The following is a 288,358-nucleotide window of genomic DNA, read 5'->3' on the forward strand; positions in this document are numbered from 1 at the left end:
GATGACTGTCCTCTGACGTCCTAATGGATCTATCACATCTTCCAGAAGGACAATGGAGAAGATTATTCATGACTTCTATTCATATCTCTTTAATAGACACATCCACTTGCCCACATACCAAATTCCGCAGGATGGATATGTCGTTCCCAACATTCTCCTTTCCGAAATCCTACATGCCATCTCGTCGGTAAAGAAACAAAGAGCACCTGGCCCAGACAAGGTCAGAACTGAACACCTGAAGAACCTGCCATCAGTACTCATCAATACACTGGCTTGGCTCTTCACACGCTACCTATCTGAATGCAAGGTTCCATCCCAATGGAAAACCAGCAGGACTGTACTACTATACAAGAAGGGAGACATCCACGACATTGGCAACTATTGCCCAATCTGCCTATTATCTGTCATCTACAAGCTGTTCACTCGAGTCATCCTGAATAGGATTGGCAGAACACTAGATGAAGGACAACCATGCGAGCAAGCCAGGTTCTGCAAAGGATTCCGAACCATCAACCATATTCACACGATAACCAAGCTCATTGAGGTTTCTCGGGAGTTCAAGATGCCGCTCTGTCTAACGTTCATTGATTTTTTATTTATTTATTTATTTATTGAATCACCGTGGGAAAGGCTACAAAGCTTTCAGGCTTAGGTCTCAGTCATGCAAACATCAAACACATTTCCCTTTACCAAAACTTATTTTTTACCATGAAGAACCCCAATAAAACCCCACCCCCCACCCCTCCCAGTCCCTGTGGGGCAGATGAATTCTAGTTAACACTCTATCTGCTTTGATTAGATTCATTGTTTCAATAAAAGATTCACCACTATTATTTAGAGTTTACCCCCCCCCCAAATCAGACATGCTGAAAAAGCATTGTGAAGTGATTTGCTTTCTACAGCTGGGTTCAAGAATTATATGTTGGTTTTGGATTTCTGCTATTTTACTTATTGACCCTGGAAGTATTTCTACTGAAAGTCAGATAGTTAAGAAATTGGTTTCTGTGTTCTGGAGACGTGGCCATGCTGGAGAGCCGCTAGTGGGGGGCAACTGGTGGCCTCGGTAAGGCGTGAAAGGCGGACCGAAACGCCCCCCTTCCCATGAGGTTTTAGTCACCCCCAGTCCCCCGGCTCATACCTGCTGTCCACAAGGCTCCCATGCGGCCGCCATCTTTCTTTCCAGAGAGAAGAAGGCGACTGGGGCAACACCCTTTCCCCTCCGGACAGACCTGATGGCCTGGATTAACGCATAGTCCGTTCACTTTTCTGCTCCAAGCTGCCGGGTTCTGCATTAAGTCCTTGTGCTTCTGGGGCCGTGGCCGTGCTGGAGAGCTGCTCATGTGGGGCAACTGGTGACCTCGGTAGGGCGTGAAGAACGGACCGGAACACCCCCCTTCCCATGAGGTTTTAGTCACCCCCACACCCCCGGCTCATACCTGCTGTCCACAAGGCTCCCATGTGGCCGCCATCTTTCTTTCCAGAGGGAGGAGGGCGGAAGGGACCAACACCCTTTTCCCTCCGGGCAGACATGATGGCCTGGATTAACGCATAGTCCTTTCACTTTTCTGCTCCAAGCTGCTGGGTTCTGCATTAAGTCCTTGTGTTTCTGGGGCTGTGGCCGTGCTGGAGAGCCGCTCATGGGGGGGGGGGGGGGGGGGCAACTGGTGACCTCGGTAGGGCGTGAAGGGCGGACTGAAACGCCCCCCTTCCCATGAGGTTTTAGTTGCCCCCACTCCCCCGGCTCATACCTGCTGTCCACAAGGCTCCCATGTGGCTGCCATCTTTCTTTCCAGAGAGGAGAAGGCGACTGAGGCAACACCCTTTCCCCTCCGGACAGACCTGATGGCCTGGATTAACGCATAGTCTAACGTTCATTGATTTAAAGAAAGCCTTTGATTCTGTTGAGATGGAGGCAGTCACTGAAGCCCTAGCCAAACAGGGCATTCAAACTCAATACATCAGGATCCTCCATGAGCTGTATTACAGATTCACTACCAGGATCTCATCATTCTACACAGAAGTGATCATCAATGTCAAGAGAGGGGTTTGGCAGGGTGATACCATTTCACCAAAACTCCTCAGTGCCACCCTCAAGAACATCATGTGATGACTGGAATGGGAAGGAATGGGAGTGAAGATAGATGGTCAGCAACTACACCACTTCTGCATTGCTGATGACATCATTCTAATAACACCAAACATTAGCCAAGCGGAACAAATGCTGGCCAACTTCAACCATGAGTGTGGAAAAGGTCAAACTCCAGCTGAATCTCATGAAGACAATGTTCATGAGAAACAGTCTTTTTCCTGATGTTCCATTCACTCTCAATGGAACGACCATCTCCGAATGTAACAGTTATGTGTACCTAGGTTGAGAAGTCAACATGACGAATGACCTGGCACCTGAGTTGCACAGGAGGAAGAGAGCAGCTTGGAACGCCTTCAAGAGCGTCGAAGAAATAACTAAGAGGACGAAGAACCTCCAGCTCCGAGCACATCTCTTCAATTCCACTGTTCTTCCTGCATTAACATACACCTCAGAGACCTGAGCCCTACGAAAACAGGATGAGAACGCTATTTAGATCTCTCAAAGAGGAATTGAAAGAGCTATGCTTGGAGTATCATGCTTCACTCAAATGAAAGAAAGAATCTGGTGTTCTGACCTCCGTCAATGGTCAAGAATTAGGGACGCTAAAGTTGAATAAAGAAGATCTAGGTACCTGAATAGACCTATTAACATCAAGGAAATTGAAACTGTAATCAAAAGTCTTCCCAAAAACAAAAGCCCAGGTCCAGATGGATTCACTAGCAAATTTTTCCAAACATTTAAGGAGGACCTACTGCCCATCCTTCTCAAGCTTTTCCAGGAAATTGAAAAAATGGAAACTCTCCCAGACAGTTTCTATGAAGCCCATATATCTCTCTAATACCAAAAGGAAACAAAGACACCACAAGAAAAGTAAACTACAGGCCCATATCCCTGATGAACACGGATGCAAAGATTCTCAACAAAATTTTAGCAAATAGAATTCAACTACTCATCAAAAAGATCATACACCATGACCAAGTGGGATTCATCCCAGGGATGCAAGGATGGTTTAACACTCGGAAATCAATCAATATAATCCATCATATCAAAAGAAAAGATAAAAATCATATGTTCATATCAATAGATGCAGAGAAAGCATTTGACAAGATGCAGCACCCCTTTATGATGAAAACTCTCGCCAAATTGGGGATAAAGGGGACTCTTCTCAATATAGTTAAAGCCATCTACCACAAGCCTACAGCAACCATCATCCTCAATGGGGAAAAACTGAGAGCCTTCCCCCTAAGATCAGGGATGAGATAAGGATGTCCACTCCCTCCACTGCTCTTCAATACAGTACTGGAAGTACTTGCAATAGCGATTAAGCAAGAAAAAGATATTAAGGGCATCCAGGTAGGAAAGAAGAAATCAAACTCTCCTATTCGCAGATGATATGATACTATACTTAGAGAACCCTAAAACCTCTACCAAGAAACTCCTAGAAACAATAGACTTGTATAGTAAAGTTGCAGGCTATAAAATCAATACCGAAAAGTCCATGGCTTTCCTATACACAAATAGTGAAAGAGAAGAAAGTGACAGGAAGAAAACAATCCCATTCACAATTGTGCCCCAGAAAAACAAGTACCTAGGAATCAGCTTAACCAAGTAAGTAAAGGACCTGTACAAAGAAAACTACAAAACGCTACTTCAGTAAATAAAAGAGGACACGAGGAAATGGAAAAATATTCCCTGTTCATGGATCAGGAGAATTAACATTGTCAAAATGGCAATACTCCCCAAAGCACTGTACAAATTCAATGCAATCCCTATTACGATACCCATGACATTCTTCAAAGAAATGGAGCAAACGCTCCCAGTATTTATATGGAACAATAAGCCTCCACGAATAGCTAAAGCAATTCTGGGGAAAAAGAAAATGTGAGGAATCAACCTCCCTAACTTCAACTGTACTACAAAGCAGTAATAATTAAAACAGCATGGTACTGGAACAAAGGCAGAGCTGCAGAGCAATGGAACAGGATCGAATATACTGACATCTCCCCCCAAGCATATGATCATCTAATCTTTGATAAGGGGGCAAGAAATGTGAAGTGGAGCAAGGAAAGCCTCTTTAACAAATTGTGCTGGCAAAACTGGACAGCTACATGCAAAAAAAGTGGGCTCAGATCGGTTCCTGACACCAAGTACAAAATTAAGATCAAAATGGATTAAAGACCTCAACATCAGACTGGAATCCATAAAGTACATTGAAGACAAAATTGGCAAAACCCTCCATGACATTGAAGCTAATGGTATCTTCCAAAATGACATGCCACTGACCAAGCAAGTGAAAACAGAGATAGACAAATGGGACTATCTTAAACTAAGAAGCTTCTGCGCCTCCAAAGAAACAATGACCAAAATACAAAGACAGTCTACAGAATGGGAAAGGATATTTGCCAAGTACACATCCAAGAAGGGTTGATATCAAGGATATACAAGGTACTGTTTAAACTCCACAAGAAGAAAACTTCCAACCCCATCAAAAAATGGAGCGACGAAATGAACAGAAACTTTCTCAAAGAAGAAATCTGAATGGCTAAAAGGCACATGAGAAAACGCTCTACATCATTAATTATCAGGGAGATGCAGATCAAAACAACAATGAGATATCATTGCACACCACAGAGACTGGCCCACGTCCAAAAGACCAAAAGCAACCGGTGTTGGCGCAGATGTGGTGAGAAAGGGACGCTTCTTCACTGCTGGTGGGAATGCTGACTGGTTCAGCCCTTTTGGAAAACAGTATGGACGATCCTCAAAAAATTAGAAATTGAGCTCTCATTTGACCCAGCAATACCACTCCTGGGAATATATCCCAGAGAGGCAAAAAAGTATAGTCGAAGTGACATCTGCACTTGTTTGTTCATTGTAGCACTCTTTACAATAGCTAGAATCTGGAAAAAACCTGAATGCCCGAGAACAGATGACTGGTTAAAGAAACTTTGGTACATCTACACAATGGAGTACTATGCAGCTGTTAGAAAAGATGAAGTCATAAAATTCATATACAAGTGGTACTACATGGAAAGTATCATGCTAAGCAAAATGAGTCAGAAACAGAGGGTTAGACATAGAAAGATTGCATTCATCTGGGGAACAGAAAGCAACAAAATAGGAGACTAACACCCAAAAATAGCCTAGATAAGTACCAGGAGGATTACTCCATGGCTTTGAGGCCAACCTCACACGCTAGGGGAAAAGGCAGCTCAGATAGAGAAGGGAGCACCTAATAAAGGGTGTTGGGATGTTCCTCTCAGGATGGAAGATGCGTGATGAAAGTAGACTATAGACCGAATATGATTGCCACTCAATGTCTCTTTTGCAAACCACAGCACTCAAAAAGAGAGAGATAACAAAAGGGAATGCCCTGCCACAGGGCTGAGTGGGATGGGGGGGATGGGGGGTGGGATACTGGGATCAGTGGTGGTGGATAATGGGCACTGGTGGAGGGATGGGTATTCAATCATTGTATAACTGAAACCCATGCACAAAAATTTGTAAGTCTACAACTGTACCTCATGGTGTTTCACTATTAAAAATTTAAGGGAAAAAAAAAGAATCAGGGATGCTGTCTCATTTACCAACGCATCGATAATCAGATGGACTGGACACGTAATGAAATTTAGAGTCAACTATTGGACTAGAGCCATTACCAACTGGATTCCACAGGACATCAAAAGATCACGTGGTCGCCCACCTACGAGATGATCAGACTTCTTTGTCAAGACCTTGAATGATCAGTTTGAGGCTCTTCATGTTCCTAGAATGAGTAGATGTCATTGGGCTATGCTAGCACGCAACAGGGATGGATGGAGACGTTACTGGTGCCCACTCAAGCAAATCAATGAGTAACAGGATATCAAGTGATCAAGTGACTTTAATAACGTCATTGTGACACATAGCAATTTTCACAAATGTTCTTTTACTGAACTATTTCTTGATAATTCCATAATTACCATTTCATTGGAACAATATAAAATGAATTATTTTGTGCCTACAAAGGGGGTTTGCTTGGGGAATGGGTGATTGACTGGGGAGGAAAGGTCACAATTGTAGTGGGATCGGTGTTAAAATACTTAATGCCCAATATAATTGTATTATGAGCAACTTTGTAAATCACACAGTGTTTAATTTTTTTTAAAGGCAGAGGATATGGCTAGACAGCACTAGGAGTAACAGAATCTGATATATTGACCAGCATAATGGATTACCACTGAGATCTTCTTAAAAGTAAAACTCCATTGTTAGCATCCATGAAACACTAATTTTTTAAAAAGAAGAATAAGATCAAAGAAAATCAGTTTCTAAACCTCGTGGGAATAGATGTCAAGGGGAGTCCCCATGTTCAACAAATGTCTTGACACTTTTCAAGGAGAAACTCAGAACAACACTCTTCATTATGGTAGAGGAAATAAAGAAAGCATGGGACGAGATATTTAATGGTTCAAATAAAAACTGATGTAAATTATTTTTAAAATTATCAAAATCAAATTGAAATAGATAAAGAATACAGTAGTAAGTCGCAGCACCCAAATTCAGCAAACCAAAAAAAATGGATTCAATGATCTAAAGACATAACACAAGCCATCACCGAAAGAGAAGACTCAATAGAAAAAATATATTAAATTTTCTTCAATGTTTGTATCTAATGGATAATCTTCAATGTATAAGACTAACAGAAGGAGGGGAAAATAAGATAGGGTAAAATTAACTAATGGAAGACAAAAATAGCTTAAAAGTTTCCCTGATCATTGGAGGGAGGCCTGCATATAGATATGAAACCCAAAAAGTGGCAAACAAAATAATAAACTCAAAAGAAGAACACCAAGAAACACTGTAATCAAAATGGCAAGAACCAAAGAGAGAGAGAGAGAGAGAGAGAGAGAGAGAGAGTACTTAAATTGGCAAGAGAAGCAAAACCTCAAATACAAGGGAAACAACATAAAACATCAGATCTCTCATATAAAACTATAGAAGAGGTTTTGGAGTGATATATTCAAGCACTGAATGAGAAAAACCTCCAACCTTCGGTTCTCTACCTTGCAAGACTCTCGTTTAGATTTGAGGGAATGCCAAAACATTCTCAGACAAATAAGAGCTCAAGACAAAATAAGAGCTCAAGACATTTGCTGCATCTAAGCCACCGCTGTGATGAATACCTGTTGGAGTTCTCCCTGGCACAACCTCTTGACCACTAGAGGTCGCTGGGTCTGTAGGGAGTGTCCCAGAACCAGGCTGTTGCCAGGGGAACCTGACCTTTCTAAAAATAACAGATTAATTGGCTTTGATTTGGCAGCGGCTGATGGTTTGAGACATAGAAAACAGCCATCTTTGGGTGCCATAAATACTTCAACCTTGCCTCTGTCTTAGAGCTTCAAAGACAGTACTCCAGCAGTTCATAACAATACCCTACCACCCTCCGCCACCTGCTCATTAGTGCATGAAGGCACATTCCCTCAGCCTCTATTTAACCATTGCTTTTCCTAATAAACTTTGTCATATGACTCCGAGTTTATAGCGCGGATGGGTGGCTTTGTCTCTGCCATGCTGTGCAAGTGATTCTTTGAGCATTCATTGCCCTAGATTGACAATTATGTCCACATTCCCCAGCACCCCATTGTTACTGGATAACAACAAAATGGCACCCAAACCAGGAACCCTGAATGGCAAAGGATTAATGTGGAGATTCCACAAAAAAAAAAAAATGGTGAGTGGGGTAAAATATGGGACAAAATCAGTGCAGCAGTAGGCCCTTCATTAATAATCAGTCGTTCCTGGATGAAGTAACTTTAGAAACTGAGATATGGAATAAGTAAATTTATAATGTGGGCAAGATAATTGATAGTTTAGCAGGGCAAGAAAATAGACACTGGAAGAGGCCTATAGTTGCTGGTCGGGTACAAAAATAGGCCCTGGAAGGAACAGCTAAAGAAAAGGATCTATAGAATAAAGCTGAGGTCTCTCTACATAAGTATGATCTGGTCAAGAGACTTTGGACAGAGGTCTCTGATGCCATGAGAATGGCTACAAAGGAATGGCAGTGGAGAGGAAGATAGAGAATGAAACTGAAGCCTCCCTGCCCATACGTTGACCTAGACCAGAAAATCATGGAGAAGTTTAAAATAGAAAGATTTGTGCAGTTAAAAACTTGAAAGATACTGTGCTTCCGCATAGGGGGTGGGAGGGATGCTGGGAGCATTGAAGATGGGAAATGGACACTGGTGGAGGGATGGGTACTCAATCATTGTATAACTGAAATTCAAGCACAAAAAATTGTAAGTCTACAACTGTACCTTATGGTGTTTTACTAATAAAAATAGGAAAAAGTAAAAAATATATAATATACTGTGCTTCCTCCCATTTCTAGCAGGGGAAGAAGAAAAGTTATTCTTCCCTACAGGATTAAAGCCAGAAAAACCTACTTCTGCTCTTCATGAGCCCTCCCTGTCAACCGACCTGGCAGATTTATATGAGCCGGCTGAAACTGATGATTTTACTTCAGACCCAAATTCAGACTCAGATTCAGGCACTACCTCTCAGGACCCTCTAAGTCCCCAAAAAACTCCACTAGAGAAATGAACCCCACTATAGCTATGCCCTTGGCCTGCCCATGAGCTGCCTCTCCCCATTTTCACTGCCGCCAATTAATTACATTTTGCTTTCAGGCTTGAAGCACTGCCCATTATGAACCCAGGATTTGATAAGAAAATGTTAGCTCTCTAATCTCGAGCTAGGAAAGCTGAAAATAGTAATGTCTTGCTCTGCTTGTTTTACAATGATTTGGCTATAATTTGACTTGCTGACTTAATACCAAATGAATTCTTTGTCTGCTCCCCTGAGAGATGGAACTGGAAGAGGATAAGGTAGAGAAGGGTAGCGAAACACTGGAGATAATCTTGATCAGCTGATGAAGCCCAATTTGCTCTGGAGATATTCTTTCTTGACCCACCTCAGCTATCCTCCTATTGTTCTTAAAAGATTAAAGAAATAGCAAATTAATCGCTCAAGCATGTCTGCATGTCTGCATGGGTGTTGGCCATGTGTTGTGTTTAGTTTGTCTAGGATGTGACAACTGTAAAAATCTAGATGCTTTTAAACTGTGTTGGGCCAGTTAAACTTTTCTAACTTCCAAACTGGGTGCTGAATACAAAGAGAAACTGTGGAATTAGAGCAAAAAACAGTAGTGATAAAAGCTCTGTGAGACAGTGCAGTGGCAGGCCTTGACTAAATATAGTGAGAAATTAGACTATTTGCAAATAGCAGAGGCACAGTAGAAATCAAAACTAAATCAAAGAATGTCTTCTCGTGTTTTCATGAACATTGGCAATTCAAACATTTCCCTACACTGGTATCTAAAAGCTTAGTAAAAACCAAGGACTTCTTCTTGTGTCTACAAGCATATTTTTGTTTTTGTTTCTGTGTGAATTTGTTAGCCTAGTTGGCCTGGAAAACTTATGATTTAAAATAAATGCGTTAAAATTTTTTAAAAAATGGTTCAAAGAGCAACAATTTGGTTCAGGACATAGATTTTTACGGTTATAAAATTGACTACAAAACTTTTTTTCTATCAATATTAAGGGACTGGAATTAATTTTAGATATTAATTTTAGATATTTGAATGGTAAATTGATCTGGTCTTTCAATATTTTTGACTAATGCAGGTTACTTGTGCTAATTATTCCCAAGCTCAGTTCATTCGTTTAAAAGACTAACAATAAAAGTTTTACACATCTAGGGATATTCAATCATTGAAATTTTTATAACTAAAAATTTTTAGAGTTATTTAGAAAAGGTACGTTTGTACTAGCACTAATTAACAGTTTCAAAAAGTAAAATTCCATTTACCACTCCCCTGGAAGGAGTACTCAGCCTCCAAAACTTTCTGGCCTGCTTGTTAAGCAGTTAGTTTCTGATAATAGACTAAAGAGAAAAAACTGGCTGTTTTCAAACTCAGCAGCAGCTGCAAAGAGCCGCTTCAACTTCAGTGGTTTCTAAGAATAGAGAATTGGCAAAATAGGTGGTAAATAGTAAAGTAAAAGTAAAGTAAAGGCCCTCCCGTTGATCATGGATTTGCTCGAGCGGGCCCAGTAACGTCTCCATTGGAGACTTTGTTGTTACTGTGTTTGGCATATCGAATACGTCCCGGGTAGCTTGCCAGGCTCTTCCGTGCAGGCGAGATACTCTCGGTAGCTTGCCGGGCTTTCTGAGAGGGGCGGAGGAAACGAACTCGGGTAGGCCATGTTGGCTGCGTGCAACGCAAATGCCCTACCGCTGTGCTATCGCTCCTGTAACCAATTCTTTCAGAATATATTATTAATTAGTTTACAAAAATATGCATGCTATTATTAAGATCTTTCGTGTGTGGGGTTTTTTTTTTTTTGCCTTTGGGGTCACACCCAGTGATGCTCAGGGGTTACTCCTGGTTCTGCACTCAGGAATTACTCCTGGCTTTGCTTGGGAGACCATATGGGATGCTGGGAATCGAACCAAGGTCTGCCGCATGCAAGGCAAAACACCCTACCCACTGTGCTACCGCTCCAGCCCCCTTCTATGTGTTTTAACCCTACAATGTCTTTGCCGCTCCCTAGAGACCAATGTTTTACGATAAGTACTTAATTCTGTTTAATTCATAATGTGAAGCAAGCTTTCTGCTAAGTGTAGTGTGAGCTATAAGATCTTTAATTCTAAAGCATTCTAGACATATATAGGACTGATGTAATGCTTTGTATTAACTTTTCAGAACTCAGCGCTCCGGACTTCCAACCTGTAAGTCTCTCGCAGCCTGCTACAACTGGCAGCTTTAGTGCGGCTTTAGATATTCCTAACCTGAAACTATTATTATTAATCACCCCCACTCATATAGACTCTGACTTTCCAGAAGAATTGGCAATTATAATTACAGTGATGGTAGTTTGGACTTTTAAAAAAGAAAGCACAGTTCCTCAATTACTGCTTCTCCCCATGCCTGGAAAATCTACTCACACCAGAACAGGTAGATTCAGCAGCACTAATCCATGAGTTACTTGCCTTTCTTTGCTGCCCTCTTTTAAGCTGGCAATTGCCCCGTTATGAATTTGGAAATTGGTGGAAAAAAATTTAAAGGACTTTTTACTTATTTATTTATTTATTGAATCATCATGAGATATAGTTACAAGCTTTCATGTTTGAGTTACAATCACAATATGATCAAACACCCATCCCTCCACCAGTGAACATTACCCACTACCAATATCCCCAGTAAACACCCCCCTTTCCCACCCTCCCACTGCCTCCGCGGCAGACAATATTCCCCATACTCACTCTCTACTTTGGGGCATTATTGTTTGCAATGTAGATCATGAGAGGTTATCATGTTTGGTCCTTTATCTACTTTCAGCACACATCTCTCATTCTGACTGATTCCTCCAAGCCTCATTTTCTTAGTGATCCCTTCTCTATTCCAGCTGCCTTCTCTGCCCCTCTCTGTCCTCCCCACACCCACTCATGAGGCAGGCCTCCAACTATGGAGCTATCTTCCTGGCCTAAAGGACTTTTTGACTCCAGGGGAGATTTACCTGTTGTAGCTCACAAATACTGGACACATTAGCCTGTTCAAACAGTGCTGTTTAATTTATAAGGGACTGGTGAGATGGATTTCTCCTCTGTAATGCAGTTTAAGGAGAGTTCAGTGCAAGGGACCAGAGGAACTCCTTGGCATATTTTAGCTTTTAATAGCTCCTATCCCCATGAACTTGTGGGGGAGAGATCTCTTACAATAGTGGCAAGCTAAACTCCAGGTACCCCACAAAACGCGTCTTCATCCAGGGATGAGGTTTTATCATTAGAGTTAATGTAATTAAATGCCCATTGCCTATACCCATCCAGTAGCCCCTAACAAAAGAAAAATTACAGGCACTCGAGTCTTTGGTTGGAGAAAAATTACAACTTGGCAACTTTCAGATCTAGTTTTCTGAATGGAATTCTCCTGTCTTTGTTATCTAGAAAAAAATCAGGAAAATGTCGTTTGCTAATTGAATGACCTAACAATCTATGCCACTGTGGTACATATAGGAGCTCTTTTCCCTCTCCAGCTGCCATTCCTAAGGATTGGTCTCTTACAGTTATTAATTTGAAAGATTGTTTTGATTCTATCCCTATTCACCTTGATGATCATAAACATTTTGCTTTTTCTGTGCCTTCTCTTAATTCCACAATGCACCACTATCATTGGATAGTAATACCTCAAAGAACTCTCATCCTCAGTGTCAGTGTTTTGTTGATTTGATTTTGCATCCAATACAGCATGACTTTCTGAGTTTTACATTTATTCATTACATGTATGATATATTGATTGCTTGTGTTTTGAATAATGACCTTCAGAAGATTTATGAAAGAATTGTGACTTGTTTGTCTGCTGCCAGCTTGCAGCTGGCATTAGAAAAAGTTCAGGCTCAGGGGCTGGAGCAATATCACAGCGGGTAAGGCGTTTGCCTTGCATGCAGCCAAACCGGGTTCGATTCCCAGCATCCCATATGGTCCCCTGAGCACTGCCAGGGGTAATTCCTGAGTGCAGAGCCAGAAGTAACCCCTGTGCATCACCGGGTGTGACCCAAAAAGAAAAAAAAAGTTTAGACTCAGTCTCCTTATGAATATTTGGGATAAGAGTTAGAACACACTACAGAGCACCCCAGAAATTAACTCTATTTGAATGAATTAACTATTTTAAATGACTTCCAGAAACTGTTGGACTGTATGAATTGGATGCATCCTACTTTAGGATAGCCCTAGGTCTCTTTCCCCTGAAGGACTTAAGTAACTTAAATTTTTACAGAGCAGCTTTGAAAGGCTTATTTACAAAAATTTAATCCCCAAGAAAAATTTTTACTTCTGCCTCCTCCATGGCTGCTCTGGCTCTACTCTCGGGCCCTGGAGCAGATTGATCCCCACAATAAACAACCTGGCTCTTCGGTTCCTTAGATAGAACTTGTGGCTTCTTTAATAGTTAAAGGACACCTACATGCCAGAAAGTTGATTGGATTTGATCCTCATTTTATTCTTTGCCCTTTTCCAGAAAAGAAATTGAAGCCATTCTCCCTTTAAGTACAGCCTTTCAATACGTTCTTGCTTATTTTACTGGAGAAATTTTTTTTCCCACTACCTACCTGGTAACCTTTGGGGATTTTTTTTAAAAAGAATGCCTTTTTTGTTGTCTTCCATATTCATGTTTCCCTTATTCTAAAAACCTCTGTCTATTATAGTGCTGACCTCTTAAAATGCTCATAACCCTATTAAACGGGAATGCTATTAAAATTAAAGTCATTTTTGCAATCTCATACTTCTAATTTTATCACTCATATTAAGGTGTATTCAACACTTATGGGACTTATGGCTAGGTAAAATGAAATAGCTGATCATTTAACAACTGTTTCTGCCTTCCTTAGAAAGAAGCATCAAGCTCTTCATACTAATAATTGCCATCTGCATGTATGTTATCATATCCCAATAAGGCAAGCTAGACTGATTATCCGTGAATGCTTTGTTTATGTTCCTCTCCATTGTCTTCCCTATACAGTAAATGTCAACCCTAATATAGACAAATGAATTTTGACAGGTGGCTATTACTTCTATTTTTATCCTTATCTTCATATGCTTATTGATACCTCTTCTCATTTTATATAAACTATTCCTATAAAGCTAAAGCAGTTTGCTCTTTCTACAGTGTTTTGCTATTATGGTTATTTAAACAGACATTGACTGGCCTACTAGCTAAACTTCTTGAACCTTTTGTCAAGAATAACAAATTTACATATTACTTGAATTCCTAATAACCCTCAAGGCCCAGGCATTATTGAAAAAGCTCATAAAACTTTGAAAACATAGCTCATAAAACTTTGAAAAAAATTTAAAGGGGGGATTCAAACTCCAGATACTCTAATTTTGACTTTATTTTCACTACATTTTTTAAATTTGCCCTCAGAAGAACCTTATATGGAGCTGAACCATTCCAAAAAGTCTTATTAATATACGTATTTGGGTGAAAACTGATAATGACAGGAACACTTTTAATTCATGGGAAAGGATATGCTTGTGTTTCCACTGATGGTGACTCCTCAAGAAAACTATGGGTCCCACTTCAGCTTGTTAGGCCCAGACACTCAGAAAACAGTCATCCAGTTGAGAAATACATAACTCCGTCCTCCAGCACAGAACAGACCCCAAAGTGACTAGACTCCCTGCTGGCGAATACACACAGACCCTGACCTTGGGGAACAAACATGGAACCTCCTGACCTCCCTCCCACCTGAGGACAAGTGAAAGCATTCACTGCCAGAGGAGCTCTTTTTTTTTCACTTTATTTAAACATCTGATTTACAGAGTTATTCATAATACAGCTGTTCAAGGCATTTAATGTTCCAGCACCAATCCCACCATCAGTGTGACCTTCCCTCGACCACTGTCCCCAGTTCCCCACCTATCCTCAAGCCTGCCCCCTAGACAGACGCAATATTATCTAGTTTTTATTGTTTGTTACAACACGCAGAGAGCCCACACCTGTGTAACCGCAGAGAGCCAGCATGCATGTGCCATCCCATACATCCAAGCAACAATCCCCCATGACAAAGGGAATTATTAATGTAAGAGTGATTTTTTCAGTGTGTGTTGTAACAGAGGAGCTGTTCTTAAAATGACCCACAGCCCTCTTACTCCTCAGAATCTTTTCTTAGCTGTGATTGCTGTTTTATATTTCAGCTCCATGGTATGAAGTGCTCAGTATTATTCCTTATTCCTCAACCCCCATCTCTAGCAGTGTGTCAACTGGACCATGTCAGGACTCCTGATCTGAACTACTGACTCAACTCATTTGCCCCTTCCTTGGAATTTTAGGTCACCTCAATTTCCTGACCAAGAAGACACACCATTTAATTTTACTCTAAGATATTCTCTTAGTCCTGTCTGCATAAGTCAACCTCCCAGCTTGAGACCATGTGAACACAGCAAGGACTTATATGCTTGCACCTATCTGGACCCCCTCTTTTTTTCAACATTCTGTTCATGTTCTAATTCACTTACTCTCTGTTGACACTTCTCATACTAGTCTTACAAATATAGGGCATTGTGATATTTCTATTTGTGATGTCATCTATACTAAGCACTGGAAACTTAGCCCCCCTCTTTGGGAGGAATTTGATCCAACCAAGGGAAACCTTTTCTATCCAGATTTCAGTATAATTAACTGGAGCCCTTGTGGTAGATTTATTGCTAGTTGTTCTGATGAGGACAGTTTTATTCTATGCCACTCTATTTGGTCCCTTTTGGATCTACACTTCTGAGGATCATGTCAGGATTAGAGGACAAAAGATTTTAGAATGGAATGATGGGGAATTAGCCACCCCACCCCCATGACTCAGTGCTGTTAAAGGTAAAAAAAAATCTTTACAATGAGCATAAAGATTTGTGAAAGATAGCTGTGGTCTTAAGCCTAGCTGGCATTTGGATGGGAAACATCTCTAGTGACAAATATAATAAAGTCGTTCATAACATTCACCATAATATTTTTTAGATTTAATTTTACGTAAAATCTCCCTAGGTTTGTGCTCATGAAACTATTACCTTTGATGAAAAACTTAAAATCATTAGTTTTAATGATTGTGCCTTGATCACTTGTTAAATGCTTCCCTGTTTCTTTACCATGTGAAACACTGTTATTGTACTTCTGAAAGCATTATCTCATAAACCTGAATAGGGAATGTCAACATTCCCCCAAGGAAGCTCTATGCATATTGTCACAAAGCTCCTAAAATGTTCTTGCCAGTTTGTTGGACTTTTGATTACCACCATCACTGGACTTATTGCTACAACAGCTATGACAGCAGTTGTCAGAGTTGCCTTGCAAACCTCTGTCCAGAACCATGACTTTGTCAAGGGATGGCACAATGACTCTCACCACCTATGTACACTCCAAGCTACTGCCAACAGGATGTAGAGAAATGACTTGACACCTACATCAAGTGCGACTTTGGATTTAGGGGAAGCTTGGTGTTTTGGAACAAGAACTTGGACTTCTATCAGCACTGTCAGCACTGTCCTCCTGTTATTCATCGATTTGCTCGAGCGGGCCCAGTAACGTCTCCATTGTGAGACTTGTTACTGTGTTAGGCATATCAAATACCTCACGGGTAGCTTGTCAGGCTGTGTCATGCGGGCGAAATACTCTCGGTAGCTTTCCGGGCTCTCTGAGAGGGGCGGAGGAATCGAACCCGACTTGACCTGGCCGGCTGCATGCAAGGCAAACGCCCTACTGCTGTGCTATTCCAGCCCTTGGACTTCTATGTGATTGGAATAGTTCTTCTATTTGTATTACCCCCAAACCTTATAATGAGTCCTCCCATGAATGGGAAAAAATCAGATATCATTTGTTATCTCAATGTCTAATCCATCTGGAAAGAAATTGTTAATGTCTTCAGAAAGAAACTGCCTAATGTGCACTATAAAGGCCTAATACAGGCATTAGTTGATGCCCTGAAAAGCATGAATCCCATTCTTAGTGGCAAATCATGACTCATGCTAAAAGAAGAGCTAGGTTTGTACTTATAACTGTAGTTGTATTATTGTTCTTAGGATTCTGCTTCTTGCGATGATGAACTGACTACACAGAAGAAGCCCAATCTCTAACCCATTATGGCCAGATTCAGTTAAAAAATTAAAGAGAGAGAGAAAGAAGGAGAGAGGGAGAGAGGAGGAGAGAGAAAGAGAGGGAGACAGGGAGAGGAAGAGAGGGAGAGAAAGAGAGAGAGAGAGAGAGAGGAGGGAGGGAGGGAGAGATGTTAGCGTTCTCCCAGGCACAACCCCTTGACCACTAGAGGTTGTTAGGTCTGTAGGGAGTGCCTGAATCCTGACTTCTCTGGAAACTGAATGTTGCCAGGGGAACCTGACATTTCTAAGAATAACATAGTAATCGGCCTTGGTTTGCCAGTAGCCAATGGCTTGAGAGATGAGAAACAGACATCTTTCAGTGTCAGCAATACTTGTCTCTACCTTAGAGCATCAAGGACAGTGCTCCAGCCACTTCTTTCAAGTTATAACAATACCTTCCTTCCTCTATCACCTCATTAGTGCATGTAGGCATATTCCCTCAGCCTCTATTTAACCATTGCTTTTCCTTAACTTTGTTATATGACTCCAAGTATATGCCCCTTGTGGGAGGTTTTATCTCAGCCATGCTGTACTCATGAGTCTTTCAGCATCCATTGCCCTAGACCAATGGGTAACCTCCACAACCTAGACAATGGGTAACTTATTAGGTACAAATACTTCCTACAAAAGACAATTGTCTAGTGGCAAAACCAACCCAAAAATCCAAAACAAATGGTAATGAATTTATATAAATAAATAATTTATTTTACAGTCAATTGACAAAATTCTTCTGTCAAAAGGACAGCATAGATGAAACAAAACCCAGATGTTTTCTGCTTACAGGAAACACACTAGAATTCATGAGATAAAGTTGCTTGTATAAGTCTAACTAGTATTCAAGCTAAAAAAAAAAACTAATTATATAGAAATGGATATTGCAAACTGGTTAAGGGATCCATCAATCAAGAAGATCTAACTCTGCAAAAGGGATGCAAAGAATTTACACTCATCAGACCTAAAAAGCTACATTGATGGAAACAGAATAGTAGTGGGAGACTTGACATCCCCTCTATAGTCACTGGACAGATAAATAAGACAAAATTGATGAGAAGAAAACAAAAGTTCTTACTTCTAATTCACCTAATTACTTCCTTCACCTTCAAAATGCTGAATACACATTTCTTCTCCAGCACACATGGGGAATCTCCAGGATATACCATATACTAAGGTATAACACACATAAAAAGGACATTGCAACAAATATTTTCTTAGACCACAGTGTTATGAAAATAGAAATTAATCATAAGATGGGAAAAACTCCAACAATTGGAAAATGAACATACTGCTAAATAACAACTGATCAAAGAGGAAATGAATTAAGAAATAAAAATATTTCTCAAAATACCTAATCCCATGCATAAAGAGATCAGATTTTAAAAAATTAAGATTCCTTTGAATGAAGGAAAATTAAGAACCAAACTATCAGAACTTATGGAATACAACAAAAGGAGGCAATTCATAGCAATACAGGATCACATCAGGAAAGAAGAAAAAAAATCTCAAACCTAACCACACACAGCTTGAGTATGTATAAAATTAGCAAGAAATGGATCCCAAAGTTATAAAAGAAAAGGCAATAATACAAGTTAGAGCAGAGATCACTGATTTAGAAGTCAAGAAAACAATACAAAGAGTCAATAAAACTAGAAGCTTTTTTAAAAACAATAAAAATCAACAACATCTTAGCTTCGCAAGGGGGGGGAAGCAGAGAAAATCCTAGTAAGTTGAATCAGAGGTGAAAGGGGAGAAATTACAGCAGACACCTCAGAAATAAAAAAGATAAGTGGCTATTATGAGCTAGCTACACCACTAATCTGAATAACCTGGAGAAAAATGGATAAACTTTTAGAATCGTATCTCCTTCTAAAACTAGATGAAGGAAAGAGGAAGGAGAGAACCTGAACAGAATGATCACAAGTAAATTAAAATAGTAATATAAAATCACCCCAAATAAAATCCCTGGGTGCTGGAGCAATAGTACAGGGTTCAGGGCACTTACCTTGCATGCAGCAAACCCAGGTTTAATACCAGCACCACAGATTCCCCCAGTCCACCAGAAGTGAACCCTAAGAGCAGAGCCAGGTGTAAGCCCTGAGCACCTCCGGGTGTGGTTGCTCATTGCCACCCCCTCAATCAACCTTTCATTACTTTTTATAAAGTTTTTTTCATCCTAGAGATTCCATAAAATTCAATCATGCCATCTGACATTTTCTGTCTAGCTTGGGTCATGGCATTACATTTTGGGTGCTCACCCATATTGCAGCAATCCTTCTCATGGCGAAATAGCATTCTATTTTACACAGATACCTCGTGTTTATCCAGTCATCAGCTCATAAATCTTTGTGTAGTTTCTACCTTTTGATCATTATAAAGGCAATTGCTATATACTCCTTGTGAGGAATTTCTTCGGTCAGCCATCTTCAAGTCTTCTTGATATAAGTCTAGGAAGTGGTGTTTTGAGGAAGATATTTTGCTGATTTATTGACAGCTTGAAACAATTTTCGTGTGGTATGTCCATTTCATCATCACTCTAGTAATATGTGAGGATTTTTTTATTTCACCACAGTCTTACCTTGTTATTTGTTTGGTTTGAATAATTATTGAGATCATACTAATGAGGGTGACAAGTGATCCTTCATTGTTGCCTTTACTTGCATACCCTAATGACGTATGTTGGGTATATATTTGTGTGTTGCTTGAGCAGTCTGTATGTCCTTTGGTGATTTTAAGTCCTTTGCCCTTTGCTCAGTTTCTCAGTTGAATTTTTGCCTTTATGTTGTTGAGTCGTAGGAGCCCTTTATATATTCTGGATAATAGACTCTTATCAGATATTTTTATTGGGGTTGTCGTTATTTATACTGATTTACCACTGGGCTACAATGCTATAAATTTTAATTGACAGACACTAAAATTTTTAATTGCTTGTGCATTTCATGTCATATTAGAAATTGTTGGTAAATTTTAGGTGATAAAAATTTGCCCCTATGCTTTTTGTTAAAAGTTTTGTTCCACACCTGGTGGAGCTCAGGATTGAATTCTGGCTCTGCAGTCAGGTATCACTCCTTCTGGACTCTGGGGACCACATGCAGTGCCAGGGATGGAAACTAGTCCATCTGTGTGCAAAAAAAAGCTCAACTCATAGTATCTATATTTCTGGCTCTCTATTAACATTTTTGGATTGCTCCTCTCTATTTAGATTAGTGATCCATTTTAGATAAGTTTTCACGTATGAATTGAGGGTCTGGCTTTATTTTTACTTGAGGATAACACCTAGTGATGTCAGGATTATACTCCTGCCTCTGCTTAAGGCTTACTTGCACTAGTTCTGATAGGACCATTCAGTGTCAAGTTAAAGTAGTACCATCTTTTAGGTACATTTCTGGCCCCATATAATATGACTTTTCACTTAGTGCCTATCCAGTTGTACCTAGCACACTTGTTGAAAAACACTTTTCCCCTTTGTTTGACAAAAATAAATGGACCGTAGATTTATTACTATTTAGGAAGAATCTCAATTTTAGTCCATTGATCTATGTTTCAAACTCATTTCTACACCTTATTGTTCTGAATACTCTAGTTTTATAATAAGTTTCAAAGTCAAAAATTGTCTTTGGGGGTCCCTTAAAATTGTATATAAATTTTAGAACGATTTTCCATTCCTGGAAAAAAATGTCATTGGCTTTTTGTAAAGAATTGTATTGAATATTTTCATTGATTGGGAGACCACACTGTCTTAACAATATTGTTTCACATGATGAATATAGTCTATCTTTCCATTTATTGATATACTACTTTGATGACTCCAATTAGGTTGACTTAGAAAACTAGCGATTTTTTCAGTTTTTTTCATGTACAAGTCTTGTATCACATTGGTTATATTTATTCCTAAATATCGTACTTTAATAGTATTGTAAATGACATCTCAAACTCAGGAGTGTGCCCCACAGTGGGCTCTTCACCTTCACCCAGCCTGAAGTCTGACCCCCAAACAGAGGAAAAGCTGGACCCTCAGTTTTTTGTCCCTGCAACTACCCCTCATGGCATCCCTTTAAAATCTCTAACCCCAAAATCACACAGATGCAGTTTACTTCAGAAGTTATTTCATCTATATCCTATATTTGAGCTACCAGTGCACCCAGGCCTCACATTTCCTCACCTCTCCCTAACTCACCGTTGCATACAGAGACAGCCTAAATGCAAGGTCCTCACCACACAACAACACACAGGAAACAACTCCAAACCGCAAAGGTCACAATGGTAAAACTATGCAGAAACTTACTAGACTCAATGAGTGAAATTGCTAGCCCAGATGAACCAAACGGTGATAATGAACTATATAACCTCTCGAATAAGGAATTTAGAATGGAGCGGTTAATGATGTATAACAAGCTCAAAGAAGCAATGGAAGAAGATGAGAGCAAAAATGAGGAACATACAAACAAAAATAAAAGCAGAAATGACAGACCTGAAAAACTTAGTAAGTAAAATGAAAAATTCATTGGAAGGCCTCGAGAGCTGAGAGTTGCTAAGAACAGAATCAGTGAGCTCCAAGATGAGGTGCAGAGAATCTCCATGCAACAGCAGAAGATGGAAAAGAACCTCAAAATAAACCAACAGATATCAGAGAAAACTGGGATGAAGCCAAGAAGAATAACATAAGAATCATTGGAGTCCCAGAGGGACAGAAAGAAAATACTGATGAAGAAGCAACTGTCAAAGCCATCATTGCTGATACATTTCCAGAGCTGACAAGTACATGCACCCTGATTTAGGAGGCCCAAAATGTGCCAACTAAAAGAAATTCAAATAAAAATAGTATTGTAAATGAAATGTTGCTCTTAACTTTTTTTTAATTTGTTCACAGCTACTATGCCTAAAGCTTTGCTAAATTCTTTAAACCTAATCATTTTTGTATTAAAATATTGGGGTTCTGTGTACAGGATAAGCATCTGTAAATAGATAATTCCATTTCATTTTTGTGTGTCTTATTATTTTGCATATGACTTTGCTTGAATATGTATAACATCATTCCTAGTGGTAAAGGTGAGCACTTTATTCATGATCTTAACAGAAATAGTTTATTCTCTTAACATTGAATACAGTATCAACTGTGGGGTTTGTTGGTTTGTGTTTTAGAAATTTTTTTTATTGCACTGAAGAAATATCATGAGTTGTACTAGATTTGTCATTGTTTTTTGTTGTTGTTACTTGGTTTGGGGGCTACACCTGACTGTGGTTCAGCTTATGCCGGGTTCTGCCCCAAGGGATCAGTACTGGCAGGGCTGGGGATATCATACTGAAGTATCAGGGGTATTTCATATTTGGGCCAGTTGGGCCACATTCAATACAAGTTCCCTTCCCACTGCACTATTACTCCCAGCCTGATTTGTCACTGCTTTCTAAATCATTAAAGATTATCAGATTGCATCAAGTGCATTTCTGTATCAAATAAGATGATTATGTATATTTTCTACATTATCCTATTTAAATGATGTACTAAATCAACTGTATTTTATACATTGAATGCCTTTATATTCTGAAATGAATCACTACTATATTTAATGACTATTTGCTGATCGACAATCTTATCTATTTCTCGACCTTTGTTAATGGAATTTCTGATATGTTACATTTTGTTTTTGCATGTCTCTTTCACTTTTCACTACTTTAGTAAATATTTATTACTTATAGAAAGTGTTATCATTCTTTTAAAGCTTGCTTTGTATACATATTACTGATAAACAAAACTAAATTGACTCTATTGATCAGAAAAATGAGAGCACAAGAACAAAATAGCTATAACCATTAAGGTCTTAGATATGGATAATACAAGAGTTGCTTTACATGGATCATTAAAAACACGTCTAAAAGAGCACTTTGAGGAACACTTAGGGAAATCTCTCTCCTTCAAAGAAATGAATTGAGTTCATAACATAATATAAAAGTACTAGAGTTTTACATCTTCACATGAGGGAATGGAACTTTCCAGAAACTGAACATACTGGCAAATTAAGCAGATCATTTACAAAATGATATGTGAGTTCTTCTACATCCAACCCTGGAAGCTAACAAGTTTCTCTGGTTGACGATAAAGCACACGTGTCCCTTCTTGCTGGTTGACACATAATGTCCTAAACAAATCCTTTGCAAGAATACTGGGCTGGACCTACACAACTTCTCCTATGCTGATCATTTGTGTTGCTGAATTGCAAAACATCCCATCTGGGAGTCTGCAGGATGCAAAGTGGGTGATAAGATCTGCCTGCTCCACCTTGTATCCCTGGGGGACCTAGACACAGGCCAGCCTGACTTATGGGGGGGGGGGGTAGAAAAGAATATTATCATATCACTCCAATGAATGCCCCACAGGTCTCTGTCCAATTCTCTTCTATTCTGACACATACCTTAACCTACATATCTCCTCCTTATTTCTTATCAGGTACTTGAAAATTCAAGAAGGACCAAGCAAGTGGCCACAGTGACAGCAGAGCTTGTTTGTCCTAGAATGATGAAGCCTGGAACAGTTCTTTGAGCATAGATTGTCCATCCCAGGCCATGACTTATTGTTATGTCCTCCTGCTCCAACTCAGAGATGCCCTGGTCCTCTCTCCCTCTGTGACACTGACCTGTGATTTTAGAGCTGATCCCAAGGCTCTCCCAGAATCTATATGACAGAACCACAATGTGAATGTGTGCCTGTATGTTCACTCACTAACTGCATTTTTCGGAATTTTTTCATGGAAATCCTAGAGAAGGAAGCCATTCAGAGCAGGAGTCTAGTGAGGGCAGAAGTCACCAGCATGTTCTCTCTGCTGGGCCCAGGAGCAGGAGGAACACTGTCGAGATGCACCTGGCTTCCACACTTCTGCCTCTGCCTGGCTGCCAAGGCCACAGGAGAAACTCTCCATCCTTCAGGGACCACAATGAAGAGGACATATTTCCTTCTTCTTCAGGCCTTCTACATGACCAGTGACAAAGGCCACCTGGTCCCAGTCCAACCATCTCGATCAAGATTTGGAAACCAAGCCCAGTGCCCACCAGCTGATCCCTCAGTACAGAGCAACAGAGTCATGGCCACAGTCATGGAAACAAATCACAGTGGTCATCCTGTTCACCTACAGGCCGAGACAGACACGCACAGAGCCCAAGGTGAGCCAGTCTCACATACAGCTGGACAGGCGGAGCTCAGCTCACTGGGGATTCCCAGGAGCCAGGCGGGCTTCCAGGCCACCTGGAGGCCCGGGGCTCACAGACCAAGCACCCAGACCTCCTTGTGAGATATTTCAGTGGTCCCCCATTGTGATCGCTGAACAACATCCCCATAAACAACACACTCTGCAAGAATTCTGTTCAGGCAAGGTTGCTAAAGCTTCCATTTCGAGAGCTGGGTCTTCCAGTCTCTCTGGCAGAGGCCAAGCTGGACTTTGTGGGCAACTAGCTATGAGTTGTGGGCAGTTGCCCATAGTAGTCTCTTCAAGGACTGAGGAGAAGCTGACTGGCACTCATGAGGGAGGCTTCCATAGCGTCTTATCACCCAAGCTGTGTGGGTCACCGCCTCTAATTCATTCATTCCACAAACAGAACACTCAGCCTCCCTGGAAGCTGAGGGGTGCAGAATAGGGTGCAGACACTTTTCACCCACTCCCAGTGCTCCCAGACAAAGCTACTCTGTGCTCTCCTGCCACCTGCTCCCATACAGACATACCTCTGGCCTGGCTTCTCTTTCCCACTGCCCTGCTCTGACCCTGGAGGGGAATGGTCCTGAGCAGATCCTCAGGCTCTCTGAAGGAAAGGGTGCTGTGTCAGTCGTGCACTGTGGCACTGGTAGAACCAGGCCTCCATTCTTGGGCTGTGCGTCCCAGCCCACACCAAGCCATGTTTAGTCTCTCAAACCTGTGAATTTGGCTCCACCATCTAAACTTAAGATTGCCCAAGGCCCCTCAGCATAGCTCTGAGAGCCACTCTCTCACATTTCCAAAGCTGCAGCAGGAAGAAGACCTGTGACCCCCAACCCAAAAGGAATTGATTACTCCAGAAGCTCACGGCCTAGATGCAAGCCCTTCGTCTCCCAGAGCCTGCCTTTGTCAGGAATTCCTTCAGAGGCTGAGAGGAGGACCCTCAACACTCTGTCCAAATAGGACAAAAGCTTTGGTGACCCTCAGCCACCCTAAGACTTTTGACACTGGATGAGAGGGGTGTGTGGCATTTGACACCCTTCCCAAACAAACTGGAGGATCTACTGGGAGCTACTCACAAACCAAGATTAAGGAGGAACCAGAGAACAAGGAAGTAGGAAGAATCAGAATGCAAATCACTACAACCCTGAAGAATCCTGGAAAAAAGAGGCATCAGCCATGCAAAAAGAGCTTCTTCAGACACTCTGAGAAGGCAACAATGGCCCAGCGCCTCCAAAGGTCCCAGAGGACAGGACCTCCCTTCCTCCAGAGGAGTCTTGCTGTGTCCTCCCTGCCCCTCCACCCACCCAGCACCGCTTCTCACTTCGCTGCTTCCCTCCACACACCCAACAGTCTCGATGTGGACACTTGAGACCACCCAGTGCCACAGAGGCACCGGCACCAGTGCTGGCAGGGACTGTCAGGACTAGCAATGAAAGGAGCAGCTAAGGTGAGAGGCTTCCTAGTCAGACTCAACTGTTGACTTTTGACACATGGGATCTAGTTTTTCTGCCTAGCCTGTCTCTGAGCAAGCTGTCACACGTTCATGTCTCATTTCCCTGTTGAAAACGGAGAGGCAGAAACCAAGTCTCTGACCCAGTGTGGCACCACAGGTTTCTGCCTGTCCTTCAGGTGAGCTGTGTTCCTTCCTGGGTTCTGGGGGCATCGCTGTCTAGATGAGCCCCAGAAGGCTTCACTTCCTTCCACCGTTTCTTCTACTGTCTTGGTTGAGCCATGGAAGGTCTCACTGATGCCACCCTCCGTCTTCCCAGGAACCATTTTTCTGTCCTTTTTTATGCTTTCCATTCAGCCATTCTCTTGACCTGTCAATCAGCTCCCCTTGCCAACAACTTTGGGACCATGGCACCTTCCCTGGTACCAGTCTTCCATGCCCTCTGCCTGGGATTAACCCCACGAATCAATCAAGCTTGGAAGTTTCTGGGACACACAAACACACTTGTGAGGGGACTAGACCCCCCCCCCTTCCTTGGGAACATGAGAGACTGAGAGCTGAGGAGAGGGCTGAGAGGGGATCCAGGCCAGAGAAGTGGGCATCCTTGGGACTCAGCTGAGCTGTCTCAGCTGGCCCAACTCCTGGGCTTCTCAACTTCCAGGGACTTCTCTCTGCCCTCTTATTCTTGGTCCTCTCCTGTCTTTGTCCTTTCTCTAATTTCACTCTCCAAGTCTGTTGTCCACTTGCCCCACTTGCTTTCCACCTCAATTGTGTCCTCAAGGAAGAAATTTAGGATAAAAGGCAGACAATGGCATGATGGCTGCATTTCTCTCTATCTGCAGTGACAACTGTCATGTCCTCTGCCTGGAATTGGCCTAGTGACTCCCATGGTGCCCAGAGGTTTTGGAAAAGCAAAACCTGACTTCTCTCCCCTGACAAACTCAGCTTCTGGAAAGCCAAGTTTACCTCTAGACTCCATTTGTCTGAAGACAATGCTGTCAGGAGTCTCATTATTTCAACCTTCCCCATGTTCACTAATGTACATCACTCATCTGCTTCTTAACTGTGGCCTTCTTCCTAAGCCTTTTGGCAATTAATCTACATGCCTGTTCCTCTTGGCTTCCTCATTCAAGTGTTCAGAACTACTGAAAGTTAACCCCAGGAACCCCACTCTTAGAGCTGGTCATGCCTTTATTACAGTGAAGTCACTGGGGTCAGAACCTGACAGCAGACTTGCAGCTGATAGCTATAGAGGTTGCCCTGGAGACTGGGAAGAGTAGAATTGAGAAGTTGGAAAGTAAGCTGAAGGGAAGTTGAGGTGTTGCACTCTAGCTGGAAGGGACTTTAGTCCCAAAGTTGTTCAGTGCTGAGAGAAGATCTTTGGGACTATGACACATTTCCTAGTATCAGCCTTCCGAGGCTTCTACCAAAAAATAATCCCATGAATTTAGCAAGCTTAGGGTTCCTTAGGGCAGGATTGTCCTCCATCTGTGCTCACATACACACAAACACACACACACACACACACACACACACACACACACAGAACACCCCATGAGGGGCCTTGGCCCAACCTCCTTTGGGAACACAAGAGGCATTCCTCGAGTTTGTCTGTCCCCATGCCACATTGACACTCTGCTATCCGTGAGTGTCAAACTGGCTCTCCACCCAGCCCCACAGACTCCTTGTGGTGCTATGCTGCTGAAAATTCTTCCACGCATTTCTCTGTAACAATCGCAGATGTAAGAAAAGCAGAAAACCTGAGCTCTCTGCCCCTGTAGCTTGGGAAGAGAGAGTTGTAGGGAGCGATCTGAACCCCTGCATGCAGCCAGGGCAGTGCTCAGTGTGAAGACCCAGTTCTCATAGCCCCAACCACAGGGTCTGACCCTGTAGCTCCTGGGAGTACAGGGGGATCCCAGGCTGTCCTGGGCCCAGTAAAGGGCTGCTCAAGGATCCCTGTCCCGACAGGAACTCCTCAGCTGTCCAGACTCACAACCCAAGTCTGCGTCCCGAAGAGCTGAGCAGGGCTGAGCAGGGTTCTCCCAAAGGCACCCCCATATGAGGCTGATGTGGAAGGGAAAGTGCTGAGGAGACAGTCCAAGCAGCAGCAAAGGGAGTGAACGAGTCCTGGCCTGGCCAGGAAGATGAAATCTTGGCTGCTTTAGACAGGCCAAGGCAAGTGGTCCAAAGCTAAACAATAAATTTCTTAGTATACTCAAAAGCATGCTAATGATCTGAGGGCACACACAAAAGAATCTCTGAACCGAGCAACTCACTGAAGAGATGTCTCTGGACCTTAAGCCAGGCTGACTTCACTGGGGTGTCTCAGACCGGGTCAAGCATCATCCCTTCATCTGCTCCCTAAAAACCCAGGCAGCCACCAACTATTAGAACCTAATGAAAAGTGCAGGTACGCGGGTTCAGTGACAGCAACTCCAGGCCTCACAGAATAGGGAATGGGCCGGTCCTTCTCATCTTCTCCCCCATTCCATGGGGCCCTGGAGGTCATGCCCACAAATTGCCTCCAGCTGCTCTTAAGCTCCTTAACATCCATGATCCAGAAGCACAAAAGAATCTCTGAACCGAGCAACTCACTGCAGAGATTTCTCCAGAACCTAATTACCTAAAATGTTAAAATTCCAGGAGCACGCAGGCACTCTTGCAGCCACGCAACATCTTATGCTATTTATAACTGTCACTGTCACTGTCCTCCCATTGTTCCTCGATTTGCTCATGCAGGCCCAGTAACATTGTGAGACTTGTTACTGTGTTTGGCATATCAAATACGTCACAGGTAGCTTGCCAGGCTTTGCTGTGCAGGCGAGATACTCTCAGTAGCTTGCCAGGTTCTCCGAGAGGGGCGGAGGAATCGAACTCGGGTCAGCCATGTTAGCTGCGTGCAAGGCAAATGCCCTACCCGCTGTGCTATCGCTCCAGCCCTCTATTCATAACAAGCAATACGAAAGAAAGTATGGAGGAGATTGTCTTCCATAGGCAGGGGGAGGGGTGAGATGGGGGGTTTTTAAGAAATAAAGGAACATTGGTGCCAGAACTATAGTAGAGTGTGGAAGGCATTTGTCTTGCACACGGCCCACCCTACTTCATTCTCCAGCATTCCATATGTTCCCCTGAGTACCACCAGAAGTAATTTGTTAGTGAAGAGCCCAGAGTAACCCTCCAATATCAAAATAATTAATAAAAAAATAGAAATAAGTTTAACAGAAATAAATGAACTAATTTGTTTTAACATATTTATTATCAGATATCAGATATCACCTATGGCCTGCAGGTTCTGGTGGATCTCCAGCATCACATCTCTATAGAGATTTCTCTGAGAGGTGTCTAGGAACATTCACTCCTTCCGGGTAAGGCTCACTGCATTGTTGGGGAAAGTCACAGTGTCCTGAGCTGGCACACACAGTTGGGCAGAGGTCAGGATCCATCCCCACCTGCTTCCCGTGCCTGTAAGGATGGGACCCCCAGGGCCCTAGAGGGGCTCATGGCCTCTCTTCTGGGAAGAAACCAGACTCAACCCACACTCCTGGCTGATGGGCCCCAGAAACCACTCAAGGCAGGTAGATCTGGTAAAATGTGATGATGCTATACTAGAAGGTTCCTGGAGGCATCGGCCTTGCACAAAGCCACCCCAGGGTCAGTGTCAGGACCACAGGAACAGTGAGCACTGCATATGCAGAGGTAGCACCTGAACCAGACCCACCGCAACAAAAAAAAAAGTGATACTGGGTACAACCTAAAACACTGGAGAACACCCATATCCATGCCACATTCCCTCATCTCTCTGTTCTAGAATGAGAAGGTGACAGCGCTCAATGAGAGACTCGAAGCTATGTGTGGACATAGGTGCCTGTAGGACTCTGAACTCACAGTTCAGGAGCAACCCAAAGCCCGGTTAAAGTGTCTTGACCTCCAACTCCTCTGCCAGTTCCAGAGATCTTTTGTTCCAGAGTGAACAGAGGGCTAGAGTGGCAGTCACAATTAGTAAAGGCATGTGATCTGAGGACCAGAATTTCTACTTTGGGGCAAATTTAAGCCTTGCAAAATGCTGACATCAGATAAAATTGTGGATTCTTCAGAGAAAGCTGGTTTTGTCCATGGCAAGATTCAGTGCATCTGTGCATTCATTCCCTCAGGTAATCAATCATTCAACAAGTATTGGACATGAGGACCCCACATCAGTGAAAGACAGTTGGCCAAAAATCCATGTGCCCTGAACATATATTCTCCTTAGTGATTATTTCACTCAACTGTCAAATGGCCGTTAATTGGCTTCATCATATTCATCCATTAACAACTTGAACAAAAATGATTTTACCAGCTTAGTAAACCCAGACAAAAAAAATTAATGTCTTCTTGGGCAGGAGTGATAGTACAGCAGGTAGGGCATTTGCCTTGCATATGGCCGATGTGGGTTCAATCCCCAGCATTTCATATGGTCCCCCAAGCACCGTAAGGAGTAATTCCTGAGTGAAGAGCCAGTGAAGAACCTGAGCATTGCTGGGTGTGACCCAAAAAGAAAAAAAATTAATGTCTCCAGGTGAGATACAACAACTTTCACAAATTTTCTTCTATGGAAATATTTTTATCATTCCATTATCCTGTTAGTGGTAAAAAAATTATAAAATAAATTATTATGAACTGCTATGGCAGTACGCTTGAGGGATGGTTGGGGAAATGGAGACAATGGTGAAGGGAAGGTAATAGTGGTGGTGGGATTGGTGTTGGGATATGAATGCCTGTAACAAATCATCATGAACAACTTTATAAACCACAGTGTTTAAATAAGGTGGGGGAGGGAGAAAAAATAATGTTTTTACAATTAAAATATTGACAAGGGCTGGAGCGATAGCACAGCAGGTAGAGTGTTTGCCTTGCATGCGGCCGATCCGGGTTCGATTCCCAGCATCCCATATGGTCCCTTGAGCACCACCAGGAGTAATTCCTGAGTAAAGAGCCAGGAGTAACCCCTGTGCATCGCCTGGTGTGACCCAAAAAGCACTGTAGCACTGTCATACCCGGTGATGCACAGGTGTTACTCCTGGCTCTGCACTCAGGAATTACCCCTGGCAGTGCTCAGGGGACCATATGGGATGCTAGGAATCGAACCTGGGTTGGCCGCGTGCAAGGCAAATGCCCTACCCGCTATGCTATCGCTCCAGCCCAAAATGCATAATAAATAAATAAATTTTAATTTTAAAAACAAAATATTGACAAAAAATCATTTTTATTTTGTTTTGGAGCCAAACATGGTGATGCTCAGGGATGACTCTTGGCTCTACAGTCAGGATTACTCCCAGCTGTGCTCAGGAGATATAGGGTGCTGGATATTGAACCTGAGTGGGCCTCATGCAAGGTAAGCCTAATATATTGTCTCCTGCCCAGATGCAAAGGTTTTGTTTTGGGGGAGTTTTTTTAGATGAAATACTACATTTTATAATTTACAAAAATTACAAAATCGGATGTTTTTGTTTGCTTTCAGCTTTGGACCATATCCTGCAATGTTTAGGGGTTACTCCTGGCTTTAAGTTTGAAGAACACTTCCACCTGAATGGAATCTGGGCCTCCTGCAGACAGAATGTGTTCCAGCCCTTTGAACTAGTTGCCTGACACCTCCAAAATTACAAAATTCTAGCTTTTGACCATATGATAGGAGTATCTTGGCTTCTTCCAGCTTCTTATCATGCACTTGAATGTATTTATTTTCAAACTTCAAACACTCTCAATATTCTCCATCAGTTTTGTAAAAAAAAAAAAAGCGGGGGGGGGAGGCTTTACTTTATAAGGCAGGAAAGAGAAGAAATTACACAGAGGAGCAAGGAGCTGAGGTAGCCTGATTGGGTGAGCCCAGCCTGGCCACTTACTTAGCCCAGCACCATGCTACCTGCTTGTGTGTGACTGTGACAGGAACTCAGCCATGTCACACACAAATACCAGAAAAATATACATCATGATAATAGTAGAGTTAGTTCTGGGTGCTGGGATATGTTCTTATCTTTTTTATAACTTGGCTTTAGCTTATGAAATCTTTTCCTACAGCTCATTTTTTATTGGGATACCATTGATTTATAAGACTATGTATGTTTATAAGGTTTAGGGTCCAGGAGGCCAGAGAGATAATACAGAGGTAGGGCACTTGCCTTGCATGAGGCCCACCTGGGTTTAATTTCCAGCATCCCAAATGGTCTCCCGAACACTAGTGAGAGTAATTCCTGAGTGCAGAGTCAGGAGTAAGCCCTGGACATTGGTGAGTGTGGCCTCAAAACAAAATGGTTTTATATATATTTATGTATGTATTTATATTATATATTATATCATCGATTTGCTCGAGCGGGCCCAGTAACATCTCCACTGGAGACTTTGTTGTTACTGTGTCTGGCATATCGAATACTCTCGGTAGCTTGCCAAATTATATTATGTGTATATGTGTGTATATGTGTATATGTCTATCTGTCTGTGTGTGTGTTTAGTTCTATAAAATTTATATATTAAATTATATGTGCCAGGATAAGACACTCACAAAGACTTTCAGTCTCTAAGTCACCCCATCATCCCAGTTTCCTCCTTTCTCTGCCACTCAGACTCAAAGTCTACTAAGACCAGAGCTATGTGACAGCTTGAACCCAGACATGGAAATAGGAGTCTATGAAAGTCTGTGGCTGGGCTGCCACCTTTGAGGCCAATGGCAGCTGCAGTTGCAGTCTGGATTCCCCCCAATGGAACGTGCCCTCGTGGCTTGGAGACATAAATTACTCCAGTCTTATTGATTGCAATCTTCTGGCATCAAGGGGCAAGAGTGCACCACTTGGGAAAATACCTCACTAACATATGTGTGTATATGTGTGTATGTCTATCTGTCTGTGTGTGTGTTTAGTTCTATAAAATTTAATCACCTATAGAGATTCATGATTTCACCATCACAATCAAGATAAAGAGCCCTATCATCATATTGTTCCTTTATGGCCTTTTTGGATACACACATTTTCCCCAACACACTTCTCAACCCAGTCCCCGAATCCCTATAGCCATTAATGTGTGCTCTTCATTTCTCTAGCTCGATCATGACAAGAACATTAGGTGAATGTACAAAGTGTTAAGTACATTTCTCCAGGATGATCAACTAAGACATTTTTAGCTTTCTAGGGAAGTGAAAAGCAAAACTGTGACATCTTTCGTTTTCTGGGGAAGTGAAAAACAAAACTGTAACTTAAGTGGCTCTTATGAAACTGGTCAAACTTATAAAACTGGCTTTTATCAAAACGACAGTGTCGAGAAGGCTGCAGAGAAATTAGAACTCTCCTCCAATGCTGGAGGGAAAGTAAAATGATGCTGCTACTTTGGAAAAAGATATGACAGTCTCCAAATATTTAACAGTTATCATATGATCCTGTGATTCCACCCCAAGGTACACACCTGAGAGAAACAAAAGCATATGTTTACACAAAAGCTGCATATGGATGTTCATAGCAGATTTATTGGTAATAGCCAAAACGTTGGCATAATCTAAACCGCAAAGAAAGAGTAAGGTTTTAAATAAATTTTGTTATAGTAATACAAGGCAATATTACCACCCCAGTAATAAGGAATAGCCCCTAATTAAGAATGTACTAGTTTCAAAATAATTATACCGAGTGAAGAAAAGCAGGTTAAATATAAATGACAGACACATACTATATGTATGATCTAATACAAATATATAATTTAAAAACGCAAACAAAACTACAGTGACAGCACTACTGGTTGCTGGGGTGGGGGTGGGTAAGTAGGAAAGCAAAGAGAGAGGGAAGAATGGTTATAAGGGGGAGCAGCAGGCAAGCTCCTCGCCCTCATCATGAAGAGGGCATCAGAACTTAGCACCTGTAAGCTTCAAATACACAGTGTCTTATACTTCCCCTCCTCTTCCTCTGGTTCTCTGAATTTCTCGTTATTCCATGCTCAAACTGCTTTAAGGCTTTCTTTACTAATGGAAAAAGTTCAGGCTCCTGTGGTTAGGCATATGACAAGCTATTGAGATAATCTCTTTTTGTCAGGAGAAATAACCCCAAAAACACTTCACAAAGGAGCAAACCACATTTTCTCCATTGACAAGAGAGTGGCAAGGCTTCTGAGTCCAGAAAGTCTAGCCTTATCCCCGAGGGGCAGTTCACTTGATCATTTGATCACTTGACATCCCGTTACTCATCGATTTGCTCATGCAGGAGCCAGTAATGTCTCCATTCATCCCTGTCGTGTGCTAGTGTAGCCCTTTGGCGTCTGCTCACTGCAGGAACACGAAGAGCCTCAAACCATTCATTCAGGGTCTTGATGAAGAAGTCTGACCATCTCGTAGGTGGGCAGCCATGCATTCTTTTGATGTCCTGTGGAAACCAGTTGGTAACAGCTCAAGTAAAGCGGTCATCTCCAAATTGCATTACACGTCCAGCCCATCTGATTTTCGATGACTTGGCAAACGAGACAGCATCCCTGATTCTTGATCATTGACTGAGGTTGGAACTCCAGATTCCTTCTCTCACTTGAGTGATGTAATACTCCAAGCATAGCTCTTTCAATTCCTCTTTGGGAGAACCAAATAGTGTTCTTATCCTGTTTTTGTAGGGCCCAGGTCTCTGAGGCATATGTTAATACAGGAAGAATAGTGGAGTTGAAGAGATGTGCCTGGAGCCGAAGGTTCTTCGTCCTCTTAGCTATTTCTTCGACGCTTTTGAAGGCATTCCATGCCACTCTCTTCCTCCTGCACAACTCAGGTGCCAGATCATTCGTCATGTTGAGTTCTTGACCTAGGTACACATAACTGCTGCATTCAGAGATGTTCATTCCATTGAGAGTGAATGGAACATCAGCAAAGAGTCCGTTTCTCATGAACATTGTCTTCGTGAGATTCAGCTGCAGTCTGATCTTTCCACACTCGTGGTCAATGTTGGCCAGCATTTGTGCCTCTTGGCTAATGTTTGGTATTATTAGAACGATGTCATCAGCAAAGTGGAGGTGGTGTAGTCTATCTTCTCTCATTCCTTCTCAGTCATCGCATGACATTCTTGAGGTTGGCACAGAAGAGTTCCAGTGAAATGGTATCACGCTGCTGAACCCCTCAACTTATATCAATAATCACTTCTTTGTAGAATGGTGAGATCCTGGTAGTGAATCCATAATACAGCTCACGGAGGATTCTGATGTATTGAGTTTGAACGCCCTCTTTGGCTAGGGCTTAGATGACCACTTCAGTCTCAACAGAATCAAAGGCCTTCTTTAAATCAATGAACGTTAGACAGAGCGACATCTTGAACTCCCGAGAAACCTGAATGAGCTTGATTACCGTGTGGATATGGTCAATTGTGCTGAATCCTTTTCGGAACCTGGCTTGCTCACATGTTTGTCCTTCATCTAGTGTTCTGCCAATCCTATTCAGGATGATTCGAGTGAACAGCTTGTAGATAATGGGCAACAGGCAGAACGGGTGATAGTTGCCAATGTCATGGATGTCTCCCTTCTTGTACAGTAGAACGATTCTGCTGGTTTTCAGTTGGGATGGAACTTTGCATTCAGACAGGTAGCATGTGAAGAGCCAAGCCAGTGTATTGATGAGTACCGACGGCAGGTTCTTCAGGTGTTCGGGTTTGACCTTGTCTGGGACAGGTGCTGTTCACCTCTTTACCAACAAAATGGCGTGTCAGATTTCAGAAGGGAGAATTGGGAATGACATATCCATCCTGCGGAATTTGTATGTGGGCAGGTGTATGTGACTATCAAAGAGATCCAAGTAGAAATCATGGATAATCTTCTCCATTGCCCTTCTGGAAGATGTGATAGATCCATCAGGACGTCAGAGGGCAGTCATCTTGGTCTTGTGGTTGGCGAAGGAAAGGCGGGAGTTGATCGCTTCAGTCTCAACAGAATCAAAGGCCTTCTTCTTTTCCTGGGTTCTGCCGCATCTCCCAGCACTGCTGCTCTTCTCTCTTTGAGGTCTTCCTTTATCACTTCTCTGTACTGCGTGAGCTTGGACATTAGCTTGTGGTTGCCTGAGGCTCACGCCCAGCCACGTTGGTGAATGAGCTCAAAAGTTTTTGAATACAGCCGTCTTTTTGTGGCTTTCTCTCTCTCTACGTTCCTCACATAATCATAGAGGTGCTGAACCAGTCTATCATATTCTTCATCAAAGTCGTCAAAGATGGCATCTTCTCATGTTGCTGCAATAGTGCCAAAGAGCTCCCAATTGGTGGTTGTTCTGGGAGTTTTCTTCTTAAACTTTGCAATCCTTTCTTCCCGCTTCGTGAAATAGAATTTTGCATGAAGGAGATGGTAGTCCGATCCCATTTGGAATTTTGGGACAACAGCAACATCAGTCAGGCAAAACCATCGATTGAATATGATGTGGTCAATTTCATTGTGGAACTGTCCACCAAGAGACTCCCATGTCCAACGTTTAGACTCAGCCTTCTGGAACTGTGAGTTACCATGGACGGTCTTTGTCGACATGATGAACTCAGTCTCTCACCCTGTTCGTTCCATTGTAGGCCATGGGTCCCAATGTGGAGTTCTTCGGCTGATCTTCTCAGTCCTATCTTGGCATTAAAATCACCGACAATGATCTTGTAGAAGGGGGAGTTAACAACCTTAATTGGACATTTGAGAGGTCCATTCCATTGAAGGATAAACAGAGAAAGTTCTCCGCTTTGCTGCCAAGTCCCTTTCCAACCTGCTTGAGGGAACTTGAAATGTGGGCAAGTGATATTACCCTTTTCGGCCACATATAGCTTAAAAATATGTGATTTCCAGGGAATATTTCATTGCTTCTGGTACAATTTCCTCTGCCAAGTTCTGTCAATGTCCTGACTTTAGGTCTAGACACCACTTCCAGCTCTCTCTCTCTCTCTCTCTCTCTCTCTCTCTCTCTCTCTGTGTGTGTGTGTGTGTGTGTGTGTGCATATAAAGGTTCAAAGAAAGAGGAGAGAGGCATCTGTGTGTAGGCTTGGCCCCTTTTCCCTATGGCTTTATTTTACAAACCACAGGACACAGAATACAAAGTGACTACCAGCACACAGCCATTGACACAGTTAAGACCAAATGGCACCATTTCCAGCAGGATCCTTCATGATGAACTTTTAAAGCAATATCCATCCCTAGCCCTCCTTAGTTCCACGCAAACACTAATCTGTTCTCCATTTACGTCATGTTGTCATCTCTGGACTGTTACATAAATAGAATCACACAGAGTCTTTGAGGGGTTTTGTGCATGTGTTGCTGAGGACTGAACCCAGGGCTCATGCATCCTACCCCCAAACTACATCCCCAGTCCTTTTAGAGACAGCTGCTTCACTTACCACAGTTCTCTGGAGATGCAGTTAGGTTGTCACATGGATCAGTAATTGCTCTTTTTTCATGTTGAGCGGTAGCATATGGTAGGAGTGTTAGCCGTTTGTCCCTTGCAATACACCTGGATTGCTTCCACTTGAGCCGGTAATAAATAAGCATCTAGAAATAAACCTGTACAGTCTTGTGTGAATATAAGTTCTCATTTCTCTGGGCTATGTGCTTAGACTTGCATAGTTTTGATCACATGATAGTTGTTTCATTGCTTTTAATTTTGTTTGGTTTTGGTTTGGGGACCAAACCTGGAGATGTGCAGAGCTTACACTAGGGTCTGTGCTCGGGGATCACTCCTGGAGCAATTTAAGGGATTGAACTAGGGTGGGGAACATGTGAGACAAGCGCTTTCCCAGGCCTGTTCTTAGAGAAACTAACTGCTAAAACAGTTTTCTAGGGACTGTGACCCTGTGAGTCCCTACCAGCTGTGTGTGTGTGTGAGTGACCCAGTCTCTGCCTCCTTGCCAGCCCCTGGTAGTGTCACCTGTCTTCATGTGAATAGAGATTTAGCACTATTCCATGATGGATAGAAATAGAAATGGCTAAATAGAGATGGCTTTGGACATCTGTACACATGTTTATTTGCCATCTACAAATCTCTCCAATGAAATGTTTTTTTGCATCTCTGGCGATGTTCTAATATGATAGTTTGGGTTTTTCACTCTGAGTTTTGGGGATTCTTTAAATATCCCAGCTATGCAGGGCAGGGAGGGAGGGCGGGGCGAGGTGGGGTCAGCTGTGTCTAGAGCTTACTCCTGGGGGTCCATGCGTGCAAGCCTAGGCCCCGCATAGATGTCAGGTGGCCACTTGCGATCTGGAACTTGCAACTGGAAGAAACTGGTCTCGTCATCGAGGGGCATGCGTACCGGGGTCCAGAAGGGGCGGCAGAACTGCGATGGGGAGGGGACTGGGAAGGCTCCCTCGGAGGAAGTGATACTCGGGATGGAGCGAGAGGAAGAGGCCGAAATAGACGAGTTCGATGACACCCGCCCACATCCAAACACCTGCACTCTCCTCCCGACGCCGACGGGTCCCCACCTTCGGACGGCTGCGCTCTCCAGCCTGTGCCGACTCCGCCAGTCCAGGCGCCCCGTGCCCTTCTCCGGGTGCGGGATCAGCCCCTCTCGCCGCCCCCGCCCTCCTCCCGGCGCAGGCTCCGCCCCTCTCCCCGCTCCCGGTGCAGGCTCCGCCCCTTTTGGCCGCCCCTCTCTCCTCCCGGCACGGTCGTACCCGCCCTCCTCCCGGGGAAGGGTCCGCCCCTCGCGGTCGCCCCGCCCTCTGCGCGGAGCCGATTACGCCCTTCTAGGTCGCCCCCGCCCTCCTCCCGGTGCAGGCTCCGCCCCCTCAACTGCCCCCGCCCTCCTCCCGGCCGCTCCCGCCCGCTTCCCGCCCCCTCCAGGATCAAGCTCCGCCCCCTCCCGGCGCTGGCTCCGTCCCGGTCGGCCGCCCGCGTCCTCCTGCCGGCACCGCCCTCCGGCCTCCCGGCTCCGAAGCTGCCGGCTCTGCGGAGACGCCATGCACCGGTTCCTGCGGGTCGTGACCGTCCGGCCCCCGAACCCCGTGGGCCGCGCCTGGGCCGGCGGGCGGCGCGGAGCGCACCAGAGCGCCCGACGACTGCCGTTCGGTCCTGGCCTGGCGGGGGGCCTGGGACTGGGCCTGGGGCTGGCGCTGGGGGCCAAATTGGCCGGCGGGTTGAGGGGCGCCGTGCCCGCGCCTCCCGACCCCGAGGCGTCGCCGCAGGCCGAGCCGCCGCCGCTGCCTCCCGAGCAGCCCCTCGCCCCGTGGTCTCCGCAGGCCCCGGCGCCGCGCCCCTCCGGGCGCTTCGCCAGAGCCATCGACAGCAGCCGCGACCTGCTGCACAGGATCAAGGTGCGACGAGGCGCGGGGTGGGGGGGACGTAGGCGGCCGGGAACCGTGCGCGCCAGCCCCGGCGTCCCCCGGAGTGTGGGGCCCACCGGAGTGGCCGTTTTCCGAGCCCGAGCGGACCCCACCCCACGCCTGCTTCCGAGAAAGACTTCCCATTTCCTGACCGCCGGGCCCCAGTCAGATGTTCTTGGGGATTACCCAAATCGGGGAGGAGGTCACCGCCCGCCACGGGACCGCCCCTTCCCCCTTGCTCAGCCAGCTGGGCACACCCCCGAGGCGCGCGCGCCGGGAGGCCGAGGCTCGGGGCGGGGCTTGAGGGGGCGGGGCTTGAGGGCGGGACAAGGAATCTGGGAGGATGGGGCTTGGGGTGGGCGGGGCTTGTCGGCTTGAGGGCGGAGCCCGGGAAAGCCCCAGGGGATAGGCTGGCCCACGTCCAGCACTGGAAGTCTGAACTGTTCCTTTCCTCTTTTAGGATGAGGTGGGCGCACCAGGAATCGTGGTGGGCGTCTCAGTAGATGGCAAAGAAGTCTGGTCAGAAGGTGGGCTCAGAGAAGTGTTTGACAGCTTGTTTTGCGCCAGCTGGGAGGAAATCTTGGCGTTCACCACTGAGTGTGAACCCCATGAAACGCTGCTGGATTTGCTGAAAGCCTTTCATACGGTACCGAAAGCTTCCAGCAGAATGGAGAATCGGGTTTTCCGTGAACAGCGACATCTGGCTCGATTCTTCTCCACTTTTCCATTAGGACAAAGGTTTATTGTTTGGAAAGTTGTGGATAATAGTGTAGGCGCCAGGTGACTTGCTTATTTTTTGGTCCCTTTGACTGGGTGAAACGTAAGAAATTTCCTTTTCTAAAACTGATAGGAGCCACATCCTGTGTGTGGTTGCTGTTCTTGCCTCAGGTAGAGGAGAATGACGGTTCTCTGCCCTTGAGCCCTATTCCTGGCCTGTAGAGTTTCTCTTTTCTTTTTAAATTCAGCCACCAATTTTATTGAGTTTCCTGGTCTGTAAAATGCACTGTATTGAGTACTGGGTCTGTACACAATTACCTACTTTTCATAATGGATCTACCTTGTCTTTAAATAGGCAGTTATTAACTACCTTTTTAAAATTTTAATAAAAAGCTAGAAACTTTGGGAGGGAGCAGTGTAAGTGTTTTATGGTGCTTTCACCAAAGCATATTTGACAAACTGGTTACTTGTTATTGCATACAAATGGGTCCAATAAATCCCAGATTTGAGGCATTGAAATTTCTTTTGAAATGTTGTTTCAGACATCATTTCACAGAAGTGGTCCTTTTAGGAGAGTTTGATCAGAATGTAGGATTTTAGATTTAAAGACAAATGAACCTTCCCCCCAATGTAAGTATAACCTAAAGAATATATCTAATTCCTGGGAAGTATTGAAACCACAAGGAATATATCAGCTTTACAAGTGAGGGCTTTGTTTTCACACAAATAGTGGTCAACTGTAAAACAATTACTGGGGGTGTAAAACAATGGTCTGGGGGTGTCTCCTTGGTTCAGTAAGCACCTGTCTTGCCAGCAAGGGTCTGAGTTTGAGCTCTAGTGCGCCACCCACAGGCTAAGTCCTATCATGTATTCCTGATCTCAGGGACCCCTGCACCTCACAGTGTGTGGTCTCTTCCCCAGCACACAGCCACGTGTCTGCATGGACTAAAACTAAAATGCCCCAGAAGTAAAAGACTGTCACTATCCAGTCCATACTGTAGCCCCCAAGAACATGTTTGCAAGCTCTAAGGAATTCCCAGTGAGCACTGCCAAACAAATGAGTGTGTAAGCATTGTCAGTTGGAACTGTGTGCGGGCCCCAAGTTACACCTCAACCAAGTGTGCAACTGGGTAAAACCACAATAGCAGAGGGAAGGGAAACTTTTTTAAAAGATGGCGATGAAAGATAGCACAGGAAGATAGGCACTTGCCTTGCATATGTTGTGAAGGCCAAGGCCCTGGTTTGAACTCCCAGCACCATATATGGTCCCCTGAGCACCCTTCGAGCAGAGCCAGGATAGCTCCTGAGCACTTCTCTTGCTCCAAATTCCCCCCTCCCAATTATTGTCCATTTTCTCAGAACTTTTTTTTCATTTTGTTTTTGTTTGGGGGCTACACCTAGCGATGCTCAGGGATTACTCCTGGCACTGCACTCAGGAATTACCCCTGGCAGTGCTGGGGGGCCCATATGGGATGCCAGGGATGGAACTTGGGTCGGCTGTGTGCAAGGCTAAAGGCCTACCAACTGTACTACAGCTCTAGTCCCTTTTCAGATCTCAATTCTATATAGTGCAGATTCTCATACTTTTAGCTGGTGAGAAGGTAAAACTAAACTTGAAATGTTTTCTGTTAAGCGTATTAAATAAGATGTCTTTCTTCTGGATTTCAATTGAAGTAAATTCTTGATAAGTTGGATTTGCAGGACTTTTTTTACATTCACTTTTATTGGATGACTATTTTGAGAAATTGAGTAAAAGTTCTCAAAAATCACATTTGATATTCAAATAAGTAGTGATAATTTCTTTATAGAGTGTTCTTTATTAAAAAGGTGAATTAACCAGCATGTTCAGATGTGCCAAGAAAAACTATATCTGACGCAGATGTAAAATGAATGCATGCCCAGGGGTGCATAGTTCAGTGAGCTTTCAGGTTGCTAAATTTACTCTTGTTAGTGTTGCCAAGAATTTCATGTGTCAAGTTATTTTATAAAAGTGGACAGACCGAAGTGATCATATAGCAGATAGGGCACTCACCTCATATGCAGCCAACCTGGATTCGATTTCTAGCACCACATATGTTTCCTTGAACCCCTCTGATCACCTCTGTGATCCCTGAGCAAAGCCAGGAGTAAACCCTGAGGCCCACCGGTGTGACCCACCTCCCCGCCTCCCACCAAAAAAAAAAAGTGGAATATCTTCTTTAGATACATGCAGGGGGTGTTTTGCTAATTGATGAGGTGGGGGTAGGTTTTAAACTCAATTTACCAGTGCTCAGGGATTGCACCGGCCTCTGCTCAGGGGTCACACCCAGTGTTGCTAAAGTGGAACTGGGGATTGAACTGGGATTGACCGACCGCATACAAAGAAAACACATTAATCTCTCAACTGCTTCTCTGGTCCAAAAATGTCTAAGATGTTTTCAAGTACTATTTTAGTTTAGGGGGTGGGTTTCCTAAGAAAATAAAATAGATAGGCTGTAAGAAAATAGATGGGGTGCTTGCCTTTTACATGGCTGACCTGTGTTTGGTCCCTAGTACCCCATAGAATCCCTGGGGGCTCACAAGCATGATACCTGAGCAGAGAGCCAGGAGTTAACCTGGGTATTTCCATATTTGGCCCCACATCACAAACAAAGCCCCCCAAAAGAGGTATTTTCATTTTTGAAGACTCCTTTTGACTATCAAGCTTAAAAGTTACTTTTTGCTTCCCCCCATAGGTTTAGGTTATGCAGACGTTGAGAATCGTGTGCCTTGCAAGCCAGAGACCGTTATGAGAATTGCCAGTATCAGCAAAAGCCTCACTATGGTTGCGCTTGCCAAATTGTGGGAAGCAGGGAAACTGGATCTTGATTTGCCAGTGCAACATTATGTCCCTGAATTCCCAGAAAAGGAGTATGAAGGGGAAAAGGTAATGAAATGAATCACTTATTTTACTAATGGTTGGCTAAATTATTGAAAGGTTTTATAAGTCTCTTTGGCTTGTTTCAGATTAATCTATTCTTTTATAAAAATCCAAATGAAAATTGAATAGCTTTGATGGCCTTTTTTTAAAAATGCGAAGTTAGAGACTTGATATAATGTGCTTTTTAACAGCAGTTTTAAATGGAAATTGTTGCAGGACCTGTTTTAAGCTTGCTTTTTGTTAAATGGTTTTAATGGAATTTTATATTTTTACAATTAGGTTTCTGTCACAACAAGATTATTGATTTCTCATTTAAGTGGAATTCGTCACTATGAAAAGGACATGAAAAAAGTGAAAGAGGAGAAAGCTTATAAAACCTTGAAAATTATGAAAGAGACCATGGAATCGGACCAAGACAGAGAGCTAAAAGAAAAAGGAAGTAAAAGTAGTGAAAAGAGTGACCTTGCTAAAACCAAGACAGAGCAGGATAATGAGGCAAAGGGCCGGAACCCAAAACCTGTTAAGAAAAAGAATGACTTCGAACAAGGCGAATTATATTTAAAAGAGAAGTTTGAAAATTCAATTGAATCTCTAAGACTATTTAAAAATGACCCTCTGTTCTTTAAACCTGGTGAGTGTTAATTCCTTTTCTTAGAAAGTCATCATTACTCAAGTATTAACTTTTCAGAAAATCCAAAATAATAACGTCCTGCCTGCATTTGCTGTGGTTGTTTGTCCCACGTGGGATTGTGGATCTTGCTGTCAATTTAGCACTCATGGTTCTGTTTGTAGCAGCCACTGAGTGTTCAGATTTAGCCTCCTTGGGAGTGCACATGGGGTGGTACCAGTCATTTGGTGCATTTGCAGTAACAAGATATTCGTGGAAAACTAGAGAACCATTGGAGTAGTAGCTTGCTCAATGAAATCTTGACCAGAATGGCCCTGATAGAGTACTGATAATATTTCAGTATTTTGTTAGAATTTAGGGGCCACAGTGATACTACAGTGGATAGGGCTCTTGCATTGCACATGGCCCACCCAGGTTTGATTCCCAGCCCTCCAGGTCCTCTGAGCTGATCAGGAGTGATCCCTGATCAGGCACGGCCAGGTGTGACCCAAAAGCTATTTTAAAAAAAGAAGAAGCAGCATTATGGGCTGGAGCTAGTGCAACAGAGAGGGTGTATGCATGCTCAGCACCACATGGTGCCCAGCATATCAAGCCCTGGAGGACCCCAACACTACAAGGCTTGAGCAGCATCGCCCCCTCGACTTTTCGTAGAACCACAGCCTGAGGCCCCCAAGGAACCACTGTCCCAGAAAAAAAAAAAAAAGAAAACTTTAGATTCATCAACTTAATTTTATTTTTCCAAAAGTTCTATAAAAATTAATTCTTCTTTGTGAAACCTAATGAAAGTGTTTGATACCTCTAAGCTAACCGTGTTTATGCACTTTGAGTCAATTTTTGTTTTAGAGGTCTACTACAAAATTGATATTCTATAGGGGCAAAAAATATAACTGAATTTTGGGGCAAGAGAGATAGAACAAATGGATAGGGTGCTTGCTTTGCATGTAGCTGACCCAGGTTAAATCCCCAGCATCTGGGCTGGAGCAATAGCACAGCAGGTATGGCATTTGCCTTGCATGCAGCTGACCCGAGTTCGATTCCCAGCATCTCATATGGTCCTCTGAGCACTGCCAGGGGTAATTCCTGAGTGCAGAACCAGAAGTAACACCTGTGCATTTCCAGGTGTGACCGAAAAAGCAAAATAAATTAATCAATTAAAATTTTTTAATTAAATAAATAAATCCCCAGCATCCTATATGGTTCCACAAGCTCACAAGGAGTAATTCCTGAGCACAGAGCCAGGAGTAACCCTTGAGTATCACCAGTTGTTTTTCAAAAACCTTAAAAACAAAACAAACAACTAGATTCTTAATTAGAAATTAAGATTCTGGGATTGGAGAGATCATACAAATTGCAGGCACTTGCTTTGCATGTAGCCAGCCTGGGTTTGATCCTCAGTACCACATATAGTCCCCTCAGCCCCCCAGGAGTAATTCCTGTATGCAGAACCAGGAGTAACCCTAGAAAATTCCTGAGTGTGCCCACCTTCCCCCCCCCCCCACACACACACAAACATCCTTGGGAAAAAAGTAAGTTTCTGGGGCTGAAGTGATAGTACAATAGATAGGACACTTGCCTTGCATGTACCTGACTGGCACCCCAGATGATCCCTTAGCCCAGCCAGGAATGATCCCTGAGTGCAGAGCAAGGAATAAGCTCTGAGCAGTACCAGGTGTAGCCCAAAAGCATAAAAAGAAAAAATTCAGGTTCCTGGGGCCATGGAGGTAGATCAAATGGCAAGGAAGCTGCCTGTCATGCGAATGCTCTGAGCTGAGCAAACTCTCAGGTCTACTGGGAGTGACTTTGGCTAACACCCAGCACCACTGGGTAGGGCCCAATGTGAAAAGTAATGAACAGCCCACCTCATTTTAATATAGATCATACGATAGCATTTACAGAATCCAAAATATGATCGTATGTATTTGAAACAATATGTTTCATTTATGTTTTAATATATATAGGAAATAAGGCCTTAACCTATACATATATTTCACTAGAACATCTGTATTTTTTTTATTATAAAATTTTTTTAATAGTGAGACATCATGAGGTACAGTTGCAAACTTGCACATTTTTGTGCTTGGGTTTCAGTTATACAATGATCAAACACCCATCCCTCCACCAGTGCCCATTTCCCACCACCACGGATCCCAGTATCCCTCCCACCCCCCATCCCCCCCATCCCACCCTGTCTCTGACTAGCAATGGATGGTAGGTATATTGAGAACCAAATAGTTATCTCTAGAAACCAAATGTGTTTTTTTAATCTAGTTTGAATTGTTTTCCATTATGTTAAAGTTGGACTTATTTGCTTGTTGGATTATCATAGAATGGAGTATATTCAGGTGAAATTTTTGGTTTCGGGCTAGACCTAGCAGTTCTCAGAGCTTACTTCTGGCTCTGTGCTCAGGGATCACTCCTGGCGATACTTGGGGGTACCAGGGATTGAACCCAGGTCAGTCACATGTAAGGCAAGTGTCTTACCCACCATACTATTTCTCCAACCCTTGCATAAAGGAAGTTTTAAGTATGTGAATTCTTTTATTGTGTTTGAAACATGAAGTAAGCCGGATCATTACAAAATTGACAAAATGTGTTAGCATATCATTAACATAGTATCTTCTAAACTTTGAAATTATCCCAGTTTGAGGAAATTTTCAGTGGGACAATAAATCAACATGTTTTTAAATGATAATAAAGCTTTTTTTTCCCCTCTCTTGTAATGATGTCTCAAGGTAGTCAGTTTTTGTATTCAACTTTTGGCTATACCCTACTGGCAGCCATAGTAGAAAGAGCTTCAGGATATAAGTATCTGGACTATATGCAGAAAATATTCCATGACTTGGATATGCTGACAACTGTGCAGGAAGAAAATGAGCCAGTGATTTACAATAGAGCAAGGTAAATGAATACTGCCATGTGTTACATTTTAACACCGTGTTGTCAATTAAAAGTCAATTTTTCCTTTGTCTCAGTCCAAAATCAACTTACCACCTATGGGCACCTTTTCTAAATGTCTGTTTTTCTATCTGTAGGAAAGGAAAGAAATGTATTTATAAAGTAGCCCTTTATGATCCTTCAATGAAAATAATAATAATTTAAGACATTGATAACTATTCCAGGTTGCACCTGCCTTGAGCATCTATAATTTGTTCGTCAGTCATGCATCATGTATGTCTAGTTAACGTTTTACTTGTTTACATTTTGTTTACTGGCACCCATAAACTAAATTTGCTTATACTATATTGACCATGACTTTTGAGAGTTATTGTATGCCGAGTAAATATTGTCTCCATCTGTTTCTGTGTAAAATAGTGCTCCCGACATCTCTCACCTGTTTATTTTCCCAGTTTTGCGCTACAAATAGTACCTCATTCCTTTGGCTAGAATCCTTTTTACCCATAGACTGCACTTAGCTGCAAGGAATGCAGGGGAATTGGTTTTTGAGCCAGGTACACTGTCCTCCAAAATAAAATTGGGATTTTCTTTTTTATTTTCTTTATTGTTTTTGGCCCCACCTGGCTGTGCTTACTCCTGGCTCTGTACTCAGGGATCATTCCTAGAGGGCTTAGGTGCTAGGGATCAAACCAGGGTAAGCCACATGCAAGTCATACGCCCTCCCCATTATACTATCTCTCTAACCCCAAAATTGGGCTTTTCTTAAATGGAAGAACAGGAACATTGATTCTAGATAGGCCAGTAGTTTATATTTGATTCTGTGTAGCATATGCATTCTGTAGAAGCTAGTAAATGAACTGACTATTCTTTAAAGCCAACAAGGGAGGGAAGTGGATACTCTTGCCCCTGAAAGATGTGGTTTATTGTTGATAAGGGAAATCCTGAGCAAATATATCAGCTTATTGTTATGTTCATATTTGTTTATATGTTTGGAACTGCTTGAAACAAAAATCTCCGCTATCATTGACAGGACCCAAAACAAATGTTAACTAAAGTGCTTGCTCTATGTTGGCAGTTGGCAGTGTAGACATAGCCATTACCTTCATTATTAGCTTAATATTTCTGGCCTTATTTTCTAGCATTAAGCATTGTTCCTCATGAAGTTCTTTTTATAATTTTAGCTGACAGACTTACTGTTAAAGGCAAATGTTGAAATGGAATGGTTTTCATATACACATTTTAAATTCTGTTTGCTTTAAACCCATTACAAAAATAAAGCACCAAGTGGCATATAATTACTTCTGGAGGTATATATGAATTAGTTTTAAAATGAAAGTATTTTAAGTTTCAAAGTTTGGAGATGTAGATCTCTGTGATTATATAATGTTTTTATGCATAATGTAGAGATTAAATAGGAATAGACTTGTTATGGATATTATTCCAGTTTCAGCCCCAGAGTTTTTCTGATTACTTATTCATGACCTTGTTTCTATGTTCCTTTATTTTTAGAGCAGAAATTTCTGACATTTTTGCAGTAGTGGAATTTATCATCCAGTTGAACAAAATCATTTTCATAAAAAGCTATTGATTTGTCTTCTGTGAGAAGGAGCCAAGAGATTAAAATGTAGACTTTAATCTACATTTTAATTAAAGTTTAATGTTTTAAACTCTTTTAAAGTTTGGAGTCCTTGGGGTCAGGAGAGTGGTTCATTGGAAGAGACCTGCCTCTCATATGGAAGCCTTTGGGCTTAGTCCTAGCATCACAAAATAATGAAGTTTAGATTCTTGGTCCGAGTGATGGCACAGGGGGTAGGGTATTTGCCATACATGCTTTGGACATGGGTTCAATCCCTGGAATCTCATGTGGTCCCTTGAGCACTGCAATGTATGACCTCTAAAGCAAAACAAAATAAAACAAAAAACATTCAAGATTAAAGTCTAGAATTTTACTTGGGTGGGTGCCTGGATGTACTGTTGCCAGGAATTGAACCTGGTAGCCTCATTCTCTCCTAAGTTTACAAGCATGGAGATCATTATAATAAATAGCTGTCTTGGTGAGAAAATGCAATTCTGTTCAGAGCTTCTCTGTGTTAAATTGACTGGAATTACAAATGTAGTCAGAGTCTAGGAAGACTGGAATAGTTCTAGGTCTGGAAGGGAACCGCCAGGGTTGACCAAGTGTGTTACTGGATGTGAATGTCAAGGACACAAGAGTTCAACTAGGTTTATACGGAGAGCAGGGACAGGGGACGCTTTGGGGAGATTTATTTTAGACAGGTTATTTTGACGCATGAGACAGCCACATACGAAGTCATTGTTTTTCGGAACAACAGATGAAGTTCCAGCTTCTAAAAACTTATCAGAGCACTTAATGATGACTCACAAGCAGTGCTCAGGGGCGTGGGAGCCACTCCTGGCAATACTTGTCCTCTGGGGCCTGACAGTTCAGTGCTCAGGCAAGTAGTGCCGCCGGGACCCCTTGTGCTGGGAAGGGGTACCATGCAGGGATCAAACTCAGCTCACTCATAAACAGGCATTTACCCTGGGTGACACAGGGTATCTGTGTCTATCTCCCCACACAGACCAGCCTTATTTAACCAGAATCTTACATATTGGACACTTGAGACGTGGACAGTTTTGGGAAATAAAGGGGTCTTCTTTTTTTTCCCCCCAAACTTCATATACCCACCTCCCCTCCAAGACTGTAAGGTTTTTGTTGTTGTTATTTTGTTTGGGGATCACACATGGTGGTACTCAGGAACGACTTTTGGTCTGCGGTCAGGGGTCATCCTGGTAGTGCTTGGGTGGCCATATGGGGTACCTGGGATCGAACCTAAGTTGGCCACAGGCAAGGCAAGTGCCCTACCCACTGTACTAGCTCACCAGCCTAAGGTGGTGAGTTTTGAAGGGAGGGCGTAGCTTGGGGAGGAAGAGTCAGAGATGGCTGATCAGTGGCTTTCTTGTTTTTCTAACGCCACATTTGAAAATCATTCATGTCAGTGGAGAATCCAGTTATTTACCTGGAGCTGGAGGAGCTGTACAGCTACGAGGCTGTCTTTGGGGAGGGAAGACAAACTGGAGCTCCTGGTGGCAGCGGTGTATCAGGGACCCCAGGATCATACACTGGATCATACTTAGAGCAGAATGGTATGGGAAAGGAGCCCTGTGTGAGCTGGTCAGCAATTCATAAGGAGACGCACAGAAGATTGTGCATAGGAAATCCGAAGGCCCCTGCCAGCCCAGAGAGCTCCATGCTGATGGAGGAAGAGGAGCGAGTGAAACCCTGAAAGGCTGCAGGAAGCTGCATGTTATATGCAGGCACAGCTGGCCATCAGTGAGAGGAAACACTGCTGGTCGCTGAAATCAGGATCAAAATATTGAAAATACATCCCTGAGTACCTCGAGAACTGAGAGCTTTATGTCAAGCAAGGTGGAGTCAAAAATGACCGGAGTGACACAGAAGGTCCTTCATGACCTGTCCCCTCTCCTGTCACCAGCGGTCACTCTGCAGCCCTTGCTTCAGACACACTGACTGACGTTGCTCCCCAGCCTCGCCTTGGTGAGCACTGTTTTGGCAGTGAATGCAGCAAGGCCTCAGAGCTGTTTTATGACAGATGTTTAAAGACCGGTCCTCAGGGGCCTTACCATTTTTCATTTACTCCATGATTTCAGTTCACTGTCCTAAGACTTACGGTACAATCTCATACTCAGATAGAGGCCTCAAGAAGTCAGACACCATCTTAACACTTTGTATCCCACATCTAACCAAGGCCCAGTACATAGCAAGTGCTCCAGCAGTATTTGTCGAATGTCTGCATAAATAACAATTCTCATTTGTTAAGTGTCTGCCAGAAATATAGTGTTTTATACATAGATTTTTAAGTCTTCCAAGTACATCTTTTTGTCTGCAGTTTACAAATTCGGATGCTGATACAGAGGAGCTGCATAGAATAGGGAAGCCAGTGTGCCTCAGTTTCCCCTTCTTTGAAATACTACATACTCCTAACACTTTACAGGCATAAATTATTCAAATAAGATCTATGCCCAGTTCATAGTAAGAACTGAAAAAATGCTTATCAAATAAAGTAAGCATAGCCATCAAAGATAGAGTTGGGGTTCAGAGTGAGGTTTTGCTAATTCCAGCTTCTCCTTCCAAGAAAGTACCATGTGTATTACATCATTTATATGGCATTCCTAATTATTTTTTAGTCAAGGGATCTGATCTCCTTATAAATATTAATGTTATTTATATACATCTCGATGTACAAATTGAAATTCTATAGATTGTATGCCCTTTTACTTATAACTTTCACATGCTTCATCAAGCATAAGGACTAGAAATATCTACCAAATGATAGTATTTTTGCATGCATTGAAAGTCTGAATCACTGAACACGGTCAAGACATAAATAATCCTCTTTTTGTACTTTGATTCATATAAGGTCATTAGACAAGCTTTCTCCTTTATTTGTGTTTTTCATTAGGATCTAAATTATACTGGAAATCAGTGGTTTCTGAGAATGTCTGATCACTTCCATGAAATACAGTCTGTCTCATGCACACCTTTTCCTGTTCATTTCTGTGTGAAGTCAACTGTAGACTTGGTGTTCAATGATTCTCATTTCATTTTAGATTCTATGTTTACAATAAAAAGAGACGTCTCGTCAACACACCTTATGTGGACAACTCCTATAAATGGGCCGGTGGTGGATTTCTGTCTACAGTGGGTGACCTTCTGAAATTTGGAAATGCAATGCTCTATGGTTACCAAGTCGGGCTGTTTAAGGATACCAACGAAAATCTTTTACCAGGATATCTCAAGCCAGAAACAATGGTGATGATCTGGACACCTGTCCCCAACACAGAGATGTCTTGGGATAAAGAGGGGCAGTATGCCATGGCCTGGGGTGTTGTGGAAAAGAAGCAAACCTATGGGTCTTGCAGGAAGCAACGGCATTATGCCTCACATACTGGTGGTGCAGTGGGCGCTAGCAGTGTGTTGCTGGTCCTTCCTGAAGAACTGGATACTGAAGCTATAAATAACAAGGTTCCCCCAAGAGGAACAGTTGTTTCTATCATATGTAACATGCAGTCTGTTGGCCTCAATAGCACTGCTTTAAAGATTGCACTGGAATTTGATAAAGACAGATCAGACATACCTTAATATCTTGGTGCCAGAATAAGTAGGGGGAGGGAGGGGAGTTGAATGTTAACTAAAGTCCCAAAATACATGAAATTTTTAAGAATAGATTTTTAAGTGTAACTGAATGATGAGAATTCCGTACCTCTAATTGCTTAATTTTGTAACTGTATTGTTGTAGGTTTAGTTCTTTATACTCAGGGAAGTAACCATATTGTTTTTACTTTTTGAAGAAAGTGTTAACTATTGAAATAAAAAATTCTAATAAAATACATTTTGTGAAAGTGTATACTAAAATCTCATATCTAAATATCATTTTTTGTATGTGACAATAGAAATACAATTTGGGAATTCAAAAGAAGTTACTGTCTCCTGGCTTTGGAGGCTGAAGAATTCAGGAATAACTTGGTTGGTTGCACCTGGGAATCACTGAGGATTTGGGCAAAGATGCTGTAGTCATCCAAAGGCTTTGCCAGAGGTGGAGACTCCAAAATGGCTCACTCACAGGAGCAATGGTCAGAGTCCATGACAAGATGCTATAGGGATGGCCTGAGTATCTGTCATGGCACTCGGAGTCCTTCAGGGCAATGATCTGAGGAGGAGTTAGCACAACCACACTCTTGTGGGAGCAAAGTAGAAATCAATGTCTCATAATATTAGACTCAGAAAACACATGTCAACGCATTTGTTATATTCTCTTGTCTTGAAGGATTGTATCTTGTAGGAGACATAAATTAGAAGCTCCAAGGATATCAGGGATTATTTTGAAAGCTGATTCCAATGATTCATGTCTTTTCCACACGGCAATTCATCCTCCTAAATTCTCTGGAAATGTCATCCCATTATAGAATCAGCTTGAAGCCCCGTGTCTACTCTTATTCACATCTCGGTGAGCATTACACTGAGCATCTTTCCTTAAGCTAAGCAACAAGTATAGTTTCTCTGATCTGAAGACTACTAAGTTTGCCCGTTGTACATACAGCATATGATGGCATGAAATATAAAAGATCACTGGCAGTTCCTCCTACTCAAAAATGGAGGAAACTGGGGCCAGAACAATAGTACAGTGGGTAGGATTCTTGCCTTGCATGCGGCTGACCTGGGTTTGATCCCTGGCACCCAATATCATCTTTCTAGCCCCTCCAGGAAAGCTAGGAATAAGCCCTGAGCACTGCCAGAGGATGGTCCAAAAACGACAAAAAAAAAAAAAAAAGGAAATGAAATGCATGCAAGAGTCACTGAAATTCTGATCTTTTATTGGATGCATACTGGGAGCCCCTTCACAGCTGGTCCAGCTTTGGGAATAATTGGAAATTGTGACACTTGGTTTCGTCATTTGGGCCCTGGGTTCCTGGGCTACACCCAGAGATGCTCAGGGGTTACTCCTGGCTCTGCACTCAGGAATCACTCTTAACAAGCGCTTTGAGGACCATATGGGTTAGCTGGGTTGGTTGTGTGCAAGGCCTTGTGGCTCCGGCCCTTAGTTTTTATTTTTTGTAATTCCTGAGAACTAGTTTGTATTTGAAGCTGAGTCATCTTGTTAGCCTGCTTTCTGCTTGCAGGAGTTTGAGAACTCAGGGGCTTTCTTAGTTCCCCCTTCTTACAATCTTGTGTTTCTGACAATATAACTGTTTTAAACTTTGTGAGTCTCCTACAAATATCCCTGGTATTCATATTAATAGTCCTTTGAGGCTAGTATCTTGGTCCTTTCTGGTCTTTCTTGGTAATACCTCCACTTTATATTTAGACCAGGTTTTCTTAGAAGTGCTCTATATTTTATCTTTGACTTAAAACCATTTGTTCATTTTAGTTGCCATCTGGAGCATCTGATTTTCATAAATCATTGATTATTGATTTATTTTAGTAGTCCTTCCTTGGGCTGGAGCGATAGCACAGCAGTAGGGCGTTTGCCTTACAAGCGGCCAACATGGCCGACCCGAGTTCGATTCCTCCGCCCCTCTCGGAGAGCCCGGCAAGCTACCGAGAGTATCTCGCCCTCACGGCAGAGCCTGGCAAGCTACCCGTGATGTATTCAATATGCCAAACACAGTAACAACAAGTCTCACAATGGAGACGTTACTGGGCCCGCTCAAGCAAATCGATGAACAACTGGAGGACCGTGTCCATGTCCAGTCCTTCCTTACCATCTCTCTCTTTTTTTTTGGGGGGGGGGCTTTTTGGGTCACACCCAATGATGCACAGGGGTTACTCCTGGCTTTGCACTCAGGAATTACTCCTGGCAGTGCTCAGGGGACCAAATGGGATGCTGGGAACTGAATGAACCCAGGTCCACCATGTGCAAGGCAAACGCCCAACCCACTGTACTATCGCTCCAGCCCCCCTTAACATCCCTTCCTTGACTAGTAAATACAGTTTAGTTCAGTAGTGTGCTGCTACAATGTACTGGAACACTGGAAACCTCCTCATCTAGTTCATTGGCATATTTTCTACCTTCTGGGTTAATGCAGGCACTGCTACTGCTAAACTTTCTACCACTTCAAGGACAGCCTTTCCTCTAGCTTTCAATAAAATTCACCTTAGTTGGGTGAGAGAGATAATATAGTGGATTAGACACTTGCCTTGCATGCAGCTGACTGGGTTCGATCCCTGGTATTCCATATGGTCTCCCAAACACCGCCAGGAGTAATTCCTGAGCACAGAGCCTGAAGTAACTCCTGGGCATCACCAGGCGTGGCCCCAAAACAAAACAAAATAATAAAAACTTACTTTAGCCTCCTTTAAGACTTCTGATGGGCTGGAGCGATAGCACAGTGGGTAGGGCGTTTGCCTTGCACGCAGTCAACATGGCCGACCCGAGTTCGATTCCTCTGCCCCTCTCGAAGAGCCCGGCAAGCTACCGAGAGTATCTCACCCACATGGCAGAGCCTGGCAAGCTACCCGTGACGTACTGATACACCAAACACAGTAACAACAAAGTCTCCAATGGAGACATTACTGGGCCCGCTCAAGCAAATCGATGAACAATGGGAGGACCGGGACCGGGACCGTGAAGACTTCTGATAGGTCAGCAAACTTCCATACAGCTCCTTCAAGTTCTCTAAACTTTGACTAACATTCTCTTCAAAAACCTTCCAACTTCTATTCACTGTTCTATTCCAAATCCACATACATATTTAAGGTTTTGTTACAGCTCTACTTATTAATGCTAGAAATAAGCATTTCTAATAATAGTTATAATTCACATGCCATAAAATTCCCCCTACCCCAAGTGTACACTACAATGGTTTTGTATGTGTTCTGAAGGTTATGCATCAAATCAATGCCAGAACACCTTCAAAAGAGAAAAAGCCTTATCATTCTTGAAGGCCAGAGAGACAGAGCAGTGGGAAGGTGCTTGCTTCATACATAGCCAACCAGGATTTGATTATTGGCACCCCACAGGGTCCCCTGAGCCCCATCAGGAATGATCCCAGAGCCCAGAGTCTGAAGTAAGAACTGCCAGATGTGGCCCGAAAACAAAACAAAAAAAAAATTAAAAAGAACTATGTCTCTATACCCCTAAGAATGATTTTCTGTATCTTGAACCAGAAACCCAGTTCATTTTCCACTTTGATAAATTATAAGTTGAAGTACAGAAAAGCAATTTCCTAAAACTGATCCATGTCATGTCTTTCTTTCTGACTTCTATTTATCTCTAAAGTTTTCAGCCCATCCTTTATTTGATGGGCATTATTCTTCTTTTAATGCTATATTAAAAATTTTAAATGAACTCTTGTGACTAAAAGCAAACAAAATTAATGGTAGCTTTTAAATATTCCTGATATTAAAAGATAGTTTTTTTGTGTGTGAAGCAAAGTAATTCTTATTGAAATTTAGAGAGATGTGAGAAGAAACAGAAATACATGTTCAAGAAAGTACACAGGCCTCTCTGTGGTGGGGTGGGGAGCCTAAAAGATATGGTTTTAATTTGATTATCTGGTATCAAATAAACTTCTGGGTATTATAAACTTTAAAGCTTTGCACAATGACCACTGAATTAACTGCTAGAAGCTACCAAAGAAGTGACATTAAAATGAGAGAATAGCATAGTGAGGAACACCATCTGAATGCCAGGGACGAACACTGTGCTAATTCTGAAAGGGTCCAAGAATGGCAGGAGAGTACTGTGAATTTCTGACTGTGTATTCTGAACAAGGCACTTCCTTAGGTCATTTAAAATGCTTTTCTTTTTTTTTAGGATTCATGTTAAAATGCTGAGAAAAACTCATGAGCTATTTCAAAGAAACAAAATAATATACTAATGTGCAGGATTCACGGACTAAGAATCTGTAAACTTCACATATTTATCATGATAACTTCTATTTGTTTCTTAATTATATTGGAAACAACATTCATAGTTCCCATATCTCCCGAAGTGACATCTTTACTGTGGTCTGCCCTTCATTTTATAGCAACAAATAGAAAACTTGGTGGTTTTTTTTTTCTTCCCTTGGAATTTGCAACTATCAAGGTGATTAGTGGTTACAGAAAAGCTGCTTGAACTAAAACAGAAAGTTAGTAAATATGAAAGATACAACTGGCTACTGCCTATACAATCCAAATACACAGAACCCAAAATGTTGACTTTAGTAAAATTTTTTCCTTAAAAAATGGGGCTGGAGCGATAGTGATAGCGTAGGGCGTCTGCCTTGCACATGACCGGCCTGGGTTTAATTCCCAAATCCCATATGGTCCCCTGAGCATGGCCAGGAGTAATTCCTGAGTGAAGAGCCAGGGGTAACCCCTGTGCATCTCTGGGTGTGACCCAAAAAGCAAAAAATAATAACACAGCTAACTGGGGTTCCATCCTAGGCATCCCATATGGCTCCCAAGCACCACCAGGGGTAATTCCTGAGTGCAGAGCCAGGAGTGACTCCTGAGCTTCATTAGCACTGTAGCACTGTCCTCCCGTTGTTCATTGATTTGCTCGAGCGGGCACCAGTAATGTTTCCATTGTGAGACTTGTTGCTACTGTTTTTGGCATATCGAATACGACACGGGGAGCTTGCCAGGCTCTGCCGCATGGATGAGATACTCTTGGTAGTTTGCTGGGCTCTCCAAGAGAGATGAGGAATCAAACCTGGGCCAGCTGTGTGCAAGGCAAATGCCCCAAGTATGACCCAAAAAACAAAAACAAAACAAACAAAAAAAAGAACCCTGGAATTGAGGATTTGATCTCTCACATTATGTGGTTCTGCATTTATCACCGAGGGAATCCCTGAGCATCACAGGGTATAACCTCTTCAAAAAAAATAAACAAGTAAAACAGACCAGAGATGTTATATGCACACAGCCCTGAGTTCAATCCCTGGCACAACAAGCAAAGCAAAGCAAAAGTTTCTCTCCTCACCTTCCACTGTCAGTAGTTAAGTTCTCCCACTAGTTGAATATTTTCCTGAGCTGTACCATGTTGCTTCCTGAGCTAGAGTGTGTTTTAATTTGTATTATTTATATTTATACAAAGTACCATAGTATATGTGTTCTCAACACTTTTAAAAGTTAAGTTTTGTGATATGGTCACTAATAAGATACAGGTTTTTATTTTGGAGGGGTCCCCAAGCAGTACTCATGAGGCCCAAGGAACTCCTCCCTGCAATACCACGCAATTCTATATACACATGCCAACTAGTCAGTACTTCAGTATTGAGGATGCAGTACTATTTGGGCCCTTCAGTGCCTGAAACACAAGTCATCCACATTTCCTAGGTCTTCAGGGTTACACCCAGTGAAGCAATGTGTGACACCATGTGGTGCCAGGGATAAAACACAGGGGAGATAAGCTTAGCATGTGCCCTGACCAGTAGCATGGCCCCAATCTAGTCTATTTTAACAACTACCCAATTTCACACTGTAGGATGATGTCTCACCATACTTAACACCTGGCAGGGCTCGGGCTTACTCCTGCGCTCAGGGGTCACTCCTTGGTGGGGCTCCAGGGGACCATGTGATTCAACCAGGGATGGAACCTGGATCAGAGGCTATCACTCAGGCCCAGAAACACTGATTGGTACATCTGTTGAGTACCATACACTTAGAATTCCAGGTAGTTCTCTTACTATACAAGGTATCACATTCTCTATAAAGCTGAACCACTGTGTGACAAAAAGTGTTCAAGCAAAAATCAACATGGAAGAAATGAGGTCTGGCAGAATTCGATCTGACTCCAATTTTGAGCAATCATGCAATAACTCTCAAAGGTATACCCGTTACTTTACCAACAGTGGTTAGTGACAGAATCATTCTATTTACAGATATAGATTTATTTTTGGTTTTTGTGGGGGCAGAGGGGCAGACATCCAGTGGTGCTCAGAAATCACTTCTGACAGGCCCATATGGAATGTCAGAGAGCATATGGGATGCCAGGGATAAGAGCCCTTCCTCCTGTACTATGGCTACAGCCCAGGTGTGGGGATATTTGTTCTTTTTTTTTGCTTTATTGGGTCACACCCAGCGATACACAGGGGTTACTCCTGGTTCATGCACTCAGGAATTACTCCTGGTAGTGCTCAGAGGACCATATGGAATGCTGGGAATCAAACCTGGGTTGGCCGCGTGCAAAGCAAGCGCCCTACCCGCTATGCTATCACTCCAGCCCCTTTTTAAAAAAAATTTTTTTAATTGCTACTGACGTTATTAGAACATTTATAACTAGTTATAAATTTACACAGGACTGTAAAGATATTTATTGAGACTCTTAAAGATGACATAAACCAAGAAAGTCTGGGAACATCTGGATCATTTACTTCTCTGGGTATGAAATCTGTCCAACACTTTCCATAGTTTCTTCAGTTCTTGTGTACTATTTCTCTAACACACAAATCAGGTGGGTAGGACATTTGCCTTGCACACAGCCAACCGGAGTTCAATCCCCAGCACCCCAGATGCTCTCGTGAACCCCACAGGAGTGATCCCTGAGCAAAGATCCAAGAGTCTGTTTTTTGTTTTGTTTTTTTTTAAAGAATAACATGTAGAAAATCTCTCAACAGGAACTATCTTTAAATGTCTGCCTTAAAAATGATTCCAAGTAAAACAGAAGCACTTGTTTTCATAGTCCAGTGAAGCGGATTATAATGGCCAAAGCGGAAAAGACACTCCACTTCTGAACTCTCAAAGGTCACTCGATAAACTGTAAAAAGAACACTGATACCAGGATCACATTAACACAGGTCTGTGCCAGGAGTGTTCACCTTTCCAGATCAGGAACACCCACACACATAAGACTCCAGTGAGGACAGCCTGGAGTAAATAAGGCTGTTAACTCCACATGACCTAGGTCCTCTCAAAGCTTCTCCTTCATAACAACTCAGAGACGAGCTCCAGTTACTGTCCTAAACTATGCAGTGGATTAAAGTCATATAAACCACAAAGACACTGCACTGTGATCGTCACTCACTAAATATGTACTTCTCTAGTTATGTTTCTGTAGTTACAAGAGCAAAACCATACTTAGAATTAATAAATATATTTCTTTCCATTGTAAATATTTAGCTTCATTCATAAAAATTAGAAGGTCTGAAAATTAAATATTTAAGTTTCTACAATTGAAATGAGATACAAGTACTTTCCAAAAATGTTTAAACCAAAGATACTCATAGTACACATAATTGTAGAGAATATTCACAAGCACTTAAAACACAAAAAGGCAAAAGAGGGAAATTTGTCGATAATCAAAACTTTATTGAAAAACTGACACCAAAATAGGAGATCACTGTGGTATACCTTACAAAATTGAACGTAATTACATTATCTCAGTAGATTAACTAGAATTACTGAACTGATAAGGCTTTCTGGGGCATAACACAAATTTAAGTTGTGCAGGTCATTAGTGTTGCTTTCTTCTAAATGAACATCCTGCAAAAGAATCGTGAGAATATTTTTAATGTTAAGTCTATTCTCCTTGACACAAGTTTTAATGGCAAAACAATACTCTTTTGTTTAAATTTCTTAAAGGTTTAGGAACGCTGAATTAATCTTAAAACACACAAGTTATTCCTTTATAACAGAATATACTATACCACTACACTTGATCTTAGCCAAAAGGCCGAGGGGCTAGAGTGATAGCACAGCGGTAGGGCGTTTGCCTTGCGTGCAGCCAGCCTGGCCGAGCCAGGTTCGATTCCTCCGCCCCTCTCGGACAGCCTGGCAAGCTACCGAGAGTATTCAATATGCCAAACACAGTAACAAGAAGTCTCATAATGGAGACATTACTGGGCCTGCTTGAGCAAATCAATGAACAACAGAAGGACATACAATACTATACCACACCTTTTCTATTTGAATCTGCTCTGAAGTGACTGTTAACTCTAATTCCTGTTTCTCAATGCTAATCGTAAAACTGAATTCAACAGTCAAAACTTGAGTCATGGGGGTCAAGGATGTATCTCAACAGTAGAAAACATGCCTCTCATGTTTCAGGAACTCTGGATTTAATCCGTGTCAAAGGAGAAGCAAAAAAAAAACCCCAAAAACAAAAACAAAGGACCGGAGTGCATTTGCCTTGTATGCGGCTGACCAGGGTTCAAACTCCAGCACCCCATATGGTCCCCCGGCGCACCGTCAGGAGTGATCCCTGAGTGCAGAGCCAGGAGTAACCCCTGAATAATCCTCTAAGTGTGACCCAAAAAGCTAAAAATAAAACAAAAACAAAAAACCCAAAAACTGTATTTTAATAAGGACCATTACAAAGGTTTTGGAAATCTTGCAGGTATACTTTTAGGAGCAATCCTCCAATATTTATACCGTATGCTGATTTCATGCTTAGATCTAATCAAGTCATACCACACAGAAAAATGCAGTCATACCACTGCATTCAGTGCCAATCCACTTGCAACTCTTCTAGTGAGAATACATGGAATTCACAAGTCCCCAAAAGACAGAAACAAAATGCAAGTATCACAATTATAGAGCCAGGGATGTGCATCAGTGACAGAGCACGTACTTGATGTCCCAGATTTGATCCCTGACATCACAATCAAACCAGTAACAATAAAATCCCAAAACGCAACAAATAATTATGGTGCTCCAAATCTATAAGTACTATACTACATAAACATTCTTTTTTATTACTAGGAAAAAGTAAAAACAAAATTGGTTGTGTTTCTTTTTTTTTTCTGTCAGAGTAAAGGGGTCACTGGGCCAAACCTAGGTGTGCTTAGAACTTGGGGTTTGAGTTGGGTAAGTAACAGTACTTTGGGGGAACCACATGTGGGGACAAGGATTGAACCAGGGACACTTGTGAATAAGGCAAGTGCCTTACCCTCTGTACTATCTTTCCAGCTCTCCTAAAATTACACTTTTAATGTAAAATATATTTCAATATAAAAAAGTTATATTAACCATTAAATATGATTAATGATGGTTAAGGATGCTCACACTGATCCTCTGGAATTTGAAGTTTATAAACGACTTATCTCTTGTTTAGCTCCCAGCGATAAAGATAACGTACTAAATATTAGCTAAACAAAACACCTGTGGCATATTTTACCAAAAGAGCACATAATTTTGCTCAGCATGAACTTGAGATGACTTTTACAAACTGTCAAGGCTGGGGTAAGGAAGCGTCAGGCGATGTACCTTCTGTCAGTCTGGCCTTCCCTCCTGTGGGCTGACACAACACTGTGGAACAGCCAACACAGAGAACCACCGTCTGGGCATGGCTGAAGACCGTGGTGATCTTGTAGCAACCTAAGGAAAGGGCAGTGATTAGAAGCAGAAGAAAACTCCCTTCTCACCAAACGCCGAGGGAAGACCCTATGAAAGATCAAGAACCTCAGTTCTGCCCCGCACATGCCACACGTGCAACTCACTTCTGACAGCCACACACAAAACTGGTCTGAGAGAGGAGATATTCATACTGCTCCATCAAACTTGGTGTCCCCAGAACATCATTTCAACAAGAAACGCATCCAGCCTCTTTTTACCAGGGAGATTGCCAGCCCACCTGCACACTTTGGGGGGCAAGTGGTACAGGGATGCCTGGCTAAACTGCCGCCCCCCCCCCCCCCCGACAGCCCCCAAATGTCGGCATGCACTCTGAAGCTGTTCCTTGGTAATGGTGGTGGTGGTGGTGGTGCAGGGGATGGGGGGGAGTCCTAGTCCGCGGAATGGGAGGGTCCCGGCAATTTTAATCTTCTCAGCGGAAAACTCGCTGCCCACGACAGCTTCCCTCTCGAGAGGGAGGCAATCAAGATCGGCTCATTTACCTGGACATTTGACGTCCATAAAGTAGGAGTTGGGACTCTGAACCAGCCGCTTCTTCTTATGCTTCTTCTTCTCGTCCTCCAGGGAGGGATGCAGGAGATCTTTGGCCAGCTGGACGAAGAAGCAAAGCAGCGGCGCCACGATCAGAACCAGGAAGGAGAAAAACCAAACCCACCCCTGCAGCGGACCTGCAGCACGTGTCCGCGCCTCCCACCCGGCGCCCGGCCACGGTAAGGCCGACCCCGGCCACGGTAAGGCCGACCCCGGCGCCGCTGGCCCCGTCAGCAACGGGAGCAAAACAGCGTGCGTGGAGGCAGCGAGTAACTGGCACGGCTGGGGGGAGTGGGACCCGGCCCGGGGTCACTTCTGCCGCCACCCACTCCCTCCCCCCCCACACACACACCAGGTCCACCCTTGCTCCCGGCGGCGCTGCACAAGCGTCAGTTTCCCCTGCCCCACCCCCACCCCGGGCGCTCGGGGACGGGACCGAGCTCTGAGGGGGGGTTGGGGGGGGGGGCGGCTGACGCCGTCCCGGCCACCTCATGTCTGCAAGAGAAACGAGACTGCGCCCGCCACGGGGGCCGAGCAGAGACTGGCCCGGCGACTCCGGCCCCGCCCCGCCATCTGTTCCGGACGGGCCGGCCGTTTCTCAGCGGGAAGGAGGACACGCACGCGGCGTGGGGGGACGAGGGGAAACGGGAGAGACGCCCGCAACGGACGGGCTCCTCGGAGGCCACCCAGACCTCCGTCGGCCAAGTCAACGCCCCGCGGGGCGCGGGCTCCCGGCGCTGGCCGGCTCCCGGCCACACACGCCACGCGGCGGGCAAGTCCCGGCAAGTCGGCCGAGGGGAAAAGCCGCGCCCTCCGCGCGGGGCTCCCCGTGGGTCCGCGCAGACGCCGGGAAAAAACAGGCCCCAAAAATACCCTCCTCCCCGCCCCCTCGACAAACGGAGGCGCACGAAACGGGCCGAAAGCCCGAGAGCAAATGGCTCACAGGCATGTTTGTCCTTTCGCGAGCTCCGCAGCCCACAGAGATGAGAAACGCCGCCGCCGCCGACACCGCCGCCGCGCGCCCAGCTGGCGACACTAACTTCCGGGATAGAGCGGCAGGGCGGAGCGGCGCGGCGCGCCGGGCAGGGCGGGCGAGCCCGGGCGCTCTAGGCGCTCCTCTCGGTGGTCGGAGGCCGCTGGCGCGGTCCGGGCTCGGACCGAAGTCTGACGAGGATGTGGGCCGGCCCCAGCATCAGCGGCGCTGGTCCAAGGGCTCAGGGCCTGAGGGAGGAGCCGGGCAAGGACCGGGGGCGCTGGTACCGATGTTGCAGCCTCGAGCCACCCCGTTGTGCTCGCGATTCGCTCGGGCGCACGGGGGTGGTGACGCAGTGACCAGTTCTTGGCTCTTTAACGCTGCTCACGAAAAATTTGTTGCTGCCTGCGCGGTTGGGAAACGCCCGCACATTGTTGTGCACCCAGTTTCCGAGGTTCCCAGTCCTCGCGGGGGCATCACCCCGAAAAACGTTTCCGGCAGCATCTGCAGCAGAGTGGCAGGCCTGACCCTCCGGGACTAGAGGCTTGGGGTGCAGAGTGAAGGGGCCCCCAAAAGCAATGCCCACGGGACGCCCTGGGTGGACGCACTCACCACCTTTCTCTCTGCAGAGAGAAAAAACGCGCTCCCACTTTAGCAAAAGAAGGCGTGTAGAGTTGAGTGCCTTCTAGGGAAGGATCTAAACTTAAGGGAATCAAATCACCTCCAGAAAACCGTGGAAACATTTTTATCTACGGGTTTCCCAGCATTTTTTATTTACTTGCTTGCAGGTTTGTCCTGGGTTTGGATTTGATATCATTCGCATCCTTTTGTGCACATTCTTTTAAAACTTCCTATGAAATGGTCAGTCCTCCATGACACCCCCGCTGGCCTGTTTTGTTTGTTTTCTTTTTGTTTGTGGTGCTCAGATTAAGTCCTGGCTTTGTGCTTAGGGATCACTCTTGGTAGAGCTCAGGGAAGCATATGAGATCAGTGATAGAACCTGGGTCAGGTTCATGCAAGGCAAACTCCCTACCCCATACTATCTCTCCAACCCCTGGCATGACTTTTTATGGCATATAGCGTTCATTTACTCTATGCATAGATGCTTTTTCACCCCCACATCAAAAGAGACATTAAATTGATTTTCTTATTTTGATACTTAACACCTAATGACTTTCCAGAAGATTGTAAAATAATTGAATTGTGGAGGAAAGAGGATAGTCCCCAAAGACTCCCACGGTCTAATCCCCAGGACTTATTGTTCCATGGCAAGTGGAATTAAGATCACTAATTAGCTGGCTTGAAACTAGGAACATTATCCCAGATTCTCTGGTTCAGATCAATGTAATCACTGACAGGAGAGATGGAACAAGAGGACAAGGCACTTACCTCAGGTGCAGTCCTGGCATTATTTATGGCCTCCTCCCAAGCACCACCCCTTCCAATCTCAGCTATTCTCAAAAGTGCAGGAGTGAGAAGGAAGACAGAAAGACGTGTGGCTGGAGGAAGGATCTGAGACATGTGAGCTGCTGTCTTTAAAGTGAAAGGAGTGTTGAAATTTATATGGAACAATAAGCCCCCGCGAATAGCTAAAGCAATTCTTGGGGGGGGGGGGAAATGGGAGGAATCAACCTCCCTAAATTCAAACTGTACTACAAAGCAGTAATAATTAAAACAGCATGGTACTGGAACAAAGGCAGAACTGCAGACCAATGGAACAGGGTTGAATACACTGACATCTCCCCTCAATCATATGATCATCTAATCTTTGATAAAGGAGCAAGAAATGTGAAGTGGAGTAAGGAAATCCTCTTTAACAAACTGTGCTGGCATCACTGGACGACTACATGCAAAAAAATGGGCTCAGAACTCTGCCTAACACCATGTACAAAAGTAAGATCAAAATGGATTAAAGACCTCAACATCAGACCAGGCACGATAAGGTACATTGAAGACAAAGTTGGCAAAACCCTCCATGACATTGAGGCTAATGGTATTTTCAAAGATGCCACGCCACTGGCCGAGCAAGTGAAAACAGAGATAGATAAATGGGACTATCTTAAACTAAGAAGCTTCTGCACCTCCAAAGAAACAGTGACCAAAATACAAAGACAGTCTACAGAATGGGAAAGGATATTCGCCGAATACACATCTGACAAGGGGTTGATATCAAAGATATACAAAATACTGGTTGAACTCCACAAGAAGAAAACATCCAACCCCATCAAAAAATGGGGCAATGAAATGAACAGAAACTTTCTCAAAGAAGAAATCCGAATGGCAAAAAAGCACATGAGAAAATGCTCTACATCATTAATCATCAGGGAGATGCAGATCAAAACCACAATGAGATACCATCTCACACCTCAGAGGCTGGCCCACATTCAAAAGAACAAAAGCAACCGTTGCTGGCGCGGATGTGGCGAGAAAGGAACACTCCTTCACTGTTGGTGGGAATGCCGACTGGTTCAGCCCTTTTGGAAAACAGTATGGACGATTCTCAAAAAATTAGAAATTGAGCTCCCATTTGACCCAGCAATACCACTCCTGGGAATATATCCCAGAGAGGCAAAAATGTGTAGTCGAAGTGACATCTGCACTTGTTTGTTCATTGCAGCACTCTTTACAGTAGCCAGAAACTGGAAGAAACCTGAGTGCCCAAGAATAGATGACTGGTTAAAGAAACTCTGGTACATCTACACAATGGAGTACTATGTAGCTCTTAGAAAAGATGAAGTCATAAAATTTACATACAAGTGGTACAACATGGAAAGTATCATGCTAAGCGAAATGAGTCAGAAAGAGAGGGATAGACATAGAAAGATTGCATTCATCTGGGGGATATAAAGTAACAAAATATGAGATTAATACCCAAGAATAGCTGAGATCAGCACCAGGATGATTACTCCATAGCTTAGTGGCCAGCTGGGCATTCTAGAGGAAAGGGCAACTCAGATAGAGAAGGGAACACCAAATAAAGGGTGTTTGGAGGTCCCTCCCAGGAGGGAGGGGAGATGCATGTCGAAAGTGGACTATGGACTGAACATGTTTGCCACTCAATGCCTCTTTTGCAGACCACAACACCCAAAAGGAGAGAGAGAACACAGGGGATTGCCCTGCCACAGAGACAGGGGGGGATAGGGGGATGGGGGTGGGGGGGATATTATCCATGGTGGTGGAAAATGGGCACTGGTGGAGGGATGGGTATCTGATCATTGTATAATCAAACCCAAGCACAAAAAATTGTAAATCTACAACTGTACCTCATGGTGTTTCACAAAAAAAAAAAAATAAATAAAAAAAAATAAAATCCTTTCTAAGAAAAAAGAAAAAAAAAGAAAAGATGAAGTCATGAAATTTACATACAAGTGGTACAACATGGAAAGTATCATGCTAAGCGAAATGAGTCAGAAAGAGAGGGATAGACATAGAAAGATTGCATTCATCTGGGGGATATAAAGTAACAAAATATGAGATTAATACCCAAGAATAGCTGAGATCAACACCAGGAGGATTACTCTATAGCTTAGAGCCCAGCCGGGTATTCTAGGGGAAAGGGCAGTTCAAGATAGAGAAGGGAGCACCAAATAAAGGGTGTTTGGAGGATCCTCCCAGGAGGGGAGATGCATGTTGAAAGTAGACTATGGACTGAACATGTTTGCCACTCAATGCCTCTTTTGCAGACCACAACACCCAAAAGGAGAGAGAGAACAAAAGGGAATGCCCTGCCACAGAGGCAGGGTGGGAGGGGGGGATAGTATCCATGGTGGTGGAAAATGGGCACTGGTGGAGGGATGGGTATTTGATCATTGTATGACTGAAACCCAAGCACAAAGATTTGTAAATCTACAACTGTACCCCATGGTGCTTCACTAATAAAAAAAATAAATAAATAAAAATAAAGTGAAAGGAGTGTTCCCCAGATGTGACTTTGAGGATAGCCGCACACTCTAGGGGAAAAGGCAGCTCAGATAGAGAAGGGAGCAACAAATAAAGGGTGTTGGGATGTTCCTCTCAGGATGGGAAATGTGTGATGAGAGTAGACTATAGTCTGAACAAGATTGCCACTCAATGTCTCTTTTGCAAACCACAGCACTCAAAAGGAGAGAGATAACAAAAGGGAATGCCCTGCCACAGAGGCAGGGTGGGATGGGGGGGATGGGGGGTGGGAGGGATACTGGGATCCGTGGTGGTGGGAAATGGGCACTGGTGGAGGGATGGGTACTCGATCATTGTATGACTGAAACCCAAGCACAAAAATTTGTAAATTCTACAACTGTACCTCCTGGTGTTTCATTAATAAAAATTTAAGGAAAAAAAAGTGAAAGGAGTATGGGTGCATGAGGAGTCTCACCACACAGAGAAGCAGATTCAACCCTGGCACTCCGAAGGGGATGAGGCACAGAATACACCTCATTTTCAGCCCAGTGAAACTCAGGCCAGATTCTGAACCAACTACAGAACTGTATAATAGTAATTGTTTCTGGTATCTTTTTATTTATTTTTTAATTGAATCACCCTGAGAGAAAGTTACAAAGTTATTGATGATTGGGTTTCAGTCAATGTTCCAACACCCATCCCTTCACCAGTGAACCATCACTCTTCCCACCACCAGTGTCCCCCGTTTCTCTTTTTTCCCCCACGGCCATGTCTTTTCTTTAAAAACGACTTCTTTGCCCCTTTTCCCTTCCTTTTGTTGTTGCCACACGCGCACACGCGCGCACGCGCGCGCACACACACACACAATACTTTGTTGCAATGCACCCAAAGCTGTTATACACACACATACACACACTTTGTTGCAGTGCACCCAAAGGTGTTGCGGACGCGCGCACACACACACACACACACACACACACACACACTTTGTTGCAGTGTACCTGTGATCAAACTCTTCGTCTGGCACCAGGGAGGCCAGATCTGGCTACTGGAAGGCAAGTACTTTACCACTGAGTCATATACCCAGGTCCCTAAGATAATACATTTGTTCTGCTTTAAGCTATTAACTTTATGGTAATTTATTATTACAACAGTAGAAACAAGAACAATGAAGAATCCAAAAATCCAGTAAATACCATCCTATTCTGTCATATCTTAGAACTCTCCCCCCACCAAAAAAAAAGAACTCCCTCCCAAGTTTTCACCATTAAAGCAAACATTCTTGTAGGTAAATCTTTGTGCATATTTTGATTATTTTCTTAGATTAAGCTCCTATGAAGAAATTACTACATTAATTTATGCCAGTTTTAAAACTCATATTATAAAATACCAACTGCCTCTAGCAGAAAAGTCAAGACAATTTTATTCCTGATGTAAACGTTTAGTAAAGCTCCTTCTTAACATACTTGACAGTCTGAATATTACATTTTCCCCTCTCTCACTCAATTCAAAAGACGTATCTAGTACCTTGTATCTACTATTTTTTCTTAATAATGTCACTGCATTTTTTCACCACATTTCACTTTATTTTCACTGCATAATGGTCACATTTTTATGTCAAGATTTTTTTTGCAACAGGGCGTGATCATTATACGCAGCTTTCTTTTTAAAAATAATATTATTACAAGTAATAAAAAGTAGTGATCACTGACCTCTCCTTGGTGCAAGATCGGGATGCATGAATTACTCAGGAATATATGTTAAAACTGAATAGTTCAAATTGACACACATCATTTCTTCCTGACAGTTCAGTGAACATCTCTTCCATCTAAAAAATAGTAGCATGGGAGTATGGTGCCGCCAGCAGGTCAATCTGTACCTGTGAGGCGAGTGCATCAGCAGCTTGATGGCGCCTTCAGACTCCCAGACACCCCAAAATTGCTGCTGTGCCTTTGGCCAGACCCCAAAAACTTGGGGCAAAGTTTACCAAGAAAGTAAACAGCCAAAAGTTAGGTATGTGGGAAGCACACCCACAAACCACCTCCGACTCAGCTATATAATTGGAGGCATGGCCTCTCTGCTTCCTGATTGAACTACTTAATGGCCATGATCCCAGAGACTCAGAAACAAATCTCGAAACCCAGCGGCTTTTGGCAGAAATGCATCCGGTCCCTGCAGTAGGTTACCGGTGCTGGGCCAACCCAGGTGGGAATAGGTTTCGTGCTTGGCCTGTTCCACCTGGCGGCCAGGTGGCTGCCATCCTCCAGAGGCCACTGGACAGTCAGGTTTGGGTCCGCAGTGATGAGACATTTTGGGCCTCACAGGATGGAGGTGGAGCTGGTCCTGTCCTCCCCACCCCAATGAGACCCCAAGTCATCACCCACGAACAGCCTCTCTGGCTCCTGATCAAGCTGCTTAGGTAAAGGTAAAGGTAAAGGCCCTCCCGTTGATCGTCGATTTGCTCGAGCGGGCCCAGTAACGTCTCCATTGGAGACTTTGTTGTTACTGTGTCTGGCATATCAAATACTCTCGGTAGCTTGCCGGGCTCTCCGAGAGGGGCGGAGGAATCGAACTCGGGTCGGCCATGTTGGCCGCTTGTAAGGCGAACGCCCTACCCGCTGTGCTATCGCTCCCAGGGACACAGAAACAAATCTCGAAACCCAGCGGCTTTTGGCAGAAATGTGTCCACACCATGCAGTAGGTTACAGTTGCCGGGCCACCCCAGGGGGGAAACGGTGTTGTCACTGCCTGCTCCCCCTTGGCGGCCCAGTGGCCATCATCCTCCAGAGGCCATTGGACAGTCAGGTTTGGGTCCGCAGTGATGAGACATTTTGGGCCTCAAGGGATGGGGGTGGAGCCAGTCCTCTTCTCCCCACCCCAATGAGACCTCAAGTCATTGCCCACGAACGGCCTCTCTGGTTCCTGATCAAGCTGCTTAATGGCCATGATCCCAGAGACTCAGAAACAAATCTTGAAACCCAGCGGCTTTTGGCAGAAATGCATTCGGACCATGCAGTAGGTTACTGTTGCCGGGCCACCCCAGGGAGGAGAGGGTGTTGTCCCTCCGCCTGCTTCCACCTGGTGGCTCGGTGGCCGTCATCCTCCAGAGGTCATTGGACAGTGAGGTTTGGGCTCACAGTGACAAGACATTTTGGGCCTCATGGGATGAGGGTGGAGCTGGTCCTGTCCTCCCCACCCCAACGAGATACCCACGAACGGACTTTCTGGCTCCTGATCAAGCTGCTTAACAGCCATGATCCCAGAGACTCAGGAGCAAATCTCGGAACCCAGCAGATTTTGGCAGAAATCCATCCAGATTTAACTATTAAAATTTTGGAATTTCAAAATCGCGTGGCCACTACTGCAGCCACGTGACATCATATGTTATTCATAACCAGCAATAGAAAACAAATTGTCTACTGTTGCCTTTTCAGCAGATCTGAGTGTTTGGGTAAAATCTCAAATAATAATAATGGGTCTGGTGTCAAAATATTGAATGTGATCAAAGTAGAGAGAGAGTAAGTGGAAATTATTTGCCCCATAGGTAGGGGGACGTTGTGGGATGGGGGTATACTGGGGTTGTTGGGGGTGGAGAATGGGCACTGGTGAAGGTATGGGTGTTTCATTGTACGACCAAGACTTAGACCCGAAAGCTTTGTAACTGCTCTCACGGTGATTCAATAAATAAAATTATAAAAAATAAAAAAAATAAAAAATAAATAAATAAAAAATAGTAGCACAATAGTTGTCAACTATTTGTGCTTTATAAAATAAAAACATAACCCTTGAGAAAATGTACTATGTATTGGCAAGTACAGACTTGAAAATTCAATTTCGTGTTTGAAGACTGTGCTACTATCTTGGTATTCATTTTCTGATGTGCCTCCCTCAGAAGATGTCTTATTTCATCCCTCTTCCACAGTGCATTATCTTCAGATTCATCTGGTGCATTCAAAATTCCTGTCACTTTGAAGTGTTTGTTTTATCCAGCCCTTTGAACACCCTGCATGCTCCCTTTCTGCTTTTTGTTTCCATTTGTTTTGGCAGTGCTTGGCTCACTCCTGGTGGGACTTGAGGGACCATACATGGCAAGGCAAATGCCCTACCCACAGCTCTATCACATCAAGCCATGAGCCAAGATTTGTTGGGAATGTCCTTCAAATCTTCTGAGTACTGCTTGGGACATGTTCCCCCACCACCACCAAAAAGAAAAAGACCAACTAAGGGGGTTGCTGGAGTGATAGTACAGTAAGGTAAACTGCTTGCCTTGCACACAGCCTACCTGGGTTTGGTCCCTGGCATCCCATAAGATCCCCCAAGCACCACCAGAGCCAGGAGTAACACTTAAGCATTGCCAGATGTGACCCAAACACTTAGGGGGAAAAAAAAACACCAACTTCTTTCTGATTAATTTTGTTTCTTGATAATTTCTCAAATTTGAAGAAATTTGAAGTTGCACATCTATGCTTACAGTGTATTCCTAATATAGATTAATATCTATAAGTTTTTCTGGGGCTGGAGCGATAGCACAGCGGGTAGATTTGCCTTGCATGCAGTCGACCCGGGTTCAATTCCCAGCATCCCATATGGTCCCCCGAGCACCGCCCGAAGTAATTACTGAGTGCATGAGCCAGGAGTAATCCCTATGCGTAGCCAAATCTGACCATAAATAAATAAATATATAAATAAATAAAATCTATGAGTTTTTCTCTGTGCCATTCAGTTTGAATAGGTCTGCCTCACCTTAGGGCCATTTGAAATTTACTCATGCTGTCTTTTGACTTTTGTTGTGATATTTATTCTTTGTCATCAACCTGGAATTTGTCTTGATACTTGACAGATAACAGGTCTCAGAAACATTTCTAACAACCAAACCTAGCAAGGACTTCCATTCCTTAACCAATGCTCAGTATAGTGACAAAGTCCAACAGTTTCTGCCACACCATGGTTGTGGAAGAAATAAAACTCTCCAGGTAAGGAAGACTCATTTCAGATCACCGCCTCCTCTGATGTTCAGTTTCTCTGAAATTGTCCTTGACTCTGTTGCTGTTGAATTGTGTGAAGTGGGGATAAAAGAGAGAGTAACAACAAACGGGAGTTTACCACTTTCTTCTCTACCCACCTCTGCACCCCGAAGAGTCAGGACTGAGAAAGTCTGCCAGGAGCATCAGTGAGTTGTGGAAATGCGTGTTCAGCAAAATTCTCTGGTCAGCCTGAGCCTGAGTTCCATTAGCCTCTGCCACTATTTCATGGGCTGCAGGAGGAATCTCTCTTCTCAGGCAAAGGGAAACCAGCCATCACCTCTGCCCTTGAGTCTTAACAGGTTCCTCACCTTCCCTCACAGCAGAGGAGACAAATTCTGAAGTTCAGAAGAGACTTAGTTAGAGATTATGAAGAGGGAAAGACAAAGAGTAACATGTTCAGAAGAGAACATGGGTTTCTCCAGAAGCGGAGAGAGACAAGGGTATCCTATAAAGTAAAAGAAACTACACATCTCAAGTTGAAAAGTGGATCACGCCCTTCACAGAGTTGGTTTTATACGTTTTCTCCCGCACTGTCCCTGCTTGGGGTTTCTATAAGATAAGAGCCCACTGCTCAGGAGTTGTCAAGGGGAAAAGCTTGTAACCTTGTGTGTCCACCTTCATGTTCTGTCACCACTAAAGAGTGTCACCACTAAAGAGTTTCTTGAGAGCTGTCACCACTAAAGAGTTTCTTGAGAGCTCTCTGGAAAGGCTGTCCAGCCTCCTGTGGGCTGCTTTTGGCACTAGTTTGAGTTTTATCAGCCTCAGTTCATGTGTCTCCAAAGTAGATCTGGCACTGGGTATTGATCAGGTATCTTGATCGGGTATTTTTGTTTGTTTTCTTGAAGTTTTTTTGGGGGGGGCGGGGGTGTTGTTGTTGTTATTCGAGGTGGTGGTGGTGGTGGTGGTGTGTGTGTGGGTGTGTTTTGATTTGATTTGGCTAATTTAGGGCTAGGGACAGAGTAATTTCTTTGAATCCTATCTTGGTTTTATTACCTCCCAAGAACTTACTGCCATCCCTCCACCCCTCCTGTCAGCCTGATTCAGGTACTAGCACTGATGGCAGATAAAGCTCATGCAGGCAGATGCTGAAGCTCTGTGCTGCCCGGCTTCAGAGATTGTGCAGAGAACTAGAAGGAACCATCCCATTTCTCCCATTTCTGGCCTGAGGCTCTCCAGCTGTCTGAGAAGATGGCACTAAAATATCCCTCAGTGAAGAGATCAGAGAAATAGTATAGCCAATACGGAGCTTGTCTGGTATGACCAACTTGGGTTCAATCCCCAGCTTCCCATATGGTCCCCCTAGCCCTGCCAGGAGTTATCCCTGAATGCAGAGTCAGGAGTAACCCCTGTGCAACTCCAGGTGTGGCCACAAAACAAACGAACAACCTCCCTCAATGGACCCTACTCCCTCCACCACAGAGGCTTTCAGCCAGTTCCAATCTCTCCCTCATTTACCCACTAAAGACACTGGGAAAACTTATCCCAAAGGTGCTCCCTCAACTTAGCACAGAAAGCCACCCGCTTGGAGCAGAAAAGCAAATGGACTATGTGTTAAACCGCGCCACCATGCCTGCCCGGAGGGGAAAGGGTGTTGTCCCGCTCGCCCGCTCCTCTCTGCAAAGAAAGATGGCGGCCGCACGGGAGCCTTGTGGACAGCAGGTTTGAGCCGGGGATGGGGTCGGCAGGGGCCTCATGGGAAGGGGGGCGCTCTGGGCCGTCCTTCACGCCCGACTGAGGTCACCAGCTGCCCCCCACGAGCGGCTCTCCGGCACGGCCACGGCCCCGGAAGCACAAGGACTTAGCACAGAAAGCCACCTGCTTGGAGCAGAAAAGCAAATGGACTATGTGTTAAACCGTGCCAGCATGCCTGCCCGGAGGGGAAAGGGTGTTGACCCACTCGCCCGCTCCTCTCTGGAAAGAAAGATGGCGGACGCACCGGAGCCTTGTGGACAGCAGGTTTGAGCCGCGGGTAGGGGCGGCAGGGACCTCATGGGAAGGGAGGCGTTCTGGGCCGTCCTTCACGCCCGACCAAGGTCACCAGCTGCCCCCCACGAGCGGCTCTCCGGCACGGCCATGACTCCAGAGCACAGAAACCAATCTCTTAACTATCTAACTTTTAATAGAAATACCTCCAGGGTTAATAAGTAAAATAGCAGAAATCCAAAACCAACATTTAATTCTTGAACCCAACTGTAGAAAGCAAATCATTTCACAACGCTGTTTCAGCATATCTGATTGGGGGGGGGTCGTAAACGCTAAACAATAATTGTGCATCTTCTATCGAAACAATGTATCTAGTCAAAGTAGATAGAGTATTAACTAGAACTCATCTGTCTCACAGGAATTGGGAGGGGTGGGAGGTGGGGTTCTATTGGGGTTCTCGGTTAAAAATAAGTATTGGTAAAGGGAAATGTGTTTGATACTTACATGACTGAGACCTAAACCCGAAAGCTCTGTAACTTTTCCCACAGTGATTCAATAAAGAAATAAATTATAGAAAATAAAAATAAAAGAAAAAATAAAGCGATTCAGCCGAAGAGAAGGACTACATGGAGGGCGGGATCCACAGATCCCAAAGGGGAAAAAAAAAATAGGTTCCAAAAAGAGCCAAGATCATCGGGAAGTCCCAGATGGGGTAGGTACCGCATCCCGCCTCCCCCAGATGGAACCCCGGTGACCAGAAGCCTCTACAAGCACAGCTCGAGTATGCGGGAACTAGGACTTTTCCTCAAATCTGCCGGGACTACAACTCCCAGGTAACCTCAGATTCTGGAAGTCATGCCCAGAGCCCGCCCCCCAAGGACACCTTTACAGCATTCAGCCGAAGAGAAGGACCACATGGAGGGCGGGATCCACAGATCCCGAAGGGGAAAAAAAAAAAACAGGTTCCAAAAAGAGCCAAGATCATAGGGAAGTCCCAGATGGGGTCGGTACTGCATCCCGCCTCCCCCAGATGGAACCCCGGTGACATCTCTCTATATACAAAGTGATCCAAGGGAAGTAAACCACCCAACGTTTCTCTCTGAAAATCATAGTTAAGTTTGGAGCATGGCCACAGCCCCAGAAACACAAGGACTTAATGCATAACCCAGCAGCTTGGAGCAGAAAAGTGAACGGGCTATGCGTTAATCCAGGTCATGATGTCTGTCCGGAGGGGAAAGGGTGTTGCCCCATTCGCCCTCTCTTCTCTGGAAGGAAGGATGGCGGCCGCATGGGGGGGCCTTGTGGACAGCAGGTATGAGCCGGGGGTGTGGGGGCAACTAAAACCTCATGGGAAGGGGGGCGTTCTGGTCCGTCCTTCACGCCCTACCGAGGCCACCAGTTGCCCCCCACGAGCGGCTCTCCAGCACGGCCACAGGCCCAGAAACACAAGGATTTAATGCAGAACCCAGCAGCTTGGAGCAGAAAAGTGAACGGACTATGCGTTAATCCAGGCCATCAAGTCAGCTGGAGGGGAAAGGGTGTTGCCCCATTCGCCCTCTCCTCTCTGGAAAGAAAGATGGCGGCCGCATGGGAGCCTTGTGGACAGCAGGTATGAGCCGGGGGTGTGGGGGCGACTAAAACCTCATGGGAAGGGGGGCGTTCCAGTCCGTCCTCCACGCCCTACCGAGGTCACCAGTTGCCCCCCACGAGCGGCTCTCCAGCACGGCCACAGCCCCAGAAGCACAAGAACTTAATGAACCCAGCAGCTTGGAGCAGAAAAGTGAAAGGACTATGCGTTAATCCAGGCCATCAAGTCTGCCAGAGGGGAAGGGGTGTTGCCCCATTCGCACTCTCTTCTCTGGAAAGAAGGATGGCGGCCGCATGGGAGCCTTGTGGACAGCAGGTATGAGCTGGGGGTGTGGGGGCGACTAAAACCTCATGGGAAGGGGGGCGTTCCAGTCCGTCCTTCACGCCCTACCGAGGTCACCAGTTGCCCCCCACGAGCGGCTCTCCAGCACGGCCACAGGCCCAGAAACACAAGGACTTAATGCAGAACCCAGCAGCTTGGAGCAGAAAAGTGAAAGGACTATGCGTTAATCCAGGCCATCATGTCTGCCCGGAGGGGAAAGGGTGTTGGTCCCTTCTGCCCTCCTTCCTCTGGAAAGAAAGATGGCGGCCACATGGGAGCCTTGTGGACAGCAGGTATGAGCCGGGAGTGTGGGGGCGACTAAAACCTCATGGGAAGGGGGGCGTTCTGGTCCGTCCTTCACGCCCTACCGAGGTCACCAGTTGCCCCCCGCGAGCGACTCTCCAGCACGGCCACGGCCCCAGAAGCACAAGGACTTAATGCAGAACCCGGCAGCTTGGAGCAGAAAAGTGAACGGACTATGTTTTAATTCAGGTCATCATGTCTGTCCAGAGGGGAAAGGGTGTTGCCCCAGTCGCCCTCTCCTCTCTGGAAAGAAAGATGGCGGCCGCATGGGAGCCTTGTGGACAGCAGGTATGAGCCGGGGGAGTGGGGGCGACTAAAACCTCATGGGAAGGGGGGCGTTTCGGTCCGCCCTTCACGCCCTACCGAGGCCACCAGTTGCCCCCCACTAGCGGCTCTCCAGCACGGCCACGACTCCAGAACACAGAAACCAATTTCTTAACTATCTGACTTTCAGTAGAAATACTTCCAGGGTCAATAAGTAAAATAGCAGAAATCCAAAACCAACATTTAATTCTTGAACCCTGCTGTAGAAAGCAAATCACTTCACAATGCTTTTTCAGCATGTCTGATTGGGGGGGGGGGCGCTAAACTCTAAATAATAGTGGTGAATCTTTTATTGAAACAATGAATCTAATCAAAGCAGATAGAGTGTTAACTAGAATTCATCTGCCCCACAGGGACTGGGAGGGGTGGTGGTGGGGTTTTATTGGGGTTCTTCATGGTAAAAAATAAGTATTGGTAAAGGGAAATGTGTTTGATATTTGCATGACTGAGACCTAAACCTGAAAGCTTTGTAACCTTTCCCACGGTGATTCAATAAATAAATAAATAAAAAAGAAAAAAAAATAAAGCTTGAGGAATTCATTCATTCATCATTCATCATCCTGTTAATCGTCGATTGCCTCGAGCAGGCCCCAGTAACGTCTCTTTCATCCTAGCCCTGAGATTATATTCAAGGCTTTTTAGGAGAATGAGACCCATCATTGTTACTGGTATTTGGCATATTTGGTGCGCCACGGGGAGTTTGCCAGACTCTGCCCTGTGGGCAGGCTATATTCGATAGCCTGCAAGTTTGTCCAGAGTAGGAATGAGATAATGAGATATCATAAAAAGATGTTTTGATAAGATGTCGCGCGGCCGCCAGGTGGTGGGTGTGACCCCCGCCTACTGGAATTTGGAGGATCTGGGTGGAGGATGCTCGACTCCAATTCGAGTAGGCTTGGAGATCTCGGCCCCGGAACCCGCGTGGCTTTGTCCCTCTGCCAGTACCTTCATGTGTGCGGAGAGTGGTCTCAGCATGGTCTCAGCAAGACTCAGAGACTACAAAATGCAGCTCCCGGACGAGACCAGTGCAGTCAGTCTCCTGCCCCTGCGCCTGGCTGTTCCTCGCCGGGGTCCCTTGGAGGGGAGCGGGTTGAGCTTTCCTCCCCACCCCGACCAGGGCTCCGGCAGCCGAAGACCTCCAGGACCAGCCACCACCATGCTGAGACCACTCTCCGCACACATGAAGCTTGAGGAAAAAAAAAAAAAAACAAAGGTGCTCCCTCATTGAGACACTTACTCCAAAGATGTTCCAGGTTTAAAATTTCCAGCTATTCAAGACCTGGTCTAAAATAATTCAGATCTGAACTTTTTCTGCCTTGAAGTTCTTGAGGTTTATGCCCTTCTTTCCCCCAGAAACTCAGAGACTAATGGATTAGTCAGTGTTGTTTTATTATTTGTGTGTGTGTGTTGGGGGGTGTTGCTGCTGTTTTTTGTTTGTTTTTGTGTCACACCTGACTGTGCTAGGCTTACTCCTGGCTCTGTGCTCAGGGTTCACTTGTAGTAGAACTCCAGGGACTATGTGGAGTGCTGCAGATCAAACCTGGGTCAGCAGTGTGCAAGGCAAGGCAAGACAACTTCTCTGCCTATTATGTTTCCAGCCCCTAGTTCCGTATTTATTTTTTTAAAGAAATTCAGAGTGTGAGGTGGGAGGTGGGACTCTGCAGATAACTTTTCATACTCTTGCCTTTCTATGTTTTTGTTGTTTTTTTGTTTGTTTTCTGAGAAGTGTGGAGAAATTTGCATCATCTGCAAACTGTAATATGACTGCACTGCATGGTTTTTCTCTGCTTTCTCTCTCTCTCTCTCTCTCTCTCTCTCTCTTGCTCTCTTGCTCGCTCTTTGGATCATACTCGGCGAGGCACAGGGGTTACTCCTGGCTCTGCACTCAGGAATTACTCCTGGTGATGCTCAGGGGACCATATGGGATGCTGGGGATCGAACCCAGGTCGGCTGCATGCAAGGCAAATGCCCTAGCTGCTATATTATCAGTCCATCTCCTTCTCTGCTTTCTGTGCTCTACCTGTTGGGAGTTTCAAAGCTCATGGGGCTTATTCTCTACCCATTCCAGAAATCAGCAGCTAAGTGTGAAAGTGGTCCTCTTCTCTGCAGGCCAATTCTCCACCCAGATCACAGCTGATATGCCCAAGGTCCCCCACCCGGTGAGGTTGTTATTTGTCTATACATGAAGATACTCAACCATCTAAGAGTCCATTCATAAGGGGCATGAGTCTAGAGGCACACGGGTAATATTTACTTTCCATGGTTACTTCATTTCTGATTAAATTTCCATGGTTACTTCATTTCTGATTAAATTTAAGTACCATTGAACCAGTGCTATAGTTGAGGTGTCAGCTGCCCACCCCAAATCCATGAGTTGAACCCTAAGCTCCAATGTGATGGTGCTGAGAGGTCCTGGGCTGAAGCTCTACTGAAGAGGACTTGTGCCCTTACTAAAGAGACTTGTGCCCATGTGCCCTGGGAGATCACTCATTCCCCTGCTGATGGTTCCTTCCAGGAATCAGGCAGTGAACCTCCCCAGCTTGGTTTGGAATATCCAAACTTCAGAACTTGAGGCAATCCCCAGTCTACTGAACTTTGCTCTGGTGCCTGTGAAAAGCATTATCAAGGCAGCTGGCCTGGCAGCACAGTTCACCTTGTTCCTAGGGATTGTCCAACACTTCCTGCCCATGACTCGCTCCAGGTTTACTCTCTCCTCTGAACTCTGCTCCACACTTAGAGCTGACTTTAGATGGGCTGCGTCAGCTGGTTTTCCTGTGCTCTATGTTCTTTCGTTTTTCTTTTCTTTTATGCATTTGTTTGGGGGCCATACCTGATGGTGCTCAGGGAATACTCCTGGCTCTGTACAAGGGATCACTCCTGGAGAACTTAGGGGACCATATGTGTTGCTAAGGATTAAAACTGGGTAAGCAGCATGCAAGTGAATTACTCTTCCTGCTAGTCTATCTTTCTGGCTCCCGCCCTGTGCTCTGGTTTCTGCTTGGGGCTAGCCCCCTTTTGAGTGGGGCATCCATGACCTGTTAGAATCCTGTCGTGGGGATTCCCTGCTGGCATAGGTACCACTTTTAGCATGGATGGGTTGCATATGGGTCTATCTGCACAAAACAAAAATGTATGTCTCTCATCCATAGATTCAGGTCCACTGTATGGGTAACTATGTCCTGCCTGTGGAACCTTTAGGTTTATTGGCTAGAGATGAGCTAGGAAATGTTAAGATAAAATAGCTTAGAGTCCTTGCCAGCATATGTTTCCACTTGGTGGAGCAGCACCATTGGGAGCACCTAGGAACTCTCTAAGAAAACAGATTCCCAAGTTAGCCTGAATGAATTCGAATCTGCAATTTTTAACAAGATGCCTCAGTAATTTGCATGGAGTTCTCAGCAACACTGGTCTAAACACACCATGTGTCATTCTCTCTGGAGTCTTCCTAGTTCCCTCCTGGGTTGTCAGAAACCCAGACCTGAGATTCCTACATTGCCTGGGTATCAAAGCAAAGACTTTTCCCTGAGTTGGAGCAGGGGAACTTCGGCTCCCCTGCTCGTGGCTGTGTGCATACTCTGTACCATGACAGTGAGATCTCCACCACACCACATCATGGGAATCAGACTTGTGTCTCATGCTACCAGGTAGGTGTTTTTAGCTACTGAAACATTCCCTGAGGCCCCTACTAGGTACATCTTGATGCCTCTGGATTTTCCTCTGTCTCAACTTGATGTACTCAAAAGATCACAGCATGGGGAAAAGGGAGGAGAGCTGAAGAGGTAGTACAGTAGGTTCAGGCACTTGCATGTTGCTGACCTACGTCGAATCCCCAGCACCCTGTTTAGCCCCCTGAAACCCTCTAGGAGTGATCCCTGAGCAGAGCCAGGAGTAAGCAGGATTAAGAACATTGCCAGGTGTGGCCGAAAAATATAAATAAATAAATAAGTAGAAGACTACAACACAAATGAACTTCAAGCTAAGTCCCAGGTACCTTTTTTCTATAATTGGAGAGAAAATTCTAAGTAACCATAACATTAATGAGCTATAAGGAAAGTGCCTTAGAAAGTGTACACAGGCAAAAACAAAAGAAAATCATTTGTGGTTTAATTTCCAAAGCTGATTAAAGGGCTAATGGATCAAAGGGTCCAAACTAGAAAGAAACATAGTGTTATATTTATTCACATTTAGAAACTGAGTGAACAATTTGTAGACCATATACTATGTACAAAGCACTAAGCTATGTAAACCTTATTTCCTAGGCTCATGGAAACTTTTGAATTCTAACAGCAATTACGTTATTTAAGTTGTCTTCCAACTGGAGTTCTAACAGCCATTAGGTTCTTTAAGTTGTTTCCCTAAAGGCCCTCCCGTTGATCGTCGATTTGCTCGAGCGGGCCCAGTAACGTCTCCATGGGAGACTTTGTTGTTACTGTGTCTGGCATATCGAATACTCTCGGTAGCTTGCCGGGCTCTCCGAGAGGGGCGGAGGAATCGAACTCGGGTCGGCCATGTTGGCCGCTTGTAAGGCGAACGCCCTACCCGCTGTGCTATCGCTCCAGCCCTACTTGGAAATAAAATCATTTGTGCTTATTTCATAAGGTATAAGTGAAGGTAAAAATTATACAATGCCGGGACCGGAAAAATAATACAGTGGGTAGGAACTTTACCTTGCACATGGCTGACCTGGGTTTGATCCTGGCATCAAATATGTCCCTGAGTACTTCCAGGAATCACTCCTGATTGAAGAGTCAGGAGTAAACCCTGAGCATTGCCAAGTGTGAACCCAAATCAAAACAAAACACAAAGAAATTACATAATGCTTATAAAGCTCATAGTGTACTGCAAATGTTTATTGAATTCCAGCAGTTATTCCTAGAATTCATTGACATATGGAAATCTGTTGACTCTGAGAATCTTGGGCTGGTAGAGATTTTTCTCTTAATTTGTAAAATATTAGACTTGTAAATCACAGTCTTCATGATAGTTCTACCTCAAGGAAGATTATGAGTATGTTCCACTTGCAGGAACTGCTTATAGGAGTCACCTTTCAGTCAAAAGCTAAGGGGCTATTCTTACAAGAGCCAATAGGTGGCACAAGGAGCCTAGTACTGGCCAGGATTTAGCTTTTAATCCTCCCATTCCCAGAGGACCTTTCCTTGGATATGTCTTCCACAGGCTGTTCCTTGGTCACCCCATATACTATACATAATTGAGTCCATTATTACAGGGTATGGCTGTCAAGGGCTTTCCCTCTGGAACAGAGGTGGTCCAGAGTAATCTAATATTTCACAAGGATTTGCCCCTAAAATTTTTCACTCACCTGAAGTCAGTTACAGCAGAGTTAAATAGCATTGGCTTCAAGTATATTTTGTAGAGATATATAATCCAGAAATTTAGCAGAGGGTCTGTCATCATTGCTCATCATGCCAGTTCTGTAGTGTTAGACCCTCCACAGTGTGGGAACTGGGAAATGAAGTGGGAGGAGAGCTGTATGACAGCGATTTCCATGAATGTTTCTGCCATGGCCAATTTTGAGTACTAACAAATACTAAGTACTATAAGAAAAGCATTGGACACCGAATATGGAGGATATGGTCACAATCTTCTACCTAGGCAATGCCAACATCTTATTTTTGGAGTAGTGCTAATGAGGGACCCATCATGACACTTTGGGCTTCTGTTCTCTTCTGAACAACAACAGAGTGAAGATGATAAAGAGTGAACTAACCTAAAAACTGGATGATTGGCCTTGAGTAAGCAAGAGTCATCCTACCAGCCCCTTGAACCCTCCTGCATAACCCAGAGGAAGCATTCTGTAGTATCTTGCTGTCACTCTTGCTACTGAAGTGAACAGAGAATTTTGAGTTCTGAAGGGACAATCCACTCCAGCTTAGCAGCTCTGCTTGTTCCTTATGTCACGTCAAATCTGCTTGCTTTCTACTTCAAGTTGGCTCTTCAAATTCTGGCCTAGGAAGGAACATGGGAAATGCGTGCCCTTCATTTTCTGAATAGCAGCCCAGAGCAAAGTGATGACGGGTTTCACCTCCTCTTTGGCTCCACTTCTTCAGAGTGAATTCCACAGCTTTTTTGGGGCAATGCAATGTCATCACACTAAGTCACACAGTCACAGTCCTCCCGTTGTTCATCGATTTGCTCAAGCGGGCCCAGTAACGTCTCCATAATGAGACTTGTTGTTACTGTGTTTGGCATATCGAATACTTCATGGGTAGCTTGCCAGCCTCTGTGTGCAGGCGAGATACTCTCGGTAGCTTGCCGGGCTCTCCGAGAGGGGCGGAGGAATCAAACTCGGGTCGACCATGTTGGCTGCTTGTAAGGCGAATGCCCTACCGCTGTGCTATCGCTCCAGCCCCGTCATCACACTATTTCCATAAATATATATTTGATTTTTTTCAGGGTTTGCTCCTGGCTCTGTGCTCACTTCTAGTAAGGCTTGGAGGAATCATCTAGGGTGCTGGAAATTGAACCTGGGTGGGCCACATGCAAGGATCTGCCCACTGTACTATCACTCTTGTCCTAGTGAAAAGCTCTAAATCAGTGGATTGCATAATGTGTGATTTATGTCAATAAGCTGTTAAAAACAAAGGGGTAGTTTGAGTATAATATAGAATATATTCACATACACGTAGAAAATAACGTATTTTATTTTGTGTTTTATTCAATAACAATTTAACATTGCCAGACACATCTCATGTAATCTTTTTTATTTATTTATTTATTTATTTTTATTTTTTGCATACCCAGCATTCAGCATTGCTCAGAGGTTACTTGTGGCCTCCTATCTCTACATATAGGAATCACTCCCGGCAGGCTCAGGGGACCATAGGGGACACTGGGGATTGAACACAGCTCACCCGTGTGCAAGGCAAGCCCCTTACCCATTGTACTATCACTCTGGCCTCATTTCTTTGTTTTATTTGGAGCCTATCCCCAGTGTTGCTCAGGGTTTACTTGTGGCTCTGTGCACAGGGATCATTGCTGGTAGTGTTCAGGAAACCATATGCTGTGCCAGAGCTGGAACCTGGGTTAGCCATGTGCTAGGCAAGTACCTTACCCTGAACTATCTCTCCAGCCTGAAATTATTTAAGAGGAAAATGGTATCATTCTTTTGTGTTCTAAGGAAATTGAGAAAACTTGTGCAAGGAAGAGAAGTAAGGGTTAGACTACTTTTGGCTGGATTATTCAATGCTTGGACCCAGTGATGACTCTTCATGCCGAGGGACCGAGGGTCACTTCAGTGCTGATTTGGGAGCTCAGGGGTCCATCTGGTGCTGGCTATCAAACTCAAAGCTTCACATGTGTGAGGCATGTGCCTCTGAGCACTGAACTTTCTCCCTGGCTCAGGAGTACTCATTTTGGTGGATTTTGTTTGTTTGATCTGGATAATGCTCAGGGGCTATTCCCAGCGTGTTGCTTGGGGATCACTCCCAGTGGTGCTCGGGGAACTGAGCTGTACGGAGTTGAACTCAGGCCTCCCACATGCAAAACAGGCATATTCATCCTAAGAGCTATCTCCTTGGCCCCAGGAGTGCTGATTGCAAAGTGGGAAGGGACTCGATCAGATTTGAACGCAGAAAGTGAAGACTGGGGCTGGAGCAATAGCACAGTGGGTAGTGCGTTTGCCTTGCATGCAGCCAACCTGGGTTCAATTCCCAGCATCCCATATGGTCCCCTGAGCACCGCCAGGAGTAATTCCTGAGTGCAAAGCCAGGAGTAACCCCTATGCATTGCCAGGTGTGACCTAAAAAGCAAAAAAAGCTCTTCCAGAGCGCTCAGGAGGATGAGCAAGTCCCGGTGATTGAGTCCTGCCAGTGGCTGGAGCGCATGGAGAATCTCCTCTCAGCTGGGACTGAGAGAGCCTCTGAGTCACAGCCCTAGGCAGGCAGTAGGAGAAGCACTGGGCTGAGGACTCAGAGCAGAACCCTCTCAGGCGCCTGCTCCCTTCACATTGCTGTTTCTTCACACCTTTGCCATCTGCCCACTATTGCTCTCCCTTCTTCCAGAAACCCTGCACATCAGTTGGGTGTAGGTTATTAACTGAAACCTCTTCTCGGTGAACTTCAGCAAATATGTGGTAGATCTGTAACAGAAACTTCTTCTTTTTTACTTTAATTTTTATTAGTGAAACACCATGAGGTACAGTTGTAGACTTACAAATTTTTGTGCTTGGGTTTCAGTTACACAATGATCGAGTACCCATCCCTCCACCAGTGCCCATTCTCCACCACCACTGATCCCAGTATCCCTCCCACCCCCCATCCCACCCTGCCTCTGTGGCAGGGCATTCCCTTTTGTTCTCTCCTTTTGTGTGCTGTGGTTTGCAAAAGAGGCATTGAGTGGCAATCATACTCATGAAAACGAACCAAATCCAGAGACTGCTGGGTGAGGGGAGAATCCATTTTAAATTTAAGTCATGTCAATACCCCAGACTGGGGCAGTTTCCAAGGGTGCATTGTCCAACCACATATTTTATCATCAGCAGAACTACTCTGCTTCACACAGGTAGTTTGCAAAGCATCTTTATAAATACTCTCATATTGTGTGTGGATGAGAAATATCTCAATCAGATTTCTTTAAGTATCCAAAGATTTAGGGTGTGAGAAAGTCAGAAAGCAAGGCACTTTCCTTGCACACAGCAGACTCAGGCTTGATCCCTGCCATCCCAGTTTGTCCCTCAACCCCCACCAGGAGTGGTTCCTGAGTGCCGAGCTAGGAGTAACCCCTGAGCATCACTGGGTGTGGCTTGAAAACAAAACCAAACCAAACACTGTGGTAAATATCCAAAGACTACATCCTGGAATCAGGGACTAAAAACAGAAAGTCTGCAAGTTCTTGCCTCAAATTTAGACAATAGCATTGAGGGAATAGTGGTGCAGGTTTAAAATATAAAGACTATACACTATTTGGCTATGAGAGGAACTAAGTCTCCCATAAACTTTGATGATGATGGTGGTAATGTGCATCTGAGCATTTTACATGGATTAGCTTATTTAATCTTGACAACACCTCTAGGATGTAGAATTTGGAGGTGGGGGTGGGTTGGGCCACACCTGCTGATATTAGTCCTGGCTCTGAAATCAGGAATTATTCCTGGTGGACTTGGGACACCATATAGCATTTCAGGGATTAAACTCAGGTTGGCAGTATGCAAGGCAAGCACCCACCATCAACACTATTGCTCTGGCCCTGATATGGCATTTTTATCCCCATTTTACAGACAAGGAAACTAGAGGCGGAGGTAATTCAATACCATTCGCAAGATCCCATGAATAGTGACTACCGGTAGTACTAAGATGATAAGCTTACATCTGGCTAATGTTAAAGACCTTTGATCCTTGTGAAGGAGAGATGGCATAGTGGATAAGGTTCTTGCCTAAGTTTCGATATATGTTACCATATATGGTTCCCTGAGTCCCACTAGAAGTGTTCCCTGAGCATACTACTCCTGAGCATAGGAGTATGCTCTGAGCAACACCAAATGTGGCCCCCAAACAAACAAAAACAAGAAACAAGAAAAGACCTTTTGATCTTAACCAATGTTAAATATTTCAAATTCTATAAATAGCTTTTAGGAAATGGAAAATGAAACTATCTAATGGACCTCAGGCCTTGCTATCATTTTTATTGTTCATAGTTTCATTTTCAAAGCATTTAAGTTAGTATTTTATGTGGTGTGTGTGTGTGTGTGTGTGTGTGTGTTTTACAAGAAAGACACTGAGGTCAAGGGTAATATCAAATGATACTGAGAGTATCTCGCACACACGGCAAAGACTGGCAAGCTACCCGTGACGTATTTGATATGCCAAACACAGTAACAACAAAGTCTCACAATGGAGATGTTACTGGCCCCGCTTGAGAAAATTGATGAACAGTGGGAGGACAGTGACAGTGACAGTGAAGAACCTCTCAGGGTTTTCATGGAACTCAAGATCAATAACAAGGGGGCAGCAGTGCAAGCACAGTTCTGAAATGAGCTACACTGTGCCAGAAACACAAAGTTTCAGGAAGATTAAGGGAGGAAGGATCATGTTCATTAAAAAGCTACACATTGGGGCCTGGAGCGATAGTACAGAGGGTAGGGTTCTTGCCTTGCATGCAGTTTGTTCCTTGGCATCCCATATGATCCCGAGCCGAGCCAGGAGAACCTCCTAAGCATTGCTGGGTATGACATAAAGTAAAAGTAAAAGTAAAGGCCCTCCCGTTGATCATCGATTTGCTTGAGCAGGCCCAGTAACGTCTCCCTTGGAGACTTTGTTGTTACTGTGTCTGGCATGTCGAATACTCTCGGTAGCTTGCCGGGCTCTCTGAGAGGGGCGGAGGAATCGAACTCGGGTCGGCCATGTTGGCTGCGTGCAAGGCAGACGCCCTACCCGCTGTGCTATCGCTCCAGTGTGACATAAAAGGGAAAAAAATCTACACATTGTGATTTACTGCAGATGAATATTGATGAATTATATGAGAGAGGCAGAAGCCCCCTCAACAGTTTCCAGATCTCATTCTTAACAGAGTCAGTCTGACTTCTGGTAAGTCTTGTGATCCTGTCTTTGCATGTGTGTGGATAAGTAGCATAAGATGATGAATAAGATTGTGACTTGCAGGACTGGAGTGATAGTACAGTGGGGAGAGCAGTTGCTTTGCACACAGTTGAACAGGGTTCAATTACGACATCCTATATGGTCTATCCTGAGCACAATTAGTAGGAATTCTTGAATGTAGAGCCAGGAGTAGGCCCTGAGCATTGCTGGGTGTGACCCCCAACCCCAAAACCAAAACCACTAAAAAAAAAAACAACAACAACATTGTGACTTGAAAGAAAGGATGCTTCCTTGATGGGATTGATCCTTATTGCAGATTCTCGGCAAACACTGTCCCTGAAGAAAGCACCCCGAATGTGAATGAACTGCCAGTACACCCAGGCAAGGAAGTATCTTCCTTACAGCTCTCCAGAGTCAAAATCAACTGTATTTAACTGCCAGTCTGCGGACCGCTGGGGTGGGTGCTGATTGACAAGCACTGAGAGTTGGGAAAGCCTCATCTCAAGAGTTCTTTCTAGAACACGGCCAGGATTCAATGCATGCTCCTGCTTTTCGGGTTTCTGCAAAGAGTTCTGCCTCTGCCACCAACAGATACTCCTCCATGCTGCCTGTCAGTGAGAAACCAAGATATGCTACAATATTTGCTCCCCATCAAGCCTGACTCTCTAGGCAAACCAGGTGAGCCCAGTTTGGTTTTTCTGCACCCCTGGAATGCACAGCAGGCTGTGACCAGGACTAAGAGACTTCCCTGTGTTGGAGGACAGCAGGGTGCTTGGATAAAACAGATCTCCCACTCGGTCTCATTTACATGAGCTTTACCTGACAGAGCCCATCACAGTTGTCCCTAATGGAACTGCCTCTCCTTGCCCTCTGAGGTAGGGCTGAATTAGCCTACTCATTTCATAGCTGACAAAACAGAAAGGCAGAGTATTTGCTGAAGCGAAGCGTTCAGTCAAAGAAGCTGACCCTGTTCCCTTTCTAGTTTATTCTCCATTGCCTGGAAGAGGCCTTCAAATTGCCCAGTTCTGATTAGCTTTCAGAAGCCCAGTGGGAAGAGTTGCTTGTCAGGCAAAGGGCAGTGGGCAGGAGCAGAACAGCAGGCTGGGGCTTGGAATCAGTCACATTCTTTCATTTCTCAGTGGATATGTTAGCATACACATACACACACCACACGTGTACACCATATACATACACATATGCACACACCACACCCATATACACATACCACAGTGCTGAACACATATGTAACACATACGACTCACATATACACACACAAACACACATACATAAATATATGCATACCACAATATACATACAACACACATACCATTTACATATACAGCACACACATACACAGCATAAACACATATATACACAACACACATACACAGCCCTAATATACACATAGGTGCACACAACACAGACACACATATATATACACATACCAAAGACTTCCTCACATATCTATATCTCCCCATACCATTCACACATCACACTTATATATACACCACACACACACAAACATACACAACACATGCTGATATACATGCATATATACACCACTCATACAATGCTATCACACATAACACACAGATATAAATACACAGCATAGACACACATATGAATACACACACATACATATGCATTCCCCACCACACTCATATGCATCTACTACATAGATAGACACATACCACATACACATAAGTATACTACATACATATACCACACACATGCACATATATGCACATTAACATACACATACGTATATACATGCAGACCACATCCTTACTATACACAAACTACACACGTACACATAAACATTCATACCATGTACACACCATACTCACACAAAACACACATAGACATACATACACACTTTCTACTCTCAAGGGATCCAGACTAGACATTGGGCCATAATTGCAGCAGTGTTGCATTTGACCTGGTAGAAAGCAAGCTACCACCACCCACACTTCAACACTCTGTTACCACATCCTTCCTGGTAATGAGTGAAGAACTCAGAAATCAAGCTTATTCCCAGAGTTGACCAAGACCATATTTGAAGGCTCTGGGACAAGAGGAAGAATGGAAGCTCACACGTCTAGGGTTTAAATACTGAAATATTCTAGCTGAAACAAACAGGCTCATTTCTTGCCTTGACAGATGAATGCTTATCAGGACCTGGAAAATCAGCTTGAATTTAGAATATTCTGTTCCTTCGAGCTCTATACTGGAATGTGATATTTCAGGGAGAGTAGTCCAGGCCTGGACCTGTGCTTTCACTCCCAGCCGCTGACCTGGCCCCACCATGAAGGGACACAAACATACACACATACACACACACACAAGCATATGCACATGCACGTAAACCCACAACCAGGAGCCATTCTTTCTGGCCACCCTCCAGCCTGCAGTGCAACACCATGGCACTGTCCACTTAGCAGGACCAAGCGTGTGAGAAACTCACAGTAGGGTCTGGGGGAAGGAATTCTGAAGCCTGGGAACCTGCAGTGTGGTGAAAGAGGAAGGAAATACATTTGTTGGACCCAGAAGTGATCAGAACAGGACAATAACCTGGAGGGGTCTCTCAAGAGTAGCCCCCAGGGAAAGGGTCCCCTTTGCCAAGTCCGAAGAGCAATGATATCTGGTCAAATAATAAGTCAGAAATGTAAGTCACTGTTAGAGTCACACAAATCCAGATAGCATCCATCATTTTTAACTCTTTGATAATATGCAGAGGGGTGAACTACATCAAGAGTTTCACTTGCTGCTCTCACAAGGAACTTGCTTCTAAGCAACTGGCCTCTCTCTGCTTGGTATATGAACCGGAAATGAAATGAATAAACTCTGTAGTTATATAGGGGTTTCTGTTTGTTTGTTTGTTGGTTTGGGGGCCACACCCAGCAATGCTCAGAGGTTACTCTTGGCTCTGTGCTTAGGAATTATTCTTGGCAGTGCTTAGAGGACAATATGGGATCTCCGGACTTGAACCAGGGTTAGCCACATGCAACACAAATGTCCTACCTGTTGTACCATCTCTCCGGCCCTGTAGTTATAAGAGGAGAGGGCGAACTCCTCTCTAAAACAAGACACCAGAGTTGGAAGATGGTTCAGAAGGCCAGAGTGCATGCTTTGGGTGCGGGAAGTCCAGGTTTGATGCCCAGCACCCAGTGTTCTCCAAGCATCACAGGAAGTGACCCACTTCAGAGTGATCCCCAAAACGAACAAAACTGATCCAGATATCAAAGCTCTACACCAAGGGCGGGGAACTTTTTAATCAGCTAAGGGACCGTTTGGGTATTTAGAACATCATTTCTAGCCCATACAACTCAGGCAGACAGGTCTCAAGCAGCTGTTGAGAAGCATCCGTGTCTGTTCATCATGTGCCAGCCCCAGACCATCTGATAAGGCCCATGGTACTCCGAGACTGGATGACCCTGTGCTTATCTGCCTGCTGTCAACCAAGAAGAAAGAAGAGAAGACTGATTCTTGACTACAGGATGGCGCAGCCTTGTTCTTTGTGGGAGGGCTCTTGGATTGGCCACTGTGGCCTGGAGCTGTGGAACACAAAGACCCTTCTGTCCATATCACTTCCCTCAGAATCAGAGTCATAGGCTGGAGAGACAGCTGGGTGTGGCCCTCAAGCAAAAAACAAAAGTTGATTCACACCATCCCCCAGAGGCTGGTGACTTCCAGGCTCTGAACAGACAGAGCTGGGACTGGAACAATAGTACAGTACACTTACCTTATACCTGGTTTGATCTCTGGCACGCCATATGGTTCCCCAAGCACCGCCAGGAGTGATCCTTGAACACAGAGCCAGGAATTACCACTGAGCTTTGTTGGGTCTGACCCAAAACCAAATAAACATATAAACAACAGAAGGGCCTCCTTCTGCCAACGGAGACCACTTTCTCTCCCCGCATACTCACTGTGTGCTCTGAGAATCACCTGACAGAGCCAGGGGTGGTTTGTGTGTCGATGTGGACACTGTGTCTCATTACCAATTCACAATATTCACAGCCTATTGCAATCTTACTGCTCACACAATTATCCAACTTCCTGAAAGCACACCCACAGCCTCCACACCCCAGTCTAGGTTCCCATCTTCTGTAAATGGTATGTCTCAAGCAAGGGATTCTGTGCTAGTCCATCAGGGGCTGGTGGGGTGGCCCCATCCAGCCATGGACTGAGGCTCTCAGGTGACTCTGGAGACTGACAGGAAACCCTGCAGCTCTGACAAGGAGGAACAGAACCTTCCATGGGATCAAGAGCTGGGATTGGGAAGTCGTCACACCTTTAGGTTACCGGCTCTGAGGACTAGGAAGAAGTTTTGAAAGAACATAAATTGTCACAACAGCATACCACCAGCATGTCTCAGCCTATCGCATGATAATTAATTCCATGTCTATCACCTTTCGTAAGATTTGAAGTTTGGTTTGTCTCAGTCCTGCCTTTATTAACCTGCTAGCACCTAGGGAGTTCTCTAAGTCATAGGTGCTAAAGTTTTTTTTGGTCACACCCAGAACTAGGCCTGGCTCTGTGCTCAGGGATTACTGCTGGCAGGGCACGGGGGTTGAGCGGGGGGTGGGGGGGGTGGGGGGGGTGGGGTGGGGGTGTGGACAATATGGAGTGTCAGTGACAGAACCCGTTTTGGCTACATGCAAGGTGAGCACTCTGCCTTCTGTACCATCTCTCTGGCCCCACTGACATTTGTTGTTCTTGTTTGGTTTGGGTTTGGGTTTGGGGGCCACCCTAAGAAGTCTCAGGGCTTACTCCTGGCTCTACCCGAGGGGGACCATATCAAGTGCTGCGGACTGAACTGGGTTGGATGGCTTTGTGCAAAGCAGCACCCTACCACCTGTGCTCTAGTCCCAAAGGGTTGGATGAGGGAGAAAGGAAACTTAGTTTTGTTTTGGAGCTACACAGGGTGGTGCTCAGGACTTCCTCCTGGTTCTGTGCTTAGTGATCAGCCCTGGCAGTACTTGGGGACCCTGTATGGGATGCCAGGGATTAAACTCAGGTTGGTTGCTTACAAGCAAGTCCCTGCCTGCTATACTATCTCTCTGGCCCTACTAATAATTTATTTTAACATGAAATGAATGAAAATAGAGTAAACAGACTATAATTTCCCAACATGACTTAATGCTTTGTCAGTGCCCCAGAAGCCCCTTCAGGACTAGACATTTCTTTAGGCTAGTTCCTGTGTGTGTTATCTCTGGAGGTGATAAACACAGGCCAAGTGGCTGAAAGGGGAATTCTACTTTAACTGGAAGATAGGACAGAAAATCCACTGACTCATTCCAGTTCTAAGTCTATGTGCATGTGTTTAAAATCAAATAAAGAAGTGAACCCATTTATTATTACCTAAAGAAATGCCACACCACAGAGCAATTGTTTGTGAAAATAGAAGACTCCAAAAAAGGAGTGTTAAATAATTTCTGTTTATAAACCTTAACCAGGTCAAGCAATTTATCTCTGATAATTTTGAAAAGGTAGAATATCATTAATATGTTAGTGTGTTATTATCACCATTTAATTTTATCAAGGTCCAATCATCAGATTATACCTTACCCATTACTAGAACCAGATTTAGCATTATGTGCCTAAGATATGACAAGCCCTGTAAGTCTTACAAAAATAATGTGAATATAATTCAGATCCTCCAGAAGTTTAATAATTCATCTTTTAAAAACTTTATTGTGGGGCCAAGTGATAGTATAGTAGGTAGGGTGTTTACCTTGCACACAGCTGACCCGGGTTCAATCCCCGGCATCCCATATGGTCCCCCATGCACCACTGGGAGTAATCCCTGAGTGCAGAGCCAGGAGTAACCCCTGAGCATCTCTGGGTGTGACCCAAAGAGCTTAAAAAGACCCCACTGCTTTATTTTACAAGGGCCAGAGAGGTAGTACAGTAGGTAAGGGACTTACCTTACATGTAGCCAACCTTGGTTTGATCTTTGGCATCCCCAGCAGTCCTCCAAACACCTCAGGAGTGATCCCTGTGGACAGAGCCAATAAATAGCCTTGAGAATCACCAGGTGGGGCCCTCAAATAAAAAAAGAAATCTTATTATGTAGAATATTTTAGAAGACTTTAGACATCTGTATAGGAAGTTAGCATGGGAGGGGTATGATTCTCTTACATATCCCATAACTTAAAATATAGAACAATACAATATAAAAATACATTAAAATATAAAAACAATACAATATAAAATATAATATAAAAACACAAAATATAGATTAATATAAAAGAACACAAATGTTTGCTTCATTATATGACATCATTCTCATTCCGAAAAAACAAACAAACAAAACAAAAACACAGCATTCAGACTCTTCATTTAAGACTCTCGTTCTTTGCACGTTCCAAACTCTGGGTAAACGTGATTTTGTGCGGAAGGGGATTTTCACTTCAGTTTAGTAATGTCTGCTGAGCCACACCTATCCCCCTTCCCTGCCCCACCCCCAAGAGGGAAGGAAACCACCAGCGCTGCCCACCCTGTCCTGGGCTGATCCTTCCGTGGGCGTGACAGTGATAGCAGCTTGAAGTGCTACCCTGGGGTTTAGGAGAAACCTGGGGGCAGGTGTTCTCAGTCCTGTTCATCCAGAACTCTGCTGATCCCTGTCCAGACTGCTTCCTGTCAACACACCCATTCTCCTGGAGGGAAGCGTCTTTAGCTGTGATCTTCCTATCTGAAACCAAGGGATCAGATGAAATTAACACCTCCCATGTAAATTCTGCACAACACCCAGGGCCTGTAAGCTGTGCCATCCCCATGTGGCCTGGGGCAGAAGCTCAGGGTCAGCTTGACAGCCAGCCAGGGAGGGTCACAAAGCACCTCAGCTTATCAGGAGTCCTGCGATGCTGGACCATCAGAAAACCCTTACTCAAAGGCTAAGCATGATAACCTGCTTCCAGTCATTGGCATCTGCTGAATCGCTTAGACTTCTGAGGTCCGAATTTTGAAAACACTGAAATCAACTGTGCTGACTTTCCCTAGTTTTTGAGCAGCTAAAAGCAGAATATGGTCTTTGAAATCAGAGGTTTGGGCCTGAGAGACAGTGTTGGTGCTTGCTCTGTGTAATGCTCACCGGGCACCACATAAGTTCCTCAGGGTACCACCAGGAGTGAGCCCTAAGTACAGAGCCACGAGTAAGCCTTGAGCACCACTGGGTATGCCCCCCCTAAAAAAAAGAAAAGTCAGAAGTGCAGGGAGATGAAGATCTCATCTATTATCAGTGGCCAAATGAGGTCCCATTCACCTGCCAGTTTCTTGTGTTCTATGTGCTAAGAACCCCAGCAAATTTTTTTTTTAACTTAAAGGAGGGTTAGAAAAAGCATTAGTCAAAAACAAAACAAATGAAAGGAACTTGGGGCCAGAAAGATAGTGCAGTGTGTAGGGCACTTTATTTGCACGAGACAGACCCCAGCATCAATCCCTGCTATCCCATATGGTCCCCCCCAAGCACTGCTAGGAGTAATTCCTGAGTGCAGTCAGGAGTAATCCCTGAGCATCTCTGGATGTGTCTCCAGAACAAAAAAACAAACCAAAAAAAGCATTCACTTAATCACTTAATCACTTAATCCCCGTTATTCATCGATTTATTCGAGCGGGTGCCAGTAACGTCTCCATTCATCCTGGTTGCGTGCTAGCGTAGCCCAATGGTATCTGTTCGTTTTAGGAACATGTAGAGCCTCAAACCGATCATTTAGGGTCTTGACGAAGAAGTCTGACCATCTTATAGGTGGGCGTCCACGTGATCTTTTGATGTCTCGTGGAATCCAATCAGTAATGGCTCTAGTCCAGCGGTTGTCTGTAAACCTCATTACATGTCCAGCCCATCTGATTTTTGATGTCTTGGCAAATGAGACAGCGTCTCTGATTCTTGAGCGTTGACGAAGATCAGAACTCCGGATTCTATCTCTCATTTGAGTGAATCGTGATATTCCAAGCATAGTTCTTTCGATTCCTCTTTGAGAGACCCGAATAGTGTTCTCATCCTGTTTTCGTAGGGTCCAGGTCTCTGAGGCATATGTTAATGCAGGAAGAATAGTGGAATCAAAGAGATGTGCTCGTAGTTGGAGGTTCTTTGTCCTTTTAGTTATTTCTTCAATGCTCTTGAAGGCATTCCAAGCCGCTCTCTTCCTCCTGCGTAACTCAGGTGCCAGGTCATTCATTATGTTGATTTCTCGACCTAAGTATATATAACTGTTGCATTCGGAGATGGTGGTTCCGTTGAGAGCGAATGGAGCGTCAGGAACAAGGCTGTTTCTCATAAACATTGTCTTCGTAAGATTCAGCTGTAGTCCAACCTTTCCACACTCACGGTCAAAGTCCGCAAGCATTTGTGCCGCTTGGCTGATGTTTGGTGTTATTAGAACGATGTCATCAGCAAAGCGGAGGTGGTGTAGTTGCCGACCATCTATCTTCACTCCCATGTTTTCCCATTCTAGTCGTCGCATGATGTTCTCGAGGGTGGCACTGAAGAGTTTTGGTGAAATGGTATCACCCTGCCGAACCCCTCTCTTGATATGGATGATTACTTCTTTGTAGAATGGTGAGATCTTGGTAGTGAATCCGCAATAGAGCTCACGAAGGATCCTGATGTATTGAGTTTGTACGCCCTGATTGGCTAGGGCTTCTATGACCGCTTCCGTCTCAACAGAATCAAAGGCCTTCTTTAAATCAATGAACGTTAGACAGAGCGGCATCTTGAACTCCCGAGATACCTCAATGAGCTTGGTTATTGTGTGGATATGGTCGATGGTACTGAATCCTTTTCGGAATCCAGCTTGTTCACATGGTTGTCCTTCATCTAGTGTTCTGCTAATCCTATTCAGGATGACTCGAGTGAATAGTTTGTAGATGACAGACAATAGGCAGATTGGGCGATAGTTGCCAATGTCGTGGATGTCTCCTTTCTTGTATAGTAGTACAGTCTTGCTGGTTTTCCATTGGGATGGAACCTTGCATTCAGACAGGTAGCGTGTGAAGAGTCGAGCTAATGTATTGATGAGTACTGATGGTAAGTTCTTCAGGTGTTCAGGTCTGATCTTGTCTGGGCCAGGTGCTTTTTGTTTCTTTACCGACGAGATGGCATGTTGGATTTCGGAAGGGAGAACATTGGGAACGACATATCCATCATGTGGTATGTGGTATGTGGGCAAGTGGATGTGGCTATTAAAGAGATCTGAGTAGAATTCATGAATAATCTTCTCCATTGCCCTTCTGGAAGATGTGATAGATCCATCATGATGTCGGAGGGCAGTCATCTTGGTTTTGTAGTTGGTGAAGGACAGGCGGGCATTACGAATGTTTTTCCCAGCTTCTGCTGCATCTACCAGTACTGCTGCTCTCCTATTTTTGAGGTCATCCTTGATGGCTTTTCTGCACTGTTTTGCCAGTTCGGACATTTGCTTGTGGTTGCCTGAGGCACGTGCCACACCACGTTGGCGAATAAGTTCAAGAGTGTTCGAAGAAAGACGGTTTTTTGTGGTTATCTCTCTCTTGGCATTCCTTGCACAATCATGGAGGTGCTGAATCATTCGATCGTATTCCTCATCAATGTTGTCAATGACGGCATCTTCCCATGTTGCTGCAACAGAGCCAAAGAGTTCCCAGTTGGTGGTTGTTCTGGGAGTCTTCTTCTTAAACCTTGCATTCTTTTCTCCTCGTTCTGTGAGGTAGAATTTTGCACGAAGAAGACGGTGGTCTGATCCCGTTTGGAATTTTGGGACAACAGCAACATCGGTTAGGCAAAACCGCCGATTGAATATGATGTGGTCTATTTCATTGTGGAACCGTCCATCGGGAGACTCCCATGTCCAACGTTTAGATTCAGCCTTTTGGAATTGTGAGTTACCATGGAAGGTTTTGGTTGACATGATGAACTCAGACAGTCTGTCACCTTGTTCGTTCCATTCCAGGCCATGGGTTCCGATGTGGAGTTCATCGACTGATCTTCTTGGTCCTATCTTGGCATTAAAATCACCGACAATGATCTTGTAGAAGGTGTGATCTTCTTTATAGAATTTCTCCAGCTCCATGTAGAATTTCTCAGTTTCTTTTTCACCATAACTGGATGTTGGTGCGTAGACAACAAAGATAGAAACTGCCGGTAGTGAGCCACATTTATTCAAGTGTAATCGTCCGATTCGGGTTGTTAGGCATTCAAATGAATCAATGCTTGTGACTAAGTTTGTGTTGACAAGGATACCGACACCACCGACGCCTCTTTTATCACATGTTCCAAGGAACAGTTCTTCTCCAGTGTCGAAAACAGCATGATGGGATTGATGTCTTCTCGTTTCGGTCAGACCAATGATGTCGTACTTGATCTTTCGTGCTTGTACCATAAGGTCTTCAATGGATGCAGCAGATGCCAGCGTACGAGCATTAAAAGTACAGACAATCATTTTTGTTTTTCTGCGTTTTGGCAGCCCATGTCTGCCTTGGTGTTTTATCAGCTTCTCCTTCCATATCCTTCTCGACTCTGCATAATCAGGGCTAGGGGAATGAGATCCATTTATTACTGGATTTGGCATATCAATTTGGTCTATTTGGCATAGATCACGGATAGCTTGCCAGGCTCTGCCGTGTGGGTTGGATATTTAAGGATATTTAAGGTATCCTGAAAATTATTAAATAAATAGTCGCATTAGCAATGAAAATTTATAGACTAAGGCTAAAGTCAAAGTTATCTACTTTTAGTTAAGGTCTGTTGGTTGAAATGACTTCTGATTAACAAAATGGTGGAGCAAGAGAGAGAGAGAGAGAGAGAGAGAGAGAGAGAGAGAGAGAGTATGGTGGTCAAAATGCATGTCTTACACATAGCTGACCTTGGTTGATCCCTGGCACCAGATGTTCCCCCAAGGATGGCCAGTTGCGACTCCAAAGGCCTTGGAGTATTATGGACTGTGACCCTGGAATCCCCTGGATCTTTTTGGGTGGACAGGAAATCCCAGGCACAGCACAGGGCCTTCTCTGGCCCTCATCAAACTTCCGGTTCAGTTGCTTGAGAATTATCAGAAGATACCTGGGCCTCCTGAGTACTGCTTGGGAGCATCCTCCCAATAAAATAAAATAATAATACAATTAAATTAATGGTGCCTGTTCATGGGCTGATAGAGGAGGTATGGAACAGAATCAGCCACAGTGCAAGAAGCTGATGAGAAGCAGGGAGGATAAACAAGTGTCCCCACAGAGTCCAAGGACCAAGTAATTAGTTCCTGGGTGACTAAGTGCAAACTGCCTTTAAGGCAGTCCTTTGATTTCTTTTTTAAGTATTTCGTCACAGATCCTGTTGGTTTTAGGACTAAGGAGAGTTGGAGCATTGCTCCTCAGACTTTGAACTATAGCATCCTTGCTAGTGTCTCCTTGATGCATACTTGAACTTCTGTAATGCTTCACGGTGGTCTTTGCTTAAATTTGCTCGAGCGGGCCCAGTAACGTCTCCATTGGAGACTTTGTTGTTACTGTGTCTGGCATATCGAATACTCTCGGTAGCTTGCCGGGCTCTCCGAGAGGGGCGGAGGAATCGAACTCGGGTCGGCCATGTTGGCTGCGTGCAAGGCAGACGCCCTACCCGCTGTGAAGGACAAATATAAGCTCAGCCATCAGCTACTTTTTTAGGATTTTACTCTTAATGGATTCCTAACTTGGTTGCTAAAAAAGCAACAGTGTTCTACTGTCAATTACTGTCCCCAGCCCCAACTACAGCGTAGTTTAACCCGTAAGTAAAGAAGTAAGCAAATTGCATTCTTTTTCTCTAAAACAGCTCTTGAGTAGCAGATGGCAAACACAAATGTTTTACTCTAGAGACATATGGAAACCTCTCTGCTTCATAAGAGCCTCAATGAATATTAAATGCCAAATGATACCATTCACTGCAGAAATAAGATGTGATAATTCCCAAACAGGCCTAATTAGGTCATAGAGCTCTTTGAATCTCAGAAAATGAAAGGTGGGAAATTACTATGTGATTGAAATTTCATTAGCAGTTTTTCTTAATCTGAATATTCACCCAGCCCCAAAGAATCACCTATTCAGCTTTATTTCTTCAGTGGTCTATTAGGCTATTATCATCAGTTATAAGTGTAGATCTTAAAAATGAGTAATCAAAGAGCTCTGCTTGATTTCACATTAACCCTTTGGTTCTGTCTGAGCTACAAGCAGAAGAAATTTCAAGAGATGGGTGTTTAGCACAGGTTCAGGAGCATTCAGTATGTTCTGGTTAAATCTGTTTATAATTCCTGTATTAAAGCTGGTGGAGAGAGAAGAATGTTTAAGGTTTTCAAAACATGTTTATTCATATTAAGTGGAGTTGAAGGCAGGTATCTCACTGGACTTGACTCAAAGTGCAAAATAGATTTCTCTCTTTCTCTTAGTTCATTTAATTGCTGTTGCCCTCCCAGAGAAACTTTGCACTCCTTGGAAAGAGAGAAGTTCTGATAACTGAGTCATAGGGTGAATCAAATGCTCTTTAGAACAAGGAACTAGGTACCTTGGGCTCCTTCCCCAACACCACACCCTGCCTGGCTTCCTGTGGAACCCACTAAGACCCAAGGCTTGATAAGTCCCCTTCAGTTTCTATGGAGCATGTCAGACCATGTTGAGGGAGCTTAGATTTAAGAGTCAAAAGATTTTTGTATGCTGGAAGGGTTGTTCTAATCCTGAATACTCTCATCTTATGCATGAACTGAGGCACAGAAAGGTTTGTGGGTGTTTTTTTTGTTGTTGTTGTTCATAAAGGTCAATCAATTACTTAGTGACAGAGCTGGTCATTGACGAAACAGATCCCAGACCACCCAACGGTTGAACCAATCCTCCTTCTCTTACACAAATTCTAGGACAGACTTGATAGAATGTGACAGTGAACTTGGGATGTTCAAAACTTCAAAGAGTGTAACTTTATCTTTAGGTGAATGTCCAACCAGGGGGCAGGTGTTCTTGTGCCTACCATGTTCATTCCATCTCTGGACCACCCATGTCCTCCTCAAGGAAACAATATTTCCTTTTTACCTCTCCATCCCAGTTCAGAATGAATCTGTCCTGTAAGAGAAAGACAAGTTAGAATTCTGAATCTTACCCCATGGCTTCTTTAAAACTTCTAACATGACCAACTTGTTAGCATCCCTGATACACATGATGTACTGGGAACCGGGAACAGGTGTGAGGGTCTCTTTGCTGCTTTGGCCACCTTAGCTCCTTCGTCTTCTCTATTTTTACCAGAACCCTGTGGTATGAGGTGAAACTGATCCCATGCCAGCTCATTCTCTAGAACCTTTGATTGGCTCAGAGGGGCCCATGAAATTCAACTCCAGAGCATTAATTAAAGTTCTTGAAGAAGAGCATTCTCTGAACCTTCTGCTTGGGTAGAATTGGAAGTGAGGAGCCCTCAAGGGTTTCAGGAAGACGTTTTGTAACCACATGGGGCCAGCCTGTTGAAATATATGTTATTTTGAGGAAGCATTGCTAAGAAACTGAGAAAGACCAGGCCCCAGGCATGTCATTTGAACAGCTGGGTTAAGTTTCATCTTTCACCAGTTCTGAATCTGATTCTCTGAACATGTGACTGAAAGAATATTTGTATTACTTAAGCCATTTCATGTTCTTTCTTTTACTACTCTAGTTGCCCTTATCTCTGTTCCAATCCAGATGGTGAGTACCAGTGCTTCTTGACTTTACCATTGGATCAGAGCATATTTTAAAGTTAATTTTGGGTCTAGGATGTGGCTCGCAGTAGAGCATGTGCTTTGCTTGTCTGAAATCCTAGATTTGATCCCTGGCATCACAAAGCATAAAAACAAAAAAAACCCTACCCCAAACCTGCTTAAACCAGTAGCAAAAAAGCTTTCTTTAATTACTCAAGCCTTCAAGAAACTGCCCAGATGAACATGTCTTATTTGACACAAGCCTGTAGAGCACTGAAGGGTTAAAGAAATGAATGAATTTCATTAACATTTTGTTCTTAGAAACATCATTATCAGAGAAAGAAATTTTTTATTTGAGAAACAATTTTTTTATTAGCCATAATTTATTAGAACCAAAAAAATGTAGGCTTTTTTTTTTTTTTGCTATACCTGGTGGTGCTCAGGGCTTATTCCTGGCTCTGAGCTTAGAATTAACTCCTGGCAAACTCAGGAAACTATATGGGGTGCCAGGATCTAACCCCACTCAGCTATGTGATGCACCCTTCCTGCTGTACTATAGCACTGGCCCCACAAAATTATTTTTAAAATTTTATTTATCAATTTATTTATTTATTGAATCACCATGAGATAGAGCACTACAAAGCCATTCATGATGGGTTTCAGTTATACAATGTTCCAATACCCATCCCTCCACCAGTGTACATTTCCCAAGTTTCCCTCCTACCCTACCACCCCCCCAGCACCTACTGTTCCCCCCTTGTGCATTATGATTTGCAATACAGGTGCTAAGAGGTCATTGTATTTATTCAGGGCATTAAGTATTTTTACCAAGAATATGTAGCTGAGGGGCTGGAGTGATAATACAGCAGTTAGGGTGTTTGCCTTGCACGCGGCAGACCTGGGTTTAATTCTCAGCATCCTGTATGGTCCCCCGAGCCAGGAGTAACCCCTGTGCATTGCCAGGTGTGACCCAAAAAGCAAAAAAAAAAAAAAAAAAAAAAAGAAAAGAAAAGGAATTCAGCTGGAATGGTTATTTTTAACTGGCAGTTTCAGGGTATGGACATGACTGTAGGGGCTTTCGGAGGTACAGGGAGGTGGAGGGAAGTAGCCCATCCCAACCCTGAGAAAGTCTGAAGATTTCAGTCACAAAACCCACATACCTGCAATTTCAGCAGATTGGTATCTCAGTGATCTTAGCCAAAATGCCAAGAAGCGAGGCAGAGCCACGACAAGCTACACTACCATAACGTATTCGATATGCCAAACATAGTAACAACAAAGTCTCACAATGGAGACATTACTAGGCCTGCTCAAAAAAATTGATGAACAACGGGAGGACAGTATCTCAGTGAGATCCATCCAAAGATGGTGGAGTCCGGCCGAGGGCATGGTGATGATTTTGGATAGTGGGGTAAGTGACTGTCAGGGGCTCTGCTTGGGCAGGCACCAGGCTGACCCGCCACCCTCCAATCTCCCCTGGTCTGTTCAGCCTTGCGTGGGTCTGAGATGAACTGTGGCTTTTGATCTCTTTCAAGATTTATTTATGTATCTTTAGAGCAAGGCCATTAAATGAGCTTGTATGGCTAAGTCAAAGGTGGTTTGTGGGAGAGGCTCCCACATGCTAACTTCTGGCAGTTTAATTTCAAGGAAAACTTGGTCCTGAGTTGTTGGAGTCCAGCCAGAGGAATAGTGGGGATTTGATGATATCAGGAAGGCCTTCAGGCATCATTGGGCTACTGATACTCTTGCCCGTTTCTGCCCCACCTGTGTCCAAGCTGATTTGCTAGTGGTGCTGTGCCCTCTGAACTCCAGAGGCAGAGGCATCAGTGGTCCCAGCAGGGACCAGGATTGAGGGCAGGGCTGCTACCATTCACGACCTGGACACTATGTGTGGGCCATTTTCACTAGTCCCACTAACCTGCCCAGGGGATATAGGTCCCCATCTTCAGTCTCCAGACAGTGGGTACTCAGGGAGGTTTTCCTTCATAATATGCTATGTGTGGCACTGGCTGGTCAGGGGAAGAAAAGGTGGCGAGGATGCCTGCTGGCGGTGAATTGCCTGAGCTGGCTCAGGGGACCGTGTAGGATGCTGGGCATGGAACCCTGGTCAGTCGCATGCAAGGCAAGCACCCACTGTACTGTTGCTCCAAGCCTGAACCTTTGCATTCAGTGGTGCTGGACAAACTATTGAACAGTTTGGCATGAACAAATGACCAATCAGAATGCCCATCCAATTAATCAAAATGGACAACCAACCAATCAGAATGGGTTTCAGACTAAGTGTAGGGGCAGAAGAGATAGTTTAGTGGCTAGAGCACTTGCCCTGCACACAGGAGATCCAGGTTCAATCCCCAGCATACATTTTGGTCCCCCAAGCACAGCCAGAAGTAATTCCATATGGTTGCCTGAGCACCGCCAAGAGTGATTCCTGAGTGCAGAGACAGCAGTAACCCCTGAGCATCACCAGGTTGGTCCCCAAACAAGACAAAGCAAAAACACACCAAGCCTAAGGTTAACATAGCAGTTGATCCAGCCAATTAAAGGCCGTACTGCAGGTGTCTGCCTTCCATTTCTCAGAGAACCTTTCACTTGTGGTTTCTCCCTCTAAACTAGCTGGGAAGCGAATTGAGGGCAGGGACCAATGACAGAGTCTGCATTCTCCAGGTGACCTTGCTGAGCTGGCTTCATAGTGTGAGCTTAATGAATATTTGTGTGAGTGGCCATTATTCACCCATGATTGCCCAGGAAACATCAGTGGGTGGAAAGAGCACAGTTTGTCTGTCTCTGATGAAGATAATTATAGAATTAGCCCACTGGAATATCACTAAACAAATAACATGGTTTTTTTGGATGACACATACGGTGATTAGAGAAATTGGTATTTTGAGGGCTTATCATTCAATGTGATCTTGAAAAGCTAGAGAAGTAATATATAATCACACTATTTCTTAAACACAATAATGAATAGTGTGCTTATAGAACAAAATACATTAAAAAAAGGTGCACACAGAAAGGTAAAACAAAGCCAAAACACCCAATTCTTAGAGCAAATGATAAACAGAAGGTGGCTCTGGTATTTCTAAAGTACACAAGCCACTTTCAGGCTAGTGAGATTTTTTTTCTTTCATTCAATCACTTTAGCAAGCACCTACTATGTGGATGGCATGTTGCTAAACAAGCTGGGCACACAGCAAGAAATGAGCAATATTCCTTTCTTCAAAACGCTCAGGTTTTGTTTATGGTTTGAATTTTGGTTTTGGGTTCACACCTGGGTGTGCACAGGGCTTACTCCTGGCTCTGTGCTCAGGGATCACTTTTGATGATGCTCAGGAAATCCTATTGGGTGCTAGGTATTGAACCTGGCTTAGGTGTGTGCAAGTCAAGTGCCTCAGCTGCTGTACTATCTCTCTGGATCCTAAAGACCTCAAATTCTAAGAGAGAATACAAAGAAAGATGCAAACAATTAGAAAACAGAGGGAACTTATTCAGTCACTGAGTCATCAGTCAGTACAAAAATCACCATGAAGGTCATCTTTGTAGTTTACCCAGACATCTGTACTCAACAGATGATGGAGCACAAGAGTCCAAGAGTGGTTAGGCACAAATGCTAATACAGAAGGGTTCTGAACGCTGGCTAGAAGTTGCCTTGCCCTCAGTTTCCATGTAAGCACCCAGAGTCTTCTAGATACTTTTAATGGGGAAGAAAACTTTCAACAGTGACTGATACTATTTTTTTCCAGCCTGCCAAATATAATTTCATTTGGGAAATGAGAGCAGTGTCATTTCTTGTTCTCAAATATCAAGGGATAATCTGAATTAATTAAAAAACATTCTTGAATGAATTAGAAGATTTGCCTTGAGAGCACGTGTACCCTCAAGAAGATGTTCATAATTATCAGTCTGGACAGGAACTGAGTGTTGAAAGGAGGAAAAGGGATATATATGATAACCTTTCATTACCTATATTGCAAACCATAAGACCCAAAGGGGGGAAGAGAGAGAGAGAAAGAGAGAGAGAAGGAGGGAGACAGAGAGAGAGAGAGAAAGAAAGAGAGAGAAGAAAAGTGCCTGCCATAGTGGCGGGGGGGGGGGTGGTGCAGAGAATGGGAGGGAAAAGGGGACCATTGGTGAAGAGAACACTGGTGAAGGGTCAGGTGTTAGAACATTACATGACTGAAATCCAATCATGAACAACTATATAATTGTGTTTATCACTATAATTCTATTAAAAAATTTTTTTAAAATTATAGGTTCTTATAGGGGATCTTTGACCTCTAAGGTGGACAAAGTACTGTGAGGGGTGAATAATGGCCTTGGAATTGTGCATTGTGACAGGCCTGCTTGCAGCCTACACCAGGTGGGGAAGCCAGCAGGAGGGAAAAGGAAACTTAGAAAGTAAAGTAGCAACAAAAGAACACAGGACAGGGTGCTGGAGAGAGAGAGTACAGGAGGTAAGCCACTTGCCTTGTAAGAGGCTGATCTGGGTTTGATCCCCAGCACCCCATATGGTCCCCCAGCCCAACCAGTAGCAAGTCCTGAGTGCTGAGCTATGAGTAAGCCCTGAGCATCACTGGGTGTGGCCAACAAATGGGGGGGGTGGGTGGGGGGGAAGAATACAGGATAATTAGTTAAAAGTCTGACAAAAACCATCCTGAAGCTCCCAAAGCAGACAGAGCTCCTTTCTGCATTATTACCCACCTCATTAGTAAGGTCACAGGGAAGAACTCAGAGAGACCCAGGCTGGTCACATGTCCAGGATGGGTCAAGCACCGAGAATCACAGCTGGGCGGAATGGGAGCGACAGGGGCTACTTCTCCAAAAGAGAAAGAAAGTGCTGCCTTCGCAAAACCACAGACACACCCTCATTCCACACAACTGGGTAGCCGAGAGTCAAGCTTCCATATGCCTGATAGAAGGTCATGGTCAACGTTTACGAAATCAAACCAAATGCTCATCTGCCTTGGTTGTTGCGGTGACACTGCTTTTCCAGGGCAAGTTTGGGGGTTTGTGTATTGATGCAGTTGAACAGAGACATCGGTTTTCAGAAAACAGTTCACTAAGGCCACTTGGAGGATGTGGCAGGCAGCAATTTTTTTGCCTGGGATACCCCTGCCTCTACCTGTCTACCTATTGAGTGCCTTGATTCATTCACAGCTGCTACCAGCCAAATCAGATCTTCCCTGTGGGGCTCAAGTGCCTGCCTTGCATGTGCTGAGCACAGGCCAGGCACCTCTGCTGTTTGAGACAGCTTTGCTGTCCATGATCCCTGACACCACAAGTGATTTCCGGCTTCACTGCAGCAGGTGTGTTAGCGCAAGTAAAGTATGCCACCATCGCCAGAAGTGGGCCCCTCAGGCCTGTGGATAAGCACTATGACCAGCACGTGTCCGAGCAGCAGAGATGTCTGGATGTCTGTGGCCACCACCTCTCCCCTTCCTACCTGCTCTGCGGAGCCCTGCACTGGCCCATTGCACCAGGTCACCGTGCCACCCAGGGAAGACTAGGCAAGCCCAGTTTGATCAGGCAGCCCCTGCGAGCACGGCAGGCATGTATTCAAGCAGTACAGCCAAGTACGCAGATAATCCCTGGTCTTCCCACAACAGAGGGAAAGGAAGGGGGAATTATAAACAAAGCTGAACAAGCTGAGTGGGATCTCTAAGCAATACACTGTTGTACAACACATGATGGGAGGGAAAAAGTAATAGCTGGATGGTTGAGCACTTGCCTTGCACATCTGAGGCAGGGTTTGAGGCAAGATGGAAAGAGAAGGACAAAATAAAAGGGGACAAAATAAAAGAGAAATAGTGAGGAAAAGAAAAAGAAGAGGGGCCAGATGATACAGGTTTGAGTCTTGGTACCCTATGTGGTCTGCCGAGCCTGGCTAGGAGAGATCCCTGAGCACAAAGCCAGGAGTCAGCCCTCAGCACTGCTGGGGCCCAAACCTCCCTGCACCCAAATAAAAGATAAAAAAGAAAGAAAACTAGATTCTTCTTGAAGTAGTGTCAATATATCAAACTGAATCGTTTAGCACGGGTGTACAGACTTAGTAATTTTATTTATTTTTTGCTTTTCGGGTCATACCCAGCAATGCATAGGGGTTACTCCTGGTTCATGCACTCAGGTATTAGTCCTGGTGGTGCTCAGGGAACCATATGGGATGCTGGGAATTGAACCCGGGTCGGCCACGTGCAAGGCTAATGCTCTACCCACTGTGCTATCGCTCCAGCCCCAGACTTAGTAATTTTAAAGTCTCTATTTTCTATATAGACACAATTCTGGAGAGAAAACAGGGAAGTGAAAATAAGACTAAATTATTTTTTCCCTTTCCTACCAATTATCAAAATTCCCCAAAGGAAATTTAGGGACTTTAAAATTCCTAATCTTATACTCAGCCCCGGGCCTGTGTCAATGACCCTGAGCCGTGACTGACTCTCAATGTGCCACATCTAAGGAGGCCACCCCAGGCCACCAGCCCAGTGGCACTGTCTATTCTACCCCCCACAGCACTCAACCCTATTTTCAGGGCCTGCCCTGAACCTAGTGGGGCCCATCCAGCTGTTCTCCTGACTCTTGTCTTTGCTGCTTCCCCCTTTTGCCGTGGTAGTGACCCCAGGATATCACCTAGACTCTTCAGCATGGCATTCTGGCCTCATCCCGCCCACTCTGTCTTGCCCGCATGTCCCTCTCACAGCACTGCACTGGGGACTTCCTGGCTTTCTGTGGTCACTACCTCTCCCCTTCCCACCAGTTCTGCTGAGCCCTGTACTTAAACAGTGCACCATGGCCTGGTGGCCCTGTGGCACCAAGAGAAGATGTCACAGGGACCTCTACAGGGCACTGTGCTCCTGTCCTTGGAAACAGGGGCTCAAAATCCCCAAGGGAAGGAGGAAGGCAGAGACATCCCAGCAGCTGTGCTAAGCCAGGATGCCCAGACCAATAGTGCAGTGTCAGGAATTTTAGCCATCACTCCTTGCCCCCGGTCCCACTCGGTTCAAGTCAGCAATCCCAGGTTCCCGAGCACCGGGCCGCTGCCCCTCTGTACAGTTAGCTTGGTATTCCCCTATGATGGTCATCTGTCTCAAACCCCCCACTGAGCCAAGGAACACAGGCACAGGAGGAAGGACCAGGAACCCTATGTGGTTTGGGGCAGTCAAACACTCCATGTACAACTCAGCTGTCCCAATTATGAAACAGGGCCTGCCATCCCACTCTGCCACACCCAGGGGACTGTGAGAGGCTCTAACGGGGACAGTGTGGGGAGGAACAGTCACAGAACAGCCACCAACAGGATCACCTTCCCCACCTTCCTCTACCTTTTCTTTGGATCTTAACATTCTTTTATTGTGTTCATGTTGGGCAGGCTCCCCAGCACACTTGGGGCCCCTGGGGTGCAGGCATTGAACAGGGTGTCCTTATGCAATGCATGTGCTCCAGCTGGTTGCTGAACTTGGATTCTTGACCATACCCATATATATTCTTTAGGGTGGTGCCAAGGATTGAACTCAGGACCTCAGCTTGTCCTCTGGTGCTGAGTCATATCCTAGTGCACATCAGTGTGTTCTTTTTTGTTTTGTTTAGTTTTGGGGCACACTAACTGCGCTCAGGGATCACTCCAAGTGGGCTTCAGGGACCATATGGGGTGCAGGGGATGGACCCTGGGTCAGCTGCATGCAAGACAAGCTCCTTAACTGCTGTGCTATTGCTCCAGCCTAACCAGTACATTCTTATTCATTCACAGAGACCACCAACCACTGTGCGTTGGTAGTGGGACTAAAAGCTTTTTTAATAAGCATACATTTTTAGAAGAAAGGCATTCCACTGGTTTTTGAAGTGGTTGTTTTTCTTTTTCAGAATGAAGATTCGAGTATAGAACTGCTCTGTCTCTACCTGCCAGACCCAGGTTGAAGTAAACTTCACAGACTGGCTTAAGGGCTGGCTGGAGCCAGCAAGTCCAGCAGGGCTGGAGGGCAGTTGTCATTCTCACATAGGGCAGAAATGGACTTGTGCCTTCTTAGAGCTGTGTTCCCAACTATGTCTATTCATCAGCAGGCTAGCAGCAAACCTCCACACGCTTTATGATCAATAAACATAAATTCATAACCCTTTCTGGTATCTATCCACTTTGATGGTGAAGACCAATACCAGGGCCAACCAAATCTTTTGCCATGACAAGAGCAAGACTGGAAAATCACTAGCACTGCACAAGACACTATAGGTATGTTTTAGAAAAGTCTTAGTTGGGCCAGAGAATGTAGCTTCGAGGTAGAGCACTTGCCTTACATGTATCAGGCCATGTGTTTGATCCCCAGCACTGCTCGAGAAAAAAAACTGTCTTGCTCACCTGATGAGATTTGTTTCATTCCACTGAAGCTTGAGTCCCTGGTTCCCTTAATAACCTCCTATAACCTTCTAGGAGGTGTAAGAGGTAGGCTACTGAATCTCAGATTTGGGGATTTCATGACCCCTGGTGACTGGGAACACTAAAGAGCCTTTGTTCATGCCAGCTTTATCAGCTGGTATTAGGAGAAATGAAGACTGAGAAGGAAGAAGACATGAAAGCAGTGTCCTCCATCTGGACAGAGGTTCTCCAGAGAGCCTCACTGTGCCCTGTGGCTTTCCCTGGACCAATGAACTTTCTGAGAGCTTGATCCCATTGAGTTTCAGCCAGAAATGAGTAGACGAGGCCTGAACAAATTAAGTTGAGACCATTCCAGAGTCATCTAAGAGAGTCTATGAGAGGAGGGGAGATGGTTCAGCCGGCTGGAGCATACTTGGTGGCCTAGTTTCAATTCCTGGCACCACCTGCAGGGAGTAACCCTTGAGCCCCACAGGTGAGGCCCCCAAATAAACAAGCAAGATTGCCAAAGAACTACCGTAAACAAAGAATTAAATGGAGGGAAAACAGAAGTTTCCCTTCTTCATTTGCCTGCAATTGAGAGTCCACTAAGGGCTGAAGAAGGTAACCAGCAGCACGAACATCTCTACAATGCCTTATGAATCTCAGAGTTTTTTCACATTCAGCATCACATGCAATTTTTATTCCTTTGGAATATACCTCGTTTTATACCCACTTTACAGACGAGAAAACGGAGGCGGAGGCAGACTGTGTGCAGGTGAACGGCAGAGCCAAGACAAAAATTCAAATCCCAAAACCCCCGTGGTGGTGGGGTTCCTGCCTCTCAGTATTGCTTGCAGTGTTTTAGGGCACCAGACTTGCAGCGAAAGCCTTACCATTTTTCACGCCCAGACTTTTTCCATCTGTCCTCCTGGGGGACAGGGGAAGGTGGGAGCGGGGTAGGACAGCGTTCAGCAGAGCGGAGCCTCTGAAAAAGAGACGTTTTTGTCTCTGAAAAAGAGACGGCGGGCGGGGTTCAAGTCAGCACCGCACTCCTTCTTTCCGCGTCCTGCAGCCCAGGCGCTGCGGGAGAGGCGTTAGAGGCGCCGTCGGGGAGGCACCGGGGAGAACCCAGATAATGCGCCACCGCAGCGCTAGCAGGGGAAGACAGCCTCTGCGCTCTGGGTCCTGGAGGAAGAGATCCGCCAGTCTCGGATGCCTCCGTCCCGGATTGGAGAGACGCCCGGACACAAAGGTTCAAACCCCGGGCCTCCCCAGCCGGCTGTGGCGCTGGTGGTGGTGGTGGGGTGGGGATGCCCAGGTCCTCCGGCCGCCCCGCCCGAAGCCCGTCTCCGATCCGCGCCGGGGTAGCCCTGACAGCCCGCGCCGGACACGCCCGAGGCTGGGCGAAGTGCGACTACAAGTCCCGTGAAGCTCCGGGGCGCGGGCCGTGATGACGTAGCGGCCGCGGATTGGGCGCGCGGGGCGGGGCGCGCGGGCGGACGCCGGGAGGGGGCGGGGCGAGGGGCGGGGCGAGCGGCGGCGCCCCGGCGGGCACGCCCCCTCGCCCGCGGCCCCCTCCCCGCCTCTCCCGCCGCTCCTCTCGCGCCCCGGTCAGAGGGCCGGAGCGAGGGAAGATGGCGAAGACGTACGACTATCTCTTCAAGCTGCTGCTGATCGGCGACTCGGGGGTCGGCAAGACCTGCCTCCTGTTCCGCTTCTCCGAGGACGCCTTCAACACCACCTTCATCTCCACGATCGGTGAGGGAGGGAGGGGCCGCGCGGCCGCGCGCCGAGACGCGGGGGGCGGGGGGCGAGGGCCGGCGAGCGGGCTCGGGGGCTTCCGGGAGGGGACCCCCGGGACGGCGGGGCGGCGGGGAGCGTGCGAGCGGGGGACGGCCCGGGGGAGGGGGCCGGCGGCGACGCGCGAGGCGGGCTGAGCTGGGAAGTCGGGGGGCCGGGGGCGGAGGAAGCGGGACTTAGGGGGCCGGGAGGCGCGGCCGCGGCGGGAGGGGTGTCCTGGGGGAGGGGCGCAGGAAATCTGGGCGGCCGGGGGCCCCCGGGGGTGCGGCGGAGGGAGGACGGGAAAGAGGAAGGAAGCGAGGAGGGGGAACGTGAAGTCCGGAGCCGGGGGCGAGGGCGGGTCCCCCGGGCCGCCGGGCACGGTCGCGGCGGGCGGGCGCTGGGCCGGGGGCCGCCGCCGGGCGCCCCCCTCCCCGCCCCGGCCTCGAATGCAGCCGCCGAGCGGTCCGCGCGTCCCTGCGAGGGACGGGGTGGCCGCGGGGAAGGAAAGTTCAGCCCCGACTGGGACTGAGATTCTTGCGTCGGAGATTCTTGCGCTTGAACGCGCACCCGCTTTTGTCCCGCCGCCCCGTGGGGTTTGCTTTGGTTTTAATTGTTAGCAAGTGACATTTCAAGGCCGTGGACACCTGCCCTCCTCCCCGCTCGCGCCCCTTCACGGCCCCCCATTAGTTTCCATAGTCAGTTTTTTTTTAACCCCCTGCCTGATGGGGCTGGGAGCTGTCCTACTTTTTTTGTACTGAAAGATTTTCTATGTCCAGGTAACAGGATCTCTTCCCGCACACCCAAGAGCACGTCTCAGAGCTGGCGTTAAGCTGCCTCTGCGAGTTGAGTTGAGCATCGCTTACCCGCCCAAGTAGCTGCAGCTAATTAAGCCACCTTAAGAATCTTACCTTGGTTGCCTAGGTGATGCGTGTGACTCCTGATGGCTCCTCATCTTGGTATCTTTCAGAGTTGTGGCAGCCTATCTATCTCACCGTGGAGTTCTGGCCCGAGAAGTTTGAGGGGATAGTGGTTGTGTCATTAAGTATATTGAGCTGTTTGCTGGAAGGACAGTCTACTTGGGCAGCAGGTGCATCGCACCTTGAGCCCTTGGGGTTTTCTGTTGTTATTGTTCTGGCCTTCAAATGGATTCTGTGCTCAGAATAGCCCCAGGCACCCCATGCTCTGGACTTAGGGACATTTAGGTTCTTGCAGGTTCTTGACAGTGGATCTTGAATGGGGCTTTTTACTTCCTGAGGAAGCAGATTGTAAATGTCAGATCTTAAGTAGAGGCCTCAGAGATTTGGTGGGAGCCCTTAGAGCAATTTCGGGGCTTCACTTTCTGATGTTGGTCCTAACTTCAAAACCCCAGCCACGCCTTCCTGGGTGTGAGCACACGTGGCAAAGGATGGCTTCTTCATTCTTTTCTTTTGGGTTTTTGAGCCACACCCGGTGTGCTCGTGGCTTACTCCTGACTCCGTGCTCAGGGTCTGCTGCTGGCAGGACTTGGGTCAGGACCTTATGTGGTATGAGGTATTGAATTTGGCCTGGCTGTATGCAAGCACCTGCCTGCTGTGCTATTGCTCTGACCTGGCATGCCCGTGTTTTAACTAAACAAATCTTGAGTCTCTCTGATACTGTTCCTGTGAAAGGCTCTGGATAACTTCTGCTTGTTTGTAGCAATTGTACTGGTTTCTCTCTCTCTCTCTCTCTCTCTCTCTCTCTCTCTCTCTCTCTCTCCCTCCCTCCCTCCCTCTCTCTCTCCCCCTCCCTCTCTCCCTCCCTCTCCCTCTCTTCTCGTTCTGTCTCTCTTGGGTCACACATCTCATGTAATCTAGGGCATTGGATCTCGATTTCCAGGCAGCATCTTGACTTTTGGAAGTGGCTTTTCTTTCTGTAGGGTTAGACTTCTCTTGTCAGTTTTATTTTACTTTATATGAGTGAAGTTTGGTGTTGTGGAGGGTTTGAGCTATGAAGGTTTGAAAACTTGAAACCACTTAGCATGTAGAAGTAGACACTATATGAGGTGACTCTTCTGTGTGGTCTTGGTCTGTACATTTTCTTTGGGGTGGATGTGGTAAGAAGAGGCTGCAGGCTGTGAGCTGGGTTGACTTGGAGGAGGGGAAATCCCATGCTTCTCCCCGAGCCCCAGGGCTCCAACAGGAAGTGGTAGCACAGGCAGTTTTGACAGCAGATTCTATGTACCTGTAACCTAAATGCTTTGCAGCTGAAGTTGAGTGAGATACGTATAGTGGATGTTGATATCCTAGTGAGAAATGCACATACTCTTCCTGATTTTTCACTGAGCTCCCTATGTCCCCATCTCTAGCAGCTATGTCTGCTGTCCCCAGTCCCTCATGCCTTCCTCAGGTGGCCAGAATGATGATGTTGGGGTCAGAGTTGGGGGTCTGAGTCCATAATTGCTCTCTACCTAGGTGTGTCTGTGCCTGGACTTTGCTGACTGAGTTTTGACAAGGTCGCTCACAGCATTGCTGTTGAAACTCGATAAGGTTTTGTCACAGGAGAGCTCTATTTCTTAACTCCCGGTGTGTGTGTGTGGGGGGGGGGGGGGTAGATGCCCGCCTGGGTTGTATGTGGGGTAGATGTGCGCCAAATTTCTTCCCACGAAGATACATTTCGGGGCTTACTTTTGCTTTGTCAAAGTTTAAATAGTTTTCAAAAAGGGCATTCCTCATCTTGAGAGAGCATTTTGATAAGGGTTCTGCCATCCTGAAAGGAAGGAGTCAATCACTCAATTCAATTGTAGCTACAGTTGTCTCTCAGATACTTTCTACTCAGATACTTTCTACTCAGTTGTTTGAGGTTCTGTTATCTTCACTAATATTTCGTCTCCCTTCATTTCCTTTCTGTTTTGAATTTTAGTTTATTGAAGTTGAAAGCCCTATTGAGTAGGAATTTGAAATGGTAGGCCTGGTTGTCTAGGATCAATTAACCTTGGTTCACATGCTGGGGAGCTAAAAAACTTACTTGATTTGCTCTCCCAAGATATTTGCATGGTCATAATTAATGTTTAATGAAATGTATATAAGATATGTCATTAAGACAACTAGAAAATGGTGATACAGTTGACTGTTGTATTTCCTGTGGGCTGAATGACAGTACTGGAATGAGGACATTTTAGTGTCTTGGAATGATCTGTACTGAGCAAGGTGCTGGTAGAACAAAAGAAAATTCAGCCTTGTCCTACAGGACAATCTGAGCTTTTTCCCCTTGCTGTCTCTCCCCACCCTGCCCCCCTTCTTCCTGTTAGGGTATTTCCTGAGTGGTTTCATTATTATGGTCATAGTTTGACAGTGGAAAGAGTCTTAGAAATCTTCTGCTTAATGCCTCTGCCCTACATCTAAGTGAGAAAATGAAGGTTAAGATTAACTCTAACAAAGATCCCAGAGATGGTTGTAGCAGAGCTGCTGACATTGAAACGCCAAATCCACTCACATTTCCCAGTGATCAGTATGATCATCTCCATGAATTCAAGTCAGGACCTTTTTTCTAGTAGGAGTTAGATTTTGTACCGGTGCTACCATGTAAGTAAAGTGAGGATGTTCCCACTTTGATGGCCACGGTCCATTCAGGAAAATAATAAAGCTAACACAGTGATTCAGGGTCCTATAGGAGTTTGGACTCGGTAACTCAGCATATTATAGCAGTCCTTTGCCCTTTTTTGTTGGTAGTTTCAGGTTAGGAGGTCAAAGTGCATCCTGTCATTAGCATTCTTTGTGCAGAATAACTAATCGTATTAATGGTGGCATGGAGTAATTGTTGCAGCCTAATCTCAGCAGAACTGTGTGTGTGTGTGTGTGTGTGTGTGTGTGTGTGTGTGTGTGTGTGTGAAGCAAGATGGGTTTTATTCAACGAAAATTTACTTAGACAGAAGGGAAGAAAAATTGAGTAGGACTGTGTGTCCTAGAGAAAACCTGGGCTTCTCTAGACTGGGAAAAAAGTCAAATAGTGGTACATGTTCAAGGCAGAAATAGGCTGGAAAGCACAACCCAGCGGAGTTTTTTTTTTTTTTTTTTTTAGCTTATTCTGTAACTTTGGGCATTTTCCGTGGGTTCCGCTTTCTTTAAAATTTGGAGTTGGCAAAACTGGCTCACAGGTCAGCTGTGGGCTGCAGTCTGTTTTTGTGTATTACACAAGCCAGGAATGGTTTTTACATTTTTAAAGTAAGGAAAAAACAAAGTGAAAAAAATTGCAAAAGGAAGCTTATGTATCACACAGAATTTTAAAATATTCATTAACTTACCCTTATAGGAAAAGTTTGCTGACCCCAGTGTAAAATACAACAGTTTTTGGTTGGTAGCAAGACAAAGCTTCTACCAAGACTTTTGACTGAAAAACAAACTTTGTCATATTTACATTTTTATCCAAGATGTTATCAACATTTAGCTAAGCAAAATCCAGATACGTTGGACAAGCTGATTTCAATTTTCCTAGTTTTTTTTTTTTTTGTTTTTTTTTTTCAGTTTTGACCTCTTAGAAATATGCAAGGGACATGCAAGTTCACATTGAACATTTTGTACAGAGCCTTATTTTAATATCATTGTGCTTTTTCAGAGCTATTAGTATTATCTTTTACTAAAAGCACTTTGATAACACTATCAGAGAAAGTTGAATAGACTATTCATGATAGAGGATTAAAACTCAACTCCTCAATAAGCATCCTAGTGAATGAAAAAAAAAAACATTCAGTTCAGTAAGGATGACTGTGGGGAAACTGGGTCTTGGATTCAGACCTTGATCTGTCTTGAGAGTCAGTGTTTAATAATCTCTTTAATAAGGGGCTTGGGGCTGGAGCCATAGCACAGCAGTAGGGCTTGCACGTGGCCAACCCGGGTTCGATTTCTCCGTCCCTCTCGGAGAGCCTGGCAAGCTACCAAGAGTATCCCGCCTGCACGGCAAAGCCTGGGAAGCTACCGTGACATATTCAGTATGCCAAAAACAGTAACAACGAGTCTCACAGTGGAGACGTTACTGGTGCCCGCTCGAGCAAATCGATGAACAACAGGAGAACAGTGCTACAGAACAGTGCAATAAGGGGCTCTAACAGCTGTTCTGCCTCTCAGCACATCAGGGAGGAGATTTTCTTGTGCCAAATTGTTTGGCTCCACAATGAAAAGTTTGAGGAAGATGGATTTAATTACTGCTCTGAAATGAACTATGGAACCAGGAGTGGGAGTGCAAGGAGCTGCTGCAGGGCCAGAGGCTGACTGGAGCTGGGGTCTGCCCAGCCACACCCCAAGCAGTCTAGCTCTTGGTCTGAGAGAGTCCCTTTTTTGGGGGCGGGGATACACCCTGTGATACTCAGTGGTAACTCCTGCCTCTGCTCAGGAATCAAGAGACCATATGGGATGCCAGGGATTGAATCCAGGTCTGCTTTGTGCAAGGCAAGCACTCTACCTGCTGTAGTGGCACTCTGCCCTTGCTAGAGTCACTCTTAGTAACGGATTATAGGAAAGAGTTTTTGGTAATGGGCTTCGAGTGAGGATGAGGATTGGAGTGGGCATGGGGAAGTAGGTTTTAGCTGCTGAGTGGTATTGTGGAACATCATAGAGAGGGTCTCAAATGTTCGTAGCAGTGATTTGTTTACCTTTGATATTGAGATAGTTTGGCGAATTAGGAAAAAGGGCCCAGAGTTAGCTTTGGGTTCATGTCCTGGCTTCGATGCCCCTAGTTTCCTGGCCTGTGTTACATCAGTTACCCTTCTGGGGCCTTTGTTTAACTGCACTAATACCACCACAGCTTCTCAGGGTCTCGGAGTTCCCTAGACTGAAGTCATGTCGTATTAATCTTTTAAATCTTCAAGGTCGGTATTACATGATTACTCAACTGGATCAGTGACTTGCTGTATGGATGAAGTGTGAATACACTATATGAGCTCTCTAAAGCCCTGCCTGCATGAATTTTGGTTATTATCTTTCATAGCATTATAATTAGGTGGCATCTAAAATGAGATTGAAAGTGCTTAATTGAATTCTTAACACAAGAATGGATACCCCACTACATAACACTGTGTATCTTTCTGTAGTCAGTTTTAAAGGGATCTTTAAAATACGGATAGATATTTCATAGACCTCATAACACACCAGTTAACACCATGCTCCCAGCCCCCCACGAACATAAATGCCAAATAGAAATTGAGTGAAATCACTGGGTTTGCTTTAGAAGAGCCATTTCAGCTTTGTCTCTGCCCATTAGTCTCAAACAATGCAACAGATGCCTGTTAACAGTTTCCTGCCCAGTTTTAATTAGCAGATGGAGCTGTGTGTGTGTCTATGTTCTGCAGAGCATGGATTCAAGCGGCTTGGTTTAGTTTTCAATGATTTAGAGGAGAGGATTGGTACTGGCCAAGGCATTTGGAGTAAATAAAACCAAGTTCTGTTTTGGTTTGTTTATTTCCCTTACTAAATTCTGCGTTTCAAAAAGATGGCTGCGAATACCGAGAGCAGAGGGCCACCTGTCTGTTTGACTAGAACAGCGCATCTAGACTGAAAGTAGTGTTTGCTGACAGCAGTTGTTATCTGCCCTTATCAGAGGGGGAAAAGTCACCATTTTATGGCCTGCATGAAGACTTTACTGTAGTCTTGAAACACTCATGAAATGGTTTTATTTGAAAAAATCGTTTTGCTCTTTGGGCTGCTGTCGAGATGGGAGGAAGTATTAGTGTGAGTGTAGAACTGATGTGCTGTGCCGAGTTTGAGGTCTGTCTGAACTCAGCAAGACCAAGGGCTGGGATGGATTCCTGGGGCCATTCATGGAAGGATCCTGTGGGTAGTAGCACCATCCTACACTTGCTGTGTGATTTCTCAAGTGACTAGGTGGCTCTATTTTCTGGCTGGTGGAGACTTAGTCGCAGTATTTAAAAAATGCAGTTGGGGGCTGGTGAGAGAGTACCATGGGTGGGGAGTTTGCTTTGCATGTGGCTGATCTGGGTTTGATTCCCATATAGTTCCCCCAGTACCTCCAGGAGTAAAGCCCTGAGCACAGAGCTGGTAGTAGGCTCTGAGCAATACTGGGAGCGGGACTTACTACAACCCCCCAAATGCGGTTGGTGACTATTTACTGAATGGATACTCTGTCTGGAGAGGTGTCCTTTTCCTGTATTCAGTTTTGTGTTTGAGATTTTTCTTACTTTGATTGGAACTAAGCCTTAAGAAATCAGTGCATTTGGTATGAGTTGCTTAGGTACTCAGGTTTTGGGAAGCCACAGAAAGTTTGGAACATTTGGAAGCTTTTCTCTGCAGCAGCCCTATTGATTGTGATCCCTTTATTTCCTTGCTGTCCTACCTGTAGCATTCAGCATCAGTTTAATTAGGCTCTTTGGTATTTACCTGTTGCTGAACTTTGGACATTTTCCAAGGAGCTTTCATCTTCCATGGCCCAGAATTTTCATTCTTGGCTCCCAAGAGAAAATTTGCTAAGGCTTTCCACATCCTCATGATTCAGGTTTGCTTTCACTCAGACCGAATGACAGTGCTGCTTCCAGGTCCGTGACTGCATCACAGGGTTTCAAAACTCCCTGCAAAAGCTGAATTAGGTAGAGAGTCCCATCTCATGATAAAACCAGTCGCTCGGCAGTTAAGCAGTCTGTAGTGCACCTAGCTTTGTGCCGGTGGAGCTAGAACTGGCAAGATTTCCTCATGTTACTATATATTTTTGCATATTTTGGCAAAGTACTTGGCAGTAATTACTTTAATAACTCAGAGATATCTTCCTAATGTGTAAATTAGAAGGACAGTTTCTAAAATAATGGAGTTAGGACATGAAATACAGGTAATATTTTTAAAGGTTGAATTGAGGAATTTGTTTCTTATGGCCCTATGTAATCACTGCTAATGCAGAATAAGTATTATAAAATATTATAATCTCATAGATATAAATGCCCGAATCTAGTTTATAGAATATTCACATTTTATTTTGAGATACAGGTATCTCTTCTGTAATTTGTTTATTGCTTGTTTTGATTTTATTTTAGCCAAGGATTAAGATATATATATATATATATATATATATATTTAAAGATCTCTGAATAAAATCTTGAGCTGGAATGGGAGACAGTTCTTCATTGACAACTAGCTTCATTTTTTTGATTTTTCAAACCCCCTTTCACTTTGCACTCCATCATAACCTCACCAGTATAGGGGAGAGAACTGAATTAGGAAAAGAATGAAAAAAAATTCATCCCCAGTTTCTTTGGTTACCTGTTGAGTTTCTTTTGCTTTTGTTCAAAGTTAGAGTAAACTATTAGGAACTTTCTGTGTAAAACAATTTGAGAATGAATACTGATCTTTGACTGCATTGCTCTCTTATTCAGTTTAGAACTAAATAACAAACAAATTCTAGTGCTGTGTTAGCCAGATCCAACAGTGAACACAAGTGTTGGATAGATAAGGGTGTCAACAATAAACAAAATCATTTAAGTGAGTAAGTATTTTGTTTCTGTTTAAAAAAAAATTCCAGTCTTATAGAAGGATAAAAATTCATGGGATAAGCCAAATAATTTCTTGCACTTTTTTTTATAATTACACTTAAAAACATGCATATATAATATTAGAGGTGGTCTCTCTGCCTTCAACTTTGGTAAGACCCTATTGCATTTTAAATTTATGTGGTTTTATGATGTGATTTGTCACATTTTTGGTTCAAATAATTTCTTCTTGTAAAATATGTAAGATTCCAGAAAATAAATTGGAGCATGTTTTCAGCTAATGAGGGCCCAATGCCCATCAAGGATATTAGAGTAGGCCCATTTTTCCACTCTGAAAGGTCAGTGCAGGTTTTTAGGGTCTTCTTCATTGCTTCTGGAAGTCTGTAATCAAGTTGTTGTAAGAACAAAAGGGGTTTTTCTTGTTCGTTCTTCAGTTGATGATTGTGGGTAAGGGTTTTTTGGTTCTTTCTATAGTTGGATACTAATATTGATGACATGAAGAAGGAAGAAGTAGTAGAATTACTTCATTCAAGTGAAGCCTGTCCCCATCTTTTCAGTAGTACTGTTTTCCAGTTCAGTCCTTAAAAAACACCTGGGATGAAAAATACAATGCAGTGTAACTGAAAAAATAACTACACAAAAGAGGTAAAAATATTCCTTCGAGAAGTTTACAAAGTACTCTCACATTATCTCATTTTCTTCACATAAAATACAATGTGAGGTGAAAAAAATAATCTCATACTACAGAAGAAAGTCATTTGCTGCTAAGGTATATCCATGCAAATTTCCTGACAGATGAGTTTCCAGAAGAGTGGCATGGACTTCATATGACCAGAGCCAGGCCTTGTGCATTTGATTTCTGACATCAAGGGAAAGGAACTTTTACACCGCATCTGCCTTCAAGGCACTTACTCTGAAATGGCACTACTGGTGTAGCATGTTTGGGCATAGTCAGGGATTGAATGCGGACAAAGGTCAGGTATTGGAGTAGAACCTAGCTTCTTAAAACAGATGGTTCACTAAAAGCCAAGATTTTAGCTAATAGTAAAGATTTCTGAACCTGCCACAAACAAAACTTGATTCAAAATTTACCATCTGTAGCAGTTATGGGAGCGCTTGCCCGTGTCTCAGGTGAAAAGGGGTCATGAGTGGAAAAGGTTAAGAATCCCTGAAAGGTGAGAAGGCTGCCTATCCTGGGTCATTAGCCATTTTTTTTCTTTTTGGGCTACACCCGGCGATACACAGGGGTTACTCCTGGCTCTGCACTCAGGAATTACTCTTGGAGGTGCTCAGGGGACCATATGGGATGCTGGGAATTAAGCCCGGGTGCAAGGCAAACACCCTACCCGCTGTGCTATCACTCCAGCCCTAGCTATTTTCTTTAGGCCAGCTTTTTTAGCTTCTCATGTATGTACCTTTCTTTTTTGAGTCAGTAGAACAGAGATTGGATTAGGAAGGGTTGCATGTGAAGTCTGGTGCTGGAACTGCAGTTATTTGCTAGTAATGTTGTAGGCACTGGTCATTTTTGCTTTTGCTGAGTGTACTCACCCGGTATACAGCATTGAAAAGAATTCTTTTGGGGGTACCAGGTATCAAAGCCAGGGCCTGATACATGTGAAGTGTGTACTCAATTTCTAAGTAGCCCAGTTCCAGCGTTTTCAGTACATACATTCCCTCCCTCCCTCCCTCCCTCTCTCCCTCCCTCTCTCCCTCTCTCCTTCCCTCCCTTCCTTCCTCCCTCTGTTCTTTAATCCACTTTGAATTTACTTTTGTGAAAGGTGTGAAGCATGGTTCTAATTACTTTTTTTTTTTAAACTCATGGCTATTCTGTTTTTGCTGTGCTGTTTGTTGAAATATTTTTCCTTGCTTCAACTTGTATACCATAAACCCCCACACACTGGCTATTTCCAGACTTTTTGATATGTGCCATACTGGTGTGAGATGGTATCTCAGTGTTGTGTTGATTTGCATTTCCCTAATCATGAGTGATGATGAGCACTTTTTCATATGCCTATTGGACATTTGTATGTCCTTGTGACCTGTTGCCATACTGTATTCTAAAAGTTTATTATTATTTCTAAAAATTTTTTTTGGTGGTCTTTAGAGTTTTTAATACAGTAGTATCATGTTGCCTGCAAATCACGATTATTTGACTTCTTCATTTCCAGTTTGTATCCCTTTGTAACTTTTTCTTGTTTGATTATTGTGGCAAGGACTTCCAAACTATCTTGAATAAGATGGATGACAGTGGACATCTTTGTCTTGTGCATGATCTAAGGGGAATTCAGTTTTTTTTTTCTTTTTTGGGTCACCTGGCAATGCACAGGGGTTACTCCTGGCTCTGCACTCAGGAATTACGGCTGGCAGTGCTCAGGGGATCGTATGGGATGCTGGGAATTGAACCCGGGTCAGCCGTGTACAAGGCAAATGCCCTACCCGCTGTGCTATCACTCCAGCCCCAGAATTCAGTTTTTTACAATTGAGTATGATATTGGCTGTGGCTTTATTGTAGAGAGCCATTGCTATCTTGAAGTATATTCCTTCCATTCCTATTTTTTTGAGGGAGGTTTTGGTGTGAATATGTGTGTGTTTGGGTCGGGGGCATGGGGCACACTCGTCAGTGCTCAGGGATATTCCCCTTGGCTCTGCTCAGGGCTCATTTCTGTGGAGGGTTTGGGGGTCCGCATGTGGTGTTGGAAATGGAACCCAGGTCAACTGCACGTACTATTGCTCTGGCCTTTTTGAAGGTTTTCTTTCTTTCTTTCTTTTTTTTTTTTTTTAAATCAAGAATAGATATTGGATCTTTTCAAAAATCTCTGCATCAGTTGGTATGACCATATGATTTTTGTTTCTTTTTGTTGATATGGTGTATTCCATTAATTAATTGATTTGCCTCTATTGAATAATCCTTGCTTCCCTGGGATAAACCACACTTGATCATGGTGTATAATCCTCTTGGTGTATAGCTGAATTTGGTTTGCTCGATTTTGTTGAAGATCTTTGCATTGATGTTCTTTAGGGATATTGGTATTTAATTTTCTTTCTCTCTTTCTCTCTTTCTCTCTTTCCATAGTGTGTCTGTTCTAGGTGTCAGTGACATTAGCTTCATAGAAGCTATTGGGGAAGATTCTTGTTTTCTCAGTATTTTGAAGGAGCTTCAGCTAAGTCTTTGATGTTATTTGGAACTCACTAGTTTAAAAAAAAATCCCAAAGTAGGACTTCTTGGTGGAATGGTAGAGGCATAGGGGGTTCTACTGCAGATGTAAGCTGTAAGCCATAGTCCTATGCTCTGGAAGAATTTGAGGACATCCTGTGTGGGCGGAGCCTTTTGAAGAGTAGAATGTAACAAGCAGTGAAGGGAATCAGAGGGCAGATTGTAAAGGACTTTTAAATTTGTTCAATTGTCTGGACTTTGGGAATTGTGGGTAGGTAACTTTGTTGGGGGATTTTAAGACAATTATCAGTTGGCCTTTAACATTAGTTGTATGATTACAAGTCCTTTCATGTATATTACTTTATTTAAACTCCTCTATAATCTTACTAATAGGGAGGGTCCTGAGGTTGGGGGGTTTGGACCATACCCAGCAGTACTCAAGGGCTACTCCTGGCTCTGTTCTTGGGGATCACTCGTGGTGGTACTCGGGATTGAACCTTGGGGTCTGCCACAAGCAAGTCAAACCTCTTACCCCTGCACAATCTCTCCACCCTCAATAGAGGTTCTTTCTCTACCCCCCCCCCCCCCCCCCGCCCCCTTGGTTTGCTTTTGGGCCATACCAGGTGGTACTCAGGGCTTATTCTTGGCTGTGTGCTCAGGGATCACTCTTGGTAGGTTGCAGGGGACCATGTAGGATGCCTGGGATTGAACCCAGGTTGGCTGTGTGCAAGGCAAGTGCCTCCCTGCTGTCCTGCCACTCCAACCCACTCAGTAGAAGTTCTGTCTGCATGTTCTAGGTGGTGAAGTCTGAGAGAAGTTCTGAGAGGGTAATTGACTTGAAGTATTAAGTAATTAGGCAGAATCAAGACTTGAGGTTTATACTTCAGGAGCCATGCTTTCTCTCTCCACAGCAACCTGCCTCTTTGGAAAGAAAGGCCTGGAGTTGAGTTTTCCATGGGACTTTATGCGCTGACATTTCCCCTGGAGCAGTAATCACTTTCAGTACCCTGTAAGAACTGTGTAAACTGATGTAAACTTTGAAGCAGTAAGTGCTTCAAAGTATGTTGTGCAGAAAGATGAAATTGACCTCTCCCTGGACAAGCCCAGTAACAGCAAATGCAGACAAGTACTGTGTTGCCTGCAGCCAGCTGCAGAGGCCAGTAGACTTGTGGTTTTGGGCTGTCTGTCCCCTTGCCTCTGACCCAGTGTGTTAGGACACAATCAGATATGCACACAGCAGAGTGGGAGCTGTAGGGGGCAGAGTTTAATCATCAGCCCAACTCTGTTTCTGGACAGGAAACTCATGGAAAACCTCAGCACAACTCCCTACAGGGGGCCATTGGTCTGTTATACTTGTTTGATATGGGCCTTACTTTGTAACTTGCTAGAACAGCTCTTTTGTTGCTATAGGTGATAATGTGTAATATAATATGGCTTTGTTTATTTTTAAAGTTTAATTTTTATTGAGGTAACATGGTTACAGTAGTGTTAGTTATTGTAACATGGTTACAATATGCCTTAGGTTTACAGAGTTCCTGCCTCTCCCACCACTAACAAGGTGCTAAAGAATCTCCAACCACCCACTGCTCTTAAGTCACTTCAGGTCTGCCCTACTCCACCCCCTTTTTTCCTCTCCCCTCCCTTCCACCTACTTTAATTGCGGGGCCTCTTTCCATTGACAAATTAAGTTTAAATATCAAGGTAACCAACCCTTTCCCTTTTTTCAGTTTTAATGTAAAATGCTCTTTGGCAAAGATTTCCGCAGGCTCAAAGAGTAGCACTGTGGACTGGACTCCTGATTTGTTTGGTAACCTTGAGTCTGCAGGAAAGTGCTCTAAGCCAAATAGCAGAAAGGCCAAAACAGCTAAACTTGGTTTACCAAAGTCCATTTGCAGAAGTTCTGAGTTTGTCTCATTGGGGAGCTTCTCACCTTCACTTAACTATTGCATTCTTGATTTGCATGGTGGTCACAAAAAGACCAGAAACAGAACTGTACTCCTTCTAGAGGAAAGTGGCAATGGGCAGGGAATTTGTTGGAGGATTTGGGGCAAGTCCTCAACAGTAAACCTCCTGGGTTTTCAGTTCTTCGTAACACAGAAGGGAATATTGAGCTATTGAGCGGAATGTGCTTAAAAGCTCATTACAAAACTGTGATCCAAATAACTGATGGAATCACCTGCAAAAAAGGAAGCAGTAGACGTGTAAAATCTTATCACGCCGAAGGTTGTATGTTCACGGGCTCACTGGACAGCACTGTTTCACCGCCTGCGTTTGGTGCTCTTGAGCCACTGTGTGTGGCCTGGATCGGAACGGCTGTTGGCCAAGGGCAGACGGAAGAAAAAACGGGGGCCAGGCCGGTCTATATCAATAGTAGTTTATTCCAATCCTCTTCACTCCTGTCTTTCTCTGCCTCCTTCTCTCCTGGGCCCCAGTCTTGGAAGCTCTCTCCTTCTGGCTCTGACTCTGGATCTCTGGAGCCCGAGCTCTCTCACTTCTGACCCCTTTTCCGAGCTTACGTCTTAGTTTATATAGCAGCCACATAAGGCAGTGACATAAAGGTGGGTTGAATACTGACGAATCAACAAAGAGAGGTAAGACCACTCCTCCAGGAGATTAACTCAAGGATAAAATCTCATCTACAGAGATTACTTCAGATTACTAGGAGATCCACCCAAGGGTGGGATCCCAACAAGGGTGTGTTCTTCCTTCAGTTAGTAATCTACTTAAATAGTTGTAATAAATCTACTTCTAATATTTCTAGCAATGTCATTCTGTATGAGCACAGTAAGAGATATAAATTTAGTTTGGTTCTTCCTGAGAACATCTCACTATACATTTTGCAGTCCTCAGGCCAGGTTAATCTTACTAGCTCCAGCAGGGTCCTAGTCTCGTCGTTACTTACTTTTGGATCATGACAGCATTTGTCCATGATCATGCCCTCAACTTATAGTTGAGTATCGTGGCTCTTTGGCCTGGCCCATTTCGATGCCAGGGTAGCTCATGCTTGCCCTGGGTCCATTCAGTCCCTCGTCGGGACCCTGCTTTTGGGGTGCTAGGAACTAAGGGCAACTGAGTCAAGAAATCAGATGCCCAGGAGTAAATATTATTCAGAGTCAATCAACTCCCAAATTACAAAGCATAATATTAACTGTCTTCCTGTGTCCACACAGAAAGGACATTGCTTACAATACAAGTTCAGTGTTCTTAGATGGGTATGACCTGACAAACCTAAGCTACCTGAGGAAGGACAAAAGAGTGTTATCCTACAGACATGAGAACTCAAAATAACATGGTATGGATAAAAGAACTTACAGCTGAGACAGTTCTCTTTGGGGAGAGGGCAGGGGTGCTTGGGACCACCAGAGCTACACTTAGAAGTACTGGGGGACCCTTGTGATGCTGGGGATCAAACTGAGTGCCTCCTGCATGCCAGGCATGTGCTTCAGCTCTTTGAACTATCTCCTTAACCTGAGATAAAAATTGTTCAATTAAACTCCTGATTCTGCTGTTTTCTCTGAGATTATAGTTTTGATCGGGGGCATGTGCACAGCAGTTTTTAGGGTTTACTCATGACTCTGTTCTAAGTGCTCACTTGTGACTGACCTTGGAGACCATATTGAACCCAGGTCTGCTGCATGCAAGGTCAGTGCCTTACCCACTGTGCTGTCTCTCTGATCCCTCTTTGAGAATCTCGGTTAAATCATTTAATCATTTTTTTAATACCACTGATAAAGAAAGAGTTGTGATACCCTTGCACACTGTTTAATTTTAATTTTTAAAGGTTTTTTTTTTTAAGATAGCATGATTTATAGAATTGTTAACAGTAGGGTTCTAGGTATATAATACTCCCGTATCCAATCTCCCGTACCTCCAACTCTCCACCAGTGACCCCAGGTTCCTTCCCGCCCTGTTTTATTTTGAAGATGAAACTATGTGTAAAATATCTTTGGCACATGAGAGGCCTACTTGGAAAAAGCACGTATATGTGAATGTGAATGAGTGGCATTATTTCCAGTTAATGATGGTAATTGCAGACAGCTGAAAATTTTGATAATCCTGGGACTTCGTTATTTTAAATGGGCTTTAACTGGGCAGGACTAAGAGTTTATTGAGAGCTTACTATATGCCAGACTCAGTTATAGGCGTTTTATATGATTTCACATTTTTCATGGATTGTTCAATTTAATTCTTTCTGTTTGTTTTTGTGCCATACCTGGTGGTGCTCGGGACTTATTCCCCACTGCACTCAGGGATCACTCCTGGTGGGCTCAGCTGACCATATGGGATGCCGGGGAGAGTCCTTAATCCCTATCAGCCATGTGCAAGACAAATTCCATTCCTTCTGTACTCCGGCTCTTTAATTTAATTCTTAAAGTACCTCAAATACTGTCTGTTATTTCCAGTTTTCCATTAAGGTATGGAATGATTGCATAGCTTCTCAAGGTCACCACAGTAAGTGGTGAATTCAAACCAAATTTGAATCTAGACGATCTGGTTCCAGGTTCTAAGTTTTTTATACCTTTCTGTCCCAGCAGTAACTCAGGAAAAAAAATGAAGGACATTTCCACCCCCAGCACTTTTTAGGGGCTTCGCCTGGTGGTGCCCAGAGAACCATGCAGTACTGGGCACGAAACTCCAGTCTCCTGCATTCAGTGCATTTGCTTAAACACTTTGAGCTATCTCTATTGCCCCAGAAACAAAGAATTTTTTCAATGTTGTTATCTTTGAGGAGTGATGTGGTACAGGATGAATGTAGTGCAGCTCCCTTTCTGGGTGATGTCATGAAGCCCTTTACCTTCCTTTTCCCCAGACCCTCTCCCACAGAGGGTGGTGAGCTGGTTTACTGATGTGATCTAGTAAAGCACTTTGGTGCTGGCAAACTGATCCCAGTAAATAGTGAGGGTTTGCTTGTTTGGCTTTTGGGCCACATCCAGAGATGCTCAGGGATTACTTCTGGTCCTCAAGAATTTACTCCTGGCAATGCTGGGGATGAACCTGAGTCAACCGCATGCGAGGCAAACACCCTTTCCCATTGTACTATAGCGCCCCTCCCCCCATCTTAAAGAAGCACTTGCTAGAATGAATTCCATAGAATAACTATGAATGGAAGGGTAAGGAATGTAGCTCAGAAACAGAGCACTTGTCTTGTATTTTGTGAAACCCTGGATCTATCCCCCCCTTCCCCAAAGAACAAAAGAAAGATTAAATGAAAGAAAACATTTTGGTTACTTGATGTGATATGCTCTCTTTTTCTAGGAAACTAGTTATTAAAGTTAAGACTAAATGCATTTTATAAAACTAAAATTAGGAATAGTTGCCTCTAAACTCATTTCCAGAGTGATTGTTCCTGGCCTCAGCTGGCAGAAGATGTCCAAGAGCAACCTTTGACCTTGGGTGCAGCTTGTCAGTTTAAAGCAACAAGCTCAGGCAATGTTCTTCCCAGCCATCCAGCTGTGCAGCAAACTCTCAGGGGCTCTTGAATTCCTCCTTTGGGTGAAAAACACAGAAACAAAATCTGTGAGAATGGCCTGCCCAGAGGGTCAAAGTTTTTAATTTAAACATTTCTGCTGGGGCTGGAGAGGGAGAGAGTACAGTCCATAAGGCATGTAGCCTGCCATGGTTTCATCCTCTGTACCACCTATGCCCCTGAGCACAGAATCAGGAGTTAGCCCTAAGAAATGCTGGATGTGCCTCCCCCCCCAAAATAAATAAAAATTCCAGCTCAGTATCTGCTGTTATAGGGATGTAAATCTGAATGCTTAGTGAATTTCTTTGTGAAGAAGCCGACATTTTTAATACATTTGTTTGCATACCTGAATTTGAAAAGTATGTTAACTCTGGTAGCTGATTTTAATAGAGCAAAGTAGTCATTTCAAAGTAGTTTATAGACTTTCCTTTACCTAATAATCATACTTCTAGCTCAAAAAAGTTAACCATACTTTTACATTATTGACACATTCTAGCAATTTCTTTTTAATCATTAAGTCGTCTCATCAAGAGAATTAGGAAAACGTATCATTGTGAGTTTAAAGCATAATTTTCCTTTTCCCCTTTTGTGATATTTAGCACTTAGTAACTGAGTACATGTGCACGGATAGGCATAAAGACAAAATTGGGTTTGGTTTTGTCCAGTACTTTCTTTGGACCAGATAGATGAAGTTCTTTATTAGTAGGTGATATGTTCTTTACTCATTTAACAGTGTGAGGGAGACAGGTCATGAGAGGCTTGAAGGCAAGTGTAAGGAGATCGATTCTATTTGTAGTCTAGGTGAAAGGGTATATGCAGGTGAATGTTTCATTTTTAAAGCCTCGGGAATTTTTAGAAAGTCATTTTGGGGTTTAACAATGCTGATAAAACACATACTACAGAGCTCTCTGAACCGTTCTGTTCCGTAAACCTGTTGACATCTAGAAGAGGCTCTTGTTCAAAGCGTTCAGATGACCAGAGCTTTACTACTCACCCACCCACCCACCCCTGCCACTTTGTTTAAACACTGTGGTTTACAAAGTTGTACATGATGCTTTGTTACAGCCAGTCAGTATCCAACACCAATCCCACCACCTCTGTCACCATCCCTCCACCACTGTCTCCATTTTCCCAACCATTCCTCATATTTGCCTCCGTAACAGGCCCACGACTTATTTTATACTGCTTGTCACCACTTACTGGAGCGATAGCACAGCGGTAGGGCGTTTGTCTTGCATGCAGCTGGCCCAGCCAACCCGGGTCCGACTCCTCTGCCCCCCTCTAGGAGAGCCTGGCAAGCTACCAAGAGTATCTTGCCCGCACGGCAAGCCTGGCAAGCTCCCCGTGATGTATTCGATATGCCAAACACAGTAACAACAAGTCTCACAATGGAGACATTACTGGGCCCACTTGAGCAAATTGATGAACAATGGGAGGACAGTGCTACAGTGCTACAGTCACCACTTAATGACTAATGGAATGATTTAAAAAAACACTTCAGTAAAAGAATATTTGTGAAAATTGTTATATCTTGCCACGGGGACATTCAGTTCTCATCTGAGGGTTTACTAGCAACTAGCAACAGCAGCTAGTTAAGCTTAGCTAGTTAAGCTAGTTAACCAACTAGTTAAGCTAATTAACATTTCTGTTAGGGTTAGTCGGCTGCTACGCTGCTACGTTACACTCCCATCCAATCTGGTGTGCTCCTGCTGGGATGTTAGTATTGCAGAGTTGGGAGATGTTGCTCCAGAACATCCAGCATGTTTAACTTGGAAGTCCGGCCAGATGCATGGTGGCACTGTTGGGGTGTGAGTGTGGCTGCTGGTGTGCCCTTTGGTAGGGCGGGAACTTGCCCTCCCCCGAACCCCTCCCCAAACTCTCCTGAGATCTCAGTTGGACTGGGTATCTGAGAAATTTCACAGAACTTTACTTTCTGATGAGGCATACAGATTATGAAGATGTGGTCAGTTCATGCCCCAAGCAATGGAGAGTGTCCCATTGGTGCAAAGAGCAGCGGTGGTTGCCCTGCAGAGGACTGGAGCTGTGACTTCCCTCTTGAGAATGCATTTATCTGATTCTCAGGCACACAGTTTCTGTTTGTGGAATGAACGTGTGCACACCATTTGTTTCCTTCTGAGGAATGGACTAGATACCTCATCTATTAGCACATACATAAGCTTCAAAGGATGTGTAATTATCACCTGTTACTGCCTAATGGTCTTTTTCTAGATGTGACAGTGATAAAATCATCCTGTTTTTCTCTTTTACAAAGAATAGTTATCTATAGTATCAGAGGCCTGATAACTTCATTTGTGCCCATGCACAATGAAGTTATTGGCCCATGGAAGGCCTGCAGTTCCTGTGGAGTGAACTCACAGTTGTCAGTCATGGCAGTCTCACTCAAATTACAACAAAGGCCTAGAACAGAGGCTCAAACCCCCTAACAAGAGGTTCACCAACATCCTGTCTTACCATCTTGAATTTCTGGCTATTTATACCTTCTCTTGTTTTTTCTTCTCCTTTTGCCAAGGATCCAGTGTTGTTAGTTGATGCTGTTGGTGAAACTAGCCATCCTCCTGGGACTTGCTCTGTGGGTCAGTCATCTGTCTTCTCCTTTCTTTGGTCCTCTCTTTTTCTGCTGGCTCACTCCTCTCCTGCTCCCTCCCTCCCTCCCTCCCTTCCTTCCTCTTCTGTCTTCAATATTCCAGTACCTGAGTGTCTGCTTTGCTCTGCCTTTGTCTCAGGCCCCCTCCTCAGACCCCCTCAACCCCATCCCCATCTCCATGGCATGATAAGCTCAGTTCTGTGAACTGTATTTCAGGTTTTATGCCCTTTGGCTCTTTGTTATTTGCTTTCAATACAGTTCAGCTCATCCTCATTCTAATCAGGAGGTCCCTTCCCTAAATTCTGCTGCTTTTTCAGGCCTCCTCCCCAGTTCCAGTCCATTCAACCTCTTAAAAGAAAATTCTTGTCATCGGCACTTTCCTGCCATCTTTCACTCATGAGTTCTTGAAATCTTGCTGCTCCTCCTTTAACACTGTCCAGTTAGCATGTCCATTTCTCTGAAGAGGCCAGTGGTCTCTTCTGTCTGCCTTGCCCTTGACCTTGCAGTAGCTTTGGGACTGTCCTTTATGTGCTCCCTGAAACTAGTTCCTCAGTGAGTTTCCTAGAATTGTTTAGTCCAGTTTGCATCCTCCACACCTGAGTACACCTTCTGTTTCTGTTGCTAGTTTTATTTTGCTTTGTGATTGAAGACATTTTTCAAGTGTTCTCTGCTTGTTCATTTTTTCCCTTTTGGGAATTACATACTTTTGGTATGGGGGTCAGGGTCACACCTGTCTGTGCTCAGGGCTTAATCCTGATTCATGCTCAGGGATCACTCACTCCTGGCAGGGTTTAGGGGATCATATTGGGTGCTGGCGATTGAACCCAAGTCGCCAAGTAAGCCGGCTCCTAGGCAAAAGCCTTGACCCCACTGTACACTCTCCATCCCTGGACATGGACAGATTCAATACAATTTGTAGTCACACCCATCTGTGTGATTGTTTCTCTGACCAGATTGATAGTCTTGATCGCAGGTACCAGATCTGTTTTTCATCTGTCCCCAGCACTGAGGACAACCCTTACTTTCAATACAGTTCAGAAACGTCCTCTGATGAATGATGGAGGGAAGCTTGCTGTTTCCCATGCCTTCCATGTTTAACTTCACTTTCTGTCTCTTTACGTATCCAGACTTCCTCAGATTCTTTCCCTGTATGTTCCACTGAAAATGGATTGTCTTTCTCTTATCATGAATTTTCATAGCTCTTCATATTTGGAAAATGAAATAAACTAAGATTAAAACCTGGAATTCATCTCTTTAGCACTTTCTCTTTCCTCATGTCCTACATATAATTTGTTAATTCTTGGTTCTGATTAGAATTAGAAACCACCTTGATTAGAATTATGATTGCTTACTAAAACCTGTGAGAAGGATAACCTATTTCTCTTTTCATTGTTTTGTTTCTGAGCCACACCCAGGGCTCACTCCTGGCTCTGTACTCAGGGATTACTCCTGCAGGCCCTCTATGGGCTTCTGGGGATCTAACATAGAATCAAACCAGGGCCTTGTGTAAGGCAAGGGCCCTACCCACTGTCCTATCTCTCCAGCTCCAGATTATTTTATCTGTAAAAGTTAAATGGGCCAAGTGAAAGGACAGAGGGTAGGGCACTCACTTTGCATGTTGCTGACCCAGGTTTTGATACCTGACATCCCACGTGGTCAGTCCACCACCCCGCCTTTCCCCTCCCACCCCTGCCCACCAGGAGTGATCCCTGAGCACAGAGCAGAGTGGCACCTAAACAAGCAACAACAACAAAAACACCCTCTAGATATGGGATTTAAAATTTACATACCACTGACTTTTCTGTGAAACTCCTTTGTTGAAAAGTTGATTTCAGTTTCCTCTGGATAGAGGAGGCCCTGATGACCTCCTTTCCCCAGAGGCTGCAGCTTCTCAGTTTGTGAACTTCTTTGCGGTGGTTAGTATCTGGGGGCCCTGGTCTAATTGAGACCTGAAGGCTTCTTTTTTGTCCATGAGAAAGCCATCAAAACCTGTCACTTCAGTTCTTCATCAGAGAAACAATAAGTAAATTTGGTTTTCTCTCTGTTTTCTACCATTGCTCTCTTCCTTAAATCATAGGTACCCACTCATTTTTTAAAGTTAAATTTATTATTATGTTTTAAATTAAACCACAGTGAGAAACACAGTTACAAAAGTTGTTCATGATTGGTTTTAGTCATATAATGTTTCAACACCTGTCCTTTTTCCTAGCATGAATGTCCCAAGTTTCCCTCCCCCTCCCTCCCACCCCCCCTGCCTGCCTCTGTGACAAGCACTTTCTCTTTCTGTCTCTCTGTCTCTTTCTCTCTCTCTTTTAAGCTTTATGGTTTGCAATACAGGTACTGAAAGGTTATCATGTATATCCTTTTGCCTCCTTTCAATACTCCGTTCTTGTCCACAGTGATCATTCCTAATTATTATTGCCATACTGGTCCCTGCTCTTTCCTGACTGCCCTTTGCGCTCCCCCCGCTCCCCTCACCCCCGCTGTGAACCAAGCAACCCCTTTTTAGAAATTACAAAAAAAGAATACCCACCTCCAGCCCACAGCAAAATCTACCTCCTTCAAGGGAGCAAACAGAAAGTGCCCTCTAATTGCTGCTCAGGTTGCCACTGTCCTCCTGGATGGATCCAGCATCCCCCCATCCCAACTCTCCCTGGACCGCCTTCCCTGAATCCTTTCTTATGGGCTTTGAATTGTGTAAAAGCAAACCTGGGTGGCAGCTAGTTAGAGCCCAGCCCGGCTTCTGGTATATGCCCAAAGCTGTCTTCAGTGCAGTCAGAGTTCTTTTTGCCTTCAGGTGTCCCTCCCTAACCGGGTATTTTCACTGCCCTTTGCAGCTTCTGGGTCAGTGTGGCCTTGGAGAAGATGGCTGGTTTCTGACCTGGGAGATCCTGAAGGAGAGAGAAATGTGCCGTGGCCTCTTCTGCGCTATTTTTCCCACAGAAAGAGAGATGGGTGGGAAGGGCTGTGGGTCCAGATGGCGGCCATGGCTGCAGCTCTGGTCATTGCTTGACCCTCTTTCTCTAAACTGTGACTGGTTTTGTGTCCTGAGTGACTGGTATGTAAACAGAAGATGAGAAATGGAATTGCCTCTTGAAGAGAGGAAAGCTCAGCATCACACCACCGGCATTTTTTATTTTTTCTTTTTTGCAGCAAAGCAGTGCTGTGGTGTGGTTCTGATTAGCTCTGAAGAGCCAGGTCTTTCTTCGACCTTACTCTGGAAAGTTTTTTGGCCAGGAGATAACCACTACACTGTAACTCACTGGAGGCCTTACTAAATCCAGAGCTACAAGCAGAAAAGGTTGAGGAGAGGATTCTGGTTAGTTAGAGATGTGTGTCTCTTCTGCAAAAGCCTGATTAAAAGGGAATGATAACTCTTTTCACTGGTGTAAATGTTTTACATTAAAATACTTTGGGGCTGTTACCACCTTTGTAGATCTGAAGTATAAAAATTACTCAGATGATGAATAAATATTTCACAGATGGTCTTGAAACTATAACAAAATTCAGAGAATTTCTGCCTCTTATGTGTTAGGAAGTTGGGAGATTATTTTCTCACTGATATCTTATTACTGTTCTCTAGATTGTAGACAATCACTGTGTTTCATTGACAGTAAATTTAACTCAATTATATCCTGAAGTCATTTGAACCATAGCGAAAGCTAGAGTACTATGAAGTTCTTTATTTCTGTGTTTAGTGACTACATCTGTTAAATATATTCTTTTAATAGTAAATGTTCGAAGAGCCCGGCAAGCTACCGAGAGTATTCGATATGCCAAACACAGTAACAACAAAGTCTCCAATGGAGACGTTACTGGGCCCGCTCGAGCAAATCGACGATCAACGGGAGGGCCTTTACCTTTACCTTTAATAGTAAATGTGGGTACAGTGCCTGCCTTGCATGCATGAGGCTGCGAGTTTGATCCCTGGCCCTGCCCTCTGCCTCCAAGAGTGATCCTCATGCTGCAACAAAGTGCAGTTTCCAGAGACCATGCAATCAACTGTGTGGGCACTATAACCAAGAGTGCCTCCCCTGAACATTGCAATAACAATAATGACCACAGAGGGAAATGTGTGTGTGTGTACCTGTACTTATTGATAGATAAAGAAGTAAGAGTGAATGGTAAGGGCTGGAGTGATAGCACAGCGGGTAGGGCGTTTGCCTTGTGCACGGCTGACCTGGGTTCAATTCCCAGCATCCCATATGGTCCCCCGAGCACTGCCAAGAGAAATTCTTGAGTGCATGAGCAAGAACTAACTCATGTGCATCGCTGGGTGTGGCCCAAAAAGAAAAAGAAAAAGAAGTGAATGGTAGAATCTATCTCCAATTAATTCCAGTTGTGGTTTTGGTAGATTTTTTTTTTGGCCAAGTATCATGTTTCCCTAAGGATGATTTCCCTTAGGAGCTGCCATCTATGAACTACTTAGTATAATTTTATATATGTTCTATCGAGGGTTGAAATCCCCCTGCTTAGTTTTTCTGCTTCATTTAGAGTCCTGTCTTCCTACCAAGATGCCGTGTAATCCTGCCCTCTGGCTTGTTTCAGCGCAATCTTGGTGTGAAACAAGGAGAGCCTGTAGCACTCAGTCACAGCAAGCACAAACCCAACAGCGACCAAATCTTGGTTGTTGACTTCAGCACTGTGTTTATCACTTTTCAGCATCTGGGGTTCTGAGATAAAATTTGAAGGGAGGGGCTTTACCCAGCACATTTTCTTGTTCAGTTCATGTTCAGCAGTGACTCATATTTATTCCAGTATAATTACATTTTGCTTGGAAAATTTTTTTTTTGTACTAGAAAATAAAGGTAAAGGCCCTCCCGTTGATCGTCGATTTGCTCGAGCGGGCCCAGTAACGTCTCCATTGGAGACTTTGTTGTTACTGTGTCTGGCATATCCAATACTCTCGGTAGCTTGCCGGGCTCTCCGAGAGGGGCGGAGGAATCGAACTCGGGTCGGCCATGTTGGCCGCTTGTAAGGCGAACGCCCTACCCGCTGTGTCACTTTCAACTAGGGAGGGGAAATTCTGATGGGTGATCAGAGGATTAAGTTACTGTAGCGATAATTTGCCTCATTTTGGATTCAAGGAAAAAGAATTCTTACAAAGAAACTGTCATAAAGTATAAAGTGCTTAATATAAATAGAAGGGGAAAGGAAATGTCACCAGAAGTTTTACTGTGGGAGGGGTGGGGAAAGTCAGGGAAATTCTTACACTTTTATTTTTCTTTTTAAATGCAGGTAGTATATAGCCTCCATACTTCCTCAAATGTTTCTCTCTCTACTAGAACAACCCCAGTAAATTACTTCACAATTGGTGGATGAGTAAAAAGAAAGGCACTTGAACTCTTAAACTTGATCTTGAACGGCTCATCCTCACATATAATCATCCACAGATGTCTGTATGTGATTATATATTCCCACAGTGAGTGAATGATAAATGTAAATGAGAACCATGTTATGATTTTGCCTTGCTTGCACATTTTCAGAATATAATTAAAAGCACATGCCTTTGTCAGTAGTTAACTATGAGGTTTGTGCTAGGGTTTTGTAAGACCTTGGCAGAAACCTAAAGCATGCTTTAGTGTTTGAGTCTTCCCACCCTCCTCTCTGTTTGCCTCCACGCCCCCGCCTTTCCCCCCCTTTCCCCTTCTCCTTTGGAATTGCAAAAAAACTGACTTTAGATAGTGACCTTCTTTCCAAGTTAGGGACAGTTTCAATCTGTATACAACTTAATTTTCATTTTCCTTTTTCCTAGCTGATACCTGAACTTGTAGCTAAGTCACTCAGGCAATTGCTTTTTGACTTGTTCCTTCAAACAAATCTGATAAGGACTGAATCTTCTAGGTACTCTTTCACTACCTAGACAGGTTGCTTCGGATGATGTGGACAGTGGGTTGGGGGAGGCAGTTGTTAAGGGAGTGGTCAGAATATTACACACTGGTGCTCGTTAAGTCTTGGTCCTCCAGATAGTGCTAAAATGCCTAGAAAAGCCACTATATGGTGAAAAGAAGTTTTTGTTCATTTAGTAACTCAGGTATAATACATGCATCTTTTCTCCAAAGCATCACATGTTCAAGACACGTGCACTGTGATTGAACCGTATCCTGGCCGGTATATGCAGGTTTTAAATTACAGCAGACTTTTAATTCAGTATGCCTTCATGTATATAGATGCTGAAAATTTAAAAAATTTAATGATAAAAGCATAACTTGCAAATTTAAGTTGTAATAGTTAAAAAAACATATAGGAACTGGAGCTGCATCTCAGGTCCAAGAATACATAGCAGAAACAGCTTTGGAGATGCACGACCCTGGGGTTCAAACTCCAGCACAGCCTGACCCCATGAACACTGCTGGGTGTGACCCCCACAACAATTAAAAATACAGTACAATGCAAAGCTGGACTTGATCCATCCTAAAGATAGAATTAATTTAAAAATATTTTTGAACCTGAAAACAATGCCAACAAGTCTTCCGTGGTGTTGGGAAATTCTTACATGAGTTCTTTTCAACATGTTTCATTGATGAGCAATGAAACGAAATGACTAGTATTTTACATTTTCTATTTATCCCTGTTTGTACTCAAGAACAAAGCAAAACCGACTCCCTTTTTTCAGCTTCCTAAAATTTGAAAATTCTCTGTATTCAGATTTATTTATTTATTTTTGGTGACACCTGGAAATTCCTAGGAATTACATCTGGCAGTGCTCTGGGGACCATATGGCATGGCATGAAGTTGAACCCAAGTCAGGCATGTGCAAGGCAAGCACCTTACCTGCTGTATTATCTTTGCAGTACCCCCGCCCTTGTTCAGATTTATAATTGGTCATTCCTTTGGAGGTATTAGGCTGTGGGAGATGAAAGGTTTGTGTAATGCAGTTATCCAGGAGCTTAATTTCAGTCAGAAAAAGAATTTCACTGGGCCAGAGAGATGGCCCCAAAATGTTGAGTTCCATGGAAATGGTTGTGTTCCATTCCTATCCCTTTCCAGAGCGCTGCCTTTGACAGTGGATGTTACCAGGGCAGAGTGATCTCCCTCCAGTGGCCGCAGCAGCCCTTTTGTTTGGCAGTGGAATGGGGCCATACCAGGGTTGCTCTGGGCTTACTCCTTGCTCTGGGAGTAAGTGGTGCTCAGGGAACCATCTGGTACCTGAAAATGACTCGATTTCGCCGCATGCAAGATAAGCACCTTCACACTTGTACTATCTCTCACACACTATTTCTCTTCTTATGGAACCCTGGAGATCTTTCTCTGCTTTTGAAAGTTCATGTTTGTGTTTTTTGTGTCCTAATTTAAAAATATAGGCATGATCATTTTCCTAGAGAAAACACGTTTTCTGTGGAGTACGTATTTATTGCCTCTGTTTCGTGTTTGTGTTTGTGTGTGGTCTTCAGAATTAAATAGGGCAGGGAGATATTAGGTTCTGTTGTCTTCATGCCTTCTTCATCGTCATGTGATTCAGGATTCTGCAGTTTCTGCAGGAGCCTAATCTCCTTCCTTATCCCAAACAGAGTGGATAGGATACCTGCTGTATTCAGGTTTGTGACCAAATGCTGTGTTTTCCCTAAGCCTCCAGATGAAGCTCCCGGAGTCTGCCTTTTGCAGACTGATGTCTGGATAATTCAGTTCCAGCACCCTTCCTCTTTACCCATCCCTCATTTCCCTTTTTCACTGTTGGATTTAGACTTATACTTTTTTCCTGTCTGGTTGTATTCTTACTTCAGCACATTAGTATTGGGCCAGAGAGATGGCCCAGCAGGTAAGGTGCTTGTCTTGTGCGCGGCTGACTCCAGTTCTATTCCCAGTACTACATACTGTTTACTGAACACTGCCAGGATTATCCCCTGAGCATAGAATCAGTAAGGCCTGGGCACTGCTGGTATGGCTTCCAGAGAAACAAACAAGAAATATGAAGTCTTTTTGTGTTAGATCTTACTCAGTGATGCCTGTTTTATTTTACAAGTACACCCTCATTGTATTTACTTAAGTATTCGAAAAGCTGGATTTTTAAATTATTATTAAATTGCTTAGTTTTCTAGGCAGATGAAAAACTAGATTGAAAAACTGCCTTTTGGTTAATGTCGAGTTTGTAGAGTGGGGAAATATTTTAACTTTCATATAAACCGTTAACAGTCTAAGAGTGTATCTTTGTTACTCCATTGTAGTTTTCTAGGGAATTAAAAATTTGTATGTGGTGAATTTTACTATGTAAAATGGACTTTCAAAGGGAAAGTTCTTTCTAGTTTATTTTTTAAAAAGTCCTGGGTTCTCACAATTTTTCTTTTTTGCTAAGCTAGTTTTAGAATTGTCAACTCAATTATAATTTTGCAGTTCTTTGGGCGGAAAGTTGGAGACAGACTGGATCAATTCAAACTAGTCCATTGGTTCAGTCAGAATTGGATTGGGCTCAGTTCAGTCATAAGTACTGAGACTGCTGATTTTAAGAGTCCTTTTTGTTTGTTTTTGTTTGGGGGCCACACCTAGTGATGCTCAGGGGTTATTCCTGGCTTTGCCTTCAGAAATTCCTCCTGGTGGTGCTAGGGGGACCATACGGGATGCCAGGGATTGAACGTGGGTTAACTGCCCTACATGCTGTGCTGTCTCTCTGGCCCCTGATTTAAGAATCTTTTTTTTTTTTTCTTTTTGGGTCACACCCAGGATGCACAAGTGTTACTCCTGGCTCTGCACTCAGGAGTTACTCCTGGTGGTGCTCAGGGGACCATGTGGGATGCTGGGAATCGAACCTGGGTTGGCCACGTGCAAGGCAAACGCTGAGCTGTCTCTCCAGCTCCCCTGATTTAAGAATATTAATGGGTGAAGTGTGCTGCCACTTTAGTTATAAAATAGTGTCAAAGCAGTTGACTCTACTGCTGTTACATGGGTGACTTTCCCCTGGGACAGGTTAAGCTCTGACTGATTTCACATGGTTGGTTTATCTTTGTTTTTCAGAGCTTACCTCTCCTCTCAACCTGGTTTTCATTATTCTGAGGTCATGGTAGTTCCCTTGCTATTTAAAGAGAATAGGCCAGCATCCATACCATCACTTGACTATGAGGATATAGTCAGGAAAAGGAGTACCTAGGTACTCTGCCCTGAGACTGGTGAAGAGATACTACGAACTGAGGCTTATTAACTTGAGGAATATCAGTGTCGTGGTGGTCATGTTTCAAATGATGATTTTCTTAAGGTAAAAAAAATTTAAAAGCAAAGCTCTCTTGAGGCTGGAGAGATAGTACAGCGGGTAGGGCCCTGGCCTTTTGTGTGAGTGACCCAGGTTTGATCCCCGGCATCCCCTATGGTTCCCTGAGCCCACCAGGACTGATTCTTGACTGCAGAGCCAGGAGTAATTCCTGAGCACTGCCAGGTGTGGACAACAACACCTCCCCCCCCCCCAAAAAGAAAGATGGTTTCTTGCATTTAAAAATGTTTTTGAATATGGGGATTTTTCCATTGGAATTTCTCTTGGAGGATTGTGCCCGAGCAGTGCTTAGAGGCTGAGGGTCACTTTAGGTATCGTGGTGCAGAGCTGATAGTTTGGTATTTGGGCTCTGCAAAGCAGCGCTGCTTGGGCCTGGTGGTGTTGGGTAGGGTCACCAGGCCTATGTATACCTGGTGGTACTTTTGGGGAGGCCGTACAGTGATGCGGATCTAATGCATGACCTTGTGTATTCAAGGCACAGGCTTCATCTGGCTTTACCTCCCCATGCCCCATGTTCAGATTTTTTTCTGATCTTGATTTCAGTGGTAATTTTGACATTGAAGAAAACATTAATTGACCATGTGCTGTGTTTGGAGGTTAGTGAGATTGCCTTAAAGAATATTCTGGGCTGGAGATGTGTCAGTGATAGACACTCTGGGTTTGATACTGCATCATGCAAAAGGTGAAGAACAAGAGGGCTATTGTTTGGTCATGTTATGTTTAACAATTACATTCCTTGACTGAGTTTGGAGAGTCATTTAGTGTCACTTGCAACTAAATGAAATATCAGTGGGCTAATGATGTTTAATACCTCTGCATGATCTCTTGAAGTTTCAGAAAGGTTTTATTCTGTGAAGATACTTTAGTGTGTAAATGAGTGATTTCCATATATATATATACATATATATAATTTGGGGAATATATGATTCCTTTAAACTTTGTTTTGAAATTTTTGGGGTAAATTTGAAAGTGAATAAATTAATATTTGATAAAAAACAGTATTTGTGAAGAGAGGGAGGCAGGTTGCTGTATTATACAACTTAATATCTCTATCACATATTAGTATTGGAAGCATATGTTCACTCTGAATTTTTTCTTCTCAGTGGGTAATATTCTTTTCCCTGAGAAAATAGGGAATATTCAGTAGCACCAGGAATTCACCTGCCAGTATTACTACTAGATACTTCAGACTGCAGAGTAAAAGTTCAAGTCCATTGTTACGGAATAGTCTTCTTTAAATGAACCAGTTACCATTTTATAAATGCCTATCAGTATGTATGCTGTACATTAGGTTATAGATGCTTTGTTTTTTAATTGTTTTTTTGGGGGGCCATGCCTGGCATTTGGCATAGTTTAAGGCTTATCCTTGACTCTGCATTCAGGGATCGCTCCTGGTGGTGCTTGGGGGGCTTATCTGGTCCCACGGCATTGAACCTGGGTTGACCGCATGCTAGGCAAGTACCCTATCTGCTGTGCTACTACTTTCCTGGCCCCGTGTTGGTGTGCTTTGTTTTTATACTCATACCATTTAGGTTGGATGATAAATATCCCTGCAGGAGAGTATGAAACACCACAGCTTGAGTTCGCTGTCCCAGCCCTGCCACTTTCTGGGTGTATCTAAGTTACTTGGATCTGTTTTTCCTTGCATGAAGTGGGGTAAGTAGCCCTCATGTAGACTTGTTAGGGGAATCATGATAAAATACACTTAGTACTTAGCTTAATGCCTGCCACTAAGTGGGCTCTTGAGAAGAGGTAGCTGTTTTCATTAACGGTAGCCTGTCTCCTTCTAGCTGTCAGCATCTTCATCTGTTTGAAGGGTGGATTCTCAGGAGGTGTACTAAAGAATATCATTTGATGCCTTAATACCGGGTTATTTAATCTGATGCCTGTTCTGTTTGGTTTCATTTTGTTATGTACCATTTGTGTTCTAGTCATTCTGAATTGATCAAAGCCAGGGTCCTTGGTTTTGCTGGCAGTTATTTCCTCGCTTTAGAGGCATGGTTCCATTTCCCTTGTTTGTAATGAGGTCAGTTACCATGTCACTTTGTTGAAATGCTTCTGCCCTTTGGTGATAAGCCTTTTTTCTCTACTGCTTCCTGGCCTGACCTTGATAAATAAAAGCATCGTAGGTGACAAAGAAGCAGAACCTCTTGGCAGTCTCATTTCTCCCCAAGTTGGGCAAATCTGGACCACACTGGGCAGTGCCGTGGAGCTACTCCCTCTCTGTTCTCAGAGGTTTCTCCAGACAGTCAGTATGAAGGGGCTTGCACAGAGCCAGGATTGACCAGGGCCTTCTCCCTGCGAGCATGCGCCCAGCCTAGTGAGCTCAGCCCCAGTTTTTCTTTTACACTCTTAAGAGTTTCAGCCTCCCTGGTTTCTGTGTTCCTTACCTGCAAAGTAGGGGGAAAACCCCAACACACACACTTTTAAAATAGTTTTTTAAATACTCAACCAAAACTTTAGTCCCTACTACTATATACAAGGCCTTGAAAGAGTGAAGCTAGAATGCCTTTCCTTATCACCAAAGATTTTTTTTTTTTTAAAAAAGAAAGAAATAAGATTTGACCTTTAGGTGACTTCCAGAGTGCTTTTTAGGCCAATAATTTTCAGTGAGGGTTGCAATCCACGTTTGGGTCATGATGTCAGTTTAGAGTGTCCAAATTAACTTAATTTTTTTTTTTAATTTGGGAAAGAGAAAATGGACCAGAACAGGCCCAGTGCCTGTATTGGTGGCCAAAGCTATTTCATGCTAGGGGCACATAAGCTAGCACACTGCACTGTCCTGTCCTCTCATTGTTCATCGATTTTTCTCGAGCGGGTGTCAGTAACGTCTCCATCGTGAGACTTGTTATTGTTTTTGCATATCGAATACATCATGGGGAGCTTGCCAGGCTTTGGCGTGTGGGTGGGATACTCTCAGTAGCTTGCCGGGTTCTCTGAGAGGGACAGAGGAATTGAACCTGGGTCGGCCGTGTGCAAGGTAAACGCCTTGCCTGCTATGCTATCGCTCTGGCCCAGGGGCACATAAGTTACAATAAATAAATAAGTAAATAAAAGCGAGGGAAAGCAATGCAAAGAAAGAACAAAGTCCATTTCAAGAGTAATGAGAAAGACCAAGAGCTACTTTTAGATATTTGTTTCAGTTATGTAATTACCTGTTGTGTGCTGAATAAAGCTTTTTTTTTTTCATTTTTCTCTGGGTCACACCCAGCCAATGTTCAGGGGTTACTCCTGGCTCTGCACTCAGGAATCACTCCTGTCTGTGCTTGGGGGACCACATGGGATGCTGGGAATCGAACCTGGGTCGGTCGCGTGCAAGGCAAACGCCCTACTTGCTGTGCTATTGCTCCAGCCCCATAAAGTTTATTTTTTGATGGTTTTTTTGGAGTGTCTCTCCAGTGGTGATTTGGATCCTGGGGCCAGTCCTGTGATTCTTGACTTGCCTGTTTGGTCTTAATCATTCAGTTCTAGCTGTGCCAAGTTGCACCTGCCTGGCACTACTGCAGGGTACCAGTGTCATACCTTGACATTCTCGAGGGTCCATGTGGTGCTTGTGATCAAGTCTAGGGCCTCCTGCATGCCAGCCTTTGAAACTGTCTCCCCAGCCCCTAACAAATATTTCTTAACAGTGACTTTAAAAAGCCAGAAAGCCATTTCTCTGGCTGGATTTGCTACTGAAGACTTTTAAAAATATTTTTTATTTAATGATTTTTTTCAAGTACCCAACTACATCAAATTAACAAGTTTTTACATGGCAAGCAAAACAAAACAAAAAGCCCACTTCTGAGAGGGAAAAAATATTGACATACCACACAGAAGATCAAAGTATCAAAGATACATAAAGTTCTCAAAAAGTTCAGCAACAACAACAAGCCAGTAACCCCATCCAAAAAATGGGGAGAGGAGAAGAACAGGTACTTTTGCAGAGGACATCCAGAACACTAGTAGGTTTATGAAAGTGTTCATTAATATCAAGGAAATGCAAATCAAAATGACAGTGAGATATCCTCTCACACTAAAGTGACATAATCAAAAAGTGTGGAAACAACCAGTGTTGGTGGGATGTGGTGAGAAGGGAGCATCCTACCTCACATACTGTTGGTGAGAATGTGCACGGGTTCAGTCTCTTGAGAACAGAATGGAGATTCCTCAAAAAAGAGAGTAGAACTTTGTTATAGTTCAAGGGTTCGTCACCATTTGATACCCTGTTCTCTTAATTATTTCTCCGTATGCTACAGATGAAAGTAATGAATTAGTGATTCCATTTTTTGGCATCCAGGCCTCAAATATAAAAACATTAATTTGAGAGGATTTACCATGAGATTAATGGATAGAGAAGTGGTAGTATCCAAACAAACTGGAATGCAAAGCAGCTATAAGAAAAGAAGAAAAAAAATTTTTTCTTTTAATTTGTGTACTACATCTGGCCTTACCCCTGGTTATGGTCAAATGTGGGGCGAGGTAAAACCATGGTTGGGCATGTGCCTTAAAGTAATCTCTCCAGCACCTAGGAAAGATGAAATCTTGCAGTCCATTGCAACTTGTATGGAACTGGAGGGTATCTATCACATTAAGTTAAATAAGTGAGAGGGAGAATGACAAGTGTCAGATTCTTACTGTCATCTTGTGGAACCTAGAGACAAGGGAATAGACAGTATTGAATGGTGACACATCCTTAGCCTTGGAAACAAAACTGAGATTTTATTGTTGTTTTGTGTTTGGGGGTTACACCCAGAAGTGGAGAGGACTTACTCCTCACTCTGTGCTCAGGGATCACTTCTGGCCAGGCTGGGGCATTATCGGGTGCTGGGTTGACCACATGTAAGGCAGGGTACCTGCTATACTGTTGCTCTGGCCCCCAAACAGATTTTTTTTTGTAGGGGGGTGGGGGTATTAAGAAGACTCAGATGCAACATAAGGATGCTGGAGGATGGTCTTGGGCACTTTGGTGGTAAAAGTATAGTAACTGTGCACACTGAAACCATAACATTAACACTATTGCAAACATATTGTCTAAACTATAATAACGATCATAATGGTGATGGTAATCAATTTAAAATGAAAGGTTAAAAATAATACCCAGACTTTTAACATAGGAGTTCAGACATTAGAGCTGAAATAAGGACACAAAACCTTTAATTCTATTTCTCTTTGGGTTTTGGGCCATACCTGGCAGTGCCCAGGGCTTAATCCTGGCTCTGTGCTCAGAGAGTACTCCTAGCAGGGGTTGGGCAACCATATGAGGAACCATATGCTGGGGGTTGAATCAGAGTTGGCAGTATGCAAGGCAAGAGCCCTTCCTGCTGTACTATCACTCTGGCTCCACTTTTCCGTTTCTTTCTTAAAGACTGCGTTGTTGTCTTTCAGCCATGCTAAAATGAAAAAAACATCTATTTTATGTGTGCTTGGTATCACCTTGTATTTTATTTTGTCCTAATGGTTTAAATATTTTAGTGTGTATACGTATGGGTTCTTTGTTATATTTCTTACCTAAAGCTATCCAGATATATAGCTTAATTTATCTGTAACGAAGATGCTTTCTAATAGGATCAGTCTGAAAATAAGTGAACCTGAGTGCATTCAGAGTTAATTAATCAATGTCAGTATTATTGAGTGCCTATGTTATTCCTAGAAAATAGAAGGGAGTTTTCAAAAGAAGTCCTATGAGTAACAAATGAGGCTTCTGCTTCTAAAAAGACTTACCTTTTCTCTCCCTTTTTTGGTGGGGGGGGGTGGGAGCGGGGCACCACACCTCGTGATGATCAGGGGTTACTTCTGGTTCTGCACTCCTGGCAGTGTTTGGGGGACCAAATGGGGTACCAGGGCTCAAGCCTGACTCTGCTACATGCAAGGCAAGCACCCTGCCCACTGTGCTATCTCTCCGGCCCCTAAAAAGACTTACTTGTAATTCATTCCATAAATACATATGGAGCTTCTGCTTCATCACTTGCATCCTGTGCCTGAGTCTGATTAGGAAGGCAGAATTTCCACAAAACAAGAGTAATTACATGCCACCTTTAATAATATTTACTCTGTATTTTGAAAGGACAAAGGGAGTGTGTTAGTGTGTTGCTGATTCTTCAGCCACTGTCAGGAGTTCGTGGGAAGGATGGGAAATCTAGACAATGGGGAAATCCAGAAAAATGCTTAGACAGAGGAATATCACAGTGGAACATGAGGGAGACATTTCTGAGGGTGGTTGAGGACTTGGAAAAGCAGAGTTGGATGTGTGGGTGGGGCCGTGTATTGTAAGGTAATTGTAGTATTTCCTATGCTAAAAGGTAGACCACATCCTGTGGTGCACACAGTCTCCTTTGGGAGAAGGAGGGGTTATAAATAACTAAGGCGGTTGCACTTGAGAGTATATTTGAAGCCAGTACTGTGAGATGAGCAGAAAGCTCGTAGTCACTGTCAGTGACTGAGACTGTAGTGGTGTGCCTCTGGTTTACGACTTGGCAACATCTCTGACTCAGTGACAGACTTCCTTTCTGGAAGGCCTGCCTCCTGCCTTGCCAGCATCTGACACTCCTAGTTCAGCAGGTCATTCTGTCCCAAATTGCCCAGTTGATTGAAGCTAGAATACGGCCAGGACTGCTGGCCGCCTCCAGCTAGGGATCCTGCGGCATTTCTAGACAGGTTCCTGGCTTCTTCAGGACCAGGGTGTAGTTGGTGAGGGTGAGGTCTAAACAGGTTCTTGCTCTCTCCCTCAGGATCCCAAGTGCCCGGTGGAAGTGTTGTTGTTGTTGTTGTTGTTTTCTCAAAGCATTAATTGGAAACAGTTCATATTATTTCACATTTGATTTCCCTGTTTGTCTCCCCTCTGTCAGCTTATTCATTTCCCGGTTTGATGTATTGGTGGAGGTATCTCTCTATCTGTTGTGAACCATCCCTTATATCGCAGTGGTTCTGCATATTCGGTCTTTGCAGCTGAGAGCTAATCTGACAGTAACCAAGGTCAGATTTTCCCCTCATGTCTTTTCTTTTGTCTTCCCCTGCCCAGGCTCCCAGGTTAGCTGGCTGCAGACTGAATTCAGCTGATCAGAGGCTCTGGCAGGAGATTGGAGGGAAGAGTGGAGAAATGGAGAAATCACAGTACCTTTTCTCACTTTCGGCCTTATTTGGCTTCTCCAGCAGAAACCACCTTTTCTCGTGGTACCTGCTCCCACTAGACAGACTCACTGTGTTTCCACCCTCTTGTCAGACAACTCCCGGCCTTCAGCTCTGGTGAGCAACACTAGCTCCTCCTTCTGTCCCTGATGTAGGGATGCTCCTGGTTTTCCTGCTGTTGCTAACCCTTTTTGTCTCTAAGCAGTCATAACACGTAGAACCAGTTCCCTGCATTAAATTCCTTCTCTTATCAATACCTGAAATGGTTCTTTTTTTCTCATTAGACCCTGACTGATATACATTGATTTTAAAAAGGAGGATTTTTTTTGTGTTTTTTTTTTTTCCTGTGTGAAGACTCAGAAATAGGTATCAAGCAACCTATTATTATCCAACAACACATCACTTAATGAAACCATGTGTAACAATGAAAAGAACTTTGGGTTTGAAGCCTCACAAAATAGTCAGCCAAGTGGGTCATATTTTAATTTTTTTATGAGCATTTATAATTATTTACATTACAGTTTTTTGTCTCTCTGAACTCTGAGTCAGAGAAAAGTTGTATGTGCCTTCATCTTTGTTGAAACAAATTTGTATGCTTTCTTTTTTATTGGGGAGGGGGGATTTTAGGCTACATCATTTGTGGTCAGGGCTCACTCTTGGCTCTGTGCTCAGGGATCACTCATGGACAATGCTTAGGAGACCATATGTGATACTGGGGATCAAACTCTGGTTGGCCACAAGTATATTACCCACTCTTGTGTCACTCCAGCACCAGAAATTCTTTTGTTTTGTTTTGTCTTGTTTTCTGGGCCCACTCGAGCAAATCGATGAACAACGGGAGGACAGTGACAGTTTTTTTTTTTGTGTGTCACACCCAGCGATGCACAGGGGTTACTCTTGGCTTTGTACTCAGGAATTACTCCTGGCAGTGCTTGGGGGACCATATGGGATGCTGGGAATAGAACCCGGGTTGGCTGTGTGCAAGGCACACGCCCTACTTGCTGTACTATCGCTCCAGCCCTCAGCACCAGAAATTTATATGCATTTTAAAAATATCTTTGAAATAGCCAAGAAGTACATCTTACCACTGGTAATACCCCAGATATCATAAAGAACCTTGGTTCTTTCTTGTAGAAAAACATGTTCCTCGAGGCCACCTTCCTGTTAGTCTGTGTCTTGCAGGCTGACACAGGACAGGTTTCACTCTTAGGAGCAAACAGTTGCCTCTTGCCTCTTTCTGAACATCCTCCATGTGCTTTTCAGTCGGGGAAAGGTTCGATTTTGATATAAAACAGACTGGCAGTGATGGAGGCTTTCCAAATGAGCAGCTGTATTTCAGATTCATCTATAGTAAGAGCTCTTTATGGAATATCTAGACCAAGCGTTCCTAATATTCAGGTCTACCCAGAGTGGATCCGGACATGACCCAGTGCTGCATTCTGCTTTCTGGTTCAAATCCTTTGTGCCTCTGTGACCAGAGCTCATATCCCCAGGGCACACCCTGAAAGGTGACTGCTCTTGAGTCACAGAATCTCATTCTGAGCATCAGAGATAGTCTGATGAGTAGACCTCAGGTCCTAGGGCCTAGAGATACATAGATAAATGTTCCAGCTGCCACTGCTTACTAACTTGCACCACTTTTCTCCCCAAACCTGTCACTTCTCTGAGCCTCAGGGCTTTTTTTTTTTTTTTGCCTTTGTTGCTGTCTGCACACTCGTGGAATGCCTGTACACTGAGTATGATGCACTTTGGTTATAGTGCGCACTGGGGGTCACACGCCAGCTTGCTGTGCCAGAATCCTTTCACTGGGGTGCTCTACAGAAGTTCACACTTCAGCTGTGGTGTTTGCACCCCTGGTGCTGGAAGTTCTCATGCTTTGGTATGACTTTGGGGATCACATGTGTCAGTAACACCACTATCCCAGATGGGACTCATCCTCTGGGATCTAGCTTATGACCTCATGCCTGCAGGCAGGTGCTCATTCACCTGGCTGGCCCCAGGCTCAGAACCTCAGGGTTTTATTGGCGAAATGTTGGTGCTTAGGGTGCTTAGGGTTATATGTGGCACATAGCAGACATGTCACCTCAGTGATAGCCCTTTTATGGAACTTCATCAACTTATCAGAGGAAGGAGCCAGGGACTCAAGACTGAAGCTGAGCTAGAGAGATTTGTCTCTGCTAACACAACTTTAAATGGATGAGATTTTAATATTGCCTTTCTGTCCAGATATGGTGTTTTGTATTTAGATACTCAGTTGGGCATCAGAGATCTTTGAAATCATATAGAGTTTTTAATCTGAAAAGACCTACACTTAATCTCTTGGAGTTGTGGGAGGAGCATTAAGCAATAGTGAATACTTTTCCCCTGCCCCCTACTCACCTTATTTAAGCACTGTGGTTTACAAAGCTTGTTCGTGATGATTATTACAGACATTCACTATTCCAAAATCTATCTCATCACCACTGTCACCTTCCCTCTACCAATGGTGAATACTTTTTTTTACCTGCTCTGAATTTTTGTTGTTATAGTTAGAATGTGGGGCCACACCCCATTGTGCTCAAAGGCTGCTCCAGGCTTTGTGTGCCGGGGTCACTCCTGGTAGCCTTCAGGGGACCATATGTGATGTTGGTCATTGAATTGGTTTCAGACACTTGCATGGCAAGGGATTTATGTCCCCAAACTATCTTTCATGTTCCACTAAATCTGAAGCCAAATTCGTTTCTGTATAGCAGAGAAGAGTTACCCTTAAGCATTTTTGCCATTTGTGACAGACATCTAACCATGTGTTTACTCTCAGCCTTTCAGGCAATGATGATGATATTCTTGCTGTGGACATGACAGAATTCAAGCACACAGCTTCATGTCTTTGAAACCATATTTTCTTTTGCTCATCTGATGTGAGTTCCTACTCCTGAAGTACTATAGAATATTATCTTTAATGCAACACATGTGAAGTAGGATCTTCATGTTATTAAATGTTCAGGCAGCTAAACAAGGATCTCCTTAGCTTTAAAACTTTCATCTCAGAGTCTTACGTACTGTCAGGCTCAGTTTTTCTTGTTAAACTAAGTATTAAAAAGCTCCCTGTCATGAATCAACTTTATTTTTATTAAGTTGACTTTCATTTGACTAAGATGAACTTATATATATATATATGCATATATATATTTATATGTCTGAGCACTCTCTGGCCATATCTTTTTTGTTGCCAAAAAGCCGCTTCATGTTGGCTTTTTTGTTGTTGTTGTTTTTCTGTAGTTGAGGTACGAACTATATTCACACGGAGGCTGAGGAATTGGCTGCACTGTCTATAAAAGGTCCAAGTCTACTGCTTGGACTCTTTCTGCCATTGGTATCAGAGTCTCCAATCGCGGACTTCTACCTCAAGGCCAGCAAATGCTTATCTGAGGTAGATTGAATGGCAGTTTTTCTGACTGTATGTGTTTTTTCCTGCCTTGTGCCGTCATTGTCAGAGGTGGACGCCAAGTCCTGCAGTCCAGACTGGGGTGTGGCAGGAGTGGCTGAGCACATGCCTTCTATGTGTGAGGTCTGGTCTCCGACCCTCTGTACTTCCCACAGCACTGGGTGTGGCCCCACAGCAGTAGGGAGCACTGTGGCTGGCCAGTGGTTAGGATCTCCGCTGGGCCCCTCGAGTGGCCAGTAGCCCTCATGCTCTTCATCTTGCTGACAGACTCTTTGGGGTTACAAACACACAGTCACAGTGTATAGCATGTCTTAACTCTTTTTATATCACCGTCCTATGCATTTTCCTGTCCTAATGACAGGCTGTCCAAACTGTGGGCATGGGTAAAAAATGGTGATTGACAAATGTGGAAATCCTGCTCCAGGCCTCCCTGAGGACAGCCCTGAAATGACAGTGTATCTGTCAAGCCATCATGTGAGTGGCTAGTTCTACTTCTGTTTCTCGTCTTAGTAACTGAGGGTTGTAGTTTGGGTACCACCAGTGTATTTTGGGATCAGTCAGAAACTGAGGAAGAATTGCAATCTTTTCAGTTGGAGAAGTATTTTTTTTCTCCTTATTGGTCATGTGGCCTTTCCCCTCCTTTTTTTCTGGACTGCTTATTCTGTGTGTGTGTGTGCTTATTCTGTGTGTGTGTGTGTATGTGTGTGTGTGTATGTGTGTGTAGTTACATTCTGCTTCATTCACTGCCCCCCCAGGAGCCTAGAATTCTCTACCTTCTGTTTCCTTAAATTTACTTTTAAATTAATTTGTAGTTATTGCTCATCTTTTTCTTAATTCCATTGTCTTATGGGTCCTTATTAGTATAATAGGAAGTTTAGTGAAAAACTTACAAAGAACCCTGGAAAGACAGTGCAGGGGTAAAGGCTCTTGCCTTGCATAGGAACAACCCTGGTTTGTTCCTGGCAACACATAGAGTTCCTGGAGCACTCAGGGACGATTCCTAAGCACTGCTGGGTGTGGCTACAAAAGAAACAAGATTTACAAAGCAGAGGCAGGAGAGACAGTACAGGAGGTCAGGTGTCTTGCGTGTGGGGGTCAGGGAGCGTTGCCCTCCTTCAAACTCCAGGCACTCCAGGCACCACATCTGGTTCCCTGAGCACTGCCAGAGGTTACTTCTGAGCACAGAGCCAGGAATAGCTCCTGAGCACCACCAGGGGTCACTCCTGAGCACAGATTCAGGACTAGTCCTTGAGCACAACTGGGTGTGGCCCCTAAAACAAAAAATATATGCAGACTGAGTGCCTGGTTTGTATTCATGGGACCCTTAAGCCTCCTGATCTCCCTGAGCACCGCCAGGAACAGCTCCAGAGCACTGGGCTTGGAGTAGCCCCTCAGCACTGCCAGGTATAGCCTAAGACAACGTTACTTTTATTCTTAAGCCACATCCGGCAGTGCTCAGGTCTTACTTTTGGCTCTGTGCTCAGGGATCACCCTAGTAAAGCTTGGGGGTACCATATGGGGTGCCAGGGATCAAACCCTGGTCGGCTGTGTTTAAGTTCAGTGCCCTACCTACTGTTCTTTCTGTCTAGTCCCAGCACGTGCCCATTTTTCTCCTTGAGTGGTATGTGTGTGAAATTACCATGAACCCATGCTAAGTAGTTTCTAAGGTCCAGTGAACGCACTTTACCAAATTTACTCTGTTGCCCTCTCAGCCATTTCAAAGCTGAGTAGATTGACTGAATATCATTAATAAATCATAAGATGGCAGAATCAGAATTATATGTGTGAATTAGCTGCTGGGGTTGCCTGGAAAATCTAAAGATGATCACTTTCCTTCTGGGTTTGTTTTTGCAAAGGCCACAGAGAAACACCGCATGAAAGCAAGCTCACATTGCTCTGTCCCTTTCTATCTTCTCACACCTCCTCCCGGTGACAACCCATAGATGGGAACTGTAGAAAATAGGGAAAAATAAATTTGTGCAAGTTAATCAGTAGAGAATGGTTGCAGTTTCCACTAATTGCTGGCTGTCAGATTTTGTGGATTGGCTTGCTGCACTTTTCTTTTCAAGAAATTTTAATATCGCCCTCATATTATACTCAATGGTAAGATTTTTGCAAGTACATTTCTGTAGGCTTTTTAAATTCAAACCTTGAGGGCCTGATGAAGAGAAAGTACAAAGGTTATGGGTATGGTACAAAGGTTATGGTATAAAGAGAAAGTACAAAGGTTACCTAGCCTGGGGCTGTAGCTGCCACTGCCCTGGTTTGAATCCCAGCATTGCATATGGTCCCCAGAGCACTGCCATGGGTGATCTGTGAATACTGAGCCACCCATGGCCCCTGAGCTTCACTGGGGGGTGGCCAAAAAACAAAAAAACAAAACAAAAACAAACCAAAAAAAATCAGAACTTGAAATGTACTTTGTCGAGTGTACTATTTCAATTATAGCACATCTAATACTTTCTTTAAAATTGCTCTATGCAAAGAAAACATGACTGGAAATTTTTATTTCATGATTTTAAAAATTATTGTACAGTAGCATGGCCTCATGTGAGGACTGTTTCATATGTTGCTATTCATATTATTTATGCACATATTTTTTTCTTTCTTGTTCGTGGGGACATACTTGGCAGTGGTGGTAGTCAGCAGACCTACACCAGGCAGGGGAGGGGGTGCTGGGGGGCAGATTCGTGGTGTCATATGGACGTGGAACTTCACACGTACTGGACATGGCAGTCCTCTGTCACTGGGGCAGTGCCCCTGGCCTGCACATAGACATTTTACATAGTCACAGTGTATTTTGTATTTTGCTACTTTTAGTAGCTAGTGTGTTTTCTAAATTTATGTTGAATCTTTCTGATAATCAGGATCATCTTCAGTAGCTTTAAAATATTCCTTGTCTTTTATGGTAAAAAAGACACAAAGTCTCCAGTGCTAGAGACCCTGGGCGTGCTCTTTTCAAGGGGTGTATCTCTAGTATTCTTTTGTGTAAATAAGAGCTTTTTTTTTTTTTCACTTTTTGGGTCACACCCAGCGATGCGCAGGGGTTTCTCCTGTCTCTGCACTCAGGAATTAACCCTGGCGGTGCCCAGGGGACCACATGGGATGCTGGGAATTGAACCCGGGTCGGCCACATGCAAGGCAAACGCCTTACCCACTATGCTATCACTCAAGCCCCTAAATAAGAGCTTTTTATCTTCAGGTCATGTTGGAGACTTCCAAGTGAGTATCTGCATTCCTGTCACTTGGGGATTTCCTGAATATGACCTATTTAAAAAACATTTCAGGGGCTAAAAGACAGTTCAGAGCACTGAGTTTAAGTTTATATGTGGGAGGCCTGGCATTGATCCCTGGCACTGCATTGTTCCCAGAAACTACCCCTTTCTCCACTTCCAACTACATTGACCCCCCCAAATTTCATAATGTGTAATTTTGAAAAACTTGCCTGTGTAAGAGAGGTGCTAACAGTCATTTGGTGACTCTTAACCTGCTTGTCTAGAATTTGAAGCACTGTTTAATTTGACAGAAGTGGGTAAGGGGAACATAAGGTCAACAATTCTCCTATCCAAGACTGGAGAGCCTTTTCGTGGAAACAGCGCAGTTACACTTTCTTGTTCTAGAGTAGTGATACTGAAAGGGGGTGAGAGGGGTGCTGGAAAGATTCAGAGAGGTGCTATTGGGAGATGCTTTCTGTTATTTAAAGAAGGCAGATTTCTAGAGGAACACTGTTGAAACATTGCACAAGGGCCAGACAGATAGCCCAGTAGACTGATGCGTGCTTTCCTGTGGGAAGCTGGGTTTCATCCCCAGTTCATAGGGTGCCCTGTGAACCACCAGGAGCAGTCCCAAGCACAGAGATGGGAGTAGTTCCTAGTCACACCCTGGGTGTGATCCCCAAACCAAAAATGAATGAGCAAAAAAGCATTTAAAAAATGAAAATTATTGCTGTGGCCAGAGAAAGTATGGAAGGTAAGGCACTAGCTTTGCATGTGGCTGTATTGGATATGGCCCGGGTTCAAATCCTTGGCATCCACTACAATATGGTTTTCTGAGCAGTACCAGGTCGGACTCCTCTCAGCCTGCTCCCTGCTCCCCTCGCCCCCCAATTCTGCTTTGGGTTTGTTCTGAGCAAAGTAAAGAAATGGCTGTTCTATTTATACCATACCCAACAGAAGTCTGGGTTCACTGGTAAGGGGTACCTGTGCTACCTTCCAAAGAAGTACCCCACATGTCTAAAAATTGTTAAATAAAAGAACCAGCCAGTGAAATTTTCAGTCTTCAATTTAAAAAGATCACTTGTTAGTAAGTTGAGGTTTTCTGCCTCTGACCCCAAATGCCCCCTACTAGGATTTGGAAGTAGCGAGAATAATTATCAAATGTGACATTCACTGTAGCATATTTTACAAAGCTCATACAGTTTAGGTTTTGAATATTGTTCTTACTCATTGTTGTACATTTGAAGTTTAATGTGGCAGTTGGCTAGTGGCCAAGAAAGAGAAAAGAAAATAGGATAAAGTGTCCTAGCTCCTTGTTGTTGCAGACTGCATCTGTAGATCTAAAAAGTGAAAGTGGGTTAGAGCAGATTGGATTTTTGCTGGCCAGATGTAACATTGTATTCTGCCTTAAATGCCAAGCTGTGACAGTAGTAGGAAGCAGAGTTCTTCTTTATCACCTAAGTATTTATTGGAGGATATCCTAAATATTTATTGGATGATGGTTATGTATAAGATGTGCATAACTGGTTTGTGCAAGTGTTTACTATGTATGTGAAGATTTTAGAGTTACCAACTTTCATTAGCGGTCTTTCAAGTCAGGATGATATTGGTCATTAGTAGCAGTTGTTTGATTGTTTTGTTTCTTGGCCACACATGGCTGTGCTCAGGATTTACTCCTATTTTTGCACTTAGGGATCACTCCTGGTGGGCTCAGGGGACCATATGGGGTTCTGGGGATAGAACCTGGGTCAGTCATGTTCTACTAGTTGTACTATCTCTCTTTGGCCTAGTTTTTCATTTTTGATTAAGAAGAACTATTCTGTTTGCAGCATTTTTGTTGATTTCTAATCTCATACTTTGATTTGCACATACTCCATCTGTTTGTTTTAACCTGATTCATTAGCAGGAACTTAAAATTATCCATCTATCCCCCGGCTGCAGTGAACAATGCTTACTTTAAACTAAATTAATTATAATTTTATTTTAAAATTAAAGTTAAGCTTAATTTAAAATTTTAAATTAATTTTAACAATGCTGCTGCTTAATTTTACTGTACTTTTGTGGTATTCATGTTGGTTTTGATGAATACATTTATGCTGATGAAATTATGAGGACTGTGAATTTGAAAATTTGAAGTTAGAGCTCTTGTAACTCCCCTCCCCTCCCCTCCCCTCCCCTCCCCTCCCCTCCCCTCCCCTCCCAGTAGTGTGTGGGACCGAGGTTACCCAGTGCCATGCATGGCAGTGCTCTAGGGATGCAGAGCATTCTCGGACAGGCTCCAACCCAGGGCCTCACACACCAAAGGCATGTGCTCTACCACATAAGCTGTCTCCCTGACCCAACATTTGTTTATTTGAGAATCTCTGAGTGATCACTGTCCTTTTATCTGGAACTGTATTTCTCCAAGTGGGTGAGGCCGCCCCCTGGGGACACTGAAAGAATTTAGGAGGGTATGAGCAAGCAGCCTTGGCTGCAATTGAAAGGTGCTTTTTGGGTATTTTCACGAAGGAGGGAGATTTCTAGATGGGCACGGAATTATTTCTTTCTGAAAAGGAGGTGGTAGACCAAACAAGTTTGGGAGCCTCCATCCTAGAGAAAGATAAGTTGGAGATGAGGAAGAGGTAAGATGGAAATTGGAGCAAAGAAGAGAGTATTACTTCAGTAAATTGGTATATAGAACTCAATAAAATTTTGTTTTGGGGTCACACCTCTCAGTGTACAGGACTTACAACTGATGCTGCACTCAGGGTTCTCTCCTACAGGGTTTCAGGGGACCGTGTCTGGTGCCAGGGATCAAAGCTGAATCAGCTGCATACAACCCTACTTTCTGTACTATCACTCCAGCTTCCATAAAAAAATTTTATTTATATTAACTGGGTGAACTAAATTGCTAAATTTTATACTGTACTGTAATATAAACTGACATCCTTCTTAAACAAGTGACTTCAAATTTTTCTTAGAAAAATCATAAAATGATAGAAAATTTTATTTTTGCACTAATTGCTAATAGCTAACACTGATAGCTAACACTGATAATGATGATGATAGTGATTATTATTTTTTTTTGATTAACATTACATCCTTTACAGTTTAGAATGGGTGAGCATAATTGAAAGCTGCATTAGCAAAAGAACATGAACTTTATACGAGCTTTACCCCGAGCCTGTGAATCTCGGCAGTTTTATTGAATCTTTAGTGCCAACGACCCAGAGTATTTATACATCATGTTTTGTGAAATAAGGTGATTATTATTTTTATCTTTTAAGAACTCCTTCTCCAAAAGAAAATATACTTAATTTGTTTTTAGTTAGTTGTGCCATGTAGTATTTGTTGCTTAATACTTCTTTATGATTATTTTCTTTGAGCTTTCACTTACCTCCAGATGTATGGAAAATATGATATGTGGTCAGTACTTGGAAAGAACTAAAGGATTGGTTTCACTACATTTTTGATGCAATAACATTGGAATGTAGTTGTAATTTTTTCCACTAATAATTCCAGTAATCGGGCTGTATATTTTCCCATAACAATTATGTATAAAATCAGGGATCTGCAGTACCCCCATCTTTGAACAATCTCAAAATCTCAACCCCCCTCCTCCCTCACTTTAAAGAGAGACCCAACACTACACTGTTGTCGCAGTGTAGACAAAGAAAGTCCAGCTTTGGGAAGGTGATAATAACTTATGTAGGAGGGGGTGCATGTTTTGTCTGAAACAGTAGATGCAGTTGATTTCCTTATGGAGCAGTTTTGTTCTTGAGATTATTATGAATTAGTAGTGAGAAAAGGAATGGAAATCACAGAACATTCGGAACTTTATTTAAGAAGGTTGAACCGTAAATTAAGCTCTTGGTGCAGAGAAGGTACAGCTTCAGTTCATTGAAATCCTCTATACTCCACAATTTGCCAACTCAGGCACTTGCAACTTCCAGATTGAGTAACACTTCAAACACATTTTCTTTTGAAAGTGCAAGATTTGCAGAGAGACTTGTCATGCATTTATTTGGCTATTCTCAAATGGGAAACTGAATTCTGGGTAGTCTCTCTGGCTCCTTAAGCAGATTTGATGTTCTCATTTCTTGCTGGGTGTTTCTGCATACTTGACTTGAGTTGTTATGGTGGTGTTTTTACACTTCATGTACCAGTTCTGTTTTTCCTCTTGGCATTATGGTAGTTCCAGTATTTAGAAACCTTTTACTTGTGATTCAACACATGGTCATATTTTAGTAGTTATATTTGCTGTATAATGATTTGTTATTTTACCCTTTAAGTTCTCTATGATATTTTAAAGGTTAACTAGATCTGAATATTTTAATCTTCAGAGTCTTTTGAGACTCAAATAGGGTCATTATTTAAAAACTCCTCTTAACTGCATTATTTTTGTATCTGTCACATATGTTGCATGGTTCAAAATTTAGTAAATCCTGATTTCTAAAATTAGCATACAGATTTGTTATATTTTGTTGGTTATGATTAGATTTTATGGGGACAGCTGCATTATAAAGAATGCCAAAACTTGAATTCAATTCTGTAACACACTCTTAAATAGTGTAAAGATGTACAGCCTTCAGCAGGAAGTGGTAATATGTACTACCGTTCACTTACACCATAAATGAGGTTTAATTTACCTCTTCGTATTCTAGGAAAACAAAGGAAATTTGAAAGCTTTTTAGTATAACAGTTTTCCTTTTTAAAGTCAAGTTTTATTTAAAGAATGCTTGATAATCTGCCTTTTTAAAAAATAAAACAAGATTCCTCTGTTGGATTGAGCAACACTGACATATTTGACTAAAATGTTTCTGTGCTCCTTTTACTGTGATTTTCATCCTAAACTTTAGGCTTTCTAATTTGCAAACAAAACAAATTTTAAGCTTAAATATAGTAAACAAGAACTAAAATTGAAGAGTTCCAAATATAAGCAGCAAAAAAAAAATTTTTTTTGAAGGGGCCACACCCATCTGTGTTCAGGGCTTATTCCTGACTGAGCCTGGTGGTGACTGCTGGAGGTGCTTGGGGGATAATATGAAGTGCCCTGAATCAAATCCAGGTTGATTATGTGCAAGGCAAATAACCTACCCTCTACTATCACTCTGACCCCTGTGCAGCAAAATTGATGAAAATATGCTTTTATGAATTTAAAGAATGTATGTATGTAAGAACAACACCTTGAACTCCTCTTTTGATCTAAGTAATTAATGTTCTTCCTCTCCCCATTTTGGGGAGCCAACCTATGATGGCCTCAGACATGCTAGGCAAGTACTCTAGTTTGGACTCACTTTTCTAAAGTACTTTTGCAATGTTTTTCTTTTTAATTAGACATTTCACTTATTTCTGAAGTCAGCTATTCTAAACTTTGATTAACAATTTTAAAATTACACACAAAGGTACCCACAGAGATAGTACATTGAGTAGGACGCTTGCCTCACGTGCAGCACACCTGGGTTGGATCCCTGGCACTCCTAGGGACCCTCGAGCACCACCAAGAGTGATCCTGAGCAGAGCCAGAAGTAAGCCCTGAGCACCATTAGGTCAGGCAGACAAACATAAGTAAAACAAGCAAACAAAAATAAATGAAAATAAAGCACACTTAAAAAGGTTGTAGAGTGATCCCAGGGGTTACGGCACTTGCCTTGCACAGTCCAACCCAGGTTTGAACTTTTGACACTGGATATGGTTCCCCAGCAGAAAGCCAGAAGTTAGCTCTGAGCACAGTTGGGTGTGGCTCAAGAACTAACTAAATTAATAAATTAATCACAGGCACACAAAAAGCCTAAGCAAAAAGATGTGACTATTGAAAGTTTCAAAATTCTTAGTATCCCTGTCTGTCTTCATCATTAATAATAAAAATCTTGAGCATTTCTTTGAAGTGGATTTCACTATTTGGGAAACTTTTTGTTTTCTATTTGTGGACTGTCTCTGAGATGTAAATAGATCATCCACATAACCCATATTCAGATAGCCTGGGATCACAGATGTGGCTTCCAACTGTACTTTGAAAATAGTCCCCCTTTTCCCCCTTTTAAATTGTAAAAGCAGTTTTAACTTCTGCTTCTTCAAGTAGGTCAAAGGTGATAGATAATTCCTGTTTTTCTTCACTGATGTGTGTCACTGTGAGAAAGAAAAAAAAAGAGCATTTGAATTTTACCCTGTTGTCATTCATTGAAAGCTTAAAGGCCCAGAAATCTGATTCTTTGACACACACCCTCTTCTCCCTCTTCTTTCTTGTGACTGCAGTGCAATTCAAAGTGTTAGTAGGCACTAGCTACTGAAAACCGCATTTGAAGGTATCTACTAGTTTTCGTTTGTGTGTGTGTGTGTGTGTGTGTGTGTGTGTGTGTGTGAGAGAGAGAGAGAGTGTGTGTGCGTGTTTCAATTCATATTTGGATAGCCTGGGATCACAGATGCTGTCTCGGAAACAAAGTCTCCCCCCTCCCCCCTTTTAAATTGTAAAAGCACTTTCACCCACAGGGCAAAAATTCTTCAGGTCACAGTTCAAACTGAAGGTCAAGGCAGCTGACTGGCCCCCCAAGGGTTAGCTCTGAAGGCCAGGAAAAGTCAAGTCCTGTTTTGTCCTCATTCCCACACTTCAGCAGTGGTGTCCTCTCACCCGCTCAAAATTCAACACCCCGCTATTCTCTTCAAACAGAAAACGTTACGTTTGTTATTAATATCTTTAGCCTGAGTAGTTTGACTTCCAGGTCAAAGAATCTCATCAATCTTTTTTTTTTCTTCTCCATGGAAAATTGTCTCTAGTTTGTGTTATGAGTGGTGGTCTGATACTGCTCAATCCAAAGTTCTATTTTCCTATTAGGGCTGCCAATAGTGGGTGTGGGCTAAGTTCAGCATTTTCTTTCCCCTATTCTGCTGGCCTAACCCTCCCTCTACCCACTGCCACTCCTTCTGCCACTGGTTTCTAAGAAATTGCTGAAAAGCCACGCTGTGCTTTGGGCAAGGACTCTTTTAGATCCCACTGTTAGGGCTTGGCCAGCTCTTGTGCTCTGTGGATGGATTGTGTGTACAAGAATGCAGAGGGCTCAAGAACTGCTCTGCCTTCTCAGCAGAGGTAAGACTATGATGCTATGCTCAGGGCTTACTTCTGGCAATGTTCAAAGCTTACTCCTGCCTCTGTTCTCTGGGATCACTCCTGGTGGGCTCGGGGGACCGTATGGAATGCTGGGAATTGAACTCGGTTGGCTGTCCTACCTGGTGGACTATCGCTCCAGTCTCCATGGAAAATCAGAACTACTTTGGTTCTCTCACAAAATACTACTCCCAGAGAGACTTAATGTATATTCTCCCCGTGTCCTGGGCCCAGATTCTGGAGCCTTTTCCTCCAGAGTGGGAAAAAAATGTGCTGGAATTTCCTGTTTGAAATCTGAGTGACCAGCACTCTTTTTCTACCCCATGTCCAAGCTGCCCCCTTACCCCTTTTTCAATCTGATGATTTCAAGGTTGTCCTGGGGTTCACGAAGGACTCCAGGTTCTGTGCATCTGAACGAGGGAGGTGTGTCTAAATTTCAGCCTGTTTTTCCCAGACTGAATATTTGATGCCTGGTGATACCCTAGGTGACATCATCTTCATCTCTAAACTTTGATTTGGTTTTTATTTTTTTAGGTATCATTAATGAATGAATGCCTCCATATGACATATCTCCAGAGACCTAACCATTGCCTTTTAAACTCTAGGCCTCAGAGGACAACATATGTCCTCAGAGCTCTCCCACATCCATGTACCATCACTCAGTTTTAGAAGAAATTCATTATCAATAATCAAGTAGAAATGAAGTAGAGGTTCCAGTCAATCCATTTCTAATTCCTCCTCTTCCGTCTTTCTCCAGGGATAACAGCTGCCCAGAATTTGCTGGAAACCATTCCTATGTAGTTTTGCATATTTTATTTTATTTTTTAAAAAACTGTTTTAGCTTTGCATATTTTAATGACACATGGATATACACATGCTTGCATTGTACATACACTGGCACATACTATTAATTTCTGTATTAAAAAATGTTACAGAAATAGTTAGCTTGTATTTTCCTGCAAGTTTCTCTTTCCTCATATTGTCTGAGATTCGCCCATTCTTGTCCTAGTGGCTCTTCGTCCCTGCTCCTGGCTACTCCCTTGTGTATATAGGTATTTTTCTGTTGGTGGGATTTTCCACATTGCTGCTGTTTTCCTAGGGAAGTATGGACATTCTTGTACATGTCCTTTTGCAGAGGCTGAATCTTTAAATGCCAGCATTTGATTTTAAACCCATTGTGAATTATTTTTTTAAATGAGTGAGTGCTGGCCTTCCCTTAGCTTTCATTTTCTTTAGGCACAAAGGGGCCACTAGACTGAACAGTGTCTAAAGTACATTCTAGGTCTCTCTTACTCTTCAGACTTGTTACCTATGTCCTTAGTATAAAATGATGTGTATCAGTATAAGTGATTGTCCAGCATAAGAGGTAGATCACATAGGAGTGTATATGTTAATTAAATTCAAAAATAAAATGATTTTGAGCCCCTTACAATATAGGCATCTTACCTTCACTGACATATTACTGAGATTTGTATAGATGAGAAAACTGTCACAGCCAGAAGCTCTCAAACACTTAATTTTGTGTCATAGTTGATAGCATGGCAGCACCATTGAAGGCTTGTCTTCTAAATGTGGGCTGTATTGGCAGTGGCCCAATGGCCCAGGAATTGCTGTGAGTTGGAGCAGTGCAGATCTTTTTGATTGTTTTTGTCTTGGGGCGTACTCCTAGCTGTTTGCTCAGGGAGCACTCTTGGCAAGCTTAGGGGGATCATCCGGGGTGTGGGGGGCGGGCCAAGCTCAGATTGGCCTCTGCAAGGCAAGCTCCCTTCTTGCTGTACTGTCTCACTGACTCCAGTGCAGGTCAGTTGTATTGTACTCCCGAAGAATTGTTGATGCTTTTCAAAAAAATAATTTAAAATCTGAAGGGCATTTGGACCCCAAGTGAAATGTCCTTTCAAAGCATTATGAAGCCTTTAAGTTTTCTCTTTCTAACTGGATGAGTTGTGACCCTGACTATTGGCTGCACGCGACCCCTCTTCTCTCGCAGCCTCTATTCATCCGAGACTCCAGCACAAACTGTGAGCTCATAGGTGAGGTAGTATAGATCACAGTTCAGCAGAGATGTGGTTGTTGGCAGTTGTTGCTCATTGTCCTTTCCCCCCATATTTTCTGGTTTGTGCCTGAACATCAAATAGAGTTACCTCCAACAAAAGCCCTCTAGGGTCTAGGAGCTAGTTCACAGAACTAGAATAATGCATGCTGTACCTGCAGGAGGCCCGGTCACACTCCTATTCCCTGTGTACAGCCAGGAGTGATCCCCAGAAGCCCAGTGTTTGTGGCCCCAAATTGAAAGGCAACAATTGTTGTCTTAAATGTACACTCACATTCATTCCAGTGTGGTAGTAATAGCTGTTATGAATTATGCATTTCAGAGAGCTGTGTATATGAAACTCAACAGATTTGAGTGTTATTAGTATTGTCCAACAGATATGATTGGTTCTGTTTCCTTTCTTGCATTCTCATATGGTTGCTCTGTGATTGAGAGAATGACCAGATCCAGGATAGACCTTAATTTAAAGAAAAAAATTGGGGTGGGGGGCAGGGGTGGGGGGAAGGCCACACCTGGTGGTACTCAGAGCTTACTCCTTGCTCTGCACTCAGGGATCATTTCTGGTGGGGTTAGGGGGAATCTGGGTCAGCTGTGTGCAAGATAAGTATCTTAACCTGCTGTGCTGTCTCTCTCTGGCCCCTAGATGAAAAAAATCTTGGTAACTGCCTGTGATAGTGATGGGTTTAGGAATTCAGCCTTAGTCCCAAACCTGACATTCTCTTTATAATATAGAAATAGGAGGTGATGGAATGATCACCGGAGGCTTTGAGGAAATATTTTTTCCTTTTCAATAGAGAGGCACGGGAAAATGACCTCTTTCTTCTCTTCTGTTGCTCTAGTGTCAGGAACAGCTATCAGTCAGAGGATGAAACTGATATTCCCAGGGGGACAGAGCCAAGAGGAGGTGCAGAGAAATGAGCCGGAACTCACCACTGAGCTTGTTATGAGTCAACAAATTACCTTCAGCTAGTTTGATTTGCAGTTTCTGTTATTTGTAGCAGAAAGCATCCTAATTGGTAAAATTCCATTGGTATTTTGTGGCTGGGTTTTCTTTTTATTCTCAAAGCAGCCGTAGGAAGTTAACTTCTCTTGAAATTGGATTGTTTTTGTTCCCAGCCCTTTTTGTTACTGTTCTTGGAGTGATGGAGATGGGAGGTGCCCACACTCCTGGCTCTGTTGCTCATGGGGGGCTGCCCAGTGTTCACACATACGCTCCCCTGAGGTCACACTTGCTGGTACTGGCACTCTCACCTCTTTCTTAGCTGCAGTGTTTGCCAGAATTTATGCCCTTCTGTTGTGGCTGCTGAGTGGCCAGTAATTCTCTGCCGTGCTGGTGCTGTTGGCAGAGTGCCCCGGATCCTGCTCTTTGTACGTTGCTGTCTGGAGGCTTGAACTCATGACCATGCGCTTGCAAGGCTGACTCTCTTAGTCACTGAGCCCTCCTTTACATTTGAAAGTGAATGATAATTTGTTGTGCCTGTTATTCATCTCATCAAAGCTGATTCTAAAGTAAAATTTTTATTTTCTCACTCTAATTGGGTTTCTCAGCAGTCTTACTTTTGCTTTCGGCAGACAATGTAGAACTCCCCAGATTTCTCAATTCTTGCCGCACTTGGTGGATTTTAACTTTTACTTGTTTGGTAAGATTCGATCCTTTCCTTTAATGTCTGTGGTCTCTGCTTATAACCGAGCTAGCACAGATAGGAACAAACCTCGAAAGTGGTTTACAGCAGCGTTTCTTCCCTGGGGTCCATGTGACCCACCCCTAAAAGCCCCCAGGGTTTTCCAAAGGGGACACTGGTAAAAAGTGTTTTTTTTTTTCAATTTTTATTAGTGAAACACCATGAGGTACAGTTGTAGATTTACAAATTTTTGTGCTTGGGTTTCGATTATACAATGATCAAGTACCCATCCCTCCACCAGTGCCCATTTTCCACCACCATGGATCCCAGTATCCCTCCCACATCCATCCCCCCCATCCCACCCTGCCTCTGTGGCAGGGCATTCCCTTTTGTTCTCTCTCTCCTTTTTGGTGTTGTGGTCTACAAAAGAGGTATTGAGTGGCAATCATGTTCAGTCCATAGTCTGCTTTCAACCTGTATCTCCCCTCCTGGGAGGATCCTCCCAACACCCTTTATTTGGTGCTCCCTTCTCTGTCTGAGCTGCCCTTTCCCCTAGAGTGCCCGGCTGGCCTCTAAGCCATGCAATAATCCTCCTGGTACTGATCTTAGCTATTCTTGGGTATTAATCTCCTATTTTGTTACTTTATGTCCCCCAGATGAATGCAATCTTTCTATGTCTATCCCTCTCTTTCTGACTCATTTCGCTTAGCATGATACTTTCCATGTGGTACCACTTGTATGTAAAATTTATGACTTCGTCTTTTCTAACAGCTACATAGTACTCCATTGAGTAGATGTGCCAAAGTTTCTTTAACCAGTCATCTGTTCTCAGGCACTCAGGTTTTTTCCAGATTCTGGCTATTGTAAAGAGTGCTGCAATGAACAAACAAGTGCAGATGTCACTTCGACTATACATTTTTGCCTCTCTGGGATATATTCCCAGGAGTGGTATTGCTGGATCAAATTGGAGCTCAATTTCTAATTTCTTGAGACTGGTCCATACTGTTTTCCCAAAGGGCTGAACTAGTCAGCATTCCCACCAACAGTCAAGGAATGTCCCTTTCTCGCCACATCCACGCCAGCATCAGTTGCTTTTGTTCTTTTGGATGTGGGTCAGTCTCTGAGGTATGAGGTGGTCTCTCATTGTGGCTTTGATCTCCATCTCCCTGATGATGTAGAGCATTTTCTCATGTGCTTTTTTGCCATTCGGATTTCTTCTTTGAGAAAGTTTATGTTCATTTTATTGCCCCATTTTTTTTTATAGGGTTAGATGTTTTCTTCTTGTGGAGTTCAACCAGTACTTTATATATCCTTGATATCAACCCCTTGTCAGATGTGTATTTGGCAAATATCCTTTCCCATTCTGAAGACTGTCTTTGTATTTTGGTCACTGTTTCTTTGGAGATGCAGAAGCTTCTTAGTTTAAGATAGTCCCATTTGTCTATCTCTGTTTTCACTTGCTCGGCCAGTGGCGTGGCATCTTTGAAAATACCATTAGCCTCAATGTCATGGAGGGTTTTGCCAACTGTGTCTTCAATGTACCTTATGGTGTCTGGTCTGATGTTGAGGTCTTTAATCCATTTTGATCTTACTTTTGTACATGGTGTTAGGCAGAGTTCTGAGCCCATTTTTTTGCATGTAGCCGTCTAGTTTTGCCAGCACCATTTGTTAAAGAGGCTTTCCTTACTCCACTTCACATTTCTTGCACCTTTATCAAAGATTAGATGATCATATGATTGAGGGGAGATGTCAGTGTATTCAACCCTGTTCCATTGGTCCGCAACTCTGCCTTTGTTCCAGTACCAGGCTGTTTTAATTATTATTACTGCTCTATTACAGTTTGAAGTTCGGGAGGTTGATTCCTCCCATTTTCTTTTTCCCAAGAATTGCTTTAGCTATTCGTGGGGGCTTATTGTTGAAAAGTGTTTTAATTTGTGTGTGGGGGGGCATAGCATGAGATGAGGGGGCTAACTGGTAAGACAGGAGGTCTGCAGGATGTTTGGAAGGGCATCACAGATGGAAAAAGGTGGAGACACCCTGGTTCAGAGCAAGTAGTTAATAAATTCAGTAGCACAGGATTGACTTGAAGTGCACAGGCCAACCCTGAGGGTGGGCTGGTCAGGGCTGAGTGGAGAAACTGCATGGGTGGGCGACATTCTCAGAAACCCCTACACCATAAACTGATCATGTATTTCCTGAGGGGAGAAGGTACAGAAAAGGGGTGTTGGAGAAAAAAGCAGGGGGATTGGAGAGGGGTTCTGGGGTTTACCTTGTCCTAAACAGGGCATGTGGTGGGCAAGACACACTGTGTGACCAGACAAGGGAGATTGGATTCAGGGCTTGTGGGCCAGTGAGGTGCAGAAAGTCTTTATCTCAGGAGCAAACAGAATTGACCCAGGAAGAGATGGTGGCTCTGGGCTCTGGGAAACTGCTGCCACATGAGGCAAGCAATCTGGGGCCTAATTGAATCTGAATGTGCAGTGCCTGACATTTGTTGTTCTGGAATTCCCGAAACAACACACTCAGACTTGTCGTCTCATTTATCAGATGAGGTCCCCTCTGTATCAGAAGATACAGAGGCTCAAAGCAGTTAAGCAGCCTCCTCCAAGTTAATGACTTCCCGGCCGAATGCTGTTCAGTGATAAAGTAAACAGTATTTGCCATATTTAGTAAAATTCAAGTTGTGCTAATTTGACTGTGCTTTATAGATTTTTCTAGCAACTGACTCTTGATAGCAGTATAAACAAAAGTGAAATACCACAGTCCACAACTTTTATAAACTGGGAGAAAATGGTTCAGTATCACAGAGAATGCTTGAGCCCTCGCCAGTTATAGAAAGGTGCCTCTCCTGACAAGTTTAAGACCCAAGACAAGGGCAGTGCAAAATTCCTGAATGAGTTAAAGGATGAAGAATGAGTAATGGACTTGAAGGGAGTCTCCAAATGACTTTGTTGAATAATAGCGGATAAGTTAACTCCCAATGGTAGGCAAAAATAACCTTGAAAGATCCAGAGGTACATCTTCATAAAAGAAAAAAGTCTCATTTGAACAGTCATTTCAGTATATATAGTGCATCACTCATTTAAGATGTGAAGGAACGGGGGTTGGGGGGGGTTGGGGGTATGCTTCAGAGGGCTGCAGTTCATACTGTGTAAGTGTTGAATCCAGTTACCAACCCTTAAGCACTGCTGGGGATGCTCCCCCACTTAAGATGTGAATGATCTAAACAGTGTAATATTGGTCATTGGTCATTCCACTTCCCACTTTCAAAAGTTCACTCTCATTTTCAAAAGTTAATTGCCAAATAGAGTTGTAGTTGTGAAACTCAAGACGATGATGATGATGATGATGATGATGGTGGTGGTGGTGGTGGCGGTTTAGGAGCCATACCCAGAAGTACTGGGGGGGGGGGGGCGGGCAGGCAGAAGGGAAATTCCTGAGGCTGCTTCTTGAAGGGGGTAGTGCCCAGGGTTGAACAGCACGAGGCCTTGTACACATGCTAGGCTACCACTTGAGGTCTTAATCCTTGCTTTTTTCCTTTTGGTCAAAACCACCTAACACATAAGACCATCTTAACACTTTCTCTGTGTTGCTTATTCAGTGAATTCATACTGTTGTGAAACAGAGCTCCATAATTTTTACCTTCGGCAAATATGAAACTCTGTACCCCAAAGTTGTAAATGTGTGTGTGTGTGTGGGGGGGAATGTAACTAATGGTAAACATTTTACAAGTGCCTGCCAGGTATTGGGTGAAATTCTTGATGCCAGGACCAGAAAGAGATTAACGCTGGTGGAGGGCCCTAGAGAGTCATTGCAACCCAGGATTGGAGATGATATAAAATGACAAGTCACACTTAGAATTCATGTCTGTTGAGTCTTAAATGATTGATAGCGGCAATAAATTGTGTTATGCTGACAGTATTAATGCTGTGTCACTAAGTTTTGCTTCTGCCACCTCCAATCCTACAATACTGAGGTGCCTTAGTGGAGGAAATGTGAGCCCTGGGTATTGGATGTCCACTTATATTTATGAACAAATACAAGGTTGTTAGGGAGGAGGAAGAATGATTGACCTGCAGCCTCAGCTTAGCTGTGACCGCCTTCTAGCTGAGGATTCACAGGAGCACCTACAAAGGTCCCTTGGGAGAAAGTGTCATGTAGAGGGAAGGGAAATACGTTTGGTTTATGCTTGGTTTCTAGAAGGCTGAAGCTGGTAAGCAGCCTTTTTGAGTGGTTTCAGTGTTTTCCACTGTGTGGAAATGATTGTGACATAGCCATTGAAGACTCCCTCTTCGCCCTCCCCCACATACCAGCAGTTAATATTTAAGCCTGCTTCGAGGATACATTATTTGCCTGCTTTCTTGAAGTCGCTTGAGAAGCCACTCGCAGGTGGTTTTACAGAGAACGTAAAGGAAGTAGGAACAGCTAAAACAAAGCCATGAAGCAGAAGAGGAGTTAGCAGATCACAGCTCTGTGTATTCCCTCATGGGGCTTCAGAATGCTTCACTGCTGTCTTTGTAGTTTAAATGACTACTTCCAGCTACCGGATTTGGGGGAAGAAGGTGAAGGGGAGGAGTGGACTTTTTAAGTGCCAGAACCCCAAAAGATTTCCCCGTAATATCAGACTGTGTGGGCACTCCTGCAGGTTAGAATACCTACATTGGGAAGGTAGTGGTGGAATGACTAGTTCCCATGACATTTTGTTTTTGTTTCTCGGGGGGTCACACCGAGTGGTACTCAGGGGGCTTTTCTCCTCCCTCAGTGCTCAGGAGTTGCTCCTGGTGGTGCTTGGGGATCAGACAGTGCTAGAGTCGAGCTGGGCTTCCTATGTGCAGAGTACATATTCCAGCCTGGTGAACGCTCTCTGTCATCCACTGTTCATCAGTGTAATTCAGAATCTAAGAATTTTGGGAAGAGAACTGTAGTGACAACTGTGTCTTCAAGTTTTCCAGGTAATTCCTAAGTGCAGCCAGGACTTAAACCTGGTTTAGCACTGGGTATTTCAGCTGCATAGCCAAACAATTAAGGTGCAAGGTACATTTATTAAAAGGTACATAAAAGACTTGCTAACTTTATTATTATGCGGAATTTCCCATCCCTGCCCTCTTTTCTGGAGCCAGTAGAGTCTAAAGAAAGAGTTGGAAGGGAGATAGAGGAGGGCTTTATACTGAAGTCCTGGGAGGGTGTGGCCTGAGAGTTAGGAAGCATTGTTTACCTGCATTGCGGAAAGTAGAGAACATGTCATCCTCAGTCTAGCTAACTGATGGAACTTGGAGGGATGTGATCCATTTATGTCAAAATAAGGAGGCATGGAATCAGGTTGCTTTTAACATGTGTGGGAATTCTGTGCAGGGTAATTAGCATTCTTTTCTCCAGCCCTATTCAAAGGAAACATAACCATTCACACCCTCTCTAGGCTCACATTTTCCAGTGCGTTGGGGGTGGGGGGGGTTCCCCAATGGAAATCTTTGTCCTTTGTCTAATAAGACTTGGATTAATTTGAAGAAATTTAATATGTCCTTTTTTTTTTTTTGGACAGGAATTGATTTTAAAATCAGAACGATAGAACTGGATGGGAAGAAAATAAAGCTTCAGATATGGTAAGTTTAAAATATTATATATATATATGTATGTATACAGACACACACACACACAGCTTCTGCTTCAATTATAATTGAAAGTGGGGATTAAAATGTGAATCTTGACAAGTTAGAATCCTGGGGAGCTAAAACACCACTTACTTATTGGAGTGTCATAGTGGTTAATTTGAAGTGAAGTGACCTGAGAAGCTGCTGGTGTGAGAATGACACCGAACCCCTCTGGGAGCAGAAGCTAAATATCCTGTGGGAAAGGGTCCTGCCTGCCCCAGACGATGGTAATGCTCAGATGGTACAGTCTGAAAAGCCAGGGCTGAGTTTGCCTGCTTAATAGACTCTATTTATTCTTCACCAAATTTGTGTCCAAACCTGAAGTTTCATTGCATTGTCAGTGTGTCACAATGTATTGTTTCTTTGAGTTAACGATGTTTCAGCTTGGGACTGGAGTGAAAGAACAGTGGGTAGGACACTTGCTTTGCATGCGCTGATCTGGGTACCATACTTGGCATCCCATGTGTCCCCCTGAGCCCTTCTAGTAGTGATCCCAAAGCCAGGAATAGGTCCTGAACACCAAAAACTTTGGGACTCCAAAACCAAACAAAACAAAGACAAGCAAAAGGTATCTAAGCTTATTGCTTTCTTCATTTTATAGTCCCATATTCATTGGCTCCTTACATAAAAATAAGTTGTCTTTTTTGCTCCTGTTAATATACCTTGTGTGAACTTAGTGACTGGACCACCTATAAGAACCAAGAAGGGTAAGGGAAAATTTTCTCCTTTGCCGAAGATATGACTGCTTCCAAATTGAGGACTTGGGATCAGGTGCTTCTCTTATGAATTCTTCTTTGCTTATTTGGCTGGTTGCTGATGTAACAGTGTTTCCATCCAGCAGTGATATCTATCATTATTTGCATAGTTATCTTTTATTAAATTAAAAATGGAGAACATTAGATTGGTGAGTAATGGGGAAGGTAGTAGGGGAAAGTTGTCATTTTCATCTCATATTGTAGTGCTCCTCTCAAAGATCTTATTGTTGTAGTACTCCAGACAAAGACACAACTCTGCTAAATTCCAAAAATGAATCCAGTAAAAAAATAATTGTTCTAGCTACAGTGGATACATGGGCTGGAGCGATAGCACAGCAGGTAGGGTGTTTTCCTTGCATGCGGCCGACCCGGGTTCAATTCCTCCATCCATCTCGGAGAGCCCGGCAAACTACCGAGAGTATCCTGCCCACACGGCAGAGCCTGGCAAGCTCCCCGTGCCGTATTCAGTATACTAAAAACAGTAACAACAAGTCTCACGATGGAGGCATTACTGGTGCCTGCTTGAGCAAATCGATGAGCGATGGGAGGACAGTGCTATAGTGCTACAGTGGATACATATGGTTCTCCAGATTGCCTAGTTGAATATTTTTGCCTTGAAATTCTAGAAATTCTTAGATTTTTTTTTTCAGTCACCTGTATAGTGAACTTAACTTTCTTTCAGTCAGGGCCTCCCATAGGGCTGTATGACCAGGTTTTCCTTTGGCTTCTCTGACTCTCAGAATCCCCAAAAGATCTAGAACATTATACTGAAATGCACTATTCTTTTTCAAAGGAAAATGGAATTTAGATTAGTTAAATCCCACTGGAGGTCTTGCATGTGTGGAATGACTACCCACACCTCCTGGAACTTTGCACCATCTCCATGTTTTTTCCTTTGTTGGAAAACATAGCTACCCTGGGGGCCTCTTTGACCTATTTATTTCACATATTAAGAAGCTAAATAATTTAGATGTTAAAATTATTTTTAAAGAGGGCAAACAAAGACACATTCTGCTGATTCATTCTCTTCATATCAGTAAGGAGTGTTTTTCAAAGCTTGTTGGTGAGCAGCTAATGAGTCCATATAATATGGCCTGACACTGTTTTTCAGTGCTCTCAGCAGCAAACAGGTCAGCATTTAGCCTTCATGGCGAACCTGTGTATTTGTATGTGTGTGCGTGTGCGCGTGCGCACACTGCGGTCTCTCCTCTTCACAAACAAAGCTGTTTCTCAATCCAATACATTTGACTCTTTCCCAGCAAGGAGGTTAGGAACACTGACCCTGCCCAGTCAGAATCTGAGTATGACTTTTGTTTTTTTTTAAGTGAATCACTATGAGAGACACAGTTACAAAGCTATTCATGATTGAGTTTCGGGCATACGGTGTTCCAACACCCATCCCTTCATCAGTGCACATTTCCTGCCACTAATGTCCCCAGTTTCCCGCCCGCTCACTCCCAAGTTACCTCAACCCTTTCTAGCTGGGTGTTTGGCACCTGAGGATTCTGCCAACCAGTTGATATCTACAGATCAAAGCCACGTTGTTTTGAGAGTGAGCCTGTAGGGTGTTAGAATCAAGAAAATTTGGGTAGTCTGCTCAGGCAGGCTTGGCCCAGTTCTCCCCATGAATTATGCCACACAAAAGCTTTGTGTACCCAACCCTGATCAGTGAGAGAACAACTGTTTAAGAGTGTGGATGAGGCCTCACCCTGCACTCAGCAGCTGAGACAGAAGTTTGAGTCTCATTGCAGGGAGTTAGCTGTTCAGCGGCAGAAATGACATGACATGACAGTCACCCCAACCTGTTTCCTCTTCTGCAGAGGAGGCTGATGGTCATACGCACCACATAGGGTTGTGAGGGGCAGTACATGAACAAGTCTTGTCAGGTATAACCCAATAGCTTAGGGGCTTGTTAATGTTTTTAATTTCCTCTAATTCCCTTAGACCTTCATCTTTTGGGGTTGGTATGCCTTAGATTTCCAGTATATTTCTACAAATGCCTCTTTCATTCCTACAATTAAATAGTACAATTTAGTTGTCCTCATGTACCAGAGGCAGTAACTTAGTTTTTTGGCTCTAAGCGGCAAATCTAGAAATACCAATTCCCCCCACCCCCCTTAAAGGAAAATTGACTTCCTTTCTAGGGTTTTTTTCAATAAATGTAATTAGAAACGTTTGCATTTTTAAGATTGTATTTAAATTGCATGCTATAAGGCAAGAATGGATGAAAGTTTATGTGATTTTGAGTTGTTCATATTTTAAAATATCTGGAAATATTGCCAAAAATCATGTTTTCAACTCCAGGTTCTTATTTAATCACAGACTCCATTGCTGAGAAAGTTCTTGAGGAGTTCCGTTTTAGCATGCTCTGTTGAGCAGAATTCACACAGCAGTCACCCTGGACCTATTGCGTGCTTTGTGCCAAGTCAGACTTCCAGTAAAGAGAGCAAAATGCCTTCATTATTAGGCATTTATAAAAAGGATTATAACCATCTCTAGGAGTTCCAGAATATAGGACTATTTCTTTTTCCTGCTTGCTTGATTAGCATAGCATGCCAGTTCCTAACAGGATCCATGCATTTTCCTGTTGCTGTTTTTATCAGTAAGTTCCCGAGTTCTTTACCCAGTCCTGTTGAACTCCAACAGGCTGCCCTGGTTAACACCGCCTCCTGCTCCTAGATGCCAGCTGGACCCTTTGTCTTTCCCGCCCCTCCCCGCTGAAACCTCTGCATTTGTTAACAGAGCTACCAACCAGGGACTCTTCTCTAACGCAGATGATGACTTTTGCCAAACCACTCTTCTTTGTTTCATATTTTAGGGACACAGCGGGTCAGGAAAGATTTCGAACCATCACAACGGCATACTATAGAGGAGCCATGGTGAGTGTGTTTCAGGGTTTTGTAATCCTGCTGTTGAAAGAAAAACTTGAATATTCCCTTTTCAAGGCTACAGGATTTAAGCTGGAGTCTAGTACAACAGAAGAAAGTGGATTCTTGATGTGAAAACAGCATTTAGAAGGCTTAACAATGTTTTGTGTTTTGTAACTATACTTTACCACTGGTGTTCATCATATTAATCATGTAATTGTGGATATTTTAGAAGTCCTCTCTACATTCCAAATAAATAATACATATTTTGGGGTGATTTTTCCTTTCATTCATACTTTTGGCACATCTTAGCCAGCCACACAAGCTCTGAGAGTCGGTATGAATTTCTTGCACCCTTGTGTCATTGTCTCTCTGGTCTCTTACCAGATCAGTGGCATCTGCTATTTAGAGCTTATCTCTCCAGACTCTCTGCCACCAGTGCTCTGCCAGCAGGCCAAGAAATAACTGATTATCTATGACTCCTGGAGTCTCCCAGTCAGGTGGATCTGGACTACCAAGTCCTACTTAGCCACATCCCAGTTTATACTTGTTATCATAGGTTTACCCCTTGGCCATTTTCCAATAAAAGATGCTTCATTTCTGCAACCCATGTAGGTGGCTTGTTGGCTGTTAGTGTGTCCCTTCTAATGCTGAGATGGCAGTGTTAAATCAGGCAGCTTAGCAGCACAGCCGTTCTGAACCCTGCCGGGAGCAGCAAGGCCCAGATTAGGCCTTTCAGACCTAACCCCCATACAGTTTGGTGCTTTGAATTTTCTTGAAGCCCAGTTGCTCACAGTATCTTGGAAGTTTGAGTAATTGAGATGAGCTCTAATCTAGGAACTGCTGTCATATGCAATTTGTTGCTTAGAAGATGATCCAGGAAGTTGATTCAGAAGTTAGGCATTACCTGCTCCTAGTCTAAACCCTGGTACTACACTTCTCTTAACCCCCTGCCCCAACTTCACCAGTTGTCATTCTGGAGGCTCTATAGAATCACCTGGAGTGGCTCCTGGCCCCCCTGGGCATCACCTTGGAGCCACCCTCATCTTCTGTCTCCCTTCTCTGGCCACCAAAGATGTTTATGCTCCAGGGAGTGGTGGCTGGCAGTCCCCTCACCTTTGGGAAGGTGTGCCCTGAATCTCCTGCTTCTCAGCTACGGTCTCTTCCCTCTCCACCTACACTTGGGCTCTATTACCTGACGTCCAGTAACACATTTCCACAGAGGACTCGGTTTCCTTTTTATTTTTATTTATTTATTTATTTATTTTTCAGTAAACACTAAGACAGTGATTTTAATGGCCCCATTGTGAGATAGAACAATTTTCACAAATTTTCTTTTACTGTGAACTCTTTACTCTGCCACAACTTTCCAAGTGCCACATTCTTCCATGGTAGTGCATTGGATGACGTTCCAATTTTAAAGCCTATCTCTGACGCTCTACATCACTGAGCATTTATATATGTGTGTTCTCTGCACTTTTTTCTGCACATCCACCCTATAACATTTCAAAGATGGAAGCGTCATCATTTTAAGAACAGATGTCAGTTGTTTATTATTTTGCTTAGATTGGAATCAAAGGGTGGCACCTGGGTGCCAGGAAGTAGTTGTTTGTTTCCCTCTGGAAGGATTTTTAGAGATAAACAAGAACATCTTCTTTGGGTAGGGAGGGAATACTGGCAGTGCTCTGGGGCTATTTCTGACTTTTCCTTGCTGGTCACTCCCAGAAGAACTGGAGGACCTTGCAGTGTCAGGGGTAGAACCGGAGCTGACTACATGAAAGATTAGTATGTTAGCCCCTGTCCTGTCTGTCTATTCCCCCTAAAGAACCTCTTAATAGAAATAATTTTAAATGGTTTATGGGTAAATTTTATGTGCAGCATCTTAAGCCTTTCTCTTAATTAGAAGAGAGACATCTTGATACCATGTGCACACTTGTTTTCACTAGAGAGTGGGAGCAGAAACAGATAGGGAGCTAATGTTTCACTTGGATGTTTTGCTTTAGTTCATGGTATGAGGAAAGAGGTCACTGAAATGTGTTATTTAATACAGAGGTTGGTATTATCTGTCTTTTCCATGTATCCATTGCCTAATCTTTTTTTTTTCCCCCCACATAGTACTAAAATAATTAAAAGCTATTTCTTTTCGAAGCTAGTTTTGTCTTTTTCACTTTGAAGGTAGGGGTTTAGTATCTTTTCATGTTCATGCTTGGCACATAGTAGATGCTCAATAAAAACTTCCTAAAAAAGGTGAATGAGTGGAAAAGTTTAGATCAAGAAACAACCTTAAATAAGTGTTCAGGAAATCTTCCTCCCCTGGATCCCTCAAGTCATCTTGAGTTTCAGTGGGATATGGGGCTATCTTGTCGTCCTTTTCCCCAAGTGGTGGTATTGTCAGGGTCAGTTCAGCTGGATGAGGTGTACAATGCACCCAGCATATTGATAGCATTGTACTGGAAGCTGCCTCTGTGGCAGTATCCTTGGATCTGCTTCAAACTGTTCAGCGTTGTTAGTCATAGTAAAACCCTAATTGACCATCAAATGGTCAATTTAGGGGAATAAAGACATTCTCATCATTTACCATAGACCATAGAATATGGCATTCTCATTTACCATAGACCATCTTATGAATGCTAAGGGAACTCTTATTATCATATATGCATCTATTATATCTCTACATGTGTATCTATATCTAGAAAGAGAATATGCTTTCATTGGTAAGCTTGAGTTTCTATGTCTAGTGGATTTCAAATGTCAGTTTACAAATATAGGAAATAGTCCAGGGTTTCTGTTATTGGACTAAGATATAAATTAATAATAGCTTCTGTTTATTGAGTCCAAGCTGTTTCCTGGGTTCTAGGTTAAGTCTGTTGTATCTTAGTAGATCTTCAAAAGAATCCATTGTAGAGGATACAGTGTCCCCTGTATGGAGATAAGAGACTAAGAGGGATAAAATAATGTTTCCAGGAAATCCCTGGGGAACACCGCAGAGCTCAGGCTTGAGGCCTCTGATAGAACACCATAGAACTCAGGCTGAGGCCACTGATAGCCATTTCTCTTTCTAAAGTAATCAGCCAGAGGGCCACTTGATTGGCATGTGATGGCATGGTCAAGCTTGTTTAGATGGCCAAAAGGGTAGTAAACCTAAGACAGTTATTTGACCAATTTTACCATAGCAGGTGGCTAAAGACTTTGAATCAGTGATCAGATTCCACTTTAGAGCCCAGGAAGACAGCTCAAAGGGCTAGTGTACTTGCTTTGCATCAGGGGATTGAGCATAAAAGCCATAATATACTCAGTCCCTAGCATCACAGGGTTGGTTCTCTTGAACTCGTTCCCTAGTTCTCTGGTTGCTGTTCATTTCTTTTCAGGCTAGTTTCTACCTTCTACTTTTTTTTTTTTTTTTTGGTTTCTTCCTCCTCATCTTAGAGCTCTTCAGTCTTTTGTTCAGCCCCTGTTATTCTGCTGTTCATTACATCTATTGACTTTTTTTTTTTCAATACCACCTACCATATTCTTCATTTCTTTCTGTAGTAGTTTTTTTTTCATTCTGACTCTCATACTTTCTTGTGCTTTGCTGACTACCTGTGCTGTTGTTTTTTTGAACTCATTAAACATCCTCATCACAGTGTCCCATAAGAGACTATCTAAAGATTTACTGGTGTAGTTTGTCTTTGGTGATACTGCTTTCTGTCACTGAGCTTGCTGGACTTCTATGTGCTTTCCCCATTCATTTTCTAGTGTTTTTCTTGTGCTGGGGGCAGGGGCAGTGGGTCTTTGTAAGATACTGAGGGATTATGCTGGAGATTGCTGATTTCTGTGCCTGACCTGGGATGGTGAAACAGCTAGTGGAAGGTCAGGCAGGAGCTGTGGTGTGGGCCCTTAAGATGGACCAGGTCGGAGGTGGAGGCTGCTGGGACCCACCCCGTAGGGAGAGACTCTGACTCCTGTGCAGAAAGAGACCCAGTGATACCAGCCAAAGTCAAGCCTCAGTCTGGTTGGTGGACCAGCAAGCAGAAGGTCAACTAGACATGGGATTTAAAATTTAAAAAAAAAAAGATGATGTGCCTTTCATCAAAACTCTAGAGCAAAGGCATTGTATTTTAAGTGTCTGATATATTTAGTGACATTTGAATTAGTCCAAATAAAAAAGCAATAGTTTTAAAACTGTGATTATAGTGTAACTCGAAGAATAAGGAGACTGTTTCTATTTGGAATAAGTAAGTATACAGCAGAAGTAATTATTATCTCTGTTAGTGTTATCTCTGTTTTAACTGACTCTGAAATCATTTTGAACATACATACATATATATACATATATATATACATATATATACTTGGATTAGTTAAGTAGTTATGAATCCAGAATGCCTTCTAACATAGACTCCTGCAGTAACCAAATTGTTTTCTTCTTTCATCCAAACTATTGGGAAACTGTCACTAGATTAATTCTATTTCTCCTCCTTTATCTGCAAAGCAAGACTTAAGGATAACTATAGAAGCCATTTTTAGGAAGAAGCCATTTTGTACATATTCTTAGGCTGTAGCTTCCCCCTCCTCCTATTTTTTCAGTTTTTCAACCAGGTCTTACATTAACTGAAAGATGTAATTGATACAGTTTTTATCTGTGAGTTCACATAGAGGGTATCACCTTTACCTTAATCACTGATTCATTAAAGATCAGCAGTAAAAATTTTACCAGAGTATTTATTTACATGGTAAGATATTGGGAAAATTTACTTCCTTTTGCTTCTCTCTTCATTTAAAATTTATTGTAAATCGCCTTTACTCAGATTAAAAAAAGAGAGAGAGAGAGCAACCAAATATTTCTGGAGCAGGGCACATTAACTTTGTAATTTTAGGTATATCAAGTTCTTTTTTCTTTTACAGGGAATTATGCTGGTCTATGACATCACAAATGAAAAATCATTTGACAACATTAAAAACTGGATCAGAAACATTGAAGAGGTACGTTTGGGTGGAGAAAGGAGATTGTGGAGCTCATCAGTGCAAAGATATTGGAATGCTCTTCTGGTTGGAACCTCTGGGGGCTTGGAACTGGCTCCTGTCTCTGACAGAGGCAACAGAGCTGCAAGGGCAGGGCAGACCCCTCTCTGAGGGGTACCTCGGGGGCGGGGGGCAAGAGCAGACAGCAGCAGTTTTAAGGAATTGTAGCATTGGACCAGATCTTAGAAATAGTTTACTCCGCGCCCCCATTTTCATATACATAGGGAAACTGAAGGCAGACAGACTGGATTTCTTTGTGAGTTCAGACTCTGTAAGAGATGAGCACTAGCATTCGGCATCAGATCCCCACTGCCTGTGTGTTCCTTTAGGCATCCTGACTAGCAAGAGTAGCTTTATTCTGTTAGGATACTTCCCAGTTTAATTCCAGATTGATTGACAATAAGATGTTCTTTTTTTTTCCCCCTCAGATATTTCAGGTTGAAATCTGACTCTGGAATAATTTTATATACATATATATATTCATATGTGTGTATATATATATATACATTGTATATTATATATATATATATATTCATCTACTTGGATTTGTTTGTTAGGTAGTTATGAATCCAGAATACCTTCAACATTGACTCCTTCAGTAACCAAATTGTTTTCTTCTTTCACCCAAACTAATACTGGGAAACTGTCACTAGATCATTCTGTTTTTCTTTCTTTATCTGCAAAGCAAGACATAAGGATGACTCTACAAGCCATTTTTAGGAAGAAGTTTTACATATTCTTAGGCTATAACTTCCCCCTCCTCCCATCTTTTCAATTTTTCATCAGGTCTTATGTTAACTGAAAGCTTTTCAGGCCAGTAAATAATCCATGGCTCAGTTTCTGACAAGTTAGGATTTGTTTATTGAATAACTCTGTCTTTTCAGACTCTCTTTATGGCATTTTTCTCCCTACAGCATGCCTCATCAGATGTTGAAAGAATGATCCTGGGTAACAAATGCGATATGAATGACAAAAGACAAGTGTCCAAAGAAAGAGGGGAGAAGGTAAATTTGAATCGAATGTGTAATGTTTGGAATCCCTTTACATGAAGCATTTATTTTCTTAGTGTAATTTAATTTTTGGTCTAAGATTTCCAAATATCTTTATTTTAATCTTTCCAAGCCAACAAAGAGCTGTAATCTGTACTTGAGTGATGTGAATTAGTATTCAGGATTCAACTCCATATACTTTGTGATCATGACTCATTCTTAAAGAATTTGCTGTTTTCAGAGAGAAACAAATCGCTGCTTTTTAAAGATTCTTGCAGCTTTAGATTCAGGCTACTTCTTTCATATCCATGTGAAAATGCCCAGTTTTGAAAAGTTTAATTAATTCTCTCTGGGAAAGAAGGAAATGGTGTAGGGGAAGTTTCAGCAGTAAGCATTTTCATAATTTTTTCCTAAAGATTTTGCTGCATACTAGATGTAGGATATTATGGATAAACTTCTTGTAACTCATCAAGCTGTGGAATGTTATTTATAGACATTTCTTCATGTATGTTGTGTCCTATAAAATAAATGTTTATTTTACAGTCATATTTATGTCTGTAATTTTTTTTTCTTTTTGCTTGTTTTTGTTTGGAGGCCACACCCAACAGTGCTAAGGGGTTAACTCCTGGCTCTGTGCTCAGAAATTATTTCTGGTGGGCTCAGGGGACCATATAGGTGCCAAGAATCAAACCCAGTTGACCACGTGTAAGCCAGCTCCTAACCCATTGTACCATCTTTCTAGTCCCATGTCTGTGACACTTTCTAAGTGATCTAGAGGCTTCAATTTTTAAAGTCATGCGATTTGGCTTCTTGAATATTTTCTCCCTAGTGATATGTCTAGCCTGCCTCCACTCCACCTTCCCCTACCACCAAATTGAAAGTTTCCCTCCTTTCTTTCCCTTCCTGTGTTGGAAGTATTGTGATGACAAGGGATAATGCTCATGCTTAGTTGTGGGCTTGCACTGTTGGCCGTGGTGTTCCCCAGAGGTCCCACTCACTAGTTGCAGTGCTCACTCATGTGCTCCCTGTGGGTCCACTCTTACCCCGTGATTCTCTCTCACATTCTGCTTTACTTTCCATGCCACAGTGCTCACACTCCTCCTTTAGTCCCCCTCCAGCCTCAATGCTCTGCAGGAGTGTGTTGCTTACACACACCTGGCTGTGGTGTCACTGCAGATGATTTGCTATGCCAGCGATCTCAGACTGCAGAGCTGCCAGGATGGTGCGCTCATTGTGGCTGCACCTGCCTTTGAACTTGTGACCACACACTTTTTTTTAAAAAAATGTAGGAGTACTGCTATTTATTCAGCCATTGATTAGGCTGATTGAATTGGGCATGAACACGTTACTTTTTTTTTTCATTTTTAATAATTTTATTTATTGAATCACAGTGAGAGCAGTTACAAAGCTTGCGGGTTTAAGTCTCGGTCATACGTTGAAACACCTGTACCTTCACCAGTGCCCATTCTCCACCCCCCAAAACCCCAGTATTCCCCCAACCTTCCCCCTACCTGTGGGGCAGATGATTTTCACTTTACTCTCTCTCTACGTGGATTACATTCAATATTTTGACACCACACCTACCATTATTATTTGAGATTTTACCCCAACACTCAGATCTTCTGAAAAGGCAACAGTAGACAATGTTTTCTATTGTTGGTTATGAATAATATATGACGTCGTGTGTCTGCAGTAGTGGCTGCACGATTTTGAAATTCCGAAGTTTTAACAATTAAATCTGGAGGGATTTCTTCCAAAATCTGCTTGGTTCCGAGATTTGTTCCTGAGTTTCCTGGATCATGGCCATTAAGCAGCTTGATCAGGAGCCAGAGAGGCTGTTCGTGGGCCCCGACTTGGGGTCTCGTTGGGGTGGGGAGGAAAGGGCTGGCTCCACCCCCATCTGTTGAGGCCCTGTGTGTCTTGTCACTGAGGGCCCAAACCTGACTGTCCAATCGCCTCTGGAGGATGGGAGCGTGACCTCACACTTTCGAGCAGGCACTTTAGCCAGGGAGCCATCTAACCAGCCCCTACAAAAATCTATTTTGTGTTTGAATCTGGCTGCAGACTCCCTCCCATCCCACCAGGGGAAAAAGAAAAATCTAAGCATTCACCTGATCTTGGTATTATAAATGACTGAGAACTCTTTGGGACTAACTGAAATATGGAAGAATTAGCATTTTTTCCCCAATCAGTAGAAACTAGAACAATGAGTCCCTAGTATTTTAAGCTTTTGTAATACCACATACCAATGTATTAAAGGTGCTTCAAAATCAGAATAATAAATGTTGAACTTTACCTGGGAACCAGATGAAGGTTGGGAGTAATGAATGAATTACAAATTAGTGGTAGGAATGAGTGTCAGCTTGATAGCTTTTCTTGTAAGAATTTCAGAGAACTTAAAATACAGGGAAAAGGCAAATATTTAAATTTTATTTGAATTGAAGCTTTGCTATTTTACTTATGATGATTAAATCAGAAACTGAAATTTCAAGTACAATAGAAGAAAGCAAAGAGAGGAAACCCATAGTAGTTCTAAAGTAAATATTCTACCTTTGGGACTTTGAAAAGCCTCAGTACATGTTAAAGCAACCCCAATTCACTGAATGTAAATGTTGTCTTTCAGTTAGCAATTGACTATGGGATTAAATTCTTGGAGACAAGTGCAAAATCGAGTACGAATGTAGAAGAGGTAAGAACATTATTTGATTCCTTGTTGTATGAGCACCACTATTTGCGGGTCTGTGTTCAGGTCTCTCTCAGAATCTCCTTTTTGATTTAAAGGATGTCACATGTAATTGCAACTTCATTTTGTGAACTTTAGAGCTCTGGTTTTTGCACTGTTGAATTTCTAACTCTAGCACACCTCACAGCATGTATTAATTAGATCACTCAATTAAGATTCAGTGAACACAAGAATTACAAATAACAACTGGAGTACAGTTTTGACTTTTTTCGTGGGGGAAGCTGGGAGTTCTCCTCTTGCCAGCCAGGTACAGTGTCCTTTTGCTGTTCCCATCTCATTATGTGTGCCACCCTCTGGTGAGTAGCCTGGAGCAGGAGAATCTTAATTACTTTCATGCCTGTGCTCTCTGGAGAAGAGTAGCTGATTGAGCAGAGTCCTTTAGTGAATTTATTTGGAGTTAGATTTATTCATGACACACGGTAGCACAATAACATTTAATAGGGAAAAAAAGTATCTTCATCAGAGAGTGTAAACTTTTTAATCACTGTTGACAACAATCAAATCATCTAAAGTCTTCTAAGAATAGAATTTTCTCTTCATCAAGGCAGAATTTTTGATATATATATGTGTGTGTGTGTGTGTATATATATATATATATATATATTTTTTTTTTTTTTAAAATAGGAGTCATACCCAGTAAATGCTTTGAGTGAGGGTTGGGGTACAGAGCTAGCAGGGCTGTACCCATGCAGTGTGTGGTGACCACATGATGCCAGGGAGTCCAGTACCTCATGCATGCTAGCATGCGCTCTCTCAGGTGAATTATCTCCTGGCCCAGTATTTTCTATCTTAAAAACATTTTTTAAAAGGAGTTGAAGAGTTAGTGCACCTGGTAAGGCACTTGCCCAATCCCTGAGCACAGAACCAGAAATCAGCACTGAGGACAGCAGGGTGTGGCCCCCAAACCAAAAACTAAACCAAAAAAAATTTTAAAGCTGCTTATAAAAATAATATATGTAATATGTTAGTACATTTGTACCTCAATATACTGAACAGTAATACTAATGGTTTTATGAACATTTGATTTCTTTGGTTACTATACTACATTGTTCACTATTAACATCAAAGCTAAAAATCTAGGTGAGATTGCTCGTGGACACTGACCAGAATTTTTTTGTTGTTGTTTATTTTAAATAACACTCATTTTTTTTAGGTTGGCTAACAGATATTAGGAAATAGGCAATCTCTCTTGATTTGCATACACAAGCCCAGATGTTTGCCACAGAAGGCTTTACTTCCATGAAAGAAAGGAGCCTCTACTTCAGTAGTGGAGACAGATGGAATACTTGTTTATTGAGATGACCCACAGAGAAAGGGAGGGAGGGGGAGAAAGCAGGGGGGGTGGGGGGGGAGGCAGAGAGAGAAGGGGAAGGGAGAGGAAAGAGAGAGTGGGGGGAGGGAGGGAGGAAGGGGTGAGAGAGAGAGGGAGAGAGGGAAACGGGACATTGGTGATGGGAAATGTGCACTGGTGAACGGATGGGTGTTGGAACATTGTATGACTGTGACCCAACCATTAACAGCTTTGTAATTCTGTGTGTCAAGATGATTCAATTAAAAAAAAAAAACTGGCTTGCTTAGCTTAGGTCTCTTATATCTGTGTTCTGATCACAGCATAGACTATTGAGTGTAGATATGGATCTCTATCACTGGGTGATACTATGTGCTGACCAGATAGAGATTGTGCAAAAATTTCCCCAGCACTTCATTTGATATGTGGTTAGCATCATACAGACTGGAATGGGTTTCTTTAAAAACTTAGATTCGCAGATGGCCCAGGATAGTATGATTATGACAGTGTGTGATATTGTTAGCATATTGTTTCTTTTTGACCTGTTGTAAGTACTTTGGGAGGCTTCTAGCCTGGAAACAAAGTGGTTGGACCAGAGTGAGAGAGAAAACCAAAGGAGCTTTAGGAGTCTTGATTCTGTAGAAACAAGTCAATGATAGATTTGAAAAATGTGTAGTTTGGGTCAGGGGATGAGGGATAGGAAGTCTGAAATGAATCAGATTTGTCTTGGTTCCATTTGAGCTGATTCCCGCACCGGGGGTGGGGGATGGTTAGTATCTGTGCGGAGATGCAGGATCTTCACATTACTCGCCAGTGTAAGAGGGAAAGCAATTTGAAAGGAAGGAGAGTGGGAATGAAAGGTAGAGTTTGTGAAGACAGATTTTGGAGCTCTTGAACAATACCTAATTATATATTCACTCATTGGAGAGAGGCAACGTCTAGACTGGGCTCTGTGCCCAGCTCTTTGGGAAACAGTGCTTCAACGAAGTTCCTGCCTTCTGAACTGTTCTTGGTATACTGGGGAAATACCCCTAACTTAACAAATGTCATGTCAGGAATTTCTGCCTCTTATTATGTTCAGAATGTAATTAATGAGTGAGTAACATTGAAAACGGTTTATAATTGATGATACAAAATTCATGTGTCTACTATCATTACAACTCTACATTCCTCAATATTTAAAGAACTATTTTTGAAAAACTATATTTGAGGAACTATATTTCTGTTTTATCATTATTTATAAAAAGTAGTCTGTATTTCTGGGGCTGGAGTGATAGTAGGGTGCTTACCTTCCATGCTGCTAACCCTGGTTTGATCCCTGGCATTCCATGTGGTCCCCCAAGCACTGCCAGGAGTGATTCCTAAGTGCAGAGCCAGGAGTAAGCTGAGCCCTCCCAGCTTACAAATCGAAACAAAAAATCTAAAACCAAAAATTCTGTTTCCACTTTTACATATAAGTATATAACTCAAGTTTTTGTTTCACTTTAGGCATTTTTTACACTTGCACGAGATATAATGACAAAACTCAACAGAAAAATGGTTTGTATCACAAATTTTCTTTTTTGCTATGTTTTAAAACTTGTTTTTATATGCTCTTTGAAAAAGATGGAACTGACAGTGTATTCATTTTAAACTCACTTTTTTTTCTGACTCACATATTCAGCTGGTTGAATATTTTATGTTTCTTATTTCTAAGTGTAGCTATTTAGTCCTTTTCAGATGACTTTTTAAGAGGTCTTTGATTAGATTTTGATCAGAATAAATAAAACTAATGATAAAACTGAATTTTTTTTCTTGAAATGATCTACTTTGGTTTTACATATGTTATATTTTTGCCTGTATATAATTATAAACTTGAAGTTGTTATGATTTTCCTAGATTTGGAACTGTCTCAGTCTTGGGTCATTAGGACCACTTTACAAGTTAGTTTATCCTAAATTCTGAATAAAATTACATACATCTTCAGTTACCCACTCTTCTTTTAACATGATTATTTGTAGCATTTCCATTAGTGTTCCATGTTGTTTCCATTAGTATTCTTGAAACATTGCCCATAACTTTTTTTAACTAATAAGATCTTCCTACCTAGTGAATTATTAATATCAAAGATGTTACCTTCAAGGCATTTTTCTCATATTAATCCAAAAATTTCCAAAGAGACCGACAATAGCAGAGCTTACTTTACTAGTTCCCTTCTAATGAAATATTGGATACATATTCATGGTATGATTCAATTAAAAATTTTAATATGCTGCAGTTATGTCAAATTCAGTGCCTTCCTAGCCCTGGCAGACCCTGTCTCAGAAGGCTACAGCAGTCACATTGTCATCCCTGGACCCACAAACCCCTTTAGGGCCTCAGGAATCCATTTGATTACTGACACTAAGTGGAAAAAAAGCTTTTTATGGCATCAGACTCTGGAACTTCCATTTCCTTGGTAACTTTGCCTTCTGTTTTTCAGAATGACAGCAATTCATCAGGGGCAGGCGGGCCAGTGAAAATAACAGAAAACCGGTCAAAGAAGACCAGTTTCTTCCGCTGTTCGCTACTTTGATAAACTCTTTCTGAGAGACTGCAGCACACCTCGAGGACCCTTTCCTGCTTCTCTGAAAGCACAGGTCACCCAGCCTCAGAATCACACCGCCCGGCTGCTGCGGAGAGCACCACTGAACCTCCATCTCTGGACACGGACGCCAAGCAGATCCCAGCCTCAAGGCCCAGCAAGATAACAGGCTCCTTTCTTTCCAACAGGAAAACACTGAAGTGGAGACACACGCAGAACTTCCCTGGAGTTTTCTTTGTTTTTGTCCCTGTTGCAGAAGCTGCTACTTTTCTTTTTCACTTTGCACATCAGTGTTAGCCTCCTCTTATGACTGCAGAGTCTTCAGCTCATCTTGGCATGCTTCTTGTCTCCTGAAGTTCTAGACGAATTTATGCATTTGGGAATGTTGTTCAAAAAAGAGTGGAACATTAAAAGTGAACATGCGAAAAAGACATTTGGTCTGATTTATATGGCCAAATGTATTGCATTGATAGCATTTATTTAAAGGTTCTGATTTATGGTTTTCTAAAATAAGAGTCATTAAATCCCGATAATTTCCTCTTAAAAATTTATAAAATTGCCCATCAGAAGTCACAAATTCTTAAGACCTTTGCTTCATTCCTGACTTTTTTTTTTGGCCAGCATCTGGGTAGCTGAATAAATTACTTTTTCAACTGATCACTTCTGCCTAATCTATAGAACTGCATTTGGAAATCATCTTGATTCCATTTTCCTGTGGTTTGTGTTTGTTGCTCTCTTCCTACATTTGACCTATTGTAATCTTCCAGTGACTTAAAACATACACATTTGATAGTATGTTTGGACATCATAGTCCGTTTCTAATTGGAACTTCTTGAGTGGAAATTTGCCATAAGCAGAGAGATGGACCATTTAGAGTTTTAGCTCAGCGCCTAATCTCAAATTAGCTCACACGAAACATTTTTTCTAAAGTTCATGCTTCATTTGCTGGTTTAGTTGTAATCACTAATTCCTACCCTGATCTTTGTCTGTAAGAGCTAATAAGAGTTAGATTTTAATGTTCAGAAAGTTTACCAATAGGGAAAAAGAAGAACTTGTTGATTTAACTTTAACGGAGATAGCTCTTAGTAGTGGTAAAATATAATTCTTGGATTTATTTTTCTTACTGGAGTTTTCCCCCTTTTCTATATTTTAGTTTTATTTTTACAAAGCTGTTCAAGATTATGTTTCAGTCATACAGTGTTCTAACACTCATCCCTCTACCAGTTTACATTTTTCTCACTGGATTTAAAAAATAAAAATGATTAGGTATGGAGAGCTAGTACAATGGCGAAGGCAGTAACATTGCATGCAACCCAGCTGATGTGGGTACAATCCCTGGCATGCCATGTGGTCTCCTGTGACCTGTCAGGAGTGATTCCTGAGCACAGACTTAGGAGTAAACCCTGAGCATTGCTGGTGTGGCCCCAAAGCCACTCCTATGCAAAACAAAAACAAAACAATTTGTTTTCCCTTTAATTGAGACTCAGTGTAGCCTCTGTGAAAGTCTTGTCTTTTCTTTAGAGAAAATATGGACAAGGTTTTGATTTTGGAACAGTTGTTGAATGTGTAGATTCTAGTTTCATCTGTTCAGGTGTTTTGTTATAGAACTAGGTCCAGTCACTTGGGCCAAAGCCAACCAAAAGCTTAGCTGCCTTTCTCACTTGTACTGGTATACCTTTTATAGATGATACTGCCACCTAAGGGGGAAAAGTATTTAGTACTGACCTATGTGCCAAATTCAGATCATTGCTATTCTCTTCCTCTAAGAGGTGATTAGAGAAATGAATTCTGTTAATATAGTTCTTTCTATTTTGCGTAATTTGTATCTTAAAGGTTACCACTTTGCTTGATAATTAAGATGGGACATAAAAATAGAAATGGATTACTTGTTACCCAGCAGAATTCTGATTAGAGTAAAATGCATTGTTAGAATGCTTGGACCAATCAACCTTTACCACTTATTTGGACCCTTCTGTACAGTTTAGTGGCAGCAAATATTTTGGAGCTATTTTTAATGGGTACACTAAACTTACTACTGACAAATTTCAACCTCCTTAGTTTTTTGTACTTACCTCTAGGTTTAAAGGCACCTCTTGCTTTGATTGAAAATCCAGTATAGATCTATAATTTCATAATCAGATACATTTTTGAAAAAACTTAATTTCCTAAAACATCTTCTATTCACCTAAATTTGCTGGGGTTATGGGGGAGATTGGAGCAGATCCAAACAGTTAAGTTTTGTGATGGTAACAAAGTACTTTCAAAAAGGCAAGTGCTATGACACCACATGAATGTAATTCTTAGTAATTTACCTCTGACTATTGGTGTCTTAACACGTTAGTTTATATCTCAGGGTTTGTCTACAAACCAAAACTGACATATTCTGTGGTTATCTTTGTCTTTATCTTTTTTTTTTAAATAAGACTTTGCTTTTATTTTATCCATCATTCTTCTTTTATCTTCCATGGGTTACTGACTTGTCTCCATGAACTTCCCTTTGAAAGAGCCTATAAAAGTTAAATGAGGCTAAAAGTGCTCTTTGAAGTAGCAGCAAATTGGGGGGTATATACTCTGTTATATAGAAATAAATTGTCTTTGCTATTTTCTTACATTTAGCTTTGCTAAATTGTATATAATTTGAGCTAAGACCATAGGAAATTCACTTTCTGCATGGTAAAATGGCCCACTAAAGTAATCCACTTTGCTTATAATGTACATACAGTGCATTATTTTTTTTCTATTTGTAGATGAATTTAGTGTCAGAAAATTATTGTCTGTTTCTTGATGAAACTGAAGAAATCTAGTTTGGTGTCAACCTTTTTGTGGTCTTACAGAAAAGGTACAAGAAATATTTGCAGCAATATCATGGTTTAGCCACTTGCATTTTATTGTTAGTGTTCTCATTTTTAATAATGATTGGATATGAGATTGGACACCTTTTCAAATAGAGTGTAAGAATTTCAGACAATGAAAACGTGCTGCTGTAGCTAGCTAAGTGGCATGTAAATTTGTTGATTGCAAAATGTTTCACCAGGACCAGAAACTTATTTACTACAGACAGATGATGAGAAAACTTACCTGTGCATCAGTTAGGAGGTGCCACAGGGTTTCTTACTCTTTACAGAAACATTTGGGACAACTTTATTACAGATTTTCAGAAGACTATACTCTTTACTTTGAAGGACTATTTTTAAATTATACCTCATTTAGCTAACTTGTATTCTTAATATTTCATAGAAAAACAGTCAGCTTTTAATAATCCAACACGATTAAGATTTTCTTTCATTTCAGGCTAAAGACATCATTGGTAAAGGTAGAAGGTAGTTTAGAATAGAACATACACGTCATACCCAACAGTGCAGAAAAAGAGTATTATGTCCCTGTTTATTAAATTTAGCCATGCAATCTAGATGTTTGCAGAAATTTCTAAAGAGATTATAATTCCATTTTACAGATTCTGAATGCTGAGAATCTGTCTGTATTAATATTTATGAAGTTTTTCCTGCGATGAATTGTGATATATTTGAGCAACTCTTTAAAGATAAGCTTTTGAACTCAATATTTTAAAATAGTGTTTCATTATGTTGGGTTACTTATGTCAAATTTAAGCACTCATTTCTGCTGTTAGGTTTTTGGAGAATTTTTCTTTGTACAGAAATGACATTCCTTTTTCTTTCTTGTTATATCCAAAGAAAAGGAGGAAGAGGGAGGTGTCTAAAAACGAAACTCCTTGTTTTAGAGACACAGGATATCCTAATAAAATTTTAAATGTTAGCACAACTTTACAGTAGACTCAATCTTTCTAAGAATAATAAAGTTAATGGACGTCATGTTCACTATAAAAAAAACCCTAATCTAAATGCAAATCAAACTATTTTAAGGATGTTTTTAAATTTTACTTTGTCATTTAAAATGCTTGTGCCATATGCAACTGCACATCTTATTGCCAAGGAATAATAGATCTTCTTCTTTATTTTCTTACCTTTTTAAAAAATGTGAATAATGGTTATAGTTCCTCATTCCTGTGACTTAGAAAGTAGATTTTATCTGTTTGCAACTGACATTGCAATTTCTTTAATGCAATATACCATAAACTCTGACTAAAATTATGCCCCGGAAGAAAAATGCTTAGTTTTTTTCCAGAGAATTCTCCTACTGTGTTTGTTTCAGCATATTTTATTTTTGCTGCAATGACTTAATGTGAAAAGCTTCTGCAGATAAATAAATAGACCTGTCATCTTATCAACCTTGTTCAGCCAATTCATTAACTGTATACTGATACTGATGCTGGTTTTGTGTTTTGTTTTGTTTTCTTTTTTTAAAGAAAGGATTTTATCCCAGGTGAACTTTTTTTTTACAATAATGTTCATCTAAAATAAAAACTGCAGAATGAAAATACTCATGACTCTGAGTTGGCTTGCACATTGTAAAAATGTTCCTTCGAATGTGTTAGATATATGACTCAAATAGGGGTGGAGGGGACTTTTACTAATATTTTAGTAAAATTTATACCTGATTGATCTAACATTGCTTAGATAAATGGCCAAATCTCCAGCTTACATTTAGTTTAGAATACATGAAGATTATTCTCTTACAGATGTGGTCTTAACTTGATTGTCCTGCCCTTTTTAATCCTTGCAAGTTTGTTCCTCAGTTTTTAAATTCATACTCAATAGAACAGTCTGAGGTCCCAAGTCTGGGCTTCCTCTGTGCCCCTGGCTGTTAGCGCCTTCCCCTCACCTGCACAATCCTCTCAAACCTTTACTATTCTCTGATTTCGTCTGCATCTTTCACTCTTCAGAGATCAGTCTTTGACTGTCTCAGAGAGAAAAGCATAGTTTCAAAACCACTTTTTCTTGTTTATTTCCTTTCTATAGCCTCTTCCTCCTGATTCCTTTCTCTTAAAGCTGAGGCTAACCTGACCCCTGTTCTCCTTTCTCACCTTTTCTTCCTGCCTCAGAATTCACCTCCCCACCTCTTGGCTGTTTCTCAGGGGCCTCATAGCTTTTTCTCTTACACCTTTCTGACCCCTCTCCCAGTATCTAAGCATCCGTTTACTTTCCTATTCCCTTGCTGCTTGTCCTCAGCTCCTACTCTTTTCCCTGTAATTCCTGTTTGTTCAGAGAGTTATCTATATTTACTGTCTTTACTTTTTCACTTTCCACTTGTTTCATAGCCTTGGCCAAGTAAGTATGACTTCCAACCCTAATCATTTCATTGACTTCATGCTTACAGTGGCCTATTTATTAAAATATCCAGCTGTTCCAGTCCTTATATATACTTCTTGGCAGTGTTTAACCAGTATATTTCTACCTTTCAGAAACAACCTCTCGTCCCGTCCTATTCTCTCGTCTCTTGTTTTTTAGGGCCACTTCCAGCAGTGCTCAGGGCTCACTCTTGGCTCTGCACTCAGGATTCACTCCTGGCGGGCTTGGGTACCATACGGGCTGCCGAGGATTGAACCCAGTTTGGCCAGTGCAAGGCAACTGTCCTACCTGCTATGCTATTACTCAGGTCCCAGAAATGTTTTCTTTCCTTAGCTTTTGTGACAGTATTCTTCCAATACCCGACTTTTCCAAAATAATCTCATTCTTTTCTCTCTTAAAATTTTTTTCTCTTTATTTTATACTTTAAAATTATATTCTCTCTTTTGTCAATGATTTTAAGGTTTTTTTTAAAATTTTGTTATCTTTAAACCATTTAAACACCATGGTTTCCAAATTTGTTCATAATAGTTATTTCTGACATTCAGTATTCCAGCATCAGTCCCACCACCAGTGTGACCATCCCTCCCAGTTGTCCCCCAGTTTACCGTCCACCCCCAAGCTTGCCCCCATCACAGGCATAAAATAATTTGTTTCATATTGCTTATTATAACAAAATGGCAAGTGAGTTACCAAAAAATGATTCAGTAAAAGAAAATTTGTGAAAGTTGTTAATCTCACAATGATGTTATTAAAGTCACAGGGGGTTTACTGAGCTGTTTGTTGCAAGTTGAGCCTTTTGTATTACTGTTTTCACTTACTGAGCTGAGAGGGCGTCTGTGCTACTTGACCACTTCATCTGTTGTGCTCCTACTGCACTGTCAGTGTTAAGGGATTTGGAGGTGTTGCATGGCTGTGCGAGCTCCAGAAGCTGTAGAACTGAAATGATTCTCTGCCGCCCCACTCTTGAAAGGACTCCAGAGTTTTCAGCCCAATACCAGTGTACCTGTGAGTTTCATCAGCTTGGCGTCTCTTCTGAGACTAGTTGTGAAGCTGTGAAGCTGGGCCATTTACAGGGCAGAAGCTGAGGGATCCTCATTGTTTTCATAGCTCTTAGATGCTCATAACTTGTGTGGTAGGCTGAATAATGGCCACCTGAATATGCCAATGTCCTAGTCCTAATCTTATGGAGAAAGGGACTCTGCAGATAGGAACAAGACAAGGGTCTAGGGATGGGAGATCATTTTGAATACTTTAGATGAGTCTCATGTAATCCCCAAAGTCTTTGAGATTACCTAACCCAGGAGTCAGAAGCATAAACAAACAATGAGGGCCATGAGCTAAGGAATCTAGGTAATCTCTAGGATCTGGGGATAGGAAGGATTTCCCCAGCAGGAACCAGTCTAGCCCTCATACCTTGATTATAGCCACTTATTTTTTTTCTAATTCCGACTTCCATAATTGAGAGAACAAGACTTTGTTAGTTTAAGCCACCAAGGTTTTATCTTTTTTAAAATTTTATTTTTTGATGTCAACTGTAGAAAACTAATACAGCTTTCAAGTTTTTACCTCTCGGCCCAACTTACTTTCAGCAAACCAGACTCAGAGATGATTAGCCTCATTGGTCATCGCCTGTTAGATCTGCTTAGGACCTCCAACAACACGTCTGAAACTCCATCTCAGCTCTCCATCTTCCCTTCTCATCTTCCCTACCCCCTCTGCGAACAATTCTCTCCACCAACTTACAGTCTTGACAGCAGAAACCTGTTCTTTCTGTCTATAGTAGAAAGTGCCAGTATCTGCTTAAATGAAACCCCAAAGAATTCATCCACCTTCAAATCTAACCCATAATCTTTGAACCCTCCACTCATAGTTGCTTCTGCCTATCTTTGACCAGTCTCCTTGCTAGGAATCTAGTCTTAGTTTTTGGCAGTTGTCAGGTTTTTAAAGTGGGTCTATGACACTGCCAAATGTAATTCTTTGGTGATACCTTGAACCTTGGGGTGAAACTTTTTGTTAGCCTGGCAAAGTCCTTGGTTATCCAACCGTTTTTTTTTACAGAGTCAAATCTTGTCGCACCTTAACTCTGTGCTTCAAACCCTTTCCAGCAAATCTCAGCTTCCCGGATACCACATAGCTTTCAGTCCTTTGTGCTGCTTCCTCTGTTGATGTTCGGCCACTTTTTGCTATAAAGATATAGGAAGTGCTCTCCTGGATCCTGGGTCTTAGTCACAACTCATCTCTGGTTAGGCGTCTCCTCGTCTCCGCTGCCCTAAGTGTTGCTCACTGCACTGCTATGAATTGTCTGTTCACTTTTCTTCCCAACTAGATTCAAAGTCCCAGGAGGGCAGGGACTATGTTTTTAATCTTTCTGACCACAGTGTAAGGAGCCTAACACACAGTAGGTGTTTAATTTGGAATCAGTGACCTTAAGTGTCATCCTAATTAACATGTTGCCAAAGCTAAGTGTAATTTAGAAGTTGTTCTGTTCTCCATTCTTGTTATTATTTGGTTTGGAGAGGATGTGTGAGGGGTTACATGGGGTTGCTGTTTTCTCACATTTATGCGTGGAATTCCATTTGATAACGTTTTTTAATTGAATCACCATGAGATATACAGTTACAAAGTTGTTCATAATTTGAGTTTTAGTCATACAGTGCTGCCTATTTCCTGCCACCAGTGTTCTCAGTTTTCCTCCTGCCTACCTCCTGAACCCCAGCCCTGCCTCTGCAGCCTGCCACTATGGCAGACATCCCCCTTCTCTGTCTCTGATTTGTAGGGACTGTGGTTTGCAGTAGTGTTACTGAAAGGATATCGTGCATGTCACTTTACCTCCGTTCAGCATTCATTCTTGTCTGGAGTGATCATTTCCAACTGTCACTGTCATAATGCTCATTTCCAACTGTCACTGTCATAATGCTCCCTTCTCTATCCTAACTGCCCTTCACCTCCCCCTTTGTGACAAGTTTCCTACCGTGGACCCATCCTCCTGGTCCTTATTTCTACTGTATTTGGGTATTTACACATACTGTGTGTTTTAATACCACAAATGAATACAATCATTGTCCTCTCTCTCTGATTGATTTTGCTCAGCGTGATACTCTCCATGTCCACGCATGTAGAAGCAAATTTCATGATTTCATTTTCCTTAACTGCTGTATAGTGTTCCACTGTGTAGAGATATACCATAGTTTCTTACCCACTCATCTGTTCTGATATATGACTTGTTTTCAGATTCTGGCTATTGTGAATAGTGCTGCAATGAACATTGGAGTGCAGATGGACTTTTCTGCATTGTGTTTTTGGGCTACTAGGGTATATTCCCAGGAATGCTATTTTGGGCTCCTGTAGAAGCTCAATTTCTAGGTTTTTAAGGAATGTCCATATTATTTTCCAGAAAGGCTGGAAAAAAAGTTGACATTCCTACTCGTAGTGAATGAGACTCCCTTTCTCTCTGCATCCATGCCAGCACTGGTTCCAGCACTGGTTGTTCTTATTCTTTTTTGAAATGTGTCAGACTGTGTGGCATGAGATGCTATCTCATTATTGTTTTGATTTGCATCTTCCTGATAGTGATACAGAGCACATTTTCATGTGCCTTTTGGCCATTTGCATTTCTTCTTTGAGGAAGTTTTCTGTTAATCTCTTCTCCCCATTTTTTGGTGGCATTGTTGATTTTTGCTCTTGTAAAATCTGTGTCTTACCATTTGATAACTTTGATTCAGGGTAGAACCTGAAGAATCTACGCAATGGTGAGTCACTCTATCACTTAGAACTGCTGTCTTGATGCCTAACAGGAGCTGGATAAGTCCACTTAAAATGGCAATTACTGGTGTTGGAAGATAGTATGTGTAGATATTATGCATATATAGGTATGCATAAGGACCTTTTCCCTTAATCAAGGATTACCTGTATTATTTGAATGTCCATATTCAGAGATGCTGCAAATCATTGTCAAGACCCAGCATTTATCAGTAGTTGTCTTATAGTAGACATTAAAGAACAAATAGGGAGCCAGAGAGATACCTCAACAGGCTGAGCTTATGCTCTGTGTACAGGAGGCCTTAATTCTAGCCCTGGCACTGCATGGTTCCCCGAGTACCACCCAGTGTCACCCAAAGAACAAACAACATAACGTCATGAAGAAATAGGATCTGCTGGTGGGAGATGTGACTCAGCAGTACAGAACATGCCTGCTTGAATCGAGCCCTGACTTGGATCCTGGCAACACACAAAGAGCAATAAAGCACAAGTGTTTAACACTTCACTGTTCACTGCTAGAGGCACAATACTCAGAAAGAACCACGAGACATTATTACATGAAGAAAAATTTCCCAAGTATGAACAACCTTTTGTTTTAACTATAACCCCCTAATAAATGGTTAGGTTAATATATAAAATAGCAACTGTCAGTTCCACTTTTCCATTTATTTCATTTAGCATCTATTTAGCACCTCCAAGGCGTGGCAGAAACAACGAAGAACTAAACAAAGCCCCTGCCAGTTTCCAAGGTTGGCGGCTAAGTGGGGGAGTTGAATGAGCAAGTGAAACCGAGCAGGGCGTTGTCATTATTACTATAGGGTCCACAGGGAATGCCGTCAAAGGCAACTTGTACTTTGCCCGTTTGGAACATGGAAAAACAGCTCACCAAAACAACCCTGATTTGTCCTTTTTCTCTGTGAGTTATTGTCTGGGTTACCACTCCCAGCGTGGGCTTCCCTGCAACAATACAAAAAAGGCAAAATGTCCTCTTTATAAATGAAATCCTGTTTTCTCTTCCGTTCACTTGGAATCTTTCCTTCTGCTTCTAAGACGGGCTGGATTCAGCTACTGGATCAGAGGTGGTGGTGATCGGGAGGACCCGCGGCCAGTCCCGCCCTAAACTCACTAGCCTACTCCCTGTCGCGACAAATACTGCAGCACTGGGGGGGACGGAGGTGCAGAGCTGGGCTGCGAAGCCCGCTCCGCCCTCTTCCTTCCCTCACCCCTTTGCTCCTCCCCGAGCCCCCGCCCGCCCGACCCTTAGTTCTCACCCCTTTGCTCCGCCCCTCTCCCCGCCCTCCCGCCACCGCCTCTTCTGCGTCTTCACTGCTCAGCCCACAGTCGGCCCGCCCTCTGCCCGCCTTCTCGGCTGCCTTCACTTCAGTCCCGCCTCTGTCCCCGCCCGGTTACGTCTCCGCCTGGCCCTCACCTATTTGCCCCGCCCTAGCCCCGCCCACTCCCCGCCCCGCCTTTATAGCCCTTTGCCCCGCCTCGGGCCCCGCCCTCTCCCGCCTCTGCGCTGTCGCAGCCTTTAACCTATTTTCTAGCCCCGCCCTCTCCTGCCTCTTCGGTTCCCCGACAACTCTTGGTCCCGCCCCTAGCCCCGCCCTCTCCGACAGCCTCTGCGCTGACACCCGTTTGCCCCGCCCCTAGCCTAGCCCCGCCTCCCCGGCGGCCTCCCGCCCTTTCCCGCCTCCTCTGCGCTCTCCCATCCCATTTCCCCGTTCCTAGCCACGCCTTCTCCCGCCTCCCCGGCGGCCTCCCGCCTCTTTGCCCCGCCCCTGGCCCCGCCCTTCCCGCCTCCTCGGCCACCCCCTACGCCTCTTTGCCCCGCCCCTAGCCCGGCTCGCTCTAATCCCGGGGCCTCGGCTGGCGGCCTCCCGGGCTCGGCGGGCCCCGCGCTCTGCTGTCACCCCCGGGCACGGCTTTTCCCCGGCCCCGAGGCCGGCTTCTGCGGTCGCCATGACGGCGACCATGTTCTTCGGCTGCGCTTTCATTGCCTTCGGGCCTGCGCTCGCCCTCTACGTCTTCACCATCGCCACCGAGCCGTTGCGCGTCATCTTCCTCATCATCGGGTGAGGCGGTTGCGCCCGGCAGTCGGGACCCGGGCTCCCCTCCCCCTCCGGGGCTCCCGGCGTCCGCTCCCCAGGCCTGGGCCTCCGGGGGCTCCGGCGGAGAGAGAGAGGGGCTGAGCACAGGCCCTGGCCTGCGCCCTTCCGGGGGTCGCGAGGAGCCCCCGAGCCCCGCGACCGGAGGCCGGGACCCCAGCTCGGCGCTCGCCTCCGAGGGTCGGGCGCTTTCGCTGAGCCGCGGAGCCGTTCGGATCGTGCGGGAGAAACGCGGCCGGGGTCCTGGGTTTGCCTTCGACCCGCGCCTGCGTCCCTAGCCGCCCAGGCCCTTAACCCGCGAGCCGGGCCAGCAGGTGTCCAGCTGGACGCGGGGCTGACTCGCAGGTGTCCGCCGGGGTCGGAGCGCGCGGCGACCCCCGCAGCACTTGCCCGGGAGTCGCTTTCGGGAGCGCGGTGGCGCCCGCGGCGCCGACCCCCGCCGCCACCTGCCTGTCCGGCCGCCGCCCCCGGGACTGACCACCTCCCCGCCCCGGGGCGGGGAGAGCCGGGAGCCGGCCTGGCGCGGGCCCGAGATGGCCGCCTTTGCGGGGCGTCCCCGCCCGGAAAGTGCCACATGATAGCGCGTCCTTGAGAAGTCCCCGAGATGCGCGTCTGAAGTGCCGCAAGTGCCGTTAGGACCGCGACAGCCTCGCAGGCGTCGTGGGCGTCGCGGGTCCCGGCCTGGTCCGCGCCGCCGCCCCCGCGCTGCCGGCGCAGCTATAGCTCGGAGGGCGCACCTGGGTCTTTGCAGGAGAAGCAGCCCCTGGGGGACCGGGGGCGTCCGAGTCAGGCTCTCGGCCGCCCCCGGGGGACGCGTCAGCGCACCCCCCACCTCCGTCAGGCTACCGCAGGCCACAGATGAGACTGGCTTTGCAGATCTGGAAACCCCTTTTTACCCCACGTTTTTTAAAAATACGAAGCTTGTCGTAGTAAAACTAGACCCTTGCCTGCCTTTCCCATCCTTTCCCATCCTGACTTTCATTTTGTATCGTATAGAAATCCAATCTACATCCAGAACCACAGGGTCTCAACCTCTGGATGTTAGACTCTGAATAGACATGGAGACGTCTGTCTAGTAAAAACAAAAACAAAAACACCATTTGCAGGGCAACAGGCCAGGCGTTGCTTAGGAAGAGTAGCAAGTCGTGTTTGGCAGATAAAATTTGCTGATGTATTTGCAAATAGTGTGAAGGAAATAGAGTGATTGTTAGGGAAAAAAACCCTCATATGCCCTTGAACTACATGCTGATCTCATTAGAGGAAATACACCCATCCATCAGAAGCTAGGAAATCTGTTCCTTGTTAAGCATACGCCTTTTTTTTTTTGTCTTTTACTTCCTTTTGCTTTTAAATCATTATTAATCCTGTACTTGTGTTCACCTGTGACTTTCATTTTTTCCTGATTTTCAGAGCATTCTTCTGGTTGGTGTCTATCCTGGTTTCCTCCTTTCTTTGGTTCATAGTAGGACTCATTACTGGCTACAGAGATGAACCGGCACCAAAATATCTGCTAATCTTTGGGATGTTCATCTCAGTCTGTATCCAAGAATTGTTCCGGTTTGCCTATTATAAACTTTTAAAGTAAGTTAAACGTTCACTGCACCTTTTCCCTCCAGCTGATTTGAATTTATGCTTTAACATTTTAAAACATTAATATAGTGTGGCATTTGAGTGTCCATACCTTCCTACATAGTTCAAAGTCAAGGGATGGGTATACTGACTACCTAATAATATTTAGCATTTTCTTTTGGGATCACACCCACCAATGCTCAGGACTTACTCCTGGCTTTATGATTAGGTGGATTCGGAGATGGGGGCATTTGGGGTGCTGGGAATCCAACTCAGGTCAAGTTGCAAGGCGATTGCCCTACCCACAGTACTATCTCTCCAATCCCGAATACTTTGTATTTTATCTTATGAATATCGCTTCCTTCATCCAAAAATATTTCTAAAAAATTTATTCAATGCCAGCACACTCTAGACACTGGGGATACATCATAAAGGATGCTCTTAATTTATAAAGTGGGAGGAGTCAAGCATTCATCCTATCAAACTGAATTGCAGGGTAACCAGATTGCTTATATGAGGAAGTTCACACACACACACACACACACACACACACACAGTTTTTCCCCAGCATGGGGAATTGAACCTACTCATGCAAGGCAAGTGTTTTACGACTGAGCTATATCCCCAGCCCATGTTACTTTTTTAACTTCTCCTTTATACAAAAAAAAAAAAAAAAAAACAAACAAAAAAACCCAGAAAGACAAAAAGCAGTTCTAGCTGATCAGAAGGAAGGGTGTGTGTCCATTTTAATATTTTGTGGCATCTAATAAAATGTCCTGGGCTTAAGCAAAATCAAAAGTTTCTAAAACATTGGATTGTAGACTGATGTATAAACTTGTCATGGAGGGATCAGACCAAGATTACCTGAACTCACAAGTGACTCCTGACATAAAAAGAGGGTCAACAATCATTATGCCTCCATGTAAATGTTTTATCTCCATAAAACCCCATATAATTCTCTAAAAGTTTCTTGCTTTGTACTAATTTTTGTTTTTGGCTACACCTGGTGGTATTCCCAGCTCAATGCTTATAGGCCACTTATAGGAAAGCTGGTGGGGTGGGGCTTGGGGGCTGCTGTTTGGTGGTGTTATCCCCAAATTCATCATAAGTCAGTGAGATAGTGGAGACACAGAAGGGAAGTAGGATGAAGTGTATTTCATCACAATGGGCCCAGGGATCTCGATGGGTTATGGGGCTCAAACTCATCAACAAACGATTCAAAGACTGAGGTTGCATTTATGCTCTAAAACTATATTCCAGAGTGTCAATGAAGATTATGCAAGATGAACCATAATTTTACTTATTTTTTAAACAGCATAGGGTTTACAGACAAATGAGGTTAACTTTAGTTATAGCCTTATCTCTCACAGTAGCAAATTGTCTCTTTGCATAGCTCAGGGCCAGGGCGTGCTCCCTGCCCTTATTAGCACGGTGGTTGTCATCCCAGGGTCTCTTAGGGATCCACACAGTATTCTCCGCATATACGCAAGCCAACACAGATAATTGCTCTTAAATTTTTAGGGTCTGACTCTTACAAACTTTTAACTCTTCCTTGGTCCAACTGAGTATGGATAATATTTTCTTAAACTATATTATATTATACTATAATATTCTAGCAGATAATAGCAAGTAAAGCAGGGCATAACAGTGCCAGGGATCCAAACTGTGGTTATCTTATGCAAAACATGTAAGCTTTCTCCTTGACCCCATTCTTGGTAAGAAGTTTTATAGTTTACAAAGGGTAAACTTTTCAATTTTATTATATGTTTTTGTGTTTTATAAGAAAAATTAACATTCATAACGGTCACGATCACGGTCCTCCCGTTGTTCATCAGTTTGCTCGAGTGGTCCCAGTAATGTCTCCATCGTGAGACTTGTTACTGTGTTTGGCATTGAATACGTCACATGTACAAATTTCAATATTATTTGTATTTCAAAAAATTTATTATTATTATAATTATTGGTTTTTAAGATGCATCTGGTTGTGCTCAGGGGTTAATCCTCCTAGGTGTGTGCTGCAGGGATCACGATCACTTCTGGTGGGGTTAGGGCATCCTTTGTGGTTTAAACCTGGAATGCTTGCATGCAAGACAGTGTCCTAGAGGCAAAGAGATAGTACAGTGGGGTACAGTGCTAGATTTGCACAGGGCTGAGAGAGGCTTGTTCCCTGGCACCACATATGGTCCCTTGAATACCTCCAGGATTCATTCTGCATTGCAGAACCAGGAATAACCCCTGAGCATTGCCTGGTGTGGCCCCAAAACAAAGAGCAAAATGGACAAGCATCCTACTTGCAATACTATCTCTTTGACCCTCTATCCTATTTTTTTTTTTATTTATTTATTGAATCACTGTGGGAAAAGTTACAGAGCTTTTGGGTTTAGGTCTCAGTCATGTAAATATCAAACACATTTCCCTTTACCAATACTTATTTTTAACCCCGAACCCCAATAGACCCCCACCTCCCCCCACCCCTCCCAATTCTTGTGAGGCAGATGAGTTCTAGTTAATACTCTATCTACTTTGACTAGATTGTTTCGATAGAAGATGCACAATTATTGTTTAGAGTTTACGACCCACCCCCCACAATCAGACATGCTGAAACAGCGTTGTGAAATGATTTGCTTTCTACAACTTGGTTTAAGGAAAAAATGATGTCGCGCGGCCGCAATAGCGGCCGCGCGGTTTTGAATTTCTGCTATTTTACTTATTGACCCTGGAAGAATTTCTATTAAAAGTTAGATAGTTAAGAGATTGGTTTCTGTGCCCGTGCGGCCACCATCTTTCTTTCCAGAGAGGAGCGGGCGGGCCGGTCAACACCCTTTCCCCTCCGGGCAGGCTTGGTAGCGCTGTTTAACACATTGTCCATTTGCTTTTCTGCTCCTAGCGGCTGGTTCCCTGTGCTAAGTCCTTGTGCCTCCGGGGCTGTGGCCGTGCGGAGAGCCGCTCGTGGGGGGCAGCCGGCGACCTCGGTGGGGCGTGGGGGACGGCCCACAAAGCCCCCCTTCCCATGAGGTCCCCGCCGCTCCTGCCGAGCCCGTCTCAAACCGGCTGTCCACAAGGCTCCCGTGCCGCCGCCATCTTTCTTTCCAGAGCTCTATCCTATTTTTTAATTTATATTTTTTGCTTTTCGGGTTGGGCTGGAGCGATAGCACAGCAGGTCGGACGTTTGCCTTGCAAGCATCCAACATGGCTGACCCGAATTCGATTCCTCTGCCCCTCTCAGAGAGCCGGGCAAGCTACTGAGAGTATCTTGCCTGCATGGCAAAGCCTGGCAAGCTCCCCATGACATATTCGATATGCCAAACACAGTAACAATTGTCACAATGAAGACGTTACTGGGCCCACTCGAGCAAATCAATGAACAACAGGAGGACAGTGACAGTGACAGTGACAGCTTTTTGGGTCACACCGGGCAACGCACAGGGGTCACTCCTGGCTCTACACCCAGGAATTACTCCTGGCAGCGCTCGGGGAACCATATGAGATACTGGGGATCGAACCTGAGTTGACAGTGTGCAAGGCAAACGCCCTACCCACTGTCCTATGGCTCCAACTCCCCCTCTATCCTATTTTTTATTTCTAAATAGTTTCTCATCGTTTCTCATCCCTCTCCCTCTGTTGATATTGTTGCTGTGGTGGGGTCATGTGCACTCAGCAGGGCTGCGTGCAGGGAGTTGCCTCTTTTGTTGTGGGGTATATGTGCACTGGTTGTAGTCTGACACACGGTAGTTGTGCTTCTCACACTCAGGGTCTCCAGGGGATTGCACAACTGGCCGTGGTGCTCACACAACTTTTTTCGTTATGGCGGTTGCACACTCCTGATAGTCATATGGCCAGAAATCACTTGTGACACTTGGGATCACATATGGCATCATGTTTGATGCATGTAGACACACAAGGAATTGAAGTTTTGGCTTTAGGATTGCCAGGCACAAGTCATCTCCCAGCTTTCAAAAATTTTTAACTGTCTTTTAAGATGAGACTATGAATTCATTTCTTTCTCTAACTGCTTGAGTTCTCTGCAGGGATCATTTTTAGCATCAATGTAGAAGGCTTCCGTACATGCAGGGCTAGATAGGAAAATGGCTAATCTGAATTGAAGAAAAGGTAATTAGAAAGTCTATACAATTCTTTCAGATCAAAATTAGATAAAACTTATAATTCATAGAGAAATGCTTTCTCTATAATTACAGTATACCAAATTTAAATATCAACTACTTCTTTCTTTTAAGATGAGTTCTGAAATACATAACCAAATAATTTCTCCCAGAATTTGGACTGTATTATTACATCATAATACAAGCTTGGTCTGTTTTCCTCATCTCCTGGGTTTCTTTAACATTGCTGGCATGCTCTTCTGACTATTGTAGTCTTCTAGCCAAAATGTACTATTGTTTTAGTACCTGCCATGGCAATATGGATAGTGTCACCCAGCTAAGTCACTGGTAGGCAAGGTTCACTCTTAGCCTAATATTTTTCTCTAAATCGCCCTTAGAATGAATTGTGATTTCACTGCCTTTTTCAACTAGGAAAAAAATCTTAAATAAGAGTATAAAGACTATGGAGCCATTCACATGTATAGCAGGAAGTTTTCCTGCCTTGCACACAGTAGTCTTGGGTTCTATCCCCAGAACCCCATATGGTCCCCTGAGCACAGATCCAAGAGTGAGCCCCAAACACTGCCAGGTATGGCCTCCAAATAAAATCAAAACAAATAAAAAAGAGTATAAATGTTAATTTGAATATTTTCTTTTTTTTATCTAAACCATAATAATAATAATCTCCTGTTCAATAAAGGCTTATAACATTTAGAAGTATTTTTTAAAAAAATCAGTTATTTACACACACATAAATCCTAAATTTGCTGGATTGGATTTGTTTGGATTTGTATTAAACAATTCTGCCACAACTACTCAAAAATATTTGTGAATAGTGTCATTTTATAGAAAACTAGATAAGTGTTTCTTGACATATGGCTGAAATTAACTCTTAAAACCTGAAAGATAAAAGTTGGCTAAGCTGGAAAGAGTCCACTGGACCATGGGAGAGGGGTATTGAGTCTTTGGTGGTTGTAATTCTGTAGCCTTGAAACATGAATGTTTATACTCTCATTGACTAATATTTTCTTGGCACTATAGCACTGTCCTCCCGTTGTTCATTGATTTGCTCGAGTGAGCACCAGTAACGTCTCCATTGTGAGACTTGTTGTTACTGTTTTTGGCATATTAAACATGCCACAGGTGGCTTGCCAGGCTCTCCAAGAGGGACGGAGGAATTAAACTTGGGTCAGCCATGTGCAAGGCAAACGCCCTACCCACTATACTATCGCTCCAACCCAATATTATCTTAATATTACCTTAAAGGTAAAGGTAAAGGCCCTCCCGTTGATCCTCGATTTGCTCGAGCGGGCCCAGTAACGTCTCCATTGGAGACTTTGTTGTTACTGTGTCTGGCATATCGAATACTCTCGGTAGCTTGCCGGGCTCTCCGAGAGGGGCGGAGGAATCGAACTCGGGTCGGCCATGTTGGCCGCGTGTAAGGCGAACGCCCTACCCACTGTGCTATCGCAGGGCTGGAGCGATAGCACAGCGGGTAGGGCGTTCGCCTTACACGCGGCCAACATGGCCGACCCGAGTTCGATTCCTCCGCCCCTCTCGGAGAGCCCGGCAAGCTACCGAGAGTATTGGATATGCCAGACACAGTAACAATATTACCTTAATTTAAAAAAATTGGAAAAATGTCTGCATATGCAAACATTTTTTTATCACTTTTTCTCTAAGTTGAGAGAATCAAAACCAAAATGAGAGGTTTTTGAATTAATGGAGTTGGCAGTGTAGTGGAAGGGAGACCGTGTGAAAGGCATGAACAGGAAAGTACATTCTACATCAGAGGAGAAAACGGGGGAAATAGTGAAGCCACAAAAACTATCCCAGTTTAGAATTTGTATGATCTTCTCTTTGCTAAATACCTGCAATCACTCTTTTTCTCCCACTGTTTTGGCATTGTCATTGTTGCAGTGCTTGGAGTCCCACACACTTGGTTCTGGTGCTTCCTGGGGATTACACAGTTGTGGCTCCAGGGATCACAATGGCAGTGCCTGGGATTCTCTGGGAAATGGGTGGGCAGCATTGGGCATGAACTAGTGTAGTGGCCTCATGCATGCAAGGCAGGCGCTTAACCACTGAGCCACATATCTGACCCCCCAAGATCTTCTCTTCTTCCCTTCCCTTCCCTTCCCTTCCCTTCCCTTCCCTTCCCTTCCCTTCCCTCCCCTCCCCTCCCCTCCCCTCCCCTCCCCTCCTCTCCCCTCCTTTCTCCTCTCTCTTTTTCCCCTCTGTTTTTGAGCCACACCTGTTGGTGTTCAGGACTTACTCTTGACTTTCCCTTCCCTTCCCTTCCCTTCCCTTCCCTTCCCTTCCCTTCCCTTCCCTTCCCTTCCCTTCCCTTCCCTTCCCTTCCCTTCCCTTCCCTCCCCTTCCCTTCCCTCCCCTCCCCTCCCTTCCCCTCCCCTCCCCTCCCTTCCCCTCCCCTCCCCTCCCCTCCTTTCTCCTCTCTCTTTTTCCCCTCTGTTTTTGAGCCACACCTGTTGGTGTTCAGGACTTACTCTTGACTTTATGCTCAGAAATTATTTCTGGAGGGGCTCTGGGGACTATATAGGGTGCAAGGTATCAACCTTAGGTTGGCTGCGTGCAAGGCAAGTGTCCTACCTGCTATACTATCACTCCAGCTCTCAAGAAAATTTTTTTTTTTTTTATGTAGGAGTACTGCTATTTATTCAGCCAGTGATTAGCTGATTCAGTTGGGCATGATCTCAAGATAATTTCTTACAGAGATTATAACTACTATTATTTTGACTATATTGGGGAAATGGTTCATTTTTGTGATATTTCATGAGATTTACCTGATTATAACAGAAATACATTAAAAATGTTGAGGGAGACCGGAGAGATAGTACAGAGGCACTTGCCTTGCATATAGCCAACCTCAGTTCAATCCCCAGCACTGCCTTTTGGCACCGGAGCACTGTCAGGGATCACTCCTAAGCACAGAGCCAGTAATAGCCCTCCCCTGAGTACTGACAGCTGTGGCCCTAAAACAGCAATAACAAATAAATTAGGATTGTAGTTCAGTGGTCCAGTGTTTGATTATTTATTTTACAAATGTAAGGCCCTGGGTTTGATCCCTTGGACCACAAACTTCAAAAACAAAAAACTCTGTGGTGGGGTGTTGAGTTCCCTTCTTAGGTGAGAAAGGTTATCTGTAGTCTCCTGTAAAACAAAGGATTTGAAGTGCAGCCCGAACCTTGAAACTTTTTTTTACCCTAGGCAGTCTTAAATCTTTAAGATGTCTTTGGTTAAGTAGAAAAAATTGATAGAATGACAAATGTCAAACCTTTTCTGTAGATGAGATCACTGAAGTAAAGTTATTTTTGCAGCTGTGTCTCTTATATACTAATGAACTTCTCATCCTTTCTTCTTGTCTATGTCTATGCCTTCTGTATTTTTCCTTGTTTTTAATAACAGATACGAAATTTAATAACAAAGCTATTTAAATCACAAGTTGAAACCAGGATTCTTTTGTCTAGAAGCATAAGTCATATATTAGAAAAAGTTTAAAAATGGAGTTTTCATAAGATCTTGGAAATATTAAAGAGCAGCAAACAGATATCAGAGACAGTTAAATGTCCACAGGGATGCATTGAAGATATCTATTGTTAATAGTGAATATTTAAGTATGCTATGTGTTAGTATCATTATTGAAGATGGTTGACAGTTGTCAGTCATGATAGTCATATAGCTGACCGGCCACCCTAGTATTCTGACACAGCTGTAGGGATTCATGGTAAGTTTTAAAATTATCCACAGAATTATCACATATATGATCGCTTGAGAGATTATTTATTGAGCAGCATTTTATTGTTTTATTCCACTAATCATTTATTTCTTTTTTTCTGGGGATAGCCTCTTAGTCTCTGTGTTTATTTCTCCTATGAAACCTTCTTGAGAGATTAGAAATCTTGTATTTTGGAATCGGGAGATCCTGATTAGGTGTATGAGAATGTGATTAAGTGTATGGGAATTTGTTCTGACAGTATTGTAGAGGGTAAGGAGAGATTAGTGAATACCAATGTTGGGAAGAGCAATTAGGAAATTGCTTCCTGAACTAGACTTTGAAAGATGATTACAATTTATATTCTACAAAGTAGAAGGTGTAGTGGTATAATTAATATAATCTAGGCAGAAGATATGACAAAATGCTCATAAAGGAAGTGATGAAGATTTAGGACTTTGGGAAGAAGAAAAATTAAGCTGTTGAATTAAATATTTACTGAACTCAGAAAGTAATGAAAATATTATTGAAGTCAATCTTTGATGACTTTACTTTTATATTGTTTTCTCTCTGTTATGTAAGATCAAAAATTAAAATTGAAGGGCCAGAGATAGTATAGTGGGTAAGACGCTTGCCTTGCATGTGGTCAACCTGGTTTAATTTCCCAGCATTGCATAAGGCCCCTTGTGTACAGCCTGGTGTGGTCCCCAAACCAAAACAAACGAAAATACAACAACAAAAAAATTGACGGAAACTTTGGTTGAAATTAATTGAAAATTTATTGGGTTATTGTTTAAATGAATTTTAAATTTCAAGTATTAATTGAGAACATGTCTTTGTAAGATCTCAGTAAGATTTGAAAGTATTTTGTGTGTTTTCTTGATATCTTACTTAAGAAAGTTGTGTGATTTTTATTTTAGGAAAGCCAATGAGGGTCTGAAGAATTTAAACACGGAAGAGTCCGCACCTTCCATGAGGTTGCTGGCCTATGGTGAGTTCGAATTGTAATGGTCTTATTAAGAAAAGTGCCAGATTTGATTTGACCTAAAGCCTTTATAAAATCACTTAATCACTTAACTTCCCGTTAGTCGTCGATTTGCTCGAGCGGGTGCCAGTAACGTCTCCATTTGTCCCTGTCGCGTGCTAGTGTAGCCCAATGGCATCTGTTCGCTCTGGGAACATGAAGAGCCTCAAACCGATCGTTCATGATCTTCACGAAGAAGTCTGACCATCTGGTAGGTGGGCGGCCACGCTGTCTCTTGACATCCCGTGGAATCCAGTCAGTAACAGCTCTAGTCCAGCGGTCGTCTTTAAATCTCATTACGTGACCAGCCCATCTGAGTTTTGACACCTTGGCAAATGAGACAGCGTCCCTGATTCTTGATCTTCGATGGATGTCAGAACTCAGGATTTTTTTCTCTCATTTGAGTGAAACGTGATATTCCAGGCATAGCTCTTTCAATTCCTCTTTGGGAGACCCGAATAGTGTTCTCATCCTGTTTGCATAGGGCCCAGGTCTCTGAGGCATATGTTAATGCAGGAAGAACAGTGGAATCAAAGAGATGTGCCTGGAAACGGAGGTTCTTCGTCCTCTTAGCTATTTCTTCGACGTTCTTGAAGGCGTTCCAAGCCACTCTCTTCCTCCTGCGCAGCTAGGGTGCCAGGTCATTTGTCATGTTGACTTCTCGACCTAGGTACACATAGCTGTTGCATTCAGAGATGGTCGTTCCATTGAGAGCAAATGGGGCATCAGGAACAAGGCTGTTTCTCATAAACATTGTCTTTGTAAGATTCAGCTGTAATCCTACCTTTCCACACTCACAGTCAAAGTCGGCCAGCATTTGTGCCGCTTGGCTCCTTGGTGCAAAATTCTACTTCACAGAGCGGGGAGAGAGGGCTGCAAAGTTCAAAAAGAGAACTCCCAGAATGACCACCAACTGGGAACTCTTTGGCACTATTGCGGCAACATGGGAAGATGCCATTGTTGACAACATTGACGAGGAATACGATCGACTGGTTCAGCACCTCCATGAATGTGCGAGGAACGCCAAGAGAGAGATAGCCACAAAAAAACGCCTGTCTTCGAAAACTCTTGAGCTAATTCGCCAGCGTGGTTTGGCGCATGCCTCAGGCAACCGCAAGCTAACGTCCGAGCAAGCAAAGCAGTGCAGAGATGCGATCAAGGAAGACCTCAAAGAGAGAAGAGCAGAAGTACTGGTAGATGCGGCAGAAGCTGGGAAAAGTATTTGTTACGCCCACCTGTCCTTCGCCAACTACAAGACCAAGATGACTGCCCTCCGACATCCTGATGGATCCATCACATCCTCCAGAATGGCAATGGAGATTATCCATGACTTCTACTCAAATCTCTTCGATAGCCATGTCCACTTGCCGACATACCAAATTCCACAGGATGGATATGTCGTTCCCAACGTTCTCCCTTCCGAAATCCTACACGCCATTTCTTCGGTAAAGAAACAAACAGCACCCGGCCCAGACAAGGTCAGACCTGAACACCTGAAGAACCTGCCATCAGTACTCATCAATACACTGGCTTGGCTCTTCACTCTCTACCTGTCTGAATGCAAGGTTCCGTCCCAATGGAAAACCAGCAGGACCGTACTACTGTTCAAGAAGGGAGACATCCATGACATTGGCAACTATCGCCAGATCTGCCTTTTGTCTGTCATCTACAAGTTGTTCACTCGAGTCATCCTAAATAGGATTGGCAGAACACTAGATGAAGGACAACCATGCGAGCAAGCCGGGTTCCGCAAAGGATTCAGCACCATCGACCATATCCACACAATAACCAAACTCATTGAGGTTTCTCGGGAGTTCAAGATGCCTCTCTGTTAATGTTCATTGATTTAAAGAAGGCCTTTGATTCTGTTGAGACGGAAGCGGTCATTGAAGCCCTAGCCAATCAGGGCATTCAAGCCCAATACATCAAGATCCTCCGTGAGCTATATTGCGGATTCACTACCAGGATCTCACCATTCTACAAAGAAGTGATCGTTGATGTCAAGAGAGGGGTGCGGCAGGGTGATACCATTTCACCGAAACTCTTCAGTGCCACCCTCGAGAACATCATGCGACGACTGGAATGGGAAGCAATGGGAGTGAAGATAGATGGTCGGCAATTACACCACTTCCGCTTTGCTGATGACATTGTTTTAATAACACCAAACATCAGCCAAGCGGCACAAATGCTGGCCGACTTTGACCGTGTGTGTGGAAAGGTTATAAAATACATAGAAAAATATATATGTATTTTAATATATCTGTAGATTTCAAGTATCATTTTATCACTGTTTTGGTCTACTGCACATTATTTATTTTTCCAGCTTTACTGGACCTTCCTTTTTGGAAAGAGAAGTGATTGCGGGCAACCATTATTTGTGTGCCCGTTAACTATTATCTGGTTTTGAAAGTGAGGTCTTTGTGAATATGTCTACGCAAAGGTTTATTTGGCTTGTCACTGTCACTGTCCTCCCATTGTTCATCGATTTGCTCGAGCGGGCCCAGTAACGTCTCCATTGTGAGGCTTGTTACTGTGTTTGGCATATCGAATACATCACGGGTGGCTTGCCAGGCTTTGCCGTGTGGGCGAGATACTCTCCGTAGCTTGCCAGGCTCTCCAAGAGGGATGGAGGAATCGAACCCAGCTCGGCTGGGCTGGCTGCACTCAAGGCAAATGCCCTACCCCTGTGCTATTGCCCCCTTTTCAGAAATAAAGCAAAATAAAACAAAAACAAGAAAGAAACCTACTCAGCATCTTCCTTCTCTTAGCAAAAAGAAAGCACTCTCCTAATTTTACCTGAGGCTACCATTATCCTTTTGGAGCATTCCAGCATCCTCAGGGAGTTAAAGGTGCCCACTTTGAGAAAAACTTGTCTGTACTCTTAAGTGGTGTTTTTATTACTTTCTGGGTGGTTACCATGATTTTGGTTGTACTAGGAGGACTTTTTATATGACTATAATTAATACCTCTGAATATTTTTCTTTTGAGAATGAGGTTATAAACATTTTTAGATTTAAAAAGAAAACATTTTAAAGATGGATTAAAAACAAAACAAAACATTTTCTTTGCAGTTTTGGGAATCAAACCCAGAGCCTCACACATTGCTTTACCACTAGTTACATTCCTGGTCCTAAAGCTGAATTCTTCAAATGAGTTATCCCACTTTGACTCAAGCACACCTCGAACACACTGACACCCTTCAAACATAGTTCCAGTGCTAAGCCATCACATGGAATTCTACAGGCTATATTATAAAACAACGCCAGAGTGTTGGTGCCTTATCTCTTTGTCTTGCTTACTGCCTTTCTGTGTGTTTTTTAAATTTTATTTTTATTTTTTAAAAATTGAATCACCATGAGATACACATTTACAAAGTTGTTTATTATTGGGTTTCAGTCATACAATGTTACAATACTTCTGGGTCTTCTTTTTATGTCCCTTTTTAAAATTTCTTTTATGTCCGTTTTATTATTTCTTTTCTCCTCTTTTATTTCCTTTCTCTTGCCTGGATCTTTTTCCCTCAGTATCAATTAGCCACTTTTCTGGGCCCATTTTCTACTTTTTCTCTAACAACATGTATATTCTTCCCTTTCAACAAAATACTACCACTTAGTCTTTGAATTTTGATTTTAAGAGAAATCATAGCATGAAAGGATTTAACAATGTTTTTCTTCCTCTTAGTTTCTGGCTTGGGCTTTGGAATCATGAGTGGAGTATTTGCCTTTGTAAATACCCTGTCTAATGCCCTGGGACCAGGCATCGTGGGTATACATGGAGATTCTCCCCATTTCTTCATAAATGCAGGTATGTGCCTGGTAGCGGCAAATGTTTAGACTTGTGGTCTAAATAACTCTCCTTACTCAAGTTAGCTTAGGAATTTAAATGAACCGAAATTCATATTGTTCTTACAGCAAAATACTATCAGACTGTGAAGCTGTTACCATTCATAAAGGACCTTTGAAAATCAAAGTTTTGGTTAGAGTCTTAGAATTTTAGAGTATTTTTTTTTGCATAGAATTTACTTTCATTTTACTGTATTGACAGTGTTGCTATATAGTTGACACATTACAAATAAGTATCTAATATATGCTCTTTGGGGTTTTATTTCTTTATATTGATCTCAAATAATCCTTAATTAGTTTGTCATCCTGACCTCTTTGTGAGAGGCATTTTCATTTTATCTTGAAATTGAGGGTGGTAGAGGGGGACATGTGAGCCCATCATCCACCCCTGAAGAGCCCTGGCAGCCTAAAACCTCCAGAACCCAATTACCGCTGATTTCTACAGGCTTGGGATGAGCCCCACCTCCACACACACCTGAGAATGAATCTGCTGAAAAACTCAGGCATGCAGGTTTTGTGACCAAAATCTCCAAACTCACATGGAATGGAGAATGGGCCACCTCCCACCATCTCACTGTTCTTTTGGGGCCTGGCAGTCATGTCCACGAACTGCCTCTGGGTGCCAAAAATGCTCATTAATGGCCATGATCCAGAAACTCACAAATAAATCTCAGGAGAGAGCAACAGCTGCAGGGAGGCATTTAACTCCAGTTGTATCACCCTATTTAAAATTTTAGAAATCCTGGACTGTGACATCCCATACTCTATGCCACTGAGGTACCAAGAGTAGCACACTGCATTTGATGGGGTGTAAAGTAGAAGGCAACTGATCTTGAACAATATACATATATATATTTATTTATAAATGCATATAATAAGCACAAAAGGCTCAACTTGTAACAATATGTTAGTAATTGTTTATAAAAGGGCTTAATGGTTCCAAGATTAGATACAACATTCTTCATAGACTTTCCTCTAAGGAAACCGTTTTTGGATCATTTTTAGCAGATTACTCTTCACAATCAATACGAAATAAATAAATTTTTAATTTAGGATCTGCCTTTGGGGCAGACTTAGGTGGTGGTGGGAAAATCCAAAATAATGGTGGTCACTGTCACGGTCACTGTCCTCCCGTTGTTCATCGATTTACTCGAGCAGGCCCAGTAACGTCTCCATTGTGATAATTGTTGCTGTGTTTGGCATATCGAAGAGGTCACGGGTAGCTTGTCAGCTTTACCGTGCAGGCAAGATACTCTCGGTAGCTTGTCAGGCACTCTGAGAGGGGCAGAGGAATCAAACTCGGGTCGGCCATGTTTGCTACTTGCAAGGCAAACGCCCTATTTGCTGTGCTATCGCTCCAGCCCAATTATGGTTATAAATGCAATTTTTTTTTTTTTGCTTTTTGGGTCACACCGGCGATGCACAGGGGTTACTCCTGGCTCTGCACTCAAGAATTACTCCTGGCAGTGCTCAGGGGACCATATGGGATGCTAGGAATCGAATCCGGGTTGGCTGCGTGCAAGGCAAACGCCCTACCCGCTGTGCTATTGCTCCAGCCCCTAAATCCAAAATATTTTTATAAGGTGTAATGGTGGTGGATTTTATGTAAGAATATTGAATGCAGTAAATCACTGTGAACAACCTTATAAAAATAAAATAAAAAAAACAAATTGAGGGTGCGGGCATGTTTTTTGTTTAAGGTGCAGTAATTGTCAAACATTTTTTTTTTAATGTGTACTTAAATACCTATTTATTGTTTAAAGAACAGCTCATTTCCCTTGTTTTTCACTAGATGGGGGCTATAGATGGGCATGAGTCTCGAGCATGCTGGACAGTTCTTGGGTAGGAAGTGGGGCTGGGGCTCTGAGCAGGCATTGCTACGTGGCTGCCGTGGCTCCCCTGCAGAAAAGGGGAAGGAGAGTCTTTGGAAAGATGTTTTCAGGGGAAGGTCACCACTGCCAGGAAGATCAAATCATCATTTATTTCTCTCCTATGCTTAATAATTCCTATCCTCAATCAACTTACAGCCTAGTAAGGGGAATAAGCACCTTTTACAAATGAATAATAGGGTCTTAATAAAGTTGAATATAGTAATAGAAAAAGATATAAAAAGGAATCACCAACTTTTTATAGAAGGTCAGAGTTTAAGTGTTGGAGAGAGGAGTGCCGGGGTGAAGGCACTTGTTTTCTATGCAGTCAACCCTGGTGGGATCCCTGACTCCACATATGGTTTCCTGAGCACTTTGGGAGGGGTCACCTGAGAGCCAGAAATTGCGCTGGAGTATCAATGGGTATGGCCCAAGACCCCACCTTCCTCAAATGCTGTTGTTTGTAAATATCCTGCATGTGAGAATGACCTCAAGTCCAGTGGATACTTGTTCATCTTTTCAGGTCTTGGCATCTAGTCTCAACTCATAACTGGTTAGTCTTTACTCGCTCATTTTTTTAAAAGTGATTTTTACTGAGAGACTGTGATTTACAATACTGTTAATTATACTTTTCATGTACTAGCATTCCCAAACCATACCCATCACCAGAGAGCCCACTTCCTACCACCAGTTTCCCAGGGACTCTTCCCAAGCCCCCTTGCATGAAAGTGTAGTTCTGCAGACAAAATCTCCCCTTCCATTGACTTTGATCAGTTATTGTTCCCTTACTATGTTTCTTTTTTAACCCACATGTGAGAGATCTTCTTAAAAACAAATTTATTTTGCAGGTGATGAATAGAGCTAAACTTCTGAAATTCTGCAAAACTGTAAATCCGTGATAAGTTGGTAATTCTTTTTTCAAAAACTGATAAAAAAGATTTTAAAAAATCTTCAAAAATAAAAAACAAATATATAAATTTAAAAACTAATATTATGAATAATTCTGTGCTAATAGTTTAGAATTTACATTAAATAAAATCCTACAAATGTAAAATTTTAAGGGAAAATCTATATTGGCCTATAAAAGTATAAAAGTATATGTTAGGCAAGTAGCACTGTCGCACTGTCATCAATTTGCTCAAGCGGGCACCAGTAATGTCCATTGTGAGACTTGTTGTTACTGTTTTTGACATACTGAAAACTCCACTGGGAGCTTGCCAGGCTCTGCCATGCAGGCGAGATACTCTCGGTAGCTTGCAGGGCTCTCCGAGAGGGGCGGAGGAATCAAACCCAGGTCAGCTGCGTGCAAGGCAAATGCCCTACCTGCTGTGCTATCGAGTAAGAAAGGAAATAATTGTTTTTATATTCGAAAACATTATAGATCGTGCCTAAATATCTACATTAATAAAAAATTAAAATAAAAATCTCTGGATATTTTAAAATAAAACCTGATTAGACATAGACCATCACTATAAATGTAATGTCCACTCATTATTGAAAACATAAAATCTTGTAGTGAGACAGGAGTAAACAAACCTTTTTTTAATGTAGTGGAGGACAGCTATAAGCATCTTGAGTAAATATCATATTCAGTGCCAAGTGCTGAGAAGTATGTCTCATCTGTTTTTCAAAAATTTGTTTATTTAATTGAATCACCATGAGATACAGTTACAAAGCTTTTATTTTTATTTTTTTATTGTATCACCAAGAGTTATAGTTATAATAATGTTTGAGTTTCAGCCATACAATGATAGAACGCCCATCCCTCCACCAGTGTACATTTTCCACCACCAATGTCCCCAGTATTCCTCCTCCTCCCCCACACCCTCCCATCCCCCTGCCTCTTTGGCAGACAGTTTCCCTCTTACTCTCTCTCTACTTATGGGCATTATGGTTTGCAATATAGGAAATGAGAGGCCATCATGTTTGGTCTTTTATCTACTACAAAGCTTTCGTGATTGAAGTTTCAGTCATACAATGATTGAACACCCATTCCCTCCACCAGTGAGCATTTCAACCACCAATATCCCCAGTATTCCTCCCGTGTCTCATCTTTTAAAGAAGGTACTTTAACACTGCTCACAAAAGTGATTTCAAGGCTATCAATTTCCTAAGCTGTTCTCCACGAGGTGTACGTTTCATTCCATGTTTGTACTGTATCTCTCCATTCTCTTCTGGTTCATAGCTTCTCATTTGATACACTGTGAATTTTATAGGCTTTACTTTGTAAGTTCCTATTTTGATCATGCTTTTTTGATCTTTCATTATTTTGTCTTTGGCTTTTGTCATTTTGCACACAGTATGTCTTGGAGTTTTTTAGTTTGAGTCTATTTTCACCTTAGGGCCGCTTGGATCTGGTTGCTTGGATTCCTCAGCTCTGGGAAATTCTTATGATTGCTATCTTTACCTATTATTTCTTCATCACATTTGCCGTCATGTTCTTCAAAGATTCTATATTGTTCCTCTCGAGCTCATCCCATACTTATCTGGTATGCTGTTCATTTCTTTTCAGACTGTTTTTCTGTCGTCTGTTGTCTTCTGAAGTTTTCATGCATCTCCTCTAAGACTTCCTGGTTTTTTTTTTTCTCACCTGCTGTTACTCTGCTTTCACATCTGCCCAATTTTTATATCATGTACCATACTCTTCATTTCTGTTCGGAAATATTCATGATCCTTTTAATAAGTTCAATGTGTATGTGTGTGAAGTAAAAAACCTAGAGAAATATGAGGAGAGTAACAGTGAGAGAGAGAGAGAGAGAGAGAGAGAGAGAGAATGAGAATTGAGGGAGGGGATAGAGATAGAGAAAATATGTCTCAGGTCCAGTTTTGGCTTCATCTTGATATTTATTATAAGGGATAGATCCATTGGATTTTGACAGCTGTTTTGTTCTTCAGGCACCTATTGTTTGGTTGATAAATTTGGGTCTCATCATTTCTCATCCTGTTAGGGTTTTCCCCCCCTCTCTCTCTCTCTCTCTCTCTCTTTTTTCCCCCTCATAGTGAGCCTAACCAGGGATTTAATTTTATATCTTTTCAAAGAACCAGTTTTGAATTTTATTGATCTTCTATGACTGTTATAAATTTCCATTTTCTAAGTTTTCTTTCTAACTTGTTTGAAGGCCATGACTGGCAGTACTCAAGGCAACTCCTAGCTCAGCGCTCAGAGATCGTGCCCTGGACTAACGCGCCATGCTGGGATTCTAACGTGATCACCTTGTATGTCAGACACACTCCAGCCCTTCCAGCCATCTCCCCGGCCTCCACTCTGATTATCATTTACCTTCTTCAGTTGACTGTAGATTTCATTGGTTCTTTTCTTTCTCATTCTTTTCAGTGTGTTGTTATATTGTTGGTGATTTTTTTCTGTTGTATTATATTACCTGGCTTGCCATTTAGTACTGCTTTGATGTATACTAAGATATGTGTTCTGATAACTTGTGCCTTCATTTTTGTTTATTTTAAAATTTTTCCTTTGCTTTCTTTATTATTGTAATAGTTATGTAGTAGCATGTTGTTTAGTCTCCATACATTTGAAGTTTATAATATTGTGATCCAAAAAGATAATTGACGATTTCATTCTTTGTGAGTATATTGACACTTGTTTTATATCCCAACAAGAGATCTGTTCCTGAGAATATTTCCTGTGCAATAGAGAAGAATACCTTTTTTTTTTTTTTTTTTTTTTTTTTTTTTTGTGAGGGAGGAAGGAATAGAGAACCTTGTAAATGACTATTAAGCCCAACTGGTCCAACGCCTCCTTTAAAGCTGTTGTTTCCCTGTTGATTTTCTGCCTGGTTATCTGGCTATTGCTGAAACTGGGGAACTGAAGTTCTCTACTTCTTTTGTTTTGCTGTCAGTGTCTGTTCAAATCTATCAATAGTTATTGTAGATACATTTGAATGCTTTTTGGTTTGGCTCATTTGTATTTGTTTTCTTGATGGAGTAATCCCCTAGTCATTATATAATGTGCATCTCTGCCTCTTGTTACCATTTAAAGCTGGAAGGCTGTTTTATCTGATAGATTTATGGCTCTCCCTGCCTTATGATTGTTTTCCAACCTTTGCTTTGAACCTCTGTTTATCATTGTAGCTCAAGTGCGTCTCCTGGAGACAGCTGAAAGTTGGATTTTGTTTTCTGACCCATCCCACCCCTCTCTGCCTTTTTTATTGGTGAGTTCAGGCCATTTAGTGGTATTATTATTAGAAGAGTAATGCTATCTTTCTTGTTTTTATCAGTTTATCTTTGTTCTTTTATTCTTTTCCCTTGTACTTTGATATCTGCTGTTTGTGTAGTGGTAAGGTTCCATTAGCCTAGAAAGGACCTTTACGCATGATGAAGTATTCAAGAAGCATGGGTAAATGTGGTAATTATTTGCTGTTTTTCTTCACTTTCTCAACTGATGGTATAAATCACTAATGGCCTTTACTTAATCATATTTGACTCTGTAGACCATGATGCATGCTTTAAGTTCCTAGTCATTATATAATATGCATCTCTACACCACTACCTCTACACCTGAGTTACAGCCTGGTATGGCGAGCTCTTGCATCCTCAGACGTGGAGTTCTTAAATACACCAATCTGGAGGACTTTATTTTTTCAAATTCAGATTCCTCTTCCTTTGGAGGCTTTGACTAAAATTAAGGATATCTGGGGAAGTCAGCTTAGGTCTACTTTGAACAGGCTTTGGTACTTTGGGTAAGATGCTTGGTATCCCTAAGGTTTAACTCATTTATTCTGTCATTCTGTAACACAAAGACCTAATCATAGTACCTAATTAGTTTGCCTACCTCAAATGATTTTTTGACAAGGGTGTTGTAAAGCAATGCTCAGGATCCTAGTGGTCACTTGCAGCACTATTCTGCCAATCAAAAGTCAGTTCAGTGCTACTTGGGAGACCATAAGCCACTCCTAGCAGTTTTGAAGGGCATCTCAATATACACTCTGTGATGTTCTGGAGATGCCATTGTTGGAGATTATATAAGTTAATTCTGTTATTCAAAGCTACATCATAGAATAGAATCCCAACTTAGAATTGTGTCATTTCAGAGAATATAAAGCTAAATCATCAATAAATTTTTATTTTCTCCTCTTCTTTTCCCTTCCCTATGTGAAAATTGCCATGGCTGGGACCTGCTAATCTGAGATTTTATTCTTGTGTGGATCTAACTTTGAGGATAAGATCTACTCACTGAAGACGTGTACTTTAAAAAAAAATTTTTTTTAATTGAATATCCTTGAGATAGACCATTACAGAACTGTTCATGATTAGATTTCAGTCATAGATTGGTCCATCCCTCCACCAGTGTACATTTCCCATCACCAGTGTCTTCCTTATTCCTCCCGTCTTTCAACACCCCTCCCTCCCTCCCCTCAAGAAAGCCTGGAGATTTCAGTCACAAAACCCGTCTTTCAACACCCCTCCCTCCAATTCCCCCAGCCTGACTCTATGGCAGGCACTTTTCTTTCTCTCTCTCCTTTTGTGTATTATGGTTTGAAATACAGGTACTAAGAGGTCATTGTGTTTGTTAGGATGTTGAGTATTTTTATTGGGAAGGTAAGGCTGGAGTAGCTTTTTTTTTTTCTTTTTGGATCACACCCAGCAATGCACAGGGGTTACTCTTGGCTCTGTACTCAGGAATTACTACTGGCAGTGCTCAGAGGACCACATGGGATGCTGGGAATCAAACCCGGGTCAGCCGCGTGCAAGGCAAACGCCCTACCCGCTATACTATCACTCCAGCCCCCTTGGAGTAGCTTTTTTTAAACTGGGTGGCAACTTTGAGGTGTGGACGTGACTGCCAAGGCTTCTGGAAGTACAGGGAAGTTGGGGGACTTGCCTCAACTCCAAAAAATCCTGGAGACTTCAGTCACAAAACCTGCATACCTGGACTGGAACAATAGATAATACAGTAGGAAGGACATTTGCCTTGCACGAGGCTGGCCCAGGTCCAATCCTCAGCATCCCATATGGTCCCCTGAGCACCACCAGGAGTGATTCCTGAGTGCAAGAGCCAGGAGTAACCCCTGTGCATTGCTAGATGTGACCCCCCCCAAAAAATAACCCTGCATACCTAAATTTTCATCAGATTATATCTCGGTGAGGTTTATCCTGAGTCAGTGGCATCCAATCAAGGACATGGCAGCAATTTGGATTGTAGAAGGAAGTGGCTACTGGAGGTTTTGCTTGTGTGCGCACCAGGCCAACCCGACCCGCTCTGATAATGAATAGTCTGTTCATTAACTGGCTTGTGATCTCCTTTGAGATTTATTTATGAGTCTGTGAAGCAAAGCAGGTAGATGAGTTTACATAGTAGTCTGGTGCTGGAATTGGTTCATGGGAGTGAGTTCTGGTCCCAACTTCAAGAAAGCCTGGAGATTTCAGTCACAAAACCTGCATATCTGATTTTTCAACAGGTTAATATCTCAGTGAGGTCTGTTCTGAGATGGTGGATTCTGGCCCAGTGTTGGGGGCATGGTGGCGATTTTGGATTGTGTGAGCAAGCGGCTGCCAGGGGCTCTGCTTTGGTGGACACCAGGCTGACCTGCCTGCCTCTGATTTACCCTGGTCTGTTCAGCCTTGCACGGGTCCGAGATTAACTGTGGCTTTAGATCTCTTGAGATTTATTTACGAGTCTCTAAAGCAAGGCAGATAAATGAGCTTATATAGGAGGTTGTTTGTGGGCATGGCTCCTGCACTGTGTAAACTCAAAAAAGGACAGCACACCAGCAGCGGCGGTTCTGTCTCTCCCGTCGCCCACGTTCGGTAGTCTCACCCTGCTTCCCCACCCCGGGGAGGTTGATGGCGATGGGCAGGCGAAGGAAGAAACGAGGGCCAGGCTGGTTGGTCTTAGTTGCAGTTTATTCCAATCCTCTCTCCATCCACTCCAGTCTCTCTCCTCTGCTTCCCCTCCTGCTTCTTCCTCCCCCATGCTACTCCATTCTCCTTCTCCATGCCCCTTTATCCTCATTCTCTGGAGTCTGGATTCTGATTCTGATCCCCTTTTTCCTCTTGCAGTACAGTTAAATCCCAAAGCATGAGGGGTTGGGGTAATAATTACACATAGGTGTGGTCACAATCAATTGGGGTAGAATTCTTTCCTTTGGGGAAAGCCGCTTCTAGGACAGGTTGTCATTATCAGATCATCCCACCCTAGAGTCGGAATCCCTTGGATGTATTTCTCCTCTCCTTGTCCAACAAATATATAAGCATATATAATATAAATCATTTTGTATGGATATAGTAAAAAATGCCTTAAACTTATCGAATTACTCTCCTAGGGCCATCTTGATCTCAGACTACAGTACTCAGGCCAGATAGTCTTTCCTACCCCTAGCAGGGTCCTACTCTCGTTGTTGCTTTTGGATCATGACAGCATTTGTCTATGATCAAGTTCTTAACTTATAGTTAAGAATCATGGCACTTTGGCCTGGCCCATTTCAATGCCAGGGTAGCTCATCCCTTGCCCCTGGGTCCATTCAGTCCCTCGTCGGGACCCTACTTTTGGGGTGTTAGGAACTAAGGGCAACTAAGGCTTAAGTCGAGAAAGCAGATGCCCAGGAGTGAATAATATTCAAAGCCAATTAAGTCCTAAGTTACAAAGCATAATGTTAACGGTTTTCTTGTATCTATACAAAAAGGGCATTGCTTTAAAGTAAACTGTTCATAAGACATAAGGAGAGGAGAAAGGTAGTATTTCACTCATACATATAAAATCATAGATTTCTGAGGAATCTGACCTTACAAATTAACAGAGTCTGATTAGGGGGAAAGCTGATTAACTGGTTGGGGAGGAGAGCATAGGGAAGAATTTACAGATAAACACAATGGAATGGAAGTGCTTCCGGAGCACTGTGATGGGTGTAACCAGATAAACCTAAGCTCCTTGTCGAGAAAGGGAGAAAGGACAAAGCATTGTCATCCTACACTGCACACCTAACTTTTGGCCTTTTAATTTCTCGGGAAACTTGGTACCATGTTGTTGGGGTCCAGCCACAGGCACAGCAGCAACTTTGGGGTATCAGGAAGCCTGAAGGCACCATCAGGTTGCTGATGTCCTTGCCCCGCAGGTACAGGTTGACTTGCTGGTGTAGCCACACCTCCAAGAAGATGTGTACTTTTAAAGTTCCTTATTCTTTTGTTCCTATGAAGTCTCTGTAATCCAGTTAGTATTTTATTTTATTTTTTCCCTTCCCTTCTTCATTACTTTTGTTGCCACTGCTGCTTTAGTGCCTGTGGGTCACACATATGTGTGGCTGTGGTTCTTTCACACTGTAGCTGTTGGACTCACACATATGCTTCCCTTCAGCATGCTTCCAAACCCTGGTATGTGCATTTGTGCATTTGGGCATCATACCTCTGTAGTCTAATGCCCACACATATCTCACTGTATTACAGCTGGAAATCACTTGTGGTGCCAGAAATCACAGACCTTGCTCACATTGTAAGACACTGAGCTCTTTCCTTGGATCCCAAAGATATTTTCTAGCAGGAAAGAATCTTGCAAATATAAATACGTATCTCTAGATGGAGGAAAATGAAGGGCTAATGTTATTTTGATACTGCTTACTGAAACCGACAGAGTAACACTCCTTTAGGTGAGAAGGAAGTGACATTTCTGTTAGAGCATCTTCCGGGAAACTGACTTGTCTTGACTCTTGGAATGTAATTGGCTACATGGAATATTCATGACAATATACAGAAAGGCAAGCATAAGCTAACAAACGTGATACATTTATGGTGCCACTGCTCTCTCTTAACATTTGATTGATGCCTAAGTTTTAGAGAAACCTTAGGGTAATAAATTGAAACAAAATAGAAAAACCTTAAAAGTGTGAATATGTCATGATGAAATAAAATAAATTAATGTTGCCTTTGTGACTGAGTGGATCTCAGTTTCTGACATCATTTTTTTCTTGCATCAACTTAACTCCTGAATTTTTCCGTGGTCTCCACTCTTCACATCGCATCACAGAACATCTCTCTTTATTTATCCCTTTATAGGATTGTCACTGATTAAAATACACCATTATAGTCTACCATTGTTCCAAAATTAAAAAAACAAACAAACCTCCTTTTAGGTTTAATGTCCAGAAGGGTTCTGCTTATGTTTTCTTCAATATGTATGGATTCAGGCCTGAGATTGAATTGAATCTTCAGTCTATTTTGAGTTGACTTCTGTGCATGGTGTAAACTAGGGCTCTAAGTTCATTCTTTTTTGGGGGGAATCACAGCTGGAGATGTTCTAGGGTTACTCCTCAGGAATTACTGCACTTAGGAATTATTCCTTTTGGTGCTGAGGGGACTATATGAGATGCCCGGGATCAACCCCGCTGTTGGCTGTATGTACAGCAAACTCCCTACCCACTCTACTATGGCTTCAGCCTCTCTAAATAAATTTTTTAACATGTGGCTGACCGTTTTTTTGCACACCATATAAAGCACTTTTAAAACTCAACAAGAAAAAATATTCAACATCAAAAATAAGAAGTTATATAAAATTCCAAAGGCATATAAAATAGCTCTGCATCACGTAAGGAAAATACAAGTCAAAACAATGAGTTATTACCTCACAGTAGTGAAGACTGGCATACATTTAAAAAAAAACCCAAAAGACTAGTGTTGGCATGGATATGGGGGAAAAGGAGCCTTCCTCCACTGGTGGGAATGTCAACAGGTTTAGCCAGTTGGAAATCAATATGAATACTTTAAAAAAGAACTGGAAATTGAGCTTCCATGTAATTCAGTATCTCCACTTCTTGCTTGGCCTCTATCCTAAGGGCCCCCAAACTATTCTGAAAACATTTGCGCTCCTGAGTTTCACACTGTTTACAGTAGCCCAAATCTGGAAACAACTCATATCCAAGAACAAGAACAAATGAGTGGATGAGAATCTATGGTGTGTGTGTGTGTGTGTAGTGGAGTACTATATGGCTATAAGAAAAAATAAATTCACGCAATTTTCTGTTACATGGATGAATCTGGAGAGTATCATGCCTAGTGAAGAAGTCTGAAGGGGAGCAATCGATACAGAATTAACTCTCTCATACATGGAATATAAAGAAACATAATAATGGAATAACAAATGCCCGAAAGCAACAGAAACAGAACTGGTCTACAGAATAGAGCTTACCACGGGTGGGGTGAGAGTGGTATGTGGGTGAGGGGACACTGTGGGGGAGGATGTTGAACTGTTGTAAGAAACCCTATCATTAACAGTTTTGTAAATCACAGTGCATATCATTAAAAAATGTTGACTGTCAAAATAAATCTCTCTTCTACTTAAAGAATTTACCATCATTTACTGAAGTTATGACACTGCTATCACTGGTTGTAACTGGTTTCCTCGAAATATTAACAGTTAATGCTTTTTACTTACCTGTTTCTTAATTTTTGGTTTATGGGCCACATTCAGCTATGCTCAGGACTTGCTCTTGGTCCTGGCTTACTGCAGTGCTCAGGCCTTACTCTGACTCTACGTTCAGGGGCAGTCCTGATGGGACTTTGGGACCAGGTTGGTGGCATGCAAGGCAAGCACCCTGCCCTCTGTCCAATCTCTCCAGCCCCTGAGAAAATTTCTTTTAATTGAGAAAAAGGTCTCTTATAAATAAGGGTTGAAGACCAGTTTGGAAAAAAGCTGATCAAATAATGCAATAGTCTTACTGCATTCCCCAGAGGAATTCTTTGAAAACCAGGCTCCTCATTCCCTGAATGTTGTCTGTGAGTTCCCTCTGGAGGAAATGGACAGGCAGCTCCTGCTAATGTTGGAAGGTGTTTACTCTCCCTCCCTCCAGGGGACCTCCTAGCACCTGTGCTTTGTGGCCAGCTGGTCAGTGAGCTTTGGTGTCTGCTGTCCTATGACTGATACTAATGGATGACTGTCTTTCAGCTTTCATGACGCTGGTTATCATACTGCTGAACATGTTCTGGGGGATTGTGTTTTTTGATGGCTGTGAAAAGAAGCAGTGGTATATCATTGTCATCATTCTCCTGACCCATATACTGGTGTCCATGCTGGTGAGTATTACCACGGTGCTCAAACTGTTTTAGGAAGCTCAAGTTCATCTGTCTAAAAAATGATAGAGCCTACTCCAAGTGAAAAAAGTGCTCATGGGAAAATGAGGAAACTCAGAAAAAAATTGTGTAACAGATGACTAGAGGATGGGGGTAGATCTCAGTGGTGCAGCGTTGTCTTCACATGTGAGCCCCCTGGATCTGATCTGATCTTATTTAAAAAATGAAATAAGATATGACTGATATATGTCTTCTAAGTCAGCAGGACAAGTTTAGTGGTGGGTTTTTGTTTGTTTTATTTTGGCGTCCATGCCTGGCTCTGTGATTTAGAGTTGCTTTTGGCAGTGCTGATACAGGGAGGGAGACCTGTGGGTATGGGGTTCGGGCCTGGCCTCCTGCAACACTAGGTTTTGTTTTTGTTTGTTTGTTAATCTGATTAAACATTTTTCTTTTACTGGGCATATTTCCATTGGGAATTGTCTTGCATTATTTTTGTGTGCATTCAAAATAGTTTCTATGTTTTTACATGTCTTTAATTCATCCATTTTGATAGTTTCATGTTGTTCCATTATATTTCCAGTTTGTTTGACTGGTTGATAGCATCTACTTTGGTTATAATAATGCCGTCATAAGTGAGGCACTTTTCAGCATGTTCTTTAGTTGCAAGGAGTGGAATTATGAAATCAAATGCTCTCAATCTTTTAAAAGACCTTGATGCAAATTTCTAAAATCATCTCCACAAGCTTGTGTCATTTTTAATTATTCTGATCAATAATTAGAATGGACTAGAGTGTCCATTCCACCCCTTCCCTGATGACATTATCATAATACCATTTTTCAAAGTAAAAAACAAATCTCACGTAGGTATGTTTTTTGGCACTACTAATACACTGAATCTGACTTTTGGCATAATTTGCTGTCATATGAGAATTAACCTGTGACTGCCTTGCATAGACCTGTTTATCTCTCCCTTCTGGTGAGGTCCTGCCTCATGTTTCTCTCTTCTTTCAGTTAAGGTTTCTATCAGTTTCCTTTCCTATGTATCTTGCTCTCTGTCCCATCCAATATGGAATCTTACTGCTTCCCCTTCCTTAGGCCTTCCATTGGTGCTCCATACTAAATGTACCCTTAATATGGTGGCTTGCACAAACCTGCTTGCACATCTTCAGGTAGAAAAACTGAAAAGAGAATTAAAATATTAGCAGAATTTATTGCGGGTGTTGAAGTGTGGATTTTTAAATATTTAATAGCTTAGGCCCTGTTCTACATTTTCATAATCAGAAAAGAGACTCCATGAAAAAGCAAAAACTTTCTCTTATGGACCCACTTGCCAGCCTTTTTGCTTCTGAGTCATTCGTAATTTATTTTTCTGAGCACTTTTTTATGATCCATGGACTGTTTTAGATGAATAAAAACAGTTTACTGACCAAAACAAAAACTCCTGACTTTATCATATATTGGGAAGAGATCCAATAAGCAGTAGGTACAGTAACTAAGAAACTATATCATATGTTAGAAAGTTGCTGTGGGAAAAAGAAAAAATAGAGATCCTATACCCTTGGCATTTGATTGCAGAGCTGAGATCACCGAGCAGTGAGAGCAGGGAGAGGAGGCAGGGGTGGACTAGAAGTGGGGGCCACAGGGACTATGGGGGAATATCTTGGGCACTGGTGATGAAGGGTCAGTGACTGTGTACATCACAACCACGTTTATGCTTTTCACACTTGTAACCATGCTCCCCAAACCACAATAAACATTTAAATAATAACATTAATACTAAAAGTGATCAGGGAATTTCAATTTTTTTTAACCATGCAGTCTGATTTGGATTCATTGTGAAGGTAATATTTAAGCAATGAAGTGAAGTAGATTTGCTCACATGACCATCTGTAGAAAGAGCACTGGGAACTGAATAGCTCCTGGTAGAGTCTTGATATTAAAGATCTTCTTACGCATGTTTATGGAAGTGAGTGTGGCCAGGATAGAGGGTTATGGACTTGAGTTGGGAAGGGAAGGAGAAGTTGGAAGTGAGAGCCACTTCTTTTTTTTTTTTTAACATCATTTTTATTGAGGTGCTGGGGTTGATAATACTGTTAATCATAACTTTTCATGCATACATTCCACCCAACACCACATCCATCACTGGGGAACCCAGTTCCTTTCCAGAACTCCACTGTCCCAAGGAACCTTCCTACGCACCCTCACTCCATGTGAGGTCAGTCTGTATGCAAAATCTTCAGGTCCAGTGTCTTTGAGCATTTTGTTGGAGAACCATAGCTGTGTAAAGCAGGCCTTTGCCTTTTCCTTTCAGTGAAACAGGAGTCAACATGAATGTTGAGGATAAATTTGTGATCTTTCACATTTTAAAATTTGAACTCCAACTGTTGGGTTGAGTGGACTTTAGTGGGGAAGATAGCACAGTAGCCAAGAAAAAGACAATCCTAACTGGGGTGAGGTGGCAGGGAGACAAAGAGAAGTGGTTGGATTCTGAACATATTCTGAGAAGGGGCAGTGTTTCCATTTGGAATGGGTGTGGTATGTGAGAGAAGGAAGAGGAGTCAAGGACCTCTCCGAGGTTCGGGACCTGGGTAACAAGGATGGAGTTGCCATTGGCCTTGATTGGGGAAGCTTGTGAGAGGGGAGATGAGTTCTGTTTGGGCACTGTACCATAGAGGGATAGTTTGGATATCCAAGGTTGGCAGTTAGATGCAAAGGCTTGCAGTGTGGGAGAGGAATCTAAGTTGGCAACTGTGACTTCAAAGTATGAGTGCAGAGTATGACAGGAGGCTTGTGCACTGAGCCTGAGGACATTCTAACATTGAAGGGACAAAGGAAGAGTCAGCATAGGAGACTGAGAATAAGTGACTAGTGTGGAGGTCAGAGGAAATCCAGGCGTTCTTGATCCAAGTATATTTGTTGGGGTTGGGGTTGGTCTGGCACACCCAGTGGCTTACTCCTGGCTCTGTGCTCAGATATCTTTCCTGGCAGAGCTTGGAGGACCATATGGGGGTGCTGGGGATCAAACACAGGTTGGCTGCATGCAAGGCAAGCACCCTGCCTGCTGTACTGTCTCCTAGGCCACTGGATCCAAGTGTATCAATGAAAAAAAAGGAAAAAAAAATTAAAAAAAAAAAAAGCGGTCTTAAAAAAAATAAATAAAAAAAATAAAAAAAGAAAAAAAATTATGAGAAAGAACAGAACTGGAAGCATTAAAAAAAAAAAAAAAAAGAAGCAACCAGATACCAGAGGAATTAAATCCAGACTTCTTTGGTTTTCAGGGTTTTTTTTGTTGTTTTTTGTTTGGGGGCCACACCCATGGTGCTTAGTGATGACTTCCTGGTGGGGCTTAGGGGATCATATGGGGTGAACCCTGGTTGGCCTCATGCAAGGCAGATACCCTACCTACTGTACTGTTCTGTCCCTCAGCCAGCATCATTTTATTTAATGTAGGTTTTGCACATTTTTCTCTCCAGCTAGAGTTTGATTGTCAAGAAATAGATTCCCATCTTTGTGTCCTCAACCCCCGGTACAAAATAGATGGCCAGTAAATGTTCAGTATTGAATAATTGGTATTGTTCTCTTTAGTAATAAAAACAAACCCAAGGAGCTTGACAAATTAATATACCAGAAAGTTAACAGTAGTTATCCCTAAATGGGCTATAGAGTTCTCTCCTCTTTCAGGACTTCACCCCTTGGGCTGTGCCCTCTCCCAGTATTAGCACATAGACATCTTCCATGTGAACTTGTGACTGCTGCCTTTCCTCTCTGCCATGCCCCATTGACTCGATTTCTGTCTTAGCTCAACTTCAGAGTCATCTTCCTAAGAACTGTTCTCGCCTCTCTTCCTGTCATGCTTGGAGTCCATTCTGGCTTCTATTCTTCCTTTCTTCTAAACCTCCACTTGTCGGGATCCAAAAGGACCTGTGTTTCCTAAGTTCCAGTGAACATTACTCATTTCCCCATTTCAACAATTTTCAAAAGGAATGGTACCTCCCAATCACATGACTTCTCCAAACTTCACTGTTGCTTCTTTCCAGACCTCTTGACTGACTTTCATTCTTCCACTTAATTTTCAAAGGTTGGAATTTATCAGGACTTGGTTTTGACTTCTCTTTTCCCCTCTCTCCGGAATAACTCCTGGGTCAATGCATGGTTAGCCATGGCTTGAGACACTGCCCACTGGCTGTGCTTCTATAATCCTTCTATCCCAAGCTTGTCTTGTCTCAACTCAGATGCCTTCCTATCATCTGCCTTTTAAAATACTCTTAGCAATCTCCTCTACTTATCAGTTGATTTGAGACCACCCAAGCAGTGTACAAGGGGACACAGGAACTACTCCCAGCAATTCTCTACCAGCCGGGTGAGATGGTTCAAATCTAGGGCTAAATGTGATGTGACACTGTTTGGGCTCAGTGGTGTTAGGAACCTCCAGGTCAACACCTGACCGTATTGGGGCGGGGGGCAGGGGGAGGCATGTAGTTTTTGAAATACCCAAGCTAGTGAAAAATCCCTGTTTTCCTTTATTTTAATTTGTTCCCTGTGTTCAATAAGTTTGATCGTATGTCCAAACTTACATTTGTTCCCTCTGCAGACCCTCCTAAGTCCTCATTATGAAATCAGTCTGGTGTCATCATATATCATCATGGTGATCATGGGCATCTGGGCGTTCTTTGTTTCTGGAGGCAGCTGCCGAAGCCTGAAACTCTGCTTGCTCTGCCAAGACAGGGACTTCCTTCTCTTCAATCAGCGTTCCAGATAATAGGCCCCAAGAACCAGCATCTCTCAAACAGTAAGCTGTGTCTTTGGAGGAAGCACAAATGTGCCTTTTCCTAAAAGTCTCTTTTCCAGGTAGAATTAGAAAAAAACAAAACTTATCAAGCACCCAAATGGCTTTCACATAGCAGCACTGTTAAAGGGAGACTTCTAGGAGGTGCATCCCTGCTGCCCATACTAGTCACCTGGGGAAACACAAGGAACTCTGCTGTCAGGCTTCTCTCCAGAGAAATTGGTCTGGACATTTTTAACATTTTAATTAGATTATTATTATTATTTTGACCATACCTGGTGGTGCTAGGGGAGGTTCCTCTCAGCTTCATGCTCAGGAGTTGCTCCCGGCGGTGCTCTGGGAATCCCTTGCTGTTGGGGATCCCCCATGCAAAGCCTGCGCTTTGAACTGGACAATTTTATTTTTCCTTACACTTCCCAAAAGACACTATTGTGCAGCCAGGTTGAAAACTATTGGTTTCCAAATAGGAAGTTCCTGAGACTATCCTAAGTAAATAAGAATCAGATGTGTAGTTGTCACTTAATTCACCTTATGCTGAGCAAGTCAGTATCTGCATGTCAGATCCTGGTGAGCTTGTGATTTTTCTTTAAGTTCTGAAGTCACAAAGGAAAAAGGGCTATCTCACTTGTGAACTGTTTTTATGGACTGCACTCAGACCCATTCTTCTGAGAACACGGTAGGCGATGCTTCTAAATGCAATTATGGCATTGGCTTACCATGAAAATTTAGCCAGAGTCAACTATTATGTACTAAGTAGTATTTTTCTGCATTTTTTTTGCTTTTTTTTCAGTCTAGGTTTTGCTTTTAGTCTAGAGGCTTCGTTTTTAAGCATAGATATATTTAACTTTAAAACTCAATTCTAACTTCCTGGGAAGGTATTCTAAAACCAAGAATTTTGTGTACTTCTGTAAACCTTTGCTTTGGTGAAGGTTTTCCGTGGGCTCTGCTCCAGAGCAGTGTTTGTCAGTAAGTGCCACTGTGTAAAGCATGTTGTTTTCTCTGTCAGGCGCATGTGCCGGTGGCCGAGATCTCCCCAGGGATAGGCTTTGCTTGAGCTGGCAGAAGTTTGACCAGAGCATAAGGAAACCAAGTCAGTAGTGTGGTACAAACACGCTAAATTTCCTTTTGATCTATCTGCCCAGCATGTTCCCCCAGTGGTGGAGAATAAACCTGGAAATGTGTCTCAAGCTGCCAAATTCATACTTTTTCACAGTTATCCATGTTATCTTCCCTACTGGTAAATGTTGCTGGGTTTTGGCAGCAGATAAAATATTCCCTTTATAGGAATATAACAACCCTAAACAGCCCTTTTGGTTTCCTTTAAAGAGGAAATGCCAGTGAATTGTACCTTGACTCACTGGAAATTGCTTCTGTGCAGTGGCTTGTTTTTTGACGTGGGTGAGTGGTTTGGAGCTATATCTGGCTTGGGATGCTCCTGGCTCTGTGCTCAAGTTTCACTCTTAGTAGTGCTCTGGAGATCATGTGAGGTGCTGAGATCGAATGGAGGTCAGACGCATGGAAGCCAAGCACCTTATGCTCTGTTTTATCAGTCCAACCCCCATTTGATGTCTTCTAGGGACCTCATGGTCTGAAATGGAAATCCCCCCTCCTACCCCCACTTAAATGATAACCTTAGTGACTTCCGCATGGCCAGCAGAATGTCTCTGAGAAATAGGAGCAGCAATGAGAGACCTCTGTTATGAGTGACCAGTGGGAGAATTTCCCAGCACTGTGGTAGGGAAGAAGAACAAACATGTTCAAAATAGAAACACAACCAGTATTTGGGCTAGTCATACAATATTCTAGGGACATAACTGGACATGGGAACTAGATCTATATTAGCGAGAAATGGTCCCATGATTAAATGGCTAGAATTAATCTAGTGGTTCAAGAAGAGTAAGACAATCTCAAAAGCACTTACAGTTATTATCCTTAAGTTGACTCCAGCACTAATACCAGTCCTTCTGCTGGCATTTAAAGGTATTAGCTTTGGAAGTGGCTCTGCAGAAGAGCTTTCCTTGTACGATGCCCTAGGTTTCATCCCAAAACAAAACAGATTGAGTCAAGAACTCAGTATCACTTAGTGAAATTTACTGTGCGAAGTTGAGAGGGGAATGCTCCCTATGAACTGGGATTTATTCTTATTGGAATATAGTGTTCTGAACAAAAGAAGGAGATTATATAGTTTGTCATTATTATTGACTTGCAAATAAATCTTGGATAGACTATCTGCTGGTCTGTAATATATAGAAGAAATATGAGAATATTAATTTTGTAATAGAGTTCTGAAGATATCCTCCTGTACATCAATAGATTTAATATTAAGAAATGAAACTGGGATGTTATTAAATCTCATTTACACAACCTTGTCAGGCAATAGGAAATTGTTATTTGATGGTGATATCATTGTTTTAGTTCAGAAAATGATTTACTAATCTTTGATTATCTGTGAATAAAGGACCTTGTCATCCTGATTTCTTTTAGATTGTGAGCATTGCCATAGTCAACTTGGGCACCGTTGTTGCAAATAGCCTTGCTTTGCCTCATGCCAAGGAAGTCTACAGGGAGGTACAGCTTCCTCTGTTGTGTACATATTGAAATGCTTCCTGTTGTTGCTGTTGCATTCATTATCTATAATGAGCGTTTTGGGTCCTGATAGTATTTGGAGAGGAAGAAGGAGATGTTGATGTCCCATGTTATTCAGGCAGAGTTTTCTCGGTTTGGAGAGAAACTGGGTATGAAGTTTGACTTTGGGTGTGAATATCACTGTAGCACTTGGATATATTGCTATGTGAATAACATTTATTTTGAATAAAAGTTCTATTTAATTGTTCGTTCAGATTATAACTTAATTGTAATTTAAGAGATTTCATTACCTCAGTCTTGGCCTGCCTGGCTGGGAATGTCGGAATAATGTCTTCAGGGGTTGGGGTAGGGGTTGGGGTAGGGGTTGAGGTAGGGGTTGGGGAACAGGGTATAAACCCAGGCTCTCATATGCCAGGTATGTGCTTTTCCACTGAGCCACATCCCCAATCAGCAGTAGTTCTCTTTTGTAAGTAGGGAAACCTTGGCCGAAAGAAATTAACGATACCTGAAGAGAGCATAGGAAACACCCTCTGTTTCCAGTACAGGCTCTCTGTTCCAGGCCCTTCTCTCTGTTCCCCAGTAGGGCTTTCCCATCTGGTATGATTTCATCATCACTTATTTATTTAGTTTTGATCTGAGAAAACATAGTATGTTTCTGCATACTAATGGCAGTAGCGTTTCCAGACCTCCAGAGCCCTGCTTCTAGACCTTACCAAATCGGAACACATGCCTTCCCAGAGCAGGAAACCTGTTTTTTTGTTCTCAAGTTCTTTTCAGTGTTGGCTGAGAAAGGCAGACCCACATTTGAGATGTTTCTGCCCTGCAGGGCCCAGAGAAGAGCATGTGAAGTTTCTTTTCACCTGCTACTCCCACACAGACCTCAGCCTAGCCCCAAGATAGAGATGAGAGATCAGCATTGGCCTGACGTCCCTGGGAAGAGCAAACTATGGCTTTTTATTAGCAGCTAATTTTTTTTCTGAACCTCATATTCCCAGCTCTGGGTCGCCAAGGTAGATGTTGCAAGAGAGCAGTTTTATCTTATTTGTATTGATTGATGTTCTGTGGTTTACAATTGATGATGATTTGTTACAATTAATGATAAACTGTTAATGATGGTTTCTCATGCACATAATTCCAATACTACACCATTGCCACTGTACCTCCCTCCCTCCCCCACGGATCCCAATATCCTTCCTTTTCAACACCCTCCAACTCAGTTTTAAAGTGCTTTGCTTAGAACATCTTGTTTATGATTGTGATGTTTACATTTCTCATTTAATAAAAAATGTTGTTTAGACAGGACATTTGTATGTAATATATGTAACATTTTAGATGTTATACTGTTATGTTGTATATATTTGCAATATGAGACAATATATTGAATTCAAATCATAATGCAATAGGCTCTTTCCAGACTTGTATTTTTCAGTGAACAATAAAAACATTGTTTGGCAGTACTCATTCCCCATGTTTCTCCTTCTTTGGAATAGTGTAAACTTAAGTATCTCTTACTGCAGTTTTTTTTAATCATAAAGAAATTTATTTTGAAACAAAATCTTTACAAGTTTGTCACAACATGTGGAATCGTGTTCCCATAAGATAGGTTCTAGACACCAACTGAGCTCTGCCTAATTCTAAATCAGTTTGTTCTACAAGTTTTACATCATCACACAGGGCTTGCTGTAATTTTCATCTGTATTTTAGCACTTTATATACATTTTTACAGTTTCAGGTTTCAAAGTTTTGATTTATATGAAGCAGAGTCTCCTGCCCCCATGCCTGGCTGTCCTCGCTGGGGCCCTTGGAGGGGAGTGGGTTGAGTTTCCCTCCCCGCCCTGACCAGGGCTCTGGCCGCCAAAGACCTCCAGAACCAGACACCACCATGCTGAGACCACTCTCCACACACATGAAGGTACTGGCAGAGGAACAAAGGCATGCGGGTCCCAGGACTGAGATCTCCAAGCCTACTTGGATCGGGGCTGAGCATCCTCCACCCAGATCCTCCAAATTCCAGTAGGCAGGGGTCACACCCACCAACTGGCCCCCTGGTGCCGTGTAATCCCATCAACAGCCAAGACTCAGAGACTATAAAACCCAGCTCCCAGAAGAGAACAGCATAGAGTCTCCTGCCCCCGTGCCTGGCTGTTCTTGCCGGGGCCCCTTGGAGGGGAGTGGGTTGAGTTCCCCTCCCTGCTCCGACCAGGGTTCCGGCAGCCGAAGACCTCCAGAACCAGACACCACCATGCTGAGACCACTTTCCGCACACATGAAGGTACTGGCAGAGGAACAAAAGCATGTGGGTCCTGGGACTGAGATCTCCAAGCCTACTCGGATCGGGGCTGAGCATCCTCCACCCAGATCCTTCAAATTCCAGTAGGCGGGGGTCACACCTACCAACTGGTCCCCTGGTGCCATGTAATCCCATCAACGGCCAAAAGCCAGAGACTATAATACCCAGCTCCCAGAATCGACATCTTATTATCTCATTCCTACTTTGGACAAACTGGCAGGCTATCGAATGTAACCTGCCCACATGGCAGAGTCTGGCAAACTCCCCGTGGCATACCCAGTATGCCAAATACCAGTAACAATGATGGATGGGTCTCATTCTCTTAACTCTGAAAGAGCCTTGAATATGGCACTTTTTAAAAAAATCGCAGGGCTAGGACGAAGGAGACGTTACTGGGGCCTGCTCGAGGCAATTGATGAATCACAGGATGGTCGTGATCGTGAATGTCTCCTAATAGAAGAGGTGTAGGACCATCAATATCGTGTTTATTCTGTGGTGTCTGTGAACATGCATTGTACCAAAACATCACAGTACTGTTTCTTAGTTTGTTCTTTATAAACTGCTAACTAGGAAAAGGCAGATCTTCCATCTTAGTAGCTATGAAATCTGTTATTAGCATTTTAGTGGAATGATGAAGAACACATATCTTGGTTGATATTCCATGAACATTACCATCACGATATCTGATTGAATGTGAATAGTAACCCAAATAGTAATTGAATGCTAATAGTAACCCAAAGACATTATGAAATGTATATTACCATGAGACTAGTTATATTAAAATGCTAATTATATTAAACACTATAATGTTTTTTTTTAATTTTTTAAAAAAATCTTTATTAGTGAAACACCATGAGGTACAGTTGTAGACTTACAAAGTTTTGTGTGTGGGTTTCAGTTATACAGTGAATGAATACCCATCCCTCCACCAGTGCCCATTCTCTTGTTACTGCAGTTTTTTTCTCTTATGAAACACAGCTTTACATTCTGCTGTACATTCTGTTTATGACTGGTCAGCCCTCAGACTTTTTCACAGGGAGTTCTTTGTTTTCCAATTTAAAATTGATGAGGCTTATTTCATTTATGTGTGTTCAGAAACAGTCTGGTATAGAGGAACTCCTGGAGATTTCTTAAACCAAGCAAAGAAGAATTCTCAAAAATCCAGGAACCTCACCTTAAAAGGTCTTCTGAGTTATTGTAACACACCAAATAGTGGTTAAAGATGGGAGTTAGTTGAAAAGGAGACTGCAGTTAAATTTTAACCTCATGACCCTGAATTTCCTTTTGAATTCTTCTGTTTTTCTTTCCCCTGGTGAAGAGATGATGAAACTAAGAGATCAAGATAATCTTTGACCTTAAGCAGGTCATGTTGAGAATTGTGACCTGACATTCAGTTTTGATGCCTATTTGGTGTGGCTTGCAACAAGATTATTGTAGGCTTGTCTCTACTGTGTTATTAGGTTAAATATTCTCAGCAGCCAAGGACTCGGCAGAAAAGGCAATAGCCCAACTCATGAATAGTTCTGTTGGCCTTTCAACTCTGATTTCATTCTTACTTGTTTTGTACTTGATCAGATAGGGACTCTTCCGCAAGACCAGCCTCAGCACATGAGAATCCTCCAGTGGAAAGAAGGATTATTTCACTTCATTGAAAATGCTGACTATCGAAGCGACATCTGCACTTGTTTGTTCATTGCAGCACTGTTTACAATAGCCGGAATCTGGAAAAAACCTGAGTGCCCGAGAACAGATGACTGGTTAAAGAAACTTTGGTACATCTACACAATGGAGTACTATGTAGCAGTTAGAAAAAATGAAGTCATGAAATTTACATACAAGTGGTACTACATGGAAAGTATTATGCTTAGTGAAATGAGCCAGAAAGAGAGGGGCAGACATAGAAAGATTGCATTCATCTGGGGAACATAAAGTAACCAAATAGGAGACTAACACCCAAGAATAGCTGTGATAAATACCAGGAGGTTTAGTCCATTGCTTGGAGGACAGCCACACACTGTAGGGGTAAAGGCAGCTCAGATAGAGAAGGGAAGCACCAAATAAACGGTGCTGGGAGAATCCGCCCAGAATGGGAGATGCACGCTGAAAGTAGACTATAGACCAAACATGATTGTCACCCAGTACCTCTTTTGAAAACCACAGCATCCAAAAGGAGAGAGAGAATAAGGAGGAGTGCCCTGCCACAGCGGCAGGGTAGGATGGGGGGTTGGGCGGGTGGGAGCGTTACTGGGATTGGTGGGGGTGGAGAGTGGGCACTGGTGGAAGGAAGGGTACTTGATCATTGTATAACTGAAACCCAAGCACAAAAATTTCTAAGTCTACAGCTGTATCTCATGGTGTTTCGCTAATAAAAATTTAAAAAAAAATAGAAAAAGAAAAAAGAAAATGCTGACTAGAAGGAACCACTCATTGGTTTCCTGTGCCAGGCACAGTAGAAGAATTGGAGACTTTAGCATATTCTAAGGTTACCTTAATAGGGTTGAGTATGTTCAAATCTACTGGGGAACAGAACCTCACTTTTCATGCTCAGTAGTGTGTAAGTGGTATTTGTAAATTCTGTTTCTATTTAGTAGTTTTTGCCACATAGCAGAGCCTGATAAGCTACCCGTGGTGTATTCAATATGCCAAAAACAGCAACAATAATGGGTCTCTTTCCCCTGACCCTGAAAGAGCCTCCAACATGGCAGAGTTGGGAAGGAGAGGCTGTTAAAATCTCACGGCAGGGACGAATGGAGACATTACTGGAACTCGCTCAAGCAAGTCGATGAACAACGGGATGACAGTGCAGTGCTATTTAGTAGTTTTTTTAGTGCATGAAATTAGAGATGGAGTTTTACAGTGCTTACTCAGGACATACTGCGAACAGGACATCGAACCTCTGTGCTTTAAAATGATGGAAATATTCAACCATTAGATTGCTCATTTGAAACTAACACCATGTTATATGCCAATTACACTTTTTAAAAAAGGAAGGAAAAGAACAAGATGGTGGTGGAAATCTGCCCCTTGGGCACATAAAATAAACTGCTCAATTAAAATAAGTACTATTTTAAGGTAGGTACAAAATTTACTACAAGGGATGAAATAATATGGAAAAGAGGGATGAAATAATATGGAAAAGCTTTAATGTGTAAGTTGATACTTAAAATTTTAGCAATGGCACCTGGGTAAAGTTTACATCTAGATCAAGAGGCAAAGCAGAGGGGTGGGGGAGGAAGTAAGGAGTATTTAGAAAGGGGAGACCAAATCAGCACCAAGAAAGGAAGGGAACCCAGAAGAACATGGTAGCCTGAGAGTGCAGTTAAATACTGGTCAGATGTGAATGAGTAAGATCTGATTTTTACTTTTGGAGTTATAAAATTGGCTGGTGACCTTGATAAAGCAATTTCAATGCTGAGGTGAATTTCAAATGGAGTGGATTTTAGGAAACAGGAAAAAAAGAAGTAGACTATAAAGCATAAATAATTATGTAATTGTAGGAGAGGAATGGCATGATTGCCTGAGGAAGGTGTGGGGGCAAGAGGATATTTTCTTTTCATTTTTCTATAATATAGCTAGATAATATCCATTGATATAAAGAAGAGAACCTCATGGGAAAGAAAAATTGATGGTAGGGAGGTGGTGTTGAAATTCAAGAGTGAGAAGTTCTTGAAGAAGAAATCAGAATGGGAAATTCTTAGTGTTAAGTGCTTATATAAGTAAAATGTTTAAAGTATGCAGAGTCGAAATAAGAATAGACACTGCTGAACAATGACAAGTCCTTGGCATTGGAATATAGAACCAGTTACCAAACAGTGGGAAGGTAGGGAAGTGGGGGGAAGGAGAGCAGATTGGAAGTGACATGGGGATAGTACTGGGTCCAGGGCACCTGGGTGGTGGTGGGTGTAGTGAGTATATATATGGATGCCATAAGTACCAAAAATACAGTAAAATAGAAAATAAAATTAATGATCTAAGCTTCTGAAATTGGAGAACTAAAGCTAAAATAAGCAAAAGGAAGCAAAAGGAAGTAACGAGAACAGAGAAATCATAACGAAAAAGTGATGAGAAAATAAATCTTAAGAGAGGGATAAAAGGTAAAGGTAAAGGCCCTCCCGTTGATCGTCGATTTGCTCGAGCGGGCCCAGTAACGTCTCCATTGGAGACTTTGTTGTTACTGTGTCTGGCATATCGAATACTCTCGGTAGCTTGCCGGGCTCTCCGAGAGGGTTGGAGGAATTGAACTCGGGTCGGCCATGTTGGTCGCTTGTAAGGCGAACGCCCTACCCGCTGTGCTATAGAGGGATAGATATAGAAATATTGTGTTCATCTGGGGAACATAAAGTAACAAAATAGGAGACTAACACCCAAGAATGGCCAAGATTTGTACCAGGAATTTTGCTCCATGGCTTGGAGGCCAGCCAAACATGCTAGGGGAAAAGGCAGCTCAGATAGAGAAGGGAGCACCAAATAAAGTGTGTTGGGAGGATCCTCCCAGGATGGGAGAAACATGCTGAAAGTAGACTATAGACCAAACATGATTGCCACTCAATGCCTCTTTTGCAAACCACAACACCCATAAGGAGAGAGAGAACAGAGGGGAATGCCCTGCCACAGAGACAGGGTGGGATGGGAGGGATGGGGGGTGGGATGGATACTGGGATCCGTGGTGGTGGGAAATGTGCACTGGTGGAGGTATGGGTATTTGATCATTGTATAATTGAAACCCAAGCACAAAATTTGTAAGTCTACAACTGTACCTCATGGTGTCTCACTAATAAAAAAAATTGGTTCTTGAGAAATCATATTAACAAAGCTCTGTGTAGATTGGTGAAAAAAGAGAGAAGATACAGTATGATAATCAGGAATGAGAGGGAACCACTACAGATCCTACATTATTCAATAAAATAAAAGAATATTGTGAACAACTTATTGCTGACATATTAGAAACATAGACAACATGAGCAGATTCTTTGTAAAACAGGGAAGCTTCATTTGCCTTGCACGTGGCAGACCAAGGCTCAATCTCTGGCATTGCAGAGGGTTCCCTGGGCACCACCAGAAGTGATCCCTGAGCACTTCCAGGTGTGTCCTAATCCCTTGGCCCCTCACTAAAATAAAGGTATCTGGGACCAGAAGATACCTTGCAGGGCTGAGCACATGCTTTGCATTTGGGAGATCCATCATTTGGTCCCTGTATGCCACTAGGAGCAACCCCAGAGCAACTAGCCAGAAGTATCCCCTGCGTATGACTCAAAAGAAAAAAAAAAGGTATAAGGAGCAAGCTTTCACCAAAAAAAAATAGATACACTATACAATAGATACTACGAATGTCCATTTTCTATGTGCTCTTCCTCAAACTGTCTTGCAGTTCTTTCAGCTGTAATTCTGTTATTATAGTGATGTTTTGTTGATTTGACAGTAGAATGTGGAAGAGAGAATGTTTAGGATTAAACACAATCATATCAGTAGATGCAGACAAAATTTGTAGCAAATTATGACATTTTATGCTGCGTCTACTTGAGTTTCAGGAGAGAGGGAATGAGAGCTGAACAGGCCAGGGAGGACTGTATGAAACACACAGCGACTTTATTCCAAAGCTCACTTTCTTTTGCAGTGTGGAGTGAACACTCTGGAGGAAACCAAGGGTTACAAGATGAGCAAGCTATGTTATCTGTTACTCTGCTTTGCAGATGCGTATGCGGGCAGTTCGTTGAACAATCTCAGGAATAAGAATATGGCTCCTGGCCCAGCCAAGGTGGATCAGGTGCAGCCTTCCCTTTGGTCCCCCTTTACAGGGTCAGCCACCAGGGCATGGCGCTCCCACATGCCCAGATTTTTCCCTGCTCATTCCCTTCTCAGGAAAAGCAAGCAGGGTCTATCAAGGCCAGTCCCCAACAATTCTAAAGCTAAACTTCAAGAGAATTTGAGGTAGCGTGAAAAGGAATTTCTTAACCGTGAAACAGTGATGTAAATTTAGAACTAGGGCTATAATGATATTGGAAGATTTAATTTTTTTTTCTACTGAGTTTTGGGGCTGGAGCAATAGCACAACGGTAGGGTGTTTGCCTTGCGCACAGCTGGCCTGGCCGAGCCGAGTTCGATTCCTCTGCCCCTCTCGGAGAGCCCAGCAAGCTACTGAGAGTATCTTGCCCGCATGGAAAAGCCTGGCAAGCTCCCCATGACGTATTCAGTATGCCAAACACAGTAACAACAAGTCCCCGTGACGTATTCAGTATGCCAAACACAGTAACAACAAGTTTCACGATGGAGATGTTACTGGGCCTACTCGAGCAAATTGATGAACAACGGGAGGACAGTGACAGTGACTGAGTTTTGAAACACATCAAGGATGTCCAGTTTCACCATTTTTATTTAATATTGGGAGTTCTCAGCCAGTGCAAAATGATAGGAGGAAGAAATGTCAGATTCAAAAGGAAGTAAGACTGTTTTTGAAAGATGATCATTTGTAGAGGGTACATACAAAAAAACATTAAGAATTAGTGATTTAATGAGGTCCACAGCAAAAATTTATTTCTCTTTATAAGCAGCAGACAGCTGGAAATTAAAATTGGTTACCTCTCTGGTTTGCATCTAAAATTATCTGTAGTGAAGGGCTTCTATAAAAATTAGAATCTATCACAAACCCAATACCTTTGTAAAATAAAATAAAAATTATAAAAGTGTTAGACATTCAAATTAAAACCCTAGGGGCCAGAGTGATAGTAAAGCAAGGAGGGCACTTGCCTTGCACACAGCCAACTAACGTTCAGTTTCTGGCATCCCATATGGTCCCCTGAGCACTTCCAGGAGTTATTCCTGAGTGCAGAGCCAGAAGTAACCCGTGAGCATTGCCGGGTGTGACCCAAAAAGCAAAAAACAAAAAAATGAAAACCCTAAACTGTTACTGGAATCAATAGATATTAAATTACATTTCAGTAAATAACATCAGAAGAAACAAAAACATTAAAATGTGTATGTTTATTGAAAATGTAGACAATTCATATAAACTTATTATTGTTCTCCTATCCTTTTTTTTGCTCTAATAAGTGTTGGGCTGGAGCAATAGCGCAGCGGGTAGGGCGTTCGCCTTACAAGCGGCCAACATGGCCGACCCGAGTTCGATTCCTCCGCCCCTCTCGGAGAGCCCGGCAAGCTACCGAGAGTATTCGATATGCCAGACACAGTAACAACAAAGTCTCCAATGGAGACGTTACTGGGCCCGCTCGAGCAAATCGACGATCAACGGGAGGGCAAAAAAAAAAAAAAATAAGTGTTTAAAATCTTGACTGAAATGGTGGTTCTCCATTTTAAAAGCCTATCTAACATAATGAAAGAATATCCAGCATGTCAATATTTGCATTTCTATTGGGGCCTCTCCAGTCTCTGGTGGTTACTTTCTATGATAACTTGATCCTGTGATGCTAGTTTGTCACTTTGATACTCTGGCCCAGCAGTGTGACGGATCACCAGGATTATACCTGGCAATGCACCGGGGGACATGGGGTTGAATCTGGGGCCTCACACATAAAGGGCATGAACTCCATACTCTCAATATTAAATTTTTAAATGTTATAAGTGAATTTATGCCATTTTTTAATTTACCTAAGATGAATTACTAATCACAAAAAAGAAAATCAGACAGATGTGACTACATATCATTTAAAACTAAAGCAAATTATTCCATAAATGGGAAAGGGTTGGACAGTGGTGGGGTACTTGCCTTGCGTTCAGCTGACCTGGATTCAATCTCTAGTACTGCATAGTGTTTCTTATCCATATACACGCTTTTCTGCAACAAAAGGAATTCTATCTTTCCTGGGCCCTCTGCTTGGCAAGGCCAGGCCCACAGAAGCCTTTATCAGACAGGCTTCTACTCCCTGAGTCCAGGATCTGAATGGAGATGGCAGGATGGAACGGGGCATGATTCTGCTGTGTGTATGGAGGGTGGGGTGGGGGGATTCTTTTAAAAAACAGATTTATTAAGATGTGACTGGTGTAAGAAGACAGGTATACTTAAACTATAAATGAAACAGTTTTGACATGTATAAAGAACCAGTAACTACACTCAATGTAATGAATAGATCCAGACCTGGAGATATAGCACTGAGGTTAAAGAACTTGCCTTTCAGGTGGCTGGGTCTGCAATGCCGGTTCAAGTCCTGGTGACACACATGGTCCTTTGAGCACCAGCACATGTGGTCCCACAACTCAACAACTTCTTTCACCCTTTGGAAAAATTTAAATCTCCCATCCTCACCCCCACTTTATCCCCATGCAGCTACCGATCTGCTTTCTGTCACTCCAGTGTAGTTTTTATTTTATTTTAGAAAATGGTGTGTGTATATACACAGGTATGTGAGAACGCATGGCTGCATGCGTTTGTCTCTGCATGCACACGTGTATGTATTGCTTCTCTCTACTTCAGCCCTTGGAAAAAAAAGTTCATTGACTGTGTGCTAGGGAACTCTTCAGGTCAAAGGTGAGGGTAACATCCAGGAGCTGAGCTGACTCCTTGACCTCTTCACATTTGCGATCCTGGTCAGTTTTTTCCTGAACATGGACCCATGTCTTGATGTTAGCAGATTGGAGCAGTACTTGTTTTTTTTTTTTTTTTTTTTTTTTGGCTTTTTGGATCACACCTGGCTATGCACAGGGGTTACTCCTGGCTCTGCACTCAGGAATTACCCCTGGCGGTGCTCAGGGGACCATATGGGATGCTGGGAATCGGACCCGGTTGGCAGCGTGCAAGGCAAACGCCCTACCCGCTGTGCTATCACTCCAGCCCCAGGAGCAGTACTTGTTGACTTTCCAAAAATCATTGGTCTTTCATGTGCTTCTCATGTCTTTGGTCTGTGAGGCTTCACGGTGCTGTTTCATAACTGGAAGAAGCACAGGAAATTATTACAATAATGTACTCCATATCCTTGGAGCTGTGGAGGGGTCCCAACCCTGTTACTGAAGACCCTCTGGCTGATGGAGCCCTGGGACCTTGACTGACCCAGACCCTTGCCTGGTTCCCCTTCCCAAGACAGAGCCCCTGCTTCCTCTCCACAGTTGTTTCACAGTGGGAAGGGGCTCTGGCACAGCCAAGGGCTGGCATTACGAAGCCCACGATAACCTGCAACAACAAAGACGCTGACCTTGTTGTAATGCATTTTTGTGGTAACTTAGTCCAATAAAGCATGCTGATCCTGATCTCTGCCTACCCTACACTTTCTGTAATGAAAGTATGTTGGAAGATAGAAAATTGAAAACTGGAAAATTTCTCTGCAGAAACGCCACAATGGGGCCCAGAGGAAGTAGGAGGTTATCTGTAAGCTGCAGATAACTGGATCCACAACTGCAGGTAATGGGAGGTCACTGTCAATGTCAGGCTACCGCAGAGCTCCCAAGGTCATGGTCTCTTCCTGGTAAGTGCCAGATACAAATGTTTGACCTAACATGGGGCTCAGCCCAATTTGGTGTGAACAAGGCTGAGGCAACAGCTTAATAAAACTGCTGTTTTACTAAGTATCCTCTGATTTCTTTAGGAAGTTTCACTTCACCACAACAGAAGGACATGGGCAATGCCAAGGAGCCCTTCTTCCTAGTGCTGTCTGAGCATCGCATGTACCTCCCACATCCTGCCAGGAATCTGAACTGGAGGGCCATAGGGAGCCACACATTCTGCTGCTACTAGACTTCTGAACGCAGTTGAACCCACTGCCAAATATTCACTCGGAGTTGTACAAGCACTTAAGAAACAAATTCACTCTCATTAAGCAGGGCACTCTGTTCATACAGGGAAGGCAGTCCAGTAGTTGTGTGTGCCCTTTTGTGGACATGCAGCAGAAGTTACACTAGGCGTAACTTGAATGGTTAAGACACACATTCAAAAACTACATGCTGAAAGTAGCTAAAGGACCAAACATGATAACTTATTAGTACCTGTATTATAAACCATAATGCCCAAAAGGAAAAAGAGAAGAAAAGAGCTTGCCAATTAAAGAGACAGACGGGGGGGGGGGGGGGGGGGGAGGGAAGGCGGTGGCAGGAGGGATACTGGAGACATTGGTGATGGGAAATGTACACTGGTGGAGGGATGGATGATGGAACACTGTATGGCTGAAACCTGGTCATGAACAACCTTGCAATGATCTCGGTGACTCAATAAAAATAAATAAAATTAAATGGAAAAAATGCACACATTACTCATTAGACACTACTGGTTCAGGGCCAAGCCGGTTGCTGTTTAGTTGATGTTTCAGTCTCTCATCTCTCCCAGCTCTCTCCAACCCTCTCTTTAACTCGCTCTATAATGTTCTTTGTGACTTCTCTCCAATCTCTCCAGCCACTCTTTTTTTTTTCTTTTCTTTGATTTTTGGGTCACACCTGGCAATGTTCAGGACTGACTCCTGCCTCTTCAATAAGGAATTACTCCTGGTGGTGCTCAGGGAACCATATGGGATGCCGGGTTGGCCGCGTGCAAGGCAAATGCTCTGCCTGCTGTGCTATTGCTTCAGCCCACAGCCACTCTTTTTTTTTCCCTTTATTTTATTTTATTTTATTTTTTTTAAAGTTGTAGATTTACAATTTTTTGTGCTTTGGTTTCAATTATACAATGATCAGATACCCATCCCTCCACCAGTGCCCATTTTCCACCACCATGGATAATATCCCTCCCACCCCCATCCCCCCATCCCCCCTGTCTCTGTGGCAGGGCAATCCCCTGTGTTCTCTCTCTCCTTTTGGGTGTTGTGGTCTGCAAAAGAGGCATTGAGTGGCAAACATGTTCAGTCCATAGTCTACTTTCGACATGCATCTCCCCTCCTGGGAGGATCTTCCAAACATCCTTTATTTGGTGCTCCCTTCTCTATCTGAACAGCCCTTTCCTCTAGGATACCCGGCTGGCCTCTAAGTTATGGAGTAATCGTCCTGGTGCTGATCTCAGCTATTCTTGGGTATTAATCTCATACTTTGTTACTTTATATCCCCCAGATGAATGCAATCTTTCTATGTCTATCCCTCTCTTTCTGACTCATTTCGCTTAGCATGATACTTTCCATATTGTACCACTTGTATGTAAATTTCATGACTTCATCTTTTCTAAGAGCTACATAGTACTCCATTGTGTAGATGTACCAAAGTTTCTTTAACCAGTCATCTGTTCTTGGGCATTCAGGTTTCTTCCAGTTTCTGGCTATTGTAAAGAGTGCTGCAATGAACAAACAAGTGCAGATGTCACTTCGACTATACATTTTTGCCTCTCTGGGATATATTCCCAGGAGTGGTATTGCTGGGTCAAATGGGAGCTCAACCACAGCCACTCTTACTCTCAGCTCTCAGCCTTCTCTCTAACTCAAAACCTTCTCTAACTCTCCCCTCTTCTCTTTATCTCTCTCTGTCACCCTCACTCCCCTATCTCCTCAAAACCGCTCTTTTTCTTCTTTCTCCACGCTTTCCCAACCATGCCTCCCCATGGGAAGCACAATCAAAATGTTTTCCAGTCTTCCCGACCACGTGCTGGCCCCCTTAAGGTGTGTTTCTCCTCTCCTTAGACTTGCAACTTGATTAACATCTTTAATTCTCTTTCCTAATGTTTACCATTCCGTATGGACACAGTAATAGACACTTCTTTTTTCCTTTTTGGGTCACACCCGGCAATACACGGATTACTCATGGCTCTGCACTCAGGAATTACTCCTGACAGTGCTCAAGTGACCATCAGGATGTTGGGAATTGAACCTGGGTGGGCCGCATGCAAGGCAAACACCCCACCCGCTGTACTATCACTTCAGCCCCAATAATTGACACTTTTAGGGTTGTAGGGTGACTCTCCTAGAGATATTTTACTACAGACTCAGACTACAGTGTCAGGCCGGATTAATCATTCCTAACCCCAGCAAGGTCCAAATCTAGTTATTATTTTTTGGACCATGACAGAATTTGCCCATGATTATGCTCTTAACTTATAGATAAGCGTTATGGCACTTTGGCCAGGCCCTTTTTGATGCCAGGGTAGCTACTCACCACTTGCCCTGAGTCCATCCAGTCCCTCATCAGGACCCTGCTTTTGGGGATCTAGGAAGTAAAGGCAACTGAGGTTTAAATTGAGAGAGCAGTTGTCCAGGAGGTAATATCATCTGGAGTCAATCAACTCACAAGCCACAGGCTTGTCTTCCTGTATCCATACAAAAAAATTGCTCTGATATAACTAACTATGCAAAGGACATAAAGGAGAAGAGAAAGACAATATTTACAAGTCAGTGACTGATTAGGAGACAAAGGGAATTGACAGGTTGGGGGTCAATCAACAAACACAAGCTCCCAGTGGCCAGGGAAGAAGGGAAAACCAATATTATCCTATAGGAACCAAATCATCTTTTGCCACCTAAGGCAGATGAACTAGTGTCACTTATTAATTTCATTGAAATACTTTGAAAACTTCACTGAAATTTATTGCAAAGGCACTTAATTATAGCAGCAGTCATTATGACCACAGTTTTCTCTAAAGAGAAGTGAGCTGGGGCTTAACCACTCTGGCGGCAGCACATTTCTTTGAACTGTACTCAGAGCCAGAATCACCACCTTCAACTGATCGCTGACAAACTGGTTCACTTACTTCTGCACTGGAATCCTTTGAATGGGGATATTGAAATCCATCACAAGTGCACTTCCCTATGTCCCCACTTTTCTGTAAGAAGCAGTGAGCTATAACTTTGCCTCTCTACTTGAACTATTCTAGAAGCCAGAATTTTCACCTTCTGCCTCCTTCAGCCAAAGAACTAAGGTTCATTATTTCTTTCTTAAAAATCCTTTATTGAAGTCCTTGGAAAACACATTTTCATGTAGCTCCAACAAGGAGTGAGATGGAGCTTAGCCACTTTGGTAGAAGATGCAGTTCCTTAAACTGTACCAGGAGCTAGAATTGTCACCTTTTGCCTCCTATGGCTGAGGAACCAAGTTTACTTGTTCATTCAATTGAAGTTAATTTATTGAAATCTATTTATTGAAACGTTTATAGAAATCCATCACAAATGCACTTTTATATATTTGCAGTTTTCTCTAAGAGTCAGGTAGAGCTTAGACATTCTGGCAATAGATGCAATTCCTTTGAACTGTGTTAGGAGCCAGATTCTCAAACATCTGCCTCCTATGGCTGAGGAACTAGGGTCACTTACTTTTTCTCTAGGGATTTTTTTTTTAAATTGAATGACCGTGAGAACAGTTACAAAGCTTTCAGGTTTAAGTCTCAGTCATACAATGATCAATATCCATCCCCTCACCAGTGCACATGTTCCACCAACAAGAACCCCAGTATACTCCCCATCCTACCCCTCCCCCTGCCAGTGTAGCAGATGATTTCCACTTTACTCTCTCTCTACTTTTATTTCATTCAAATTTTCAACAGAATACCTACCATTATTATTTGGAATTTCCCCCCAACATTCAGACCTGCTGAGAAGGCATTATTAGATAATTTGTTTCCTATTGCTGATAATGAAGAGCATATGATGTCACGTGGCCGCAATAGTGGCTGCGCAATTTTGGATTTCTGATATTTTAATAATTAAGTCCAGATGGATTTCTGCCAGAAGCTGTCAGGTTCTGAGATTGGTTTGTGTGCCTCTGGGATCATGGCCATTCAGGAGCCAGAGGAGCCATTTGTGGATGGCAACTTGGGGTCCCGTTGGGGCGGGAAGAAGGGCCGGTTCCAGCCCCCACTCTGTGATGCCCACATGTCTCGTCACAGCAGGCTCGTACCTCTCAGTCCAATAGACTCTGAAAGATGGTGGTCACCATGCCGCAGAGAGGAAGAAAGTGGAAGGGACAACGCCCTTTCCCCAGGGGTTGTATGGGGCTGTAGCTTAATTCAGAGTCCAGAAGCATGAGCCACCATGAGAAACAGTTACAAAGCTTTCATGTTTGATACACAGCTATACAATGATCAATCACCCATTCCTCCACCAGCACAAACTTTCCACCACCAATATCCCCTTTATTCTCTCCATTTCCATCTCAGTCCTCTATGGCAGACAATTGTTCAGATACTCTATAGCTTTGGGCACTATATTTTGCTTGGATATTCCCACCACCATTCAAGCCTGCCTTCTAGAGGCAGATGCTAGAAGCTGGGTTCTGAGATTGGTTTTTGTGCCTCTGGGATCATGGGCATTCAGGAGCCATATTTTTATTTTATTCTTTTTTCCATTACTCACTTTGTATATCAGGAAAGGTAAGAGAAATAGTCCTGGTCCCCAATACTGGAGCCATGCTTATAGAACCTCATGGTCACCGGGATGCCATCTGGAGAAGGCAGGGAGACTGCACCTGCTCCATCTGGGGCACCTTAGTGATACCGGCCTGGTTTGGGGCCCGGGGAATTCTCCGGTGTTGTGGTGCCTGCTGGGACTTTTTACTGCTGAGTGCGGCAAGATGGTGCCAGGGGGCCTCCATTGGGATTCATTGAAAGAAGTCTTCATTGAAATTCATTGTCAACACACTAGAGTATCACTTCAGTTTTCTCTAAGAAGAAGTGAACTGTACCTTAGAGACTGGTGGAATATTCAGTTCCTTGAAATGTACTATGAACTAGGAGCTCCAACTTCTGTCTTCTATGACTGAGGAAAGAGAGTCACTTACTGCTTCCATCAAAATCCATTGAAATTTTCATTGAAATTTAGAAAATTCATTTTCCTAAAAATGCAGGGTTCTTTTATAATTTCTCTCCTTTCATAGCTGATATATTTTTTTCTGTTTTTTTCCCTTCCTGACACCAGCTAAGGATTTGTCTATCTTGTTTATCATTTCAAAGTTGGGTTTTGTTTGTTGATCCACCAGGCTACTATACCCTTTTATGTGGGAGTTCAGTCCACTGACATATAGATTACCGATGGAAGCGTTGTCATTTTCTGTGTGGTATTTGGTCTTTTTGGCAATTAGCCATTGCTTTTTAATTTTTTTATTTTATAAAGTATTTCGGCTGGAGCGATAGCACAGTGGGTAGGGCGTTCGCCTTACAAGCGGCCAACATGGCCGACCCGAGTTCGATTCCTCCGCCCCTCTCGGAGAGCCCGGCAAGCTACCGAGAGTATTCGATATGCCAAACACAGTAACAACAAAGTCTCCAATGGAGACGTTACTGGGCCCGCTCGAGCAAATCGACGATCAACGGGAGGGCCTTTATCTCTTTATCTTTATAAAGTATTTCAAAATATTTGATTACATTTGATATTCAAACACCAGTCCTACCACTATTACGCCTTCCCACCAACCATATTTCAGATGTTTCCATCCCAAACCCCAACCCTACCCCAAAGCTGAACTGAAATAATATATTCTGTATTGCTTGTTATGAAAAACTGCTGAAAATGCTGTAAAAAGTTTCCTTAGAGGAATGAGAGTGAAGATTGTTGTATTTCACCCAGGGGTGATTAGCCCCTCTTTAAGAGATCACTAATACGTTGTTAAAGGTTGAGTCTTGTGTGCTTATATATACATATCTGTAAAAAAAAAATTCCCTCTAAGATTGGTTGCCTCCTACTTTGAACCTCATCAAATGTGGTCCAATACTCTTGGAGTGTGGGTAGGGTGTGTGGTATGAAGTGTCATGTGTTGCAGTCCAGGAACAGGTTCACTCATGGGTGAGGGTCGGCCCAGCCCAAACATGTGAGCATGTTGGCAGTTGAATTCTGGAGGTTTTCGACCACTGAGATTGGGTCCCTTGGGGTGGGAAGGGGTCTTACGCACCCCCCTCCGGGGTGTCCCGAATGAAACAGCATGGCAGAAGGTCCAATAGCATGGTTATGGCGAGTGTCATTTTATGCTCCCTTCCAAGAGAGAAGGACATGCAACTCTGGATGGAAGCTAATGATGAGATTGTCTGGTGCCAGCAGGAGAATGCCTATGGGCATGACTGCTGAGTTGCCAGAGATAACCATTGCTTTTTCAGTTAGTTTTTTTTTAGCACAGCAGGTAGGGCTTTTGTCTTGCACGCAGCCAACCTGGCCGACCCGAGTTCGATTCCTCTGCCCTCTCGGAGAGCCCAGCAAGCTATCGAGAGTATCTCACCCACACGACAAAGCCTGGCAAGCCACTCGTGACGTAATATGCCAAACACAGTAACAAGTGTCACAATGGAGATGTTACTGGGCCCGCTCGAGCAAATCGATGAACAATGGGAGGACAGTGCTACGGTGGTACTTAAGACTTACTCTTGGCTCAGTGCTCAGCAAGACTACACAGGGTGCAGGGACTTAAACTTGGGTAGGTTGTGTGCAAGGTAAGTGCCTTACTCGTCATACTATTACTGTGGTCAAGCTGTTATGTGATGGTACTGGCTGTGGTGTCTAGGGTAAGTGGACATATGCAGCGAATGGGGTATTTCTGGTTGTTGTGAATCTAGGTACTGTTAAGGTGCCATAGTCATGCAGGCCTCAGCGGCCATTCAGAATCCTGAGCCAGACAGGACTGAGAAGATGCTGGGACTGTAGGTCCCTCTGGGAGTGGAATGAGCACTCAGGAGTGTCAGGGAGCAGTCTGCCTGGTTTTGTGCTAGCAAGGGGTCACAAAGGCATTTCTTTGTAGACTGGCTATGACTGGGGAGGACTTTAGCTTGGTTCCTTACTGTAAAGTTATGACTTGGTAGTAGTCTTGTAGGTTCTGATAAAGGCTGGATCAAGGTCAGGAGTTAGCATTCAATAATTGATTCTCTGTACCCAACTAACTCAGTTATTTTCTAACACTGTCATACTACTAGGGTTTACTAGTAAGGAAAGTAGATTTCAATATGGAATATACAAGTGCAGCTCTCAGCAAGGTTATGAGGTCACCAACATGTACCTGCTGGCAGTTAGGACACTTGCCTTTATCCTGTAGTTTCCGTGTCTTATTTCAGGGCTGCAAATACAGGCTCAGGGGACACCCAGAGCTTGCTGTTTGTGCATCATCCCACCTAGATCCCCGGGGAAATGTATCATACCTTGGAAGTCTTCTGACTCTCTACTTCTTGTACCATTGTGGTGATTCCTTCTTCTGTCTCCTTGTCCATTTCTGTTCATTTTTTTCTTCACCCAGATTTCAGGACTGTCTATGTCAAAACTAGATTTTGATGTAGTCATGCCCTGAGGTTGGGAGAAGAAAAACACATTTTCTTACTAGTTATTCTCTGGGTTAAGTGATTAAGTGAATGACTTGAGAATTTTGGAAAACTCACAAATAACTTCATATTTTAAAATTAAGTGTGACAAAAATAATTCTCATATCACCTTAAAAAGAGAAACAACAGATAATATGCTTGATGACATTAGCAAGAGATGATAAATGAACCATTAAGAATAATAGATCTAGTGATTCACTGAATACACATGACTGATTAATATAATCAACTGATAAATTGGGGAAAAATATATCTAGGAAAGGAATTGGTACTCTTGGTTTAGAAGGAGGTTTAAAATTTGATGATTGGGGTTTAGAAAGATAATCCAGTGAATAGGGTGCTTGCCTTACATGCATCCAACTCCAGTTTAATCTCTGGAATCATATATGATCCCAAGCACCACCAAGAGTAAATCCTGAGCATCACTGGAGTGTGGCCACCAAACAAAACAAAGAAAAAATTGATAATGCATTGGACACTCTATATTTAATTATGTAATTCTTCAGAATTTCCAGAAATTGGTTTCCATAATAGTATAATAGGTAAAAGTAGAGTTAAGTAGAGTTAACCTCTCATGAACACTATATATTTTCTATGCATTTATTTGAATTTTCTATCTTAGGCACACTTCACTTCTTGGCCTTTACTATATGCAGTTTCATGCCTAAATAATCAACTTTATAAAACTTATAAACTTTTAAAATCTTACTCCTGGCTCTGCACTCAGGCATCACTTCTAGCTGGGCATATGAGGTGCCAGAAATTGAACCTGGGTCAGTTGTATGCAAAGCAAGTGCCTTACCCACTGTACTCTTTCCAGTATCAAGTTCTATAGGGCTTTTTTAAATGTAGGAGTACTGCTATTTATTCAGCCACTGATTAGCTGATTGAATTGGGCATGAACTCCACATTACTTTTTAAAATTTTTTATAATTTTATTTATTGAATCACTGTGAGAGCAGTTACAAAGCTTTTGAGTTTAAGTCTTGGTCATACAATGAAACACCCATTCTACCCAGTGCCCATTCTCCACCACCAAAAACCCCAGTATACTCCCATCCCACACCCTCCCCCTATTTGTGGGGCACATGATTTCCACATTACTCTCTCTCTACTTTGATCACATTCAATATTTTGACACCAGACCCACCATTATTATTTGGGATTTTCCCCCAACACTCAGATCTGCTGAAAAGGCAACAGTAGACAATTTGTTTTCTATTGCTGGTTATGAATAACATATGCTGTTGTGTGGCTGCAGTAGTGGCCACACAATTTTGAAATTCTGAAATTTGAACAATTAAATCTGGAGGGATTTCTTCCCAAACCTGCTGGGTTCCGAGATTTGTTTCTGAGTCTCTTGGATTATGGCTATTAAGCAGCTTGATCAGGAGCCAGAGAAGCCATTCGTGGGCAGCGACTTGGGATCTCGTTGGGGTGGGGAGGAAAGGGCCAGCTTCACCCCCATCCCATGAGGCCCAACATGTCTCATCAGTGAGGGCCCAAACCTGACTGTCCAATGACCTCTGGAAGATGATGGCCACCGAGTCGTCTAGGGGGAGCACGTGGAGGGACAGCACCCTTTCCCCCTTTGGGGTGGCCGGCGACAGTAACCTACTGTGGGGTCCGGACGCATTTCTGCCAAAAGCCACTAGGTTTCGAGATTTGTTTCCGAGTCTCTGCGATCGTGGCTGTTAAGCAGCTTGATCAGGAGCCAGAGAGACCACTCGTGGGCGGCAACTCAGGGTCTCATTGGGACAGGGAGGAAAGGGCCGGCTCCACCCCCATCCAGTGAGGCCCCATGTGTCTCGTCACTGTGGGCCCAAACCTGACTGTTCAGTGGCCTCTGGAGGATGGTGGCTACTGGGCTGCCAGTGGGAATAGGCCAAAACCTATTCCTACCTCGGTTGGCCCAGCACCGGTAACCTACTGCAGGGACGAACGCATTTCTGCCAAAAGTCGTTTGGTTTTGAGACTTGTTTCTGAGTCTCTGGGATCATGGCCATTAAGCAGTTTGTTCAGAAACCAGAGAGGCCATCCCTTCTATTATATAGCTGAGCCCGAGGTGGTTTGTGGGTGTGTGTCCCACATACCTTACTTTTGGCCGTTTACTTTCTTGGTAAACTTCACTAATAAAAATTAAAAAAAAAACTTTGCTCCAAGCTTTTGGGGTCTGGCCAAAGGCACAGCAGCAATTTTGGGGTATCTGAAAGTCTGAAGGGAAGGCGCCATCAGGCTGCTGATGCACTCGCCTCACAGGTACAAATTGAACTGCTGGCAGCACCATACCCCCAAGTTCTATAGGTTTTTAAAAGATATTTTTACTTTCCTAAAAAGAACACGTACATCTTTGATCAGGGTTGGGCAAACTAACAATATCTGTGATTTTCTCTGTATCAACAATGCAGAAAAATATTGTTTATGAACTTTATTATATTATATTCAATTGTGTAATTGATAGATTTCATATGCTTTTAAAAATGAAAACATCTGCTATATTAATTTGTGAATTATTTTATGAATGTTGCTTTTATTTCATATGCATATCAGAAAATAAAAAATCTTATTAAACTATTATTCTGTATCACAAATATATTGGTGTAAGTCAGCATTACTCAATATACACAGTCTTTATATTTGAGCTCTATAATTATAAATGTGTTGATGAAGAAATTGCTTCTTTAGCAGAATTTAGTAGTAGTCCTGAACACTACTGCTGGGTACCAAGAATCTGCCACTAGATGGCATTAGTACCTCTCCTGTCTACATTTAAGACAGTCACAACTGTCACTCCAGATAATATTAAATAGCCCCAGTAGCAAAACCACACCCCGTTAGTTGAAAGCCTGGCAAGCTCCCCGTGACGTATTCGATATGCCAGACACAGTAACAACAAAGTCTCCAATGGAGACGCTACTGGGCCCGCTCGAGCAAATCGATGATCAACGGGAGGGCCTTTACTCGTATTGAAAGTCATTGATAAATGACTCGGAGAGCCCGGCGAGCTACCGAGAGTATTCGATATGCCAGACACAGTAACAACAAAGTCTCCAATGGAGACGTTACTGGGCCCGCTCGAGCAAATCGACGATCAACGGGAGGGCCTTTTATTGATAAATTAAAGATTAGATAGTCATTTATCTTTTTTTTTTTTTTTTTTTTTTTTTGCTTTTTGGGTCACACCTGGTGATGCACAGGGCTTACTCCTGGCTCCACACTCAGGAGTTACTCCTGGCTGTGCTCAGGGGACCATATGGGATGGTGGGAATCGAAACATGGTCAGCCGCGTGCAAAGCAAATGCCCTACCCGCTGTGCTATCTCTCCAGTCCTAGTCATTTATATCTTAAACCTGCCACTGATTAACCCATTGTTCAGCAAATACTTTGTATTAATATATACTAAGACATAGTACCCAGTGTCTTTAAAATCTAAATAAGATTTTATGAATGTAAATTTGTTAGTTCACAATACCTTAAAATTCCAGGAGTACAGCCTTAGTGTATCCTCCACCAAAGTTCTAATCCCAAACAATATCCAAATGAGCCCTTCATCTACCCATTCCTTCGCTGCCCTATTCCTTTTGGCTACAACTGTAAGAATGACTTCTGTAGTATTCAATGCTTTTTTAATTTTTTAAACTGTTCAGTTACAGTTCTTATTTTAGTGTAAGCATCTATTAAACCTAATTTGATGAACGCGAAAGTCCTTTAGAGTTAATGGTTTATATACGTTAAAATGTTTTTGTTGAGTTATCACTGATTTATAGTGTTAGGAACTTTGAAGAATTTAACTTTACACCTTCCTTTGTGTGTACTTGCCATTTCCCCTTATGAAGATTTCAGCGCTATCCTCCCACCAAAAGTCCTCTCCCCTCACCTGTCCCCATTCTTTCTCTTTCTCTCCAGTACACTGTAGCACTGTCCTGGTGTTCACTGATTTGCTCGAGCAGGCACTAGTGACATCTCCATGGTGAGACTTGTTACTGTTCTTGGCATATCGAATATGCCACGGAGAGCTTGCCAGGCTCTGCCGTGGGGGTGGGATACTCTCCGTAGCTTGCCGGGCTCTCCGAGAGGGACAGAGGAATCGAACCCGGGTTGGCCGTATGCAAGGCAAACGCTCCACCTGCTGTGCTATCGCTCCAGCCACCATAACTTTCAGGGAGTCTGAGAATTAGTGTTATTTTTTATTGCCAGTTAATTTGCTTTAGAAAATAATTTTCTAAATATGCATGAAATAACTGTAATTCTATTTTACTTCCTGAGCTATTTTCAACCCAGTCAACAAAGGTATAACACTTTCAGACCTTTGTTTGGGGCTTGAGTGGTAGTACAAAGGACCAGGCGCTTGCCTGGATTTTCAGTGATGGATGAGATTTTTCAAACTTCCAAAAGATAAAGATGTCAGTTATTTCAGGTCTGAGCCTCAGATTAGTTTTTTTTTCAGCCTGAGGTTTGTGGCTTTGGAGGGTTAGATGGAAGGTAGAAGTATATGGTATATATAATATATATATATATATATTATATATAGTGGGGGGCTGGAGCGATAGCACAGCGGTAGGGCGTTTGCCTTGCACACATTCAACATGGCCGACTCCGAGTTCGATTCCTCCGCTCCTCTCGGAGAGCCTGGCAAGCTACTGAGAGTATCTCACCCACATGGCAGAGCCTGGCAAGCTACCCGTGATGTATTCAATATGCCAAACACAGTAACAACAAAGTCTCCAATGGAGACGTTACTGGGCCCGCTTGAGCAAATCGATGAACAACGGGAGGACAGTGACAGTGACAGATATATATATATATATATATAGCATAATATATATTTATATATAGTATATAGTAAAGGTAAAGGTAAAGGCCCTCCTGTTGATCGTCGATTTGCTCGAGCAGGCCCAGTAACGGCTCCATTGGAGACTTTGTTGTTACTGTGTCTGGCATATCGAATACTCTCGGTAGCTTGCCGGGCTCTCCGAGAGGGGCGGAGGAATCGAACTCGGGTCGGCCATGTTGGCTGCGTGTAAGGCAAACACCCTACCCGCTGTGCTATCGCTCCAGCCCATAGTATATAGTATATAGTATATACCTGTTATACTCTGCCTGCTAAATTCATCGGAACTTTAACCTTAACTGTCTTACTTGGACAAAAACATGGATCTTATGCTTCTTTGAAGGAACATACTGGTACCTTGAAGACTTGTGTGTTCTAGGTTTCCAGGTACTTCTAGAAGAATTAATATCTATCTACGTATATATCTATACGTGTGTATACAAGTACAAAATTTCATTCTGTATTCACTTTATAAGATTATCTGGAACTAAGGACTATGATTATGGATGGTTTGATGTATTACTCGATTTGATGTATTACTTACCTTGTTTCTTACTTGGCCAAATGTTCTACCACAACACCTGGGCTGCTGTCATTGACCTCACAGTGCTGCCATCCCTGCTTTGCTCTTCTCCCCTATTCTCACCCTTTCAAAGCCTAGATATAATTGATAAAAATAGGGAAGCAAGACTGAGACCTATTACTTTTTAAGAAATAGTCTTAAAATATATTGACTTTGTAATGTATTATGGCAATAATAAGCATAAAATATACTTTCTAAGCTGTAACTCTTTGTGTCTCTGGTTTTCTTTGACAGTTTTCTCTATTTAAGTAACTGTCCTAGACTACCATGTATAAACATATTTTGCACTCACATGTGAACCAACAACAGACTCTGATTGATGAATAAAAGGATAAATAACTCACTTTTTTGTTCATAATAAAGAAATATGTACCAGATTAGTTTCTCCAAATATATATAGAATTGGAAAACAACAAGGCACAATGGTTTTCAAGCAGTGAAAAATAAGGTAAGATTTAAATATTTGATAGATGAATTTAAGGGATAATCCATATGATTAGTGCTTCATTTGAGACAATTTTTGACATATCACTTAACAGGAATTCAAGAAAATAATTATTCAATTAAATTGAGGTGACCAAAATTAACTGAAGGATAGGAACAATGTCTAGAAACTAGAAAGAGAGCAAGACAGAGCTAAGACTTGAGGTTGGAAATGAGCATGATTCCATTATTGACGAGTATATACATTGGAGGTGGAATAGTATGAAGGAAAGAGAAATGCCAGAGGATGTTATAATTCTGATTAGATCAGAGGAGACAGATATGCAAACTGGGAGAAAAGAAATGCATATGTTAAATTTTGGTGACACATACCCCAAACCTATATAACAATATAATGCACTATAACTTCAACAAAAATAATGTAGGAATATACTTATGTTTACCACAACATTTTAAAAACAAATTAACCTAACCTAACTTTTTAAAGCTACACGCCATTTGAGTGTCTAATAAAAACTTTTTTTAGTCAGAAAAACATCTCCCAGAGTTGTACTTATGTAATCTGCTTATTTCTAAAGCCAGAAAGCAGACTATTACATACTTTTCTCACCAAATATCTCTGACACTGATGAAATAATAAGGAATACAGTTTATTCTAAAAGAAGTTACAAACCAGTAGGGGGCACAGGGGAACCATGTGTAACAATAGACAGCAAAATATTCAGAGAATAATTCCACTATTATGTGAAAACACTTAAATAAGTATCATAATAGAGTTATAAACAAAATATTATTTTATTTTAATTTTTGGTTTGGGAACCAAACCCAGCAATGTTTAGGGCTTCCTCTTGGCTCAGCATTCACTTCTGATGGAGATCTGGGGATCATAAGGGGAGCAGGGGATAGAACCTGGGTCATTTGTATGCACGGTAAGTAAGTGCCCTGCCCTCTGTGCTATCAGCCCAACCCCACAGAATGTTATTGTTGAAAATGCAAAATGAGAATTTCATTTTATCATTTCAAGGAAAGTTTCATTTCATGAAAAATTTTTCTAATTTTGCAAAGAAAATTAAAAATATGAAATTCTTTAGTCTTGTCTCTGAAAATTACACCACAGCAGAGACTATCTGAAACCTATTTACTGAAGTTTAAAGAGTGATATTTTTTTCTGTAAATATGTATGTTTATAAGACATACACCCAAGAGCCTGCTCTATGCCAGAATTTGTTTACATAAACAGGATGAAATTTATCTATTATGAAGAAGATTCCAAATTTGTAGTTAATAATGTAACTTAGAGGAATTTCAACATCTGTATTTCAAGTTATGACTATGGATGCATCAAATAAACATCTTCTTTGTTTTATATATATATGGGAGAGAGGGGCCCCCAAGTGGTGCTCAAAAGATCTGGGGGGGTCCAACAGCAATCCTCTACCTATAAGTTCTTTGGTTCAAAACAAGAACATGAGGGTCCTGTGCTGCTCTGACCCTGCAGTGCTGGGGATTACCTGGAGGTGCTGGAGATGTCCAGGGCTGCATCTGGAAATGCTACAAGGACCATGTGGAATCATGAATTAAACCCAGGTTGAATGCATGCTAGACATGCAACCTAATAGGCTGTATTATCTCTAAATTCTAAATCTCTCTTTCTCTCCCTATCTCACTCTCTCTATATTTATGGGCTAGAGCGATATACATGGGCTAGAGCGATAGCTCAGCGTTAGGGCTTTTGCCTTGCAAGCGGCCAACATGGCCAACATGGCCAACCTGAGTTCGATTCCTCCGCCCCTCTCGGAGAGCCCAGCAAGCTAATGAGAGTATCTCACCCGCACGGCAAAGCCTGGCAAGCTCCACGTGAGGTATTCGATATGTCAAACATAGTAACAAGTGTCACAATGGAGATGTTACTGGGTCCGCTTGAGCAAATCGATAAACAACAAGCGAACAGTGACAGTGACATATACATATATGTATATTATATAATTGTTACATTCAGAGATTGGGAAGAGAGAAAGAAGGAGGAGGAGGAAGAAGTGGAGGAGGGGAAAGAGGAGGAGAAGGAGGTGTAGAAGGAAGAGGAAGGGGGAGAGCATTGGAAAGTTAAAATGACTAGAACAAAATTCATGATTTTCTTCTCTCGCACAGAAAATTTTATTAATTTATTTAAAAAATTTTAATTTTATTGAATCACTATGAGATAGTTACAAGCTTTCATGTTCGGATCACAGTCACACAATGATCAAACACTCATCCTTCCACCAGTGCACATTCCCCACCACCAATATTCCCGGTATACCTGCCCTATCTCACCCTCCCTGACTCCATGGCAGACAATATTCCCCATACTCTCTCTACTTTTGGGCATTATGGTTTGTAATAAAGATACTGAGAGGCCATCATGTTTGGTCCTTTATCTACTTTCAGCACACATCTCCCCTCCCGACTGATACCTCCAATCATTTTTTTAGTGATCCCTTTCTCTATTCCAGCTGCCTTCCCCAACCCCCAACCGCCCCTGCTCATGAGACGGGCTTCCAACTATGGGGCAATATTCTGGCCCTTTTATCTACTGTCCTTGTGTGTTAGACTCATGTTATGTTATTCCACAAATGAGTTGCACAGAAAATTTTAAATCTCTCCTAAAAGGTTGGAAATACACACCTCCACCAAAAAATGTGATAAAAGATTAATCATACAAATAACTGGATATAATTAATTACATTCTTTTTTCCTTTTGTGATAGGTAATTGAAAAACAATATGCCACAAAGTTTTCTTTATGTTGACTTTTATTATTTGGTTTTATATATGAGATTGTTTGATTTTATATATATATATATGCATATATATATAATTTCCAGAAAAAGCTAATATGTAGAAACAAGAAGCTCATGAACATTTTCTGTCATGTTGGGATAAAAATGGTAAAGTCTACTAGGTATAATCTAAAAGACTATAGACAGATATTTTTAAAAAATTTTTTATTAGTGAAACACCAATGAGGTACAGTTGTAGACTTACAAGTTTTTGTGCTTGGGTTTCAGTTATATAATGATCAAATACTCATCCCTCCACCAGTGCCTATTCTCCACCACCAATGATCCCAGTATCCCTCTCACCTCCCCAAACCCCCATCCCCTCATCCCATTCCGCCTCTGTGCAGGGCATTCCCTTTTGCTCCCATTCTCCTTTTGGGTGCTGGGGTTTGCAAAAGAGGCATTGAGTGGCAATGATGTTTGGTGGCAAGCATGCAACTCCCATCCTGGGAGGATCCTCCCAAAACCCTTTACTTGGTACTCCCTTCTCTGTCTGAGCTGCCTTTCCCCCTAGCATGTGCGGCTGGCCTTCAAGCCATGGAGCGAACCTCCTGGTATTTATCTCTACTATTCTTGGATGTTAGTCTCCTATTTTGTTACTTTATATTCCCCAGATGAATGCAGTCTTTCTATGTCTGTTCCTCTCTTTCTGACTAATTTCACTTAGCATGATACTTTCCATGTAGTACCACTTGTATGTAAATTTCATGACTTCATCTTTTCTAACAGCTGCATAGTACTTTATTGTGTAGATGTACCAAAGTTTCTTTAACTAGTCATCTGTTCTTGGGCACTTGGGTTTTTTTTCCAGATTTTGGCTATTGTGAATAGTGCAGCAGTGAACATAGAAGTTCAAATGTCACTTCGACTGTACTTTTTTGTCTCTCCAGGATATATTCCCAGGAGTGGTATTGCTGGGTCAAATGGGAGCTCAATTTCTAATTTTTTGAGAATCGTCTATACTGTTTTCCAAAAGGGCTGAACCAGTTGGCATTCCCACCAGCAGTGAAGGAGAGTCCTTTTTTTTGCCACATCCATGCCAACACAGATTGCTTTTGTTTTTTTGGATGTTGGCCAGTCTCTGTGGTGTGAGATGATATCTCATTGTTGTTTTGATCTGCATCTCCCTGATGATTAGTGATGTAGAACATTTTCTCATGTGCCTTTTAGCCATTCAGATTTCTTCTTTGAGAAAGTGTCTGTTCATTTCATCACCCCACTTTTTGATGGGGTTGAATGTTTTCTTCTTGTGGAGTTCAACCAGTGCTTTGTATATCCTTGATATCAACCCCTTATCAGATGGATATTTGGTGAATATGCTTTCCCATTTTGTAGATTGTCTTTGTATTCTGGTCACTGTATCTTTTGAAGTGCAGAAGCTTCTTAATTTAAGATAGTCTCATTTGTTTATCTCTGTTTCTACTTGATTGGTCAGTGGCATGACGTCTTTAAAGATACCGTTAGATACAGTTAGGTATTAAGATACCTCAATATAGTGGAGGGTTTTTCCGACCTAGTCTTCAATGTATCTTATGGATTTTGGCCTGATGTTGAGATCTTTAATCCATTTTTATCTGACTTTTGTGCATGGTGTTAGGTCAAGGTCTAAGCCCATTCTTTTGCATGTGATTGTCCAGTTATGCTAGCACCATTTGTTAAAGAGGCTTTCCTTGCTCCACTTCACATTTATTGCTCCCTTATCAAAGAAGAGGTGGGCAGGCAGTCCCAACACAGAGAATTTTGGAAGTATTGGAAATGCTCTGAAACTGTGGTGATAGATTTTAAGTTCTCTTAAGATATCTTATAGTACTTGCTATATTTTTGTTGAATGCTTTATTTATTATTTATTTATGGTTTTTTTGTTTGTGGCCACACCTGGCGATCCTCAAGGGTTACTCCTGGCTCTGCACTCAGGAATCACTCCTGGCAGTGCTCAGGGGACAATAAAAGATGCCAGGGATTGAACCCATGATTGGCCATGTGCAAGGCAAGTGCCCTACCCACTGTACTATCTATCTAGACCCTCAGTTAAATGTTTTATCTATATTTTCTAATAAAAATATTGACAGGGAGGGATACTGGGAACATTGGTGGTGAAGAAGGGGCACTGGTGGAGGAATGGGTACTCAATCATTGTATGGCTTAAATTTAATCATGAAAGATTGTAAGTCTGTAACTGTATCTTATGGTGATTCATTGAAAAAAAGGAAAAGAAAAAAGACATTGGGACAGTGGTGGAAGGTTATGGGGACTTTGGTGGGCTGAAATAATTTTTATATCAATGCCATAAACATTAACATAATTGTCTCCATAGTATTTAAACTACTAATAAAATGTTTTTAAAAGTAAACTTTTTAGTTTCTATCTTACCAAATGGGAAATATTGTTATATTAGGCCATATTAACTAATATTTTATCCTGTTTTTTGAAGAGGTACAGCTTGTGGCCATAACTCTCAGTCTTCAGGGGACCATATACTGTGCTAGGGATTTGAATGGAGATTGGCTGCATGTTAGGCAAGTGTCTTATCCAGCCCTATGATCATATGTTTATTCCCTAGTGTTCAACTTAAATCATCTTTCTCCTTCCTCCCTCCCTACCTTCCTTTTGCCTTGCATGTATCCGACCCGGGTTCGATTCCCCTGTCCCTCTCGGAAAGCCTGGCAAGCTAACCGAGAGTATCCTGCCCACATGGCATAGCCTGGCAAACTCCCTGTTGTGTATTTGATATGCCAAAAACAGTAACAACAAGTCTCACAATTTGTTGAGACATTACTGGTGCCTGCTCGAGCAAATTGATAAGCAAAGGGAGGACAGTGCTACAGTGCTACAGATGTTTATGACAGCTGAAATCAGGGTTTGAATTTTTGGTTTACTTTGTGATTTTAGGAAAATTCCATATTCATTTCCAGAATATGTTTATAAAATTCCTCTAGTTTTGGGGACATCGGTGGGGTGGATCTTCCAAGCAGTATTTAGAAGCTCTCACAGATTCTCGGTTGGGTCAATTGGAGGTCCCAGAGATGGGGTGTTCTTGGTTCCTGCTGATATGGTGAGATTTACTTGGACCACCCAGGTGGTAACTGGGGGACTTGAGGATTGCTTGCAGCAACGCTCTGGAGACCATGTGGTGCGAGAGATCAAATTGGGGTTGGCCTCATGCAAGGTCTGATGTTAACTCCTGTACTGTTTCTCCAGTGCCTTGCTTTTGTTTGACTAAGTATTCAGTTTCTCCTATAGTTAATAGTCTAGTCAGTGTTTCTACTTCTTGATCAATTTTGGCGCTTTATATATTCCTCAGAATAAATCTGTTATATATAAATTAAAAAACAATTTAGGGGACTGTGTTCTGTTAAGCAGTGCTCAAGGGGGCCCCTGGGGACATTCCTGGTGATTCTCACCCTGCTGGTGGTTTGATGCTATGATACAAGCGTGTGATACTGCTTGAGATTGTGGTGCCATGAAAATGTTTTTTTTTTTTTAAATTCCATTTTACCCACATATTTTATTTACTTTATTTTCTTTTTATTTCGTCTTTTTTAAATTTTGTCTTATTTTGGGGAGAAACCCAGCTGTGTTCAGTACTTACTTTTGGGTCTGTACTCAGGAATCAGATCTGTGGTGGTTTGGGGGACCATATGTGGTGTATTTGGTATGGAACTGGGTTGGCCACATGCAAGGAAAGCACCCCTGTACTATCTCTCCAGCCCCTTATTTACTTATTTTTGTATTTATTTACTTCCTGGTAACATTTACTATTAATATAGTTTTGGCTTGTTTGCTTTTACTTCCTGGCTCTGTGCTCAGGGATCATTCCTAGTGGGGCTCAGGGAAACTTATGTGTTACTCTGTGCTACTCTATCTTATTTTATTAATTTTGACTTTTTTCTTTTAAATATTTATCATGTGAACTTATAAGTGAACATACTCCTAGGACTACCTCTTAAATATTTCATTGTGCGCTTATTGCATTTAAGTAACATGGGTACACAAGCTTCAAATATTTTTAAAGACTCATTGGGATTTCTTGCATTACCAAATATATAAAGTTTAAAAGTATGCTTTTTTTTTTGACTCTTGCAAAAATGTTTTTTAACAAAATTGTTCAAGAAAATGTACACAACCCAATTTTTATCAAGATGCAAAGATGAAAAGATGCAGTGGAGGAAACATGTAAAAACATTTGACTTCTAAGCACCTGCTGTCTATCCTCGTTCCAAGGCTTCTAACATGGTGATGCTATTTCCTCTTATTCCCTCCACTCCAATATTATTCCATTGCCCTCTTTTTGCCATCTCCACACATTCATCTATCACAAAATAATCAAATCCTTGCAGTATTCCTTGGACGTGTCTGCCACCATTCAATTTTAATGATTAATTTCTTGTCTATAATTTTTTTCAGCTCAGGGCGGGGGGGGGGGAGTAGTTTTGCTCATGTTGGAGGGGGAACTCACAGATAGCTCCAAGACAAACAAAAGCATACTCTTAGGAAAATGTGTTAACCATTATTTTTCATTTTCTTTACTTGGCAATTAAATATTTCATCTATCTTCTCTGACAGAAACTAAATGGAGTTTATCAAGGTAAGTATAAAATAAAAACATTTCTATAACATTTATGAGTTTTATATATTTTATAGTTATAGTGATAAATGTGAAAAATACTTTTATTGTTGTGTATATTTAAAATTTTTTTTATAATTTATTTCTTTATTGAATCACTGTGGGAAAAGTTACAGAGCTTTCAGGTTTAGGTCTCAGTCATGTAAATATCAAACACATTTCCCTTTACCAACACTTATTTTTAACCGCGAACCCCAATAGAACCACACCTCCCACCCCTCCCAATTCCTGTGAGGCAGATGAGTTCTAGTTAATACTCTATCTACTTTGACTAGATACATTGTTTCGATAGAAGATGCACAATTATTGTTTAGAGTTTACGACCCCCCCACCCCCCAATCAGACATGCTGAAACAGCGTTGTGAAATGATTTGCTTTCTACAGCTGGGTTTAAGAATAAAATGATGTCGCGCGGCCGCTATCGCGGCTGCGTGTTTTTGGATTTCTGCTATTTTACTTATTAACCCTGGAAGTATTTCTATTAAAAGTTAGATAGTTAAGAGATTGGTTTCTGTGCTCTGGAGTCGTGGCCGTGCCGGAGAGCCGCTCGTGGGGGGCAGCTGGTGACCTCGGTCGGGCGTGAAGGACGGCCCATTACGCCCCCCTTCCCATGAGGTCCCTGCCGCCCCCAACCGCGGCTCAAACCTGCTGTCCACAAGGCTCCTGTGTGGCCGCCATCTTTCTTTCCAGAGAGGATTGGGCGAATGGAGCAACACACTTTCCCCTCCAGGCAGGCATGCTGGCGCGGTTTAACACATAGTCCATTGGCTTTTCTGCTCCAAGCGGGTGGTTCTCTGTGCTAAGTCCTTGTGCCTCTGGGGCCGTGGCCCTGCCGGAGAGCCGCTCGTGGGGGGCAGCTGGCGACCTCGGTCGGGCGTGAAGGACGGCCCATTACGCCCCCCTTCCCATGAGGTTCCTGCCGCCCCTACCCCCGGCTCAAACCTGCTGTCCACAAGGCTCCCGTGCGGCCGCCATCTTTCTTTCCAGAGAGGATTTATATCTAAAATTTTTAATAAAAATATTAATTTTCTTTTTATTTAAAGCATTGCAACTTAATTTCTGTTTTCATTGATGTATCAAAATGCTTTAACATTTTTTTTACTATGTGTTATTGTACTTCCACTAGCCTCAAGAGTGTATCATCTACAATACTATTTCTTTTTTTTTTTTTTTTTACTTTTTTTAAAATTTATTTATTTTTTTTTACAGTTGTAGATTTACAATTTTTTTTGTGCTTGGGTTTCAATTATACAATGATCAGATACCCATCCCTCCACCAGTGCTGCCCGTTTTTCACCACCATGGATAATATCCCTCCCACCCCCATCCCCCCATCCCCCCCTGCCTCTGTGGCAGGGCAATCCCCTGTGTTCTCTCTCTCCTTTTGGGTGTTGTGGTCTGCAAAAGAGGCATTGAGTGGCAAACATGTTCAGTCCATAGTCTACTTTCGACATGCATCTCCCCTCCTGGGAGGATCCTCCAAACATCCTTTATTTGGTGCTCCCTTCTCTATCTGAACTGCCCTTTCCTCTAGGATACCCGGCTGGCCTCTAAGTTATGGAGTAATCCTCCTGGTGCTGATCTCAGCTATTCTTGGGTATTAATCTCATACTTTGTTACTTTATATCCCCCAGATGAATGCAATCTTTCTATGTCTATCCCTCTCTTTCTGACTCATTTCGCTTAGCATGATACTTTCCATATTGTACCACTTGTATGTAAATTTCATGACTTCATCTTTTCTAAGAGCTACATAGTACTCCATTGTGTAGATGTACCAAAGTTTCTTTAACCAGTCATCTGTTCTTGGGCATTCAGGTTTCTTCCAGTTTCTGGCTATTGTAAAGAGTGCTGCAATGAACAAACAAGTGCAGATGTCACTTCGACTATACATTTTTGCCTCTCTGGGATATATTCCCAGGAGTGGTATTGCTGGGTGAAATGGGAGCTCAATTTCTAATATTTTGAGAATCGTCCATACTGTTGTCCAGAAGGGCTGAACCAGTGGACATTCCCACCAACAGTGAAGGAGTGTCCCTTTCTCGCCACATCCACGCCAGCATTGGTTGCTTTTGTTCTTTTGAATGTGGGCCAGTCTCTGAGGTGTGAGATGGTATCTCATTGTGGTTTTGATCTGCATCTCCCTGATGATTAATGATGTAGAGCATTTTCTCATGTGCTTTTTTGCCATTCTGATTTCTTCTTTGAGAAAGTTTCTGTTCATTTCATTGCCCCATTTTTGGATGGGGTTGGATGTTTTCTTCTTGTGGAGTTTAACCAGTATTTTGTATATCCTGGATATCAACCCCTTGTCAGATGTGTATTCGGCGAATATCCTTTCCCATTCTGTAGACTGTCTTTGTATTTTGGTCACTGTTTCTTTGGAGGTGCAGAAGCTTCTTAGTTTAAGATAGTCCCATTTATCTATCTCTGTTTTCACTTCCTCGGCCAGTGGCATGGCATCTTTGAAGATACCATTAGCTTCAATGTCATGGAGGGTTTTGCCAACTTTATCTTCAATGTACCTTATGGTTTCTGGTCTGATGTTGAGGTCTTTAATCCATTTTGATCTTACTTTTGTACATGGTGTTAGGCAGAGTTCTGAGCCTATTTTTTTGCATGTAGCCGTCCAATGATGCCAACATAATTTATTAAAGAGGCTTTCCTTACTCCACTTCACATTACTTGCACCTTTATCAAAGATTAGATGATCATATGATTGAGGGGAGATGTCAGTGTATTCAACCCTGTTCCATTGGTCTGCAGTTCTGCCTTTGTTCCAGTACCATGCTGTTTTAATTATTACTGCTTTGTAGTACAGTTTGAAGTTCGGGAGGTTGATTCCTCCCATTTTCTTTTTCCCAAGAATTGCTTTAGCTATTCGTGGGGGCTTATTGTTCCATATAAATTTCAGGAGTGTTTGCTCCATTTCTTTGAAGAATGTCATGGGTATCCTTATAGGGATTGCATTGAATTTATACAATGCTTTCGGTAGTATTGCCATTTTGACAATGTTAAGTCTCCCGACCCATGAGCAGGGGATATCTTTCCATTTCCTCATGTCCTCTTTTATTTCCTGAAGTAGCATTTTGTAGTTTTCTTTGTACAGGTCGTTTACTTCCTTAGTTAAGCTGATTCCTAGGTACTTGATTTTCTGGGGCACAATTGTGAATGGGATTGTTTTTTTCATGTTGCTTTCTTCTCTCTCACTGTTTGCGTATAGGAAAGCCATGGACTTTTGGGTATTGATTTTATAACCTGCAACTTTACTATACGAGTCTATTGTTTCTAGGAGTTTTTTGGTGGAGGTTATTGGGTTCTCTAAGTAGAGTATCATATCATCTGCGAATAGTGAGAGCTTGATTTCTTCCTTTCCTACCTGAATGCCCTTAATATCTTTTTCTTGCCTAATCGCTATTGCAAGTACTTCCAGTACTATATTGAACAGAAGTGGAGAGAGTGGGCATCCCTGTCTCGTCCCTGATCTTAGAGGGAAGGCTCTCAGTTTTTCCCCATTGAGGATGATGCTTGCTGTAGGCTTGTGGTAGATGGCTTTAATTATGTTGAGGAAGGTCCCCTCTATACCCATTTTGGCTAGGGTTTTCATCATAAAGGGGTGCTGGATCTTGTCAAATGCTTTCTCTGCATCTATTGATATAATCATATGCTTTTTATCTTTTCTTTTGTTGATATGATGGATTATGTTGATTGATTTCCGAATGTTAAACCATCCTTGCATCCCTGGGATGAATCCTACTTGGTCATGGTGTATGATCTTTTGATGAGTAGTTGGATTCTATTTGCTAGTAGTTTGTTGAGGATCTTTGCATCTGTGTTCATCAGGGATATCGGCCTGTAATTCTCTTTCTTTGTGGTATCTCTGTCTGCTTTTGGTATCAGTGTGATATTTGCTTCGTAGAAACTGTTCAGAAGTGTTTTTGATATTTCAATTTCGTGGAAAAGCTTAAAGAGCATTGGGAGTAAGTCCTCTTTAAAGATTTGGAAGAATTCACTAGTGAATCCATCCGGGCCAGGACTTTTGTGCTTGGGGAGACTTTTTATTACCATTTCAATTTCCTTGATGGTGATAGGTCTGTTCAGGTATTCCAGGTCTTCTTGGTTCAGCCTTGGGAGTCTGTAGGAGTCTAGGAATTTATCCATTTCCTCGAGGTTTTGATGTTCCGTGGCATAAAGCTTCTCAAAGTACTCCCTGAGGATCCTCTGAATTTCTGTGGTTTCTGTTGTAATGACCCCCTTTTCATTTCTGATTCGGTTTATTAGGGTTTTCTCTCTCCCTTTCTTTGTGAGTTTTGCTAGAGGCTTATCGATCTTGTTAATTTTCTCAAAGAACCAGCTTTTGGTTTCATTGATCTTTCGGATTGTTTTTTGGGTTTCCATCTCATTAATCTCTGCTCTGAGTTTATGAGTAGTTGTTTTAAGTACTTTGCTGGTCTCTCATTAGGTGCATATACATTTATTATTGTAAGTTCTTCCTGTTGTACAGATCCTTTGATCAATAAGAAATGGCCTTCACTGTCTCTTATGACCTTCCTCACTCTGAAATCGATGTGGTCTGATATAAGGATGGCTACCCCAGCTTTTTTATGGGAGCTGTTTGCCTGTAGGATTGTTTTCCAGCCTTTGACTCTGAGTCTGTGTTTGCTTTGACTATTGAGATGCGTTTCTTGCAGGCAGCAGAATGTTGGGTTCAATTTTCTAATCCATCCTGCCACTCTATGTCTTTTAATTGGTGCGTTTAGCCCATTGACATTGAGAGAGATTATTGTTATGGGATTTTGTCCCATTGTTCTGTTAAAATTTGTTGTATTTGAGGGGCCTTTCTTGCCTTAAAGTAGCCCATTTAGTTGTTCTTGTAACCATGGTTTTGAGTCTATGAAGTTCCTGAGCTGTTGTTTGTCTGTGAAACTGTGTGTTGTTCCTTCTATTATGAATGAGAGTCTCGCTGGGTAAAGTATTTTTGGAGAGGCATTTATTTCATTGAGTTTTTTCACTGTGTCCCACCACTGTTTTCGGGCCATGAGGGTTTCATCAGAAAAATCAGCTGTGAATTTTAAGGATGTTCCTTTGTAAGAGATTTCTTTCTTCGATCTTGCTGCTTTCAGAATTTTGTCTCTGTCTAAGGTTTTGGTCATTTTGATCAGAATGTGTCTTGGGGTATTTTTATTCGGATTTCTTCTAGCTGGTACCCTTCGGGCCTCCTGAATGTGGTCACAAGTTTTCTTCAGCTCTGGAAACTTTGTAGCAATGATGTCTTTGACAGTTTCTTCTTCATCAAGGTTTTCTTCCTGTACCTCTGGGACTGCAATAATTCTTATGTTACCCCTCTTGGCTTCATCCCGATCTTCTCTTGCCATCTGTTCGCGAATTGTGAGTCTCTTTTCCATTTTCTGCTCTTTTCTGTAGAGTCTCTGAACTTCATCTTCGAGTTCACTGATTCTGTTCTCAGCAGCTGATACTCTGCTGCTGAGGCCTTCCACTGAGCTTTTCAATTCGCCTACGAGATTTTTCAGGTCTGACATTTCTGATTGCATTTTCCTCATTTCTGCCTTCAGATCCTCTTGTCTTCTATTGGCATTGCTTTCCATTGTTTCTTTTAATTCCCTAAGCATCCTAAGTAGCTCCCTCCTGAATTCCTTGTCAGAGAGGTTGTCTAACACTACAGTACTGTTGGTGTCATCTGGGCTAGACTCTTCAATATGAAAGTTTGGTGGGCTTTTGCGTTGCTTTACCATTGTGAGAGGTGTGGTTTAGTCCTTCACGTTCACTGTTACTATTCTGCTTGATATGCAGTGTGAGTTAAGATAGGCTTATGAGTTATTGGCTACTGTGTTTCTAGTGGCTGAGCTAAAATAGAGAAGTTTCCATCTAAGAAGGTAGCTTATGGTTCCTATGGCATATGTAGTGGGAAAATATTTCGCGGCCGCATTGCGGCCGCGGCTCCAGAAAGAGTCCCTGGCACTGGCGAGGAGTTGGGAACGTCTCCTGTTTGGAATTGGAGCCGTTCAGCTTTGTTGCCCAGAGCTGGGCCTCCGTGCCCATCCCGCGCAGCTCAGGGGTTGAAAACCGGCTGTCTAGGGGCTGGATCTAGGTTGCGCATGCCCAGAAAGGGTCCCAGGCCCTTGGAGGCGGGCTGTACCTGTTTGAAATTGGAGCCGTTCAGCTTTGTTGCCCAGAGCTGGGCCTCCGTGCCCGTCCCGCGCAGCTCAGGGGTTGAAAACTGGATCTACAATACTATTTCAACTTTTTAATTGTATTAGTAGCTTTTTTTCTGCCAGGAATTGAATCTGTGTATTTTTTTTTATTGAGGACAGGAGTAGACTTGAACATACCTTGCAGTGCTCAGGGCTTATACTTCTAGAGATACTTTGGGTACTAAATGCAATCCAGAGCATCAAACAGGGGTAATGTGTGTAAGGTAAGTACCTTATTGCCTGGATGGGATTATGCTAAGCAAAATAAGTCAGAAAAATAAGGATCAGATGTCACATAATTTCACTCATATATTGTGAGTTCAAACTGTGGGTATGTTTGGTGGCCGAGAACTGCCTCCCTAGACCAGCCAATAACAATGGGGAAATGAAGGAATGGGGGACGAAGGAAAGAGGACACAAGCTGCTTAGTAGTCAATGACCATTTATTTTTCTTTTCATAGTGTCAGTTATATAGAAATTGTGAAGGGTGGGGGTATACAAAGATGTGGTTGAACAATATCATAATAATAAACAGATGGAAAACCCTCCTTCAGGGGAAGATCTTCTAGGAGATTATCTCAAGGACAAAATCTCATCAGAGGGTTCAGCACTCTAGATTATTAGAAGACCCCCTCAAAGGAGGGATTCCAACATGGGTATATTGTTTTCTCCTTTACTTAGCTAGCAATCCATTTAAACAATCATTAAATTTACTTCTTACTAATACTTTTGGTCATTTTGCATGATCACAGTAAGAGATAAATTAAGCTTGAAGGGTGGCTTTTTCTGGGGATAGGTAAAAGGTAAAGGCCCTCCCATTGATCGTCGATTTGCTCGAGCGGGCCCAGTAACGTCTCCATTGGAGACTTTGTTGTTACTGTGTCTGGCATATCGAATACTCTCGGTAGCTTGCCGGGCTCTCCGAGAGGGGCGGAGGAATCGAACTCGGGTCGGCCATGTTGGCCACGTGCAAGGCAGATGCCCTACCCGCTGTACTATCGCTCCAGCCCCTGGGGATATCTCGCCATATATCCCAGATTATGTCTCGCCATATATCCCAGATTATATCTCGCCATATATCCCAGATATTCCTGGGGATATCTCGCCATATATCCCAGATTACAGTCCTCAAACCAGGTTAATCTTTTCTAACCCCAGCAGGGTCCTTATTTATTTACTTCTTTTTGGGTTGTGACAGAGTTTGCTCCATAATTGTGCTCTTAACTTGTTATATGGCGCTCAGACTCTCCCTTTCCGATGCTAGGGTAGCTTACAGCTTGCCCTGCGTCCATCCAAGTCCCTCGCCAGGACCCTCCTTTTGGGGGTGTTAGGAAGTAAGGGCAACTGAGGCTTAGGTCAAGTAAATATGATTGATGCTCATGGGTAAATATTATTTGGAGTATATTAACTCCCATGTTACAAAAGCATAGCATCAACTGTCTTCCTGTGTCTATACAAAAAGGACATTACTAAACCATGCAAAAGACATAAAGGAAAAAGAAAAAACAATATAGGATTGTTTGTGCCTGATGGAATTGGGTATACCTTGGGAACAACATATAGTGGATAGAACAATCAAATGTATAAAATAAACAAAATAAAAATTAATATTCAGTCTCAACATCTGATCAGTGGTTACCAGAAGAAAGGGAGAAAGTTTCATAAATTGGGGAATAAAAGGGAAAATTGTATGATGAAGTATAGAATTTCTTTTTAAATGGTGTATTCAGTGCAGTGTAAACACGTGGATTTATAATGCACATCTGGAACTCAATAGATGTTATAATACTATGTTTCTTCAGTCATTTATATATAATAATGAGCTTTACTTTTTACTTCAACTGCAAAGATGTGATTTAAATCTTTTTCTTTTGCAGTTATGCAATCAGTATTTTTTCTTTGTCCTGTTTTTTGAAGAGGGACAGCTTGTGGCCATAACTCTCAGTGCTCAGAGGACCATATATTGTGCTAGGGATTTGAATAGGGATTGGCTGCATATTAGGCAAGTGTCTTATCCAGCCCTATGATCATATATTTATTCCCTAGTGTTCAACTTAAACCATCTTTCTCCTTCCTTCCTTCCTTCCTTCCTTCCTTCCTTCCTTCCTTCCTTCCTTCCTTCCTTCCTTCCTCCCTCCCTCCCTCCCTCCCTCCCTCCCTTCCTTACTCCTCTCCTTCTTTTTAAATTGTTGCCAGTGACATAGCCAACTGTGCTGAGAGGACTGGGATCCTGCCAAGTATTGTTCACAGGGACCTTGTGATGCTTCATACTGAATCCATATCCTCACACTACAAGTAATATGCATTACCACTGAGCCACAACTCTGGTCTGTGCTTATGTTCCTTTCAATGCTTGCAAATTATACTTGAGTATAAATAACTAAAAGATTTATTTATATGCAGAATTAAGATTTATTGGATAGTTGTATACTCCTATGTCTGCATGAAGTCTAAAAGAAAAATATCCACTTGTGAAAATGTGACAGTGAAACCTTTCCTTATAGCCAAGGTGCTAGTCACACCAGCATTTTGTTGTTGTTTGTTTTTTGGGCCATCTCTGGCATTGCTCAGTGCTTGTTTTTTTGCTCCTGGTGGTACTCAGGGGACTGTATGTGATAAAACTGGGGCCTTCTGCAGCAAAGCACATGACATATTGATTTATCTCTTCCACTCCACCTACATTTAATTAATTTTGTTTTGGGGCCACACCCAATGGTGCTCAGGGTTTATTCCTGGCTCTTAACTTAGGGATCACTCCTAACTGGTTTGGGGAACCATATGGAGTGTTGGTGATTGAATCAGGATTGCCAGCATGCAAGGCAAGCACCCAACTGGTTGTACTAGTTCTCTAGCCCACCACCTACCTTTTATGGGTTGGAGCGATAGCACAGCGGTAGGGCGTTGGCCTTACAAGCGGCCAACATGGCCGACCCGAGTTCGATTCCTCCGCCCCTCTCGGAGAGCTCGGCAAGCTACCGAGAGTATTCGATATGCCAAACACAGTAACAACAAAGTCTCCAATGGAGACGTTACTGGGCCCGCTCGAGCAAAACGATGATCAACGGGAGGGCCTTTACCTTTACCTTACCTTTACCAAAATATCACTTATCATTAATATATTAATTAATCCATTTTTTGTTACCCTTTTAAAAAGAGGTTTATTGACTCAGAATGCTACAGCAAGTAAAGGCACATAGTAGTGAACAAGACTGACAAATCCCTGTTTTAGAAAAGATAATACAGTTCACCTGTGAGGTGGCAGGTGAAAGCGAACAAAAATAAATGTGATAAATAAATACATCTGGTAATGATTCCCCAAAGAAATAAAACAAGTTAATGGTATGATGAGAAAAAGATAATGTTTCATTTTCAAACTAAATTTCTCCACTAGGCATTTATGTAAAGAATATGAAAACATCAATTTAAAATAATATTTGTATCCTTATGTTCATAACAGCATTATTTATAGGAGCCAAAACATGGAATCATCCTAAATCAAAGACAATTACATAGGCTTTTCTTCCCTCTGGAGAAGCCCATGTTCTCTCTACTTTTCTCTCTCTTTCTTTCCTTTAAGATTTCTCTAAATTTCTTTCAGTAAAAATAGTTTTATGGAGCTGAAAAGATAGTACGACAGGTAGAGCATTTGCCTTGCACACAGCCAACCTGGGTTTGATCCCTGGAGTCCCATATGGTGTCCTGAGCCTTTCAGAAGCGATCTCTGAGTACAGAGCCAGGAATAAATCCTGAGAACTGCAGGGGGTGGCCCCAAACCTTCCAGCACCAAGAAGTTCATGTAAAACAAAAGAAAAACCAAGGACAATTAGATAAGCAATATATTGCGTGCACAAGAGACTACTCCTCTGCCATTGAAAATATAAAATCAGGCCTTTGGGGGAAAAAATGGGTGGACCTTGATTTGATTGTGTTAAATGTAATAAAGAAGACAAATCCCTAATATGTTTAATTCACACAAGGACTATTATTTACTAGATAACTTAAACTGGCAAGAAGCAACAAAACTAACTCCTTGACTCAATGATTATCAGAGGGATTGGAGATTGGGGATGGGGTGAAAAGAATGGTGATGATAGGCAATGAAATTTTGGTGGTGGGATTGATAACAATTCACATAGACAAAGGTGTGGAGCAGCAGCCTTAAAATGTTACAGTGTAAATCAGTAAGTAAATGAAAAAAAAACATTGAAAAAGAATCACATTTGGCATATGATATGGAAAAATAATATAAAGTATTAGAAATGCACAGTGTGAGGAAAATAGACTGTTAGTGCAGTTTAATTCTAATTCGGCACAAGAGAAATATAGTGCTATTTTTTTTCAGATAGAAAGTCCATATCTAGTTTAAAGAAAATATATTGCATATATTATAGAGTAAGGAGTTGAAAAATAGTACAACCAAGTGGTTGTGAGAACATACCTTTTTCTAACTACATACTAGTTTTATAATTATTGCCTGTGGAAATTCAATGTTTTGAATGGAAGAATATTAATGCCAAAAAGAAATGTACAAGTTTTAAATTCTAATAAAACGTTTTTTTAGCGATTTTTCTTTATATAGAATTTTCTCCTGCAGCTGAAATACCCAGGGATTTGCCAAATTTGTTCCTTAATTCTTTTCAGTTTAAAGAAAATTCCCAGGATATATTTTTCTTAAAATACAAACTAGGTAAGTGCTTTAATTTTACTCTCATAATGTCACTTAGATTTATTGTAACTGTTGTGCTTCTGTTCATAGATTTGAGTGTCTCTGCATGCTCCCATCCACACTGGACAGCTCCAATAAATTTGAGTTACTTTCAGCTAGATATATCTATATTTAGATTTGCTGAAATAATTAAAAAATAAAACATTTTTCAGAAGGATAAAAATACACATATACACATGGATATTCCTAACATTTCTCGCTGTTCTTTCAGAATAATTTAAACTTCTCTGTGACAATTGGTAAATTCATTCCTTGGTTTCAGTCATTGTGATTATATCTTTTTTTTTTTGTTAGTCATCATTTCTCTTCTCTATCTTCACAAATAGAAATTATTAGTAAGGGGGGAATGAGGGCTCACAAACAGAGTTCACAGAATCTGAGGTCCACTCCCAGTGACTCTAAGCTAACAAGGAAGATTATTTGATGCTGGGGCCCAGCAATGCTGTTTGAGCACTATAGTGTTGGGTGCCAGCAGAGATAGATCCATGCCCAGGGCCAAGTGAGAGCCAAGGACTGAACTCAAGGCCTTGGAAACCCAAGACATGCCCCACCTTGACCCAGGAGCTTTTTCCCTGGACCATATAAAATAAAATGCATTCACTTCCACAAATAGCTGATGTGACTGCAAAGTTGCTGCAGCCAAGCCCCCTAAAGAGAATCTTCTTTTCCCCAGGAATATATCTTCCACATCAATAAACTCCTGAGCAGGGATCATATTTATTTTATCCAACATTGTTATAATTTGTCAACACAGCTGAAGACCCAACAGAGCTATGAAATAAATATCTATTGCTATTTATGAATGAATAATGAAATAAATTGAAATTGAAGCCCATATTTGTGAGAAGAGTATCATCTTTTAAAATATTTTTTTCACTAGAAAAACAAAAGACATTTAAGGACTGAGATACAGAACACGGCCACTTAAAAATAATAGTCACTTGTCACTTATCATCTTGTTGATCTTCAATTTGCTCTAATGAGCGCCAGTAACGTCTCCATTCGTCCCTATCGCATGCTAGTGTAGCCCAATGGCATCTGCTTGCTCCAGGAACACGAGGAGCCTCAAACCGTCTGTTCAGGGTTTTGACGAAGAAATCTGATCATCTCATAGGTGGGCGGCTACGCGTCCTTTTGATGTCCCGTGGAATCCAGTTGGTAACAGCTCTAGTCCAGCGGTTGTCTCTAAATCGCATTACGTGTCCAGCCCATCTGATTTTTGACACCTTGGCAAATGAGCCAGCGTCCCTGATTCTTGATTGTCGATGGAGTTTGGAACTACGAATTCCTTCTTCTCTCACTTGAGTTTTCACTCAAATGAGTGATATTCCAAGCATAGCTCTTTTGATTCCTCTTTGGGATACCCGAATAGCATTCTCATTCTGTTTTTGTAAGACCCAGGTCTCTGAGGTGTATGTTACTGCAGGAAGAACAGTGGAGTTGTTAATCTTAGATTTAAGATTTTTTAAAAAGCGTTTTCCACAAAATTTTTTTGAGACTCAATAAAAGAGCAATAGGATTGCTTCCAAATTATTTAGGGAAAATGAACTGTGACAAATATGTTTCACAACTTCGAATTCATTCTTCAATATGTGCTCTGTAATAATGACAGGGTTTTTAAAAGCTTACAAGTTAGGCTTTCTCCAGAGAGAGCCACTGGAGAGACAAATCAGAGCTGGAGTAATCCTTGGAGCACTGTTGGTCAGCAGTGGGGATATGAGATCTTTGGGATATTCTTTGCCACAATCATATGCCTACAATGCAAGGCTCTTCAACGACAAACCCAGGCATAAAGATCACTCCCTTTTGAAGAAGCACCATTCTATTTTTATTTTTCTTTAAATTTTTTTTTGTTAAAGAAGTATGATTTGCAAAGTTACTGGTAGTTGAGTTTTAGGAATACAATATTTCAACACAAAAATCCCACCACCAGTGTCAACTTCCTTCCACAAGTGTTCCCATATTCCCTTCCCCATCCCACTCCTAACCCCATCATCAGCCTGTCAACTTGATAGGCTTATTACAAAGTTCCAATGATTTCCACTTAGATCTAATATTTTCAGTTCTATTTAATTTGAATTTTTGGTATATGGCTATATCATTCATATCACTGGTATAACTGAAGCCCCAATGCCTCTTCACCCATTACTTCTCTTTTTCTCCTTTTTCCCTTGATTTTGTTCCTTCTCTGTCCTTCTCTCTGAACACTGGGATCAAGGGTGATCTAGGCCTTGCCCTTGTACTACAATACATTTCCTCATTCAATATTCTATATACCACAAATAAGTAAGATCATCCTGTGTTTGTCTTTCTTTTTTCTGGGCTTATTTCACTCAACATAGTATCTTACAGTTCCAATCATATTGAAGCAAATTGCATGATTTTATTGTTCCTTGAGGCTATATAGTATTCCATCATGTATCTATCGGTCTATCTATCTAATCTATCTATCTATCTATCTATCTATCTATCTATCTATCTATCTATCTCTCTCTCTATACCACATCTTCATAATCCATCTATTGTTGGACACCTAGACTGATTCCATATCCAGGCTATTGTGAAGAGTGCAGCAATGAATAATGGTTTGCACATGTCTTTTGAGAGAGTGCTTTTATGTTCGGGGGTAGATGCCCAAAAGTGGGATGAAGTAGCACCATTCTTAAGCTGCTGCAGTGAGTTCCTTAAAAGTTGCTTCCCTAGTGATAGGGAACCAATTCTAACTCACAAACATCCCTTTCAAGTAAGGACTGAGCTTTAGTGATGGAGAGAGGTCCTATGATTGGGTGTTTCCAAATACTCCAGATGATCACTAAGAAAGCACAGTCAAGCCAAATCAATCAAAATCATTGAATAAACTTACACGAGTATAAAAGTTTAAATTCTTTAAGTTGTTCTCACACCACGTCCACATTGAAAGAGTCGATATCCTTCCATCACCATTCATCGGATCCTTTCAGTCCATTCTCAGTTTTGGCAATCTCAATTATCTGGCCAGGCGCTAAGAGTTTGTTTTAATTGGTTATTATCTCCTTCCTTGCTTTGTTTCTTTATATGCCAAATACAACTGAGATCAACTAGTATTTGTCTTTCTCCTTCTGACATTTTGTGTTTAGCACAATCCCTTCTGTATTGTAGTAAAAAACAAGATTTAATTTTTTAGCTGACGAGTATTCCAATTTGTATATATACATTATATCTTTGTTATCCACTCATCTGTCAAGATAAAATTAATGAGGGAATTAATTACAATTACAATTATTTTTTCAATAGTTAATTGCTATGTCTATGTACATGACAATGCTGACTACACTTATAGATGTAGGAAACAATCAACATTTTATTAGTAGTTGGTAGAAATAATGGTTTCAGTGTTACTTCTTTACATTTTTCTTCCCCAAGACACAAATTTTAACCTTTTCCATTGTAACCTTTTCTGGTCTGAGGAATTTTTATGTGACCCCAGATATAACAAATAAGTATACAAAACAAAAGTCCTTTTTCGTTTTGGCAGCCTAGTTCGGCCCTGAGATTTTAGCAGCCTCTCCTTGTTCCTCCTTTTCAACGCTGCTGTATCGGGGGCTCTTCCAAGGCAGGGGAATGAGGCCCATTTTTGTTACTGTTTTTGGCATATCTAATACACCAAGGGTCTGCCGTGTGGGTGGCAGGTTGTAACAATCTGTGTTGGTTCTCTCTTCACTGGTTGGCACCATTGCCGCCCTCTTGCCACGATGAAGTGGTGAACCATCGAGGTCCTGATGGTGTCAGTGCAGAAGACCAAGTACGACGTCATTGGATTGACTGAGACAAGAAGGCATTGATCACATCATTCCGTTTTCGATACTGGAGAAGAACTATTCCTCAGAACATGAGACAGTAGAGGTGTCTGTGGTGTAAGTGTCCTCATCAACACGAACTTGGGCATGAGCATTGATTCGTTTGAATGCCTAACAACCTGAATCAGATACTTACATTTGAATAGATGTGGCTCATTGCCAGCAGTTTCTATCTTCATCATCTACACACCAACATCCAACTATGACAAAGAAGAAATTGAGAAGTTCTACATGGAGCTGGAGAACTTCTATAAAGAAGACCACACCTTCTACAAGGTCATTGTCGATGATTTTAATGCCAAGATAGGACCAAGAAGGTCGCCTGAAGAACTCCATATTGGAACACAGGACCTAGAATGGAATGAACAGGATGAGAGACTGTCTGATTTCATCATGTTGACCAAGACCATCCATAGTAAATCAAAGTTCCAGAAGGCCGAATCTAAACGTTGGACATGGGAGTCTCCTGGTGGACATTTCCACAACAAAATTGACCGCATCATATTCAATAATTGGTTTTGCCTGACCCATGTTGCTGTTATCCCAAAATTTCAAACAGGATCAAACCACCATCTCCTTCATGCGAAATTCTACTTCATGGAGTGGAGAGAAAGGGCTGCAAAGTTTAAGAAGAGAACTCCCAGAACAACCACTAACTGGGAGCTCTTTGGCACTATTGCGGCAATATGGGAAGATGCCATCGTTGACAACATCGACAACGAATATGATCATATGATCAACTTGTTCAGCACCTCCATGATTGTGCGAGGAATGCCGAGAGAGTGAAAGCCACAAAAGGACACCTGTTATTGGAAACTCTCGAGCTCATTCACCAACATGGTTTGGCCGAGCCACAGGCAATCACAAGCTAACGTCTGAGCTCGCAAAGCTGTGCAGAGAATCAATAAAGGAAGACCTCAAAGAGAGAAGAGCAGCAGTGTTGGCTGATGTGGCAGAAGCTGGAAAAAGCATTCACAACACCTGCCTGTCCTTCATCAACTGTAAGACCAAGATGACTGCCCTCAGATGTCCTGATGGATCTATTACATCTTCCAGAAGGGCAATGGAAAAGGTTATCCATGACTTCTACTGGGATCTCTTCAATAGTCATTTCCACCTGCCCACATACCAAATTCTGCAGGATGGATATGTCATTCCCAGTGTTCTCCCTTCCAAAATTCAACACGCAATTTCATCAGTAAAGAAGTGAACAGCACCCGGTCCAAACAAGGTCAGACCTGAGCACCTCAAGAATCTGCTGCCGGTACTCATCAATACACTGGCTTGGGTCTTCACATGCTACCTGTCTGAATGCAAGGTTCGTCCCAAAGGAAAACCAGCAGGACCGTTCTGTTGTACAAGAAGGGAGACATCAACAATATCGGCAACTAACGCCCCATCTGCCTGTTGTCCGTCATCTACAAGTTATTCATTTGACTCATCCTGAATGGGGTCAGCAGAACACTAGATGAAGGACAACCAGGCAAGCAAGCTGGGTTCTGAAAAGGATTCAGCACGATCAACCATATCCACACAGTGACCAAGCTTATTGAGTTTTTGTGAGAGTTCAAGATGCCACTCTGTCTAATGTTCATTGATTTAAAGAAGGCCTTTTATACTGTTGAGACGGAAGCAGTCATTGAAGCCCTAGCCAAAAAGGGCGTTCAAACTCAATACATTAGGATCCTCCACGAGCAGTATTACGGATTCACCACCAGGATCTCACCATTCTACAAGGAAGTGATCATCAACGTAAAAAGAGGGGTTCAACAGGGCGAGAGCATTTTACCAAAATTCTTCAGTTCCACCCTTGAGAACATCATGCTATGACTGGAATGGGAAGGAATGGGAGCAAAGATAGACGGTCGGCAACTACACCACCTCTATTTTGCTGACAACATCGTTCTAATAATACCAAGTATAAGCCAGGTGGCACGAATGCTAGCTGACTTTGACAGTGAGTGTGGAAAGGTCGAACTGCAGCTGAATCTCACGAAGACAGTGTTCATGTGAAATGGACTAGTTCCTGTCATTCCATTTGCCCTCAATGGAGCCAACATCTCTGACTGCAGCAGTTATGTGTGCCTAGATAGAGAACTCAACATGACGAATGACCTGGCACCTGAACTGCGCAGGAGGAAGAGAGCAGTGTGGAATGCCTTCAAGAGCATCAAAGAAGTGGTTAAGAGGATGAAGAACTCCAACTTCGGGCACAACTTTTTGACTCCACAGTTCTTCCTGCACTAATCTACGCCTCAGAGACCTGGGCCCTACGAAAACAGGATGAGAATGCTATTTGGTTATCTCAAAGAGGAATCGAATGAGCTATACTTGAAGATTCACGTTTCACTCAAGTGAGAGAAAGAATCTGGAGTTCTGACCTCCATTGATGATCAAGAGTCAGGGACACTGTCTCATTTGCCAAAGTGTCGAAAATCAGATGACCTGGACATGTAATGCGATTTAGAGATGACCGCTTGACTAGAGCTGTTACTGACTGGATCTCATGGGACGTCAAAAGAATGTGTGGCTGTCCACCTATGAGATGATCAGACTTCTTCGTCAAAACCCTGAACAAAAGGTTTGAGGCTCTTCGTCTTCCTGGAGCAAGCAGATGCCATTGGGCTACACTTGCATGCGACAGGGAAGAATGTAAACATTACTGGTGCCCGCTTGAGCAAATTGATGATCAACAGGATGACAATTGATGATGATTATGATACAAATCAAACATCTACTGATATTAAAAATACAGTTATTTTAAAAATAAGTTTTTTGGGGGTTAGAACAATAGTAAAGCAGGTAGAGCTTTGGCTTTGCGTGGGGTTAAGCTGTAAGTTTGATCCCTGACATTCTGTATGGTCTGTTGAGCTCACCAGGAGTGATTCCAGAGTGCAAAGCTAGAAGTATCCACTGGGCACTGCCAGTGTGGCCCCAAAACATAACAAATAAATATAATTTTTTTGTGATTAACTCTTGTGTGTGTCGCCTACTTCTAGGAACTCCTTCCTTCTTTTCTGGACTCCCAAGACTTTTAGGGGAAATAACTAAGAGTGTGTAAAGTTGGTGATGACAAAGAAGCCACAAAACACACCTGAGGCTGAGTTGTACTTTTGGACAGCAGGTACAACCATGTCCCTAATATACAGCTCTTTCTACTCACCCTTTTTATTTATTTATTTACATTTATTGAATGAGCAGAGTGATAGTTCAGCAGGTAGGGCATTTGCCTTGCACGTGGCCGACCCAGGTTTGATTCCTCTGTCCTTTTTGGAGAGCTCGGCAAGCTATGAGAGTATCCCACTCGCACGGCAGAGCCTGGCAAGCTCCCCGTAGTGTATTCAATATGCCAAAAACAGTAACAACAAGTCTCACAATGGAGATGTTACTGGTGCCCGCTTGAGCAAATTGTTGAACAACAGAACGACAGTGCTACAGTGCTACAGTGCTAGTGATCCCCACATTCAAATGAGCCCATATGGAATCATAATCCTTAATTTGAGAAACTAAGCTCTGCATTTTAAAACATTTGAATAACACTAGCTTAATATTTTGTAACATTTTGATTAAGACCACTGTCATTCAATTGTACAACTAAGTTTTAAAATTGGCCAATTACCTGAACTTGGGAAAATTCTGTCTTCCTAATATCTTAACTGATATTTCAAAATCCTTGGTATGAAAGTTAGGGATTTTGCTTGTTTGGGGACCACACCCACTGCACTTAGGGCTTATTATTGGCTCTGTCCTCAGGAATCACTCCTGGCAGTGTTCAAGGGACCTTATACTGTGCCAGGGGTTGAATGGTGGTGAGCTATGTGCAAAGCAAGTGTTTAAAGATTCACACTGTCTCTCTGGCCCTGGGCTAGTCCCACTATTAGTTTAAGAGTTTGATCTTAAACACTGACAAAATAGTTACTATCCACCATTTCCCTTTTTCTACAAAACCAAATTATTATTATTCTAAATATTTTGTCATTTAAATTTTTTGTTAAAATACATATGTATATAAAATTGATTATATTAAACATATTGTTTGCAGACTTTAAGCACATTCACAGTTTTCTGCAGCCATCACAATCATCCATCTTCACGATCACGATCACAATCATCCTGTTGCTTGTTGATTGTCTCAAGCAGGCGCCAGTAACGTCTCCTTCGTCCTAGCCCAGAGATTTTAAAAAGTGCCATATTCAGGGATCTTTCAGGGTTAGGAGAATGAGACCCATCATTGTTACTGGTATTTGGCATATTGGGTATGCCACGAGGAGTTTGCCAGACTCTGCCGTGTGGGCAGGTTACATTTGGTAGCCTGCCAGGTTGTCCAAAGCAAGAATGAGTTAATAAGAGCTGGGTTTTATAGTCTCTGGGTCTTGGCCGTTGATGGGATTACAAGGAGTGGAGGGGGGCAGTCGGTGGGTGTGACCCCTGCCTACTGCAAGATGGAGGATCTGGATGGAGGACACTCAGCCCTGATCCGAGCAGGCTTGGAGATCTCAGCCCCGGGACCTGCATGCCTTTGTTCCTCTGCCGGTACCTTCATGCATGTGGAGAGTGATCTCAGCATTTTTATTTGAACACTAGAAATATGTAAGCATTGAATGAATAATAATTACCATTCTCTTTATTTTTCTCTTATTTTTTCTCTTAAGCTGGAGCGATAGCACAGCGGGTAGGGCGTTCGCCTTACAAGCGGCCAACATGGCCGACCTGAGTTCGATTCCTCCGCCCCTGAGAGCCCGGCAAGCTACCGAGAGTATTCGATATGCCAGACACAGTAACAACAAAGTCTCCAATGGAGACGTTACTGGGCCCGCTCGAGCAAATCGACGATCAACGGGAGGGCCTTTACCTTTACCTTTACCTTATTTTTCTCTTAACATATTGTTTTAAATTATGCCTGTATATATTGTATAGTGATCAACAAAAATGTAAATGTTTTTATGTCTTAGGATACAATGTCACCATAAATTTTCCATTGCTATCCTTGTTTTGAAGAAATATTCACATCTCTGACCTCTCCTCTGGATGAGAAAAATGCTTTTGTGGTGATAATTCTCTTTTTGAGATACATGCCTTCCTCCAGTCCTGATAACATTTTGGAAGGTTTCTGAGACTTTATCCTTTTGTTGAAAAATTGTTTTCTTAAATTTATTACTATTGATTTTATATTTTGGTCCACATCTAGTGGTTCTAGGGGACTACTCCTGGCATGGTATCAAGATAACTCCTTACAGTGCTTGGAGGAGCACACAGTGCCAGGTGTCAATCAATCCTGGCCTACCTCATTCGAAGCATGTGTTCTAGTTCTTTGGTTATGTCCCCAATACTGTGGCAGAATGTTTAAGCTTTTAAGCTTTCTTTTGATCTTGAAGAGTCAGGCCATATAATGATAACCTCCTATTTACTTCACCAATGGATCTTGCTCTCATGCTGTTAAATTCTACAGAATACTCTGAACTTGCTCACTAGTTTTTACAAAATCTCACCCTTGTCACCAGCATGACTGTGGGCAGGGAGCCAGTCATGGGGTAGAAAGAACGACTGTATTTTGGTGAGGTTAATGGAACATGGAAAGTGTTCTTGTGCCCTTTGGGAGTAGTCACAGTGGTTCCTGAGGGAATCTGGATATAGTGCCTGATGTGATTATCTGTATCCCTTGGATGAATTCTGTCTTTAGCCCTGGAGTCTAGTATCGCATATGCTCATACCTAACTAGCCATGCAACTCAACTGTGTAGACCAGGTTGTCATTCCCTTGTTCTGATTCCCCTGCAGAGAATCAGTTTGACACAGACTCATTTGGCTCTGAGTTATGATGTTTTTGTGATGTGGGAAGAGTGAAACTATTACTCTTACCTTCTTCATTTTGAAAGTTCAATTTCGCTATTCTTGCTCTCACAGTATGCTATAATTTCCTTTAACTTTCATAAATGCTTTCTCATCTATGGGTTATTATGTAAATTAGTATTTTCCAGGGATTTCCAGAGAAGCATGAATTGGATCATGGGCATGTTAGGGTCCAGGATCTATATGTCTATTACCTGGCATACCAGCGTATCACTTTGTTTCTTTGGCATGTAGTTCTGGTGGCAGAATGAAAGGAAAATGGATCTATCTATTGCTGAGTTCAAAGGGTTTTGGAGCTGCTTTTAAGTTCAATACTGTGACCTCTTTTATAGCTTCTCTGCACTGCTTTGCGAGCTCGGACGTTCGCTTGTGGTTGCCTGAGGCTTGCGCCAAGCCACACTGGCGAACGAGCGTGAGAGTTTTCAAAGACAGGCACCGTTTTGTGGATATCTCTCTCTCTGCATTCTTTGCACAATCATGGAGGTGCTGAACCAGTTGATCATATTGCAGTCAATGTTGTCAATGACGGCATCTTCCCATGTTGCCACAATATTGCCAAAGAGCTCCCAGTTGTTGGTTGTTCTGGGAGTTCTCTTCTTAAACTTTGCAGCCCTTTCTCTCTGCTCTCTAAAGTAGAATTTTTTACCAAGGAGATGGTGGTCCGATCCTGTTTGGAATTTTGGGACAATAGCAACATGGGTCAGACAAGACCATCGATTGAATATGATGTGGTCAATTTCGGTGTGGAACTGTCCACCGGGAGTCTCCCATGTCCAGTGTTTAGATTTGGCCTTTTGGAATTGTGAGTTCCCATGGATGGTCTTGGTTGACATAATGAACTCAGACAGTCTCTCATCCTGTTCATTCCATCTAGGCCTTGGGTCCTGATGTGGAGTTCTTCGGATCTTCTTGGTCCAATCTTGGCATCAAAATCTCTGACAATGATCTTGTAGAAGGCGTGGTCTTCTTTATAGAACTTCTCCAGCTCCATGTAGAACTTCTCAATTTCTCCTTCATCATAATTGGATGTTGGTGCGTAGACAACGAAGATAGAAACTGCCGGCAGTGAGCCACATCTATTCAGGTATAATTATTCAATTTGGGTTGTTAGGCATTCGAATGAACCAAGTTTGTGTTGACAAGGACACTGACACCTCTAACGTCTCTTTTGTCGCATGTTCTGAGGAACAGTTCTTCCTCAGTGTAGAAAGCGGCATGATGTGATTGATGCCTTCTCGTTTTGGTCAGACCAATGATGTCATGCTTGATCTTTCATGCTTGCACCATCAGGTCCTTAATGGATGCACCCACTGCCAGCATACGTGCATTGAAAGTCGTGCATTGAAAGTACAGACAATCATTTTTGTCCTTCTTCATTTTGGCAGCCTAGTTAGGCCCTGAGATTTTATCAGCCTCTCCTTCCTCATCCTTCTTCATGCTGCTGTACTGGTGGCTCTTTCAGGGTCAGGGGAATGAGACCCATTGTATTTACTGGTTTTGGCATATCGAATACACCACAGATAGCTTGCCAGGCTCTGCTGTGTGGGCTGGATATTCTCTGTAGCTTGCCGGCTCTCCAAGAAGGACAGAGGCTTGTAGGGTGGCCTCTAATCATCCTTGCAGGTGTTCCCATGGTTCAAACCATATTTGAAGCCCATCAGATATGGTGTGGTAATCTTGTACTAAGTGTTTTATGATGTATCCAGAAAGCGTCCTGGAGCGTGGCGACGGCTGGGTAGTGGAGGTAGTGGAGGTTTGCCGGGCTGTCGGGAACAGGCATAAAATCTCTGTTCCTGGGTCCATTGAGCCTGGAATCCAAGGTCACAGAGTTCCGCTTCCCTGGTTCTGTGGGGCTTCACTAGTGCATGAGTCTCGGCCCGAGTGCCCGGAAAGCATTTTGGAGCGTGGTGGTGGCTGGGTAGTGGAGGTAGTCAAAGACAGAAGAGCAGCAGTGTTGGCAGATGTGGCAGAAGCTGAGAAAAGCATTTGCAATGCCCGCCTGTCCTTTGCTAACTACAAGACCAAGACGACTGCCCTCCGACATTCTGATGGATCTAGCACATCTTCCAGAAGGGCAATGGAGAAGATTATCCATGACTTCTACTCGGATCTCTTCAATAGCCATGTCCACCTGCCCACATACCAAGTTCTGCCCACATACCAAAAGTTCTCCCCTCTGAAATGCGACACGCCATTTCATTGGTAAAGAACGAACAGCACCCGGTCCAGACAGGGTCAGACCCGAACACCTGAAGAATCTACCATCAGTACTCATCAATACACTGACTCGGCTCTTCACACGCTACCGGTCTGAAAGCAAGTTTCCATCCCAATGGAAAACCAGCAGGACTGTATTACTGTACAAGAAGGGAGATATCCACAACATTGGCAACTATCATCAGATCTGCCTGTTGTCTGTCGTCTACAAGCTGTTCACACAAGTCATCCTGAATGGGATCAGCAGAACACTAGATGAAGGACAACCAGGCAAGCAAGCCAGTTTCTGAAAAGGATTCAGCACAGTCAACCATATCCACATGATAACCAAGTTCATTGAGGTTTTGTGAGAGTTCAAGATGCTTCTCTGTCTAACGTTTATTGATTTAAAGAAGGCCTTTGATTCTGTTGAAACTGAAGTGGTCATCGAGGCCCTAGCCAAACAGGGCATTAAAACTCAATACATCAGGATCCTCCATGAGCTGTATTGCAGATTCACTACCAGGATCTCATCATTCTACAGGGAGGAAGTGATCATTGATGTCAATTGAGGGGTTTGTTAGGGTGATACCATTTCACCGATACTCTTCAGTGCCACCCTTGAGAACATTTGCGACGACTGGAATGGGAAGGAATGGGAGTGAAGATAGACGGTCAGCAACTACACTACCTCCGCTTTGCTGATGACATCGTTCTAATAACACCAAACATTAGCCAAGTGGCACAAATGCTGGCCGACTTTGACCATGAGTGTGGGAAGGTCAGACTACAGCTGAATCTCACAAAGACAATGTTTATGAGAAACAGTCTCATTCCTGACATTCTATTTGTTCTCAACAGAACAAACATCTCCGAATGCAACAGTTATGTGTACCTAGGTTGAGAAGTCAACATGACTAATGACCTGGCACCTGAGTTGCACAGGAGGAAGAGAGAGGCTTGGAATGCCTTCAAGAGCATCAAAGAAATAGCTAAGAGGATGAAGAACCTCCGGCTCTGGGCACATCTTTTTGATTCCACTGTTATTCGTGCATTAACGTATGCCTCAGAGACCTGGGCCCTACAAAAACAGGATGAGAACGCCATTCGCTTCTCCCAAAGAGGAATCGAAAGAGCTATGCTTGGAGTATCATGCTTCATTCAAATGAGAGAAAGAATCCAGAGTTCTGACCCCTATCGACGGTTAAGAATCAGGGACACTGTCTCGTTTGCCTAGGCGTTGAAAATCAGATGGGCTGGATACGTAATGAGATTTGGAGATGACCGCTGGACTAGAGCTGTTACTGATTGGATTCCACAGGACATCAAAGATTGCGTGGCTGCCCACCTATGAGAGGTCAGGCTTCTTCATCAAGACCCTGAACGATTGGTTGAGGCACTTCCTGTTCCTAGAACAAGCAGATGCCATTGGGCTACACTAGTATGTGACAGGGACGAATGGAGATGTTACTGGTGCTCGCTTGAGCAAATCAATGAGTAATGGGATGTCAAGTGATCAAGTGATCATCTGTGACCTCAGTGGGTAAATTTGGGTGCAATTTTATCTTCTTAAAACAGCATCTTAGTCTTTGGATGGATGTGTAACTGTTGTCATTGAAAATATTGTATGGAGAATGAAGTCTTATTTGACCATCTTGGAATGTAACTTCAGTCATTTTGTAAATTTATTTTAACATATATATGACTTTATGTGTCAAAAGTGCCTCAGAGTTAGGTGTTTATCTTTTAGGTGGCTTGCCTTTAGTGTGTTTTGGAGGTGTATATTCTATGCAATCCGTACATTTGCATTTATCACCCAAAAGTGTTTGTCTGCAGCTTTCTGTAACAGTTGGGTTTCCTTTTCTATCCACAGTATCATTAATATTGCAGCATCTTTGAGGGATATGTTCCTGAAATGTCTCGCTTACAGTGGCATGCTCTAGATCTTTTATTTTCTTTAATTTTTATTTACTGAATCACTGTGAGAACAGTCACAAAGCCTTTCAGTTTAAGTCTCGGTTGGTCATGCAATGATCAAACGCCTGTCCCAGTATGCCCCCCACCCCCCTGCCTGTGTGGCAGATTTCCACTTTTCTCTCTCTCTCTCTACATTGATCAAATTCAATACTATGACAAAAGACCCAACA

General features: G+C 42.9%; 4 protein-coding genes and 2 non-coding genes across 7 annotated transcripts; 5 read left to right on the forward strand and 1 right to left on the reverse strand.

Moving 5' to 3' along the window:
- The first annotated feature begins 38,272 nt into the window (after positions 1-38,272).
- LACTB (lactamase beta) lies at positions 38,273-51,199 on the forward strand. Its single transcript, XM_056117691.1, has 6 exons — positions 38,273-38,641; positions 39,111-39,177; positions 42,082-42,272; positions 42,546-42,897; positions 45,627-45,792; positions 50,422-51,199. The coding sequence occupies exons 1-6, from the start codon at positions 38,288-38,290 to the stop codon at positions 50,951-50,953; spliced, it is 1,662 nt and encodes a 553-aa protein (XP_055973666.1). The 5' UTR covers positions 38,273-38,287; the 3' UTR covers positions 50,954-51,199.
- A 7,388-nt stretch (positions 51,200-58,587) lies between these two features.
- RPS27L (ribosomal protein S27 like) lies at positions 58,588-62,240 on the reverse strand. Its single transcript, XM_056117652.1, has 4 exons — positions 62,124-62,240; positions 61,132-61,240; positions 60,503-60,613; positions 58,588-58,780 (listed from the first exon to the last, which is right to left on the reverse strand). The coding sequence occupies exons 1-4, from the start codon at positions 62,127-62,129 to the stop codon at positions 58,752-58,754; spliced, it is 255 nt and encodes an 84-aa protein (XP_055973627.1). The 5' UTR covers positions 62,130-62,240; the 3' UTR covers positions 58,588-58,751.
- A 47,365-nt stretch (positions 62,241-109,605) lies between these two features.
- On the forward strand, positions 109,606-185,727 carry RAB8B (RAB8B, member RAS oncogene family). Its single transcript, XM_056117647.1, has 8 exons — positions 109,606-109,822; positions 168,753-168,813; positions 172,435-172,495; positions 177,371-177,448; positions 178,402-178,491; positions 181,100-181,165; positions 183,996-184,046; positions 184,969-185,727. Exons 1-8 carry the CDS (start codon positions 109,699-109,701, stop codon positions 185,059-185,061), a joined length of 624 nt encoding a protein of 207 aa, XP_055973622.1. The 5' UTR covers positions 109,606-109,698; the 3' UTR covers positions 185,062-185,727.
- Positions 153,360-153,477, forward strand: LOC130027023 (small nucleolar RNA SNORA11). Its single transcript, XR_008792969.1, has one exon. It is a non-coding gene; the product is annotated as a small nucleolar RNA SNORA11 (small nucleolar RNA).
- Positions 184,760-184,892, forward strand: LOC130027011 (small nucleolar RNA SNORA5). The gene has a single exon (XR_008792959.1). It is a non-coding gene; the product is annotated as a small nucleolar RNA SNORA5 (small nucleolar RNA).
- Positions 185,728-195,907: 10,180 nt separating the features above from the next.
- Positions 195,908-231,009, forward strand: APH1B (aph-1 homolog B, gamma-secretase subunit). Of its 2 annotated transcripts, XM_056117650.1 has the most exons (7): positions 195,908-196,111; positions 197,555-197,725; positions 206,467-206,537; positions 210,252-210,374; positions 223,169-223,296; positions 227,885-228,082; positions 230,564-231,009. In XM_056117650.1, exons 1-6 carry the CDS (start codon positions 195,999-196,001, stop codon positions 228,050-228,052), a joined length of 774 nt encoding a protein of 257 aa, XP_055973625.1. In that variant the 5' UTR covers positions 195,908-195,998; the 3' UTR covers positions 228,053-228,082; positions 230,564-231,009. The 2 variants fall into 2 exon arrangements, with proteins under 2 accessions (XP_055973625.1, XP_055973624.1); XM_056117649.1 differs by lacking the exon at positions 230,564-231,009 and having other exon boundaries at positions 227,885-229,260.
- Positions 231,010-288,358: the final 57,349 nt, after the last annotated feature.

This window comes from Sorex fumeus, unplaced genomic scaffold (genome assembly GCF_029834395.1).
Source record: "Sorex fumeus unplaced genomic scaffold, SorFum_2.1 ptg000035l, whole genome shotgun sequence".
Classification (NCBI taxonomy): domain Eukaryota; kingdom Metazoa; phylum Chordata; class Mammalia; order Eulipotyphla; family Soricidae; genus Sorex; species Sorex fumeus.

Coding starts and splice junctions, on each gene's coding strand:
- LACTB (XM_056117691.1), top strand. CDS start 38,288: ATGCACCGGTTCCTGCGGGTCGTGACCGTCCGGCCCCCGAACCCCGTG. Junction 42,898..45,626: donor CCCTCTGTTCTTTAAACCTG/GTGAGTGTTAAT, acceptor TGATGTCTCAAG/GTAGTCAGTTTTTGTATTCA. Junction 45,793..50,421: donor GTGATTTACAATAGAGCAAG/GTAAATGAATAC, acceptor ATTTCATTTTAG/ATTCTATGTTTACAATAAAA.
- RPS27L (XM_056117652.1), bottom strand. Junction 60,614..61,131: donor TATGGACGTCAAATGTCCAG/GTAAATGAGCCG, acceptor CCCTTTCCTTAG/GTTGCTACAAGATCACCACG. Junction 58,781..60,502: donor GAAGGCCAGACTGACAGAAG/GTACATCGCCTG, acceptor ATTCTTTTGCAG/GATGTTCATTTAGAAGAAAG.
- RAB8B (XM_056117647.1), top strand. CDS start 109,699: ATGGCGAAGACGTACGACTATCTCTTCAAGCTGCTGCTGATCGGCGAC. Junction 109,823..168,752: donor CACCTTCATCTCCACGATCG/GTGAGGGAGGGA, acceptor TTTTTTGGACAG/GAATTGATTTTAAAATCAGA. Junction 181,166..183,995: donor CGAGTACGAATGTAGAAGAG/GTAAGAACATTA, acceptor GTTTCACTTTAG/GCATTTTTTACACTTGCACG.
- APH1B (XM_056117650.1), top strand. CDS start 195,999: ATGACGGCGACCATGTTCTTCGGCTGCGCTTTCATTGCCTTCGGGCCT. Junction 196,112..197,554: donor GTCATCTTCCTCATCATCGG/GTGAGGCGGTTG, acceptor CCTGATTTTCAG/AGCATTCTTCTGGTTGGTGT. Junction 210,375..223,168: donor CCATTTCTTCATAAATGCAG/GTATGTGCCTGG, acceptor ACTGTCTTTCAG/CTTTCATGACGCTGGTTATC.